General features: G+C 43.6%; 2 protein-coding genes across 2 annotated transcripts; both read left to right on the top strand.

Moving 5' to 3' along the window:
- Positions 1–18,516: 18,516 nt before the first annotated feature.
- On the top strand, positions 18,517–132,919 carry ADORA1 (adenosine A1 receptor). The gene is made up of 3 exons (XM_088444926.1): positions 18,517–18,767; positions 24,155–24,526; positions 132,141–132,919. The coding sequence occupies exons 2-3, from the start codon at positions 24,192–24,194 to the stop codon at positions 132,790–132,792; spliced, it is 987 nt and encodes a 328-aa protein (XP_088301052.1). The 5' UTR covers positions 18,517–18,767; positions 24,155–24,191; the 3' UTR covers positions 132,793–132,919.
- Positions 132,920–194,230: 61,311 nt separating this feature from the next.
- LOC148508204 (paraneoplastic antigen Ma2-like) lies at positions 194,231–194,920 on the top strand. Its single transcript, XM_088444972.1, has one exon. It carries the CDS (start codon positions 194,231–194,233, stop codon positions 194,918–194,920), a length of 690 nt encoding a protein of 229 aa, XP_088301098.1.
- Positions 194,921–234,860: the final 39,940 nt, after the last annotated feature.

A 234,860-nucleotide genomic window follows, 5' to 3' on the forward strand; every position in this document is an offset into this window, starting at 1 on the left:
CAGAGGAAGACAACCACTTATCTTTATTTCTGCTGTAATGTCCTTATCACACAAAGTGGAATTACTGCTAGTAGTACATGATGTGGTCAGATCAGGATATGGGTTATTAGACACATTCCAGTTCAAAGAGAGGATGGGGTTTCCAGCAGATGTTTAGAGTACTTTGTATAAACACTGGTCATTTCTTGGACAACTTGTCAGTGTAAACTTAGCAAATATACAAAAAGCAAAATGCATTTGGCATAAAGGGGGGTATCCACTTAGCGATGTTATCAAGCGATTGCACGGTAACGACATCGTTATCGTGCAATCGCTTGCAAATCGCGCATGCATCGTGCATGCATTGGGCATGTTTTGGTCGGAAACAGCCAGCGATGCGCGTGCCTGATGGACGTTTCCGACATCTATCATCGCCCGTACATGCTGGTCAACCTGACTATCACGTCAGGTTCAGCATGTGCGGGGATAATGGATGTGCCTAGACTGAACGAGTGAACGTTCAGTCTAGGCACATCACTAGACAAAGAAACGACAGCACGATTACAATGTCGTAATCGTGCTGTCGTTTCCATGTCTACTAGTGGATACACGGCTTAAGTGTTTTCAATTTAAATATGCATAAACTTAAAACCAATATTCGTTGATTATTTGTGATTTTCCAATAACAAACTGATGTTGTTAAAATGTCCTGATAAAAGCAGTAGAAATCCAGTCTAAACATAAGGATTTTTCATGAAGAGCCCCTTTGTGGCAGTATGTAGAAGTTCTAAAGCATTAAAAAAATATAAGTTTTTAAAGCAAATAAAAAATATTTAAGAATGTTTATATCTTAAAAGAATGCATTATTCAAAGAGTAAAGCATTGATTTAAATTATTATAATCTGTTATCCCCAGTGCAATTTTTCAGCAGAAACAAGCAGGAACTCAGGCCCTGATTCAGAGCCGGACACTCTTTCAGAGCGCTCGCTCTGAATCAGGGCATTTGTTTTGTTGTTGTTGTTGTTGCTTCGGCCTCCTGGCCACTCGCATTGCTGTGGGTGACCACCCACAGCTTTTGCGAGCGGCCAGGTGATGGTCGCGATGGCTTGCGACGAGACCCTTGTGGTAGGGTCTCGTTCCCGCAAGCCCCAGTGAGCTTCCGGCTCTAAATAGACATCACTGGTGATGTCAGTGGTGCGTGCCTCCCACAAACGGCAGGCGTTCTGTAGCCACCTCCCCTCCCCGCCTCCAAAACGGAGCGAACTGTCAATCATAATCGACAGCCGCCCTGTTTTGGTGCAAGACCCGTAGCGACGGAACGCCCGCCGCTGGCCGGGTCTCGCACATGCGCACGCCGGAGCCGACTCCGGCGTGCGCATGCGCAGTGGGGGACCATGTAAATATATGTAAATATATATAATATCACCATCCTGAGATAGGTATTTTGGCTATACACAAAGGTACAGATACAGAGGAGGAGACCCAAATTGAGGGGACAGCAGAACTCATGTCATTTACATTTCCATCTGCTGACACAGGTCTTTATCCCACACAGTGGAATTACTGATAGTAAGGCATTGTGTACATTGTGTACATAAGGGCCATACAACAAGTCAGATCAGGATATGGGTTATTAAGCACATTACAGTTCACAGGACAGGATGGTATTTGGAGCAGATGCTTAAAACAGAAAGTGATTTTTGGATAAATATTGGTCAGTGTAAACTCAGCAAAATGTACAAAAAAGCTAATTAATGCTCACACTTATGTATGTGTTTTACCAAGTGACATAGCAACAAGTCATTGCTCGCTACCGCACACAAGTTCATGGAGGCCAAGCTGTGACCCCATACATATGGATGCTTATCTCCCACCCCCTTCCATTGACTCTAAAAGCTCCAGTGCTTACTATAATCTTATTTGTTAAGCAGAATAATCTGGTAATTAATCAGCAGTCATAGTATAGAAGCAGAATACTGGGACTGATCCTGGAAGACACATGTGGAGAACATAAAGGGGTAGAAATGGAAGTAGCACACAATAGAGAAGGATGTGCAAACAAAAGTATTACAGAAACCTCCCTTCAGCTCATGGCACCACACACGCTGTTGTCCAGTGAAGCAGGACTAGAGTTGGGGTCACGGTTCAATGTGCCTCCTATGTAAACTAAGAAGTAGGGGTGAGCGGGGGTTCGGATTTCTGAAATCCGAACCCCCCCGAGCCCCCCCGATCCGAGGCCGATCCGAGTCAGGCTCGACTTTTCCCGCCTGTCTCGGATCTGAAATCGAGGCAAAACGTCATCATCCCGCCTTCCGGGTCTCACGGGTTTTGGATTCTATATAAGGTACCCGCGTCGGTGCCATTTTCTCACTCGGCTGTGGACAGTGAAGAGGGAGGGTGAGAGTTAGGGCTGGCTGGGCTGTGTAGTGTAGTGTTGTGCTGTGCTGCGCTGTGCTGTGCTGCTGTTGTCCATAGGGGCTGTGTCCACTCCTCCAAAGTCCATAGGGGCTGGCTGTGTTGTACTGTGCTGCTGTTGTCCATAGGGGCTGTGTCCACTCCTCCAAAGTCCACAGGGGCTGGCTGTGTTGTGCTGTGCTGCTGTTGTCCATAGGGGCTGTGTCCACTCCTCCAAAGTCCATAGGGGCTGGCTGGACTGTGTTGTGCAGTCAGTTGTCCATAGGGGCTGTGTCCACTACAAAGTCCTGTGCAGTGTCCCAGTCCTAAAGGGGTGCTGTAGTGTTGTCCAGGGGGTGCTCTGTCCATCAGGGGTGCTCCCCCCAAGTGCAAAAAAAATAAATATTTTTTCTGTGTTTGTGAATTGTATGCGCAGTAGCCGCACGTACATCAACAAAGTAGTGCCTAGCGTGCGCCTGTGTCATAAGTAAAGGGCCGGCTGGCTTGACCGCTAAAGGGTGCTGTAACCCCCAAAGTGCACTTCAAACAAAATAAAAAAATATTTTCTGTGTTTGTGAATTGTGTGCACTGTGGCTGCACGTGCATCAACAAAGGAGCAGCACCAAGCGTGCACATGTGTCCCATAAGTAAAGGGCCGGCTGGCTTGTCTGTTAAAGGGTGCTGTAACCCCCAAAGGGCACTCCAAACAAAATAAAATAATATTTTCTGTGTTTGTGAATTGTGTGTACTGTGGCTGCATGTGCATCAACAAAGGAGCAGCGCCAAGCGTGCGCCTGTGTCCCATAAGTAAAGGGCCAGCTGGCTTGTCCGTTAAAGGGTGCTGTAACCCCCAAAGGGCACTCCAAACAAAATAAAAATATATATTTTTTTGTGTTTGTGAATTGTGTGCGCAGTAGCCGCACGTGCATCAACAAAGTAGTGCCAAGCGTGCGCCTGTGTCATACGTAAAGGGCCGGCTGGCTTGACCGTTAAAGGGTGCTGTAACCCCCAAAGTGCACTCCAAACAAAATAAAAAAATATTTTCTGTGTTTGTGAATTGTGTGCACTGTGGCTGCACATGCATCAACAAAGGAGCAGCGCCAAGCATGCACATGTGTCCCATAAGTAAAGGGCCAGCTGGCTTGTCCGTTAAAGGGTGCTGTAACCCCCAAAGGGCACTCCAAACAAAATTAAAAAATATATTTTTTTGTGTTTGTGAATTGTGTGCGCAGTAGCCGTATGTGCATCAACAAAGTAGCGCCAAGCGTGCGCCTGTGTCATAGGTAAAGGGCCGGCTGACTTGACAGTTAAAGGGTGCTGTAACCCCCAAAGTGCACTCCAAACAAAATAAAAAAAAAAAATTTTTTGCGTTTGTAAATTGTGTGCGCAGTAGCCGCACATGTATCAACAAAGTAGTGCCAAGCGTGCGCCTGTGTCATAAGTAAAGGGCCGGCTGGCTTGACCGTTAAAGGGTGCTGTAACCCCCAAAGTACACTCCAGTCCAGACCAAATAAAAAAATATTTTCTGTGTTTGTGAATTGTGTGCGCAGTAGCCGCACGTGCATCAACAAAGTAGTGCCAAGCGTGCGCCTGTGTCATAAAAAAAGGGCCGGCTGGCTTGACCATTAAAGGGTGCTGTTACCCCCAAACAAAATAAAAAAATATTTTCTGTGTTTGTGAATTGTGTGCACAGTGGCTGCACGTGCATCAACAAAGGAGCAGCGCCAAGCGTGCGTCTGTCTGTTAAAGGGTGGTGTAACCCCCAAAGTGCACTCCAACAAAAATAAAACATTTTCTTCTGTGTTTGTGAATTGTCTGCACTGTACGTGCATCCTCAAAGCAGCAGCGCCAAGCGTTCGTCTGTCTGTTAAAAGGTGGTGTAACCCCCAAAGTGCGCTCCACAAAGAATAAAAAATTCTTCTTTTTTTTCTGTCTTTGTGAATTGTGTGGAGTGTAGCTACACATGCATCAACAAAGGAGCAGCGCCAAGCGTGCGCCTGTGTCCCATAAGTAAAGAGCCGGCTGGCTTGTCCGTTAAAGGGTGCTGTAACCCCCAAAGGGCACTCCAAACAAAATAAAAAATTATTTTCTGTGTTTGTGAATTGTGTGCACTGTGGCTGCACATGCATCAACAAAGGAGCAGCGCCAAGCGTGCACATGTGTCCCATAAGTAAAGGGCCGGCTGGCTTGTCTGTTAAAGGGTGCTGTAACCCCCAAAGGGCACTCCAAACAAAATAAAAAAATATTTTCTGTGTTTGTGAATTGTGTGCACTGTGGCTGCATGTGCATCAACAAAGGAGCAGCGCCAAGCGTGTGCCTGTGTCCCATAAGTAAAGAGTCAGCTGGCTTGTCCGTTAAAGGGTGCTGTAACCCCCAAAGGGCACTCCAAACAAAATAAAAAAATTTAATTTTTGGTGTTTGTGAATTGTGTGCGCAGTAGCCGCACATGCATCAACAAAGTAGTGCCAAGCGTGCGCCTGTGTCATAAGTAAAGGGCCGGCTGGCTTGACCATTAAAGGGTGCTGTAACCCCCAAACAAAATAAAAAAATATTTTCTGTTTGTGAATTGTGTGCACTGTGGCTGCACGTGCATCAACAAAGGAGCAGCGCCAAGCGTGCGTCTGTCTGTTAAAGGGTGGTGTAACCCCTAAAGTGCACTCCAACAAAAATAAAACATTTTCTTCTGTGTTTGTGAATTGTCTGCACTGTACGTGCATCCTCAAAGCAGCAGCACCAAGCGTTCGTCTGTCTGTTAAAAGGTGGTGTAACCCCCAAAGTGCGCTCCACAAAGAATAAAAAATTTTTTTTTTTTTCTGTCTTTGTGAATTGTGTGGGCTGAAGCTGCACATGCGTCAACAAAGGAGCAGCGCCAAGCGTGCACCTGTGTCCCATGAGTAAAGAGCCGGCTGGCTCATTTCCTAAAGGGTGGTGTAACCCACAAAGTGCACTAGTCTCCAACAAAAATAAAAAATTATTTTCTGCGTTTGTGTGCGCCTTAGCCGCACGTATATATCAATATAATATAAATGGAGGACCAAACTTTCTCCGATAAAAATAAAATAGGGAAAGATCAAGAACCACTTCCTCCTAGTGCTGAAGCTGCTGCCACTAGTCATGACATAGACGATAACATACCATCAACGTCGTCTGCCAAGGCCGAAGCCCAATGTCATAGTAGAGGGCACATACAATCCCAAATGACAAAGTTCTGGAAAATGACCTTGAAAAAAACATTTAAATCATCTGAGGAGAAACGTAAACTTGCCAATATGCCATTTACGAGACGGAGTGGCAAGGAACGACTAAGGTCTTTCCCTATGTTCATGACTTGTGGTTCAGCTTCACATGTCGATGGAAGCCCTCCTCCCGCTAAAAAAATCAAACGAGTTAAGCTTAAGCTGGCAAAAGCACAGCGAAGAACTGTGCATTCTAAGAAGATATCACAAATCCCCAAGGAGAGTCCAAGTGTGGTGGCGGTTGCGATGCCTGACCTTCCCAGCACTGGACGGGAAGAGGTGGCTCTTTCCACCATTTGCACACCCCCTGCAAGTGCTGAAAGGAGCACCCACAGTCCACTTGCTGATATGCAAATTGAAGATGTCACTGTTCAAGTACAACAGGATGAGGATACTGGTGTAGCTGGCGCTGAGGAGGAAGTTGGCGAGGAGGATTCTGATGGTGATGTGGTTTGTTTAAATCAGGCTCCGGGGGAGACAGTTGTTGTCCGTGGTATGAAAAAGCCCATCACCTGCAGCGCGTTCATAAAAAGTTACTGTCAAGTTCAGAAACTTTGGCTAAGACCGTAAGCAGTCCAGGGACACCTAAACCTCGTTGTCTTGTTGTATCCAAGCGCCTGCAAACCACACCGTCAACTCTCTCCTCGTCAATTTCCTCCTTAGTCAGGATCGGAAGTAGTCCTGCAGGCCATGTCACTGGCATGACTGACTCTCCTATCCGGGATTCCTCCGGAGGATCCTGCATTGCTACGCCTCCTGCTGCCGCTGCTGCTGTTTCTGCTGCTGGGAGTCGTTCATCATCCCAGAGAGGAAGTAGGAACACCACTACTTTTATTAAACAATTGACCCTCCAACAGTCCTTAGCGAGGAGGATGAAGTACGACAGCAGTCATCCTGAAGCAAAACATATAACTGAGGCCTTGACTGCTATGTTGGTGTTAGACGTGCGTCCGGTATCTGCCATTAGTGCAGTGGGATTTAGACAATTGATGGAGGTAGTGTGTCCCCGGTTCCAAATCCCGTCCAGATTCCACTTCACTAGGCAGGCGATACCGAGACTGTACAGAAACGTCAGAAAAAGTGTCCTCAGTGTCCTGAAAAATGCCGTTGTACACAATGTCCACTTAACCACGGACATGTGGACAAGTGGAACAGGGCAGACTTAGGACTATATGACTGTGACAGCCCACTGGGTATATGTATCACCTTACGCAGCAACAACAGCAGCGTCACCAGTAGCAGCATCTCAGAAACGCCAGCTCATTCCAAGGCAGGCTACGCTGTGTATCACCGGTTTCAGTAAGAGGCACACGACCGACAACCTCTTAGAGAAACTGAGGGAGATCATCGCCCAGTGGCTTACCCCACTTAGACTCTCCTGGGGATTGTGATATCTGACAATGCCACCAATATTGTGCGGGCATTACATCTGGGCAAATTCCAGCATGTCCCATGTTTTGCTCACACAATAAACTTGGTGGTGCAGAATTTTCTGAAAAGCGACAGGGGCACGCAGGAGACGCTTTGGGTGGCCCGAAAAATTTCTGGCCACTTTCGCCATTCAGCGACTGCGTGCCGAAGACTGGAGCGCCAGCAAACACTCTTGAACCTGCCCCGCCATCACCTGAAGCAAGAGGTTGTGACGCGGTGGAACTCAACCCTCTATATGCTTCAGAGGATGGAGGAGCTGCAAAAGGGCATTCAAACCTATACATCCACCTATGACATAGGCAAAGGAGGGGGTATGCACCTGACTGAAGCGCAGTGGAGAATGATTTCCGTGTTGTGCAAGGTTCTCCAGCCCTTCGAACTTGCCACACGTGAAGTCAGTTCAGACACTGCCAGCTTGAGTCAGGTCATTCCACCCCTTCAGGCTTTTGCAGAAGCAGCTGGAGAAAGTGAAGGAGGAGCTAAGATGGAGCGATTCCGCTCGGCATGTGGGACTTGTGGATGAAGCCCTTCATTCGCTTTGCTAGGATTCCAGGGTGGTCAATCTGTTGAAATCAGACCACTACATTTTGGCCACCGTGCTCGATCCTAGGTTTAAAGCCTATGTGGTGTCTCTCTCTCCGGCCGACACAAGCCTGCAGAGGTGCAAAGACCTGCTGGTGAAAACACTGTCAGCTGAAGCGGAATGTGACACGTCAACAGCTCCTTCTTCATTTTCTCCCGCAACTGGGGCTGCCAGGAAAAAACTTAGGTATCCTAAGCGACCCTCTGGCGGTGATGCAGGGCAGGCAGGACCAAGTTTGAACATCTGGTCCGGACTGAAGGACCTGGCAACAATTTCTGACATGTCTACTGTCACTGCATATGATACTGTCACCATTGACAGAATGGTGGAGGATTACATCGCTGACAGCATCCAAGTAGGCATGTCAGACAGTCCGTACCTGTACTGGCAGGAAAAAGAGGCAATTTGGAGGCCCCTGTACAAACTGGCTTTATTTTACCTGAGTTTCCCCCCTCCAGTGTGTACTCCGAAAGTGTTTAGTGCAGCTGGGAACCTTGTCAGCGAAAGGCGTAGGAGGTTGCTTCCACAAAATGTGGAGAAGATGATGTTCATAAAAATGAATTACCAACTCTTCCAGGGAGACCAGCCTCCAGAACGTACAGAGGGACCTGTGGTGGTGGATTCCAGCGGGGTCGAGTTAATAGTCTGTGAGGATGAGGATGTACACAACACTGAAGAGGGTGAGGACTCGGTGGATGATGAGGATGAGGACGACATCTTGCCTCCGTAGAGCCAGTTTGTGCAGGGACAGATTAATTGCCAGCTTGTTTTGTGGGGGCCCAAACGAACCAATCATTTCAGCCACAGTCGTGTGGCAGACCCTGGCGCTGAAATGATTGGTTTGTTAAAGTGTGCATGTCCTGTTTATACAACATAAGGGTGGGTGGGAGGGCCCAAGGACAATTCTATCTTGCACCTCTTTTTTTTCTTTGCATTATGTACTGTTTGGGGCCTAGTTTTTCAAACTGCCATCCTGTCTGCCACTGCAGTGCCACTCCTAGATGGGCCACTTGTTTGTGCCGCCAACTCGTGTCGCTTAGCATAGCCTTTTGGACATAAAAACACTAGTGTGAGGTGTTCAGAATAGACTGGAAATGAGTAGAAATGAAGGTTATTGAGGTTAATAATAGCATAGGAGCATAAAAACCAACACATTCTGTGATTTTAGCTGTTTTTATTCTTTTTAAAAAAAAAATACAGATCCAAAACACAAAACCCAGAACCCAAAACATGTAAGGGTGGTTTTGGCAAAACCAATCCAGATCCAAAACACGAAGAAAGATCCAGATCCAAAACCAAAACACAAAACACGAAAAGTGGCCGGTGCAAACCCATACTAAGAAGCATGCGGGAGCACCACACTTCCTTCACATTATGCCTATTTCCATAGAGATGTAGAACATGACAGAGAAGAAAGGGATAGCACTTGCTGCAGTCTGTATTCATCTCACCAGCATCAGTAACATGCTGCTCTGTCAGACCATGCTTTGAGTCAGCACTGCATGGGTTGTGCATTTTTGGAGATTTTTCTATGCAAATGCTTCTGGAGCACTAAAAGCTAGGGCCGGATACAATTAGCAGCAGTAATTTACCTATTTACGGTGTGAAGAAAATGGTGGTATCTGCTATTTAAATACAACCCCTTTAACTTGCGACATAAAACCGGCCTGGCAGCTTGTGAGGTCATGAAATCTATGTCCACCGATGCAGACCCCGGTTTCCAGGAATGCAGCCCAGGCACGCTCCCGCTCCACCCCCCAAACGCTGCAGCATGTCAATCTTGCTGCGGCTTGGGGAATCTGCAAGCGAGATCGCAGGATCTGAACTGCACATTTTCCAATAAACGCAAAACTGTGTAAAAATCTCAATACTGCCCAGACCTGAATCAGGCCCTGCGTTCGATGTTTCCAATGTTTCTGGTTTTGTGCATAAGCGGCGGATATGAGATGCTGCCAGTGGGCGTCTTTATGCAGTGGACAGCGGGTGTGTCATTAGCATGTTTTTGCTATTGCAATCTGTGCGATGTCGCAGCTGCGATTGCATTCACATCTGAGCTAGGCCCAATGTTTCTTAAAGATATAAAAGGTTTCTTGATTTCTCTGAATGCACTTCGGATACTCTGAATTCACTTGTAATTTACTCTGAATCTAGCAATCACTTCAGTAACACTGTCCTCAACTACTAGAAATGGCTTCCAGCTGAGATAGGCAAAAGTCACATGGTTGGTAAAGAAACATAAAACGGCACCTCTTTCTTGATTGAAGATACCTATGTAACATTCACCTAGGACCAGAGTCTCCCTCTCGGCCCAGGGACTAGCTTGTAAATGATGACTCTCCCAAGGGGTCAATGTCAGTTCTACTCCATTCTCTGCACAGCAGAGATGTGTGCAGCTCCTCACTGCAGCCTGATGAAGAAAAAAAAAATTGAAAACCTTGAAAACCTGTGTATAATACAAAATGATAGTTTGGCAGATGAGGCATTTTTGCAGTCCCCATAAAAACCTATGAGAACTACTTTTGTGAGCATAAAGAGAGGGATCTGTGTTACCACCTTATTAATAGCCCTGATACTCTAAATGCGGCAATACTCCAAAAACTGCCATTTTGGGAAGATTGATTGCATTTTTTGTGCTTAATAAATTGCCCCTTAAGTAATTTGACATGTTTTGAGTTGATATATTCAAATTGTTTTTAATCTAGAGAGTGCTTTTTGTATACAGCCTTTGTGTTTTGAGGTTGTGAGTCAATGCGTGGAAGGGTGAAATTTTTACTCTTGTGCATGTTTTAAAGCAATCTGCCAGGTTTTGTGTTACTTTGTCTCATTGTACAACCCATGTTTTGTCTGTCATACGGGTGGGATCAGTGGCACAGGCAGTAGGGGTGTAGCTTGAGCAACCCCAGATAGGCACAACTTTACAACGACCTCTACGGAAAAAACTGTTTAAAACCGTGCCTATCTGGAGGGTCACCTCTGCAGGGGGACGAGGAGGGGATGGATGACTGCTTCAGCTTCTTTATGCATTCTCTTTTCCTTGTCTGAGAGATGGCACTCTGGTAGCAAGGGACAGTCTGCAAAATGTAACCATGGCGCCCGGAGCATGTGTGTGCTACCGTGCTCCCCTCCCCCCCCACCCAAGTGTGCCAGGTAGGGAGCGTATCCAGCATGCAGCACCAAATTAAAAAAATAAACAGTAGGGGCAGTTTCAAACTGGAGCACTGGAGCTTAGAGGGTTAGATATATTGCAACCCACTAAACTAATTCCACTCATAAAATACACACATAGTTCCCCTTATTCACATTATGCTACAAAGTAATACACACAATGCATGTTATTCCACCCAGCAGTGCCCCTTATTCACGTTATGCCACGGTAGTGTCCAGTGGCAGCTCCAGAGGTAGGGCTGCAGCGCAGTCCAAAATTCAAATAGGGGAACCACACCAACTGCCCTTTCAAAAGCTGCCAAACATCTCCAGCTGGAACTCACTGGCAGTTGGTGTGGCTCCTCTATTTGAATTTTGGACTGCGCTGCAGCCCCAACTCTGGAGCTGCCACTGGTAGTGTCCCTTATTCACATTATTCCACACAATAGTGCCCCTTATTCACATTATGCAACAGTAGTGTCCCTTCTTCACATTGTGCCACACAGTAATGCCTTTGTTCACGTTATACCACAGTATTGTTGCTTATACACATTGTGGAACAGTAGTGCCCTTATTGGCATGTGGCATCAGAGCAGTCAGGCATGACCTCACCAGACTCACCACTCAGGCTTCTCCCAGTGATAGGCACTGCAACCTGGGCTCTCAGCAGTAGCACCTGGCTCAGGCCTCCCCTCAGCAGCAGAGACACAGCCACTATGTTCTCAGAGTAGAAGCCGGGTGTGATGATGAGAGGGGATGCCTCCTCCTCCCTCGTTGTTATTGCTGGTGGCTCCATCCTTCCTCACTTCTGTTCAGTCCCAGAGCTTGATTAAGACCCCACTGGGCACTAGGAAAATATCGCCTAAGGCTCCATATTAATGTATATATAAATACATGCAGTATATATATTCCTCACACAGATCTCCCACCCTCATTTAGATCTCCCCACCACATAGTTTTCCCCTCCTCACACGTACTGTTTATCCCCCCATAGCTCTTCTTCCTTACATAGCTCCCCTTCCCTCAAACACACACAGTGCTCCCCCCTTTCTAAGTCCCTCACACAGCTCTTCTCACTCAGTGAGATCCCCCCATACAGCTTTCTCCCCCCTCAACACAATACACCCTCCCCTCAAACACACACAGATCCCCCTCACACAGATATTTCTACCCCACACAGACCCCCCAAACACACAGCTCTCACCACTTACTGATATCTCCCCTCTTTCAGCTGCCCCTTCACACAATACCCTCTCCCCACAAGCACATAGTTCCCCTTCACACAGATCTCCCCTCCTCACACAGACCCCCAAACACACAGCTCTCCCCACCTACCGAGATCCCCCTCATTCAGTTTCCCCTTCACACAATACCCCCTCCCCTCAGTCAGACCCCCCCACACAGATCTTTCTCCTCTCACAGACCCCCCCCTCCACACACACACAGCTCTTCAAACACATATATAACACTGCGCTCCCCCCTCAACTCTTTTCCTATTGTCGCTCCTCACTTTCACTGGGCGCAGATCAGACATCCGATGGGGAGGGGGGAACGTATCATCTGCTGAGTCTCAAACAAGGAGAGATCAATGACTCCATACTGGGCGCGTGGGTTGGCCAGAGCCGTAAGCGTTGCTCCACTCGCACCATGCTCCCTGTCTGAAGTCACTGATCTCTCTATGTGCTTCAGGCTCTGCAGGTGATCTGCCTACCATTGGGTGTCTGATCCCCTGCGCCCATGCTGGAGCAGGCGCCCGGAGCACAAGCTCCACCAGGACCACCCTCACTATGCCCATGGCTACAATTCATTAGACTACACTTGTATAGTGGCAAGTAGTCTGCAGACTGTCCCTTGCTCCCAGTGTGTCACCTCACAGACAGACAGGACAGTAAAATTCAGAGCTGCCAAACACATCCTGGGCACTAAATAGGACCATTGTGATATATGGGGGCACTGTGATAAATGGGGCATTATAGGGAATTTTGTGTTATAAAAGGGGGCACTAAAAGGAGAATTTTGTGACTGTGATGGAGGGGACTGTGATGAGGGAAGTGAGAGGGGCTGTGATGAGGGGGTGAGAGGGGCTGTGAATGTAGGGCTGAGATGGAGGAACTGTGATGAGGGGGATATGAGGGTCTGTGTTGGAGGGGGCTTTGATGTGGGTACTGTGAGTGGCTGTGATGAGGGGGATATGAGGGCTATGATGGAGGGGGCTGTACTGGAGGGGGCTTTGATGGAGGGGGTGAGAGGAGCTGTGATGGAGGGCTGTGATGGTGGGGCTGTGATGAGGGGGATATGAGGATCTGTGATGAGGGGGGCTGTGATGAGTGGTTCTGTGAGGGACTGTGATGAGAGGGCTGTGATGACACCCTGCACCTCCATCCCTGACTTCTGCACACTCTGCACCTCCATCCCTGACTCCTGCACATGCTGCACCTCCATCCCTGACTCCTGCACACGCTGCACCTCCATTCCTGACTCTTGTACACGCTGCACCTCCATCTCTTACCCCTGTACACGCTGCACCTCCATCCCTGACCCCTGTACACCCTGCACCTCCATCTCTTACCCCTGTACACCCTGCACCTCCATCCCTGACCCCTGTACACCCTGCACCTCCATCCCTGACCCCTGTACACCCTGCACCTCCATCCCTGACCCCTGTACACCCTGCACCTCCATCCCTGACCCCTGTATACCCTGCACCTCCATCCCTGACTCTTGTACAGGCTGCACCTCCATCTCTTACCTCTGTACACCCTGCACCTCCATCCCTGACCCCTGTATACCCTGCACCTCCATCCCTGACTCCTGCACACCCTGCACCTCCATCCCTGACCCTTGTACACCCTGCACCTCCATCCCTGACCCCTGTACACCCTGAACCTCCATCCCTGACCCCTGTACACCCTGCACCTCCATCCCTGACCCCTGTACACCCTGCACCTTCATCCCTGACTCCTGCACACCCTGCACCTCCATCCCTGACCCCTGTATACCCTGCACCTCCATTCCTGACTTTTGCACACTCTGCACCTCCATCTCTTACCCCTGTACACCCTGCACCTCCATCCCTGACCCCTGTACACCCTGCACCTCCATCCCTGACACCTGTAAACCCTGCACCTCCATCCCTGACCCCTGTATACCCTGCACCTCCATTCCTGACTCATGCACACCCTGCACCTCCATTCCTGACTCTTGCACACCCTGCACCTCCATCCCTGACTCCTGCATGCCTGGCACCTCCATGCCTGACTACTGCACATCCTGCACCTCCATCCTGACTCCCCCATACCTGACTGCTGTACACCATGTACCTCCATACCTGACAGGGCACAGAGAGTCACAGAATGAGGGGGATCACAGAGAGTCACAGAATGAGGGGGATCACAGAGAGACAAAGAATGAAGGGGGGCACAGAGGGGGAGACTGAGAGATACAGAGTGAAGGAAGGAGGCTGAGAGACAAAGAGTAAAGGGGGATGGTAAGAGACACATGCGGAACGTGATAGTGTGGCATAAAGATTCAGGGAGGAGATGATGTTGTGGCTGAGAGACGCAAAGGAAAGGAAGTGGCACAGGGGACACAAGTCTGGTTGATCTGCTGTTGTTTGATGATGACCTTGGTAATATTCCTACAAAAACAGGCATCTCCCGGACCATGATATCCTGCATGAATAGTGAATACCGACTGAAGATGCAGTCTGCCCAGGGAGGATACATTTCATTAGCAATTTCCCATTGTGAGAAACCACCATATTGGTAAGATGCATATGGAATGGAAAGGAATGTTCCTAGAGTGATGAGAAATGGTGGTTCCATTTTTCATTGGCCACGCCCCTTGTGGCATGTGGCCATGCCCATTTTTTGGCACGTATGAGCAGAGTTGGGGGGGACGCCATTTTTCATCTTGCCCTGGGCGCCAAAGACCCTAGTTACGCCTCTGTGTCGCAAGCATGTCAGTGACTGTGACTTTTTAGCAGTTGCACTGATTTCAGCAGACATGTTTACAATGACATTCTGCGCCTCCATAGGGCTGGTGCAATGTTCAATGGTGTGACCAATGTGTTTCCTAATACGCAAAGTGGCAGATTAGCACTGGTTGGTAGTTGGGGAGTTATGGTCGTCCACTGTTAATATACATAGCAGAGCAGCAGTGAATGGGTCCAAAGTTGCTAGATAATAATAAGTAGAATCTGATTGGTTGCTATGGGCAACAACTCCACTACTAAAAACATGTACTTTAGTAAATATACCCCTAGGAGTGTGGCACTTGGCTGTGATGTGTGAGGAGCCAGGGGCTTTTATTATTTCCTCCTCTGCATCCTTTGATTCTTTTTTTTTGCATTAATATTGTTTTTGTACAGGAGTTAGATGTTGTCATCCTGTTGTGTGCACTAATGAAAATGTAAACTGAAAAGTTGTCATGTTTGAATATTAAATAACTTAATCAGTAATCAAGCATAAAAAGTTTAGCTGGCTTGAGCATTGCCAATGGCTAATAATTGTTTTAGTCTGTCACTGCATATACACATATATAAAGGTTCAATGACAAATACTCTAGTGACAGCGCTGTTTCATTTTTCTGGTTTTATGGTCAAAGCACACAAGAATAATTCCTATTGGGAACAACCTGTACTTAAAAATAAATTATTCTCAATGTAGCACAAGGTTACCTGGCAATGTAGTGATATATTTACCAGTTAAAAGGCTTCCTCCATGTGACAGCTAAGTAAACTTTACGATAAAGATTAGTTTACAGTAGATGTTAAACGTTAACAATGAGCCTGTTATACCTATGGATTGAATACACAAAGCTAATAGCAGCATAAATCAACTACATCAGTCACTAAATCAGTTTATCATGCTTTTAGAATGCAAATATTGACGGCATAACCCTTAAAGTAAACTTATCTCACATACCTGTTAGTATATATTAAATTACACTATGTAGTTTAATGTACAAAATATATCTTACCTGGTGTTATCCAAGTCTTTAGAATGTAAGCTCCTATGAGCAGGGCCCTCTACCCTCTTGTGCTTCTCCTAACTCTACTTTCATCTACTTCTTACTCCCCACTAGGGCACCTAACACTTGGTTGCTTTGCTCTGTTGCTTATCTGGGTGTTATGGTCGCGAATGTAGCAATATATATTATCCATGTCCTGTATTGTATTGTACTGTAATACCCCTTTTACACCAATCGAATAACCCGGGTTATTGCCGGGTCGACCCGGGTCGATGCTCTGTGTGAACGGCTCCCACAAAAATTTCCGGGTTGATTTACCTGGGAATCTTACTCGGGTTGAGAGCAGGGTTGAACACATGCAGCAGTGTGAACGGGTGCTACCCTGCTTATTTGACCCGGCTAGCTCTGAAAGACGCTGATTGGAGCTTCTAGAGCACCGGCAGATGATGTAATTTGTCAGTGCCCTGCAGAGAGATGCACATGAAGCCATAGCTTGCCTGCCTAACCTCCTGCACCACAGCAGCCTGACCAGCAGCCACAAAAGCAGGCAGGCACACAGCCTGCCATAGCCAGAACTGCAGCCTGCACCACAGCCTGACCAGCAGCCACAAAAGCAGGCTGATACACAGCCTGCCATAGCCAGAACTGCAGCCTGTAGCAATGCTGTAATCAGTCCCCACCCCTCTCTTTTGTTGCCTTTTGTGACTATCTTTGTCAGACCTTAAAAAAGACCATTTTTAATGACTTCTATAGAGAAAAGCAGGGATTACCCGGGTTCAGTGTGAACGGGGCAAACCCGGGAATAACCCAGGTCAAGTTGCAGTGTAAACGGGGTCTGAAGCCGAGTTCGACCCGGGATTGACCAGTGTTCAAATTCCAGGGTCGGACCCGGGATTTTGGTGTAAAAGGGATGTTAGTCACTGTAATACCAGTTTTACACCGGAGCTAAAACCCGGGTTTTTGAAGGGTTAACCCGGGCAGCTCCCTGGTGTAAAAGGGCAGAGGGTTGGATCGCCGGGTCGAGTGACCCGGCAATCCAATCCAGGTAACTAGCAGGTCTTAACACGGGCATAGCCCGTGAAACCCTGCTATGGGAACAGCGCACTCCAGGTCACGAAGACCTGGAGTGCGCTGCTAGCCGGCCGATTGGTCCGGCTTCAGTGGCGCTTGGAGATGACGTCATCTCCAAGCATCCACTTTCACTCCGCAAAAGCCGGGTCCATGCAGACCCGACTGCGGTGTGAGCGGCGCTGACTCGGGAATATCCTGAGTCAGCGCCGGCAAAATTCCGGGTCTGATCCGGATAGGAACTTTGTTCCAACTCTGGGTCAGACCCGGAATTTAGGTGGAAAAGGGGTATAAGTCAACCTATTTGCCTATGTACTTTGTAAGGCGCTGCAGAACACTTGTGTCGCCATATAAATAAATAAATGATGATGATAATAATAATAATAATAATAATAATAATAATAATAAAAAAAATAATAATACTATGTATACAATTAAACTGTTATTTATTAAGTTTCATTCAACAGATTAGTATAGTATAGACTGAATCCATCTCATGTAGCTTTGGAGAATGCAAGCCCAAAAGGTGCGTACACACGGTACGATTAAAATGGATGATATGAACGATAACGATATCGATCATATCGTTATCGTTCATATCGTACATTTTTCGCTGCCCAACGACCTGCAATGTGCGGGCATGTATGGTCGATATCAATATCAACCATCGCTCATGCATGCAGGCCAACCTGGTCGATATCGACCAGGTTACTATATCGTGGATCGCTATAATCGTTGGTGAGTTGGTAGTGTGCTGGAAGATTGATATCGATCGTCCAGCACATCCGGGAGATTGAACAACGATATCGTTATAGTTGTCGATCGTCCCGTGTGTACGCACCAATAAACCATGGATTCTCCCATTTTTTGACAAGCTGGAAATGTTACATTCTTTATCAAACAATATTAATAAATTCTTTAGAAGACTTGTAGCTATCCCTTTCTCGCAGGCAATATTATCATTCCAAGCACCTTCTAATATTTCAGGACAGCAGGAATTGATTACAATTTTTCCTAAGCCTGATGTTCACTTCTGAGCCTTCAGCTTTTATCTCACAATGAAGTGTCTCTGACAAATTTCATCTCCGAATTTCAGTACCTAGCACCCACCTTCTTTCCCACCTTAATGTACCGTATATTTTATGAGTTAACATTTAACCCCTCTGCTGTTAGATGGCAGAAATGCTATAAGCAATCAAATTCAAACTAGTGCAAGTTACTTAATTAATGTACAGGTGCAAATAAATCCAGAACAAATGCACAATAAACAATAGAATAACAGATAAACAAACAATTCTGCATTATAACGATTGGACTGTGGTACAATCATTACTTTGGCTTAGGAATAGGATTCTTAGGCAAAATTAATTCTCAAGCAATATATTTAGATTATCATATTGCTACAGTATTCAATTCTCATAAACAGAATGCAGTAAAATAGATTTATGGTCACTACCAGTGTTCACTTGGAGTTCTATTTCGTTACAAGTGTCAAGCTATCAAACGGTGTAATGTATACAGCTCTGAATGAGATCATTGATTTTGGCTTACTGAAATACACAGCATGGCAAAGGGTTAATAGAGGATAGGATGAAATCATGTTAGTGATATGAATACCCACTCCTTCTTTGTTTATGCAGGTTAAAGCCCCCGATCTAGTTGGGCACTATCCCTTTAAGCAGATCCCTAGAGACTAGCACCGAGAATCATGTGATTACTGATTGATTGCAACACTGTTGGGAACTGGTAAAAGCAGCAAAAGCAGAGTAAGCAGAGGTGCATCCAGGAGAGAGGAATGTGTGCATTTTGGATGACACCCTACACTGCAGTGTACTGGGACTGTAGCGCAGGGAGGCATTGCAGGACTTCTTCAAGGACAATAGGGGTGATGCTCTGCACAGGAAATAATGCAGTATATGCCAGATATTGAAGATGCAGAACTGGATTGCCACAGAGACATGGTAAGTATCTACTGAATTATTATTTGCTTATACATTTTATTTATGTAAGGTATTTAACCCATGTATAATGAAGCTCTCAAATCACTATATGCACTGATTGCAGAACACGCTGCATATAGATACATTACAATGCAATTTGCACACCTTAGGATGGCAAGTGTTCTTATCTCTTTCGCCAAAGCAGCTGTGCCCCATACATAAGCATGGCCCTATTTCATATAAACTATAGATTATGACAGAGGAGGCACCGCACATGTCATACTCATAGGAGCTCTGTGCTCAGACACATTCCTGGTTACTTGTCACAATGTACCACGTTACTGCTACACTTCGTGCTGGGAAGTTGTGCTGCACACACGCACAGTGTAACCGGGCAAGTTCCATTGATAAATCGTAATGCATGTACTGGGTTAATGTCTAGCACCCTACGTGATCTCACCGAGCCTCCTCTTGTTGACCTATGAATACTGTATTGTCTTTAATATACAGATGTGTCCTCATTTACTTATCTTCTTTCCGGACACACACATGGATTTTTGTGATACCCTATCACGAGGTGTGTTGTATATCACAATCTAATAGAGTTCTATAGGACAAATCGTGTCTCATTTCTCACTGCTCTAACCAAAATATTTTAAGCCAGAAGGATAGTTACGTGAAGACATATCTATTATGTACATTCCTCAGGGGTAGTGTATGAAACATGAGCCTTTGCTGGAGTAAGGGGGGTTTCATGCAGGTACTGTACTGTGGTGTATATGTATATGGACACACACAATGGGTGAATTGCAGAGTGTACTACGGGAGGCACCATGGCCCCTGCTGCTCTACACAGGGCAGATGTGGGAAATAGGAGATAATGTAGTCAGTGACAGCACAGAGCGAGGTGGCAGCGGCTGAGAACAAGAGATAACTCGTATCCTTTCTGCAGCTCATATAGATTAGATGGAGTCTGTGACGTCACCGCAACCTGTATAGAAACTGTACATGCACTGGGCTGCCTGATATCTCAATTAATTGACCGGGCTGCAATGTAGTCTGTTTGGATGTGCCCTGGAATGCCCCCATACCATAACTGATATAGATATATATATATATATATATATATATATATACACACACATATGCTGTATATATATATATATATATATATATATATCCACAGCAAATAAGACAGACTGCTCCCAAACAACATTCGGATTAATATTACATGTATTCCATTTTTTAAACAGCATATCACCCCCACTGAGACTTTATCAATCCAGTTTGACCTATTTGCATTAATTATATATTGTTGTAATTTTAGTTATCCTGCTTACTTATTTGTGTGCCTACTGTTTAATTATTCATATATGTGATTAGCATGCATCAGTTGCTTCCAGCATTTCAAAAAAAGGTTATTGTTTAATATATATATCTTTTCAATAGGAATATAGCTGGCCCATACTGACTTTACAAGAGTTTAATATTTATTATCTCATTTGTACCAGATTCAATTCACATAATATATATGTATTGTAAGTCACTTTTGAATTAACTGAAGTCCTTTTCATGATTTTATGTTTAACAATTAAACCGGGAAAAAAATAAGAATACTTCATTTACGGATAATTTCCTGCAAGCAATTCCTTTTGAAACAGACGTATATTCAGGATTACTTAGACTAAATTATGTTTGGTCAGAGCATAGCCCCTGCATACAGCTTTCAATTTGTCAAAATGTCAAATGTTCTACAGCATATACCATTTTTAGCAAATGCTAAACAGGAAGAACATATTCCTATATTGAAATAAATTTGCTAATGTGTTTAAATTCTTACAAGTAATTAGTGTCTAATGGCAGACTGGAACTACTAAATCTTGAGCATTAAAGATTATGCATTAACACCAGTGGTTTGCGCACCAAACCTTGGCAAATGTATCAGTGTTATGGATATAGAATTATATTTATGTATAGATGTCTGTAAATCATTTACAGACACATTGGAGTGTGAACTAATAGAGTATGCATTTCTAAAGTAGTGGTTGCTTAGGTTCTGTTGGGTATATAAAACTACCTCACTGGCAGCCTTTGGAGTCCTTGTTGGGTGTTTGATTGACACACTCATACGCCTTGCAATAACACTCTTAATTTATTGCTTGTTTACTTTGAGATTGTCCAGATTGTGCATTTCCCTTCTACATCCCTGTTAAATCCTCCCCAGCCCCATATTCTATAGATCTTCTTGATCATTGATTATACCCCTTCCATACCTCAATATTGAACTTTAGAACTACTCTCCTTTTCATTACACCTCATCAATAATTAATATCATCCTTCCCTTTTCTAGAAATACTTATTCCCCTTAACTTTTCTTTTCAGTTTCTCTGTTGTCCGAAAAGTACTCACTGTAATTTAACTTTGCATTCTATTTAATTAGAAAATATCTATTATGTTAATTATTTTTATTGGATTGTTATGGAGTCGATTCTTTTTTGAGTAATGTTCAGTATTTTCTTATAGACCGCAAATAGATATCAATGTTGGTACAGTTAGTCCTGAATACAAAACTCAATCATATATAATTTTTCACTACTTAAAATTGTTTATTGAAAAATGTTTTCCTTTATCAGTACCAGGGAAGGCAGGGGCCATAAATATTAGTGATAATTAAAAAGTGTTAGCCTAGCTGTGTAGCACAGAGATAACATACAAAAGAGCAGCTTCAAACACTGTTGTTTGTGTATTTCATAATTAGCATTACACAGAGGCTGAGCCACAGGCAGTCCAGCTGGCATTACACATAGAGCCATAGCTAGACTTTTTGGAGATGCTGGGGATGAAATTAGAGGAAGCTACAAGTGAGACTGATAATAAACAGGACAACTGACAGGCCCAAATAGCGCCCCCTGACCTGTGGTGCCCTGTGCGATGGCTTCGGCCGCACTACCCTAGCTACGGCCCTGATTGCACACATCGTATACTATGTGATACTTCAACTTTTTAAGGACCCCATCTTCTATGTCAGCTTCAGGAGGCTATATAATTGCCATCTATGCCTAATTTCCAAGGAAATTGCACTGTTTTGAATATTTGTACCTTACAAAGGGCCTGATTCAGAGACGGACGTTAATACGATCACAAATGTGTATTCATACGGAACACCGTTGCAAAAATATGCAAATGTCAGCAAAGATCACCTGAGCATTAAGACACCCACTGCTGCCTTCTCACCTGTGTGCGATGATGCATACCTACTTAAACATCGGTAACATCGAAGTACATCGGTGGCCATCTTACCTTTGCGACAGGTCTGACCTGCCGCACCCATTAGAGCTTTTCTGGCACGCAGAGCTGCGTATGCAATTGCAGTGGCTAATTTATGCACGCCCATGTAACGGCGTTTCAACGGACAGACGCGCCTGCGTATTAGTGACCACTCCCCATTACCACCCCCAAATGCCAGCAGTCTGTCACTCACTTGGCGATGGATTCCTCTGTGCGTGTGTGATCGCATTGCGACCGCAGCGCACGCACAGTGCGGTGCATGCACATGCGCAATGGCAAACAATCGCTTGATCTGCGAGAAAATTACGTTAGCGTCCATCTCTGAATCAGGCCCTCAGTCACTATTCTCTAACACAGTACACTTTATGGGTCTGATTCTGCGTCGCACATTCAGCGGCTGATTTTCTCTATGGCTTTGGCTTTTTACTCCCTTTCATATGTTAATGCAACAATCGTGCGAACTAAGGGCCTGATTCATTACGGATCACTATTGCTAAAGCGTACACAGATGGGCGATATACACGTGCGCAAAGGCACCACTGAGATCGCAGTGCGATCACAGAGACTACGCAGAGCCATCGCAGAGTGATTGACAGACAGCGAGTGTTTGGGGTGGTGATGGGGGGAGGGGTGGCTGGAGAAACGCAGGCGTGCCTGACTGTTTGAACGCCGTTGCATGGGCGTGCATTAATTAGCCATTGCGATTGCATATTCAGTTGGAGTACTCACTGCATGCAACGAAGTTAGCAATTTCTAAGTAAGGTCAGGGCTGCTGTAATTCTGCATGAGGGGCCGATGGTACTCGATGTTACTGATGTTTATGGAGGTGTGCAAGGTATTACGGATGTGAGATAGCGGTAGTGGGAGGCAGTGGACATCTCTATGCTGGCAGTGCGACAGCATTGTGATTGCATTTATTAGCATATTTTCGCAGCAGACCTGCGTACTATTACGGAGCTGCGATCGCAATGGCTATCCTTAATGATCAGGCCCTAAGTCACAAATCTGTGTCTGAAAGTGCAAGCCTATCCCATTCATTGTTATAGCAACCGCAACCATCCATACTTCATGCTAGTCTCTGTTTGTACAGGATGTGGCACGTACTGTCTGGCACATGCGCACAACATGTTCTGTTATTCAGACACGTATGTAGTTGGCTCAAAAATGGGAGACGCATCTGGTATCACTCATGTATCTGAGTCAGAATCAGGTCCTATTTGTGTTTATATTGTAAACCGTGCTCATTATCTGCACTTTGTACGTTCTATGATACTATGTTTACATTTCCTTTAAGTTACTTATAATATTATAATATATAAAATGACATTCTAAACTTTTCCAGAAAGCATGTTATTATGTGGTGTGCAGTACCATAAGGTCCACATAATGCGCGTGTACGGTAGGCAACTCGTGGCACATCAGCTGCTGTGGAACTACACATCCCAGCATGCCCTGCCACAGGTTTAGCATCCTTTAATAGCAAAACTTTGCTAGGATATGCTTTGATGTGTAGTTCCACAGCAGCTGGAGTGCCACAGGTTGCCTACCTTTGATGTATAGCATAGCTTGTGTCAAGTGCTCATATGCACCTGTCCATTTACAATCATATTCAAATGCTGTCAATTATAATAGACTATAACGGATATATGTGAAAAACCTGGACAGATGTGGCCTAGGCTGTATGAACATATTACATTTACTATCAAATATGGATCATGTTTAAGATACAGCCAACATCTGCTACAATTTAATAACTTTAAACAGATTATTGGGGCAGGAAAGTGAACTAAACAATATTTTGCCATAAAAAGCTACCTAAACTTAGAAAAAATCAGACACCATAAAACAACTATAGAAAGCTATTATCATTATGTTATGCTATCATATGCTAATCTAGGCATATGGGGAGTATAAAGTCCAGGGTAGTAAATGTGCTGGGTTACACAGTTGCTGCAAGGAAAATCAAGACATCCTGGGACGAATGAGACACATTGGAGCCATATTTACAATGAACATTTCTATATTTCTCATATGACAGCTCTTTTTCAACACTGCAAAGTTTCATGGAAATGACAGTTCCTGTGATTTATGGTAGCTTAACATGATATTCTCATTCCCAGGTTCAGGATTAATGTTCCTTCTCTGTACTGAAGCAGCATGGGCACCTCAGTCTCGCTAGCTGTCTACATTGTCATCGAAGTCCTGATAGCCTTGGTTTCGGTGCTTGGAAATATACTGGTGATTTGGGCAGTGATTGTGAACCAAGCACTTCGAGACACCACTTTCTTCTTTATCGTATCACTTGCTGTGGCTGATATTGCAGTAGGAGCACTGGTTATTCCTTTGGCCATTATAATCAGCATTGGACTGGAGACTGAGTTTTACAGCTGCCTTATGGTGGCCTGTATCATGCTAATTCTGACACAGAGTTCCATCCTTGCTTTACTAGCCATTGCTGTGGACAGGTATCTCCGAGTCAAGATCCCAACAAGGTTAGTGCTTAAACTTATAACATTATACATGATGATTATAAACTGGTTTAACCTGTTTCCTTTCTGGACAAAATCAGCAACTATCTGACTGTGCCAAAAAGAGAGTAATATTTGTATTTTATTAGCATGATGAACATATTCCTATTTCCAGACAATAAGGTTAATTTACCATCACTATATTTAGCTACAAAACATTCACTGAACTACAGCAACCAATCAGCAATTAAGTTTTATCTGTGAATTGCTAGTTAAACAATGCAGACAAGCAGGTGTGCAGAATGTGTACTGCGCCAGGCATGTGTACTGTGCCAGAAATCGCTGTACGTGAGCCTAGGAAATTGGGTGCGCGCATATGCGCGTATGCAGATTTGTCTGATTCTGGCACTAACACCAGCCTGAGCCCACAGTGATGGGACGAAGGGAGGGAGATGCATCTTAAGATTGGCCATACAATATAGACATGTTTGTCCAATTGTTAACAGAGTATAGCATAGACTATGCTTTCGTTTGTGTATTATAGTAATTTCCTTCACATAACTGAGGGGCAGATTCCATTAGCTGTGGTGCTTAGTGCAGGCTTATTGCCTCTAGCTTTAACGCCTGGAGCTAGTCGATTTATAAACTCATTTCCTCACGCAGTAAGCCAGCGCCTAATGCACGCTAACCCACAGCTTCTGTGTTAAGTGCATGGAGCTGTGGGATTAACGCACTTACGGCGGCCGCGGTAAGGGCAGAAAGCCCTACTTTTCCGCAGATTTCTGTTTGCACCTCAGGAAGGCTGTAATTGTATAGCCACGGGTATAGCTACAATCCCACAGTAAGCACCCCTGCTATCTGCCCCTAAAAGTTGTTTCTGTTAGAAATGTTATTGATGCCTAATAGCAACTGCCTATTTCTAAAAGCCATCTGCCATCTATAAACATGGGCATATGAGTGTATGGGACATATGGTTGTTGTAAGCCGAATGCATATGCTACTAATGTCGATCTGCAATACTGAAGTTGCAGCATTGCATGTACACACACTTGCATCTTTATTAGTGAACACAAATAGTGCCTGCATTCTGAGGAATAATTGCTCCTAACTCTACATCAGCCCTGAGCATACTTGTATGCTCTCCCGGGACCTGCAGGAGGCTCCCGATTTTTTAGGATAGCTCCCAGCACCTCTAGAACAGTAGGCACTTCTCCCACATCACGCCCACTTCCTAGTGAAGTGGGCAGAAACAGGGAGGATTTTACTGGCAATCCGAGGTCCTTGCATAGGGGGCGGAGCCTAATGAAGCGATTTTGATACTCACGCCACTTGGCCCCATCCCCTATTTAAATATGCACAAATGTTTGGATCCCCCTACCCACCCATGAAGGGGCAGGGCCTAAAGAAGCGAATACTGTGGCCCAATTGGAATACACTGCGCTCTATTATTTAAGCTGGGACACAAGCAATGGTATATTAGTAAAAAGGTTATTTATTTCACCGTAAGCATAACATATAAAATCATCTCATATAGTATATCTAAATTGAGACATGATAAAAATGACAAGTCCAAACACTGACTGTAGATTAGGGAGTTGATCAGGCTCCTGAGCTACACATAAACTACAATGAAACAAGATGAATAATACAAATATTGTATCAATGGTTATTCCTGGAAACAAAACCAATAAAGATTCTGTAGAATAGTACATATAGATACACACTATTGCCTGTAAAAGGAAAGGAGAAAACCACTATGGATAGAAAATGTTCCTAATGAGGAGGTTTGGCATACTAATGTTAAAGCAATTGTAGAGACATAGATCCACATTCAAGGGTAATTTTCCAGAAATCCGGTATAAATATAAACCCCTGTGGATCTAAAGGTGCATTCCTGTAGATATGAGATGTATAATTGAGCGGGCAAAGTACCTGCCAATGGGTTCAAATGGGAACTGGAGGATGTTGGAACCACAAAGAAATTAGCAGATGTAGGGGACTCCTGTCTCCGTTCCAACCAGCGGATGAGCGAGTGAGGCTGTTGGGCTGTCAGACCGCATGTGAGGCAGCTCCACGAGTAGGCTAAATTCCGTGCCTGTGTGTCGGACGTAGTGGCTGGGGAAAGACCACCGACAGGCGGCTCCTGTCTCCGGCTGTATGAGAACAGGACACAATCAGGTGGTTAGCTAGCAGGGAGGGAAGACCACGTGTGTTGGTTCTGCAGTCAGAGTCCGTCTCCGTCACAGCAGCAGCCTCTACAGGTGAAATCTCACTCCAGTGAATGTAGCGGTCAGCAGAATAACACATGAAAGGCAAATGTGATCATGTAGAAATGGTATCCAGGAAATAATTCAGTAGAACTAGCAACGCGTTTCGGCTACACTGTAGCCTTTTTCAAGCCAGAATGTTCTCCCTTTACAATTCTGCTGTGCAAATAGCAGCAGACTTCTAAGCATTGGATAATTGATTAATTAGTTTTAACTCCTTATAAAATGATCCCATATATAACCAAAGGATCTTAACCTAAGAGGAACACATGCGATATTTCCTAATACAATTACAGAAAAACATCAAGTATCTATAATAACCATTTATTAATAATCATTAGTAGACTATTGTCGCATCTAAACTTCTTATGGTGAATTACATACACATAGCCTAATGTCCCAGCAAAAAACATGACAGATAAATAAAAATTAATTATACTGTGGCCCACTTGAAATTCCTCTCCGGCAGAGGTGAAAAAAAAGTCGATCAGTATGGCCCTGAGTATCTGATTGGTTGCTGTGATTAAGTGCTAATTTAGCTCCTAGTTGCAGTGTTAATAAATTAACCCTGCTGATAGGTAGTGTAAACTAACTGTAGCACACTTTGATTTCTCAGATTTGTATTTACTAAAAGATCTTGGGCATTTCATAAGATTTGCACCTTCCCAATCTTTAACCCTGACTGCTGGATTTTACTGTGAGCAGTCTACAGGAGCATTTAAAGTGGTGATAATGTCTCATGAGCAAGGTGCCACAGTCTATTCACTGGGAGAATGAAGAAAGTATGCCTGCTACCTTCATAACTATATTCTGACTTAATATTACATCAAGAACCATCTATACAACAGGTTAGTAATTGCCTTAGAAACATATAGAAAAATAGAGTTGGATGATAGAGAAGACTCTAAAGGTAAATTGTCTCTTTTATGTGTATTTTTTTTTGTGGAGGGGGTGGGAGATTTGGTTTGTACTTTGAGTCCCATCACAACTCCTGAAAGTCTATTCCATGGGGGCGATTAAAATGTTTTGCCGGCGGCTTTTTTTTTTAAGACGCCCGACAGAGCAATTCAGTTGTTGCTCTGTCAAGGCGCGATAGTGTCAGGGCGCGATAGCCGCCGGCGCCGGTATTTCTGCACACACTCAGAAGGGTGCAAGCAGAAATCTGTGAGAAACCCCCTAGTTAGCATAGGCAAACGCAGGGGTGGTTTCCGGTTGCCTGGAAACCCCCCTCCTCAGCCCACACCATGACCACAATAGAAATAGTAATATAGAATTTTACTAGTGCTGCATGTGCTTCTCAGTATCACAAATTAAATAATTAACACCAGCCTGTGGATCTTTTAACATACATCTGTGCACCAACTAGGAGATCTGGAAAACATGCACTGTTAGGGGTGCACTGCTATAGACCATCAATATGGTTAATTATTCATACCATATAATAATACACTATCCAGTGCATAACGAGGCTAATATATACATAAATGCCCAGGGTAGTGCTGGGTTCTTCTGCTGCTCCCCCAGACTCCCGGACTTGCTCCAATGCTCTGGAATGGAGCCCACATCTGAAATAAAAACATTCAGCTCATATATAATGGCTTACTGTGATCACTGGTCCTGTATATGCTGGAATTATCATGACACGCTATACACTATGTATGACACATATTAAAGCTGGTTAAGTGCTAATTATGCCCTCTTCATGGACTGGGCACACTCGCTCTAAAGTCAAGCATTTGGAAACCCCCCTCTAGAAATCCTGCGTTTGCCACTGTGGCGCACTAACCGAAGTTAGCGCGCCCTAACCAGAATTTTAGACGGGTTTAGCTGTTTTACAAGGCTAAACCTCGTCTCATAGGCGGTGAAGAGGGCAATAATTAATGAGCGCCCAGAACAATTGAATAGCAAAACTGGGCTCTCATTAATTATCACGACCTAAAAAACATTTGAATCGCCCCCCATGAATTATATAATTATATCACCCTTTCTATTATAAAATGTCTTCCTTGGCTTTAGTCTTCCTCCCTCTAATTTCAAAGTCTATCTTATTAGTTTAGAAATCCTCTTATTATTAAAAATTCTGCCTTCCTGAACACTTAATACTTTTGATATTTAAAAATGTGACAGTCATTACACTGCTATTCCCTTCTCTCCTCTAAGCTGTACATATGTTCAGCTCTTAAAGGCTATAAAGAGGAAAAAGGGAGTACACCTGACACTTTGTGTGAGCTATACATCTACTTATAAAGCCAAACATCCTACCGGCTTTTGCCAAAGGTTGAAGCAGTACCACGATAATACTTAATCTTTTCAATATTCTCATTATATGGGCCAAATGTAATAGGGCGAGAGTTTAGAAAATGTGAGAGTTTAACAATAACCTCTCACACTACTACATCGAGTTGTATTTTCAAAATGCGAAAACATCTGGATGAGAGTTTAAATCATGAGAGTTTTTTGAGTGGCTATATATATATATATATATATATATATATATATATACACTCTATATATGTTGTGAATTGCAGATTTACATAGCAGTTCTGTAGGTACTTATGGTTCTATTTACTACAATCTGCATTTGTAATGCAGATTGTAGTGTGATATTACTGACTGAATTCTCATTGCGATTTCCGGCAATATCACAGTGATTTACTACAAATCCCTTGCAGGGATAGAGCTTGCGATAAAGCTCTGTCCCTGTGAATCCCCTTCGCACACATATCACGGTATTTTTTGCGACTGTCGATAAGCCCTGCCCCTGGTGCTAAGCCCCGCCTCCTGCAACCCCCCATTCCCCCCGCGACCTCCCCACCCTTAATTACACTTACCTGCAGTCATTGGTGCTCCAGTGATGTCCTCCGTGGGTCCAGTCAGCTGACAGCCCATACTGCACTGGGACTCGGTCAGGTGACGACCGGGCACCAGTGCAGGCTGGGAAACAAGCTGACCGGAGGGAGGACATCACGGGAGCCCAGATCTCCGATCCCTGGACTCAGGTAAGTTTTGTTTTTTTACAATTTTTTTCTTTTTTTTACAGTGTATCAGCGTGTGGTCTGTTTAGACCACACAGCTGATCACTGGGGCCAGCTCCAGGCTCTGCTCTGCATGTTAGAGCAGAGCAGGAGTCCAGTAACCGGGGGAGACCTCCAGGTGGCGTTATTATCACAGGGCTTTCCCCGGTATTTTTTCACTATTTTTAGTAACTTTGGCCATATCACATTTCCCATTACAATTATGGGAAATGCGATCTGATTACTAAAAATAAGTGATAATTAGGGCTTGGAGTAGAATTTTACGAATTCTATTCCAGTTGCCCTGTAGTAGCTTTAGGTGATACTAACATAATGTGAAAACACCCTTTTGCACTTTATTTTGCTTTGGCCACAAATTTCTTTTGTAGAATCTCTACTTGTTCAGAGAAAACTTCCCTTTCGGTACAGTTTCGTCTAACTCGCCTGATTTGGCCTTTCGGTATATTTTTTAACCATACTGGATGATGATTACTCCTCATGTTAATGTATGCATTGCTGTCTGTAGGTTTATTATAATTTTTTGTATGTATATTATTCTCCTTAATATATATAATAAGATCTAAAAAAATTATTTCTGATTTGCTATAATTGAATAAAAGCTGGATATTAAAATCATTTTGATTAAGTTTATTATCAATACCCGTAAGTCTGTGCGTTCCACGCGCACATCGCGGTGGAACGCACGCGATCATAAAGAATAAGGATGGCATTTATTGTCCATTAATATCAACTTATGGGGGAACACAAAGGTTATTTTTGGTACTTGCTATATACCAAACACTATGTAAATTGTATTGCTGTAAGGATTAAGATTTACCCCTATTAACCACATGTGGTACAGTGTCGACCAATGAATTGATAGGAGGAGGGATATAAACAGGAGCATTTGGTCTAGCCCAGTACACCTTGATAAAGGCTTTCTTCAAGCTGAAACGCGTTGGTGGATGGTTGAGGAGGAGCTGATCCAGACCAAAAAGCACAGTGGGTGGATTCTTGATCCCAGGAGGTACCCAGTTATTTCTACAAATGCTTGATGGTGTTTTTATACACCCTTTTGTCTGGTACGCAGCCTCATAATCACTTTTAATTGTCACTCTAAATAAAATTACTTTATCACACTATTGCGATTTTCCCTTGTTTTTATATTTGAGGAACAAGAGGTACCCTAGTGTGTTTGAAGAGGAAACAGAGTGGCTTTTGTGACTTTGGGCAGACCAGTGTACTATAGAAGGAAGACGTTTACCATATTATCATGGAGAAACTTTTTTAAATTGGACCAATTAATTATTGATGGTGACATTGGACTTACTCTTATTTATTTATAATTCTTATTTATTTATAATTTTTATTCATATTATCTACTTTGCTAAGACCAATTCAGGAATCTTGTATCAGGTGGTGATATTTATTATTCATTGTTTATTGTCAATTGAACATATTTGCTTTGAAAAAAACTATTCCCTATTGAGTTTTTTGCACAAGGTGCACCTATCTTCTTTTCAGAAGTACATAGCAGTTCTGTAAGTCACCCTTTACTTGATTGTCCTATTTTGTAATCCACCAGACAGAAATTGATGATGTAACATGTCCGATGATTTATCTTTTAGTTTTTTGGGGAAGTTTTGAAAAAGTCAGTATGTACGTGGCTATTTGCTTTTAGTAAAGCCATATAAAGCTCTAGGAAATTTTACCAAAACTACGGTAAAATCATTGTTTATGGAGTAACAATGTATAATTCAAGTGCACTGTTTGAACTGTTTGAAACCTGACATTAGAAGAGGAGGTGGGGCCCACCGGGGATTTCTCCTGTGGGCAGGGGCGGATTGGGAATTTAAAGAGGCCCTGGAAAAAGCATAAAAGCGGCGTGGCCTTGCTACAAGGGGTGTGGTCTAATGTGAAATGCCATGCCCGCAATTGACAACCCCATTCCATCATGCTGGGGGCATGCCCACCGCTCGTGGAGCTGATGGGGATGCCCACAGTCACTCTCTCCAGTGAATAAGCACATACAGCATGTGAATGAGTATTTTCTTACCTATATCATTTCTCTGCAATGAGGGAACCTCTGAAGAAATTGATCCTTCCTGGACAGGCAGTGTCTTGAGTCTGTATTCCTTATTCATGTAGAAAATCACATGGTCTGGAAGCCGCCTGTTTGTGTAGTAGTAAAGCCATTGTCACCATCATGTAACAGAGGTACAACCAGATAATACATATTAACAGAAGTTAATATTATTATTATCAGTAATATGGTTCCATTAGAGTTGTTGTCTAACTGAAGATTACTGTCCCCCAGTATTTTCTTCCAACATAACCAGTGATCCTACCATCCTATTTGTGTGACTCCGGCACCATCACCTTGGTGTGTTTCCAGCCCATCCCCCCCTTATGTGTCTCTCCAGACCTATCTCCCTGCTTCTTTCCGGTGCTATCCCCCTACGCCTCTGCAACACCATCATCCTGCACCTCTCCAGCACCATCTTTCATTGTCTCCGCAATACCATCATCCTGTGGCTCTCCAGCACCATCCTCCTGCGTCTCCCCAGCATCATCCTTCTGTGTCTCCGCAATACCATCATACTGTGGCTCTCCAGCACCATCCCCAGCCCCATCCTTCTGTGTCTCCGCAATACCATCATCCTATGGCTCCCCAGCACCATCCTCCTGCATCTCCCCAGGACCATCCTGCTGGCCTAGCACATAATATCCCCCTCCCCAGATAGATCATCTCCCCTTAGTACTAAATAACCCCCCTCAGACAGATCATCTCCCCCTAGATCAGAATAATCCCCCCTCCCCTTCAGACAGATCATCTCCCCCTAGATCAGAATAACCCCCCCTCCCCTTCAGACAGATCATCTCCCCCTAGATCAGAATAACCCCCCGCCCCTTCAGACAGATCATCTCCCCCTAGATCAGAATAACCCCCCCTCCCCTTCAGACAGATCATATCCCCCTAGATCAGAATACCCCCCCCCCTCCCTCAGGCAGATCATCTCCCCCTAGAATGGAATAACCCCCCATCCCCCTCAGGCAGATAATTTCCCCATAGATCAGAATAACCCCCCTCCCCCTCAGGCAGATCATCAGACCCTAGATCAGAATAACCCCCCCTCCCCTTCAGACAGATCATCTCCCCTAGAACAAAATAACCCCCCACCCCTCAAATAGATAACCCCCCTCCCCCTAACACATATCATCTCACAAAATAAACAATAAAAAAATGGCCTGCAAGCTGCCAGAGTGGCTGCAGCAGGTGCCGATGACAGTGCTGGCCTGCAAATTTCAATTAGAGTCACTCAGTGACTCTTGTTCTGTTTCCCAGCCAGCCCCGACTTTCTCCAACCCTGTCCCTCCCATGTCTACAGTCTGGCTAGCAGGGGCAGCTGACGGCCTGGGAAGTGTAGTGCCTTCCTCCCCCGTGTGGATGTGCCCCCAGAATTAAGAAGATGTGACCTTACCTTTTGATGTCGGTCCCGGACGCTGACCCGCTCTGCCTCCGAGTTACGCGACGTCATCGTCCGGCGTTTGTGGCGTGCGTAGCTCTGTGTTAGCTGGGCAGGACTTGGAGCCTCTTCTCTTCCCGCGATACCAGCCGCAGACTGCTCTAGTAGCTGTGACAGGTAGACGGCGGGCTGCCTGTCAAGAAAGAAAGCAGTGACTGGGGAGAGTGGGGATGTGCTAAGGGGGCGGGGCCACAGGTGACAAGCGGCCCCACACACCAATCGGCCCACCGGGAATCTTCCCGCTGTAAGTAATGGCCAATCCGCCCCTGCCTGTGGGCCAGTCCAACCCTGATTCCGGCTGGTAATATCCGCGTTAAGTGTGGGGCTCAACGTGTTATCACAGCTAATTGAATTCCCCCCTTTATCTGCTAAAATATTTTTCAAAATATCTCAAGCATTAAATGGAAGCTGCAGTTTTCAAACTTACAAGGTTGTCAACCTTTAGATTACTTTAACTTATTGGCTTTTAAATGCCATTCTGCAACTTTTACTTTTACTAGATCATTTATCTTTCTGGTTTCTCCCACTGCATTTTGCAATGTCTCTATATGATCACGTACAATTGTTTTATCTTTCACATCAAGTACATTCACATAAAAGATATCGGCAAATGAATGATGGTGATTTACATACTGGCTGGTGTGGGCAAGGTCACCTTTCAACAGTACTACAGATGTGTCCACGTACATCTATCCTCCATGCGCTACAAGTCGCGCTACACATAACGTGGGAGCTCTGTGTGCCTCTGTAGCGCTGAGCGTCTTTTGTGCAACTTTTTACCTTCAAATATGTCTGCTGCAGCATCTCTATATACTCTGTGCGTCTGCGGGTGTATCTGAATGCGAAACGCTACGTTACAGTGTCAGCGGCTGTAACACTATAACGTAACGTTTCGCATGCAGATACACCCACAGTCGCTCATATGACATAGGCATGCTGCATATCATTTTAATCAACAGAAGCTGCTTGTGCTATCTATTCACATCACTGTGTGAATAAGACACATTTGAAGGTTAAAAAGTTGCATAAAAGACGCTCAGCACTACCGAGTCACACTACGACATGACACAATTAGAAGGGCTGTTTAACGCGCAAGGAGGCTAGATGTATGAGTACACATCTGTATATACAGAGCTATTTGTTTTTTAAATAGTTTCAGCAACTGTGGGTGGAGCTACTGGGAGTGGAGATATATAAAAGCAATTTTATATACTGTATATAGTTTGTGTGTGTATATATATATATATATATATATATATATATGTATTTACAAAAGCAGGCACTCAAAAGGGACTTTAAAATAAAACTTTTCTTATTGAAAATACATTTTGGCCCAGGACATTGTGTCATAGTTAATGAGTTAACTAAGTTCCTGCTGAAAAATAGCCTTGACCATATGGCATAACATAGTATAGGCGCAAGTGAAATAATTTTATAACCACTGTAGGAACAACAACTCTTTTTGTGCATCAATGAACTTGGCAACAAAACTAGCAATAGTTAATCTAGTGGTAAACCTTAGCAGATGTGGGTTGTGTGGAACATCATAACTGAAAGGTGGTGCACTTGTCCATAAAGCAAGTTTCTATCAAGAGCTGAATAACTTGAGGCACTCAATGTTACCTAGAGGTTAATAAAAGGTAAGACCATTGCAATCTATTGGTAAGTGTGGCAGGCAGCATTTCCTTAGATAAGAGAACAACCCTGAGGCTATGAATGCCCTTTTCCTCTGCTTCACATGTTGTCTGTCTATAGGCATATGTCATGATGGCTTTGTGAATGCTTAATCTCTGCACCAAATTGGGTATAGTTTTTTTTAAAAAATAAAGCAAAACCAACCCTATTTATTACTCAGTATGTAGAGTATTTGTGATTCCCTAAACTGCATTAAAAGGCAAGTGCAACGCTAGATGCTGGCTTTATAAAATAAATAAGAGCATTATACTGAAAATACATATTGTTACCAAAGTACTTTGATTCATGTGAATAAAACATTGCACTTTTGTGTTGCTTATGCTGTCCATAAGAACACCAATAAAATAAAGACAATATATCATTGTTGAATATGTAGACAATATAATGGAATGACGTCAGCTACAACAGATCCTTAACTGACAGTACTTTGCTTACTCTTTAACAAGCTTTGAATGCAAATACTTGATGATAAAGTGCTGCTTTTACATTAGTTTTCTGCTTTATATGTCCTATGTCCAGTTACAGCTATTATGACAGTGGGCCTGATTCAGAGCCGCTCGTAAGCGGCCGCTCGTTCACTCCGAGCGATGTTCGCACATCTGCGCATGCGTATGGGTCGTAATGCGCATGCGCCAACCAGTCAGTGCAGTCGGAAAACGTGTGTTCGCAAAATTGCGAGTGCCTGCTAATTTGAGTGGCAGGATGAGGCGTTTGTGGGTGGTAACGGGAAGGTGCTTGAAAACGGGGAGTTGAGATGCGAACGCAGGCGTGCCAAATGGTCAAAACGGGCGTTTCAAGGGTGTGCATAATTAACAAAGCAGCGTCATCGACCATGTCACTTGGTTGTTTCTTAGCCTGAACTGTTCGCATGATTGCAGTAGGAAAATCCAACCACAAGCACTGCGAACAGTTCAGACGCCTTTCGATGTACTCGATTAATCAAATAAATAGCGGAGATGACGTATGATGCGAGCGGCCAGAGGGCGTCTTTACAAAATAGCGAGCGCATGTTTAGTTCGCTCGCTCAGACTTAGAGGCGTCAATAGACCGCAAAGAGCGAGCGCTCAAATTAAATAGCCGGCCCCTTTTTCTAAAGCACAAATAGCGTCCGGCTCTGAATCAGGCCCAGTGTTCCATGGTCTAGTAGAACAGAATAAAAAAAAAAAATCAATACAGTAACTCTGTGATCTCTAAAGCTGGGTACACAGTGACAGATATATTGGCAGATCAATTGATCAGCCAACGTATCTGCTGCCCGTCGGGCAGTGTGTACCCGCAATATGTCGGTGAACGTCTGCGTTCAGCGACGTATCGCATTGGCTCTGCTGCACAGCCGATGGACAGATATGTCTCTGTCCATCGGCAGGTGTGTACGGATGGTCGGCAGATCGCCCGTACACACACAGCGGCAGCTGCGAGGAGGGGGGCGGGACATGCCCCCTGGTCGCCGGGACCTGCGGGCAGACACAGATGATGGTTGTTCAGTGTGTACGAACAACCATCATCTACAGATCACTCGATCTGCAGATATATCTGTATAGTGTGTACCCACCTTTAGATTAATAGAGAACTGTACTTGATTTTCATGTATCAAGTTTCCCTGTTGTGTGTGTGTGTGTGTGTGTGTGTCTGGCTTTTTTTATAGTGCAGTTAGATAAGGTCATGGGAAGTAGACTTTCTATGTAATCCAAAGCAAATATATTTAAATACAGTAGTTCTGAAATTAGAACTAGACAACATATAAGACTAATGTTATTCTTGTTTTTCATGTTAGAAATAGTTTATCTTACAAACACTTTGGACTTGTCAATATAAGGTAATAATAAATTTCACAAGGGAGAAGAAGATTGTAATAAATGGTTGATGTAGGCTATTATAATTTAAAAGATAAGTTAAGTTTTACCCAAAATTCAAGTACTAGTATAACATACATAATTTTTTTTACCACTTTATGGTTCTATCACCAGTCCATGCAGTTTTACTTGCATAGTTTGCTGTTGAATCATTGTAAATATATGATGCAAATGTGATCTATTGACCGATGCTAGCAATAATAAATCATTAAAAAAAATCCTAATTTTACTTTTAAGTTGAATTGATTCATTGGCAATGTCCGTGATCTGATTGGAGGTAACTGTCAATCATTTGCAGAAAAAAAGCACAAGGCCGAATAATTGTGAACTGCAAATGATTGAAGTTACAGGTATTCAAAACCCTTGTTGACCTTGAATAGTTTAATACGAGTTTAGGCACAATGCCCTGACGTCCGGTGGAAGGAAGGCACCCTCTTCACAACTTTGGACTCCTTCCCATATGGAAGGAGCTGGGGTATGGGAGCAGACGCCATCTGTAGATAGCGAATGTTTCCGTAGTCAGCTTTAGAAAATAGTGTATTTTCAGAGCTTGGTGAATTTGGTCTCCATACTAGTGTATGGGGACAGCAGGCCAGAAGGATGAAAGGTATTAGATATCTCCAGCGTTACCTTTATAATGAATGGCCCCGATACTTAATTTCTACAAAAGTAGATGTAAATGTTAATTTTCACCTGCTTTTGCAGAAATTAAGTGATGATGAATAGACCCTTTTGTATTTAGTAAGGCTTCATGCTTTAGATGCTTCTCTAATAACAGATATTTCAATCAAAAGAGCATTTATTGAATTACTATTCATTTTTAATAGAAAGCTATAAAAGTAACTAGTAATAATAATAATTAATATTCATTAGCACCTTGCTCAGCGCCTCCTGGTATTATTTCTTTTTTGTCTATTTCCAATCCTTGTTTCTATTGTTATGTTGTGATCAAATTTACACTTCTGCTATGCAACACATGACAGCCTTTTGAGTTCATACATATAAAGAAATGAATAAATATTCAATGTTGTAGCTCTCTTATAACAATGGCAATGTGACAATGTGGCTGTGAATAGAATAATTACTAAATATAAACACAAATAAAAGCTGTTTTTCTTTAGATCTTTAATCAGAAAAAATCACCTAGAAAAATGAATGAGAAGTCCAAGCTTGCTAGTCCCACATATATATGTTACAGGATGTAGTCAGGAAGCCGGCGGTCGAAATACCAACCGCCAGCTTCCCGACAGTGAAATACCAGCATGGGACTAATGATAGGCGTCTAAACACCGACGCCTATCAATAGCCCCACGCCGAATTCCCGAATCGTAGCTAAGCCGGGCGTAAGGAGCGGATAGCCGTGGGGGGGTTAGGTTTAGCATCTCCCGGGAGGACAGGGTTAGGCACCCTCCTGGGAGGAGTATAAGTATATGAGGGGGAGGTGGGGAAGAGAGAGCACGACTAGAACACTGGTACAGGGACCTCCTCAAAAAGGATATAAAGAAATAATGAAAGTATGATGGATATGCTGCTGTGATAAATAGTATGTATAGAACAATGAATGTAATAAATTCACAGAGCTGCGCCCATGATAGTAAATGGAGTATATGTAGGTAAAGAAAAAGAAAAGTACTCTACTAGGCTGGGCACTAATCCATCATCAATAGAAATGGGTCTCACAGTAATTTGACCTAATTAAAACTTAGCTTTTAATGAAAATACATAAAGATAAAAAAGGGGGTACTCACATAACAAAACAACAGTACCACAACATACAAACATGAAGAAACAAAATATAGTACGATCCCGTACTGGTAGGGTAAACTGGGTCTTGTACAGTGTTGAAATAATACACTTACATAAAACTTCCCTATAATCGAGTTATCCTGAAAAAGAAGATCCTAGAAGGAAATCATAAGGAATATGTCATGTTTTTCAGGTAGCACATTCAATAGTTAAAGTACAAAATGTTGAGTCAAACAATTGTCAAACATGAAATAGATAAATGCATATAATTTAATCATCAACATTGGTGGAGAGTCGCACCGCCATTCCCTGGTGAAAATATATTCTAAAAAATCTTTATAATGCAATAGGAACAAGTCCTTAGTAGTAAGTAATAAGCAGTCACTACAGCAATATAAGTAATCACGAATCTGACAATAATGGAGTTTGTACTAGGGTAAAGGTAACCGATCCAAACAGATTGATTAAGTAGATTGAAAGCCACACTTAAAATAAGCAAAGTAACACCATTCCTCCAAAACCGAGCAGATAGATGTTATTAGTCTCAAAATTGAGAGGTAGATTCTAAATGAATAAGGAGGTAAGTAAGAAAGAGAATTGAGGCATCTGCTGTTAAGCCGTCCTACAAGATGTCTGTCTGTTACTGTGTATTGCAGACAGAAAGTATACAGTCCGAGGCTTAATGAGAGTGACATAAAAGTCGATGCAGGATGGTGGTGGAAGGAAAAAGAGCTGGGTAATAGTGCTGTACTATCCAGAGTTTGTGCAGAGCACAGTGAACTAAGGGCGAGCTGTCTGAAACCCAGTTCCTAGCCCCAGAGCCGTATCTAGACTTTTTGGTGCCCTGTGCCAGAGAGAGCATTGACGCCCCCCCCACCCATTTTTTAAATAGGGACATAAGATAGTGCACCCGAAAAAGGGCCATGGCCTTATGGGGAAGAGATAGGGGAGGCCAGGAGATGCTGTGGATAAAAGAGGAAGCTACAAGTGAGAAAAATAATAAACAAGAAAATTGACAGTCTCAAACAGTGCCCCCTGCCCTGCGGTGCCCTGTGCCATGGCACAGGTCGCACTACCCTAGTTACGGCCCTGCCTAGCCCCAGACAAGATGCAGTGAACCGGGCAAACGGTTAGGCTCTCTGTCCTCGGGCTGCCTGATGCGATTGCAGTACAGACTGTGCCTGAGGAGTGGAGACCAACCCATTCCTGTAAAAGGAAAAGTTACCTTGTAGCTGCTGAAAGCCGAGTGACAAGCTTTGGAGGGTCTCGGATGTACCTACACCCCCTCCAGAACACAGAACAGACGTACGTTTCGCCGCTCTTGTGGCTTTCTCAATGAGTGCCTGTCTAGTACGGGATCGTACTATATTTTGTTTCTTCATGTTTGTATGTTGTGGTACTGTTGTTTTGTTTTATGAGTACCCATTTTTTTTATCTTTATGCATTTTCATTAAAAGCTAAGGTTTTTAATTAGGTTAAATTACTGTAAAACCCATTTCTTTTGATGATAGATTAGTGCCCCGCCTAGGAGAGTACTTTTCTTTTTCTTTATCTACATATACCCCCCAGGAGGGTTAGGCTAGGAGAAGGGGGGGGTTAGGGTCAGGCACCCCTGGGGGGAGGTTATGGTTAGGCACCCCCTGGGAGGGTTAGGTTTAGGGTACGGGGAGGGGGTGTTAGGTTTAGGCACCCCTGGGGGGAGGTTAGGGTTAGGCACCCCTAAGGGAGGGTTAGGGTTAGGGGGGGAGAGGGTTAGGGATAGCCTTTATACTTACCCTGTCGGGATCTACATATGCCGGCCTTCCGGCATCAGTATTTCATCCACTGGGCTGACGTCTGTCGGTATAACATACCGATTCCTATGTAACATTTTCAATGTTTGCCATATGCCACATTCGGCCAAGAAATGTTCTATGTTTTGCCACACTGACCAACATCATCCTATTTGTGTTAAAGATAAACCTCAAAGACTATAGAGAATCTTGACAAAATTACCATGCCTTGATTTTTGTAGACATGTTCTACAGTTTGAGTCACTAACACTTTGTATATATAATAAAACGTAATCGGTATGGGATGCCGGCAATCGGGATCCCGGCAGTCAGAATCCTGACACTGGCATCCCAACAGGACTAGCATACCGACACTCCCCCACTCCCTACCCTAACCCTCCCTCTTTGGCGCCTAACCCTAACCTCCCCCTCTAGTGCCTGATCATAACTTCCCCCTTCCCGCACCCTACACCTAACCCCTTAGTGCCTAACCCTAACCCTCTCCCTAGTGCCTAACCCTACACCCTAACCCCCCAACCCGCTACCTACCTTTGGTATCCTGGGCGTTGTGATTGCGGAGCCGGTAATATCTGCGCTGACATCACTGCCGCCGGGATACTGAGTGTGTCCCAATAAAACACAGTCCATTAATGTGCATTGTGCAACTTACCAGTGTCACCTGTAATTGCTATGGGGTTTCAACACCTGCTGCAAGCTTCAGTGGTCACATCTTTCATGATCTGTTTGACCAAAGTTTGTCACTGATATAGGGAGATACAGTAAAATGACAGGTAGGACACAGGTACAAGTACAGTAACTAGAAAAATTTATGAAATAAATGACCTAGTTGATTTATTTTATAGTATACAATTACAAATTATTAATGCATAGAGACAAGCCCAATTTAAGTGAACTGAGAAGTGAATAAGCTTATTAGCAATAGTATAGAAAATCATTGCCTTATGTATCCACCAGAAATTAAGCTCTTGCTCTGTGTCTTGATATTGTAAATGTCATAGGGGTCTATTCATCAAACAATAAATGGCCCGGTAACCATGCGGAAATGCTAATTTCCGCATATTTTAGTTACCGGGCCATTCATCATCAGGGGTCCGGAAAGGACCCCTGATATTCAGCAAATCAGTTTTCGGAGTTTGCTTTCGAGAACAAGCGACATCTTCAGACGTCTCTTGTTCTAGTATCCCCGCTCCTACCTATGGGAAGGAGTTCCAGGGATGCGAAGAGGGATCCCTCCACCACCTCCTCACTACCTCCCCGGCAGCTGTGCACATGCGTGACCCGAGGTCACACATGCATAGCCGGCATGACGGGGAGGAGGTCAGTAACTCAACTGCATCTGTAGCTGCGATACTAACCAAAGGGACAGCTGCTTTTTGGAGCAGCTGCCCCCGCACCGGAGCAATGATGAATTGCTCCGGTGTAATCTATCCCCCGCTGTGAGTTGGATACTTAAATATCCTTCAGAGCAAGTTTAATACTTCATCATCGGAGGCCATACGGATGAATAGGCCCCTTAGTCACTGATTGATACTGGCAAAATTTGCTGTGATAAGTATTACGCAATTATATCTGCTTTAGCTGTAACCTTTTATCCTTTGTTAAGCAAAGAATGTCTCCAGCTTGTGGGAGATTTCTCAAAGCAGCCTCCTGCTGGAAATCTGTTTGCAGAGGAGTAAAAATGCAGAAGGTTAAAAACAACTGAGCAAAAGCTACCATATAAATTGACAATGCATAAGGCTGTATCACAGTGTTGTCCTTCTCAGGGGAGTCTTTAGAGAGGAGAGGGCCCGTGTGTCCAGAGTCTACTGCGCATGCGCAGATCACCGGGGATATGGCACGGTTGCTATTTTCCCGGCGATTTACTCACAGAGCATGCACAAAACGCCAGAAAAATAGCCGCAGTGGCCATTTTCCAGTGTTTTGAGGAGCGCTGAAAGACCCAACGCAGGACCTCGGAGAGGTAAGTTTTAGATAATATGGGTGCACGGTACACCCTGCACCCATTATAAATACGCCCCTGGACCTTCTGATTTACAATTCACCAAACTATTGTAATTGAGATCATTTCTATATGTCTGCATTATAATTTGAGAGATAGGGGACTTCAGAATGTACAGGGACAATGTTGTAATCTTTTAGTCATCTAAAGATGGGTACACACTTAGCCGATGGATCTGCCGATGGGGGGGAACGACACAACGTCTGATCAAGTAAGCTATACAGACTTACCGATTAGCCACTCGATGCCCGCCAAATTGAGCTGTCAGTCACCGGCAGTCCCTGTAGCAAGTGTACGAGCGGTCGGCTGACCCGTACACAAAGCCAGATGCACCAATATATATCTGCAAATATAGTGTCCATCTGCTGTGCTGCAGAACAGTTGTGATATGTCTGTGAACAACTTCACAGACATATCAGGGGTATAAACATGCCAGCACGCTCGTGATATATATATTGTCCAATGTGTACCCAATTTAAATCTAATTTGCCAATAATAACAATAATAATCATTAATGGGCTGATACATAGTTGAAAACATAGGCATGCGCACATAGGGTCTAGGGTGTCCCCAGGCACAACCTACCATCAAAGATCAGTGCCGGTCAGTAGGTCAACGCAATGCAGTGAGTTGTAGATTTACTATATAAAATGCACTGTCCAGTTCTATTTGGCATTATGTGAATTGGTGGTTCTATTGTGTGGCATAATATGGTCGTAGGTAAGTGAGTTGATGAATTGATGATATGAAGATACAGTGCTAGACACACCCCTTAGCACAGAATATGTTTTTCTAGATTTTCCTAGGAGCAGACACACCATACTTGCCGACATTTAAATGGAGATTCACGGGAGAAGGCTCCTTCACTAGATGCAGGCTGGGCATAGGGATGGACATCGGAAGCCGATGGTTAGCAACTATTGATGTTTCCAATTCGATGGAAGTACTTTTTCCATCAAATACAGGAAATTTGATGGTTGCCAGCCATCGGATGCAGCTTTCCGATGCCCATCCGATGGCTGGCTGTGGAGGGGGCACACACTCCCCTGCACTGCATTGCAGAGCGGCGTGTATGCAGTAGAAGAATAGATGCCGTGCACATGCGCACGGCATCTGTTCTCTGCATAGAGGGAGCCTGGGAGCTGTCCAGCATCCTGGAGAGTGCTGGGCACGCCCCCACAGTGACTTGAGCAGGGGGGTGGGGGCTTCACCCCCTTTCCCACAGGCCCTGTCCCCTTTATGGTCAGTACTATAACCATCGCGATGGTTATTGGTTATAATGTTGATTTGTTGTAATGCGATGGCTAGTTGCCAACGCATGATTTGATGTCAGAAGCCCGGCAACTATTTCATGCCGTGCTTCCAATGCCCATCCCTAGGCGGGCATTGATGGGGATGGGAGCGGACTATTGCATCATTAGGCCCCGCCCCCTCACTGCAAAATGCCTAGAAACACGGACATTTAGATAGGTGCGTAGCCAAATGACGCGGTTATCATATAATTGTGTCATTAGGCCCCCCCTGCTGGACCGCAGCTTCAAGGTAAGATTCTCCCCCTTCTGCCAACTTTACTAGTGCCTACTCATCGGGGAGGGGGGGGTTGGGAGTACCCGCAGGTTCCGGGAGAATGGGCAAGTATGACACACACCAGTGGTAGAAGCTAAGTCCATTTACTGAGCTATCTTGCATTTTTTCTCTCTGCACATGTATAAGCAACAACAATGCTGAGTTGTATGCAAATACAGTATGTACAATACAGTATGACTTGCAGGTAGTAAAGACACACTTCTACAGGTCTCCAGAGTCCTGTGGTGATTGGCGCACAGACCACTTTACATGAGTAACCTAATGGAAATGGAAAATTGTCAATAAAACCACCAAATTTGCTATACAAATGTGTTTTCCTCAATATGGCATAACTGAATAAGCGGTTTGTGAGGGCATTCGTTTGTGATCATGTGATCATTCATAAACAATGTACTGTTGGCAGGCAGCCTGCTGGAATTGCATGAAGTTCCCACAGTAATTGTGAATATATGTTTAGGTATGTTTTGTCTGAGATATCTGTTTAATATGCAATTTTTAATGTGAGCTTTTAACATTACTAATATAAATACACATTACTATGATAAACAGAATCCTATGCAATAGCTACTTATTTTCATTAATGCTTTTGGTGCTGATGATCTTACACATGCATGAATATTTTGTATTGCCAGCACAAAAGATGAGTACATTAGTTGTCACTCAAACACATTAAGCTTCACCTCCTCGAGTGCTGCACCCTTGGGGAGAGGGCAGCATGTTTTGCTCATGAAACTAGGAGTCAAAGACAGGGGTGGACTGGACTGAAAATCCAGCATGGAAAATATCTGGTAGCAGCCCTAAATGGGGGAGTCAAGGGGTGGGGTCTTTGGAGGGGGTTGAATCTTTCTCCTGGAAAGATTGACACTTAGGACCCCCCCCCCCTCAACCTCAATATTAAATCAATAGCACCTCGATTTAGTAGCATAAGTGGCAGATTTTATTTAGGTGCTGCAGCCAGTAAAATTCGCCACCTCAGTGAGCCAGTTGCTGCCCATGACTGCACTGGCTACACTCTGTGACTGCAGTGAGTTTCCATTGGAAGCACTACCTGCCAGTCACAAAGAGGACAGGTAGTCCCAGGGGGAGGTGTTTTCTCCCTGGTGACTGCCAGTCTGGGCTGTGTCACAGGTAAGAAGCTACTGGCTGCTGCTAGGGTAGTGCGGCGGGTGCCATCGCACAGGGCACCACAGGTCAGGGGGCGCTGTTTGGGCCTGTCAAATTTCTGTTTATTATTATTTTTGCTTGTAGCTTCCTCTTATTTCATCCCCAGGCCTCTCCTATCTCTTCCCTGGCCCTTCCCCATGAGGCCATGGCCCATTTTTGGGTGCATTATGTCCCTTTGAAGAATGAGGGGGGCGCCAATGATCTTTCTGGCACAGGGCACCAAAAAGTCTAGCTACGGCTCTGGTGTCAGCAGCTGGTGCTCAGTGTTTTAGCTCAGCAGGGAAATTAAAATCTCAAAATGAATGACATTATGGGGCTGAGTTTGGAACAAAGCAACAAAACAAGTTTGAACTTGGGCACACCATGATACAATGCAGGGGGTGCAAATACATTTTTCTTGCAGTGTAAATACTGGCTGCTTTTGTAAGCAGTCTAAAAATTCCTGGACAGCTTTATTTTTACACTGCAATATAGAATTGTGGCCTGATTCAGATCCGGTCGCAAGCGCTGAGCGCTCGCAACCGGGTCGATGGTGGCCCACAGCGCATGCGCACAATGGAGCCGGCTCCGTCATGTGCATGTGCGAGACAAGGCTATCACAAGTGATGTCAGTGGAGAGCTTCTGGCTCTGTTAGAGCCGAAAGCTCTCTGGGGCTTGCGGCCACGAGACCCTACCACAAGGGTCTCATCGCAAGCCCGTGGGTGGGTGGTCACCCACAGCAGTGCGAGCGTCCAGGAGGCCGTTCTAGAAAAACAAGCCCAGCCCTGATTCAGAGCGAGCGCCCTGTCAGAGTGACTGGGTCTGAATCAGGCCCTGAGTTTGTACACGTCCCTCCCAAATCTAAATCTCTCTGCACATTTTACATCTGCCCCATGCGGAGTGTAACATGGTTTTGCCTAGGTGCAAAGTTACTTACGTTTTATGCTTTGATTCCAACTTCGAATCAGCCCCTATGATAGTCATTCAGTGTTTTAGGTGCCCCCTGGACCATTGCGCCCTAGGCAACTACACCTAATTGTGCGCCTAATTTTAGAACCGGCCCTGTTTGCCCAATAGGCTAACCTTAGTAATATTAATTAATTTAGAAACATCCATGTTTAGTGATCTGAGACTGTATTATTTAGAGTGCAGACTCCTAATACACCTGGAGTAACGGGATGAAAACAGACACCTGTAACTATATTACTAGATCTGGCACCCAGAGGTAAGCAATGGGCAAAACCACCCATGATTCCACACACACTTAAGCAGATTTCTATTTTGTTTTTTTGGATCGAGGTAACAAAGTTCTCCATCATATTTTAATATGTTACAAATATAAGATAAAAATGAATGCCCAGTAATTTACTTACCTCACTGATTTGCATATACATGGAGAGAGACATACAGTTTTCCGCCAACTTGTGCTGCTACTTAAAACATTAAACTTGACTTTATAATTGTAACAATTTTCAGATTATCTCCAGGAAAATAGGATTAATACATTTCAAGTGTTATGTTTATGAAAATAAATTGTGCTACCCTTTTAAACTAACATACTCTATACTTAAAGAATGTTATCAAAGTAAGATTAGAGAATTTATCACTTGCTATGACTCATTAATGACGGAAATATGAATGCAAGGCATCTACACAGAAATTTCCCTCCTAAAGTTTACTGACAGCACTGGGGTGTTCTGCACCTTTTTCAAAGAGTCAGGACAGTTTGTTCCTTGGTTTTGCACAAATACAGCATGCTTAGATGGTCTCCCCAGCGCACTTCTAGGTAAAAGCATACTTGCCTACTTTTGAAAAGCATTTCAGGGAGATTGTGACAGCAACACCTATAAGTGCGGCAGTAAGTGGACGTGTACTGCTACATCTGAGAGCCGTGCCATAAACCTGCCTTACATCCAACTATAAATGAGCCCCAAAGCAGTCAGTAAAAGCTATTTGTTGATGAATACACACTAATACTTTTCAGGGCTTCCTCATGTACTGTATTTTATGAGGGGTTCCATAGGCGGTATTCAATTAGTTTCACGTCCGAGATAAAGTTCCGCCTGCCGAACTTTTCGCTTACATCGCCTCTTTTGGATTTGGACGCGGAAACTTATCGTGTGCGTCCCCTACAGCTATTCGCTGTAGTCAATTCCAAAAGATGTGAAAACCACGCCCCATGAAGTCAGAACAGGTGGAAAGTGGTGTCAGAATTGGGGAAATCAACCTGTCCCCCCAGAAAGATGCAGCAACATTGGGGATCAATGTAGTAGTGCCCGATTAGTCCTAATAAAACTGTTTGGGGTACTTAAGTTGGTACGATAGCCTCTAATTAGTGTCCTTGCACAAGTGGTGAAGAATGGCATAATGTAGTATTTATTGGAGAAAATAAGTAGACCTGTCAAATTTGGGGTACCTGAAAATGGGTGCAAACATATTTTAATGTCTCTAAAGTAAAGTTTTAATAAAAGTGAAATTCTACCATCATAAAAGCACCTGCAATCCCAAAAACGTTTGACCCCCTAGATCCTTATTTCACTATTTTTTTTGACGTTGTCCCCCCACTTTGTGCTTTTTTGCCTCCAAATTGAAAGTACTTTTTTGGGGCGTTAAGTTTTTTTTGGGGATTGTTTTGATGCAGTTCTCCTTTGGGGGCTGTCCCAAGGGTTCTGAGTGGTTTCCCCACTTTTGCACCCCAAAATAAAAATGTTGCACTTCTTTTCTCCTGCTATTCAGAGGCGGATCTTATTCGCCTATTACATTGCATTGACTTTCCGTGTACACGAAAAGCGGGTGGAAACGAATACGGAGATAATTTACAACAGACGAAAAGATGCAATCGGCGATACTTTTTTCGCGGATCTCGGCTTTTCGCGTCTAATTGAATACAGCCCTAAGTGTCCAAGAGAAATCGTATATGAACATGCATATAGCAATAGGGATAATTGTGTCTTATACCCAGTGCAGGGAAATGGAACTGATTATACCAAAAAGGGGCAAGGGGTGCTGTGAGGTGGACTTTGAAGTGGGGGCGCTGCGAGTAGGACAAGGAAGGGAGTGAGGAGTGCTGTGAGGTGGATAGTGAAGGGGACAGTGAGTGCTGTTAGGGGACAGTGAGTGCTCTGAGGTGGAAAGAGTGCTGTTAGGGGACAATGAGGGGTCAGTGTGAGCTTTGAGAGGGTCAGTGTGTGCTGCGAGGGGCTCAGTGTTATATGGAAGCAACTGCTAGTGAGATAACTATGGAAGAGGTGATGAGAGATAGCTATAGAGAGGGCAATCAGGGATATATGCAGGGAGGACTCAATGAAACAGCTAAGAATGGGGAAATCAGGGAGATATGCAGGGAGGGCTTGGTGAGACAGCCATGGATGGGCAATCAGGGGGCATTGGAAAGGTTATGCTAGGACAATGAGAGGCAACAGAGGGGGTAATAAGATAAACCATGCCTGCAGCTGTCCACTTTGCTGTTGCCATGTGCTTGTAAAAAAAGCTGGGGCTACTTGATTGCATTTGCCCCCCAGGCTAAAAGTTGCCAGCCAGCCCCTGGCCATAGGGTTACTCAGAACTGCGATAATCGAATGAAATGCGACCGATGCTGCGTCTATGTACTTGGATTTGCAGGTTGCGTATGGGATCGCAGCTGAGGTGGCATTAGCGTACATCTCTGAATCAGGCTCTGTTTTGTCTATTGAGAGTGTAGATAAAGTGTAAATGACCAGTGTAAGCAAAACTAATGATAATAAAATGTATTAAATAGCATAAAATCAATAGCAAAACATCAAAATAGCTCCCGGGAACTGAAAATCATACTAACATACATAACTCAAATAAGATTACGCAATAGTATATACAGTAATCAAATTATTGAATGAAAGCAAATAAGTCAGATAAGTTTACACTTAGTAACAAATATCAGTCTAGGATAATCAAAGGTGAACAGTTCAGTCTAATATGGACAGGGTTGGCGCTTCCATTAGCCAGCTTTGGGCAGCTGTCTAGGGCACCATGACCTGAGAAGGCGCCTCACTGAGGCCACCTTGGACATAAATTAAGGATGTCTCTGTAATCCTTATCATACAAACTGCTGTTGGCAGTTGCAGATCAAATAAACTGTTGCGGCCACTGCTCCTCAGCTCTAATTTTTTATTTATACCTGCCCCGTGACTGTCAGTGTCATTATGCCTGGTACGGTAGGCAGCAACGTAAACGTCCACCCCTTTCCCTCTCTCCTCCTCCCCTTCCCTCTCAAACAGCCAATCATGCAAGTAGGCCAGACTCCCAGATTGTAGAAGAAGATGAATGGAGCTGGAGTCAGGCAAGGTTTTAATGACATCTTGGTGTGGGTGATTGCTTTAACAGATGCTGGGGAAGGGGTGAATTTGTTAATTGGTGATGAAAATGAATATTAATGGGTGCTGGGTAGTGGGTTGATAGGTGCTTGGTGTAAATAGATTACTGGGTGCTATGTGGAGGAGGCTAATGGATGCAGAAAGAGGTGCTAATGGGTGCTGGGGTGCATGGCTTAATGGGTACTGGATAAGCAGGTGGTAATGGGAGCTGACTGTTGATTAATGTGTTGGGTGCTGTAACGGTGAATTGATTAATAGATTGTTGGAGAGGAATGGGCTAATGAATACTGGGTGGTATACTTTGATTAATGAATTCTTAAGTGTAACGGGTTCTTAAGGGTAATGGGTTAATGGGTGCTGAGATGAATGGATTAATAGTTTCCTGGGAGAGGGAGGTTAATGGCTGCTTACAGCATGGATAAATTTGTTACTGGGTGCTGGGAGTGTGAATTGCTTAATGGATTGTTGGAGATGAATGGGTTAATTGGTGCTAGATAGGGGGAAGCTAATGGTTGCTGAGTGGGGTGTGAATCAGTAAATGAGGGTAAAAGTGCATGGGCATTTTCGGTGTCCTGGTTCTGCAACAATGCATTTACAGACCGGATGTGCATATGAAAAAATAACTCCACATTGTCATTAGAGATGATCGGGTCCGGTTTTCCGACAACCGAACCCACCTCGAACATAGGGGATCCGAGTCCGGCTCGTGGTTTCCCGCCTAAGAGCCGTATTAAATAGAAGCGAAAAGCCGAGATCTGCAAAAAAGTAAACTTATATCTGTATTAAATTCCTCCCGCTTTTCGCGTAAGTGCAAAGTCTATGCAATATAATAGGCGAAAAAGATTTGCCTCTGAATAGCAGGAGAAAACAAGTGCAATTTTTTTATTTTGGGGTGCTTAGGTGGGGAACCCACTCAGAACCCTTGGGACAGCCCCCCAAAGGACAACTGTGTCCAAAAATTCCAGGAAAAAACGTAAGAACACCCCAAAAAAGTACTTTGAATTTGGGGGTGAAAAAGCACAAAGTGGGGGGACAACTTCGCAAACTAGCAAAATAAGGTTTTGGGGGTGCACTAAGAAGGGGTTAAGTGTTTTTGGGATTGCAGGTGCTTTTATGAGGGAGGAATTTCTCTTTTATTGAAACTTCCCTTTAGAGACATTAAAATATGCTTGCACCCATTTTCATGTACCCCAAATTCCAGGACTACTTATTTTCACCAATAAATACTGCTTTATGCCATTCTTTACCACTTGTACAAAGACGCTAATTAGAGGCTATTGTACCAACTTAAGTACCCCAGACAGTTTTATTAGGAGTAATCGGGCACTACTACATTGATCCCCAATGTTTCTGCATCTTTTTGGGGGGTTCAGGCTGATTTTCCCAATTCTGACACTACTTTCCGCCTGTTCTGACTTCGCATGTCACTGTTTTCGCGTCTTTTGGAATTGAATAGGGCGAATAGCGGGTACGCGCACTATAAGTTTCCGCTGTGAAAATACGTGATGTAGACAAAGTACGGTATGCAAAATTTAATTGCGTGTGCGAAACTAATTGAATACCGCCCTAACTTGGATTCTAATACAAGGCAAAACGTTATCATCCCGCTGTCAGATTCTCGCGGGTTTTGGATTGCATAAAGGTCCCGGTGATTGGTGCCATTTTCATCTCTGGCTGTGGAGAGTGTACATAGCATATGTGCTCTATTCTTCTGTGTGTTGTTGTCAGTGAGTTGTCACTATTTGTTCAAGGGTGCAGTGTTGTCAGGCTGGGGCTGCAGTACATAAAGTGGGGGTGCGCTGCTGTGTCACTCACTGTTGTCCTGTCAATCAAGGGGCAGGGGCTGCAGTACATAAAGGACTGCTGCTGTGTTGTCCATAAAGGGGATTAGGCTACAGTACATAAATGGGTGCTGCTGTGTCATCCTGTCCATCAAGGGGCTAGGGCTGCAGTTCATAAAGGGGTGCTGTGTCATCCAGGGGTGCTCTGTCAATCCCGGGGTGCTCTTCCCCAGTGTATAAAAAATAAAAGTTAAAATTAAAATCTTATTTTTTTTCCATTTTTTTTTTTGTGTGTGCGCTAGCTAGGTAGGTACTAGTTAGTAACTAGTTACGCTATTATTGTTCAATGACACTGCCAACCAGACCGCAGTTTATCATTCATGTATTTGTGACTCTGCAAGTGGTCTGTCCGGGGTGCTGTGTTGTTCATCAAGGGGCTGCTGCCTTGTCCAGGTGTGCTTTTCCCCAGTGTAAAAAAAATAAAAGTGAAATATAAAATTAGCGCAGTGTTTTACAGTACTCTTAAAAATATCTTGTGACACTGTAAGTGGTATCGCAGTGTTTTACTTTAAAAAAATCTTGTGACACTGTAAGTAGTAGCGCAGTGTTTAACTCATGAATTTTTTTGTGACACTAAGTGGTAGTGCAGTGTGTTATTCTTTTCTTATTCATAAAAAATCTTATGACTCTGTAAGTGGTAGCGCAGTGTTTTACTCATAAAAAATCTTGTGACACTATAAGTCGGAGCGCTGTGTTATTCTTTTCTTATTCATAAAAAATATTGTGACACTAAGTGGTAGCGTAGTATTTTACTCATAAAAAATATTGTGACACTAAGTGGTAGCGCAGTATTTTACTCATAAAAAATATTGTGACACTAAGCGGTAGCGCAGTGTTTTACTCATAAAAAATCTTATGACACTAAGTGGTAGTGCAGTGTTATTCTTTTCTTATTCATAAACAAATCTTGTGACACTGTAAGTCATTGATATTTCAGTGTAATACTTAAAATTGGTACAAATTGACATGTGTATAACCCACTTAATTTGTGTTTGTTGATATGGAGAACAATCAGTTGAGAGGAGAGCAGGAACCACATACTAGGGCTGGAGCTGCTGCCAGTGCCACCAGTCATGACGATACTAGTCCATCTACATCATCTGATGCCCAAGGGCATACAGGGCTTAAGTCAGGACATCTAAAATCAAAGAACCAATAATTTCCATTGGTAAAGAAAAAAACATCAAAGGGAAAGTTAGCTGCAGAAAGACATAAAATTGGTAATATGCCTTTCACCACACGAAGTGGCAAGGAAAGCCTTGACCTTTATTTATGACTGGTGGCTCTGCCTCTTATGACGATGATGTAAGCCCTTCTCCCTGTAGACGTTTTAAAAAAAATGAAAATCGTTAAGGCACAGGAACCAACTGTGTGCTCAGAAATGTCACAAATCCCTGAGGATATGTGTTGGCTGGTGCCATGTGTGAGCCTGACCTTTCCAATACTGTACTCAAAGAGGAGCATCCTTCCACCACTTGTGCATCCTCTACAAATGTGGGGATGAGCAGCACAAGTCAACATAGAATTTGAGGATGCTTCTGTGGAAGTGCACCAGGATGAGGAGGATATTTGTGTAGCTGACACTAATAAGGATGTTGATGATGAGGATTTTGTTGATGAGGATGTTTTTGTAAATCAGGCCCCAGTGGAAACAGTTGTTGCCCATGATAAGGAAAAGCCCATTGTCATGCCTGGGGATAAAACAAAAAAATCCACTTCTTATGTGTGGAATCATTTCTACCTAAACCTGGACAACAATTGTCAAGCCATCTGTACCCATTGTCATGCCAGAGTCATCTACATCGCATCCATCAAAAGTGTTTGCAAAATTGAGAAACTGGCTAAGAAAGAAACAACAAGCAGTCCAGCATCAGCTAGCTCCTTTCTCTCTGCTTGATCCAAGTACTTGGCATCTTCACCCTCAACACCTTCATCAACAATATCCTCAATCATGATCGGAAGTAATGTCCTATATTTTTTTAAACTGCCGAGCTTTTGTGCCGCTGCTCTAATGCTTCTTTTTTTATTTTATTTTTGTTTCATACTGTATTTATTTCAACTAAAATCACAAATAGGCATACTTGCAAAATACTCTTATGCCATTTTAAGCCTTGATTTTTAGATACCAACCTGGTGGCCTTGGATTTCCTTGATCATAACAGCCATGTTTGGTCAGATGCAACTCAAACACCAAATGGAGAGGCTATTTTGTGATGGTATCTGGAGATGTTCTCCCTCCTCCCCACCCAGCCTTCCCATACATAATCCAAGAAGCACAATGATAAGAAATGTTTAGTACCAGACTTTAAAATCCCTCTGCCCCCTTCTTGTTTGGAGCTTCTGTTTTGTGTGTTGCGACAGACATCATCTCCTGCATGCCCCTTTGATTCTTTTAAAAAACTTGGAACCACTGAGAATCAGTGGTAAGGACTTATGTGAATGAATAAAATATTTTTTATAAATGCCTTCCCTCCTCCCTCATAAATTTGCTTCAGAATCAAAAAATGAAATAAAATTTACTACTAATCAACTTTTCCGTTCCTGCCTTCAATTACATACATACTCCAAGTCCCTCATGCCTCTTAAATAATAAAAACATCTATTTCTTGATGTGCCATGTTGGAAGTTGAACTGCCACAGCTGCTTCAATCTTTGACATGCGGTTGCTGAATGCCGAAAATGTTCAGAAATATTAATGGCCACAGAAAGCATTTCCCACATGTCCCTTTAAGTTTAAAAAATATTCTGAACCACCAAGTTAATTTTGTGGGCAAAACATGGAACATATTGTTCACCCATGCTCTCCCCTCCTCCCTCATAAATTAGCTTCAAAATAAAAAAAAATTATTAAAATTTACTATGAATCAACCCCTTCTTTCCCAGCCTTTAACTACATACATACTCCATCTCTCTCAGGCCTCTTGATTAATGAAAACATATGTTTCCTTATGTGCCATGTTGGGGGTTGAACTGCCACGTGTTTCTGCCGCCCACTGCTGCCGCTAAGCTTAGTCAGCCAGCTAGCTTGGTGCAACTTTTGGGCCTAAACTGGATGAAAACAATATTGTGAGCTGTGAGGTGGTCAAAATTGACTGCAAATTAGTGTAAATTAATGTTATCGAGGTTAATAATACTGTAGGAACAAATAAAGCCCAAATTATGTGATTTTTAGCAGTTTTTATAAATTTTTGAAAGAAAATACAGATCCAAAACCAAAACACGCAAGTGCGGTTTTGCAAAACCAAATCCAGATCCAAACTAAAACACAGGGGTCGGCGCACTTCCCTAATTGTCATAGATTTTGGTAAACATGCGAGTGTTGTACATGGGTTGGAAGAGTGCATTGGAGGATTAGGAGCAGCAATGAAAAGTTTTTTCTAGACCACCTAGAAACAAGGCATCAGCCCTGAATACGGGATCCTTGGTCTCTTCAGAACAGTGGAATAATTGATATAAACTAGAGATGGGCACGGACCCCCGTGTTTTGGTTCTGGATCTGGATCTCCCCTGGTTTTGGATTTGGATTGGTTTTGCCAAAACCTCACCTTGGTATTTTGTTTTCAGATTTTGGTTTTGGATCTGGATTTTTTTCTTAAAAAAAAAAAAAACAGCTAAAATCACATAAAATGGGCCTTTTTTTGTTCCTACAGTATCAATAACCTCAATAACATTTATTTCCACTTATTTCTAGTCAATTTTGACCACCTCATAGCTCACAATATTGATTTTTTTATTAGTTAAAGGGCCAAAAAGTTGCATCCAGCTTGCTGGCTCAAAACTAGTTGATATAATTATTAATAGAGTTGAGGACTGTGCAAAGATGATGGTTGGGATACCCTTGAGGATTGAGGAATTGATAGTTGATACTAGTTAGTGCAATCCCTGACTGTAAAATTGATAATAAATAAATTAAAAAACAATTCATTTGTGAAGCCCCGGCCTGAATAATTAATAATAAAAAGAAATTCATTGGTGCAGCCCCTGGCTGTAAAATTTATAATAAATAAATTAAAAAACAATTCATTGGTGCAACCCCAGGCTGAATAATTAATAATAATTTAATTAAAAAAGTAATAAAACAATTGATTGCTGTAATATTGATAATAAATTAATTTAAAAACAAATCATTGGTTCCTAAACCAACCATAACATTAATTTAAAATGTCAGGCACCAATGCCCCAACCATCACATAATGGAAAGGAAAAAGGTGCAAGATGGAATAGTCCTTATGTTGTATACGAAACAGGACATTCACAGTTTAACAAACCAATCATTTTAGTGACTGGCTTTACATTTACTAGTTGTCATCATCCTCGTCATCCCCATCAGTGTGTACATCCTCTTCATCCTCTTATTAACACAATATAAATTTTTCCCTACTGGAATCCACCATATGCGCCTCTGTAATTTTTTTATGTAATTGTTGGTAGTGGTCTTCCTCGTGGAATTTGTAATTAATTTTAATGAACATCATCTTTTCCACATTTTGGGGAAGTAACCTCCTACGCCGATCACTGACAAGGTTGCCAGCTGCACTGAAACTCTTTCAGAGTGCACACTGGAGGGTGGGCAACTTAAGTAATGCATTGTCATTGTAACCCCTCCACTGGGCATGCGCTGACATGGACACAATTTTGCAGTTTAAACGCAGAGTCAGTTTGTAATACAGAGCCCACTCTCTTTAACAGAGCCCACTACCAGTTGATGATCATAAAAAAATCACTATAATGTCCAAGTCTGGGTCAGCGCCGGCATTGACGCAAGTTTGCGTTCTAAGGTACAGTACTGTATGTACAGTAATAAAGATCCAAATTTCACTGTTTGACTCCCGAAGCACTGGGCATGCGCTCCACATGTACTGTATTGAATATTTAAAGTGAAGATTTTAAAAATAATAAAAAAAAAACATATTTTCAAGGTCTCGAACCCACGGAACAAGAAGAGGGGAGAAGCAGTGAGACTAGGCATTAGACCGCTAGGCCACACGCTTCACCCATTACTAGAGTTCTGTAGTTTGTAAAGTAATTAAACCACTACAATGTCAATGTCTGGGACAGTGCCGACAGTATTTAATTTTGCGCAAGTATGATTTCAACCGCACAGTCAGTGGCTAATACAGAGCTTAATGATTTCAAACTTTATTAGACATTCTTCTACCGCTTTATTATACCGTACATTCCTGATTCCATGTGGAAAACGCTGTAATACTATATAGTGTACCGAATCACCGCTTCTGTCAACCAATCATCGGGCGGTGATACAGAACATACCCTACGGTACATTGGAAATCACACGCATGCGCTATGTAGTTTAGGAAAAGTGCACCTTGTGGGCAAAATGTTGTATTACACGTAATGAAATCAGACACATGCGCTATGTAGTTTAGGAAAATTGACATCTGGTGGGCAAAAAGTTGTATTACACGTAATGACTTTTTTCATTACTAAACTTTCTTTGTAGCGCGACTCATGGCATGGTGTGTGGCGTGCCATGCGTGGCGTGAGAGATAACGCTGTGATGCCACGTGATAGCTGGGCACATCTGTATGTGGACAAATGGAACAGAGCAAATGCAAGATTTAAAATGTAAGGTTTAAGTCTTACGTTGTGTGTTTCTTGAGAATCCTTGAGCGCCATGCCTGCTGCTGCTGGGAGTGGATTTTCATCCCAGAAGGGATGAAGACGTTGTTTCTTCCCAACAGGCACTGATCTAAAGAGATGTAAAGAGCTGTTGGTAAGCAAACTGTCAGCTCAAGTGGCTCGTGATGCCATGATGGCTTCTCCTTCAGTTTCTCCAGCAAGTGCATCTGCCGAGAAAAAACTAAACTTTCAAAACACCCACTGGTGATGCAGGTGAGTCAACACAACCAAGTTTTAACTTTTGACATCTGGTCGAGTCAGAATTGCCTACAATTAATGATACCTCTACCATGACTCCATCTGATACGGTCATATTTAAAAAAAAAATCATGATAGCATCCAAATAGGCATGTCAGACAGACCATTTGACTACTGGCAGGAAAAAATGGTAATTTGGAGGCCCTTGCACAAACCTGTTTTGCTTTACATAAGCTGACCACCCTCCGGTGTGTACTCAGAAAAAGTTTTCTGAGAACCTTGTCAGTGATCGGCCTATGAGGCTACTTTCCCAAAATGTGGAAAAGATGATGTCCATCAAAATGAACTACAAATTCTGCGAGAAGGACCTTTACTGTCAATTACATGCAAAAATTACAGAGGCACCTGTAATAGTGGATTCCAGCGGGGACAAATTAATATTGTGTGAAGATGATGTATATACTGATGAGGGTGTGGAATTGGATGATGATGATGTGACAACATATTGCCTCTGTAAAGCCAGTTTGTGCACAAAGAGATCATTGCAGCAATGTCAGCTGCCCATTGGTTACTTGTTTTGTGGGGGCCAAACAAACCAATCGCTTCATGATTGAGGATATTGTTGATGAGGGTGTTGGTGGTGAAGATGGCAGGTGTTTAGATCTAGCAGAGAGAAGGGAGCTAGCTGACGCTGGACTGCTTGTTACTTTTTTACTTTTTTAGCCAAAGTTTCTGAATTTTGCAAAAACATTTTTGATGGATGCGCTGCAGATGATGTAACAGGGTAGAGGTTCCTAGATGGTTAGGGTCCCTATCTCTTCTAATTTTGACTTTACAAATGGTACAGATGCCTTCACAACTGTTGCCACTATTTGGGTTAAAACAAGGCTTGACAATTCCTGGGGGCAAGGTCGCCATGCTACCAGATTTTGCAGGAAGGGCGGAAGCAGACCCTCATCAGCCCCAGTGCAGATTAGTGTCTGTAGTATTGCAGTGGTCATTTCATGTGCAGGAGTGCATGTGCTGAGTGTCGCCAGCGGTGACTGCTGTGTCTGTCCATCCTGGCCTGCGCTGGCTTCTCCTGTATGTCCCATTCTGCACTGACTCCTCTCTGTCCCGGGCCTGCGCTGACTCCTGCTGTCTGTCCCAGTCTGTGCTTATCCTCCTGTACGTCTCGGCTGTCTACTGTATCCTAACTCCAGCTGCATAGAACTCTCCTTTAAGAGGGTCTATTTGTGGCCAGGGATTGCGGAGTGGCTTCAGAGGGATAGTGGTATGACCATGAGGGGGCGGCATGGCTGCGGAGGAGTCGTTTGCCGGCGGGTACCCCCTAGTTATGTGGCCATTGGGGGGGCTAGCTGCTCGGTAATTGACCGTAGGGGGGGGTTGCCCGGGGAGAAGCTACACAGCAATGTCGCTGCAGAGTGGTGGTTTGCCTGGGGGTACCCCCTCAGTAGTGTGGCTGTGGGGGTTGGTTGCCTGGGGGGTAGGTGCTCAGGAATGTGGCCCTGGGGGAGCTGAGCAGTGAGGGAGCCTCCATTTTGCTATATCCATTCAACTGCGTACATTTTGTCGACTAGTATAGTGGTTATAACAGTTGCATAACACACAGAGCTGTGCTCCTCACTCACTCCTGTCATTTTTTTGGGGGGACGGCTGTCTGCCTCCTACACTTTAATCCTGGCTCCTAGATTTTAGAAAAATTTGTCAAGCCCTGGGTTAAAATAATTCCACACCCAAGATGTGGCTTTTCTGGTCTTATGCCCAGGCATCACCCTAGCCTATAACCTCAGTTTATATTGTTACCCCAGCCTATACCATCACCCCAGATTATACCAGCACCCAAGCCAATATCGTCATCCCATCCTGTGTTGTGTATAAAATTACAGCTGCACTCCCCGTTATATTGGGGATTCATTGTCTACTTTAGTGGATGTGACCTCCATTTTAGTCCATATCACCGCACCCCCTACACATCTTCTGACCTGGGCTACAGGAGGAGCAGCTGCACTCTGGAATACGGTTGCATGGAGTTGCCCCTTTGACTCTCTGAAATTCAGGTAGAGGGGCCATGAGTAGGGAGTAGGGACACTATATAAGAGAACGCAGTTTTGGCTGCTTTATTCAATTTTTTTAACCCATATCTATTTTCACCTTTTGAAAATATGTTTATGTGAATCTTAGCTGAGGCGTTTGTGATGTCATTATGTTTAATATATTATGCACGTTATTTAGCACTTTGTTGTGGTCTGGTAGTTGGCATGTAGACTAATAATTTATTCATGATTGAGGAGAGAAGTGAAAAGTTACGTTTTTTTTTATTGCTAACATTGTGTTATTAAATTGCAAAATTGTGAAATTTCCACTTACAGTGTCACAAGATTTTTTATGAATAAGAAAAGAATAACACACTGCGCTACCACTTAGTGTCACAATATTTTTTACGAATACACTGCGTTTTCCACTTCCAGTGTCACAATATTTTTTACGAATACACTGCGTTTTCCACTTCCAGTGTCACAATATTTTTTACGAATACACTGCATTTTTTAATTTACAGTGTGACAATATTTTTCACGAATACACTGCATTTTCCACTTACAGTGTGACAATATTTTTTACGAATACACTGTGTTTCCAATAACAGTGGCAATATTTTTTACAAATACACTGCGTTTCCACTAAAGAGTAAATTTACTAAGATCCGTGTTTGTCCAGTTTTGCATTTTCGGGTGATAATATCACTTATTTGCAAATCAGAAATTTACTATCATTAAAGTCGGGTGATTTATTCATTTTTTCAGGTTGAAATTGGGTGGTTTAATGCCGCAAATTCGGCAATTTTGAACAATAGAAATTATATCACCATCGGCTCAATTTGGAAGTACTTTTCACTTTTTTAATACAATCGGGAATTTGGAAAAAACAGGCAAAGTAATCCCGCACCAATCTATATATATGTATATGTATATATATATATGAGTATCCTAATACTTATTGATTCTTTCGGACCCACAAACTTCACCTATCTTGCTTTAAAATGGTCCTTACACACATGTGAAGGTGCCACCTATTAATCTTATAGTGAATATCGATTGAGACAAACAGAAGAAAAGGATAAGATTTTATCTGGAGCACTAGTGGGGTCACAGTATACTAATTATAATGATTCCTCTGAATTGATATAAAATATAACTTTTATTTTATTCTTTAAAAAAAATTTCAGCTAAGTCCAGAAATAAGGGCGACATAAATTAAAATAAAGAATTTAAAGAAGTGTGTATGTAGATAGAGAAAATAAAGTGATTAAAATACCACCTGCCGTCGGTCGTTTACACGTATTTGAAGATACCTAATACTTATTAGTGTAGTTTATTGGGTATATTCTTTATTTAGGGTTAATATTACTACACAATGTCCATATTACAATAAGCTACACTTAAGTAATTGTTATTGGGTTGGGAGTATGTGTCATATAGTACTTTTGTCCACTTATTTTCATGGAGTATAGGGGAGATAGTTGCCTCCCAAAACCAGCAATTTCTGTATCCTCAGGGCTATGTTTAGCTGATGGGATATCAATATCTAGGCATATAGAGCCATATTCAATTAGAGGCGAAGTTTTCGCCTGTCCGACTGTTCGCTTCATTCGCCTGTTTCAGAGGCGAATTTATTCCGTGCTCGTCCCCGCTTTTCGCCTAATTCAATTGCAAAACAGGCGAACACGGAAATAGGCGAATGCGGAACAGGTGAAAAGTACTGAAAGAATTGGGGAAATCAGTCTGTACCCCAGAAAAAGATGCACTAACACAGGGAATCAATATAGATGTGTACTAATAGCCCTAATAAAACAATTTTGCGTACTTAAGTTGTGTAAATTGGCTGCTATTAGCGTCTTTGTAAAAGTGGTGAAGAATGGCATAAAGCTGTATTTTTTGGTGAAAATAAGTAGTCCAGACAAATTTGGGGAGCTTGAAAATGGGTGCTAGCATATTCTTATGTCTCTAAAGTGAAGTTTTAAAAACCGTGAAAAATCCACCTGCTGCATGCACCTGCAATCCCAAAAACACCTTACCCATACTTGTGGACCCCCAAGAAGTATTTTTCGCTACTTTTAATGTTTATCCCCCCACTTTTTAAATTTACACCCCAAAAATGACATGTCTTTTTTGGGGCGTTCTTAGGTTTTAGTTTCTGGGTTTTTTTGCGTATTTGTCCTTTGGGGGCTGTCCCAAGGGGTCTGAGTTGTTTCCCCATGTTTGCACCCCAAAATAAAGATTTTGCATTTGTTTTCACCAGCTATTGATTGGAGAATAATTTTTGGAGAATTGTTTCCACTTAGGCGAAATTGTCCTGGAATTGAATTTGGCGAATTTATTTTAGGCGAATTTTTCACTAAAAAACAGGCGAATATGGCTTTTCGCCTCTAATTGAATTCCCCTCATAATTTTATCTTGGATTCTGACGTTCTCACACTGATAGTATTTGTTGCTTATGATTTTTGGTAACAAAACTGCAACATTTCTGCACTCAAATATATTGCAAAACTGTATCACGATTGTGAATTATTAACACATGAATCATATATGGTGTGATCTGCTGTTAGCCTCCGCTCTATTCAGCAACCATCATATGATTCGAAGGAGGTCTCTTAGATGCTATAATATTAATTAATACGTGCAGGACTAGTTATGCGTCAGCTTATCTCACTCTCCATTAGTTCCCTACATGTATGTGCGGTGGTCCGTTATGATATCTCAGCTATCTAATATAGCCACAGGGATGTCACAAGTGTAGTGGGCAGTACAGACGGTGCAATGGTTAGCGTTACTGCCTCACGTGCTGTGCTGCCCATTACACTTGTGACATCCCTGTGTAAGGGCTCTCCCTGATTTAATAAATGTAAGAACTGGTTAAGCTGTACCAGGTGTAGACTAACCGCCACCAGCACCAATAACTGTGTTACATAAAAACAGCACAGGTCGTGGGTTCGTTTCCCACCACGGCCCTAACTGTGTGGAGTTTGTATATTCTCCCTGTGCTTGCGTGGGTTTCCTCCATTTACACCGGTTTCCTCCCACAGTCCAAAATATACTGGTAGGTTAATAAGCTCCCACCAAAAATTAACCCTAATGTGTGTGTGTGTGTGTGTACATGTGGTAGGAAATACAGATTGTAAGCTCCACTGAGCAGGGACTGATATGAATGGCCAGATCTTCTCTGTAAAGTGCTGTGGAATATGTGTGCGCTATATAAATAACTGGTAGTAATAATAATAATAATAAGGTATACAGATCTATAGATAAGAGCAGCCTGGAGCTTGAGGTGTTGCTGGGCTTTGTACTGCGCTGGGCATGATAGCGGTAAATGCACCAGAGAATGGTAGCACTAATGCCCCTCACTAGCGGTGGTAATATAGCGTACTTTGTGCTTGCATACTTTTGAAAAGGCACTTCAGGGAGATAATAAATGGCAGTAGAATGTGCCGCACGCAGCGCCGTAGAAGGGCGTGACCAGCTTTGCCGAAAGGACATGTCTATCCACCTGGAAGGCTACCCATAGCATCTTCACACCTAAGGGGTGTGTGTATAAATATATTTAAATATATAGTTGGCTTGACCAGTATGAATAGAAAGCTTGCTGTGCATACATGACAATGATATGTAACGCACTAGAAGTATGGAAAGAATATATATCTGACAGTGGAAATAAACAGTCTAAACAACCTGCGCCCCAGGGACTACAGCTCAGTCCACACTCAGGAGCACCACTCCTCCAAATACAACAAACAAAGAAATATGAGTGGTCCAAAGAGCGCTGTCCCTCAGTTAACACCTCTTCTTTATCCGTTCGTAGATGATATAACATTCTCAACAGGGGAGAGAAAGATAATATGCAGTTATATTCCAATTATGAATGGTTCTCTGATAAATAGTGACAAGCCTGGGAACCACTCACCTACAATAGGTGAGATGCATTCACAAAAAGGTATTGTGACACAGTTAGGTTAGGGGGTCCCTCTCCTGGGTAGAGGACTCCTTCCTTTCACACACAGCAGCTGGGAAACAGTACGCCAGACTGGATGCAAGTACAAGCTGGTAGGCGCCAGCCTTTATTGTACAATGTCAGAAACAACATAAAGAAAACATAAACAAAAATCCTAGCCCTGTCGGGGCACTAACTTTACAGGTAGTTCCCTCAGTACCAGAACCTGGCAGGGCCTAATGCCCTCACCAGCAACAAGGGCACAGCACAACATTTACAGTTAGGTTTTCAAGTGTCTCTGAGCAAACTCCCTGTCTGCTCTCCCAGGTGAGACAATCAGCCCTCAGCACACTAGGCTTATATTGACCACTCTCAGGTGGAAACCCTTACAAGCCTGTTACCAGGCTGCGAGAACCAAAACCTGGAGTGGCCGTGGGTGGAGCCCTCCCTCTCCTCTCACCCACAACCCCCAGGTCCCAAACCGGCTTTTCAAAAAGCCGAAACTCAAGCCTGCTACACTGCAGACTTTCTCCTGGGGGTTTAAAACACATAAGACAGGAATCTGGGACAAATGTACCTGCCACCGACCACTTTACCAATGATCCTATCACATATCCCCCCCCTTTGTTTCAACCTGTGGGGCGGAACAATTGAAGCCCCCAAACAATGAATGCGTGACAACGCGTCAGCATTGGCCAGCTGGCTTCCTGGCCTGTGTTCCACTGAAAATTTAAAAGTTTGTAACGCCAAGAACCATCTCGTAATTCTCGCATTACTGTCTTTATTTTCAGACATCCACTTCAAAGGGGCATGGTCAATGATCAATTTGAACTTTCTTCCAACCAAGTTGTACCTGAGAGCCTCTAACGCCCACTTTATGGCCAACGCCTCCTTCTCCACTGTGGCATAGTTTCTCTCATGTACATTCAACTTTCTGCTTAGATAGAAAATAGGGTGTTCCTCACCCTCCTTGTTCTGGGACAGGACCGCTCCTATACCTACTTCTGATGCATCGGTTTGTACTATGAATTCCCTGTCAAAATTAGGAGTCATCAGGACTGGTTGGGAACACAACGCTACTTTCAACTCCTGAAAAGCTTTTTCTGCCTCTGGACTCCATTCTACCATGACTTTATGTTTGCCTTTGGTCAGGTCAGTCAGTGGGACTGCCATGGTGGCAAAGTTGGGTATAAACCTCCTGTAGTACCCCGTAATTCCCAAGAAGGCTCTCACCTGCTTCTTATTCAGAGGCCGTGGCCAGTTTTGTATGGCATCAACCTTATTGAGCTGAGGCTTTATCAGGCCTTTGCCAATGGTGTATCCCAGATATTTTACTTCCTCCATGCCTAGACAACACTTTTTTGGGTTGGCTGTCAAACCTGCCTTATAAATGGAGTCCAAAACTGCTTGTACCCTGGGTAAGTGAGACTGCCATTCAGGACTATGAATGACCACGTCATCCAGATAAGCAGCCGCATACCGTCTATGGGGCCTTAGAATCCTGTCCATCATTCTTTGGAAGGTAGCAGGTGCCCCATGTAGCCCGAAGGGCAACATCTTGTACTGAAACAAGCCCTCTGGCGCTGAAAAAGCTGTCTTTTGTTTGGCGCTCTCGGTTAACGGTACTTGCCAATACCCTTTGGTTAGGTCAAGAGTGCTTAAATACCTTGCCATCCCTAGTCTCTCAATCAATTCATCCACTCTTGGCATCGGGTAGGCATCGAATTTTGAAACACTGTTCAACTTTCGGAAGTCATTGCAGAAACGCACACTCCCGTCGGGCTTTGGAATCAACACAATGGGACTTGACCATTCACTATGTGATTCTTCAATAACCCCTAACTCTAGCATATTTTTAATTTCTTTCGACACCAATTCTCTTTGTGCTTCTGGCAACCTATAGGGCCTTAGATTAACTTTAACCCCTGGGTCAGTGATGATGTCATGTTTAATGACCGAGGTTTTCCCAGGTACGTCAGAGAACAGCACCCTATTTCTGATCAGAAACTCCTTGACCTCTTGTTGTTGAATTGCCGACAGGGTTTTTGCCACTGTCACTTCGGGAACTAAGGGCCCTGGATTTACTGGAGGGGCTTGGACGGCCGACAGTACCGTTCTATCTTTCCAGGGCTTTAACAGATTTATATGGTATATCTGTTCTGGCTTTCTTTTCCCCGGCTGGTAAACTTTGTAATTGACCTGCCCCACTCTTTCTAAGATTTCAAAGGGCCCTTGCCATTTAGCCAAAAGTTTATTTTCCACAGTGGGAACCAATACTAACACTCTGTCCCCAGGAGCAAAGCTGCGTAACCGAGCATTGCGGTTGTATACCCTCTGGTGTGCCTGTTGAGCCTGTTCCAGGTGCTGTAACACCTCTTTTATGGCCTGGCTGTTTTCCGCTAAGGCCTGGCGGGTTTCCTCGATGGCGACCTGTTGTTGCCTCTGGGCTGTCTACAAGGCCAACAGTTGCACCCTGGTGGATTCCTGCTGAGTCCAGGTAGATTCCTGCTGAAGTTTGTTCGTCTCCTGCTGAAGTTTGTTTGTCTCCTGCTGAGCTGCTGTAGCTTGGAGCAAGGCCTTAATAATGTCCTCCATTTTGTCCTGGGGTGTAGGTTGGAAGCTGAACCTTGCCTCTCTGAGCATTGGCTGACGCCTCCTCTATGGGACTCCAAGGACACAGTGTTATTTCCACACTCACAAATTGGGTGTCTGTCCCTTTAATTTTTAAACGGAAAGTTTTCCTCTTGCCGCAACTTCAGTGTGTGTGGTTGCCCGCATTCTCCACCATATTGTGACACAGGTTAGGGGGTCCCTCTCCTGGGTAGAGGACTCCTTCCTTTCACACACAGCAGCTGGGAAACAGTACGCCAGACTGGATGCAAGTACAAGCTGGTCGGCGCCAGTCTTTATTGTACAATGTCAGAAACAACATAAAGAAAACATAAACAAAAATCCTAGCCCTGTCGGGGCACTAACTTCACAGGTAGTTCCCTCACTACCAGAACCTGGCAGGGCCTAATGCCCTCACCAGCAACAAGGGCACAGCACAACACTTACAGTTAGGTTTTCAAGTGTCTCTGAGCAAACTCCCTGTCTGCTCTCCCAGGTGAGACAATCAGCCCTCAACACACTAGGCTTATATTGGCCACTCTCAGGTGGAAACCCTAACAAGTCTGTTACCAGGCTGCGAGAACCAAAACCTGGAGTGGCCGTGGGTGGAGCCCTCCCTCTCCTCTCACCCACAACCCCCAGGTCCCAAACCGGCTTTTCAAAAAGCCGAAACTCAAGCCTGCTACACTGCAGACTTTCTCCTGGGGGTTTAAAACACATAAGACAGGAATCTGGGACAAATGTACCTGCCACCGACCACTTTACCAATGATCCTATCACAGTATCTATAAATCCCTCTGTGTTCAACATAGATAAGTAGATATTTTTCAATGCTTGTTCCCCTCTGGGAATAGACTCACCTGGGATCAGGTATCGAAGTTCCCCAAAAGGTTTCTTTTCACCCCGTAATTGTCCACCACTTCGTATGTATGGGTATAATGCTTCTAGCCACTCCAGAAAGAAAAATGTCCATCTCCAAGGAGACAAATACTCACTTTTAAAGAATTTATTTTCCAGACTACTGAATATATCCTTATGCTACATATTAACAATGAACATCCAAATGGAGGACATTCATAAAAATATAATAATATAAAAATATAAAAATCAAACATAAAAAAGGGTATACAGTCCCAAAATGGGGTTCTCAGTGTATAATGAAATTAACCACAAAAAAGAGGAAACCACTATATCCAGAATAATTTGGAATCCTATTTACACACACAACATGGATAAGGTATATAGGTAATGGGTAATGTGGTTTCTAGTCTTAGGATATAAAGAAACTAATGGTGTTTTTACTTGTGTATACTGCACATACCTATAGTCGAACAGTGAAGAACCTAACTGCGCCAAAATAGTCTCCGCACCACAGTGAGGAAGTGCCTTAGCAGAAAAATTGGTCATTTTCCAGTCTGTTTAAATAACATTACATTTTTCAACTAAGGGTGAAATGTTCTGGTTAAAAAATACTGATCATCATTTATTATGCGGTCTATTTTTTCCTGAGAAATCATTTCCAGTTTCCAGCCAATTTCTGCATCTGCACTCTTCTTCATTTGTAGAGCTGTTATATATTGATCCACTTTAAGTGCTAACAATGTTTCTGTGAAAACATATAATTCATCAACATGTCCAGTGTAAAAATCCTTAAAACAATAAAAAAAACTGAGCTATTACTTTACCAATACATGCAATACCATCTTACAGGTAGTGTGTTTGTATGCTTTTATGCTACCTTCTTGAATACTCCAGATTAAAGGCACTTTAGTAGTATATTTGTGATAACCGGCAACACCCCGACTCCAAGGGCTGGCATTGGGTATATTCCTCAACAGCCGAGCAAGGGTGCCACCCATTGTGGGCGCACCAATTGCCCGCTGCCCATCCCACTGATTTCCCGGCTGCCTGGTACTTAGTATACACACACTGAGTATTTCACAATCACTACAGAGTGACAGACTAGGTCTGGATCTGGCAGCGCTGTGTGGCCCGGGTGGTTGCGTGACCCCTTAGTGGCGTGTGATGTTACACACCGTCCCTGTCCAAGCAGTCTGCTGTTCTGCGACACAGGATAGAGGAGAGGACACACGCTAATGTAGCGGCAGGGCCAGGGAGTAGTCTGTTCACATGGTGCACTGCTGACTCCAGCAGGCGACAGGTGGGACCTGCGGGAGTAAAGACTGAGGACTCTGGAGATGGAGTGAACCTCAGCATGAGGACTCCAGACTGGGGAAGTTGGGATCTGTCTGTGATGGAGTGATGGGGACTGAGAGCTGAGGAAAGTGATGGGGGCTGAGGAATGAAGAAGGTGATGGGGGCTGGCTGAGGAAGATTATGGGGGCTGAGGAAGGTGATGGTGGCTGAGGATGGTGATGAGTGGCTGAGGGAGGTGATGAGCTGAGGATGCTGATGAGCTGAGGATGGTGATGAGCTGAAGATGGTGATGAGCTGAGGATGATGATGAGGGCTGAGGATGGTGGTGGGGCTGGCTGAGGAAGGTGATGGGGGCTGGCTGAGGAAAGTGATTGGGCTGTGGAATGGCTGAGGACGGTGATGAGGCTGGAAGGTCATGAGGGCAGAGAAAGGTGATGGGGGCTAAGGGAGATGATGGGGGCTGAGCTGAGGAAGTTGATGGGGCTGGCTGAGGAAGGTGATGAGCTGAAGATGGTGATGAGTTGAGGATGAGGATGTTGATGAGGGCTGAGGATGGTGGTGGGGCTGGCTGAGGAAAGTGATTGGGCTATGGGATGGTTGAGGAAGGTGATGGGGGCTGGATGGTCATGAGGGCTGAGGGAGGAGCAAGGTGATGGTGACTGATAGCTGAGGAAGATGGTGATGAGCTGAGGATGATGATTAGGGCTGAAGATGGTGGTGGGGCTGGTGTAGGAAGGTGATGGGGCTGGCTGAGGAAAGTGTTTGGGTTGTGGGATGGTTTAGGATGGGGGCTGAATGGTGATGAGGGATGAGAGCTGAGGAAGTTGTTGGGGCTTGCTGAGGAAAGTTCTGGGGCCTGAGGAAGGTGGGCAGAGGAAGGTGATAGGGGGCTGGCTGAGAAAGGTGATGGGGCTGGATGGTAATGGGGCTGAGGAAGTTGATGGGGGCTGAGGAATATAATGGGGGCTGGCTGGAGAAGGTGATGGGGGCTGAGGGCCGAGCAAGGTGATGAGATGCTTTTGGGCTGTGGATGGTGATGAGAGGCTGATTGCTTAGCAAGACGATGAGAGACTGAGGATGGTGATGAGGGACTGAGGATGGTGATGAGAGGCTGGGGATGGTGTTAAGAAGGTGAGGATGGTGATGAGGGGCTGAGGGGTGAGGACAGTGATGAGGGGCTGAGGACGGTGATGAGGTGCTGAGAGCCCGGATGAAGGAGAGAGTGGGACCAAGTTCCAACCCACAGGCCTGGTCTAGACTCTCTGGAGGGAAACACAAACTGGTCTGGATTTTCTGAAGCGACTGGAAACTGGTCTCCTGCAATTAGCTCTGCAGCTATCTGTGACAGCCCAGCAGGTGAGGTCACTCAGTAGGGGGCTGGGAGGAATCACTGTTTGCATTATTTATTTTCTGGCTGTGAGGGCTATTAATCAATGTATGTTATTTTATTTTCCCTGTGGGAGCAATTATTGAATCTCTGGGTTTCATTTTTTTGTGTAGGTCAATGTGTATGTTTATTTCCTGTGGGGCCCAATCTGTGTCTGTTTTTTTTTTCCTCTTTGCAGGCTATTTTGTGGGGTTTTTTTCCTCGTGGGGGACAATGGTTTTTTCCCTGTGAGGGACAATGTGTGCGTTTTTTTTTTATCTCTGTTAGTGGGAGGTGGACTCCTTGGTATCTCTTTTGTTTCTCTTCTGTGGAATAATTTGGTTAATTAAAAACTAGAATTTTTTTTTTTATTTTGGTTATTAATATGATTAATTATGGATAAAGTTGGATCAGGGGGGGCAATCCAAAATTTCCCGCGCAGGGTGCTAGTAGATCTGGGGCCTCCCCTCACACTCCATATTGCATATAATGGCACTTTTGATTGTTTTTCCAGGTAAATTTATCAATCTGTAGATGAGGAAGTGGTAACTAATAAAATTAGAGGGACTGCAAGAGAAATCATTGGTATCCCTCTTATTATATTTAGTGGCAGAAGGCTGAGTTAACCCTTTCTCCGGCAGAGAAGACTAAAGCTGGCCATACACGCTACAATTATCGGGGCGATCCGCCCGATATCCGCGGATCGCCCCTATAATTTAGCGTGTGTGCGGGCGACCGAGTGTTAAATATTGCTCGGTCGGGCAAGCCAGATTGTCCAGCATGCCCATCCGATGCGATATTTATGAGGTAAACTGTCGGCCGCATCGGGCAGTGTATGCCTAGCCGCGGCCGACAGACCGATATTTCCTGTGTTCCTTCCCATGGAAGAAACAGGGAACTGTCTCCTCCCCCGGGGGCGGAGCACAGATATCGGGCTAATACACTGTAAGATATCTCACAGTGTCTGCCGCGGATATCTGCGGGCTGGCAGGCTGCCAGATAAAATGTCTGTCGGTCTGACAGGCATTTTAGCTGGACGTGTATGCCCAGCTATAGAAATATATAGGCTTTCACTGATTTATTCATAAACCATTTGAGAGAGACCAAATTGGTTCTTACTATGACTGTTCTTCCTGCAGGGTAAGTCATGTAATGACACCAATGATTTTACTTTGACTCAGGAAGGTGTATCTAAAAACTGTGAAACTGCAATTTAACACCTTGGCTGCTGAGTCTTTTCTCATCCCTGTGCTGAGCCTATTTTAGGAGTTGTAGCACTGATAACATTTTTCAGAAAATTTTAGGGATTATGTAATAGTGTCCAAGGTTTCAGAAGCAGTGTGATTCCGGCGATCTCGGCTGTAGATTTAAAGGCCAATAATTTAAATGACAAAACTAGACTGGTTTTGCAGCCGAGATTGACGGAATCGTGCTATTACGTAACCCCCTTTTCAGAAAGCATTGGTTTGTTTACAACTCCTTACACAACATAGAAAATCTACCCAAAATTTGTTATAACCACTTAATTGACTAATTTGTCCCCAAAAATGCTTTAGAAATTGAAGTTTTTTTTATTACAGAATTAGGTAAAAAAAATCTATTTAAAAACCTATTTAATACTATTTTTGAAACCTTATTATCCCCCTCCCTCCCAAATGTCCATTTATACCGATAAACTTTATCCCTCTACCCAATGGCCATAGATTGTCACATCTTTATTCCCCCTTCCCTCCTCCAGCAGAGTGTAGCATGCAGCTCAGATTAGACCAATCAGTCCCCTCTGAGCAGGAAGTAGCAGAAGGGCTGATGATCGCACATCATTGTCTACAGAAACAGGTGATCAGATGGGAACTTCAGTTACCCTCCCACCACCCAGAACAACTACTTATAACTGCCCCAGAATACTGAGTGCAGGGCATTCACGGGTGCTCAGCCTGACTCCATTAGGAATTGGTAAATAATTAATCTTACAGGACAAGGTGGCCATGGCAGGGAAAGCCCATCTGCCTTCTCCTTTAGGAAGGCTTCAATCCCTGGTGTGTACAACTACTCTGCCATACCACTGCTTATAATACACATATTCCAACAGGTCATGGGCCCAGGCACACAAGCAGGGCCGTAGAGAGCTCTGCCGGGCCCAGGTACAGTGGGGGTCATGGCCTAATCGTGGCCCCCTTGAAAAAAGTTAAAATAAACACTTTTGCACGCCCCTCAGCCCGGCACAAAGCCAGGGGGGCGCGATCAGTGTGATCACCCCCCCCCCCCCCCACAGGCATAGGAGACTGCTGCTCAGCAGCCACGAGCAGTCTCCCACTGCAGCTCAGCACATGCTGTGTGCCGTGCTGCTGTGTGGGAGAGAGAAGGGAGGGGGGGGCACCGGGCCCCTCAGGAAGCCTGGGCCTGGATAAACAGTACCCGCTCCCCCCTCCCCTCTCGGCGCCCCTGGACACAAGCACCAGTGGCCCAGGCCCCAAGCTTTCAGAAAGCCCAGCAGGACACATAAGCCATTCTTTACACGGTTAGAAAATTGGCAAAAAAGAACCTTGAAAGTTCTGGTGGAAACTACCTATGACTGTTACTACCTAATATTGGGCATATCTCCATTTCCTAATTGAAGGAGTGAGGGGTTTGCTTTGTATTCCATTTATGTCTGTATAGTGAGGTGATCACCTATTTTGAATCTAGCTGCACCTTGTTTTTGAGTGCAGGTGTTACCTCCCACTTGAACTTTGAATATAAATGGTCCATTTTTGGAGATCACCTTTCCTGATTTCTATTTATGTTCTCTGAAATCACAGAAAAAAAAACATCTTGTCCACCAACAAAATTGAAAGGGTCATTGAAAGACCCAATCGAACTATTTATCTTTTACCTCTTTCTTCACGTCCAGCTAATGTCCCACTGAAACCTCAAATTGCTATGTAAAAATAACTTGGTGGTTGATTGCCAAGTAGTGGAGTATACCGTGTTGCTGTAGGTAAATATGCCGATTTATATCCCTATGCTGGCAGCCCGAAGGGTGAAGATCCCGACAGGGCAAGTAAGTACCCTATCCTACCCCTCCCCCCCCCCCAACCCTCCCTTACTAGTGCCTAACCCTAACCCCCCCTTACTGCACCATAACCTTACCCTCCCGAGAGGGTGCCTAACCCTAACCCTCCCCCCTAGGGGTGCTAACTCTATCCTCTCCCCCCAAAAACCTAACATTAACCCCGCTACACTCCCTAAACCTAACCCTCCCCCACCTAACTCTAAGGGTGCCATGGATGTTTGGGCTGGCATCCTTCAGCATTCCGGCGTCGAGATTATGATAGGCAGGGTTCAACTGGCCCACAGGGGTACAGGCCTGAGGGCCCACCCCCATACTCTAGGTTTCAGGTTCCAGACCTCAAATCATACATTGTTACTCAATTATATGGTCAGTTACCTGGTGGAGTAGTACCACTGATCAACATGGGTGCTTGGCTCCTTTCTATAGAAGCTGCAACCAGATTTGCCTATTGGTTAGTCAAGCAACTCTGGGGTATGACCACACCCCTTAAGCATGGGCCCCTACCACTGCATTCCCCTGGTGGACTGATGATAGTCAGCTTGTAACTGTCAGCTTGTAACTGTCATTTTACAGGTTGTTGGTGGGATGTACTAAAGGGAAGGTGCGGACAAAAAAACAAAATCTACCATTTTCAGACATTCCCATATTTACTAAACTCTAGAATGTGTTACTTTCTGGAGCTTGGACTCGGTGGGCAATGCCATGTAATGTGTCTTTCTATATATGTGTCTCTGCCCTGAATATCTAATCAAAACTGGATATACAGTTAGGTGCATAAATATTGGGACATTGACAGAATTTTCATATTTTGGCCTCTATTCACCACCACACTGGCTTTGAAATGAAACAAACAAGATGTGCTTTAACTGCAGACTTTCAGATTTAATTTGAGGGTAATTGCATCCAAATCAGGTGAATGGTGTAGGAATTACAATGGTTTCTATATGTGCCTCCCACTTTTTAAGGGTCCAAAAGTAATGGGACAAACTAAACAATCCTAAATCTAACTTTCACTTTTTAATACTTTGTTGCAAATCCTTTGCAGGCAATTACAGCCTGAAGTCTGGATCGCATAGACATCACCAGACGCTGGGTTTCATCCCTGGTGATGCTCTGCCAGGCCTCTACTGCAAATGTCTTCAGTTCCTGCTTGTTCTTGGGGCATTTTCCCTTCAGTTTTGTCATCATCAAGTGAAATGCATGCTCAATCGGATTCAGGTCAGGGGATTGACTTGGCCATTGCATAACAGTCCAGTTTTTAGCCTTAAAAAACTCTTTGGTTGCTTTTGCAGTATGCTTCGGGTCATTGTCCATCTGCACTGTGAAGCACCATCCAATGAGTTCTGAAGCATTTGACTGATTATGAGCTTATAATATTGCCCGAAACACTTCAGAATTCATTCTGCTGCTTTTGTCAGCAGTCACATCATCAATAAATACAAGGGAACCAGTTCCATTGGCAGCCATACATACCCACGCCATGACACTACCACCACCATGCTTCACTGATGAGGTGGTATGTTTTGGATCATGAGCAGTTCCTTTCCTTCTCCATACTCTCCTCTTCCCATCACTCTGGTACAAGTTGATCTTTGTCTCATCTGTCCATAGGATGTTGTTCCAGAACTGTAATGGCTTTTTTAGATGTTGTGTGGCAAACTCTAATCTGGTCTTCCTGTTTTTGTGGCTCACCAATGGTTTACATCTTGTGGTGAACCCTCTATATTCACTCTTGTGAAGTATTCTCTTGATTGTTGACTTTGACACATATACACCTACCTCCTGGAGAGTGTTCTTGATTTGGCCAACTGTTGTGAAGGGGTTTTTCTTCACCAGGGAAATAATTCTTCTGTCATCCACCACAGTTGTTTTCCGTGGTCTTCCGGGTCTTTTGGTGTTGCTGAGCTCTCTGGTGCGTTCTTTCTTTTTAAGAATGTTCCAAACAGTTGATTTGGCCACACCAAATGTTTTTGCTATCTCTCTGATGGGTTTGTTTTGATTTTTCAGCCTAATGATGGCTTGCTTCACTGATAGTGACAGCTCTGTGGATCTAATATTGAGAGTCGACAGCAACTGATTCCAAATGCAAATGTCACACCTAGAATCAACTCCAGACCCTTTACCTGCTTAATTGATAATGAAATAACGAGGGAATAGCCCACAGCTGTCCATGAAATAACTTTTGAGTTGATAGTCCCATTACTTTTGGCCCCTTAAAAAGTGGAAGGCACATATAGAAACCATTGTAATTCCTACACCGTTCACCTGATTTGGATGTAATTACCCTCAAATTAAATCTGAAAGTCTGCAGTTAAAGCACATCTTGTTTGTTTCATTTCAAAGCCATTGTGGTGGTGAATAGAGGCCAAAATATGAAAATTCTGTCAATGTCCCAATATTTATGCACCTGACTGTAGGTCCAGTAAATAATGCCATCGCCTTATTGCAACTGATTCTCATGTAGCTCAGAAATTGCAGTACTTAAGCAGTCAGGGGTGTATCTATAATGGGTGCAGGGTGTGCGGTGCACACGGGCCCTTGGGTCCAGGGGGCCCCCATCCCACACCCTGCACCCATATTATGTAAAACTTACCTCTCCGAGGTCCCGCGTCGGGTGTCTCAATGCTGTTCAAAATGCGGAAAATTTTTCCGGTGTCGTGCGCATTCGCAGTGATGAAATTGCTGGAAAAATGGCGTCTGCGCCATTTCCCCAGCAAGATGCGCATGTGCACAGGGCTGCCAAGAGAAATCCTGGGCCCCGGTACAGCAACCTCCCAGGGCCCCCCATGGAGGGGTGTAGGGGGAGAGAGAGGGAGAGTGAATTAATTAATCTATCAGAATTTTTACATTCCTCTAGGGCAGTGGTTCCCAAACTGGGTGCCATGACACTCTGGGGTGCCTCGGGACACTTGCTGGGGTGCCTCAGGTTGGTGGCCCAGCACCATATCAAATTATTTATGTTCAATGTAATGTAAATATGTGGACAAACAAAAGCGCATACTTGTCCACCATCACATAACTGACCCTAAGTATGACAGGTATGCACAGTTTACTTCACTTTACTACTTTTAATTTTTTTTTTTTCTGATCTCCTCAATAACAAACTTTTGGCTTAGGGGTGCCGTGAAAACCATGCTGTTACTCTAGGGCGCCTTGGTTCAAAAAAGTTTGGGAACCTCTGCTCTAGGGTATTTATGGCCTCTTCATTCTGACTAGTTATCTGTGTGCTGCTGGAGGATCCCAATCCCACTTTTACTTGTGTGCTGGGACACACATACACTGGCGGCAGCAGCAGCACACTACACAAAGAGACAACTAACCCAGCCTCAGGGAAACAGAGGAGGCTTCTGGCAGCATGCGGCTGGAATTGGGGGGTTTGCCCTTGTTTCCCCTTCTCGGGTGCACAGTCTCCGGCTGTTGTTTTGTAGTGGCAGCCATACGCAGCGCATGACATTTCCGCTGGCTATAGGAGGGGGAGACAGGACAGGATTTTTTTTGGCTGCAGTGCATCCCAGCTGTCATCAGTTGCAGAGCGCATCCCACAGGATCCCAATATTTTGTGTGCATCATATATGTATGTATATATATATATATATATACGACATCACTAGCATGTGATCTCCTGTCTCCTCAGCTCTTAGCAGTGTCCTGCAGTCAGCTGCAGCAAAGATCACTGGCCTCCTTCTGTCTCCTCTGCTCTTACCAGTGTTCTCCATTCATTGTTACTATGTATTAGCCTTCTTATATGTCCCTTTATATCAGAAACATTTAAAATTAGGGAGAGTAATTTTTTTTTATTTTTATCCCTAATATATTTCATCCCCCACAATACCCAACACATACCAATCACCACTCACTAATTCCAATATGTCAACTGTGCAGGAAAAGAGTGCAAGCACCACATCAATCACAAGGCTCTATTCGCAAGGTAATTTGCATATATGCAAATTATCTTGCCCACAATGCATCTTGTTTGTTATTGATGCCCTCTTTTCCTGTGTTGTTGACTTATAGAAATTAATAAACAGTGCTTTTCATGTAGTAAGTGTTATAACTGGAAAAAAATATATATTGTCTCCCTATTTCTACAGGCATGTAAATTGAACTACCCCCAGTGTAAGTGTAATAAATTTATGTTTTCCTCTTTTTGGGGGACTGGCTATGTTCTTTTTAGGTGGTGGCTAACCCCGTGTTGGGGATAAGACATGATCTATATGGACTGTCTTCATTCTTATGTGGGAAAATATGAAAGATCTATCATCCTAGTAAATTAAAGATGGAGTGTAGGTATCAGTTGTTAAAAAGCGTAATGCAGTATAGATAGCCCAATTTGAATATATGTAAATTATGTTACCCATAATGCATTTTGGGTCTGATTCAGAGCCGTTCTCTATTTGCGGTCGTTCGTTCAAAAACAAGGGGTGGCTATTCAAATGATCCGTTCGCAAATTGCAGTCTGTTCACACCTCTAAGTCTGAACAAGCGAGCAAAACATACGCTCGTTTATTTGATAAAAACGCCCCCTGGCCGCTCGCACCATACGTCATGTCCGCTATTTATTAGATTAATCGAATACATCGTACAGCGTATGAACTGCTCGCTATTCTTGTGGTTGGTTTTTTCAACCGCTATTTTGCGAGCAGTTCTGAGTTAAAAAAAAACAAGTGACGTGGTCAATGACGCTGCTGTATTAATTATGCACTCCCTTAAAACGCCCGTTTTGACCTTTAAGCACGCCTGCGTCCGAATTCCACTCCCCCGTTTTCAAGCACCTTCCCCTGTTACCACCCACATACGCCTCATTCTGTCACTCAAAATAGCAGGCACTCGCTATATAGCGTACAAACGATTTTCGGTCGCACTGACTGGTTCGCGCATGCGTACTAAAAACCGTACGCATGCGCAGATGTGCAAACATCGCTCGGAACGAGCGTACTGCCGCTAGCGAGCGGCTCTGAATGAGGGCCTTTGTTTTGATTCAATGTTTTTAGGCTTTTCCTGTGTTTTTTTGCATAAATAAATGTATTTATAGTGGTTTGCAATGGAGTAAGTTTTATAAAAAAAAAATATATATATATATATATATATATATATATATATATTACAAAGAAATAAAAATTATACTCTCCCTATTTCTTCACATGTGTGAATTAAACTACTCCCAGTGTGTCTTTTTTTCTCTTTTTTTTTTTTTTAGTAGAAGCAGTCATTGGGGGGGGGGCGCCAATCCCTTAGTTTGCCAGGGGCGCTCGGACCCCTAGATACACCCCTGCATTGCAGTGTTGCAAGATTTCAATGTGTTACAGCTTTATTGCACCTTTGTCAGGAACAGCGTTACTAATCTATTCCAGAGTGTAGCCATCCTACTGTATTTATCTATTTCAGCAGCATGCTGTAAAAGTGAAGGGCACCCAGTAAACTGCAGCGGTATTGAAACCATTGTGTTATGTATGTATATTATTTAAATAAATAAATATATATATATATATATATATATATATATATATAGTGTGTGTGTGTGTATATATATATATACATATATATATATATATTGTGTGTGTGTGTGTTTGTATGTATATATATATATAACAAAAGGTAATATATATATATATATATATATATATATATATATATATATTTTACACACACATATAATATATATTACACACATTTAGATATACCCATCATATAAATATGATGTATTATATATACACACATTATGCATCCATCACCATGTTTGCAGTACAGTGTCAAAGTCCACTTGCACAGCAGATTCACTGCCTGAGCCTAGCAGTCAGGGGCACACTCGGCTTTTCCCTTCACAGACAGTGAGTGACAGTCAGTCAGTCTCACACCCTTATTTCAACTCAATGTCTATGGCACACAAAAAACAATGATGTCCGCATTCACCTGCCTCTATTCAATCCCTCGCCTCCCAGCCTCCGCCCGCCGCCTCATCGTCTCACGAGGCTTTCTCTCAGCAGACACCAGCTCCGCAGCGGCGCGGCTGCAGCCTGCATTTATAAGAGACTGTCAAACACTGTGACACTAACAGACAGTCACATAGACAGAGCGGCTACACTGCCGCCGCCCACGGTGAATTAGTAAAGTGCTGCAGGCGGTCCAGGCCCCCTGCTTTGCCCGGGACCGGGTAATCTGTACCCGCTCCCCCCCCTGTCGGCGCCCCTGCATGTGCAGTAGACTCTGGGCACACTCTAGTGCCCAGAGTCTACTGATGCTGCGGTGGCCTGCCAGCCGCGTCAGTCGGTTGCCGGCCGCCAGGGAGAGAGGCCCCGGTAGGGGAATGCACACGGGCCCCCTCATCTCTTAAGATGCCCCTGCAGGCAGCCCTCACTATACTCCTTCACAGGCTCAGCAAGCTGTACCTCCACACTGCTGAATGTACTATGTAACTCTCACTGACATTCAGATGCTTCTGGAGGCTCCTGTAACTACCAACCGCCATCTCTGTAAACATCTAACTGCCATCACATGTAATCTTCTCTAAAGTTGGGTATATACAATACGATCTGTTATATGATATATTGTTTCATCGCAGAACGTGCAGTGTGTACGCCCGATCCATTCGCGATGGTTGTTAATTGCATTGTCCCATCTGCTGTTCTGCACAGCAGATGGGATGATGCAATGAATGACGCCATGCTGCTACATGCAGAATGTAATGATATATTGTGCCGCCGTACACCGTATCGTGTAGTGTCGCTGGGTACACACATCATATAGTGTGTACCCTGCTTAACTGCCGTCCATAGTTTTGGAAGTGATACAATATTATTTGTTTCAATGCTCGTCGCCAATGTTGCGTCTGTGAGAGGATGTTTTTATGTATGTATATAATGAGAAAGGGCACTAGGCTGCCCGAAACATCGCTGTTTATTTGTCTTGGACCTATGGACCTGATTCAGACCCGTTCGCTAGATGCGGCCGCTCGCTCCCTGCGTATGCAAATTTGGCAAAGTGACGGCATGGCAGTCTATCGCTCAGCAAGGCATAAGCACGCCCACTATGTCTTGGCAAGCGATCACTTTGTGTATGTACGCCCATTAACGTATGTTGATACGCCCATTAGTGCACATCATCTCCAGGAAGTGTATTAAAACATTGGAACATCGAGGACCATCAGAAGCGATCGCAGCGCTTGTGGTTGCCTCTACCTTACCGCAAGCACTGCAAGGATTTTAGTGTAACAAAAAGGCTGGTGACGTGTACTATGAAGCTGCCTCTTAATTAAGCATGCCTCTGAAACGGCGTTGAAACACTCAGTCACGCCTGCGTTCACACCTCCACTCCCCCGTTTTTACTGTCCTGCCCCTGTTACCACCCACAAACGGCCTCTCCTGTCACTCATTGCACTGGGCTGTCTTTACATGGCGAGCGAGCGGTTGCCGATTGCTATGAGTAGTTCGCGCACGCGCACAGAGATACGCATGCGCAGATTAGCGAACATCAGCAGCAACAAGCGGATGCTTGCTAGCGAACAGGTCTGACTGAGCTCCTATGTCTTAATAAACACATCCTTTTGCAGATAGTGGAACAACAGTTCGATAACAACATCCCCTGTAGTGCCTACACTGAACAATATGTCGTTCAGTGCAGGCACCCTCCCTCGTCCCTGAACATGGCCAATCTGTCGTTAATGGCAGATTGACCGTCATGTTCAGGCGATGATTGATGTCTTAAACGAACAGCGGGAGTGCGCATCGCTGGTCGTTTCTGACATTATACTTGCCGATTTATGCATGATTAATGAGCGATTGAACAATTACGATGTTATAATCATTCAATCGCTCATTTATATCTGCAAGTGGATACGCGGCTTTAGCTGTTTGTATTATCCATTGGAGTGCCATTTTCTTTATTTTTATATATTTAAATATGGCACCACACGCACTTTGGAGCAAACACTGGACCTGATTCACACCCGCCCGATAGCAACCGGTCGCTCGTTGCAGACGATGTTCACTAATGTGCGCATGAGTGTAGTTCGCATTGAGTACGAATGATCTGAATGTGCTCACTCGCCCTGCAAAGACAGCCCAGTGGTTTGAGTGACAGGAGAGGCGTTTGTGGGTGATAACAGGGGCAGGCCAGTAGTAATGGGGGAGTGGAGTTGCAGACGTAGGCATGCCAGAGTGTTTTCACGCCGTTTCTGGGGCGTGCATAATTAACAGGCAGTGTCATATTACATGTCACCTGCTTGAATAATACACTGAAGTGCTCGCAGTGCTTGCGGTAGGGTACAGTCAACCGCAAGTGCTGCGGTTAGATCCGATGGAACCCGATGTACCGATGGTTGTATATACTTCCTGGAGATGACGTACGCTAGTGGGCGGGTAAAGACAGGCTGGTGGGCATCTGTAAACACAAAGAGAATGCTCGCCAAGACACAGTGGGCGTGCTTATGCCTTGCCGTGCGAGCGGCTGCCTTGTCATCACTTTCCATATGCTGAGAGCGAGCGGCCACATCTAGGGAGCGGGTCTGAATCAGGTCCACAGTGTGCTAATGTAACACCCTATAGGGGATGGCATTTGTAAATACACCCCTCTCAGTGTTAAAGATTACTGCCTGTTGCAGATACTACATTCCTGAGACCCTGTGGATCAGTTTTCAGGTCATACTTACCTACTTTGGTGGGCAGCTTTCCGGGAGCAGCAGGAGGGGACCTGCTGCTCTCCTCTTCGGGGGGCGGGGCCAGACGATAGACGGCATAAGGCCCCGCCCCCTTTACAGAAAACCCCCGTGATTGCGGGTCCGTGAGGAGGGGGCGGGGCTAAATGACGCGATTTGCCTAATTTAGCCCCGCCCCTTCCCAACGGACCCGATAATCTCAGGTAAAATCTCCCCATCCTGCCCACTTCACTAGGAAGTGGGCGGGATGCGGGAGATATGCCTACTCTTCCGGGATCGCGGGGGGTTACCCGAAAAATCGGGAGCCTCCCGCGATTCCCGGGAGAGTAGGCATGTATGTTTCAGGTAAAGGAGGGGCTGAAGAGATAGACACGCAGGGGTGGGAAGACTGGGTGTGTAGCTGGCAGAGCAGAGAAAGGAGGGGGGAGAGAACAAAGAAATTGAGAAGGAGAAGTTGGGAGAGAGCAGACATCTTTGGGGAGAGTCAGAGTTGGAAGCAAAAATGTAGCCCTCATGCTCCCCTGGCGGGGGAAGATTGGCGGGGCCGTGGTGGCTGCCACGATGCCCATCTAACGCCCAAGGAGACAGAGGTCTGGAGTGAGATCACTGAGACAAATTCTGTGAGAGACCACAGAGAAAGAGCTGGAAGGTTGCAGCGTGCAGGGCCGGATTAAGGACTGTGGGGGCCCCTGGGCGGCAAACGTGTGGGGGCCTCTATATATATATATATATATATATATATATGACACAGCACACACACACACGCACATATATAATATATATATATATAGAGACACACACACATATATATACATATATATATGACACACACATATATATATATATATATAGACACACACAGAGACATATATACATTACTTACTTCTTCAGAGGCAGGGAAAAGCATACTGGTCTTTAGCAGCAGAAGGGGGTGGGGCCAAATATCGGGGGCGGGGCTTAATCGCAGACCGCGGCAGGCGGCTCTGATGAAAGAAAAACAACAAAAAACTGTTCATCTTGGGGATTGGGGCCGAGGACACTGTGTGGGGGCCCCCTATGTGTGGAGGCCCCGGGACGACCGCCACTGTCGCCCTCCCCATAATCCGGCCCTGGCAGAGTGAGCAGCCCAGTTAAGTGTTTAGCACCCATGAGGGGTAAGAGATGCAAGTATATGTGTTGGAGATATGGGGAAGAGGAATTTCCCAGAAAATTTACTGTTTAGGTACCAGAGGAGTCCCTTATGCATAAAAGCCCCCCCGCAGCCATTAAAGGGGGGTGGGGGTCACTGTGGTAGCAGTGTGGCTATAGGAGCTATTCCTGTAGGATAGGGATGGGCTGCAGCTGAGAGTGTTATAGCTGCAATGGAAAAGTCTGTATATTGCTGTCCCATGTGAAAGAGAAGGGGAGCAGAGAGAGACAGACTGGGTATGAGACACTCTGTATATCGTCTTAGAAGAGACAAAGAAGAGGCAGAGGGCCTGATTCAGACTTGGGAATAGAGGGCCTGATTCAGACCCGCTCGCAAGCGCATTGCGCTCGCAAGCGGGTCGATGGTGGCCCAGTGCGCACGTGTGGTGTGCGCACTGCGCATGTGCGAGCCCCGGAACGAGTGCAAAAAGCACTCGCTCCGGGACTCACTACAAAAGGGGCGGCTGTCGATGTTGATCGACAGCTCGCCCCATTTTGTAGGTGTGGCAGGGGGGTGGCTTCACAAACGGAGGCGTTCCCATGCGAACGCCTACCGTTTGTGGGCGGCCCCACTGACATCACCAGTGATGTCAGTGGGAGAGCTTCCAGCTCGATTTGAGCCAGAAACTCTCTGGGGCTTGCAGCCACGAGAAGGTCTCTCGTCGCAAGCCCGATGATTGCGATGGTCTTGACCATCGCGACCATCATCATGGCCGCTCACTATAGCTGTGGGTGGTCACCAACAGCTATGCGAGCGGCCAGGAGGCCGCTCCTAAAAAAACCTGCGCCTGTCCTGATTCAAAGCGAGTGCTCGTTTTTTGCGAGCGCCTCTGAATCAGGTCCAGAGTGAGATATCTCTCTCAACTGATCATCTTGGTGAAACCATGCTGCACTGCAGGTGGGGCAGATTTAAAATGCGCAGGGAGATTTAGATTTGGGAGGAGTGTTTCCAAACTGACATCTAAATTGTAGAGTAATATTAAAACTGTGCAGTATTTGTGGGCTACATGCAAAAGCAGCCAGTATTTATCCCACATGTAAAAAAAATTATGTATTTACAGTTTTACACCCCTTGCATTGCAATATGGTTTGTTCAGGTTCACAGTTGAGAGAGATATCTCACTCTATTTCCAACTCTGAATCAGGCCCAGTGTGCAAAATAAGTTATGTGAGATGTGTGTGAAGCTGTGGGACTACAGGCACCAGCCATCGTAGGGCCAGGTGGACCTGTGTGTGGAAAATGCAAAGCATTCGTTGTAACTGTGCTTAAAGACTGTGCTGGCGAAGAAAAGTGTGATGTAATGTAACCATATCCATAATATGGTCATACACCATCTGACATGCCAAGTATATGAGCTGGAGGGAGAGGAGACGCTGCAGTAACCATATTTGTGTTCTTTAAAGTCATGTGCAGGAGGAGAGAAATAAAGTGGTTTATTTTTATAAGAGAAGGTCTGGTGCCCAAGTTATTCAACAAGAACTGTTGCTGCATATGTCCATAGCTGTATATATGTGTGACTGTTATAATGCCTGCATGGGCAGGGACCCCCTTCTCAGGTATTGCCCACACCCTGGAGAGATAGCCTGAGGCAATAGGAGGTGTACCACTCCAAATGCACCTTATGTCACACCGCACACTGAAGGGGGGTTACACTTCTTTACTGGAGTACAGTATATAACATCAATGAAAAGAACAGATATTATATAAGTTTTGGAGTATACTTCCACCAGACAGTCTATTATTTATTTACATTTACTTACAGTATATAGTGCTAGCATATTCCTTTGGTCTTGGAGGGTGATAAAGTACCAATCAATCAGCTCCTGTCATTTACAGGCTGTGTTTGAAAAATGGCAGTTAGGAGCTGATTGGTTGGTACTTTATTTCACTTTATCACTCTCCAAGGCTTAGTACATCTCCCCCATAGTGCTATAAACACCACAACATTCTACACTAAGTTAAACAGGTGATTCTGTTAGACATTATTCATCTAACCTTGCACCATGATTTCTATCCCTTGTACTGCATACTCTCAAACTTCTAGTTCCTAATCTACATAATATCTAAATATAATGTCAATTATTCTGCAAGCTTGATCTCACATTTGAAATGAAAATAGCTGTGGATGAGCAGACTCAGCAATCTCAGTTCAGCTTTGATGTTTCTGTGCTGACTGGTTTGAGGGAGGAAAATGAAAATAAACAGCAGACGTTGTCATGGGAACAGTCTCCTGCACACCATGAGTTGAAACAATAAATCTGTGCTATCTGCAAGTAATAAGGTGACCTGGTTTACCGTTCAATGCAAAACTGCCCTGGAAGTAATCATATGTTGAATACACTGGATTTAAAAATCATAATTTATGCCATAGCAAATGAACAATCAAATACAAAAACAGGCAGTGATATAAACCATGGGTCTGCTTACGATGTTACACGCAAGATATAGATTGCTCAAGGTTAAGCAGTATTTTTTGGCCATCCTCACAACTGGTCACCATGCAACGTCAATGGCTGTGTCAGACTGTCTACCTGCAGGTGGTTTGCAGAGAACCTCCAACTGAAGTGTTGTTTACTATTTGTTAGAAGTTTCTGGCTTCTATCTTAATGCTGCGTTTTGATTGGTGAAAGGATATTTCTGCTTGGATTACTACCATGATCTCAGCTATAGTTACTTTCTGCATCTGTCGCTTCACATGAATGACAAAATTCCTCCATGATGCATTTCACACGAGAAATGCTGTATTTCCATCTTGCCCACTAATTTCTCTGTTGAATTTACCTGGCTTGATAAGTTAGTAATGGGAGTGGAACAATGGGCCTGTGACATAATGGGTCATGTGAACAAACAATGTAATATAGCCAACTGCTGACATATTTTATTGTATACTACAATCATTAAAACAGGACCTTTCCAGAGAACAGGAAACCACTATTCAGTTATGATAGACTACATTGTAATTATAACTGTTAATTATAGGGCCAATTTGTTAAAGGGACATAGGCCCTCATTCAGAGCCACTCGCTAGCGGCAGTACGCTCGTTCCGAGCGATGTTCGCACATCTGCGCATGCGTACGGTTTTTAGTACGCATGCGCGAACCAGTCAGTGCGGCCAAAAATCATTTGTACGCAATAAAGCGAGTGCCTGCTATTTTGAGTGACAGAATGAGGCGTATGTGGGTGGTAACAGGGGAAGGTGCTTGAAAACGGGGAGTGGAGATCCGTTCGCAGGCGTGCTTAAAGGTCAAAACGGGCGTTTTATGGTTGTGCATAATTAATATAGCAGCGTCAATGACCACGTCACTTGGTTTTTTTTAACTCAGAACTGCTCGCAAAATAGCGGTTGAAAAAACCAACCACAAGAATAGCGAGCAGTTCATATCCTGTTCGATGTACTCGATTAATCTAATAAATAGCGGACATGACGTATGGTGCGAGCGGCCAGGGGGCGTTTTTAAGAAATAAAAGAGCGTATGTTTTGCTCGCTCGATCAGACTTAGAGGTGTGAACAGACTGCAATGTGCGAACGGATCATTTGCATAGCCACCCCTTGTTTTTGAACGAACGAACGCAAATAGCGTACGGCTCTGAATGAGGGCCATAATCCTAATTGCCATATATATGAAGGGAGAAGCTATTTATCAAGTATTGTGATAGTACTCGGGATATTCAGTATCTCAGCATGAGTGCACAATGGCACCAACTTAAAGAACTCTATGGCCTTTATGTAATAGTGTGCGAGTTGCAGGAACTGGCGCGATTCCGGCATTTAGCCCATAGATTTAAAGCAGAAATAACTTAAGGAAAACCAACCAGATAGCTTAATGCCCTGTTTTCATTGGCTTTCAATTTTTGTCTACCTGTATTTCCTGTATTTATTACTAGTTTTAATTGTACTTATGCAAAATCCTTGATTTGTAGAGACTTTCCCAATTTTTAGACAATAGACACAGTGTTGTTGGATTTTGTTTTGACCAGATGCAAAGGGCCTTGTTCTGTATGCAATTCTCATTATTCATTATTCAGTAGGAAATTGTAGTGCAGTTGCCTGGAATGATCTCCACATACCATGCAGCGATGCATCTGCCAAGCAGCAAAGTATCCCAAGAGCTTGTTTTCAAATGTATCATACTGTGCTGTAATGTACTAGACTGTGTCCATGTGAGTGCTTTTTATAGGGGCACTAACCATAAAAATGGTCTTTGTTTTGAGTGAAGGATATCTAAATGAGTAAATCTTTTCTATTATTACATACAGCAAGCAGTGGTCTAGGTGGTGTTATTTGCAGGTTTGTCTTTCCGTCCTCACCTCTATACTGAAGTAGAAAGGGTGTCTGTTTTATTTATAAACCGTTATTTATATAGCACGAATATATTACACAGCGCTTTACAGAGATTATTTAATCATTCACGTCAATCTTTGCCCCAATGGAGCTTGACTCTAAATTCACAACTGCCTGAGGAAGCAGTCATAGCCGTGACATGCATTAATTACAGCTATAACATATAAATTGAAAAAGAAGTATTTGGAAGGTCTTATTAGTCCTTGGTTTAGGAAATTACCTCCCTTATACAAAAGTTAATTCTATGTATTGTTTTAAGTCAGCTCCTGAGATAGAAATCCATTTCTGTCCTTACTTGTTTGGAAAATAACTGGGAAAACTTCCACTTCTCTTTGGCTGCAGTTTTAAGACCCCTCCCCCCTTGTGGTGCCATCCATTTCAAGATTGTTATAGACTCTAATGCTGGGCATCCACTATACAATTTTCTGTCAGATATCTGTCCAATCTGGCTGGTTGGAATGAAAACCTGGTAATGTATGGGAGCAAATGACAGTCGATCATATGGTTTAAAACACTGAAAAAAGGAAAAAAATTTTTTTTTAAAATGGTTACATTTGTGTGTTTTAACAAATTTGTCTGAACAACCATTTTTGGCTATTTTCCAGTGTTTTTAAACAAATGGCCGATTGTCATTTGCTCCCATATATTACCAGGTTTTCATTCCGACCAGCCAGATTGGACAGATATCTGACAGAAAATTGTATGGTGGATGCCCAGCTTTAGGGGTAAATTTACTAAAGTGAGAGTTTTTAGAAGTAGAGATGTTGCCCATGGCAACCAATCAGATTCTAGCTACTATCTTTTAGAGGGTGCAAGTTAAATGTTAAGTAGAATATGATTGGTTGTAATGGGCAACATCTCCAAGTCTAAAAACTCTCACTTTAGTAAATTTACCCCTAAATTCCTTACCACATGGACACACACTAGGTTCATTTCGTTAGAAACCCATTAACGTATCAGTATGTCTTTGGAGTGTGAGTGTAAACCAGAGCACCCATAAAAACCAATATGAACACTGGGAGAACACACTTCTACCTACATATTTGTGATGCAGTTAGAGTTGGGGGTTGGAAAGACAGAAATAAAATGGTAATGCGTTATTTAAATGCTGTTTGCAGCATACACCATCACAAAATGTACATAAAATATTTGAACAAATGTTTAACATTTCTTTATAATTCCCTTCTTATCCTCCCAGTTGCCCCACATAGCACAAGACACAGCCGATTTTGCAAGACTGTCCCATGATCAGGTCATTCGTCCACATTTAAAGGAGAGTTATGCTGGCCATACACCTGCACGACTTTGGGACGTTTGCCCGTTTTTCGACGCGTCTTACGTTGAATCATGTAAAAATCGTGTATTTTTTTAAGTAGGATACGATCCGTTGCACGCTCCCACAGCTCCTAAAATGGATCGTATGATCAGATGTGCAGCCCATGTGGTCCATCGTATCATGTGCAGATCATACCGTGTATTTTGTGCATGCGATGCACGTGTGTCCATTCATGTCATTTCAATGACTTTTTCCTGATGAGCATGTGAGGCACACGATCATTCGTACGGCAGATCGTGTCCAAAGAAAAACAACAAATCGTGCCGCCGGGACTACCAGGGAGCTCCGGGGAGTCGTATGTGAATCTTATCTAATGCTGGTCGTGCAGGTGTATGGCCAGCATTAGGAGCTGTTGTTGTACTATACACTGGGGAGGCGGGTGTCTCTGTAGTGTGGAGCAATAAAAATTGGGTAAACCACCACCACCACCCATCTGGGGTGTGGCCACTCCTGTCAGGGATTGCCACGTCTCCATTTCACAACGAGCCCTCCATTTTAGGAGCTGTGCCTTCTATATATTATATGGGAAAGTTTATGGAAAGCTGACAGTGACAGGTTTTTCAAAGAACAGCTCCACTCTAGGAAATGCTCTTCAAGAAGTACACATCCTGATGTGCATATGTAATGGGAGACATTCCCTTGGAACAGTTGTGCACAGAAAGTTTAGAGGAAATCAACCTCCACATCGATGGCAGACCCAATGTATAGACACACACAGCAAAACAATTAGGTTGGGCTCAACTTCTACAGTACTAATATGCAAAGTCATGTAACACAAAGTCCAAGTCCTATTACATTTGTGGCTCATGTGGTGGGAGGCAGGACTGAGATCACTACTCTACACTGTATTTATCAATAAAGCCTCTGTTTTTTGTTGTCTATCTTTATCTTCGAAATATAACATAAAATCACTTATCACCACAATTTATAATATGGAGTGTTAGGTTTGGCTTTTATAGCCACTTGTTAAAAAATAAAATGCTAAAATAGATAAAAAAAATAAAAAATAAAAAAACCTATACATATTTAAATAATGGGTATAGGTTTAACAACTCAACTGACATTTTTTTTCCCACAAAACTGCTCATAAATACAGTTATCATAGATAATAATACTGTTATAGACAACGGTAACCTTTGTTGTATAGGGTGAAACAAAATAAAAGCCCTGTTACCAGCAAAATTCAAGTTTTCACCTGCAATAGGATATTTTTTATTTATTTTGAAATAGGTCGCAGGATATGAATGGTAGAGAAGGATGTCTGCATAACAAGTACCTTCTAAAGAATGTTCTAGAGGGCACAACATAGTATTGTGAGCAAAACAAAAAAGACCTTCTCACCTGTGCTGGCTTTTGTGTACAGTCTCCTTTACAATTCTACTCCCCACTAGTGATCTCTCTGGTGGGGAGCTCTCATTTCTGGTAAAAGACTGGGAAAAGGGAAAGGAGTAACATAGCACAGACACCAATAGAACCTAAAATGTAATTACTATGACCACTATTCCTACTAATAAAAGGCTGTATCTAAATAGGATGTACTAAGGTAGTGGTGGTGCTCACTAGAGTCATAAACACTGGAAGGAAAAACAAACAAACGAAGAAAAACTCTCTGAAATATTATAAATAACTAAAACATAACTTTCATTTCTACAATTAAGATAATGTCCAATGCCAACTATTGGGTATGGCAATTAAATAGTCAAATGCTGACAAGACAAAATATAATACAAACAAATATTGACATAAACAGACTGACATATAAACGCCTCTATCAGATTGTTAAAATTGTGGTTGGCAGACAAGAGTATAAATGCCTCTAGCAACTTAAATAGAGTCATATGTTAAAGATGTTGTTCAATATGACAATTCAGTATTGATGTTCAAAATTAATTACAATACATAAACTGAACATCTGGTGAAATATCAAAGAGTAGAAAATAATCATATCAGAAAAAACCTTAAATAGGATCATAGCATGCTATAGTCGGTGTTCATAAAGTAGAATAAAGCATCACACAATAACCATTCATAAAATGGAGTATCACAATCACTGATAACCTCAAAGAAGAAATAACAGAAAAGTCAGGGAGAGAGATAGCTGCTAGCAACTCATCTTAATCCCACTTGACCCAGGTCATCTATGGGAAAACTGAAGAGCTTGCTGCAAGCATACACACTTGAAAACAACAGAAATGAGTGGTACGTTACTCAAACATAATCTCAGTATCTGGGCGTCTTACAAATGTATAGGACGCTCAGTCACAAGACCACTCTTCTGAGATGGTAACCAATCGATAAGAGGGATACAATAGTATAGAACTCATGCTAACCACCTCTAAATGGAGGTGTAATGGCTGATATTAAAAAATAGCCTAATTGGTTAGTCTGTATGTACAAGAAATAAGAGTGTAAGGATAGTTAGGGAATAGGACCGATACTCTCAGGGGCCTATTTATCATTACTAAACTTTCCCTGGAGGTAATTAGGTTTAGAACTCGCATGGAGTTCTATCTAATTACCAGAGGAATTCATCATTCCTCCTCTCCATAACTATCTATTCCGAAAAGCTGTCATTTTTGCGATTCCCTGTCTACACTAACTTACTGCAGCTGGAAACAGTGCTGCACATGCGCTATTAAATTCGTTAACCCAGTGCATGCGCAGCACTGCCTACACATGCGGTAAGTTTGTGTCCCCCCCCTCCGCTCCCCTGCCCCCCCGCTCGTCCCCCCCTTCAGCACTTACCTGTCCGTGCAGCAGCCTCTGGCTCCGTCCTGCTGGTCTGTCACATGGTCTCCCAGCAGACCACAGTATAGATTAGATTAAAAAAAAAAGTAGTTTTTTTTCTAATGTTTATTGTGTTCTGCTGGGGGAACACACTGTCCGACCAGCCTCCGGAGCCAGGGGGACTTAGCAAGGAGATATCAGTGATATCTCCTGTGCTAAGTGGCTTCATGAATACTAAAATAACGTTATTTAAGGAAAATGTCCTTAAAAACGTTAATTTAGTGTTGATGAATAGGCCCCACAGTTCTACCACAACTCATCTGCCTTGTTAGCCGGTGAGAAGTGTGACATGACAAGAACGGTTATACCCTATGAAAAATAAAGAGTGAGTGGTATGTTATTCAGGTGTTCCTTTCTACTTTCAAGTGTCATACTCAGGGCACAGGACACCTGATGAGAGGAGTACTGATCTGAGATTATACCTAAACATTCAGAGCAATACACAGCAGTAGCCTCAAAGTACTAAATGATCAGTATTCCAATCAAACAATATGAAAATGCAGAAATATATATGAAGAAAAAGAGGGATTTTTTACCAAAAAATCTGAGACTAGTTTCATGAATATATTAATCAAGGGAGCAGCACACTGTGTTTAAGCATTTGGATTTGACACCATGGTATTAGTCAAGTCACTTATGTGGGATAAATGATACCCCGGTTAATATTTAACACTTGTTCTAATATGATGATACACCTGAAAGAGAGTTTTTTACCTTAACACTATAGGCACAATCACTAAATAAAAGGTGTCTATGCGGGACCTCAGAACACCGGGTCCCATACATACATAATGCCGTTGTCCCATATATGTATGTGTGAGGCTAATGTCCCACAGATGTATGAGCACAAGGAAGTAATACAATATATCAAATTATATGAAAAACAAGGTATCTACAAAGTATCACCTGCGAGATTGGGTTGAATACGCATACTCTTGACAATTGTGCTGAAATTCTAAATACCACGAAACAGGAAAAACTGCGCTAATATATAAAGATCGAAATCATTTAATATAAATAATCAATAGAGTCATAAATATAATAAAGTAAATGACAATATATAAAATGACAATTAAATACAATAAAGAGACAATAGTAAAAATTAGAAAAATAGTAAATGAATGGTTGGAATATAGCAATGAAAAAGAAACACTGCACATTAAATATGTTTCCAATAGAATGATTTTCACTGTCAATAAGAGCAGGTAATGTCCTGAATCTTAAGTAGGTGTATAGTGTACATTATAAGTAGCAATGGACAATTAGAACCAGCGCTCTGTAGAAAATAGATGTTAAAATGTCACAATTGTAATGGGAATGTCCATTAATAACAGTGATACCTATATTTAGTAATTTGTATCCGTTTAACTTCTGAAAGTGACGTGGCATAGGACTCTGTCCGTTATAGATGAAGCCGCTATAGCTGTCTGACACCAGGACACTCCGTTTGTTACCTGAATCCCCAGTCAGTAGTGGATACAGTCATATGTCGACGTGTAATAATGGGCCCGCATAAATCCGGTGACCGGCTCAATAGCTCTAATATACTCACTGGTCACCGGATTTAAGATGAAAAAAATTGCGTGGATAACAAATGTGTCTTCTTGCATATACCAGATAGCTGGTTAGTAAGAGTCATAAGCATGAACGCAATAATGCATCAATACATGCATAAACACATTCAAAATCAGATACCGACTTGTAGCTGGGGTGTCCCGTGCTGCGCAGCCACGGGCACCCGTCCTGTCTGCCGACGCATGTTTCGCCAATAGGACTTGTTTACGGAAGGAACAGCTGTATTGGCGAAACGCAGACTCAGCACGGACACACCTCCTCTCAGCATCAGTCAGGAGATACTGAGCTGATCGTGTTTAGAGATGTGCCTGCACACGCTGAAGGAAGACAAACACGAGGCAGAGGTAAGTTGAGGAGGGGGAGAGGGCTGGAGCCGCTATGCCCCCCCCTAGGTCTAGTTTTGCCCCTGCCCCAAAACATCAATTTTTGGGGGGATGGGGACTGCTAAAATACCAATTTTACCAAGCTCCAGAATGCCAAGCATTCCAGATATTGGCATTGGTAGCTAATGCCATCTTGCAATATGTTGTTAGCTTTCTCTGCTAAGTTTTCTGGAGATGGCTGTTTTCCCTGGCACACTCTCTGCTTCCACATGCTTGGTCCAATGATGGTGCATGCACAGTAGTGCAGTCAGGTCCCAAACCAAGAAGTTAAGTGTTCGTATTAGCGATCACTTTACCTCTACAGACAGCGCGAGGACGGGTTCCTATCCAAGCCCCTGTCCCTACATGTGTTTGGTGATACATCCCGGAAATCCTTAATTGCAATAAAAAATTATAATTATAAGGACCAATTTCCTATAATAATAAATATGAACTTTCAAACAATATGAACCTACATTTTGGAACTGCTAATATGTAAATCTACAGGTGAGTATTTATGGGAGAGTTTCTGTGTTTTACATGAATATCTTAAAGGACAGTACAATAAATAACCAGCAATTATAGTATACAAATGACAAACATGTCTATATAGCCAAATGGGATGTACAGTAGTCCAAATGTTGACATTTACAATGTCGACTTCAAAATATCGACAGTTATGAGGCCAACACTGTTAAAATGTCGACATTAAGTATTTCGGCATGCACAGAATGTCGACATGTTTCCAGTGTTGTCATGTGAAATGCCGAAAATCTGTACGGCCCTGCAGCAGAGGGTTAGGGTTAGACTGCAGGAGGGGAGGATAATGTTAGGCCACAGGAGGTGAGAATAAGGTTAGGCTACAAGAGGGGACGTAAGGGTTAGGCACTAGGGGGAAGGTTAGGCTACAGGAGAGGAGGTAAGGGTTAGGCACTAGGGGGAAGGTTAGGCTACAGGAGGGGAGGTAAGGTTAGGCACTAGGGGGAAGGTTAGGCTACAGGAGGGGAGGTAAGGGTTAGGCACTAGGGGGAAGGTTAGGCTACAGGAGGGGAGGTAAGGGTTAGGCACTAGGGGGAAGGTTAGGCTACAGGAGAGGAGGTAAGGGTTAGGCACTAGGGGGAAGGTTAGGCTACAGGAGAGGAGGTAAGGGTTAGGCACTAGGGGGAAGGTTAGGCTACAGGAGAGGAGGTAAGGGTTAGGCACTAGGGGGATGGTTAGGCTACAGGAGGGGAGGTAAGGTTAGGCACTAGGGGGAAGGTTAGGCCACAGGAGGGGAGGTAAGGGTTAGGCACTAGGGGGAAGGTTAGGCTACAGGAGAGGAGGTAAGGGTTAGGCACTAGGGGGAAGGTTAGGCTACAGGAGGGGAGGTAAGGGTTACGCACTAGGGGGAAGGTTAGGATACAGGAGGGGAGGTAAGGGTTAGGTACTAGGGGGAAGGTTAGGCTACAGGAGGGGAGGTAAGGGTTAGGCACTAGGGGGAAGGTTAGGCTACAGGAGGGGAGGTGAGAGTTAGGCACTAGGGGGAAGGTTAGGCTACAGGAGGGGAGGTAAGGGTTAGGCACTATGGGGAAGGTTAGGCTACAGGAGGGGAGGTAAGGGTTAGGCACAAGGGGAAAGGTTAGGCTACAGGAGGGGAGGTAAGGGTTAGGCACTAGGGGGAAGGTTAGGCTACAGAAAGGGAGGTAAAGGTTAGGCACTAGGGGGAAGGTTAGGCTACAAGAGGGGAGGTAAGGGTTAGGCACTAGGGGGAAGTTTAGGCTACTAGGGGGAGGTAAGGGTTAGGAACTAGGGGGAAGGTTAGGTCACAGGAGGTGACGATAAGGTTAGGCTACTAGGAGGAAGGTTAGGCATACTTACCGCCAGAAGTCATCAGCTGGAACTGGAAAACAACGATGGAGCATTCGAACATGCCATACCAAGACCAGCAGGGATGTTTTGTCGACATTATAATCATGTAAACATTTCATCAGTGTTGACATAATGAATGCTGACCTGGTCCATGTCGACATTGTGAGAATGTCAACATTTTGTCCATGTCAATATTATGAATGTCGACAAAGTATAACACAACCGCCCTAATAAATATCATGTTGCTACAGCCCAAATATCTAGAAAACTAAATTAGGCCCAATTGACCAGCATGTGTAGAAAGCCCAAAAGATCACCATGCGTGTTATTCTTTTGTAAAGTTTGTGAATTCCACCCCCTGGGGTCAGTGTTTATGATCCTACTGAGCCTCCAAAATATGGCAGCTGCTATCTGTGGCTAGATCCAACAAGTGAGCTTTACAGAGCTCCGAGGAGAACAGTGCTGCAATAATTATTGTTTATTTTTTTTTTATGTTTCTTGTTGTAAAAATGGTCTTAAATGTTTAAAGACCTACTCAAACCACACCAAACAATAAACTGAGCGGACAGTTGTCTTCCCTGCTCTATTCATAGACTATAAATTCACAGAAAACCAAATGTACAAATGCAGTGTGAAATGCCATTCTATGGAATGACGAAGCTCAAACACTGTGGGCCTGATTCACTACAGATCGCAACTGTGATCATGTCTGCAGTTACGCATGCAGTCTCACTGCGATGACATGCAAACCCATTAGGATCACTATGCCATCGCAGCACTACATAAGGAAGCCCACATTACCTTACACACATCCGTAATGTTTAACAAGACTGCGAAACCATCGATAACATTGAGTACAATCAGTGCCTCACGCACACTTGCACAAGGTCAGACCTTACTGAGGAATTGCTAACCTTATCGCACACTGAGTACTCAAGCTGCATATGGCATAGCAGTGGATAATCTATGCACGCCCCTGCAAAGGCATTCAAACGCCCTGGCGCACTTTTTCGCCGACCACCCCTCCAGTCACCTCCCACAAACAGCACTTCCTGTCAATCACTTTGCAATGAGTCTGCCTAGTCACTGCGATCGCAGATCGGATCGCAGTGGCACTGCGATGCATACACAGAACGCAACAATCAGCCAATTGTGTGCGTTATCAAAGTTGCGATCCTTGCTGAATCAGGCCCTGTGTTACTGAACCCTCAAATCTCTGTGAAATTACCTGTTCTAGACTAAAACAGTTTCAGGAACTGTGGGTGGAGCTACTGGGGTGGAGCTATAGAGAAACAATCTATAATATATATAGTTTGCTTAGTCCCTTTGTCCAGAATGCTCTTTGAATTTGAATATCTCAAAGTCTAATTAAGATATTCATTTGATTCTTTGGCGACAGATTTCAATCAGCAATAAATTACAGAATTTGGAATAAAATTTAAAAAAAAAATAAAAATCACCAAATACCAAAAATGGGCGTGGCTAAGTTGATAGCTCCAAATCAGTTACAGAGCTGTCTAATACTTCTTTTCTACCTAAGTCCAGGGTCTGAGCCGAGATTTGGAACAGAGGGCTCGATTCATACCCGCTCGCAAGATGCATTCGCTCGCTAGATGCGTATGCAAATTCAGCAAGGCAGGCGATCACACGGCAAGGCATTAGCACACCATCTATATCATAGCGTGCGATCGCATTGTGTATGCAGATGCCCAGCAGCCTGTCTTAAGACGCCCACTTGCGTACGTCATCTCCAGGAAGTGTATGCAACCATCGGTAACATCGAGTACCATCGGATGCATACGCAGCACTTGTGGTTGACCATACCCTACCACAAGCGCTGCGAGCACTTCAGTGTAAAATTCTGCCAAGTGATGTGTACTATGACGCTGCCTCTTAATTATGCACGCTTCTGAAACGGCGTTAAGATGCTCAGGCACGCCTGCATTCGCACCTCCATTCCCCCATTTTAATCGACATCTCCTGTCACCACCCACAAACGGCGCTTCTCCTGACACTCATTCAGCCGAGGTTTCTATGCGCAGCGAGCGAACGCTTCCCGATCGCTCACACTGGTACACATACGCGAATGCAAAGGCAGAATGCAAACCATCGGCTGGCTACATGCGAATGCATCCTAGCGAACGGGTCTGAATCAGGCCCACAGTTCCAAAACAGGTCAGACCCTGGACATAACCCTTTTCAACTATGGCACCATTAAAACTATACCGTACTTGCCAACTCTCCCTCATTGTCACAGAGACTCCCTGAAATAGTAGCTGTCTCCCTGAAGAGATTAGCAATCTCCCTGATTGTACCTTACCCCATTATGTAGCTGTTATATTACAATTCAAATGGGATCATTAGTAGCATTTCCCTGCATTGGTTATAAGGCACAATGATCCCTATGGTTACATGTATTTTCTGAAAAGTATCAGTGTATTTTCATCAAAAAATATCTTATTAACTGCTTTGGGCTCGTTTACATTTGGATGTAAGTCAGGTTTATGACACACCTCTCAGATGCAATAGTACATGTCCACTTTACTGCGCGCTCATATGTACTGCTTTCACAATCTCCCTGAAATGCTTTTTCAAAAGTAGGTAAATATGCCTTATACACATCATCTCCAACCGCTGAGAAGCCAGGAAGTCCCCATGCTGTAACTGGGACCCGGGTCAGATGACCCAGGTTACCCGTTTACACTGAAGGGTTTCATGGGTTGTTCCCGTGTTAAACCCTGCAAGTTACCTGGGTTGGATTACCGGGTCACTCTACCCAGGAATCCAACCCTGGCCCCTTTTACACCTAGAAGCTACCCGGGTTAACCCTGCAATAACCTGGGTTTTAGCTCTGGTGTAAAAAGGGTATTACAAAATTATTCTGACTGACAATAACAAAGATGCACTCATGATTCATGGAGAGTCTGAGCTATATTATAGTGTGGATACTATTGTAATGGATGACGAGGAAACAGTGTTAAATTTCCCAACTGAGTTCTTGAACGAGCAGACACCTTCAGCAGCGTATCTTCCTATAGGCCTGGATGGCCCTCGACAGGGGCACCGGCGCCGTTGCTACCCGACATCATTAGCAAATGATCACTGGTCTCTTGTTTGCTCTACGCAGTGTCCCACAGATAGCTGCCATTAGTATACAATCCCTGGTCCTCTTCTGTCTGCTCTGCTATTATCAGTGTCCTCCATTGATTGTTAATGTGTATCAGGCTTGTTATATGTCCCTTTATATCAGAAACATTTAAAATTAGAGTGACTAATTTTTTTTTCTAATATATCTCTTCTCCCACAATACCCACCACATACCAATCACCACTCACTAATTCCCATATGTCAACCTTGCAGGAAAAGACTGCAAGCACCACATCAACCACAATGCTCTATTGGCAAGGTAATTTGCATATATGCAAATTATCTTGCCCACAATGCACCTTGTGTGTTTTTCTCAGTATGGGGAATTGACCATGATCTTTATAGGTTGTGAATATTCAGGTGTCAGGATTAAGACATGATCCTTATGGACTGTTTTTATTATTGTGTGTGAGATTGCAATGGACCAATGTGGGCTGTTTTACCAGTGAATTATATGGCAGAGTTAAAAAAGCATAATGCAGTGTAGACAGTCCAATTTGAATATATGTAAATAATTTTACCCATAATGCATGTTTGTTTTTGATGCTATGTTTTCAAGCTTTTTCTGTGTTTTTTGGCATTATTAGTAAATAGTGGTTGGCAATAGAGTAAGTTCTGTAAAAGATATATATATTAAACAGAGAAATAAAAAAAAATATTCTCCCTATTTCTACAGGTGTCCGAATTAAACTACCCCCAGTGTGTGTTATTTTATTTTTTCAAGTAGAAGCAGTCATTGGAGGGGGGTGCCAGTCCCTTAGTTTGCCAGGGGCGCTTGGACCCCAAGATACACCCCTGCCTTCAGCCATGCCCCCACATAAGCTAACTCTACAAGTCGGAGCTATTGTAATGCTTATTAGACGGGCTGTCACAGCGCTCACATCATTGGATGACATCTTTTCAGCTGTCCATAGCCACCACTATCCCAGGCCCCACTGTGACTTATCATCATCCCACACTGGTCTGTTCGCCCGGGCTGTCACAGCGCTGACATAATCAGCTGACGTCCGCTGTGAAACAAGCGCAGACGCCCTTCCTTGGTAGCTTTCCTCCCCTTCTCTCTCCCCACTTCCCTTGTGGGATACATGGCTGAAAAAAAAGTGGAGGCAGAGCCAGCTGAAGGGCTGAGAGTGAGAATGAAGTTTGCAGCCATCCTGCAACTGGCATAGTAGGTATTTCTGGAAATGTGTTTCTGTATATAAGTGTAAGTCATACTTGCCTACTTTTGAAAAAGCATTTCAGGGAGATTGTGAAAGAAGCACCTATGAGAGCGGCAGTAAAGTGGGCGTGTACTGCTACATCTGAGAGGCGTGTCATAAACCAGACTTACATCCAAATGTAACTGAGCCCCAAAGCAATTAGTAAGATCTATTTATTGATGAAAACACACAGTGAACTTTCGCTAAGGTATGCGCACTCGCGCTGCGATGCATGCGCACAATGCATACACAATGCATACCATCCGCAGCAGTGAGCGTTTGCATCTTAGCGAGCGGGTCTGAATGAGCTCCTGAGTTCCTGATTGTTCCTACTGAAAAAGAAACTATATATACAGTCAGGTCCATAAATATTGGGACATTGACAGAATTTTCAGATTTTGGCCTCTATTCACCACCACAATGATTTTGAAATGAAACAAACAAAATGTGATTTAACTGCAGACTTTCAGATTTAATTTGAGGGTAATTACATCCAATCAGGTGAACGGTGCAGGAATTACAACGGTTTCTATATGTGCCTCCCACTTTTTAGGGGGCCAAAAGTAATGGGAAAACTAAACAATCCTAAATCTAACTTTCACTTTTTAATACTTTGTTGCAAATCCTTTGCAGGCAATTACAGCCTGAAGTCTGGAACGCATAGACATCACCAGATGCTGGGTTTCATCCCTGGTGATGCTCTGCCAGGCCTCTACTGCAAATGTCTTCAGTTCCTGCTTGTTCTTGGGGCATTTTCCCTTCAGTTTTGTCTTCATCAAGTGAAATGCATGTTCAATCGGATTGAGGCCAGGGGATTGACTTGGCCATTGCATAACATTCCACTTTCTAGCCTTAAAAAACTCTTTGGTTGCTTTTGCAGTATGCTTCGAGTCATTGTCCATCTGCACTGTGAAGCGCCGTCTAATGAGTTCTGAAGCATTTGACTGAATATGAGCATATAATATTGCCCGAAACACTTCAGAATTCATTCTGCTGCTTTTGTCAGCAGTCACATCATCAATAAATACAAGGGAACCAGTTCCATTGGCAGCCATACATGCCCACGCCATGACACTACCACCACCATGCTTCACTGATGAGGTGGTGTGTTTTGGATCATGAGCAGTTTCTTTCCTTCTCTTCTCATCACTCTGGTACAAGTTGATCTTTGTCTCATCTGTCCATAGGATGTTGTTCCAGAACTGTAATGGCTTTTTTAGATGTTGTTTGGCAAACTCTAATCTGGTCTTCTTGTTTTTGTGGCTCACCAATGGTTTACATCTTGTGGTGAACCTTCTATATTCACTCTTGTGAAGTCTTCTCTTGATTGTTGACTTTGACACATATACATCTTCCTCCCGGAGAGTGTTCTTGATTTGGCCAACTGTTGTGAGGGGGTTTTTCTTCACCAGGGAAATAATGCTTTTGTCATCCACCACAGTTGTTTTCCGTGGTCTTCCGGGTCTTTTGGTGTTGCTGAGCTCTCCGGTGCATTCTTTCTTTTTAGGAATGTTCCAAACAGTTGATTTGGCCACACCTAATGTTTTTGCTATCTCTCTGATGGGTTTTTTTGATTTTTCAGCCTAATGATGACTTGCTTCACTGATAGTGACAGCTCTTTGGATCTCATATTGAGAGTTGACAGCAACTGATTCCAAATGCAAATGTCACACCTATCCAGACCTTTTACCTGCTTAATTGATAATGAAATAACGAGGGAATAGCCCACACCTGTCCATGAAATAGCTTTTGAGTTGATAGTCCCATTACTTTTGGCCCCTTAAAAAGTGGGAGGCACATATCGAAACTGTTATAATTCCTACACCGTTCACCCGATTTGGATGTAATTACCCTCAAATTAAATCTGAAAGTCTGCAGTTAAAGCACAACTTGTTTGTTTCATTTCAAAACCATTGTGGTGGTGAATAGAGGCCAAAATATGAAAATTCTTTCAATGTCCCAATATTTATGGACCTGACTGTGTATGTATATATATATATATATATATATATATATATATACAGGGCCGCCATCAGGGGGGGACTGCCGGATCTGGAGTCCCGGGCCCGGGCAGCAAGGGGGGCCCTCACAGGGACAGACCTACCAGACATGCAGCAGGTGCCCCTTGGGAGCAAAGGCCCGGAGGTATTCCCCGGCACATAGCAGATCCTTCTCACTGAGGATCCGCACCGCAGCTCCGGGCATCTGTCACTGACAGTGATTAATGAGCAAGCATAGCCTCCTTTACTTCCTGGTGGCTAGCCCCTCCTCCAGACCAACCACCTGACAATGATCACAGACAGAGCAGCTCAGCAGACAGCATATGCCTGAGAGAGCTGCAGTGTGACTCACCAGTCTGCCCACACGGACTCTCTGCAAGTCAAGCCCCTTGCAACAGACCGAAGTGAGCCGGAGGACCTCTCAGGACACTGACAGAGGTAAGTTAATTGGGGAAGGGCACCACTGAGAGACAGGGGGGGAGGGTGGCAATGATACAGAGGGAAATGTCTGGGGGGGGGGAACTTACAGACAGTGGGGAATGTCTGTGTCTGGGGGGGCACTGAAAGAAAGAAGGGAATGTGTGTGTGGGGGGGGCATTGACAGACAGGGGAATCTGTGGTGTGGCACTGACAAACAGGGTGTGTGTGTGTGTGTCTGGGGGCACTGACAGATAGAGGGGAGTGTGTGTGGGGGGGGACACTGACAGAGGGGAGTGTGTGTGTGTGGGGGGGTTACTGACAGACAGAGGTGAATGTGTGGGGGATCACTGACAGACAGGGGGTAGAGTGTATGTGTGTGTGTGGGGGGTCACTGACAGAGGGGAGTGTGTGTGGGGGGGTCACTGACAGACGGGAGTGTGTGTGGTGGGTCACTGAGAGAGGGGAATGTAGGGGGGATCGCTGGGAGATAGGGGAATGTGGAGGGGATCATTGAGAGAGGGGAAAGTAGGAGGTGTCATTGAGATGGGGGAATGTGGGGGGATCGCTGAGAGAGTGAAATGTGGGGGGATTGCAACTGGTACAATAAAGTTTTTATTTTTTTAATTGAGGCAAGGCACGCATGACGCCATTACATCATGCACGCCGCACCACTGACAGAGGATCCGGCTGCAGCGCGAGGAGGAACAGCCAGAAGATACAGGAGAAGGTAAATGTCTGTGGACTGTAGGGGGCATAATAGAGACAGAGGGGTGCTGGCTAGGGAGACACTGTGGGGCTGGAGTTGCAGAAACACGGGGAGGTGGGGGGGCCCTGCCTATTTTGTGAGTCCCGGGCCCCACGATTTCTGATGGCAGCCCTGTATATATATATATATATATATATATATATATATATATACACAGTACCAGTCAAAAGTTTGGACACACCTTCTCATTCAATGGTTTTTGTTTATTTAAATTATTTTCAACATACTAGATTAATACTGAAGACATCAAAACTATGAAAGAACACATATGGAATTATGTTGTACACAAAAAAGTGTTAAACAACTCAAAATATGTTTTATATTTTAGATTCCTCAAAGTAGCCCCCTTTTGCTTGAATGACAGCTTTGCACACTCTTGGCATTCTCTCAATCAGCTTAATGAGGTAGTCTCCTGGAATGGTTTTCCAACAGTCATGAAGGAGTTCCCAGAGGTGCTGAGCACTTGTTGGCTGCTTTTCCTTCACTTCATATCATAGGGTATAAAGTAGTGTTGTATTGACATATATAGCATTTATTGATTGGCTATATGGGTGGTGTATACATGTGCTGGGTACATTATGCTGTGACATTATTAGTAACAAAATGTAGTTGTACAGTATGTGTTGGTCCCCATACATCTAATTTGTTAATAATTCACTCCCGGCAGTTTATGGACAACAGGGTGTATAACAGCTTGATGTGTACTCAGGGCTATATTATAGATTAAGCATCAGTCTTGTAATAGTATCCTTTTAGTATACCTAATAGAGGTTCTAGGTATTCGTGGAGCCTAAGGGCTAAAGTCTTACCTTCTTCCTGTTGGTGTGTGTTATGGCATGCCGTCCTGTGTTAGGTCTCAGTGGTAGGTTCCGCTAGAGGTATTTATACCTCGCGACAGGAAGTACGTCACTCGTGCCTGGCCGAAACTGGAAGTGCACGCTCGCACTATGTATGCGGTTTGTTATAGAGTAGCTGTGTTTGTAAGGTGCCGACACCACTTGTCAGGTGGATGTTTCTATGTGGCAACGTGGCTATAGGGCATACAGATCGCTGGGTGCTGTAACCATAAACGGGGAATCTCATTATGGACGCCGGAAGTGGGGCATCTTGCTGTATCCACCGGAAGTGGGTCATAACCACCTTAATGCAGTCGGGGAATGACAGTGTTCTGTGGTCACTATACTATATTGGTCTGTTGATAGTCATGTATTCTTAAGGTGAGAGTGATATATATGCACACACATATATATATATATATATATATATATATATATAGTGATGATATATCTATGTATAAGGGTATACTATGGCTATACACTTGCATATATATGTGTATTAAGTAGTATCACTTAAGTCTATGTCTTAAAGAGGACCTTTAGCCATATTTAGCACTGGGGGTGGCTTCATGTGCTATAAGGTGATAAGCATAGTGAGGACTACATATACAAACATGACATAGTGGGGTAACAGATGTACAAGTTTTTAGAGGAATATGTTCAATGGGCAGTACTCATTGAGTCCGCGAGGGGCGACAGTGTCCAGTTTATGGATTCAATGGCTTTCACTTTTCTTGAGGTTGGATAGTCTGTCTCCTCCAAGTTCCGGTGGGGGTACCCAGTCTTTTAGTTTGCACTTGAGACATGATACTTGATGTCCCCTAAGTACAAAGTGATGTGCTACGGGCTTGTCCATTTGTCCGGATAGTAGTGCTGCTCTGATTGATGCTCTGTGGTTGGTCATCCTCTCTTTGAAGGTTCTAGATGTTAGCCCTACGTAATATAGGCCAAGAGGGCATATTAGTACATAAATCATAAATGGTCCATCCTGCAGTGTAGTTTCCATTTGATTTTTAGTGCTGTCCCTATATGTAGGTGGGCCACAGTGGGGCCAGTGACCATAGAGCTGCAGGTGATACAACCCCCGCAGGGGAAGCAATCGCGAAGCTGACTGCCTATATACCGGCATCCGGCTTCCCGACTGTCTTATCCCGGCAAGGGTGAAATGCCGGGCATCTAGATGTAGACGCCCGCATTTCCCTGACGCCGGGAGCCCGGCGCCCGGCATCACAATCGTAGTGATGCCGGGCACCACGAGCGGACAGCCGCAGGGGGGAGGGTTAGGTTTAGGCTAGGGGGAGGGAGGGTTAGGGTTAGGCACCCCCGGGGGGACTTAGGGTTAGGCACCCCCCCGGGGGACTTAGGTTTAGGTAGCGGGGAAGGGGGTGGTTAGGGTTAGGCACTTGGGGGGGAAGTTAGGGTTAGGCACCCCTATTGAGGGTTAGGGGGATTAGGTTAGGTTAGTGGATACTTACCTATCCACGATCAGGATTGCCAGCGCTGCCGGGCTTCCGCTGCGTCGCACTCTGCTCCTGTCGGGCTGCCGCTGACGGGAATCGAACAGCCGGCCATGCGGCCGGCGGTATATCATACCCATTCCCCCCCGCAGTGATAGTTCCCCGGTTTTCTTTGCCATGATGGATTAACCAGCTTCCGGGTTGAGTGCTGGCCGTAACAAGAGTTGTTTGAGGTTCGGTCCCCATTTGTAAGCCATCATCAGTGCTTGAGTATCCCGAAATGGTAATGTCTGGTCTGTTTTGATGATTGGCCAATAGCACTTAACAGCTTTTTCAATTTGTGGTGTTATATTATTGTATTCCGTGACGTAAAGGAGTCGCCCCTCATTTTTTTTGCTTCTGTGTAGGGTTGGTGATTTTGTGCTTGGCTTTATCTAGGCATTTATTCAAGAGGGACTTGGAATATCCTCTTTCCTGAAGTCTGGATGTCATCTCTGGAAGTTGCGTGTTCATATTTTTTATATCTGAATTGTTACATAGTACTCTAAGGTAATGGGAGATCGGTAGTCTGTTTTTCAATGCCGGTGGATGGTGGCTTGAGGACATTAGAAAGAGATTTCTGTCTGTAGGTTTACGGAAGAGGGTGGTGCCTAGTTTGTTGCCAACATGGAATATTGATATGTCCAAGAAGTCGACTCTGTTCATATCTATGTGATAGGTCAATTTTACAGGGTGTTCAAGTTGGTTAAGCTGTGTAACCATGTCAATAAAGGTAGTTTCTGACCCATTCCATAGCAGGAAGATGTCGTCGATGAATCTCATGAGTAGTGGTATGTGTTCACCATACTTTGGCAGTATCACTCCATTCTCATACTTAGCCGTATATAGATTAGCATAGGCCGGTGCAAAATTTGACCCCATGACTGTGCCTGAGCATTGGAGGTAGTATTCTTTTTTATATTTGAAGTGATTGTTGTGGAGGACTAGTTCTGCCAGATCAATTAGGAACTTAGTGGGGGCTTGGTGGGTATGGGTTGTGTGTAATGCTTGTTCGATTTCTGTTAGCCCTTCTGTGTGTGGGATGATGGTGTAGAGAGCACACACATCCATTGTTGAGTTTTGTTATGAGGTAACCCGTGTCTTTGATGTAGCTAGCCATTTGTTGAACAAGGGGTTGTAGGTGGTAATCTACATATACCTCCAGGGGCTGTAGTATTGATCCTTGGGCCAATATGATGGGTCTGCCTGGTGGTTTTTTAAGAGTTTTATGGATCTTAGGAGTCCTATATATGATAGGGCATCTGGGGTTACTAGGCGTCAGGTAGGGCAGCTATCTGGCTGATAGTGCTTGTTTTAATGTAGCTTCAACTGTTGATTGTATCTCTGCCATTGAGTTCTATCCGATCCGTTGGTAGGTATTTGTATCGTTGAGTTGTTTCATTATCTCCTCATTATAATCCTTCCAATTCTGGACCACTTCTGCTCCCCCTTTGTTTGCAGGTCTTATAACTAGATGTTCATTAGAAGTAGACTGTTCAAAGCTTGTATTTCACTGTTGGTCAGATTATTGTAATATTTAGGTGTTTGTTTTGTTATAACATCTTGGTTAACAAGTCGTAAATATGTTTTGATACTTGCGTTACTGGAGGTGGGATCAAATTTGGATGGTTTCTTAAAGGGGTTCAGGTTCTAGTCTCTGCCCGTGTGGGTGTTCTTAAAGTGTTCTTTCAGATGGAGTTTTCTACCAAACTTATAGTGATCTATTGTCCACTTGAAGGCATCATACCTATTGGTTGGCATGAAAGTTAGGCCTTTGGAAAGGAGTGTATATTCTGTTTCAGTGAGTTGGTAGTCTGAGAGATAGAAGACTACATTTATAGTCTCCTGCCTCTTCCTCTTCTCTTTGCATGCGTAACTGCCTCTGCTCGGGTGGGGTCTGCATTTGGTATTTTTCGTCTCTCGTAGGGCCTCTCTCTAAAAAGCTAGGTGGCGGTCTTGACACAATGTTATCTGTGTTGGAGGTGGTCCCTGATGAACCCGTGTCTAGTGGATAGATTTGTCTATGCCTCCTGGGGGTGAACAGCTGGGTCTTAGGTTTCTTCCTGATCCAGATGTATCTCCTAGTAGCCACCTGTATACTGTGTGGTTCTTATAGTCTGTGGTCACTGTGGTGAGTTTTTTCTCTTCAATGCTATAAGGTCTCTTTTATAGCTGTCTATTTGGGTATGTAGTTGCTCGAGCCAATTTGTCGCTTTGTCTTCTTTTAGGATATTTATGCTGACTGTTGGGAATTGATCCAATTCAGATTTGACTTTCTTTAGTTAGTGTACTTTTTAAACGTTGTCAATATGGGGTATTGTGTGTAGAATTTTGAGGACAAAAATTTATTTATTTTGGAATGAGGCTGTAACATAACAAAATGTGGAAAAAGTGAAGCATTGTGAATACTTTCCGGACGCACTATATGTAATCAGGCCCGCCGAGAGCCATGGCGGGCCCAGGTAAAGGGGACGTGGCCTAATCGCGCCCCCTTCGAGGAAAAAATAAACAAGTTTTGCAGCGCCGCTGCGCTCAGGCAAGGGGTGCACTCTGAGCCCCCTCAGCCCGGCGCATAACCAGTGAGCGTGTGCACTGCAGCGTGTGCTGGGCTGCTGTGATCAAAGACGGGTGAGGGGAGTGGTACCGGACCCGGCCCCCACCGGGCCCCTCCAGCAAGCCCGGGCCCGGGTAATTTGTACCCGCTCCCCCCCTCTCAGCGCCCCTGTATGTAATGGGAAGTGGGTGGATTTATAAGCTGGTGGGCATCTTGGTAAAGTTCTGCGATCACAGTGCGATCGCATTCATTTGCATATTTTCGCATCGGCCGGGTGCGTGCATTTGTAGACTTGCGATCCAAGCTGACTGAGGCCCTCAGTGCCTGATTCAAAGATGGAAATTAATCCAATGATATACATATGTCTGCGATGTTGAGTTGTCTGTGTCTGCACAGGACCCGTTCTGCATATGTGCAGAATGGGTCCTGCGATCTCGCTCGCAGACCCCCATGCTGCAGCATTTTGGGGGTGGAGAGGGGGTGTGCCTGGTCACCATTCCCGGAAAGGGGGACATGTCGCTCCTGTTTTCTGGGAGGGGCGAGGCCATGGTCTGCATCGGTGGACACAGATTCCTGGTCTCTTAAGTGACCAGCACCCGGTCAGGCTGTGGGAAGCTTCAGCAAAGGAGCAACCATCGTGGCCATCGGTCATGATGGTTGCGATGGTGATCCCAGCTTGTGACATCGGTCGCTGTGCTGGGATCGCAAATCCAGCAAGGAGGTGTCTGACACCTCCCTCTGCATTTGCATATGAGATGCACGGAATTGCACAGCTGCTCGTGTGCGGCTCTGCAAATCCGTCCATCTCTGAATCAGGCCCATTGGGCCTGATTCAGAGGCGCTCGTAAGCGGCCGCTCGTTCGCTCCGAGCGATGTTCGCACAACTGCGCATGCATATGGGTTGTAATACGCATGCGCGAACCATTCATTGCGGTCGGAAATTGTGTGCTCGCAAAATAGCGAATGCCTGCTAATTTGAGTGACAGAATGAGGCGTTTGTGGGTGGTAACAGGGGAAGGTGCTTGAAAACGGGGAGTGGAGATCCGAACGCAGGCGTGCCAAACTGTCAAAACGGGCGTTTTAAGGGTGTGCATAATTAACAAAGCAGCGTCATCGACCACGTCACTTAGTTGTCTTTTAGCCTGAACTGCTCGCATGATTGCGGTAGGAAAATCCTACCACAAGCACCGCGAGCAGTTCATACGCCTTTCGATGTACTCGATTAATATAATAAATAGGGGGCATTTTTTTTAAAAAAGCGAGCGCATGTTTCGTTCGCTCGATCAGACATAGAGGCATCAACAGACCGCAAAGAGCGAGCGCTCTATTTAAATATCCGGCCCCTTTTTCTGAATGAGCGAGCGCAAATAGCGTCCGGCTCTGAACAAGGCCCATAGTTCACTGTTAAAATGAATTTGGTATTTTAAATACAATCCTTATCTTTTGATGGCTAATGATATCATAAAGTGCCAAAAATAACAATATATTTAACTATAGTGTAGATATTACATCATTCTTCATGAAAGAAATGGACAAAAACATTGCCCATAGTGAACCAAACTAATAAACATAGTCAGTACTCACCTCATTACACTAGCTGACACAGAAATATCACAATTAGATTTGTGACATATTTCCTTAGGTGTACTGAAGCATAATTTAACTGGTATTAGCTCCATTGTAATGTGGAGACTCATTATGGGTTTTTTACAGAAGCTGTTCTGCAAGGGGACAAAGATTGGACTCCAGATGGATCACAGGTCATGGCCCCCATGCGATCCAAAAATAATAAGGTTCCAGAACTCAAGACATGTTGAAATTGTGGATCAAATAAAGGGTTTAGAGTTCAGGTGCAGGTCAAAGTCAAAATAGGCACATAACAAATTAAGTCAGGAGACTAAACCAAGGTCAAATTTAGGGGCAATATTTAAGCTCTTTTTTGTTGTAAACAGCCTTAGTTAGTTGGCCACAGGAGGACTACAGGGGCAAACAATGAGCAATCAGATTACACAAGGGATATTACACAGCAGACTACTGATGTTCCAGTGGCTAATCTGTAAAACCGCTGCTTAATGACAGAGAGACCACAGTTCAAATCCAGTTAGAGAGAAATAAGAAATGCATCTTCTTAATAGGATGAACTACAGTGTACTTGAAAATGGCAGCAACATGGTAAAAAGGCAATATTCATGGTGGGAAGCTTAGTAACTAGAGGTGCACAGACCCCCGTGTTTTGGTTGGGGCTCCTTATACTGTATTAACTACCTAAACATTATTATTACATCATACATATGTGTCATATACAAAGTAGCACTGAGGGAGTAGACTAATGGGACACCTTAGGATGTATGAAGAATACAGCAGATGGTGCCTTTATTTGAATCTGTGGTTTTAATAACCTCTTACCTCTTTCCATTAACCACATGCCATCATGCAAATATTCCATTTTGTTTGTTTGTCTTGCCTCTAATAAGGTCACCCACAAGCAAACCATGCGAACTGTCCCCTAGTCAGAGTGCTGACTGCAGTCTACTAGGTATGAAGAAATATGTCATACCCAGTAGATGGCTAAGCACAATTAACAGCTTTCAGAGCTCGTCTGCATTGACGATTATAGACTGGCCTATAGGAAAATATGCTGATGCCAGTTTTGCTGACCTACCTCTAGGAAAAAGCATCTCTCAGAAGCAGAATCAACTTCATTGGCCAAGTATACAACCGTATACAAAAAATGTAACTCCAGTTTACTACTAGCCAAGTACTTGCATAAAAGAGAACACAATAAACATGCATTCACAATACATAACTCCAATAAATAAATAATACAAAAACAATAAATCACTTCTCTAAACAAAAAAACTCCTAATTAAAACAGTTATATAATATCCACCACTCAGGTATTTAACAAAAGAACTGCCTGAGGAAAAGAACATTTAAAATGTCTAGATATTTTTACAGTCCGCGATCTATATTGTCTACATGTCGGGAGCAATTGAAATAGATAATGACCAGGATGCGATTATCTCCTACTATATTCCTTGTCCGCTTCCTGGCCCTGGACAAATATAACTCTTGTACGGAGGGGGAAGGGAGGGGGGGAGTTCAACACCTATTATTCTTTCCGCTGTCCTAACTACCTTTTGAAGTCTGGGCCTATCTCGTTCACCGGCTGAACCTAACCACTCTATAATTGAGGTGCATAGAATATACTAAATTATTGCCAAATAAAAAAGGTTCATAAACTTCTGTGGTAGGTTGTACTACTAAGCAATATAGAAGAAAAAAGTAGGGCTACGTTCTGAGGCACTCTTATTAACTAATAATTTAATTGATTTAAAACATAACTTTTATTAGCAACAATAAAATAAAGTACCATATAGTTAATTCAAAATCAGATGGTATGAATCCATCATAAAAGTCAAAATTCACAATCATAATGAATTCTGAAGGCGAATTATTAATATGTACACAATCAAAAACTGGATATATTGGATTGGTAATACAAGTTTACTAAAATTTAAATATTAATATTGTCTGGCCATGTGCAAAAAAACAATCCCAAATGTATGTTTTACTACAGCACCTGGTATTCCCTGGAGGTCACCTTCCAAGTACTAATCAGGCCAATTACAGTTTAGCTTCCAAGATCAGACGAGATTGGGCAATCAAGTAATGTAAGGCTGTAGGTAATGTAGGGAAAATTGCACAATTCCAGATCAGAACAATATATATGTAGGACTAGTTGTATCAATAGTCCATTTGTTGGCAAAATAACCATATTCAAAGAAAGAATGCACAAGCAGACTTTATTTGTATCACATGTCTACATAATATGTCAAAAAGTGTTACCAAAGTTAGATACACAATAAATTTTATATGCTATTAATGCACCTTTAGTCAATAAGGAGGCAGAGCATATGTATTATACATTCATTGAAAGTCACACAAAAAAGGCATATTAGATTGGTTATACAGATTAACATAAAGTAAATTGTATTATCAATCAAGCTAGGAGCACTATTGTATATACCAAAGTAAAAATATATGTCAACATCTGACAATGATGATTGGTATACCTAGCACACACAACACAGCAGTCTAACGCCATCAAAATTAAAGCACTCACTGTCACTGAATAGATTATGGTTAATAAAGAAATCCAATTTAATACTGATGAAATCACTGTGAAAATCACTGTAGGTTGTACTACCTAAGCTACCACAAAAAATACAACCTCTGCTGTGCCTTCTTAACAATATCATCAATGTTGGACAATCACTTTAGATCCCGTGATATTATAGAACCCAAAAATTTTAACAAATCCACCATAGATACAACATTATCAGCTATAATGAGTGGGGACACTACAACTGAGTGTCTTCTAAAATCAACAATCATTTCCACTGTTTTAAGGCAGTTTAACTCCAAGTTATTCCGACTTCACCGCAGCGTCAACTGTTCCACCTCTCTCCTGTAAGCGGACTCCTCCTCATCTCTAATTTATTATTATTATTATTATTATCATTTATTTATATGGTGCCACAAATGTTCCGCAGCGCCTTACAAAGTACATAAACAAGTTGTAGACAAGCGACTTACAGAACTATACAATACAGGACCAGGACATGGATAATATATATTGCTACATTAGCGACCGTAACACCCAGATAAGCAACAGAGCCTAAGCAACCAAGTGTTAGGTGCCCTAGTGGTGAGTAAGAAGTAAATGAAACTAAAGTAGGGAGAAGCACAAGTGGGTAGAAAGCCCTGCTCGTAAGAGCTTACATTCTAAAATGGAGGGGAAGACAAACGGGTGACACAGATGGGGTAGATGGGGAGGAAGGAGCATGTATCAGAGAGTTAGAATGATAGCTGGAAGGCTTTGATGAAGTATTGGGTCTTGAGAGCCCATTTGAAGGATTGCAAAGAGGTGGAGAGTCTGATGGGGAGTGGGAGAGAGTTCCAGAGGTGGGGAGCAGTGCGGGCAAAATCTTGGAGGCGGGAGTGGGAGGTAGTAATCAGCTGGCATGATAGGCGGCGTGCATTAATTGAACGAAGAGAGCGGAGAGGAGGGTGAAGGGAGATGAGATCAGAGATGTATTTGGGGGAAGATTGGGTGAGGGCTTTGTAAGCGAGCGTGTAAACCTTAAATTGGGTTCTAAAAGGGAAGGGGAGCCAGTGGAGGACTTGTAGGAGAGGGGGAGGCAGATGTGGAGCGTTTGGAGAGGAAGATAAGCCGTGCAGCAGCATTAAGGATAGACTGTAGAGGAGAGAGATGGGATTTGGGGAGGCCAGATAGGAGGAAGTTACAGTAGTCCAATCTGGAGATGACCAGTGAGTGTATGAGGGTTTTTGTAGCATGCTGGGTGAGATAGGGTCTGATCTTAGAAATATTTTTGAGATGGAAATGACAGGACTGTGAGAGGTTCTGGATATGTGGTTTGAAGGAGAGGGATGAGTCCAGGATAACTCCAAGACAGCACACCTTGGGACTAGATGAGATAGTTATTCCATCAATTGATAAAGAAATAGTGGGAAGTGAGGTTATGTGGGAGGGTGGGAAGATGATCAGCTCTGTCTTAGACATATTAAGTTTAAGAAATCGCTGGGACATCCAGGAAGAGGTAGCAGAGAGACAGTTGGAGATACGAGTCAGAAGAGAGGGGGAGAGATCAGGGGAGGAAAGGTAGATTTGAGTATCATCAGCATAGAGATGATAATTTAACCGATAACAGTGCTATCATCCACAAATTTCAAGAGTTTTACAGATGGACCACCAGAGGTGCAATCATTTGTATAAAGAGAAAAGCACAGGAAATGACACATCCTCGAGGAGCCCCCATTCTGATCCTCCGTACACTTGAGGTAAACTCCCCCAAGTTAACCACTTTGGTATACAATACCTTATTTCTGAAATGACTTTGTATTGAACACCAAACTAAAGTTCACGAACAGGATCCTCGCATAGGTACATGCAGATCGAGATGTTGTAAAATATAATGCAGCCCCATATTGAAAGCATCCTCCACCAATCTATTCACCCTGTAGGCAAACTGCAAGGGGTCCAAAAGGGTACATGCCGTCTTCTTCAGATGGTTCAACACCAAAGGTTCAAACGTTTTCAAGACCACAAACGTCAAAGCAATCGGTCTGTAGTCATTTAGGCCCGTGATAGTAGACTTCTTTGGTACCAAAATAATTATGGAACACTTAAAACAAGGAACAACACACATTTCCAAGGATCTATTAAAGCTCTGTAAAAATTGGGGCCAACTGTTCAGCACTGGATTTCAGAATGTGACACACTATCCGGACCAGGTGCCTTCCTGGTCCTCAGCCCTCTGAACAGCTCAGCCACCTCCTCCTGTCCAACCTGTAACCCAGGTAAGACTCCTATGCCCAGGTGAGGAAATTAATGGAGGTTCCTTGAATTGAGAAGTATCATCGGAACTGGCACATAAAACGGGATCAGACTTTTCAAAGCTGCAGTTAAAAACATTCAACTTGTCAGCCAATTTCCCTCTCAGAGCAGCGTGGGTAGATGGTTTCTTATAATTTGTAATAGCCTGCATGACTCTCCATACTGATGTAGTATCGTTAGCTGAAAACGTATTTATCAGCTTATCAGTGAAGCACCTCTTTGCCACCCTGATCTCCTTAGTCAGTGTATTTCTGGCCTAATTATACAGGACCCTATCCCCACTACTTTACGCTTCTCCTTGGCACGACAAAACTACCTAAACCCATACTTGCCGACATTGGAGTTTTCCTCCCCGGAAGAAGCCCGGGGAGGAGACACTGGTGGGAGGTGTTAGGGGCGGGGCCGGACAGGTTGCGTCATTAAGCCCTGCACCCTTGTGGCAATTTGCCACGAACGGTGCATATTTCAATAAGAATTGCATCATTAAGTCACGCCCCCTACTCGCGGACCCGCCGGTCCGCAAAAAAATTCTCCTTATTCTGCCCACTTCACTAGGAAGTGGGCAAAATGCGGGAGAAGTGCCAACCCTTCCAGGGGTGCGAGGGGTTACCCAAAAAATCTGGAGCCTCCCGCGACTTCCGGGAGGGTAGGCATGTATGTCTAAGCCTTGCATTAAACCAGGGTTTGTTATTACTAAAATGCAAAATGTTTTTGTCGGCACACACATATCCTCACATAAGCTAATATACAATCTCACAATATTAATTAAATTATCTAAATCAGTGTCTGCAGCCTCTAAGACACCCCAGTCAGTACATACAAAAAAAGCCTGAAGTTCCAACTTCGTTTCGTTAGTCTATCTCCTCACGGTCTTAACCACAGCCTAAACAGATCTCAACTTCTGCTTTTAGGTCGGGAGCAGATGTACTAAGCAATGATCGTAAAGCCCAAGCGCTGTACGTAGAATGGACTGATAAGCAATCTTTAAGGTGGAATAACAATGGTCCAACGTACGTGCATCCCTAGTTGGACACTTAACATGCTGTCTGTACTTGGGTAACTCCTGACTTAAATTTGCAATATTAAAGTAATCCAGAACAATAAACAACGAATCTGTATGTTTTAGCTCCAAATCAGGTATATACTGTAAGCAGCCAAATAATGTAATGCCTCATTTACACACGCCTGAGACGGAATATACACCCCAACCAAGACAAAAGATGCAAACTCCCGGGAGAGTAAAATGGTTTACAATTAATAAAAAATATCTCCATTTGAATTAATCTAATTTCTGCATGTGGGTGCAATTCAAGACATATGGCTAGGAACTACCTACTGAGCCTGCTTACTTCCACCTGAACATACAAACATTTTCCACCTGTTCCCCTCACATATACAATACAGCGATCTTTATGTGCAGATGTAAGTAACTGCCATTTAAACAGACATATCTGCACAAAAAAGGCACTTGGGAGCTGCTGCAGCATTGATCGTGCACCTGTTTTCACAGCATATGTTGAGTGAATTCTGATGCATCTACACTTATGACCGGTGAGGAGAAACAGGAAGGGTTGTATTCATGCAAATGCAACCCATGAGGTATATAGGGGTTGGGTTTATATTGTGGACATTCAACATGTCAACAATATGGTCGTAATCATGTCAACAATGACTGTGTCGGCACCGATGAAATGACGACATAATTAGATTGTTGACAAAACTGTGTGTCCTGGCGGTGAGGCAATCACTTACCTTGTAAAGGCTCTGGGGATGCAGTGCTGTCATCTGGGTCCAGCGGTCATCTGATCCAATGGTGGTGAGTAATGCTAACCTCTGACCCTCCCCTTGCACACCCTAATCCTCCCCCTAGTGCCTAACCCTAACCCTATGCTCACACAGCCTAACCCCTCCCCAATACCTAACCCTAAACTTCTGTTCCCATAGCCTAACACTAACCCTACACTCCCTGCAAAATTACAACATTTCACATGTTAACATTTTGAACATATCAACACTCTGCAGATGATGACATGTTCCATGTCAACATTGTGGTGTGGACATAATGATTGTCAACATTTTGAATGTTGACATAGTAACTGCATCTTGTGTATACAGGCAGACCATACTTGGTGACATTGGAAAATCCACCTCCTGGAAAGGGAGATCCATGGGGGTAAGGGCCGAGGGAGTGGCAAATTGCATCATCATGTCCCTGCCCCCATGACATTTTGCAGTGATTTTAGGCAGACTGTCTTAGGGGGTGGGTTTGCAATGATACAATTCATAGTGAATTGCATCATCCGTTCCCTTGCTCCGCCCACTTTACCCAGAAAGTGCAGGGATGCAGGATATTTACTACTTTTCTGGGGCTGGGAGACTCTCACCCAGATTCAGGAGTCTCCCAGAAAGTTGGGGAGAGTGATCAAGTATGAGGTGTATGCATTTCGATATGCGTATTGGTCTGCATGTGTGTGAAAATATGTTCTTTTTCTGTACTTGTATGCCCATCTTACTTCTAACTGCACTGCCCGTATAATGTCTCCAAAGAGCAAGTGTTCTGTGGCTGTGACGAAGACTAGCAACACAAATCTTGGGGCCCAGTCCACTGATGTCTCAGCGCCCCCTTGCCCCCTACCACCCTCATGCATCCCTGCCAATACATGTAACATAACTCACCCAGTCTGTATCACTGATCTGATGTTGCACTATCTGTCTGTCACACAGAGTAACCCTGATCCGAAGGGAGCTCTGTCACAAATGTGCTGCTTGCTGGTACTGCTGCGGAGTATGCTTCCTTGGCTGAGACTGCTGTAATTCCTGCTCCTCCTAGCAGCCACAACGGTATCCAGGAGGGCAGGGATGAAGAAGTGCCGGCATCATTGATTACTTGATGGAGTTTCCACACTCATAGGGAATTTGAGTGATCATTGAGCAACCACCTGTCACCGACTTTGGCTGTGACCCATTATTTGCTTATACTATACGAATTGATAAACAAGCAAATATACATGTTTTACTGCAAATATGCCTTAACCCATAGAAATAAATTTGCACTTAGCTTTGCGTATTCTACAAGAAATGTGAATAATAAGCAAATAACTGATGTTTGTTATGGTTCACTGCCCTTGTACACGTTAATAAATGATCCTGGAATGCTCTAGCCTCTGTAATGTTCATTATTTATGTTATATTACTGTTCTCTTTATCTAGTGAACAGTGGTAATATAATTTACTCTATGAAGAAGTGACAGTGTAGGTGAATAACAGTGATTAAAGTACACTTGTCGCCTTAGCACAGCAGAGGCAGCCATTTTGTGGGCTGATTAAATATTGAAGAGAGACCAGCTCAATTCATTAGTAACTCATGAATATTTGGTCTAAAGTTCCTCAGTGATGTTACTTGTTTCTAGTGTATATTCGAGCAGCACACAAAATGGCTGCCTCCAGGGGTGGATTGCAAACCCCCCCAGTAAAAATCCATCACTGGGCATCACCCCAGTTATCTCCAGTTCCAGTACCACTTAGCCCAATTACGCCAAACCCTGCCCCAGTGCATGGCTAGGATCGCGACTGAGTACTTACTATTGCAGGGCAGACACAGCAGGGAGCAGGAGACAGTCTGGGTCCCTTACACTCTGTAGACCTGCCCTGCATGAGGTGGAGTTGGCTGTGCAGTGGCTTCCTATTGGAAACTCTGCCTGCTAATCTCACACAGCAGTCTCAAGGGGAGGAATCTTCTCCTCCTGTGGGACTGCCTACCAATCCAGATGTAATCAGCAGAAAGCCCATGCTGTGTTAATCGATGACTGTAATGTGCTTCTATGGGTTGCAGACAATGCAGGCCTAGAAGCTCTTACTGCAGCTGAGCATGCACAAAACATAAGTAACATCAGCAATTAGGGAGAAGCCTATTTGTATTCTGACAAGGATTTTTTACAAAGTAAAGCAAAATTATATATCAATAATTAGCAACCCGCATGACCATTTCATCTGGCCACAGCCCCCTGCATCTCATAATACCTACGCCATGTTACCACAGTCCCCAGCATCTCACAACAGCCTCCTGCTTCTTACACGTGCTCCCTGCATCTCACAACTGCCTCCTGCTTCTTACACCTGCTCCCTGCATCTCACAACTGCCTCCTGCTTCTTACTCCTGCTCTCTGCATCTCACAACAGCCTCCTGCTTCTTACACCTGCTCCCTGCATCTCACAACTGCCTCCTGCTTCTTACTCCTGCTCCCTGCATCTCACAACAGCCTCCTGCTTCTTACACGTGCTCCCTGCATCTCACAACTGCCTCCTGCTTCTTACTCCTGCTCCCTGCATCTCACAACAGCCTCCTGCTTCTTACACGTGCTCCCTGCATCTCACAACTGCCTCCTGCTTCTTACTCCTGCTCCCTGCATCTCACAACAGCCTCCTGCTTCTTACACCTGCTCCCTGCATCTCACAACTGCCTCCTGCTTCTTACTCCTGCTCCCTGCATCTCACAACAGCCTCCTGCTTCTTACACCTGCTCCCTGCATCTCACAACAGCCTCCTGCTTCTTACACCTGCTCCCTGCATCTCACAACAGCCTCCTGCTTCTTACACCTGCTCCCTGTATCTCACAACTGCCTCCTGCTTCTTACTCCTACTCCCTGCATCTCACAACTGCCTCCTGCTTCTTACTCCTGCTCCCTGCATCTCACAACAGCCTCCTGCTTCTTACACCTGCTCCCTGCATCTCACAACAGCCTCCTGCTTCTTACACCTGCTCCCTGCATCTCACAACAGCCTCCTGCTTCTTACACCTGCTCCCTGTATCTCACAACTGCCTCCTGCTTCTTACTCCTGCTCCCTGCATCTCACAACAGCCTCCTGCTTCTTACACCTGCTCCCTGCATCTCACAACAGCCTCCTGCTCCTTACTCCTGCTCCCTGCATCTCACAACAGCCTCCTGCTTCTTACTCATGCTCCCTGCATCTCACAACTGCCTCCTGCTTCTTACTCCTGCTCCCTGCATCTCACAACAGCCTCCTGCTTCTTACACCTGCTCCCTGCATCTCACAACAGCCTCCTGCTTCTTACACCAGCTCCCTGCATCTCACAACTGCCTCCTGCTTCTTACACCTGCTCCCTGCATCTCACAACAGCCTCCTGCTTCTTACACCTGCTCTCTGCATCTCACAACAGCCTCCTGCTTCTTACACCAGCTCCCTGCATCTCACAACTGCCTTCTGCTTCTTACACCTGCTCCCTGCATCTCACAACAGCCTCCTGCTTCTTACACCTGCTCCCTGCATCTCACAACAGCCTCCTGCTCCTTACTCCTGCTCCCTGCATCTCACAACAGCCTCCTGCTTCTTACACCTGCTCCCTGCATCTCACAACAGCCTCCTGCTCCTTACTCCTGCTCCCTGCATCTCACAACAGCCTCCTGCTTCTTACTCCTGCTCCCTGCATCTCACAACTGCCTCCTGCTTCTTACTCCTGCTCCCTGCATCTCACAACAGCCTCCTGCTTCTTACACCTACTCCCTGCATCTCACAACAGCCTCCTGCTTCTTACACCAGCTCCCTGCATCTCACAACTGCCTCCTGCTTCTTACACCTGCTCCCTGCATCTCACAACAGCCTCCTGCTTCTTACACCTGCTCCCTGCATCTCACAACAGCCTCCTGCTTCTTACACCTGCTCCCTGCATCTCACAACAGCCTCCTGCTTCTTACACCTGCTCCCTGCATCTCACAACAGCCTCCTGCTTCTTACACCTGCTCCCTGCATCTCACAACAGCCTCCTGCTTCTTACTCCTGCTCCCTGCATCTCACAACAGCCTCCTGCTTCTTACACCTGCTCCCTGCATCTCACAACAGCCTCCTGCTTCTTAAGGCCCCCATACATCAGAGATTGATTGCACCTATCGTGCAATTTGCAATCGATTGAAAAAGGTAAAGATTTTTATAAACAATCGATTGCAAATTGCAGAATTGCCACAATCGATTGAAAAAGGGATAGATGTTTTTACACAATCGATTGCAAATTGCATGATTGGTGCAATCAATCTCTGATGTATGGGGGCCTTTACTCCTGCTCCCTGCATCTCACAACTGCCTCCTGCTTCTTACTCCTGCTCCCTGCATCTCACAACTGCCTCCTTCTTACACCTGCTCCCTGCATCTCACAACAGCCTCCTGCTTCTTACACCTACTCCCTGCATCTCACAACAGCCTCCTGCTCCTTACACCTGCTCCCTGCATCTCACAACTGCCTCCTTCTTACACCTGCTCCCTGCATCTCACAACAGCCTCCTGCTTCTTACACCTGCTCCCTGCATCTCACAACAGCCTCCTGCTTCTTAAGGCCCCCATACATCAGAGATTGATTGCACCTATCGTGCAATTTGCAATCGATTGAAAAAGGTAAAGATTTTTATAAACAATCGATTGCAAATTGCAGAATTGCCACAATCGATTGAAAAAGGGATAGATGTTTTTACACAATCGATTGCAAATTGCACGATTGGTGCAATCAATCTCTGATGTATGGGGGCCTTTACTCCTGCTCCCTGCATCTCACAACTGCCTCCTGCTTCTTACTCCTGCTCCCTGCATCTCACAACTGCCTCCTTCTTACACCAGCTCCCTGCATCTCACAACAGCCTCCTGCTTCTTACACCTACTCCCTGCATCTCACAACAGCCTCCTGCTCCTTACACCTGCTCCCTGCATCTCACAACTGCCTCCTTCTTACACCTGCTCCCTGCATCTCACAACAGCCTCCTGCTTCTTACACCTGCTCCCTGCAATTCACAACAGCCTCCTGCTTCTCACTCCTGCCCCCTGCTTTTCACCACAGCATCCTATATTTCACCACAGCCTTTTATAGTGTCTAAAAGATAAAGCTTGGTCTCAGATGCTGACAGGTGGAAAATTAAACCTATAACATTAGTAAGGAAAATTATTTTAGAACAGTAAGCCACTATTATAATAAAAACTAATGTATATATAATCATACAATTGATATTTAATTGTATCTGGCGTGACTTATTGTTTCAGTTCTGCCTTTTGTATATTGCTATAGTGAACCCTGAACTAACCTTTCCATAGCACATGAGCACATTGAGCCATATTCAATTAGAGGCAAAGTTTTCGCCTGTCCGACTGTTCGCCTGTTTCAGAGGCAAATTTATTCCGTGCTCGTCCCCGCTTTTCGCCTAATTCAATTGCAAAACAGGCGAAAACTGAATTAGGCGAATGCGGAACAGGCGACAAGTACTGAAAGAATTGGGGAAATCAGTGTGTACCCCAGAAAAAGATGCACTAACACAGGGAATCAATATAGATGTGTACTAATAGCCCTAATAACACTATTTTGGGTACTTAAGTTGTGTAAATTGCTTGCTATTAGCGTCTTTGTAAAAGTGGTGAAGAATGGCATAAAGCTGTATTTTTTGGTGAAAATAAGTAGTCCAGTCAAATTTGGGGTGCTTGAAAATGGGTGCTAGCATGTTTTTATATCTTTAAAGTGAACTTTTAAAAAGCGTGAAAAATCCACCTGCTGCATGCACCTGCAATCCCAAAAACACCTGACCCATACTTGGGGACCCCCAAGAAGTCTATTTCGCTACTTATAGGTTTATCCCCCCACTTTTTAAATTTTCACCCCAAAAATGACATGTCTTTTTTGGGGTGTTCTTAGGTTTTTGTTTCTGTTTTTTTTTTGCAGATTTGCCCTTTGGGGGGCTGTCCCAAGGGGTCTGAGTTGTTTCCCCACGTTTGCACCCCAAAATAAGGATTTTGCCTTTCTTTTCACCTGCTATTGATTGGGAGAATCTTTTTTGGAGAATTGTTTCCACTTAGGCGAAATTGTCCTGGAATTGAATTTGGCGAATTTTTTTTTAGGCAAATTTTTCACAGAAAAACAGGCGAATTTGGCTTTTCGCCTCTAATTGAATTCCCCTCATTGTGTCTGATTCTGGACGTAATTATAATATTTGCGCAAATTGTCATTCTTTTTCAACTGTGTATGTGTCTAAAGCCTCTATTCAATTACAGATGAAAAGCTGCGATCTGCGAAAAGTTTTCGCAAATTTCTGAAGTGTCGCCCTGTTCAATTCCAAGACCTTTTCACATGGGCGAAAGCTCCATAGGCAAAATCAGGCGAAAAAGTTTCTCCACCCGAAGGCAGGAGAAAAGAAGTGCAAAATCCCTATTTTTGAGTCAAAATGAGGGGACTTGGTTCAGAACCCTTTGCCGCCCACACTGATGGCTACTTAGGCAAAAACAATAAAAAATTTATCTTAATACCCCCTAAAAAGGCATGTGATTTTTGAGATGAAAATTTAAAAAGTGTTTGCAAATAGGCTTTACGTATTGGGTCGGGTATTTTGTTGTGTTGTATGGACAAGTGTTTTTAGGATTGCAGGGGGCTGCAGCAGCTGTTTATAAAGTTTTTTAAAATGCCCTTTATTAACTCCAAAATATACTAGTACCCATTTAAATGTACCCCCACTTTAACTACAGAATTTTTTTTTCACCAAAGAAATTGCTGTATATAATTTTTTTCACACTAATGCAAAAGTGCATATAACTGCCATTTGACTCAATTTAGGAACCCACATACTTTTATTACTGCTATTAATATACAACTATATTGATTACCAGGGGCCACTTACGCTTTTTTTGGGGTACAGACTGATTTCCCCCAAAAAATAAGTATTTTTCGCTAGTTTTGCCATTCACGGGATTCCCACATCTCCGTTTTCGCCTGTTTTGCAATGGAGTTGAGCGAAAAGCGGGAGTGCGCATTGTGAAAGTACACGATAACTTTTCCTAAAAACAGACGAATTAGACAAAAACATTATTGTTATCGATGATTTCGGGTTTTCCCCCGATAATTTAATACGGGCCATAGTCACTAAAAAGTCACACAGCGCATGTGTCCCATGGTGTGTATGCACAGAGGCGCATTAGCAAATGAGAGAAATGTATTGGAAATGATAAATTAAGAGAATGTTCTGTTATAGCTTAAGGTGATTTAAAGTAGGTTATCTGTATGTGGTGTACTAACAGTAGATAGGCAATTGTAGCACCCCTTAAGTCTAAAGGTAGGAACTGCCACTGGTTGCCTCCATTGTTTATATGTGATATATGTCCATTAAAGCCTATTCCTTTTCATTAGAATCAAAATAAAATTAAACTTTATTGTATAAAAAGATTTTAGTTTATAACCAACAACAGAGCACTTGTCCCTACTAGTAGGAACAAGTCAGCAATTAAACCATTCCTTGGTTTCCCTCCCTTTATGTCCTGACTGAAATCGCTTGAAATAGAAATACAGTATATACCTTTGGCAGTAGCACCATGCACACTACCTTTGATGTGGCCCTGTTTCTGGGTATCATTGTGATTCTGAGTGCTGAGATGGACATTGCACTGTATTTGATAGACATTGACCTGTTTTTGTTGTGCATGGATCTATGTGGTATGCATGAAACTAGGCTAAACTGTATGTAGAGAGAATAAAGAGTATTTCAAGGCGCTGTCAGAATATTAAATGTAATCCAAATGTATTAAATAGATAAGTATAAAAAATACCATATATCCAATACAATAAAACATAAGACTGTATCCCCACTTAAAAATTCCTAATCGGGATTGTAAGCAGGGCCGGATTAAGGAGGGGGCGACAGGGGCAGTCGTGCCAGGGCCCAAACACACAGAGGGGCCCCCATCTCTAGAGCACACAGGGGGGTTCTAAGTAGCTAGAAACACCCCCTGATGGACCAATTCCCACTGCTTCTACTGTGACCGAAGGCACGGAGCCAATACGGCAAGCCCTTGCCCCCAAATGACCCACAAATTGCGGCATTACGGCGTGAAGGGACGGAGCCTAAGGATGTGAGCAGCAGCTGCATAAAACGTAAGTATGTATATGTATGGTTTAATTGTGTATGTATGTGTATATTGTATGCGTACGTGTTATTGTATATACAGTATGTGTTAGTGTGTGTATACTGTGTATGTTTTAGTATATATGTGTATGTGTGTATATATGTGTTAGTGTGTGTGTATACTGTGTGTGTATGTTTTTATGTGTGTGTATATTGTATATGTGTTAGTTAGTATGTATGTGTTTATGTGTGTGTATACTGTATATGTGTGTATACTGTATGTGTGTGTATGTACTGTATGTGTTTATGTGTGTGTATACTGTATATGTGTGTGTATACTGTATATGTGTGTATACTGTATATGTGTGTGTACAGTATATGTGTTAGTGTGTGTTTACTGTATATGTGTGTTAGTGTGTATTTCATATATATGTTTGTTACATATATATATATATATATATATATATACACACACACTGTATGTCTATAATCATGAATGAGAGAAACTTCAGATTATTAATACAATTCCAAGTGCTTGTGTCCAGATAAAGAATAACACAGTAGTCTGTATCCACCAGTGTGAAAAGATTGTGGCCCTCATTCAGAGCCGTACGCTCTGAGCAGAGCGCACGCTCTGAATGAGGGCCGGGCTCCATTTTCATGGAGCTTCCTCCTGGATGCTCGTATAGCTGTGGGTCACCACCCACAGGCTATACGAGCGTGCATTGTGACGGTCGCGATGGTCGAGACCATCGCGACCATCGAATTTGCGAGCCGGAGCCTGCGGTTGAGGTTTTCAACCGCAAGCTCCGGAGTGATTTTGGCTCTATCAGAGCCAAAATCACTCCCACTGACATCACTAGTGATGTCAGTGGGCCGGCTTTTGACGGGAGGCGTTCCCGTGGGAACGCCCCCATCAGGGAGGCACGCCCCTGGCACGCCCACCAAAGGGGGCGTGCTGTCAATCAACATTGACAGCACGCCCCCTTTGATCGGACACAACGAGCGAAGGACTTTCCTTCGCTCGTCGCGTCTGGCGCATGCGCACGACGGAGCTCCCTCCGTCGTGCGCATGCTCAGTCCATAACATCGACCCACTTGCGAGTGGACAGCCGCTCGCGAGTGGGTCTGAATCAGGCCCTGTATCCAATATATGGTCAAAGTTACTTTGTTTCCAATAGAGGCATATTTGTACAGGATAAATAGTATTTTGCAGAATAAAGCTTAAGGTGCTCAGAGATGTGCTGAATTTCTTTGATTAGTAATGCAAACTAGCATTCACTCTCCAACTTTTGCTGACATACATAATTGTATGTAGTATACTTGCATATCTCTTTCCAGGCACTTTCTGCTTAAAATTGGCCAAATCCTATTCTCAAACCTCAAACCAAACAGCAATTTCCTCCAATATACTGTAGACCCATGCATATAGACCCCATGCATACTAATTTTCTGACAAGACAAAAGAACTTCCTTTAAGCCCGTCCCTTTTAGGGTCTGTGAATCAATACTATTGGAAGTTATGTGCTTTAACCACTTGTCTGGCATGGTCGCAATTTTCCGACCACACCAGGCAGTTCTATATCTGGTCACAAAAATTCGACCAGTCAGATAAACAGTGAGGCCGGTTGCAGGAAGAGAATCTTCCCACAGCTGCTGCTCCCAGAGGAATCTTCTGGTCCCTCTGCTTGCCAGCACCCACCCCCAGTGTATGCTGTTCTGCCGGTCAGCAAAGCAGGAGCCCCCACACAGCTCTGTAATCGAACGCAGGTCTGCTGCGAAAATATGCTAATGATTGCAATCACAATGCCGTCGCACTGCCAGCATAGAGACCCCCATTGCCTCCCACTACCGCACATTCGTAATACCTTGCAAACCTCCATAAACATCGGTAACATCGAGTACCATTGGCCCCTTCTACAGCATTACAGCAGAGCCTGACCTTACTTAGAAATTGCTAACCTTGTAGCACTCAGTAAGTACTCAAGCTGCTTATGCAAAAGCAGTGGCTAATTTATGCACACACATTCAACAGCGTTCAAACGGACAGGCACATCTGCGTTTCGCCAACCACCTTCCCCCATACTTGCCTACTGTCCCGGGAGTTGCGGGAGGCTCCCGATTTTTCAGGTAACCCCCCAAACCTCTAAAGAGTAGGCAAATATCCCACCCACTTCCTAGTGAAGTGGGCAGGATGGGGGGAGATTTTCCGAGACGTTCGCAGGTTCATATGGAGGGGTATGGCTAAATGACACGAATCACGGCGGCGCCTAGTGCAGGCTATTGTCTGGCCCCACCCCCCGAAGTTGAAAGAAACAGATCCTCTCCGGCTGCTCCTGGAATGCTGTCCTGCAAAGTCGGTAAGTATGCCCCCCGTCACCACCCCCAAATGCTCACTGCCTATCAATCACTCTGCGATGGCTGTACGTGGTCTGTGTGATCGCAGTGCGATAAAGTGGTGCCTTCTTTCACTGTGATACATGCGCAATACGCAACAATCGGCCAACTGTGCAGTTGCAATCCTTAATGAATCAGGCCCTCAGTATGGATTGCAATTGTGATCGCAGCTGCAAATCCATATGGAACGCAGATGCTAAAATATGCATATTCTTAGCTGGCATAAAGATGCCCAAGGTGCTTTTTAATATCTGTCCAATCTCGGTCTTCTGCGTACCGTCAACGCACATTGGCCACTCACGCAGCATTTACAGCAGGTCTGACCAGCCGCAGACACTGCAAGTCTCCTCGCACGCAGAGGGCTCTCAAGCTGCATATGCAATCTCAGTGGCTAATTTATGCATGCCCAGGAAACGGTGTTTAAATGGACAAGCACTGTGTTTCTCCGACCACTCCCCCATCACCACCCCCAAACATTGACAGCCTGTCACTCACTCTGCGATGGGTTGCTCTGTGCATCCGTAATCACTGTGTGATCGCTGCGCATGTGCGGTGTGGCATATATGCATGCACGATTGCAAATAATCGCTCGAAATGCGTCCGTAGTAGCACTTGCAATCGGTAGTGAGTCAGGCCCTTAGTCCGGTTATGAAGCATATTTAGTCTTTCATCATACATGTACTTAATCAGAGATTCTGGGAGATGCGCTGCAGAGCAAACTTCTCTCTCACAGTACAATGTAGTCCCGTTCGGGATAGCAGAACAGGCCCCTCAAACTGGGACTATCGCGTCAAAATCGGGAGGTATGTTGTGAGTTGTTATACATTTACCATACCTTTAAATTAAGATTTTTATTCAGAAGTAAATTATCTAAGGACAGGGTTTAGGGTTGATATATTTTTCATTTGCTCTGTCTCTAATGATGATATGCAGCTAGATCATACTCGCCCACTCTCCCTGATTGTCAAGGAGACTCCCTGAAATAGTAACAATCTCCCTGACTCCCTGAAGAGTCTAGGGGGTAAATTAAGTGAGAGTTTTTAGAAGTGGAGTTGTTGCCCATAGCAACCAATCAGATTCTAGCTATTATCTTCTAGAAGGTGCTAGTTAAATGTTAAGTAGCATCTGATTGGTTGTTATGGGCAACAACTCCACTTCTGAAAACTCTCACCTTAGTTTATTTACCCCTAGTAATCTTCCTGATTGCACCTTACCCTCATTATGAAGCTATTATACAATAGTATGTACATTCAAATGGGGTCATTAGCAGTGGCGGCTAATTTTCTTGCATTTTTTATAAGGCACAATGGACCTGATTCAGACCCACTCGCTAGGATACGTTCGCTCGTAGCTGGCCGATTTTTCACATTGTGCGCATGCGTATGCGCTACCCAGTGCTAGAAATCGGGAAGCATTCGCTTGCTGAGCATAGACAGTGAGTGACAAGAGAAGCCGTTTGTGAGTGGTGACAGGGGCTGGCCATTAAAACGGGGGAGTGGAGATGCAAATGCAGGCTGCCTGAGTGTCTTAACACCGTTTCCGAAGCGTCATAGTATACGTCACTTGGCTGGTTTTTACATTGAAGTGCTCGCAGTGCTTGCGGTAGGGTATGGTCTGCCTCAAGCGCTGCGATCACATCCGATGGTCCCCGATGTACCGATGGTTGCATACACTTCCTGGAGATGATGTGCGCAAGTGGGCATCTTAAGACATGCTAGTGGGCGTCTGCATGCACAAAGCGATCGCACACCAAGACATAGTGGGCGTGCTTATGCCTTGCCGTGTGATCGCTTGCCTTGCTGGGTGTGTGCCGGATTTGCATACGCTGGATGCGAGCATATGCATTCAGCAAGCAGTTCTGAATCGAGCCCAATGATCCCTATGGCTACATACATTTTCTGAAAAGTATCTGTGTGTTTTCATCAACAGATAGATCTTAATAACTGCTTTGGGGCTCATTTACATTAGGATGTAAGTCAGGTTTATGACACCCCTCTCAGATGTAGCAGTACAGTCCACTTTACCGCCGCGCTCATAGGCGTTACTGTCACAATCTCCCTGAAATGCTTTTTCAAAAGTAGGCAAGTATGAGCTGGTTATCTACATTCTATAATATCTGCTTTTTTATTGTTAAAAATAGTAATTAATTGGATCTTACGACTTTCATGTTGTCCTCAGTGCTATTTGCATGTGGAGATAAAAAAATTGTTCTTTTCAAAAGGCCTTTTCTAAAGGCACACAGCGAGACCTTTTATTACAGCAGCTAGGTCATAATCCTTTTCCCTATAATGGATTCTATCTCTCTTCATGTGAGTACTGTACTCTGCTTTGTGTTCGTGCTGAAGTGGTAGAAATGATTCAGATGTGCTTCCATGTGCCTTCCCAGCAGAAAGGTAATACCACTGATGTATGAATAACTGAATGGAGCCCTTTTCTACACTTGTGACAGCATTAAGGGCCTGAATCAAAGTTGTACATTATGCCGATGTTTTCATAGATGAGTGATTATCATCGCACTGCACACGTGTCCAATTCCATTAACGTAGTCGCTCGCAGCGAGTATTTATTTGCAGTGTGATTGGATCATCTGGGGGTGGTAATGGGGAGTGTCAGCTAAAAATGCACGTGTATCACAACCATTTCGGGGGCATGTCACATCCTGCGATCTCGTATGCGGTAATCATGGCTCCGGCGTCACAGTTCCCGCGGCTATTCTGCATGACCATAGACTCACTTAGGACTGTTAACATCGAATGATCCGCGACCGATGCTGTGTCTTTTTATGCAGATACTTGGATTTGCAAAGACATCGGTGGGTGTCTCACTACATATCCAGGTGGCTGTGACATTTGCATATTTTCACACAGCAGCTGCGGGGGCAATAGTGTACAACTCTGACCTGGGTTTCACACAACAGATGCGGGGGGCAATAGCGTACAACTCTGACCTGGGTTTCACACTGCAGCTTTGGGGGCAATAGTGTACAACTCTGACCTGGGTTTCACACTTGTACAATTCTCATCCAATCCAACCTCCGACCAACCAGGGGGTCAGACATTGGTAGAGTTTGTACGCTCACACAACCTCTAGTTTCGTCCAATACGTATGTCTGGTCTTGTCAAAAGATTTTTAAAACTGGTGAAAAATCAGGAGACCAGATAACCAGACCAATATTGAAGTCTGTGCACTTATTAGACTTGTTTTTCCAATTATTCTCCCATTTTATCCCATGGTCTGCAAAAGATTGGAAGAGTGACACAATCTTTTCAACAAATGCAGATTAGATATCTACAGCAAAATTGGACAGGTGTCTAGGCATATATTAGATGTTGAATCTGTGACCAGGGGGTAAATTTACTATAGTTCGATTGTATGAATTGATAAAATCGACTGAAATCGAATTTAAATCGAGCTACAATATCCCTTAACAAATCCCTTAAGCTGCGGGGACCAAGTCACATTTCGGAACTTGGTGAATCTGACCGCATCGCTTCCCCTATAGCAGGGATTAAAAAGGGGCGGAGATTTTGTTACCAGCGGGCACCCGGCTCCCACCCCGCAGCAGCAGCCGGAGGCTGGAGCTCACTCACGAGCTCCGGCTTCCGGGTCCCGCTGTGTGCAGTGCACTATGGGAGAGGCGTCATGACGTCTCTCCCATAGTTCAGACTGAGAAGCAGCCAGGTGGACCAGTTGGACTAGACGGCAGCGGACGGGGGAGCGGGGCTTAAGGTAAGTATTAGCTTTTCTTTTTTTTGTGTAAGCGGCTTCACAATAGGGGACATTACTACAGGGGGCACAACTGCAGGGGGCACTATTCAGAGGGCACTACTACTGGGGACATTACTCAGGGGGCATTACTCAGGGGACATTACTAGGGGCACTACTACTGGGGGCATTACTCAGGGGGCACTACTACTTTGGGCATTACTCAGGGGACATTACTATTGGGGGCATTACTCAGGGGACATTACTAGGGGCACTACTATTGGGGGCACTATTACAGGGGGATTACTAATGTGGGCATTGTATAAGGGGCACAAATGTGGGCATTGTGTAAAAGGGGCACAGATGTGTGTCATACATGAATAAGAGACACTACTATGTGGTGTAATGTGAATCAAGAATGTGCTACTGTGTGGTGTAATTTGTATCAGGAATACTATTATGTGACCATGCCCCTTGCTTTTGAGACCACGCTCCTTTTTTCAACGTGCACTGTCTATTTCTTGACATTGCACCGAGGGGGGGGGGGGCGGTGAGTTCCACCACTTCTCTAGGACCACTTTAAGCACGGCCCGATAGAAACCTATGGGTTGCTGCTGCTGGCGGAAATGGTTAGGAGAGTGAACGCAGCAGATATTAGAGTTATATGCTGCGATCCCTCCATAATACATTCTGGGGATATTAAATATTTGCTGTTATCCCTCAAAAACTAGTGTTTTCTGTGAATAAGCCGCAAATATTTAATGATAAATGGGTCCCTAAGTGGGTGTGGCTGTGCTTTGTGTAAGGCTGGGTACACACGTAAAGCACTTCAGTCCAACCATCCAACTAGTTGATTGGTTGGAATGAAAATCTGGTAACGTATGGCAGTAACTGATGATCAGCAATTTGCTCCTAAATGCCAGAAAACAGATGAAAATGGTCGGTCAGTCAAGTTTGCTAAATGTTTGATCTAAATAATTTGTTCAAACAACAGTTTTTGTCCATTTTCCGGTGTTTGGGAGCAAATTGCTGATTGTCATTTGCTTTCATACCTTACCAGATTTTCATTCCAACCAATCAACTAGTTGGATGGTTGGACAGAAAATCTTTATGTGTGTATTACCTATCATAATATCACCGCATAAACCATAATGCCACAAATGATTACAGAGAGACAGACCATCATGCCAACTTGGCCATCAGTAATGACTGATATCGTATGAACTGTTATTTATATATTTGTGGGAATTGTTTCTTAAAAATAACTAGGAAATCAGTAAATCATCTCTGAGTCCCTAATTGTGCATTGTCCTGATATTTCTGTTTTGATTTAAAAATCATTTTTGGGTATAAATGTGTTTGGACATTGGTAAGCTGAATCTCCTCAGGTGACAGTGCTTCGCTGTACTGACAGATGGGCAATGATACACAGAGGAAGCCAGTCTGACGATGTCCACTGAGCGAAATGAGAGCAGAGCCAATTGCGTGTGATACGTACAGTATGGGATGTTGCTCTGTGAGCGATTGTTATAGCAGCAGTCACCATTGTAATGTGCTTGGAAGGGTTCAGTGTTATCTATTGTTATCCATGGGCCACAGATGTTTCTGTAAATACATGGGGAAACAGCGGCAGCACTGTGACACGTTACAAATAAATAACAATGCTAATAATAATAACATCAGTCATCAGAGCTAACGGTTCTATAAGAAAGCCTCTTTGTCTTTCTCACATTTGTTCTTTAAGATGTATCTACAATTTGTATGTAGAGTATTTCTTTTTATGAAAAAAAAATCCTCAGGTATGGGGTGAGAAGGAATTAATTTCAGGAACATTAGTCGTGAAATCTTACATGGCATAGGAACTGTGTGTCCTGTATACTATCTGATGAATGTAGCACAGACAAAACATACTTTGTGTACATGAAACGCACTCAAAGTGGTATAGTTCCTAAAGTGAGAGTTTTTAGAAGAGGAGATGTTGCCCATAGCAACCAATCAGATTCTATTTAACATTTCACTAACACCTTCTAGAAGATAATAGCTAGAATTTGATTAGTTGCTAGGGGCAACACCTCCACTTCTAAAAACTCTCACTTTAGTAAATATGCACCAAAGTACGTGAGTTAAACCTAGTTCAAGTGATTAATCCTATGCATTAAGGAGCAGTCCTATGCAATCCTATGCAGTGGTTCCCTGACTCCTTTTTACCTTATTTTAACCCAACTACTTAATAAATGGGACTGCTTGGTAATTATTTTGGATTAGGGGTGCCTTGAAAAAATGATGGAGAGCCTAAGGGTGCCTCAAACTGAGAAAGTTTGGGAACCACTGGGTTAATGCCTTTTCTAGTGGTTAATGCCTTCTTCATATAATATAGTGCTGAAAGCATTTTTACTGTTTTTTTTCTCACTGATTTAGATACAAATGTTGCTTGAATGTAACTGGCTGCAATTAAAATGATAGCTGTTAGGTAACCCTATTAGCCAAATGGCTTTATCCTTTAACACTATTATGTTTCACTAGGAAAGCTATTTAGACAAATATGCTTAATTTACTTAGTATATATAAGTTGCTAAGAGTCATTTCTAATAATCCTCTGTTTGTTTACCTGGCCCTGAGAATTCCCATGTCTAATAGTCCATTCTGACCATCTCTTGGCTAATTGATTCTCAGGTACTTGGTAAATGAAGAAAGACAGTAGATGATCAGACCTGCTCCAGCGGACTCTTAGCTACTATTGCACTAATTGCACCATGGTAGAGTCACAGCTTTGTTGATGAAATAAAACATTTACTATATTTCTTCCTGTTTTGTCATTCCATGATGTCTCATTTATTAGTTGACATGCTACTGCCATATTCTTCTAGTATGTTGCTTTACTGATTTGTCTACGTTTTGCCTTACAGCTACAGAAGCGTTGTCACAGCCAGGAGAGCCGTGATTGCAATCACAGGATGCTGGGTCCTCTCTTTCATTGTCGGTTTGGTTCCTATGTTTGGTTGGAACAACATAGACAACTTGAGAAAACAACATAACTCCAGTTATGGTGAAATAATTATAACTTGTGAGTTTGAAACCGTAATCAGTATGGAATATATGGTCTATTTTAATTTCTTTGTCTGGGTGCTTCCTCCACTTTTCCTCATGCTGGTTATTTATTTGGAAGTATTCAATCTAATTCAAAGACAGCTTAATAAAAAGGTATCATCCAGCTCGAAGGACCCACAAAAATACTATGGAAAAGAGCTGAAAATTGCAAAGTCCTTGGCTTTAATCCTTTTATTATTTGCTTTAAGCTGGTTACCTCTGCACACACTGAATTGCATCACTTTGTTCTGTCGGGAGTGCGAAACGCCAATGATCATCACGTATATCGCCATCTTCTTGACACACGGAAATTCTGCCATGAACCCTATTGTCTACGCATTTCGCATTGAAAAATTCCAATCTACATTTTTGTATATCTGGAAGAAATATTTCTGCTGCAAAAGTGGACGGAAACTTCACAGGGCAAATACTTCGAACATTGAGAGGTCATGTTCAAAAAATGTGATCTGAAATATATAGGTCCTGTTTTCTATACCATATCATTCCAAACAAATAACCTTCTGTTCAAATAACCATTTTAACAATAAATTGCTGTTTATTGAACTGTATAAGTTTGTTTCGGTATTAATGTTTTAAATTGCCATAATTATTCTATGCATTTATATATTTTTAATATAACTATAATGCAAGCTATGTAAATATATATTCTTTTTATTTTATTATATATTTATATTTGAACAGTCTTGGCTAAAAAATAAATGTATAGGCACAAATAAGTAAATAAAAATAAAAATTAATAAATTCTGATAATAATATTGATAAATTCTTAATTGGCTCCTAATGTATAATAATAGCACCACCATGTGTTCATAATGAATACAACTTTTTTGTATTTTTCCATTTGTTAAAACAAATCCTGAAATCATTGGACATAAATGGACAGTAAAATTGTTCAAGTTCTAAAGAAGTAGACAGTATATTGGGCTATTCCCTGCATTTCAGTTGGTAATCCCCTAGCGCTTAAGCTGGGTACTCACTAGACGATATGTCGTCCTATCCGGCGGATCAGAGCGACATATCTGGCACATTGTCTAGTGTGTACATGCTATGTCGCTGACGATGCACATTCCCGCACGTCGACAGCGGCATACAGGTCCCGTCGCTAACGAGGTCATACACAGTAAACATCGTCTAGTGTGTACCGGCCTTTAGGAAGCATGTTCTTCACGCAAAATTAACAAGGGGCAACAACTGGAGGGGGCAAGGTTGAGGCTAGTATTGAGTTTCTGCATGTCTAGGTCTTTCTTACTGAAATGACCCCCCAGGTTCTTTAAAAGACAAAAGGGGTTATTTACTAAGCAGCCACCACTTCCTGGCATATTTATGCCCAATATTTAAAAGAACAATGCTTCCAATAGCAAAATTTGGATGATATTTTGCTATTAAAATAAAGCTGGGTACACACTGAAAGATGTATCTGCAGATGGTGGTTGTTCATACACACTGACCAACCATCACTGCCATCTAAAGATATATCTGTTGTGAGGACATTGGCCAATTAATCTTTCACTCCATACACACTGGTAGATCGTCTATGTGAAATGTGTGAAATATTCCTGTAATTTACATAGTGGGCTCTCCTATTGAAGAGCACACAGGGAAAGGAAATAGGTCCTCTATGCTCCTGTTATCCTCTGCTGCTGTACCAGCATCTGTGTTATAGGGTCTGATTCATTACGCATCGCAACTGCGATTATGCACACAGACGGCCGATTGTTGCGTACTGCGCAAGCATCGCAGTGCTCGTAGGCTCCAATGCGATTGCAGTGACCACACAGACCCATCGCAGAGTGATTGATAGGAAGTGACCGTTTGGGGGTGTTGACGGAGGGAGGGTCGGAGAAGCGCAGGTGAGAGTGCGTTTGAACGCCATTACAGGGGTGTGCATGAATTAGCCACTGCGATGGCATACGCAGCTTGAGCTTTCACTGCATGCGATGAGGTTAGGAAGGTCAGAACTGTTGTAATTGAGCGTTAGGCTCCAATGGTACTCGATGTTAACGGTGGTTTTGCAGACTTGCAAAGTATTACATATGTAAGGGGAAGTGGGCATCTTTCTTTTGGGCTACGACGGCATTGCGATTGCAAACATTAGAATATTTTCACAGTGGGTCTGCGTGCGTAATTGCAATAGCAATTCATAATGATTTAGGCCCATAGTACCTTGCGTCATAAGGCAAATAAATACTATCTACATTTAGATTTACTTTAAAAGATGATTATATGGGTCAGGAGTGTGGCTTTGGAAACCTAAGATGGTGACCACATTAGTGCAGCTTTACGTCACAATTTAAAAAATTAAATTTTCTGCTTCCTACTTCAAGCTGCAAACAATATAGTAATACTGTAAAGTATAAGTAGTGTATGCACAGGGACGAATTACACATCGGGGCCCCCACATTACTGCAACATTCAGGGCCACTCTGGACAGTCTCTGACCGGTTCCCGGCAGCAGCAGTGACAGGCAGCAGTTACTGATGGGCCATGGCTGATGATGGAAGCCCCGCCCCTTGCTGATATAACGCCGCGATTCGCTGGTGTATGGGTAGGGGGCAGAGCCTAATGCAATGTATTGCCTGCCCCAAGCAGAAGCCTGATGCCATAACAGGTAGTAGTGTGTAACTGTGTGTGTCCCTTCCCTCTCTCCCTCCCTTTCTCTTCCCCCTTCCTCTCAATCTCCCTCATGACTTCTCCATCTCCCACCCTCTCTCACCCCTTCCCTTCACCCCTTCTGTCTCTGTCCTCTCCTCTCTCTCCCTCCCTCTGTCTCACTCACCACTCTCTCACTTCCCTCTCCCTCTCCCCCCTCAGTCCTTCTCTCTCTCTCTCTAACCCCCCACTCAAAATCCTGCATTTGCTCCTGGCAGTGTACTAGATCATGTCTGCTATGCTCCTGGAGTCTATTCCCAGCAGTGTAGCAGATATGATGTAGTATGCCACAACCTTGACAGTCAGTGGAGTGTCTGGAGCCAAGGTAAGGGGCATACTAGTTACTCCTTGGGGCAGTGTCAATTTATTGATGGACCCTCCACAATTTAGTGTCCCCAAGGCCCACACAGCACTTAATCCGGTCCTGTGTATGCATCTGGATTACACCAGGAGAGAGCAGTAGTATATGAGCCTGGGTAACACCAGGAGAAAAGTAGTATATGACCATGGGTTACATCAGGAGAGAACAGTAGTATATGTGACTGGGCTACACCAGGAGAGAATGGTAGTATATGTGCCTGGGTTACACCAGGAGAGAGAACAGTAGTATATGCGCCTGGGTTACACCAGGAGAGAGAACAGTAGTATATGCGCCTGGGCTACACCAGGAGAGAACAGTAGTATAGGCACCTGGGCTACACCAGGAGAGAACAGTAGTATATGTCCATGGGTTACACCAGGAGAAAACAGTAGTATATGCGCCTGGGCTACACCAGGAGAGAACAGTAGTATATGTACCTGGGCTACACGAGGAGAGAGAACAGTAGTATATGCACCTGGGTTACACCAGTAGTATATGCGCCTGGGATACACATGGAGAGAACAGTAGTATATGTCCATGGGTTACACCAGGAGAGAACAGTAGTATATGTGCCTGGGCTACACATGGAGAGAAAAGTAGTATATGCCCATGGGTTACACCAGGAGAGAACAGTAGTATATGCGCCTGGGCTACGCATGGAGAGAACAGTAGTATATGCGCCTGGGTTACACCAGGAGAGAACAGTAGTATATGTGCCTGGGCAACACCAGAAGAGAACAGTAGTATATGCGCCTGGGCTGCATCAGGAGAGAGAACAGTAGTATATGCGCCTGGGTTACACCAGTAGTATATGCGCCTGGGATACACATGGAAAGAACAGTAGTATATGCGTCTGGGTTACACCAGGAGAGAGAACAGTAGTATATGCGCCTGGGCTACACATGGAGAGAACAGTAGTATATGCCCATGGGTTACACCAGGAGAGAACAGTAGTATATGCGCCTGGGCTACGCATGGAGAGAACAGTAGTATATGCGCCTGGGTTACACCAGGAGAGAACAGTAGTATATGTGCCTGGGCAACACCAGAAGAGAACAGTAGTATATGCGCCTGGGCTGCATCAGGAGAGAGAACAGTAGTATATGCGCCTGGGTTCCACCAGGAGAGAGAACAGTAGTTTATGCACCTGGGCTAGACATGGAGAGAACAGTAGTATATGCCCATGGGTTACACCAGGAGAGAACAGTAGTATATGCACCTGGGCTACACCAGGAGAGAGAACAGTAGTATATGCGCCTGGGTTACACCAGTAGTATATGCGCCTGGGCTACACATGGAGAGAACAGTAGTATATGTCCATGGGTTACACCAGGAGAGAACAGTAGTATATGTGCCTGGGCTACACATGGAGAGAAAAGTAGTATATGTCCATGGGTTACACCAGGAGAGAGAACAGTAGTATATGCGCCTGGGTTACACCAGGAGAGAGAACAGTAGTATATGCGCCTGGGCAACACATGGAGAGAACAGTAGTATATGCCCATGGGTTACACCAGGAGAGAACAGTAGTATATGCGCCTGGGCTACGCATGGAGAGAACAGTAGTATATGCGCCTGGGTTACACCAGGAGAGAACAGTAGTATATGTGCCTGGGCTACACCAGAAGAGAACAGTAGTATATGCGCCTGGGCTGCATCAGGAGAGAGAACAGTAGTATATGCGCCTGGGTTCCACCAGGAGAGAGAACAGTAGTTTATGCACCTGGGCTACACATGGAGAGAACAGTAGTATATGCCCATGGGTTACACCAGGAGAGAACAGTAGTATATGCGCCTGGGTTACACCAGGAGAGAACACTAGTATATGTGCCTGGGTTACACCAGGAGAGAGAACAGTAGTATATGCGCCTGAGCTACACATGGAGGGAACAGTAGTATATGCCCATGGGTTACACCAGAAGAGAACAGTAGTATATGTGCCTGGGCTACACCAGAAGAGAACAGTAGTATATGCGCCTGGGTTCCACCAGGAGAGAGAACAGTAGTTTATGCCCATGGGTTACACCAGAAGAGAACAGTAGTATATGTGCCTGGGCTGCACCAGGAGAGAGAACAGTAGTATATGCGCCTGGGTTCCACCAGGAGAGAGAACAGTAGTTTATGCACCTGGGCTACACATGGAGAGAACAGTAGTATATGCCCATGGGTTACACCAGGAGAGAACAGAAGTATATGCGCCTGGGTTACACCAGGAGAGAACAGTAGTATATGTGCCTGGGTTACACCAGGAGAGAAAACAGTAGTATATGCACCTGGGCTACACCAGGAGAGAGAACAGTAGTATATGCGCCTGGGTTACACCAGGAGAGAGAACAGTAGTATATGCGCCTGGGCTACACCAGGAGAGAACAGTAGTATAGGTACCTGGGCTACACCAGGAGAGAACAGTAGTATATGTCCATGGGTTACACCAGGAGAAAACAGTAGTATATGCGCCTGGGCTACACCAGGAGAGAACAGTAGTATATGCACCTGGGCTACACGAGGAGAGAGAACAGTAGTATATGCGCCTGGGATGCACCAGTAGTATATGCGCCTGGGCTACACATGGAGAGAACAGTAGTATATGTCCATGGGTTACACCAAGAGAGAACAGTAGTATATGTGCCTGGGCTACACATGGAGAGAAAAGTAGTATATGCCCATTGGTTACACCAGGAGAGAGAACAGTAGTATATGCGCTTGGGTTACACCTGGAGAGAGAACAGTAGTATATGCGCCTGGGCTACACATGGAGAGAACAGTAGTATATGCCCATGGGTTACACCAGGAGAGAACAGTAGTATATGCGCCTGGGTTACACCAGGAGAGAACACTAGTATATGTGCCAGGGTTACACCAGGAGAGAGAACAGTAGTATATGCGCCTGAGCTACACATGGAGGGAACAGTAGTATATGCCCATGGGTTACACCAGAAGAGAACAGTAGTATATGTGCCTGGGCTACAACAGAAGAGAACAGTAGTATATGCGCCTGGGTTCCACCAGGAGAGAGAACAGTAGTTTATGCCCATGGGTTACACCAGAAGAGAACAGTAGTATATGCGCCTGGGCTGCACCAGGAGAGAGAACAGTAGTATATGCGCCTGGGTTCCACCAGGAGAGAGAACAGTAGTATATGCGCCTGGGTTACACCAGGAGAGAGAACAGTAGTATATGCGCCTGGGTTGCACCATAGTATATGCGCCTGGGCTACACATGGAGAGAACAGTAGTATATGTCCATGGGTTACACCAGGAGAGAACAGTAGTATATGTGCCTGGGCTACACATGGAGAGAAAAGTAGTATATGCCCATTGGTTACACCAGGAGAGAGAACAGTAGTATATGTGCTTGGGTTACACCAGGAGAGAGAACAGTAGTATATGCGCCTGGGCTACACATGGAGAGAACAGTAGTATATGCCCATGGGTTACACCAGGAGAGAACAGTAGTATATGCGCCTGGGTTACACCAGGAGAGAACACTAGTATATGTGCCTGGGTTACACCAGGAGAGAGAACAGTAGTATATGCGCCTGAGCTACACATGGAGGGAACAGTAGTATATGCCCATGGGTTACACCAGAAGAGAACAGTAGTATATGTGCCTGGGCTACACCAGAAGAGAACAGTAGTATATGCGCCTGGGTTCCACCAGGAGAGAGAACAGTAGTTTATGCCCATGGGTTACACCAGAAGAGAACAGTAGTATATGCGCCTGGGCTGCACCAGGAGAGAGAACAGTAGTATATGCGCCTGGGTTCCACCAGGAGAGAGAACAGTAGTATATGCGCCTGGGTTACACCAGGAGAGAGAACAGTAGTATATGCGCCTGGGCTACACCAGGAGAGAACAGTAGTATAGGCACCTGGGCTACACCAGGAGAGAACAGTAGTATATGTCCATGGGTTACACCAGGAGAAAACAGTAGTATATGCGCCTGGGCTACACCAGGAGAGAACAGTAGTATATGCACCTGGGCTACACGAGGAGAGAGAACAGTAGTATATGCGCCTGGGTTACACCAGTAGTATATGCGCCTGGGATACACATGGAGAGAACAGTAGTATATGTCCATGGGTTACACCAGGAGAGAACAGTAGTATATGTGCCTGGGCTACACATGGAGAGAAAAGTAGTATATGCCCATGGGTTACACCAGGAGAGAGAACAGTAGTATATGCGCCTGGGTTACACCAGGAGAGAGAACAGTAGTATATGCGCCTGGGCTACGCATGGAGAGAACAGTAGTATATGCGCCTGGGTTACACCAGGAGAGAACAGTAGTATATGTGCCTGGGCAACACCAGAAGAGAACAGTAGTATATGCGCCTGGGCTGCATCAGGAGAGAGAACAGTAGTATATGCGCCTGGGTTACACCAGTAGTATATGCGCCTGGGATACACATGGAGAGAACAGTAGTATATGCGTCTGGGTTACACCAGGAGAGAGAACAGTAGTATATGCGCCTGGGCTACACATGGAGAGAACAGTAGTATATGCCCATGGGTTACACCAGGAGAGAACAGTAGTATATGCGCCTGGGCTACGCATGGAGAGAACAGTAGTATATGCGCCTGGGTTACACCAGGAGAGAACAGTAGTATATGTGCCTGGGCAACACCAGAAGAGAACAGTAGTATATGCGCCTGGGCTGCATCAGGAGAGAGAACAGTAGTATATGCGCCTGGGTTCCACCAGGAGAGAGAACAGTAGTTTATGCACCTGGGCTAGACATGGAGAGAACAGTAGTATATGCCCATGGGTTACACCAGGAGAGAACAGTAGTATATGCACCTGGGCTACACCAGGAGAGAGAACAGTAGTATATGCGCCTGGGTTACACCAGTAGTATATGCGCCTGGGCTACACATGGAGAGAACAGTAGTATATGTCCATGGGTTACACCAGGAGAGAACAGTAGTATATGTGCCTGGGCTACACATGGAGAGAAAAGTAGTATATGCCCATGGGTTACACCAGGAGAGAGAACAGTAGTATATGCGCCTGGGTTACACCAGGAGAGAGAACAGTAGTATATGCGCCTGGGCAACACATGGAGAGAACAGTAGTATATGCCCATGGGTTACACCAGGAGAGAACAGTAGTATATGCGCCTGGGCTACGCATGGAGAGAACAGTAGTATATGCGCCTGGGTTACACCAGGAGAGAACAGTAGTATATGTGCCTGGGCTACACCAGAAGAGAACAGTAGTATATGCGCCTGGGCTGCATCAGGAGAGAGAACAGTAGTATATGCGCCTGGGTTCCACCAGGAGATAGAACAGTAGTTTATGCACCTGGGCTACACATGGAGAGAACAGTAGTATATGCCCATGGGTTACACCAGGAGAGAACAGTAGTATATGCGCCTGGGTTACACCAGGAGAGAACACTAGTATATGTGCCTGGGTTACACCAGGAGAGAGAACAGTAGTATATGCGCCTGAGCTACACATGGAGGGAACAGTAGTATATGCCCATGGGTTACACCAGAAGAGAACAGTAGTATATGTGCCTGGGCTACACCAGAAGAGAACAGTAGTATATGCGCCTGGGTTCCACCAGGAGAGAGAACAGTAGTTTATGCCCATGGGTTACACCAGAAGAGAACAGTAGTATATGTGCCTGGGCTGCACCAGGAGAGAGAACAGTAGTATATGCGCCTGGGTTCCACCAGGAGAGAGAACAGTAGTTTATGCACCTGGGCTACACATGGAGAGAACAGTAGTATATGCCCATGGGTTACACCAGGAGAGAACAGAAGTATATGCGCCTGGGTTACACCAGGAGAGAACAGTAGTATATGTGCCTGGGTTACACCAGGAGAGAAAACAGTAGTATATGCACCTGGGCTACACCAGGAGAGAGAACAGTAGTATATGCGCCTGGGTTACACCAGGAGAGAGAACAGTAGTATATGCGCCTGGGCTACACCAGGAGAGAACAGTGGTATAGGTACCTGGGCTACACCAGGAGAGAACAGTAGTATATGTCCATGGGTTACACCAGGAGAAAACAGTAGTATATGCACCTGGGCTACACCAGGAGAGAACAGTAGTATATGCACCTGGGCTACACGAGGAGAGAGAACAGTAGTATATGCGCCTGGGATGCACCAGTAGTATATGCGCCTGGGCTACACATGGAGAGAACAGTAGTATATGTCCATGGGTTACACCAAGAGAGAACAGTAGTATATGTGCCTGGGCTACACATGGAGAGAAAAGTAGTATATGCCCATTGGTTACACCAGGAGAGAGAACAGTAGTATATGCGCTTGGGTTACACCTGGAGAGAGAACAGTAGTATATGCGCCTGGGCTACACATGGAGAGAACAGTAGTATATGCCCATGGGTTACACCAGGAGAGAACAGTAGTATATGCGCCTGGGTTACACCAGGAGAGAACACTAGTATATGTGCCAGGGTTACACCAGGAGAGAGAACAGTAGTATATGCGCCTGAGCTACACATGGAGGGAACAGTAGTATATGCCCATGGGTTACACCAGAAGAGAACAGTAGTATATGTGCCTGGGCTACAACAGAAGAGAACAGTAGTATATGCGCCTGGGTTCCACCAGGAGAGAGAACAGTAGTTTATGCCCATGGGTTACACCAGAAGAGAACGGTAGTATATGCGCCTGGGCTGCACCAGGAGAGAGAACAGTAGTATATGCGCCTGGGTTCCACCAGGAGAGAGAACAGTAGTATATGCGCCTGGGTTACACCAGGAGAGAGAACAGTAGTATATGCGCCTGGGTTGCACCAGTAGTATATGCGCCTGGGCTACACATGGAGAGAACAGTAGTATATGTCCATGGGTTACACCAGGAGAGAACAGTAGTATATGTGCCTGGGCTACACATGGAGAGAAAAGTAGTATATGCCCATTGGTTACACCAGGAGAGAGAACAGTAGTATATGTGCTTGGGTTACACCAGGAGAGAGAACAGTAGTATATGCGCCTGGGCTACACATGGAGAGAACTGTAGTATATGCCCATGGGTTACACCAGGAGAGAACAGTAGTATATGCGCCTGGGTTACACCAGGAGAGAACACTAGTATATGTGCCTGGGTTACACCAGGAGAGAGAACAGTAGTATATGCGCCTGAGCTACACATGGAGGGAACAGTAGTATATGCCCATGGGTTACACCAGAAGAGAACAGTAGTATATGTGCCTGGGCTACACCAGAAGAGAACAGTAGTATATGCGCCTGGGTTCCACCAGGAGAGAGAACAGTAGTTTATGCCCATGGGTTACACCAGAAGAGAACAGTAGTATATGCGCCTGGGCTGCACCAGGAGAGAGAACAGTAGTATATGCGCCTGGGTTCCACCAGGAGAGAGAACAGTAGTATATGCGCCTGGGTTACACCAGGAGAGAGAACAGTAGTATATGCGCCTGGGCTACACCAGGAGAGAACAGTAGTATAGACACCTGGGCTACACCAGGAGAGAACAGTAGTATATGTCCATGGGTTACACCAGGAGAAAACAGTAGTATATGCGCCTGGGCTACACCAGGAGAGAACAGTAGTATATGCACCTGGGCTACACGAGGAGAGAGAACAGTAGTATATGCGCCTGGGTTACACCAGTAGTATATGCGCCTGGGATACACATGGAGAGAACAGTAGTATATGTCCATGGGTTACACCAGGAGAGAACAGTAGTATATGTGCCTGGGCTACACATGGAGAGAAAAGTAGTATATGCCCATGGGTTACACCAGGAGAGAGAACAGTAGTATATGCGCCTGGGTTACACCAGAAGAGAGAACAGTAGTATATGCGCCTGGGCTACACATGGAGAGAACAGTAGTATATGCCCATGGGTTACACCAGGAGAGAACAGTAGTATATGCGCCTGGGCTACGCATGGAGAGAACAGTAGTATATGCGCCTGGGTTACACCAGGAGAGAACAGTAGTATATGTGCCTGGGCAACACCAGAAGAGAACAGTAGTATATGCGCCTGGGCTGCATCAGGAGAGAGATCAGTAGTATATGCGCCTTGGTTCCACCAGGAGAGAGAACAGTAGTTTATGCACCTGGGCTAGACATGGAGAGAACAGTAGTATATGCCCATGGGTTACACCAGGAGAGAACAGTAGTATATGCACCTGGGCTACATGAGGAGAGAGAACAGTAGTATTTGCGCCTGGGTTACACCAGTAGTATATGCGCCTGGGCTACACATGGAGAGAACAGTAATATATGTCCATGGGTTACACCAGGAGAGAACAGTAGTATATGTGCCTGGGCTACACATGGAGAGAAAAGTAGTATATGCCCATGGGTTACACCAGGAGAGAGAACAGTAGTATATGCGCCTGGGTTACACCAGGAGAGAGAACAGTAGTATATGCGCCAGGGCTACACATGGAGAGAACAGTAGTATATGCCCATTGGTTACACCAGGAGAGAACAGTAGAATATGCGCCTGGGCTACGCATGGAGAGAACAGTAGTATATGCGCCTGGGTTACACCAGGAGAGAACAGTAGTATATGTGCCTGGGCTACACCAGAAGAGAACAGTAGTATATGCGCCTGGGCTGCATCAGGAGAGAGAACAGTAGTATATGCGCCTGGGTTCCACCAGGAGAGAGAACAGTAGTTTATGCACCTGGGCTACACATGGAGAGAACAGTAGTATATGCCCATGGGTTACACCAGGAGAGAACAGTAGTATATGCGCCTGGGTTACACCAAGAGAGAACACTAGTATATGTGCCTGGGTTACACCAGGAGAGAGAACAGTAGTATATGCGCCTGAGCTACACATGGAGGGAACAGTAGTATATGCCCATGGGTTACACCAGAAGAGAACAGTAGTATATGTGCCTGGGCTACACCAGAAGAGAACAGTAGTATATGCGCCTGGGTTCCACCAGGAGAGAGAACAGTAGTTTATGCCCATGGGTTACACCAGAAGAGAACAGTAGTATATGCGCCTGGGTTACACCAGGAGAGAACAGTAGTATATGTGCCTGGGTTACACCAGGAGAGAAAACAGTAGTATATGCACCTGGGCTACACCAGGAGAGAGAACAGTAGTATATGCGCCTGGGTTCCACCAGGAGAGAGAACAGTAGTTTATGCGCCTGGGCTACACATGGAGAGAACAGTAGTATATGCCCATGGGTTACACCAGGAGAGAACAGTAGTATATGCGCCTGGGTTACACCAGGAGAGAACAGTAGTATATGTGCCTGGGTTACACCAGGAGAGAAAACAGTAGTATATGCACCTGGGCTACACCAGGAGAGAGAACAGTAGTATATGCGCCTGGGTTACACCAGGAGAGAGAACAGTAGTATATGCGCCTGGGCTACACCAGGAGAGAACAGTAGTATAGGTACCTGGGCTACTCCAGGAGAGAACAGTAGTATATGTCCATGGGTTACACCAGGAGAAAACAGTAGTATATGCGCCTGGGCTACACCAGGAGAGAACAGTAGTATATGCACCTGGGCTACACGAGGAGAGAGAACAGTAGTATATGCGCCTGGGTTGCACCAGTAGTATATGCGCCTGGGCTACACATGGAGAGAACAGTAGTATATGTCCATGGGTTACACCAGGAGAGAACAGTAGTATATGTGCCTGGGCTACACATGGAGAGAAAAGTAGTATATGCCCATTGGTTACACCAGGAGAGAGAACAGTAGTATATGCGCTTGGGTTACACCAGGAGAGAGAACAGTAGTATATGCGCCTGGGCTACACATGGAGAGAACAGTAGTATATGCCCATGGGTTACACCAGGAGAGAACCGTAGTATATGCGCCTGGGTTACACCAGGAGAGAACACTAGTATATGTGCCTGGGTTACACCAGGAGAGAGAACAGTAGTATATGCGCCTGAGCTACACATGGAGGGAACAGTAGTATATGCCCATGGGTTACACCAGAAGAGAACAGTAGTATATGTGCCTGGGCTACACCAGAAGAGAACAGTAGTATATGCGCCTGGGTTCCACCAGGAGAGAGAACAGTAGTTTATGCCCATGGGTTACACCAGAAGAGAACAGTAGTATAAGCGCCTGGGCTGCACCAGGAGAGAGAACAGTAGTATATGCGCCTGGGTTCCACCAGGAGAGAGAACAGTAGTTTATGCGCCTGGGCTACACATGGAGAGAACAGTAGTATATGCCCATGGGTTACACCAGGAGAGAACAGTAGTATATGCGCCTGGGTTACACCAGGAGAGAACAGTAGTATATGTGCCTGGGTTACACCAGGAGAGAAAACAGTAGTATATGCACCTGGGCTACACCAGGAGAGAGAACAGTAGTATATGCGCCTGGGTTACACCAGGAGAGAGAACAGTAGTATATGCGCCTGGGCTACACCAGGAGAGAACAGTAGTATATGTCCATGGGTTACACCAGGAGAAAACAGTAGTATATGCGCCTGGGCTACACCAGGAGAGAACAGTAGTATATGCACCTGGGCTACACGAGGAGAGAGAACAGTAGTATATGCGCCTGGGTTGCACCAGTAGTATATGCGCCTGGGCTACACATGGAGAGAACAGTAGTATATGTCCATGGGTTACACCAGGAGAGAACAGTAGTATATGTGCCTGGGCTACACATGGAGAGAAAAGTAGTATATGCCCATTGGTTACACCAGGAGAGAGAACAGTAGTATATGCGCTTGGGTTACACCAGGAGAGAGAACAGTAGTATATGCGCCTGGGCTACACATGGAGAGAACAGTAGTATATGCGCCTGGGTTCCACCAGGAGAGAGAACAGTAGTTTATGCCCATGGGTTACACCAGAAGAGAACAGTAGTATATGCGCCTGGGCTGCACCAGGAGAGAGAACAGTAGTATATGCGCCTGGGTTCCACCAGGAGAGAGAACAGTAGTTTATGCGCCTGGGCTACACATGGAGAGAACAGTAGTATATGCCCATGGGTTACACCAGGAGAGAACAGTAGTATATGCGCCTTGGTTACACCAGAAGAGAACAGTAGTATATGTGCCTGGGTTACACCAGGAGAGAAAACAGTAGTATATGCACCTGGGCTACACCAGGAGAGAGAACAGTAGTATATGCGCCTGGGTTACACCAGGAGAGAGAACAGTAGTATATGCGCCTGGGTTACACCAGAACAGAACCGTAGTATATGTGCCTGAGCTACACCAGAAGAGAACAGTAGTATATGTGCTTGGGCTGCATCAGGAGAGAGAACAGTAGTATATGCGCCTGGGTTCCACCAGGAGAGAGAACAGTAGTTTAAGCGCCTGGGCTACACATGGAGAGAACAGTAGTATATGCTCATGGGTTACACCAGGAGAGAACAGTAGTATATGCGCCTGGGTTACACCAGGAGAGAACAGTAGTATATGTGGCTGGGTTACACCAGGAGAGAGAACAGTAGTAGATGCGCCTGAGCTACACATGGAGGGAACAGTAGTATATGCCCATGGGTTAAACTAGAAGAGAACAGTAGTATAGGCGCCTGGGCTGCACCAGGAGAGAGAACAGTAGTATATGCGCCTTGGTTCCACCAGGAGAGAGAACAGTAGTTTATGCGCCTGGGCTACACATGGAGAGAACAGTAGTATATGCCCATGGGTTACACCAGGAGAGAACAGTAGTATATGCCCATGGGTTACACCAGGAGAGAACAGTAGTATATGCGCCTGGGTTACACCAGGAGAGAGAACAGTAGTATATGCACCTGAGCTACACATGGAGGGAACAGTAGTATATGCCCATGGGTTACACCAGGAGAGAACAGTAGTATATGCCCATGGGCTACACATGGAGAGAGCAGTAGTGTATGTGCCTAGGTTACACCAGGAGAGAACAGTAGTATAGGTGCCTGGGTTGCACCAGGAGAAAATAGTATAGGCCACTGGATTACATCAGGAGTGAACTGTATTATATGCACTTGGTTTATTATGAATAAGGAAATTAGAATATGCTTCAAATAGTAAATAAGTCTAGTCATGCTGGGTACACACTGAAAGATATATTGGCCAATCAATTGAATGGACAATATATCGTTAACAAACAATATGTCTGTGACCGACGTCGTTCACAGACATATTGCGTCGGCCGTGCAGCACAGCCGATGCCCAATATATCTGCAGATATATTGGTGCATTGTTCTGTGTGCATGCCCGACCTGCCAACGCACGATAGGTTGGATGTTCAGCTCATCACCTAGATGGGCCAGGTTAGCCAAATCATCCTCCTTGAGTCAGCGTGGGAGCAGCAGCAGCAGCGTGCGCCGACGTGGGACAGGAGTTTCGGCGCACACAAAGAGGATCGAGGTGCCAGAGACCAGCAGAGATTTTTCAGGTAAGTTATTCAAAGGCAAGGGGGGGTCGGGATAGTGTTGGAGAGGAGCCGTGACCTGTTAGCTGGTAGTCAGGGGAAATTAATTATAGAGAGCTGACAATGGGAGCCCCCACCAGTGGCACTCGGAGCAGTACTATTATTATTATTATCATTTATTTATACGGCGCCACAAATGTTCCGCAGCGCCTTACAAAGTACATAAACAAGTTGTAGACAAGCGACATACAGAACAATACAATACAATACAGGAGCAGGACATGGATAATATATATTGCTACATTAGTGACCATAACACCCAGATAAGCAACAGAACAAAAGCAACCAAGTGTTAGGTGCCCTAGTGGTGAGTAAGAAGTAGATGAAACTAAAGTAGCGAGAAGCACAAGAGGGTAGAGGGCCCTGCTCGTAAGAGCGTACATTCTAAAAGGGAGGGGAAGACAAACAGGGGTGACACAGATGGGGTAGATGAGGAGGAAGGAGCATGTAGCAGGTAAATAACATGCGCTACTAGTGTGTGTATAAATAAGAAAATACAGGAGGCGCACAATGGTGAAGTATATTAGAACTTCTAATTTTACTTGCACAATATTAAAAACATAAAACATTCTTGATACAGTATGTGTTTATTTCACAATCTAGGCACAGGGAGCGGAAGCATCCGAACGCTTAGCTGATTGCCAATCTCCTGATGTCTGTCCACACAATCACGTCCTCGTTAGCCATGCTGCAAGCCTTCCCTACTGCCCACTTCAAAATATAAAAAAATATTTTGGGAAATAAAATAATTTAGATTTTTTTTAAAAAGACTGTCTGAGGCTTCTCCACCCAGGCTTGTATTCATCATGGGCATGTGCTGCAGGAGAGAGAGAGAGAGAGAGAGAGAGAGAGAGAGGAGAGAGAAAGAGAGGCGAGGGAGAGGGGAGAGAACAGAGGGAGAAGGAGAGAACAGAGAGAGAGGGAGGGAGAGAACAGAGAGAGAGGGAGAGAACAGAGAGAGAGGGAGAGAACAGAGAGAGAGAGGGAGAGAGAACACAGAGAGAGAGAGAGAACACAGAGAGGGAGAGAGAATAGAGGGCCTGATTCAGAGCGCTTGCTCTGAATCAGTGCCCTCCCTCTCTTTTTTTAGAGCGGCCTCCCGGCCGCTCGCATAGCTTTGGGTTACCACCCACAGCTATAGCGAGCGGACAAAAAGATGGGGTTGCGACGAGACCCTTGTGGTAGGGTCTCGTTGCCGCGAGCCCTGGAGTGCTTTTGGCTCTAACAGAGCCGAGAACACTCCCACTGACATCACTTGTGATGTCAGTGGGGCCGGCCCCAGATGGAGACGTTCACATGGGAACGCCTCTGTTTGGGCAGCAACGCCCCCGGCACGCCCACCAAAGGAGACGTGCTGTCACTCACCATCGACAGCACGCCCCCCTTGTAGCGAGACCCATAGCGACAGCTTGCCGTCGCTATCCGGGTCTCGCGCATGTGCTCGACGGAGCTGGTGCGCATGCGCACTGGGCGAACATCGACCCGCTTGCAATCGCTCGCGAGCGGGTCTGAATCAGACCCACAGAGAGAGAGAGACCACAGAGAGAGAGAGAGACTGATGGACAGGGAGAGACAGATGGATAGACTGACAAGGAGAGGGAGTGCAGTACTCTTTATGTAAATGTAATACAATTAATAATTTGTACTAATCCCGATTTTTTTACTTCTGGAAAACTCCTAAAATGTCTATTTTTTTTATTATTTTCAATACATTAACAAAACAGATATTTGTATAAATCTATATATAAAGATATATTTATAAAAAGAGAGGGACAAAAGGCGAGACAGAGGAAGAGACAGGGAGAGACAGGGAAAGACATGGGGACAGGGAGTGAGGGACTGAGACAGACAGCCTTGGAGAGAAGGAGGGAGACGGTCAGACAGGGAGAAAGAGTCAGAGAGAGAGACGGTCGGAAACGGAGAGAGAGCACAGTACTCTGTATGTAATTTTGATACATTTAATAAATTGGTCTCATCTTGATTTCTTCACCACACAGTGCCTTCACTCAAGCCACAACATTCCAAAACTAAGTATTCACCTTCTGAAAAATTCTGTGGAGGGGGGATTTAGGGTTTAGCACCCCCCTGGGGGGGGGTGTGGGGTAGGCTAGGGGAAGATGGGATAGGTTTAGGCACCCCTGCGGGGAAGTTAGGGTTAGGCCCCCCTTAGGGAGGGTTATGGGGGTGGAAGGTTAGGGATAGATATGATACTTACCCTTTCGGGATCTTCTCCTTTCTAGTTTCCAGCGTCGTTATTACATCTGCCGGGCTTACGTCCAACGGGATATAATACCGATTCCCTCTCCAAGACCGTCCATCTCAGTCCCTCTCTTCCTGTCCCCCCATGTCTTTCCCTGTCCCTCCATGTCTCTCCCTGCATATCAGTGTCTCGCCCTCTGTCCCTCTCTCTTTTTGTAAATATACCTTTATATATCTATATAGATTTATAAAAATATATCTATTTGTTTTGTCAATATTAATAATTAATAATTATTAAAAAAAAAATTACCTTACGTACTTTTTAGGAGTTTTCCAAAAGCCCAATACTTAAAAAAAAAAATTGTAAATGTTGTGGCTTGAGTAAAGGAACTGTTAAAGTAAAGAAATCAGGATTAGTACAAATTATTACATTTACATAAAGAGTACTGCACAGTCTCTCTCTCTCTCTCTCTCTCTCTCTCTCTCTCTCTCTCATTGTCTGTCTATCCATCTCTCTCCCTTCCTGTCCGCACCCCCTCTCTCTCATATTGCTACAGCACATGCCCATGATGAATACAAGCCTGGGCGGAGAAGCCTCAGACAGCCTTTTTAAAAAAAACTAAATTATTTTATTCCTCAAAAATATTCTTTTATATTTTGAAGGTGGTAGTAGGGAAGAGTTTTTTTTTTTTTTTTTTTAAAGCATATTAATGTCTCCAATTTCTTTTATAATATTGATTTTCTAAAACGTCCACCTCAGGACTTCCCGACCCAGGCTCAGCATATATATATATATATATATATTAGGGGTGTGCACCGGCCACTTTTTGTGTTTTGGTTTTGGATCTGGATCTTTCTTCGTGTTTTGGATCTGGATTTTTTTGAAAAAAAGCATAAAAACAGCTAAAATCACAGAATTTGTAGGTTTTTCTGCTCCTATGCTATTATTAACCTCAATAACCTTAATTTTCACTCATTTCCAGTCTATTCTGAACACTTCACACCTCACAATAGTGTTTTTATGTCCAAAAGGTTGCACCGAGGTAGCTGGATGACTATGATAAGCGACACGAGTGGGCGGCACAAACACGTGACCCATCTAGGCGTGATACTGCAGTGGCAGACAGGATGGCAGTTTGAAAAACTAGGCCCCAAACTGTACATAATGCAAAGAAAAAAAAGAGGTGCAAGATGGAATTGTCCTTGGGCCCTCCCACCCACCCTTATGTTGTATAAACAGGACATGCACACTTTAACAAACCAATCATTTCAGCGCCAGGGTCTGCCACACAACTGTGGATGAAATGATTGGTTCGTTTGGGCCCCCACAAAACAAGCTGGCAATTAATCTGTCCCTGCACAAACTGGCTCTACGGAGGCAAGATGTCATCCTCATCCTCCTCATCCACCGATTCCTATCCCTCTTCAGTGTTGTGTACATCCTCATCCTCATAGAGTATTAACTCGTCCCCACTGGAATCCACCACCACAGGTCCCTCTGTACGTTCTGGAGGCTGGTCTCCCTGGAAGAGCTGATAATTCATTTTGATGAACATCATCTTCTCCACATTCTGTGGAAGCAACCTCCTACGCCTTTCGCTGACAAGGTTCCCGGCTGCACTAAACACTCTATCGGAGTACACACTGGAGGGGGGGCAACTCAGGTAAAATAGAGCCAGTTTGTACAGGGGCCTCCAAATTGCCTCTTTTTCCTGCCAGTACAGGTATGGACTGTCTGACATGCCTACTTGGATGCTGTTACCGATGTAATCCTCCACCATTCTGTCAATGGTGACAGTATCATATGCAGTGACAGTAGACATGTCAGAAATTGTTGCCAGGTCCTTCAGTCCGGACCAGATGTCCAAACTTGGTCCTGCCTGCCCTGCATCAACGCCAGCAGGTTGCTTAGGATACCTAAGTTTTTTCCTGGCAGCCCCAGTTGCGGGAGAAAATGAAGAAGGAGCTGTTGACGTGTCACGTTCTGCTTCAGCTGACAGTGTTTTCACCAGCAGGTCTTTGCACCTCTGCAGGCTTGTGTCAGCCGGAAAGAGAGACACCACATAGGCTTTAAACCTAGGATCGAGCACGGTGGCCAAAATGTAGTGGTCTGATTTCAACAGATTGATCACCCTGGAATCCTGGCAAAGCGAATGAAGGGCTTCATCCACAAGTCCCACATGCTGAGCGGAATCGCTCCGTCTTAGCTCCTCTTTCACTTTCTCCAGCTGCTTCTGCAAAAGCCTGATGAGGGGAATGACCTGACTCAAGCTGGCAGTGTCTGAACTGACTTCACGTGTGGCAAGTTCGAAGGGCTGGAGAACCTTGCACAACACGGAAATCATTCTCCACTGCGCTTGAGTCAGGTGCATACCCCCTCCTTTGCCTATGTCATAGGTGGATGTATAGGCTTGAATGGCCTTTTGCTGCTCCTCCATCCTCTGAAGCATATAGAAGGTTGAGTTCCACCGTGTCACAACCACTTGCTTCAGGTGATGGGGGGGCAGGTTCAAGAGTGTTTGCTGGCGCTCCAGTCTTCGGCACGCAGTCGCTGGATGGCGAAAGTGGCCAGAAATTTTTCGGGCCACCCAAAGCGTCTCCTGCACGCCCCTGTCGCTTTTCAGAAAATTCTGCACCACCAAGTTTATTGTGTGAGCAAAACATGGGACGTGCTGGAATTTGCCCAGATGTAATGCCCGCACAATATTGGTGGCGTTGCCAGATATCACAAATCCCCAGGAGAGTCTAAGTGGGGTAAGCCACTGGGCGATGATTTCCCTCAGTTTCTCTAAGAGGTTGTCGGCGGTGTGCCTCTTACTGAAACCGGTGATACACAGCGTAGCCTGCCTTGGAACGAGCTGGCGTTTCTGAGATGCTGCTACTGGTGACGCTGCTGCTGTTGCTGCGTAAGGTGATACATCTACCCAGTGGGCTGTCACAGTCATATAGTCCTTAGTCTGCCCTGTTCCACTTGTCCACATGTCCGTGGTTAAGTGGACATTGGGTACAACGGCATTTTTCAGGACACTGAGGACACTTTTTTTGACATTTCTTTACAGTCTCGGTATCGCCTGCCTAGTGAAGTGGAATCTAGACGGGATTTGGAACCGGGGACACACTACCTCCATCAATTGTCTAAATCCCACTGCACTAATGGCGGATACTGGACGCACCTCTAACACCAACATAGCAGTCAAGGCCTCAGTTATACGTTTTGCTTCAGGATGACTGCTGTCGTACTTCATCCTCCTCGCTAAGGACTGTTGGAGGGTCAATTGTTTAGTAAAAGTAGTGGTGTTCCTACTTCCTCTCTGGGATGATGAACGACTCCCAGCAGCAGCAACAGCGGCAGCAGGAGGCGTAGCAATGCAGGATCCTCTGGAGGAATCCCGGATAGGAGAGTCAGTCATGCCAGTGACATGGCCTGCAGGACTACTTCCGATCCTGACTAAGGAGGAAATTGACGAGGAGGGAGTTGGCGGTGTGGTTTGCAGGTGCTTGGATACAACAGGACAACGGGATTTAGGTGTCCCTGGACTGCTTATGGTCTTAGCCAAAGTTTCTGAACTTGACAGTAACTTTTTATGAATGCGCTGCAGGTGCCGTATAAGGGAGGATGTTCCTAGGTGGTTAACATCCCTACCCCTACTTATTTCACCTTTACATATGGTACATATGGCAAGACAGTTGTTGTCCGGATTTGGATAGAAATATTGCCAGACCAAAGAAGTGGAATGTTTGGTCTTCTGCCCAGGCATGAACGTGATGGGCTTTTTCATCCCACGGAGAACCACTGTCTCCCCCGGAGCCTGATTTAAACAAACCACATCACCATCATAATCCTCCTCGCCAACTTCCTCCTCAGCGCCAGCTACACCAGTATCCTCATCCTGTTGTACTTCAACAGTGACATCTTCAATTTGCATATCAGCAAGTGGACTGTGGGTGCTCCTTTCAGCACTTGCAGGGGGCGTGCAAATGGTGGAAAGAGCCACCTCTTCCCGTCCAGTGCTGGGAAGGTCAGGCATCGCAACCACCACCACACTTGGACTCTCCTTGGGGATTTGTGATATCTTCTTAGAAAGCACAGTTCTTCGCTGTGCTTTTGCCAGCTTAACCCTTTTGATTTTTTTAGCGGGAGGAGGGCTTCCATCGTCATGTGAAGCTGAACCACTAGTCATGAACATAGGGATCGATCTTAGCCGTTCCTTGCCACTCTGTGTCGTAAATGGCATATTGGCAAGTTTACGTTTCTCTTCAGATGATTTAAATGTTTTTTTCAAGGTCATTTTCCTGAATTTTGTCATTTGGGATTGTATGTGCCCTCTGCTATGACATTGGGCATCGGCCTTGGCAGACGACGTTGATGGCATGTTATCGTCTATGTCATGACTAGTGGCAGCAGCTTCAGCACTAGTAGGAAGTGGTTCTTGATCTTTCCCTATTTTATTTTTATCGGAGAAAGTTTGGTCCTCCATTTATGTTATATGGATATATATGTGCGGCTAAGGCGCACACAAACACAGAAAATAATTTTTTATTTTTGGTGGAGACTAGTGCACTTTGTGGGTTACACCACCCTTTAAGAAATGAGCCAGCCGGCCCTTTACTTATGGGACTCAGACGCGCGCGCTTGGCGCTGCTCCTTTGTTGATGTACGTGCAGCCACAGTGCACACAATTCACAAACACAGAAATATATTTTTTTATTTTGTTTGGAGTGCCCTTTGGGGGTTACAGCACCCTTTAGCGGTCAATCCAGCCGGCCCTTTATTTATGACACAGGCGCACGCTTGGCACTACTTTGTTGATGCACGTGCGGCTACTGCGTACACACAATTCACAAACACAGAAAATATTTTTTTATTTTGTTTCTAGTGCCCTTTGGGGGTTACAGCACCCTTTAGCGGTCAATCCAGCCGGCCCTTTATTTATGGGACATAGGCGCACGCTTGGCACTACTTTGTTGATGCATGTGCGGCTACTGCGCACACAATTCACAAACACAGAAAATATTTTTTTTATTTACTTTGGAGTGTACTTTGGGGGTTACAGCACCCTTTAACGGTCAAGCCAGCCGGCCCTTTACTTATGACACAGGCGCACGCTTGGCACTACTTTGTTGATGCACGTGCAGCTACTGCGTACACACAATTCACAAACACAGAAAATATTTTTTTATTTTGTTTGGAGTGCCCTTTGGGGGTTACAGCACCCTTTAGCGGTCAATCCAGCCGGCCCTTTATTTATGGGACACAGGCGCACGCTTGGCACTACTTTGTTGATGCACGTGCGGCTACTGCGCACACAATTCACAAACACAGAAAATATTTTTTTTATTTGGTTTGGAGTGTACTTTGGGGGTTACAGCACCCTTTAACGGTCAAGCCAGCCGGCCCTTTACTTATGACACAGGCGCACGCTTGGCACTACTTTGTTGATGCACGTGCGGCTACTGCGCACACAATTCACAAACACAGAAAATATTTTTTTATTTGATTTGGAGTGCCCTTTGGGGGTTACAGCACCCTTTAGTGGTCATTGCAGCTGGCACTTTATTTATGGGACACAGGCGCACGCTTGGCACTGCTTTGTTGATGCACGTGCGGCTACTGCGCACACAATTCACAAACACAGAAAATATTTTTTTTATTTGGTTTGGAGTGTACTTTGGGGGTTACAGCACCCTTTAACGGTCAAGCCAGCCGGCCCTTTACTTATGACACAGGCGCACGCTTGGCACTACTTTGTTGATGCACGTGCGGCTACTGCGCACACAATTCACAAACACAGAAAATATTTTTTTATTTGGTTTGGAGTGTACTTTGGGGGTTACAGCACCCTTTAACGGTCAAGCCAGCTGGCCCTTTACTTATGACACAGGCGCACGCTTGGCACTACTTTGTTGATGCACGTGCGGCTACTGCGCACACAATTCACAAACACAGAAAAAATATTATTTTTTTTAGCACTTGGGGGGAGCACCCTTGACGGACAGAGCACCCCCTGGACAACACTACAGCACCCCTTTAGGACTGGGACACTGCACAGGACTTTGGAGTGGACACAGCCCCTAGGACAACTGACTGCACAACACAGTCCAGCCAGCCCCTATGGACTTTGAAGTAGTGGACACTGCCCCTATGGACAACAGCAGCACAGCACAACACAGCCAGCCCCTATGGACTTTGAAGTAGTGGACACAGCGCAGCACAACACAGCACAACACTACTCTGCACTACACTACACTACACTACACAGCCCAGCCAGCCCTAACTCCCACCCTCCCTCTTCACTGTCCACAGCCGAGTGAGAAAATGGCGCCGACGCGGGTACCTTATATAGGATCCAAAACCCGCGAGACCCGGAAGGCGGGATGATGACGTTTTGCCTCGATTTCAGATCCGAGTCAGGCGGGAAAAGTCGAGCCTGACTCGGATCGGCCTCAGATTGGGGGGGCTCGGGGGGGTTCGGATTTCAGAAATCCGAACCCGCTCACCCATAATATATATATATATATATATATATATATATATATACTTTTCGTGTTTTGTGTTTTGGTTTGGATCTGGATCTTTCTTCGTGTTTTGGATCTGGATTGGTTTTGCCAAAACCACCCTTCCGTGTTTTGGGTTCTGGGTTTTGTGTTTTGGATCTGTATTTTTTTGAAAAAAAGCATAAAAACAGCTAAAATCACAGAATTTGTAGGTTTTTCTGCTCCTATGCTATTATTAACCTCAATAACCTTAATTACCACTCATTTCCAGTCTATTCTGAACACCTCACACCTCACAATAGTGTTTTTATGTCCAAAAGGTTGCACCGAGGTAGCTGGATGACTATGCTAAGCGACACGAGTGGGCGGCACAAACACGTGGCCCATCTAGGAGTGACACTGCAGTGGCAGACAGGATGGCAGTTTGAAAAACTAGGCCCCATATTGCAAAGAAAAAAAAGAGGTGCAAGATGGAATTGTCCTTGGGCCCTCCCACCCACCCTTTTATTGTATAAACAGGACATGCACACTTTAACAAACCAATCATTTCAGCACCAGTGTCTGCCACACAACTGTGGCTGAAATGATTGGTTCGTTTGGGCCCCCACAAAACAAGCTGGCAATTAATCTGTCCCTGCACAAACTGGCTCTACGGAGGCAAGATGTCGTCCTCATCCTCCTCATCCACCAATTCCTCACCCTCTTCAGTGTTGTGTACATCCTCATCCTCACAGAGTATTAATTCGTCCCTGCTGGAATCCACAACCACAGGTCCTTCTGTACGTTCTGGAGGCTGGTCTCCCTGGAAGAGTTGATAATTCATTTTATGAACATCATCTCCACATTTTGTGGAAGCAACCTCCTACGCCTTTCGCTGACAAGGTTCCCGGCTGCACTAAACACTCTTTCGGAGTACACACTGGAGGGGGGGCAACTCAGATAAAATAGAGCCAGTTTGTACAAGGACCTCCAAATTGCTTCTTTTTCCTGCCAGTACAGGTACGGACTGTCTGACATGCCTACTTGGATGCTGTCACCGATGTAATCCTTTAACTGACAGACGCACGCTTGTCGCTGCTGCTTTAAGGATGCACGTGCGGCTACATTGCACACAAGTCACAAACACATAAAAAAATAGTTTTTTAAATTTTTGGAGCACTTTGAGGGTTACACCACCCTTTAACAGACAGACACACGCTTGTCGCTGCTGCTTTGAGGATGCAAGTGCGGCTACAGCCCACACAATTCACAAAGACAGAAAAAAAAAGAAGAATATTTTTATTGTTTGTGGAGCACACTTTGAGGGTTACACCACCCTTTAACAGACAGACGCACGCTTGTCGCTGCTGCTTTGAGGACAGTATCATATGCAGTGACAGTAGACTTGTCAGAAATTGTTGGCACGTCCTTCAGTCCGGACCAGATGTCCAAGCCAGCCCTTGACTTATGACACAGGCGCACGCTTGGCGCTGCTACTGTGTTGATGCACGTGCGGCTACATCGCACACAAGTCACAAACACATAAAAAAAATAGTTTTTTATTTTTTGGAGCACTTTGAGGGTTACACCACCCTTTAACAGACAGACGCACGCTTGTCGCTGCTGCTTTGAGGATGCAAGTGCGGCTACAGCCCACACATTTCACAAAGACAGAAAAAAAAATAAGATTTTTTTTATTGTTCGTGGAGCACACTTTGAGGGTTACACCACCCTTTAACAGACAGACGCACGCTTGTCGCTGCTGCTTTAAGGATGCAGGTGTGGCTACAGCCCACACATTTCACAAAGACAGAAAAAAAAATAGGAATTGTTTTATTGTTTGTGGAGCGCACTTTGAGGGTTACACAACCCTTTAACAGACAGATGCACGCTTGTCGCTGCTGCTTTGAGGATGCAGGTGGAATCTAGACGGGATTTGGAACCAGGGACACACTACCTCCATCAATTGTCTAAATCCCACTGCACTAATGGCGGATACCGGACGCACGTCTAACACCAACATAGCAGTCAGGGCCTCAGTTATACGTTTTGCTTCAGGATGACTGCTGTCGTACTTCATCATCATCGCTAGGGACTGTTGGAGGGTCAATTGTTTAGTAAAAGTAGTGGTGTTCCTACTTCCTCTCTGGGATGATGAACAACTCCCAGCAGCAGCAACAGCACTAGGAGGAAGTGGTTCTTGATCTTTCCCTATTTTATTTTTATCAGAGAAAGTTTGGTCCTCCATTTATGTTATATTGATATATACGTGCGGCTAAAGCGCACACAAACACAGAAAATATTTTTTTATTTTTGCTGGAGAGTAGTGCACTTTGTGGGTAACACAACCCTTTAAGAAATGAGCCAGCCGGCTCTTTACTTATGGGACACAGGCGCATGCTTGGCGCTGCTCCTTTGTTGATGCACGTGCAGCCACAGTGCACACAATTCACAAACACAGAAAATATATATTTTTTTGGTTTGGAGTGTACTTTGGGGGTTACAGCACCCTTTAACGGTCAAGCCAGCCGGCCCTTTACTTATGACACAGGCGCACGCTTGGCACTACTTTGTTGGTGCACGTGCGGCTACTGCGCACACAATTCACAAACACAGAAAATATATATTTTTTTGGTTTGGAGTGTACTTTGGGGGTTACAGCACCCTTTGACGGTCAAGCCAGCCGGCCCTTTTCTTATGACGCAGGCGCACGCTTGGCACTACTTTGTTGATGCACGTGCGGCTACTGCGCACACAATTCACAAACACAGAAAATATTTTTTTTATTTACTTTGGAGTGTACTTTGGGGGTTACAGCACCCTTTAACGGTCAAGCCAGCCAGCCCTTTACTTATGACACAGGCGCACGCTTGGCACTACTTTGTTGATGCACGTGCGGCTACTGCGCACACAATTCACAAACACAGAAAAAATATTTTGTTATTTGGTTTGGAGTGTACTTTGAGGGTTACATCCCCCTTTAACGGTCAAGCCAGCCGGCCCTTTACTTATGACACAGGCGCATGCTTGGCACTACTTTGTTGATGCACGTGCGGCTACTGCGCACACAATTCACAAACACAGAAAATAAATTTTTTTTTGGTTTGGAGTGTACTTTGGGGGTTACAGCACCCTTTAACGGACAAGCCAGCTGGCCCTTTACTTATGACACAGGTGCACGCTTGGCACTACTTTGTTGATGCACGTGCGGCTACTGCGCACACAATTCACAAACACAGAAAAAATATAATTTTTTTAGCACTTGGGGGGAGCACCCCTGATGGACAGAGCACCCCCTGGACAACACTACAGCACCCCTTTAGGACTGGGACACTGCACAGGACTTTGGAGTGGACACAGCCCCTATGGAGAACTGACTGCACAACACAGTCCAGCCAGCCCCTATGGACTTTGAAGTAGTGGACACAGCCCCTATTAACAACAGCAGCACAGCACAACACAGCCAGCCCCTATGGACTTTGAAGTAGTGGACAACAGCAGCACAGCGCAGCACAGCACAACACTACTCTGCACTACACTACACTACACTACACAGCCCAGCCAGCCCTAACTCCCACCATCCCTCTTCACTGTCCACAGCCGAGTGAGAAAATGGCGCCGACGCGGGTACCTTATATAGGATCCAAAACTCGCGAGACCCGGAAGGCGGGATGATGACGTTTTGCCTCGATTTCAGATCCGAGTCAGGCGGGAATAGTCGAGCCTGACTCGGATCGGACTCGGATCGGGGGGTCTCGTGGGGGTTCGGATTTCAGAAATCCGAACCCGCTCACCCCTAATATATATATATATATATATATATATATATATATATATAAACAGAAAACTCAGCACTCACCATTGTTAAATCACTCACAATAATATATAAATAAATAATGGGGTTTTGGTTCATGGATAGATCAATACATTTCAGCCTGCAGCCCACATAATGGGACCCCATTCCTCTGCAGGTCGTACACTATCTCTCATACTGATGGAACCCTGGTAGCTGCTATCACAGAGTTTAAACTGCAAAAATATTAACTGGTTTAAAGTAGAGGTGAGCGGGTTCGGATTTCTGAAATCCGAACCCCCCCGAGCCCCCCCGATCCGAGGCCGATCCGAGTCAGGCTCGACTTTTCCAGCCTGACTTGGATCTGAAATCGAGGCAAAACGTCATCATCCCGCCTTTCGGGTCTCGCGGGTTTTGGATCCTATATAAGGTACCCGCGTCGGCGCCATTTTCTCACTCGGCTGTGGACAGTGAAGAGGGAGGGTGGGAGTTAGGGCTGGCTGGGCTGTGTAGTGTAGTGCAGAGTAGTGTTGTGCTGTGCTGTGCTGCGCTGTGCTGCTGTTGTCCATAGGGGCAGTGTCCACTACTTCAAAGTCCATAGGGGCTGGCTGTGTTGTGCTGTGCTGCTGTTGTCCATAGGGGCTGAGTCCACTACTTCAAAGTCCATAGGGGCTGGCTGGACTGTGTTGTGCAGTCAGTTGTCCATAGGGGCTGTGTCCACTCCAAAGTCCTGTGCAGTGTCCCAGTCCTAAAGGGGTGCTGTAGTGTTGTCCAGGGGGTGCTCTGTCCGTCAGAGGTGCTCCCCCCAAGTGCTAAAAAAATATATTTTTTTTCTGTGTTTGTGAATTGTGTGTGCAGTAGCTGCACGTGCATCAACAAAGTAGTGCCAAGCGTGCGCCTGTGTCATAAGTAATGGGCCGGCTGGCTTGACCGTTAAAGGGTGCTGTAACCCCCAAAGTACACTCCAAACCAAATAAAAAAATATTTTCTGTGTTTGTGAATTGTGTACGCAGTAGCCGCACGTGCATCAACAAAGTAGTGCCAAGCGTGCGCCTGTGTCATAAGTAAAGGGCAAGCTGGCTTGACCGTTAAAGGGTGCTGTAACCCCCAAAGTACACTCCAAACCAAATAAAAAAATATTTTCTGTGTTTGTGAATTGTGTGCGCAGTAGCCGCACATGCATCAACAAAGTAGTGCCAAGCGTGCGCCTGTGTCATAAGTAAAGGGCCGGCTTGCTTGACTGTTAAAGGGTGCAGTAACCCCCAAAGTACACTCTAAACCAAATAAAAAAATATTTTCTGTGTTTGTGAATTCTGTGCGCAGTAGCCGCACGTGCATCAACAAAGGAGCAGCGCCAAGCGTGCGCCTGTGTCATAAGTAAAGGGCCAGCTGGCTTGACCGTTAAAGGGTGCTGTAACCCCCAAAGTACACTCCAAACCAAATAAAAAAATATTTTCTGTGTTTGTGAATTGTGTGCGCAGTAGCCGCACGTGCATCAACAAAGTAGTGCCAAGCATGCACCTGTGTCATAAGTAAAGTGCCAGCTGGCTTGACCGTTAAAGGGTGCTGTAACCCCCAAAGTACACTCCAAACCAAATAAAAAAATATTTTCTGTGTTTGTGAATTGTGTGCGCAGTAGCCGCAAGTGCATCAACAAAGTAGTGCCAAGCGTGTGCCTGTGTCATAAGTAAAGGGACGGGTGGCTTGACCGTTAAAGGGTGCTGTAACCCCCAAAGTACACTCCAAACCAAATAAAAAAATATTTTCTGTGTTTGTGAATTGTGTGCGCAGAAGCCGCACGTGCATCAACAAAGTAGTGCCAAGCGTGCGCCTGTGTCATAAGTAAAAGGCCGGCTGGCTTGACCGTTAAAGGGTGCTGTAATCCCCAAAGTACACTCCAAACCAAATAAAAAAATATTTTCTGTGTTTGTGAATTGTGTGCGCAGTAGCCGCACGTGCATCAGCAAAGTAGTGGCAAGCGTGCGCCTGTGTCACAAGTAAAGGGCTGGCTGGCTTCACGATTAAAGGGTGCTGTAACCCCCAAAGTACACTCCAAACAAATAAAAAAATATTTTCTGTGTTTGTGAATTGTGTGCGCAGTAGCCGTACGTGCATCAACAAAGTAGTGCCAAGTGTGCGCCTGTGTCATAAGTAAAGGGCCGGCTGGCTTGACCATTAAAGGGTGCTGTAACCCCCAAAGTACACTCCAAATGAAATAAAAAAATATTTTCTGTGTTTGTGAATTGTGTGCACTGTGGCTGCACATGTATCAACAAAGGAGCAGCGCCAAGCGTGCGCCTATGTCCCATAAGTAAAGAGCCGGCTGGCTCATTTCTTAAAGGGTGGTGTAACCCACAAAGTGCACTACTCTCCAGCAAAAATAAAAAATATTTTCTGTGTTTGTGTGCGCACGTATATATCAAATCGATATAACATAAATGGAGGACCAAACTTTCTCCGATAAAAATAAAATAGAGAAAGATCAAGAACCACTTCCTCCTTGTGCTGAAGCTGTTGCCACTAATCATGACATAGACGATAACATGCCATCAACGTCGTCTGCCAAGGCCTATGCCCAATGTCATAGCAGAGGCCACATACAATCCCAAATGACATAGTTCAGGAAAATGACCTTAAAAAAACATTTAAATCATCTGAAGAGAAACGTAAACTTGCCAATATGCCATTTATGACACGGAGTGGCAAGGAACGGCTAAGGTCTTTCCCTATGACTAGTGTGTGTCATACTAGTATGACTAGTATGTTCATGAATAGTGGTTCAGCTTCACATGATGATGGAAGCCCTCCTCCCACTAAAAAAATCAAATGAGTTAAGCTGGCAAAAGCACAGCAAAGAACTGTGCATTCTAAGAAGATATCACAAATCCCCAAGGAGAGTCCAAGTGTGGTGGTGGTTGCGATGCCTGACCTTCCCAGCACTGGATGGGAAGAGGTGGCTCTTTCCACCATTTGCACGCCCCCTGCAAATGCTGAAAGGAGCACCCACAGTCCACTTGCTGATATGCAAATTGAAGATGTCACTGTTGAAGTACAACAGGATGAGGATACTGGTGTAGCTGGCGCTGAGGAGGAAGTTGGCGAGGAGGATTCTGATATTGATGTGGTTTGTTTAAATCAGGCTCCGGGGGAGACAGTCGTTGTCCGTGCGATGAAAAAGCCCATCACGGTCATGCCTGGGCAGAAGACCAAACATTCCACCTCTTTGGTCTGGCAATATTTCTATCCAAATCCGGACAACAACTGTCTTGCCATATGTACCATATGTAAAGGTGAAATAAGTAGGAGTAGGGACGTTAACCACCTAGGAACATCCTCCCTTATACGGCACCTGCAGCGCGTTCATAAAAAGTTACTGTCAAGTTCAGAAACTTTGGCTAAGACCGTAAGCAGTCCAGGGACACCTAAATCCCGTTGTCCTGTTGTATCCAAGCACCTGCAAACCACACCATCAACTCCCTCCTCGTCAATTTCCTCCTTAGTCAGGATCGGAAGTAGTCCTGCAGGCCATGTCACTGGCATGACTGACTCTCCTATCCAGGATTCCTCCGGAGGATCCTGCATTGCTACGCCTCCTGCTGCCGCTGCTGCTGTTGCTGCTGCTGGGAGTCGTTCATCATCCCAGAGAGGAAGTAGGAACACCACTACTTTTACTAAACAATTGACCCTCCAACAGTCCTTAGCGAGGAGGATGAAGTACGACAGCAGTCATCCTGAAGCAAAACGTATAACTGAGGCCTTGACTGCTATGTTGGTGTTAGACGTGCGTCTGGTATCCGCCATTAGTGCAGTGGGATTTAGACAATTGATGGAGGTAGTGTGTCCACGGTTCCAAATCCCATCTAAGTTCCACTTCACTAGGCAGTCGATACCGAGACTGTACAGAAACGTCAGAAAAAGTGTCCTCAGTATCCTGAAAAATGCCGTTGTACCCAATGTCCACTTAACTACGGACATGTGGACTAGTGGAACAGGGCAGACTAAGGACTATATGACTGTGACAGCCCACTGGGTAGATGTATCACCTTATGCAGCAACAGCAGCAGCGTCACCAGTAGCAGCATCTCAGAAACGCCAGCTCGATCCAAGGCAGGCTACGCTGTGTATCACCGGTTTCAGTAAGAGGCATACCGCCGACAACCTCTTAGAGAAACTGAGGGAAATCATCGCCCAGTGGCTTACCCCACTTAGACTCTCCTGGGGATTTGTGATATGTGACAACGCCACTAATATTGTGCGGGCATTACATCTGGGCAAATTCCAGCACGTCCCATGTTTTGCTCACACAATAAACTTGGTGGTGCAGAATTTTCTGAAAAGCAACAGGGGCACGCAGGAGACGCTTTGGGTGGCCCGAAAATTTTCTGTCCACTTTCGCCATTCAGCGACTGCGTGCCGAAGACTGGAGCGCCAGCAAACACTCTTGAACCTGCCCCGCCATCACCTGAAGCAAGAGGTTGTGACGCGGTGGAACTCAACCCTCTATATGCTTCAGAGGATGGAGGAGCAGCAAAAGGCCATTCAAGCCTATACATCCACCTATGACATAGGCAAAGGAGGGGGTATGCACCTGACTCAAGCACAGTGGAGAATGATTTCCGTGTTGTGCAAGGTTCTCCAGCCCTTCGAACTTGCCACACGTGAAGTCAGTTCAGACACTGCCAGCTTGAGTCAGGTCATTCCCCTCATCAGGCTTTTTCAGAAGCAGCTGGAGAAAGTGAAGGAGGAGCTAAGACGGAGCGATTCTGCTCGGCATGTGGGACTTGTGGATGAAGCCCTTCATTTGCTTTGCCAGGATTCCAGGGTGGTCAATCTGTTGAAATCAGACCACTACATTTTGGCCACCGTGCTCGATCCTAGGTTTAAAGCCTATGTGGTGTCTCTCTTTCCGGCTGACACAAGCCTGCAGAGGTGCAAAGACCTGCTGGTGAACACACTGTCAGCTGAAGCGGAACGTGACACGTCAACAGCTCCTTCTTCATTTTCTCCCGCAACTGGGGCTGCCAGGAAAAAACTTAGGTATCCTAAGCAACCCGCTGGCGGTGATGCAGGGCAGGCAGGACCAAGTTTGGACATCTGGTCCGGACTGAAGGACCTGGCAACAATTTCTGACATGTCTACTGTCACTACATATGATACTGTCACCATTGACAGAATGGTGGAGGATTACATCGGTGACAGCATCCAAGTAGGCATGTCAGACAGTCCGTACCTGTACTGGCAGGAAAAAGAGGCAATTTGGAGGCCCCTGTACAAACTGGCTCTATTTTACCTGAGTTGCCCCCCCTCCAGTGTGTACTCCGAAAGAATGTTTAGTGCAGCCGGGAACCTTGTCAGCGAAAGGCGTAGGAGGTTGCTTCCACAAAATGTGGAGAAGATGATGTTCAGAAAAATGAATTATCAACTCTTCCAGGGAGACCAGCCTCCAGAACGTACAGAGGGACCTGCAGTGGTGGATTCCAGTGGGGACGAGTTAATACTTTGTGAGGATGAGGATGTACACAACACTGAAGAGGGATAGGAATCGGTGGATGAGGAGGATGAGGACGACATCTTGCCTCCGTAGAGCCAGTTTGTGCAGGGACAGATTAATTGCCAGCTTGTTTTTTGGGGCCCAAACGAACCAATCATTTCAGCCACAGTTGTGTGGCAGACCCTGGCGCTGAAATTATTGGTTTGTTAAAGTGTACATGTCCTGTTTATACAACATAAGAGTGGGTGGGAGGGCCCAAGGACAATTCCATCTTGCACCTCTTTTTTTCTTTGCATTATGTACAGTTTGGGGCCTAGTTTTTCAAACTGCCATCCTGTCTGCCACTGCAGTATCACTCCTAGATGGGTCACGTGTTTGTGTCGCCCACTCGTGTCGCTTAGCATAGTCATCCAGCTACCTCAGTGCAACCTTTTGGACATAAAAACACTATTGTGAGGTGTGAAGTGTTCAGAATAGACTGGAAATTAGTGGAAATTAAGGTTATTGAGGTTAATAATAGCATAGGAACAGAAAAACCAACACATTCTGTGATTTTAGCTGTTTTTATGCTTTTTTTAAAAAAAATACAGATCCAAAACACAAAACCCAGAACCCAAAACACGGAAGGGTGGTTTTGGCAAAACCAATCCAGATCCAAAACACGAAGAAAGATCCAGATCCATAACCAAAACACAAAACACGAAAAGTGGCTGGTGCACACCCCTAGTTTAAAGTAGGGATGTGCAGGCTCGGATAGGTTAGAGTTTGCACGTTGAGTTCGGATTTTTCCCTCCAAAAAAACGGAACTCAGAAAGAGGCAAAACGTCATCTTGCATGGACGAACATCATCATTCCTGGACTACCGGGTCACACAGAGGGGCTGATTCAGACCCGCTCGCGAGCGCAGGACGCTCGCAAGCGGGTCAATGGTGCCGAATTGCACATGCGCACGACGGAGGGAGCTCCGTCGTGCGCATGCGCGAGACCCGAATAACGACGGCCCCACTGACATCAGTAGTGATGTCAGTGGGAGTTATTTTGGCTCTGATAGAGCCAAAATCACTCCAGGGCTTGCGGTTACCGAGACCCTACCGCAGGGTCTCGTCACAAGCCCGATGGTCGCGATGGTCTTGACCATTGCGACCATCATCATGGATGCTTGCTATAGCTGTGGGTGTTAACCCACAGCTATGCGAGCGTCCATGAGGCCGCTCCATTTTCAGGGAGGAGGGCCCTGATTCAGAGCGAGCGCTCTGGTCAGAGCGTCCGGCTCTGAATCAGGCCCAGAGCTCCCACGTTATGTGTAGCGTGACTTGTAGCGCACGGAGGATAGATGTATGTGGACACATCTGTACTGCGTGATAGCACGCAGAGCAGCAACAGACAATCAGTTAGTTGACAGTTTGCTGCCATTTGTGGGCAGGGAGATGGCGGCGATGGCCTCCATTTCCCAAAACAGAGGCAGGGAAGAGGTCATTTGGAGGCAGGGAAGAGGCCAGGATTTCCATTGGCAGACTGAGATTTCCTGGCCTCTTTGCTGCATCTGCGGCAGCCAGCCTGCGTAACCCATGGGTCACTCAGCTGGGCTGATGTGATCGCAGATTATCCTATGCTGCATTACCATAATAGTGCTATCGCAGCTCCTACCATGGTAGCAGCTGCGATAGCACTTGCATCTTCTGCTTTATTACCCCCTATGTGGGGCAACTAATGGTGTATCTTTTGATGTTGAGAGGCGGGTGAAAGCCCAGGTCCACACTGTTCTTTATAGTAAAATGCTAAAAAACAATGAATGGTAAAACCCATTCAGTATATGGTACCAAACTGCAGATTATTCACTCTAAAACATTGTTTAGGAAAATAAACTAAAATATTTAAATTTAAAATGTCCATCTTGGCAGTTAAAAAAAATGGTCAGGTGTGTGTCTGAGAGACATCTTCTTCAGTAGTTAATATGTAGTAGTAGTAGTAGTAGTTGTTCAGTAGTTATATGTAGCAGTAGTAGTTGTTCAGTAGTTAATATGTAGTAGTAGTAGTTGTTCAGTAGTTAATATGTAGTAGTAGTAGTAGTAGTTGTTCAGTAGCTATATGTAGCAGTAGTAGTTGTTCAGTAGTTAATATGTAGTAGTAGTAGTAGTTGTTCAGTAGTTAATATGTAGTAGTAGTAGTAGTTGTTCAGTAGTTATATGTAGCAGTAGTAGTTGTTCAGTAGTTAATATGTAGTAGTAGTAGTTGTTCAGTAGTTAATATGTAGTAGTAGTAGTTGTTCAGTAGTTAATATGTAGCAGAAGTAGTTGTTCAGTAGTTAATATGTAGCAGTAGTAGTAGTTGTTCAGTAGTTAATATGTAGTAGTAGTAGTTGTTCAGTAGTTAATATGTAGTAGTAGTAGTTGTTCAGTAGTTAATATGTAGCAGTAGTAGTAGTTGTTAAGTAGTTAATATGTAGTAGTAGTAGTTGTTCAGTAGTTAATATGTAGTAGTAGTTGTTCAGTAGTTAATATGTAGTAGTAGTAGTTGTTCAGTAGTTAATATGTAGTAGTAGTAGTTGTTCAGTAGTTAATATGTAGCAGTAGTAGTAGTTGTTCAGTAGTTAATATGTAGTAGTAGTAGTTGTTCAGTAGTTAATATGTAGCAGTAGTAGTAGTTGTTCAGTAGTTAATATGTAGTAGTAGTAGTTGTTCAGTAGTTAATATGTAGTAGTAGTAGTTGTTCAGTAGTTAATATGTAGCAGTAGTAGTAGTTGTTCAGTAGTTAATATGTAGCAGTAGTAGTTGTTCAGTAGTTAATATGTAGCAGTAGTAGTAGTTGTTCAGTAGTTAATATGTAGTAGTAGTAGTAGTTGTTCAGTAGTTAATATGTAGCAGTAGTAGTAGTTGTTCAGCAGTTAATATGTAGTAGTAGTAGTTGTTCAGTAGTTAATATGTAGTAGTAGTAGTTGTTCAGTAGTTAATATGTAGTAGTAGTAGTTGTTCAGTAGTTAATATGTAGCAGTAGTAGTAGTTGTTCAGTAGTTAATATGTAGTAGTTGTAGTAGTTGTTCAGTAGTTAATATGTAGCTGTAGTAGTTGTTCAGTAGTTAATATGTAGTAGTAGTAGTTGTTCAGTAGTTAATATGTAGTAGTAGTAGTTGTTCAGTAGTTAATATGTAGCAGTAGTAGTAGTTGTTCAGTAGTTAATATGTAGCAGTAGTAGTAGTTGTTCAGTAGTTAATATGTAGCAGTAGTAGTAGTTGTTCAGTAGTTAATATGTAGTAGTAGTAGTTGTTCAGTAGTTAATATGTAGTAGTAGTAGTAGTTGTTCAGTAGTTAATATGTAGTAGTAGTAGTAGTTGTTCAGTAGTTAATATGTAGCAGTAGTAGTTGTTCAGTAGTTAATATGTAGCAGTAGTAGTTGTTCAGTAGTTAATATGTAGTAGTAGTAGTTGTTCAGTAGTTAATATGTAGTAGTAGTTGTTCAGTAGTTAATATGTAGCAGTAGTAGTAGTTGTTCAGTAGTTAATATGTAGTAGTAGTAGTTGTTCAGTAGTTAATATGTAGTAGTAGTTGTTCAGTAGTTAATATGTAGTAGTAGTAGTTGTTCAGTACTTAATATGTAGTAGTAGTAGTAGTTGTTCAGTAGTTAATATGTAGCAGTAGTAGTTGTTCAGTAGTTAATATGTAGCAGTAGTAGTTGTTCATTAGTTAATATGTAGCAACAGTAGTTGTTCAGTAGTTAATATGTAGTAGTAGTAGTTGTTCAGTAGTTAATATGTAGCAGTAGTAGTAGTTGTTCAGTAGTTAATATGTAGCAGTAGTAGTTGTTCAGTAGTTAATATGTAGTAGTAGTTGTTCAGTAGTTAATATGTAGTAGTAGTAGTTGTTCTGTAGTTAATATGTAGCAGTAGTAGTAGTTGTTCAGTAGTTAATATGTAGCAGTAGTAGTTGTTCAGTAGTTAATATGTAGCAGTAGTAGTAGTTGTTCAATAGTTAATATGTAGTAGTAGTAGTTGTTCAGTAGTTAATATGTAGCAGTAGTAGTTGTTCAGTAGTTAATATGTAGCAGTAGTAGTAGTTGTTCAGTAGTTAATATGTAGTAGTAGTAGTTGTTCAGTAGTTAATATGTAGTAGTAGTAGTTGTTCAGTAGTTAATATGTAGTAGTAGTAGTATTTGTTCAGTAGTTAATCTGTAGTAGTAGTTGTTCAGTAGTTAATATGTAGCAGTAGTAGTTGTTCAGTAGTTAATATGTAGCAGTAGTAGTAGTTGTTCAGTAGTTAATATGTAGTAGTAGTTGTTCAGTAGTTAATATGTAGTAGTAGTAGTTGTTCTGTAGTTAATATGTAGCAGTAGTAGTAGTTGTTCAGTAGTTAATATGTAGCAGTAGTAGTTGTTCAGTAGTTAATATGTAGCAGTAGTAGTAGTTGTTCAGTAGTTAATATGTAGTAGTAGTAGTTGTTCAGTAGTTAATATGTAGCAGTAGTAGTTGTTCAGTAGTTAATATGTAGCAGTAGTAGTAGTTGTTCAGTAGTTAATATGTAGTAGTAGTAGTTGTTCAGTAGTTAATATGTAGTAGTAGTAGTTGTTCAGTAGTTAATATGTAGTAGTAGTAGTTGTTCAGTAGTTAATATGTAGTAGTAGTAGTATTTGTTCAGTAGTTAATCTGTAGTAGTAGTTGTTCAGTAGTTAATATGTAGCAGTAGTAGTTGTTCAGTAGTTAATATGTAGCAGTAGTAGTAGTTGTTCAGTAGTTAATATGTAGTAGTAGTAGTTGTTCAGTAGTTAATATGTAGTAGTAGTAGTTGTTCAGTAGTTAATATGTAGTAGTAGTAGTTGCTCAGTAGTTAATATGTAGTAGTAGTATTTGTTCAGTAGTTAATCTGTAGTAGTAATAGTTGTTCAGTAGTTAATATGTAGCAGTAGTAGTAGTTGTTCAGTAGTTAATATGTAGTAGTAGTAGTTGTTCAGTAGTTAATATGTAGTAGTAGTAGTTGTTCAGTAGTTAATATGTAGCAGTAGTAGTTGTTCAGTAGTTAATATGTAGTAGTAGTAGTAGTTGTTCAGTAGTTAATATGTAGTAGTAGTAGTTGTTCAGTAGTTAATATGTAGCAGTAGTAGTAGTTGTTCAGTAGTTAATATGTAGTAGTAGTAGTTGTTCAGTAGTTAATATGTAGTAGTAGTAGTTGTTCAGTAGTTAATATGTAGTAGTAGTAGTTGTTCAGTAGTTAATATGTAGTAGTAGTAGTTGTTCAGTAGTTAATATGTAGTAGTAGTAGTTGTTCAGTAGTTAATATGTAGCAGTAGTAGTAGTTGTTCAGTAGTTAATATGTAGTAGTTGTAGTAGTTGTTCAGTAGTTAATATGTAGCAGTAGTAGTTGTTCAGTAGTTAATATGTAGTAGTAGTAGTTGTTCAGTAGTTAATATGTAGCAGTAGTAGTAGTTGTTCAGTAGTTAATATGTAGCAGTAGTAGTAGTTGTTCAGTAGTTAATATGTAGCAGTAGTAGTAGTTGTTCAGTAGTTAATATGTAGTAGTAGTAGTTGTTCAGTAGTTAATATGTAGTAGTAGTAGTAGTTGTTCAGTAGTTAATATGTAGTAGTAGTAGTTGTTCAGTAGTTAATATGTAGCAGTAGTAGTTGTTCAGTAGTTAATATGTAGCAGTAGTAGTTGTTCAGTAGTTAATATGTAGTAGTAGTAGTTGTTCAGTAGTTAATATGTAGTAGTAGTTGTTCAGTAGTTAATATGTAGCAGTAGTAGTAGTTGTTCAGTAGTTAATATGTAGTAGTAGTTGTTCAGTAGTTAATATGTAGTAGTAGTTGTTCAGTAGTTAATATGTAGCAGTAGTAGTAGTTGTTCAGTAGTTAATATGTAGTAGTAGTTGTTCAGTAGTTAATATGTAGTAGTAGTAGTTGTTCAGTACTTAATATGTAGTAGTAGTAGTAGTTGTTCAGTAGTTAATATGTAGCAGTAGTAGTTGTTCAGTAGTTAATATGTAGTAGTAGTAGTTGTTCAGTAGTTAATATGTAGTAGTAGTAGTTGTTCAGTAGTTAATATGTAGCAGTAGTAGTAGTTGTTCAGTAGTTAATATGTAGTAGTAGTAGTTGTTCAGTAGTTAATATGTAGTAGTAGTAGTAGTTGTTCAGTAGTTAATATGTAGTAGTAGTAGTTGTTCAGTAGTTAATATGTAGTAGTAGTATTTGTTCAGTAGTTAATCTGTAGTAGTAGTAGTTGTTCAGTAGTTAATATGTAGCAGTAGTAGTTGTTCAGTAGTTAATATGTAGCAGTAGTAGTAGTTGTTCAGTAGTTAATATGTAGTAGTAGTAGTTGTTCAGTAGTTAATATGTAGTAGTAGTAGTTGTTCAGTAGTTAATATGTAGTAGTAGTAGTTGTTCAGTAGTTAATATGTAGTAGTAGTATTTGTTCAGTAGTTAATCTGTAGTAGTAGTAGTTGTTCAGTAGTTAATATGTAGCAGTAGTAGTTGTTCAGTAGTTAATATGTAGTAGTAGTAGTTGTTCAGTAGTTAATATGTAGTAGTTGTTCAGTAGTTAATATGTAGCAGTAGTAGTTGTTCAGTAGTTAATATGTAGTAGTAGTAGTAGTTGTTCAGTAGTTAATATGTAGTAGTAGTAGTAGTTGTTCAGTAGTTAATATGTAGTAGTAGTAGTTGTTCAGTAGTTAATATGTAGCAGTAGTAGTTGTTCAGTAGTTAATATGTAGCAGTAGTAGTAGTTGTTCAGTAGTTAATATGTAGTAGTAGTAGTTGTTCAGTAGTTAATATGTAGTAGTAGTAGTTGTTCAGTAGTTAATATGTAGTAGTAGTAGTTGTTCAGTAGTTAATATGTAGTAGTAGTAGTATTTGTTCAGTAGTTAATCTGTAGTAGTAGTTGTTCAGTAGTTAATATGTAGCAGTAGTAGTTGTTCAGTAGTTAATATGTAGCAGTAGTAGTAGTTGTTCAGTAGTTAATATGTAGTAGTAGTAGTTTTTCAGTAGTTAATATGTAGTAGTAGTAGTTGTTCAGTAGTTAATATGTAGTAGTAGTAGTTGTTCAGTAGTTAATATGTAGTAGTAGTAGTTGTTCAGTAGTTAATATGTAGTAGTAGTATTTGTTCAGTAGTTAATCTGTAGTAGTAGTAGTTGTTCAGTAGTTAATATGTAGCAGTAGTAGTAGTTGTTCAGTAGTTAATATGTAGTAGTAGTAGTTGTTCAGTAGTTAATATGTAGTAGTAGTTGTTCAGTAGTTAATATGTAGCAGTAGTAGTTGTTCAGTAGTTAATATGTAGTAGTAGTAGTAGTTGTTCAGTAGTTAATATGTAGTAGTAGTAGTTGTTCAGTAGTTAATATGTAGTAGTAGTAGTTGTTCAGTAGTTAATATGTAGTAGTAGTAGTTGTTCAGTAGTTAATATGTAGTAGTAGTAGTTGTTCAGTAGTTAATATGTAGTAGTAGTAGTTGTTCAGTAGTTAATATGTAGCAGTAGTAGTTGTTCAGTAGTTAATATGTAGTAGTAGTAGTTGTTCAGTAGTTAATATGTAGTAGTAGTAGTTGTTCAGTAGTTAATATGTAGCAGTAGTAGTAGTTGTTCAGTAGTTAATATGTAGTAGTTGTAGTAGTTGTTCAGTAGTTAATATGTAGCAGTAGTAGTTGTTCAGTAGTTAATATGTAGTAGTAGTAGTTGTTCAGTAGTTAATATGTAGTAGTAGTAGTTGTTCAGTAGTTAATATGTAGCAGTAGTAGTAGTTGTTCAGTAGTTAATATGTAGCAGTAGTAGTAGTTGTTCAGTAGTTAATATGTAGCAGTAGTAGTAGTTGTTCAGTAGTTAATATGTAGTAGTAGTAGTTGTTCAGTAGTTAATATGTAGTAGTAGTAGTAGTTGTTCAGTAGTTAATATGTAGTAGTAGTAGTTGTTCAGTAGTTAATATGTAGCAGTAGTAGTTGTTCAGTAGTTAATATGTAGCAGTAGTAGTTGTTCAGTAGTTAATATGTAGTAGTAGTAGTTGTTCAGTAGTTAATATGTAGTAGTAGTTGTTCAGTAGTTAATATGTAGCAGTAGTAGTAGTTGTTCAGTAGTTAATATGTAGCAGTAGTAGTAGTTGTTCAGTAGTTAATATGTAGCAGTAGTAGTAGTTGTTCAGTAGTTAATATGTAGCAGTAGTAGTAGTTGTTCAGTAGTTAATATGTAGTAGTAGTAGTTGTTCAGTAGTTAATATGTAGTAGTAGTAGTAGTTGTTCAGTAGTTAATATGTAGCAGTAGTAGTTGTTCAGTAGTTAATATGTAGCAGTAGTAGTTGTTCAGTAGTTAATATGTAGTAGTAGTAGTTGTTCAGTAGTTAATATGTAGTAGTAGTTGTTCAGTAGTTAATATGTAGCAGTAGTAGTAGTTGTTCAGTAGTTAATATGTAGTAGTAGTTGTTCAGTAGTTAATATGTAGTAGTAGTTGTTCAGAAGTTAATATGTAGCAGTAGTAGTAGTTGTTCAGTAGTTAATATGTAGTAGTAGTTGTTCAGTAGTTAATATGTAGTAGTAGTAGTTGTTCAGTACTTAATATGTAGTAGTAGTAGTAGTTGTTCAGTAGTTAATATGTAGCAGTAGTAGTTGTTCAGTAGTTAATATGTAGTAGTAGTAGTTGTTCAGTAGTTAATATGTAGTCGTAGTAGTTGTTCAGTAGTTAATATGTAGCAGTAGTAGTAGTTGTTCAGTAGTTAATATGTAGTAGTAGTAGTTGTTCAGTAGTTAATATGTAGTAGTAGTAGTAGTTGTTCAGTAGTTAATATGTAGTAGTAGTAGTTGTTCAGTAGTTAATATGTAGTAGTATTTGTTCAGTAGTTAATCTGTAGTAGTAGTAGTTGTTCAGTAGTTAATATGTAGCAGTAGTAGTTGTTCAGTAGTTAATATGTAGCAGTAGTAGTAGTTGTTCAGTAGTTAATATGTAGTAGTAGTAGTTGTTCAGTAGTTAATATGTAGTAGTAGTAGTTGTTCAGTAGTTAATATGTAGTAGTAGTAGTTGTTCAGTAGTTAATATGTAGTAGTAGTATTTGTTCAGTAGTTAATCTGTAGTAGTAGTAGTTGTTCAGTAGTTAATATGTAGCAGTAGTAGTTGTTCAGTAGTTAATATGTAGTAGTAGTAGTTGTTCAGTAGTTAATATGTAGTAGTAGTAGTTGTTCAGTAGTTAATATGTAGTAGTAGTAGTTGTTCAGTAGTTAATATGTAGTAGTAGTAGTAGTTGTTCAGTAGTTAATATGTAGTAGTAGTAGTAGTTGTTCAGTAGTTAATATGTAGCAGTAGTAGTAGTTGTTCAGTAGTTAATATGTAGTAGTAGTAGTTGTTCAGTAGTTAATATGTAGTAGTAGTAGTAGTTGTTCAGTAGTTAATATGTAGCAGTAGTAGTTGTTCAGTAGTTAATATGTAGTAGTAGTAGTTGTTCAGTAGTTAATATGTAGTAGTAGTAGTTGTTCAGTAGTTAATATGTAGCAGTAGTAGTAGTTGTTCAGTAGTTAATATGTAGTAGTTGTAGTAGTTGTTCAGTAGTTAATATGTAGCAGTAGTAGTTGTTCAGTAGTTAATATGTAGCAGTAGTAGTTGTTCAGTAGTTAATATGTAGCAGTAGTAGTTGTTCAGTAGTTAATATGTAGAAGTAGTAGTTGTTCAGTAGTTAATATGTAGTAGTAGTAGTTGTTCAGTAGTTAATATGTAGCAGTAGTAGTAGTTGTTCAGTAGTTAATATGTAGTAGTAGTAGTTGTTCAGTAGTTAATATGTAGCAGTAGTAGTTGTTCAGTAGTTAATATGTAGTAGTAGTAGTTGTTCAGTAGTTAATATGTAGCAGTAGTAGTTGTTCAGTAGTTAATATGTAGTAGTAGTAGTTGTTCAGTAGTTAATATGTAGTAGTAGTAGTTGTTCAGTAGTTAATATGTAGTAGTAGTAGTTGTTCAGTAGTTAATATGTAGTAGTAGTTGTTCAGTAGTTAATATGTAGTAGTAGTAGTAGTTGTTCAGTAGTTAATATGTAGTAGTAGTAGTTGTTCAGTAGTTAATATGTAGCAGTAGTAGTAGTTGTTCAGTAGTTAATATGTAGCAGTAGTAGTTGTTCAGTAGTTAATATGTAGTAGTAGTAGTTGTTCAGTAGTTAATATGTAGTAGTAGTAGTTGTTCAGTAGTTAATATGTAGCAGTAGTAGTAGTTGTTCAGTAGTTAATATGTAGTAGTAGTAGTTGTTCAGTAGTTAATATGTAGCAGTAGTAGTAGTTGTTCAGTAGTTAATATGTAGTAGTAGTAGTTGTTCAGTAGTTAATATGTAGTAGTAGTAGTTGTTCAGTAGTTAATATGTAGTAGTAGTATTTGTTCAGTAGTTAATCTGTAGTAGTAGTAGTTGTTCAGTAGTTAATATGTAGCAGTAGTAGTTGTTCAGTAGTTAATATGTAGCAGTAGTAGTAGTTGTTCAGTAGTTAATATGTAGTAGTAGTAGTTGTTCAGTAGTTAATATGTAGTAGTAGTAGTTGTTCAGTAGTTAATATGTAGTAGTAGTAGTTGTTCAGTAGTTAATATGTAGTAGTAGTATTTGTTCAGTAGTTAATCTGTAGTAGTAGTAGTTGTTCAGTAGTTAATATGTAGCAGTAGTAGTTGTTCAGTAGTTAATATGTAGTAGTAGTAGTTGTTCAGTAGTTAATATGTAGTAGTAGTAGTTGTTCAGTAGTTAATATGTAGTAGTAGTAGTTGTTCAGTAGTTAATATGTAGTAGTAGTAGTAGTTGTTCAGTAGTTAATATGTAGTAGTAGTAGTAGTTGTTCAGTAGTTAATATGTAGCAGTAGTAGTAGTTGTTCAGTAGTTAATATGTAGTAGTAGTAGTTGTTCAGTAGTTAATATGTAGTAGTAGTAGTTGTTCAGTAGTTAATATGTAGCAGTAGTAGTTGTTCAGTAGTTAATATGTAGTAGTAGTAGTTGTTCAGTAGTTAATATGTAGTAGTAGTAGTTGTTCAGTAGTTAATATGTAGCAGTAGTAGTAGTTGTTCAGTAGTTAATATGTAGTAGTTGTAGTAGTTGTTCAGTAGTTAATATGTAGTAGTAGTAGTTGTTCAGTAGTTAATATGTAGAAGTAGTAGTTGTTCAGTAGTTAATATGTAGTAGTAGTAGTTGTTCAGTAGTTAATATGTAGCAGTAGTAGTAGTTGTTCAGTAGTTAATATGTAGTAGTAGTAGTTGTTCAGTAGTTAATATGTAGCAGTAGTAGTTGTTCAGTAGTTAATATGTAGTAGTAGTAGTTGTTCAGTAGTTAATATGTAGTAGTAGTAGTTGTTCAGTAGTTAATATGTAGCAGTAGTAGTTGTTCAGTAGTTAATATGTAGTAGTAGTAGTTGTTCAGTAGTTAATATGTAGCAGTAGTAGTAGTTGTTCAGTAGTTAATATGTAGTAGTAGTAGTTGTTCAGTAGTTAATATGTAGTAGTAGTTGTTCAGTAGTTAATATGTAGTAGTAGTAGTTGTTCAGTAGTTAATATGTAGTAGTAGTAGTTGTTCAGTAGTTAATATGTAGCAGTAGTAGTAGTTGTTCAGTAGTTAATATGTAGTAGTAGTAGTTGTTCAGTAGTTAATATGTAGCAGTAGTAGTTGTTCAGTAGTTAATATGTAGTAGTAGTAGTTGTTCAGTAGTTAATATGTAGCAGTAGTAGTAGTTGTTCAGTAGTTAATATGTAGTAGTAGTAGTTGTTCAGTAGTTAATATGTAGTAGTAGTTGTTCAGTAGTTAATATGTAGTAGTAGTAGTTGTTCAGTAGTTAATATGTAGTAGTAGTAGTTGTTCAGTAGTTAATATGTAGCAGTAGTAGTAGTTGTTCAGTAGTTAATATGTAGCAGTAGTAGTTGTTCAGTAGTTAATATGTAGTAGTAGTAGTTGTTCAGTAGTTAATATGTAGTAGTAGTAGTTGTTCAGTAGTTAATATGTAGCAGTAGTAGTAGTTGTTCAGTAGTTAATATGTAGTAGTAGTAGTTGTTCAGTAGTTAATATGTAGTAGTAGTAGTTGTTCAGTAGTTAATATGTAGTAGTAGTAGTTGTTCAGTAGTTAATATGTAGTAGTAGTAGTTGTTCAGTAGTTAATATGTAGTAGTAGTAGTTGTCCAGTAGTTAATATGTAGTAGTAGTAGTTGTTCAGTAGTTAATATGTAGTAGTAGTAGTTGTTCAGTAGTTAATATGTAGCAGTAGTAGTTGTTCAGTAGTTAATATGTAGCAGTAGTAGTTGTTCAGTAGTTAATATGTAGCAGTAGTAGTTGTTCAGTAGTTAATATGTAGCAGTAGTAGTAGTTGTTCAGTAGTTAATATGTAGTAGTAGTAGTTGTTCAGTAGTTAATATGTAGTAGTAGTAGTTGTTCAGTAGTTAATATGTAGAAGTAGTAGTTGTTCAGTAGTTAATATGTAGTAGTAGTAGTTGTTCAGTAGTTAATATGTAGCAGTAGTAGTAGTTGTTCAGTAGTTAATATGTAGTAGTAGTAGTTGTTCAGTAGTTAATATGTAGCAGTAGTAGTAGTTGTTCAGTAGTTAATATGTAGTAGTAGTAGTTGTTCAGTAGTTAATATGTAGCAGTAGTAGTTGTTCAGTAGTTAATATGTAGTAGTAGTAGTTGTTCAGTAGTTAATATGTAGCAGTCGTAGTTGTTCAGTAGTTAATATGTAGCAGTAGTAGTAGTTGTTCAGTAGTTAATATGTAGTAGTAGTAGTTGTTCAGTAGTTAATATGTAGTAGTAGTAGTAGTTGTTCAGTAGTTAATATGTAGTAGTAGTAGTTGTTCAGTAGTTAATATGTAGCAGTAGTAGTTGTTCAGTAGTTAATATGTAGTAGTAGTAGTAGTTGTTCAGTAGTTAATATGTAGCAGTAGTAGTAGTTGTTCAGTAGTTAATATGTAGCAGTAGTAGTTGTTCAGTAGTTAATATGTAGTAGTAGTAGTAGTAGTTGTTCAGTAGTTAATATGTAGTAGTAGTAGTTGTTCAGTAGATAATATGTTCAGTAGTTAATATGTAGTAGTAGTAGTTGTTCAGTAGTTAATATGTAGTAGTAGTAGTTGTTCAGTAGTTAATATGTAGTAGTAGTAGTAGTTGTTCAGTAGTTAATATGTAGCAGTAGTAGTTGTTCAGTAGTTAATATGTAGTAGTAGTAGTTGTTCAGTAGTTAATATGTAGTAGTAGTAGTTGTTCAGTAGTTAATATGTAGCAGTAGTAGTAGTTGTTCAGTAGTTAATATGTAGTAGTAGTAGTTGTTCAGTAGTTAATATGTAGCAGTAGTAGTTGTTCAGTAGTTAATATGTAGCAGTAGTAGTTGTTCAGTAGTTAATATGTAGCAGTAGTAGTTGTTCAGTAGTTAATATGTAGTAGTAGTAGTTGTTCAGTAGTTAATATGTAGTAGTAGTAGTTGTTCAGTAGTTAATATGTAGCAGCAGTAGTTGTTCAGTAGTTAATATGTAGTAGTAGTAGTTGTTCAGTAGTTAATATGTAGTAGTAGTAGTAGTTGTTCAGTAGTTAATATGTAGTAGTAGTAGTTGTTCAGTAGTTAATATGTAGCAGTAGTAGTAGTTGTTCAGTAGTTAATATGTAGTAGTAGTAGTAGTTGTTCAGTAGTTAATATGTAGTAGTAGTAGTTGCTCAGTAGTTAATATGTAGTAGTAGTAGTTGTTCAGTAGTTAATATGTAGCAGTAGTAGTAGTTGTTCAGTAGTTAATATGTAGCAGTAGTAGTTGTTCAGTAGTTAATATGTAGCAGTAGTAGTAGTTGTTCAGTAGTTAATATGTAGCAGTAGTAGTTGTTCAGTAGTTAATATGTAGTAGTAGTAGTTGTTCAGTAGTTAATATGTAGTAGTAGTAGTTGTTCAGTAGTTAATATGTAGTAGTAGTAGTTGTTCAGTAGTTAATATGTGGTCATTTTTAGCATTCTGTTGTTCAATTTAAATCCCCGTCTTCTTCGCTACTGTAAGCTGAGATGCCCAGCGATAATATATTTTACTGAGATTCCGCATTACCACAGGAACTATAGTAACTGGTTATCTCCTGTGAAAGCAGAGTCAGTCACGGTATAAAGCAGAGCGGTTATAAGGATCATTTGAGATTTACAGTAATATAAACTATGTTTTGAACTATACTACAATTACAGCAGCATATTACAACACAGGGGCATTTCTAGAGAGGAGGGGGCCCGTGTGCAGTCTCCGACACGGGCCCCCTCCTCTCCACCCGGCAGCGCACTGAGCTGTGAGCGCCCAGCGCCGGAGTTATAGACTCTGGGCACTAGTGTGTGCCCAGAGTCTATAATGTATGCACAGGTCACCGAGAAAATGGCCACGGCGCCCATTTTCCCTGTACTGCGCATGCGCAAACGATGAAAAAATGGCCACCGCGGCCATTTTTCAGTTGTTTTACAGCGCCGGATCCCCGTGCCGACGTGGGACTCCGGAGAGATAAGTAATATTATGGGTGCAGGGTGTGCGGTGTGGGGCCCCCATGGACCCAGGGGCCCGTGTTTCCCGCACACCCTGCACCCATTATAGATACGCCCCTGTTACAATAACTCACCATTTGCCTGCACAGAATACCTATATAAAGGATAAAAGTGCCCCTGTAGCAATTTCACCAGATTTCTTCTATCCTCGACCTCATTACAAGAAGGGAACAATATATCATTTCAAATGTAGTTTGAGAAGGATCATATGTCTTCAATTAGTATTGTATTATGGAGCCATGACATGTCTTATATGCTTCTGTCTAAATCCAGAATGAAATCTGATACCAGCATAATAAAAGCTTCCTTGCACAAAACTGACATGGACTCACTGTCGATAACAAATAGGAGCAAGTTATCATTAAAGGGCCAATATACTGAAATAAATTTGCAGTTTTATCTTAGTAAAATAAAAATATCCCTATCGCACTTCATGATAATTTGGCCACTGTGTGGCACTATTCTTTTAATGTAAAATGAATATGTCATGTTATTCTAGCAAAGTATGTTAGTCAACAGTGTGTTTAACTAGGGTCACAGTACTTATTGTCTGTATTCTTCCATATCAGAGGCACAAGGATGTTTGGTGATGATGTTGCAAGGCAAGAACCATCGCTTAAGTGAGGAAACAATAATAATAATTATAAAATACATTTGTATAGTGTCAATAAACTGTAGCAGACAGCACGCACTGAAAAATCAAAAGAATTGTATTTGCACAAATGATAATGAATATTTATAGTTCACATATGAAATACTGAAATAAAGCCATATTACTAGATAAACAATGATGGAGTGACTTCTGTCACATATTTTAAAACAGGTAACAAGCTTTATTTCATGTAGTTTCCATTAACAACTTGTATTATTATTAAGAAGCAATTAGGATCAGTCTCAGCACTGGGGTCTGTGACACCCAAAGAAAGATGTAGTACACATCGCATTTTGGGTGCAATACATACCTCCATTTATTGGGCTCACAGCGGCGTTAATAGAGGCGGTATGCACATAGAGTTGCGATTAAAATCACAAAGGACAGCTCTTTCGAAAAATCAATCGCCTTTGCGTCGATAGGACTTCCAGGTTTATGACCCGTGAGTCCATCAGAGCATGTGACACGGCGACGCAGGGGACCCAGGGAGTAAACCCCCTGCGAGTACCGAGTGCATCTGAAAAGGGGGTGTGGCTTCACTTGGAGGGGGCATGGCCTCGCAACCCCACCACCCTGGTTTCATCACTATGGGGGCGTGCCCAGAGACTCTCCCTGAGCTGCCGGCTCCTCCACAGTGACCGGGAGCGGGGGCTGCACTGTGAGGTTAGTGTGCAGCACCCTGCTTCCTGTCACTTAGGAGGGGTCGGCATTTTTTTGTCACCCCCTTGGAAGATGACACCCAGTGCGATCCGCACCTCCTACCTGATGCCACTGATTAGGATAATCCTGATCAATATGACAAAATTGAACAGTATCCATAGCCCATCCTGTTGTGCGGTCTCAGTTTCCTGCAGGCATGACTGATGGGGAAAGAGTCTGGGTCACTGGCGTAACTATAGAGCAGGGGTGGGGAACCTTTTTTCTGCCGAGGGCCATTTTAATATATATAATATTATTTGCGGGCCTGGTGTAGGCCATGCCCTCTCTGTGTGGTGTCACATAGGGGTGGGGCCAAAGTCGCCGGTGATTACAGCAATGCCCGGAGTATCGTAAGGATGCTCCGGGAAGCTGTAAGGGCAGTAGTGTGACTGTCTGAAGCGTCCTAAGGATGCTCCAGGCTGCACTGCTGCATAGATTCTGGCTGCAGGGTACCATTCTTAGTACCCTGCTAGCCAGATGAGGCTACCAGAAAAAAGTTCCAAGGCCCAGACCAAATGATTCCGGGGCCTTATAAGACCCCCGGGCCTGAGGTTCCCCATCCCTGCTATAGAGGATGCAAGGGGTGTGCTTGCCATGGGGCCCGGCAGCTTAGGGGGCCAAGCAAGCAACCCCCTGCACCCTCTATAGCCAAGTACAGCGCCAATATCTATTTTAATCAGGAGCTGGTCACAAGCCAATAGGAACTCGCAGACCAGCAACCAATCAGCAGTGACTGCTGGTCCGCAAGTTCCAATTGGCTTGCGACTGGTGCCTGTTTAAAAATGACATCGGCTCTCTTAGAAGCTGGCAGGAGGCGTGGCTATGATGACAACCTTGGACCAGGGCCATGCCTTCTCCCAGCTCCAGTGAGAAGAGATGGAGCGACGCATTGGGCTCAGGAGGAGGTAAGTATTACGGGGGTGGGGGGTGCCCTGAGGAAATTTTGCTATGGGGCCCCCACACCTCTGGATACGCCCCTGGTCTGGGTTCTGGTTCATGTATGGGTCGTAATTTTATTATGCCCTTCAAATCATGATATTCATTCTGAGAAAGCCAGGAAGGCACTGTGATGGGGGAGGGGAAGGGGTGCTGGTGCTGATGCCTGAGAGACACAGTGGCAGACAGTGGGGTGCTGGTGCACTGCAGAGAGGCGAATGAGGCTGGTGGTGGAGAGGCAGTCAGGGATGAGGCTTGATAGGCACATGGTGATGGATGGGTGTGGTGCAACACAGGATGAGCTGATTGGTGACTGGCCTGTAACTTCCGGGGAGAGACAGGGGCCCAAAAAACATGTGCACTGGGCCCCAATATTCCTGTTGTCGGCCCTGACGCTGAGATACCACTTGGTGCATCTTCAGATGCAACCATCAGTCACACCATCTACACTTGCACCAGCCACATACTAGGTGCAGATTCTCTGTCAGTGTATAACTTGAATGTGAGCAACAGGGCGGGCTACAGGCATGATCCATGCATGCAGCCGCACAAGGGCGCTGGGGTCCGGTTGTTGCAGATTCCTGCCCTCCACCCACCCACTTCCATTAGTATTTGAAGCTCTGTGGGAGGGCTCATGGAGGGAAAGGGCAGAAGGGGAGCACGGGACGGCGCTGGGTGCAGAGACGCCTAGCACCGGCCCTGGTGAGCGATTCTATATCTGCATTCACAAACGCTTCAGCAACACGCACACTCCCATAACATGCCCATAGGACCTGCATCTGAATAGTCATCTCCCAGTCACGGCCCTGGAATGCCCAGCACATTTCCAATACATTTCTGAGACCATGTATCTCAGTGGCAACTGCACTTGTGCATACATACATATTGTGAGGCGCATGCACTGTGCAACTTTTTAGTGACTTAGATGCAGAAAATCGCTCATCTCTGTGTCCATCACAATTGCGTACAATTTAGACTGCAGTCTAGAGTCACCACTTGTAAGGACCCATATAATTTATACCTCTTTTCCACCAAAAACCCTGGTCCAACCTGGATTTTTGGACATGGTTCCAACCCAGGTCAGACCCCATTTACACTGCACCTTCGATCTGTGTTACTCCCAGGTCAGCCCTGTTCACACTGAACCCAGGTCTGCCCTGCCAAACCTGTGAGGTCATAAAAAGTGGGAGGTGACTGCTCCACAACCACCAATCAGCTCATTTTAGGCATGACCCAGGTTGGATAACCCAGGTCGCACCGTTTACACTGCACCATTACCCGGGTCCATCCTGGGTCCAACCCTACAAGCTACCTGGGTTGGATTGCTGGGTCACTTGACCCGGGTTATATTTCAGGGACCTTTTTACACTGAGCTGCTACCCATGTAGACCCAGCAAAAACCAAGGTTTTTGCTCTGGTGTAAAAGGGGTATTATACAGTGTTGCTTAAATGTACCTACATTTTTGCACTGCTGTTACTAGTATTCAAGACTACCTCACAATCCTCTTCAATGTATATTACAGGAGTTGTCCACATGTGGACAGACCCTTTCTTAATAATGGATTCTTCATTGACTCACTTGTCTGTGACTGAGACTGTAATACTGCTTTTAGACCTAAATCCTGGGTCTGACCTGAGCTTTGGAACACAGGAGCTGATTCAGAGCCGGACGCTCTTTGTGAGCGCTCGCTCTCAATCAGGGCATTTTTTTTTACCCCCCCTCCACCTCCAGGCCACTTGCTAAGCTGTGGGTGACCACCCACAGCTTTAGCGTGCGGCCTGGCGATGGTCGCGATTATTGCGACCATCGGACTTGCGACGAGACCCTTGTGGTAGGGTCTCATCCACCGCAAGCCCCAGTGAACTTCCTGCTCTAGTAGAAGTTCACTACTGACATCTCTGGTGATGTCAGTAGGGCCGCCCACAAACGGCAGGCGTTCCTTCAGGAACGCCTCCGTTTGTCCAGCCACCCCCACTGCACGCCTACAAAACGGGGCGAGCTGTCAATCACAATTGACAGCCGCCCTGTCTTGTAGTGAGTCCCGCAGCGAGTGAAAATTCACTCGCTACGGGGCTTGCGCATGTGCAGTGCGCACGCCGCGCATGCGCACTGCCCGGCCATCGACCCGCTTGCGAGCTGAATCAGGCCCTCAGTTCCAAAACGGGTCAGACCCAGAATATACCTTTTCTACAGCGGTACAGAACCGAAGTATTTCCATATTGGCACTGTTCACACTGCACACAGGTGCAGTGGAACACTACTCCCGGCGCTTGGAGATGACATCATCTCCAGGCACTGAGAAGCCCAGAAGTCCCCATGCTGTAAACGGGAGCCAGGTCGAATGACCCGGGGAACCCGTTTACACTACAGGGTTTCATGGATTGATCCCGTGTTAAACCCTGCAAGTTACCTGGGTTGGATTGCCAGGTCACTCACCCGAGTTTTAGCTCCAGTGCAGTGGCATAAGTTCATCCCAGACGCCCGCAGGCAAGTTATAATTTGGTGCCCCCCCCCCTCCGTCGCATCCGCTAACACTGTAATGCAGACAGGCTATAGATAGACGAAGGCAGCAGCTGATGGTCTGACATGGAGCTCTCCACTAGTGTTTGGTGGCTTCTCAGGTGCTGGGAAGAGGTGCCATGAATTGGGCGGCCGTGACTCCGGGTACATAATTACAGCCCTAAGGGAGTGAATATGTTGTGGACAATGGAGAAGGAGCTGGAGCCCGGCGGCAGGCGCCTCCATTGTCTCCCATAGTTCTGCCCCTGCTCCAGTGTAAAAGGGGTATTATTATTTGTGCTGACACTTCTGAGAGGCTATTCCCACTGATTTTTAATTGCTCAATTAAACTTCACCTGTTCCTAATCAGTTACCAACCATAGTAGTGCTGTGCTATTTACCTAGCAGCTTCATACTTCCCTTGCCTGATTATTGTGGTTTGCACCTGTGATCTCTGCTATTATTACGCATGTACAGAACTGGCTTGTCCTTGACTACTTCTCTGCTTGATTACCTGCATATGTAAATACTCTCCATATTCGGCCTGCACTGACCTATGCTTGTTTCTGATTTGCCAAAGATAATTGACAATGTTAAGAAGGACATAAGGATTTTTATCTCATAGATTGCCAGGATAATAGAAGTTAAGATGAATATCTTCTCCAGGTTACTTTATCTGTTGCATATTGCTATCCTATGTTTTTGGAGGCCTGCAGTTTTATTTGATCAGGTCGGAGGCCCAGGGTACACTTTCAGGTTTTATGTAACAATCAGAGGGAATGAGGTCTAGACCTCCCAAACTTGTAGAAAGTTTATCTGCGGTGCACCAAGAACAGACAGACCTAAAGGTGCCCATACACTAGCGATGGATCGCCGCGTTCCTGTCATCCTGCAACCTAGCATCTCTGGAACGGTAAAATGCAACATGTTGGATTTCACAGATTTACCAATCATAGTCATGGCACCGTGCCCCAGCCTGCGCTTAGATACGCCAACCTGACGCAGGTGGGTAGTTGTGACATGGGTTTTACTCCAGCTGCGACCAAGAAGTGTATTAAAATAGCGCTCTTGCGATCGCCAGACACTTAAATCACACTTAACAATTCCCAAGTATTACACAAATGTAGCATGGGCCTCTCCTGGCACGTGCATTCATAGAGCACAAAGGTACGCTGATACATTTTTAGGATTTATTGAGAAAATATCTGCAGGGTTAGTTACAAGGAAAACAGGTAAATAAACAAGACATACAGATATAAATGCACAGATTGATTTAAAATAAAAGAAAAGGATAAAAAGTCAGAACCTTAAATTGTCTTACTATGAGGTTTAGGCGATCTGTGTGAAGGGAGGCCACAGGAGACAGAAGATGGGGAGCACTCCTAGCACGAAGCTACTCCCTTGTAGAGTGAACTGCTGGGCCTTATAGTTCCATGACTTCTCTTCCCCAGCAGCCCCCACCCTTTCTAGGCTCAAAAGGACTGGCCCTTTGTTCTCCCAAGGTCGGTGTATATGTAAATTAGAATGGCTTAAGGGAACCTACGCATCATATATCTCCATGACTTCAAAAGGAATTTTATTGTAGGACAGCTGATAAACTTAAGGTGATAAAATGACCCTCTTAGCAGCCTGTTTGTCTGTGCACAGTCTGGAACAAGGGCCCTCTAGGGTGAAGAGCAAACACTATTTTCATGAAGCTTTTCTTCAAAGGAACCCCTGGCCCCTCCATGGTTTAGTGAGTAGCTGAAACAATACAGACATAGCTTTGACCTACCAGTTCATATCAAATATGAAATATATACATTTTAGGGGAATTATAATAATTCACATTATGCTCATAGCCAGGTTGTTTCTCATAATACCGTGAGCACTCTTTACCCTGGGCACATAGAATGCATACAGTTATGGCACGTGACTTTAAGGAATCGCCATAACCCATGGCGATGGTCACATTCATGATCAAAATATGATCGTGATCATGATTTGCAAATCGTGATTTGCAAATCGGTAAAATTTTAAATGGATATTTTCACTGATCCTCAGATGGATCGTGGAACATTCATGGCTGCCGGTCACGTTTCCATCCGGTGGATCTGCGTTTCTGATCCAATCGCAGAATTTGGCAATCCGTTGGATAGTGTATGGGGACCTTTAGCCACGCCAGCAGGGTTACACAGAATTGGGGTGTATATAGAAGCGGACCTCTTGAGCCTTCTCTCACCCTACACATTGTTCAGGATAAGTTCTAAAAGTGACAGCCCATTCCGCGTTGTTTCCAACTTTTAATATTACTATATTTATAAGGTGCCACAAAACTCAGGAGAACCGTACAGCAAGGAAGAGTCTTGCACTCAGCAGTACACTCTAACTGAAAACCCAACAAGTATGGGTCCACTGTTGAATAACCTAGCAATGGATCTGATGCAGATGTGGATGCAAATACCATCTCAGCTGCAATCTCTCATGGATTTGCAATTCTGAAAATATGCTAATCACTTGCCGTTCAGTGCTTACAGACGCCGACTGAAAGCATCTAACATCTGCCGCTCAGGACAGGAAACATCAAACGCAGATCAGGCAGCCTATCAGCCTTCTGAGTAAGTCTAAGCTGTCACAGACATAGCTGCTGTCCAGACATGCAGAGAGCTCTCCTGCTGTGAGAAAGAATGCAGTGGCTAATTTATAGACTCCCAGAAAACAGTGTTTAAACGGTCTTACACACCTGCGTTTCTCTAGCCACCCCTGTTACCTCCCCAAACGCTGACTACTTGTTACTCACTTAACAAGTGAACACTATGCCTGAGTGTAATAACAATTCAAACGCTGCACATGCACAGTGTGGCTTACACACATGCACAATGGCAAATAAATGCTCAATCTGCGTAAATATCGGCATTGCAGTCACATCTGAATCAGGCCCAATATCACCAGGTCATAACCACAAGGTGTTTCAAATGCATGAAGCATAACATCAGAGTTCTGCATAATATTGCACTATTAGATAGAACTTTAATTTGCCTTAATCAAGCTTCTATCAGCATCTACAAATTAAACTCTACTACAATTCCATAGGTGCAATTCGAAAGATATCTTGCTCATCTAAACTAAAGGCACTCTGCTAACACGGGGTGATTCAGCAAAGATCGCAATTTCAAAGCTACACGATAATCAGAAGGTGCACTGCTGAATCAGGCCCACAGATTGGTTTCCAAAGGCCTTATTTCCGTGCTCTACAACATGTTACTCACACACAAACAGGCAGTAAAAGACCTACATGAACTTAAATGGGAGTAGGGTATGAGGCAGACCCTAGACCCAAAGGACTTAGAGAAAGTATGCATTATGCGTTAGAGGTAAGATGGCACATATATTTTGTGGCAAATCATTCCAGTTTATCTATGTATCCAGGGCTCTCCTGGAAAGAATGCAACCAGGAGGACACCATGGGGTATATTTACTATTTTGCAGGTTGTTAGAAGTGGAGATGTTGCCCATAGCAACCAATAGCACCCAATCAGATTATACTAAACATCTATCTAGCACCTTCTAAAAGATAATAGTTAGAATCTGACTGCCTGCTATTGGCAATGTCTTCACTTCTAAAAACCTGTACTTTAGTAAATATATCCCCATGTCTCAAGTGTAATGGGATTTTCCTAAGATCAAAGGTTTCTTGCGGGAGGCCCATCTTAATCTTTTTTGATGTCTGATATGTGACTGCTCCCTACCAGTGCAAGGTGAACAACTTAAACATAGCTATAGTAAAATAATAATACAGAGATATATATATGTAACACCATGTGTTAAACAAATTCACACTGCACCTTTACACAACACAGGAAACTTACATATATATGCTGTAAAGATTAAGTAATATTAATTTATGCCTATAGAAATGTGATGTATGTCTGTTGTTGTAACAGGGTTGTGATTACACAGTCATGAAGGGCAGTATGTGGGATTAATGAGATGCAAGTGGAGGCAATTCTTCTATATAGGTGCTCCAATCATCATATGGACATATAGGTGAATATGGAAGGGTATTCTCCAAAGTTATGGAGCCCCACAGAAGCTTCCAAAGGGCATGGGCAAACATAGAGGTTTGGAGCAAGGAGAGACTCGCGCGGGTAAAGCGGGAAGGAGAGAGGAGCTCGTGGGGGTGAGGAGGCGGTTATAAAAGGGAGAGAGCTCAGCGCTAATGGCAGACAGGAGTTCCCCCTTGTGAGCACTCAGTTCAATGTCCACAGCGCCGCTCTGAGGTAACTCAAGCGGGTAGAAAGTATGGTGGTCGCCCACATCAGCTTAATGATATTGCTCAGGTGCTTGTAAAGGGCGGGGTTTATACTGAACCACAGAAAAAAGAAGATTCCCTCCAGCACACTGCAGCAATATTAGCAAAAATACTTGAATCCTACATGATAATAGAAATTCAGAGGTATTGGTTGCATACATTTGCAAATATATGATTAAGCGCCGGACCAGTGTCAAGGCTCCTCTATACCGGCGTCCCTAACATTAAGGGGTTCACGTCCGAGGCGCAGAGTAGCCCAAAAGAACCCAGCCAAGGACCACTCCCAGGGCATCACACAAAAAATCGAAGAAAGGTGATAGTGAAGTGTAAAGTATAGATGTGTCAAGATAATCAATAAGTGTTAATATAATAAGAATGAATTAAAATGACATAAATAGTAAACAAACAAATGGAAAGGTGATGAAAAAATATCCATGTGAATTAAGTGGTGATGCCCTGAAAAAGGCCCAGCCAGAGCCACTACGGGGGCCCCATGTCCAAATCCTCACCCCAAAATAATTATTGCTACAAAATAGTAGCACCCACTCTGGGTCATATAATTACAATTAATGTACTGCATGATAACAGCACATGTATAACCTGAGAGCTGACTCACCTAGGAGGTACCCCAAAAACCTCCAAATGGCACTATATGGACCAGCACATCCTCCCAATGCTGGCTCCTTTCATGCCTCTCAGAACTGCAAATAGAAAGTATGGTGGTCGCTCACATCAGCTTAATGATATTGCTCAGGTGCTTGTAAAGGGCGGGGTTTATACTGAACCACAGAAAAAAGAAGATTCCCTCCAGCACACTGCAGCAATATTAGCAAAAATACTTGAATCCTACATGATAGTAGAAATTCAGAGGTATTGGTTGCATACATTTGCAAATATATGATTAAGTGCTGGGCCAGCGTCAAAGGCTCCTCTATACTGGCATCCCTAACATTAAGGGGTTCACGTCCGAGGCGCAGAGCACCCCAAAAGAACCCAGCCAAGGACCACTCCCAGGGCATCACACGAAAAATTGAAGAAAGGTGATAGTGAAGTGTAAAGTATAGATGTGTCAAGATAATCAATAAGTGTTAATATAATAAGAAAGAATTAAAATTACATAAATAATAAACAAACAAATGGAAAGGTGATGAAAAAATATCTGTGTGAATTAAGTGGTGATGCTCTGAAAAAGGCCCAGCCAGAGCCACTCCGGGGGTCCCTCGCCCAAACGCTCACCCCAAAATAATTATTGCTACAAAATAGTAGCCCCACTCTGGGTCATATAATTACAATTAATGTACTGCATGATAACAATGCATGTGTAAGCTGAAGGCTGACTCACCTAGGAGGTACCCCAAAAACCTCCAAATGGCACTATATGAACCAGCGCATCCTCCCAATGCTGGCTCCTTTCATGCCTCTCAGAACTGCAAATAGAATGTATGGTGGTCGCTCACATCAGCTTAATGATATTGCTCAGGTGCTTGTAAAGGGCGGGGTTTATACTGAACCACAGAAAAAAAGAAGATTCCCTCCAACACACTGTAGCAATATTAGCAAAAATACTTGAATCCTACGTGATAATAGAAATTCTGAAGTATTGGCTGCATACATTTGCAAATATATGATGAAACGCTGGGCCTGCATCAAGGCTCCTCTATACTGGTGTCCCTAACATTAAGGGGTTCATGTCCGAGGCGCAGAGCAGCCCAATAGAACCCAGCCCAAAAGAACCCACTCCTTTGTGATTCCCTGGAAGTGGTCCTTGGCTGGGTTCTTTTTGGGGCGGTCTGCGCCTCAGACATGAACCCCTTAATGTTAGGGACGCCGGTATAGAGGAGCCTTGACGCTGGCCCGGCGCTTAATCATATATTTGCAAATGTATGCAACCAATACCTCTGAATTTCTATTATCATGTAGGATTCAAGTATTTTTGCTAATATTGCTGCAGTATGCTGGAGAGAATCTTCTTTTTTCTGTGGTTCAGTATAAACCCCGCCCTTTACAAGCACCTGAACAATATCATTAAGCTGATGTGAGTGACCACTATACTTTTTATTTGCAGTTCTGAGAGGCATGAAAGGAGCCAGCATTGGGAGGATGTGCTGGTCCGTATAGTGCCATTTGGAGGTTTTTGGGGTACCTCCTAGGTGAGTCATGCTGTTGTCATGCAGTACATTAATTGTAATTATATGACCCAGAGTGTGTGCTACTATTTTGTAGCAATGATTATTTTGGGGTGAGCGTTTGGGCGAGGGGCCCCCGGAGTGGCTCTGGCTGGGCTTTTTCAGGGCATCACCACTTAATTCACATAGATATTTTTTCATCACCTTTCCATTTGTTTGTTTATTATTTATGTAATTTTAATTCTTTCTTATTATATTAACACTTATTGATTATCTTGACACATCTATACTTTACACTTCACTATCACCTTTCTTCCATTTTTCGTGTGATGTCCTGGAAGTGGTCCTTGGCTGGGTTCTTTTGGGCTGCTCTGAGCCCCGGACGTGAACCCCTTAATGTTAGGGACGCCGGTATAGAGGAGTCTTGATGCTGGCCCGGCACTTAATCATATATTTGTAAATGTATGCAACCAATACCTCTGAATTTCTATTATCATGTAGGATTCAAGTATTTTTGCTAATATTGCTACAGTGTGCTGGAGGGAATCTTCCTTTTTCTGTAACTCAAGCGGGAGCAGCGGCGGCTGTGTGATAGGATCTGAGGAGGCAGTGTGGGCTGGACAAGGCAGGAATACCCTTTGTGAAGGGTACCTGTGTAGCGGAGAAGCGGCTGGGTCTCGGCCAAGGTCTGAACGGCTGTCCGGGTGAAAGCAGCTGTGCCTGGTGAGCAGAAGCCCTTCAGTGAACTGAAGGGGCGGGCCGCTGTGACACCCCGGTGGCTGAGAGGAACAGCTGGGAAGGAGGCGGGCCGTGAGACAGGATCACTGCACCACAGGCAGGAGAGTCCCGGTCGGCAGGAGGTGGTGAACCCATTGAAGCGATGTGTTCCTATTAATAACTGTAAGCGCAGTCTTACCCATCATTCAGCATTATCCTCAAGTGGAGTGGTTAATCAGCTATTGGAAGGGGATTTGCTATGTCCATACTGCTAGGATCAGACTAGTTGCAGCAGGTACTTTTACCATAGCAGCATTGATGGAGACCCCCCAAAAAATCAGCCCATAATAGTTTATACTACAGCAAAGCATTAAATTAACAGCACTGGAGTAACTGTAACCCTCAGGCAACAGGCGTCTAGAATAATCCCTATTTACGAGGCCAGTCAGTGGGTGAGCACATACAATCGCGCGACCATACGGTGCACCTTTCATATATCCAATTTGAGGTTTAATGTGCAAGGAAAGTAAGACTTGTAGCCTAAGTGAGAAAATCACAGAGCAGACAGTGTATGGGAAGATTGCCTTCATTTAAGTGATTACTGATGCCTATGGTCCCAGAAGCGATACTCGTTTAAAAAAGTAACTGTTTTTAAGTGTGTGAGAAGTGTATAGCCACAATAGAGGAAAAGGTCAATCCGTTAGCCTGTCAATTGCAACTGACCTTCACATAACTTCAGGATCAATAAATACGTCAGGAACAGAAATTCTAACCACCTAGCAAGGAGACAATCCTTGTGAGTGTTACCAGATTTAAAACCTCCAGCTGTAGCTACAAAAGGAACACATAAGACTCTCTAATACCATCTACTGCCTATGAACTCAAATCGGCCAAAAAAGGCATTTAGGGCCTGATTCAGAGCCGCTCGTAAGCGGCCGCTCGTTCGCTCCGAGCGATGTTCGCACATCTGCGCATGCGTATGGGTTTTAGTACGCATGCGCGAACCAGTCAGTGCGGCCGAAAATCGTGTGCTCGCAATATAGCGAATGCCTGCTAATTTGAGTGACAGAATGAGGCGTTTGTGGGTGGTAACAAGGGAAGGTGCTTGAAAACGGGGAGTGGAGATCTGAACGCAGGGGTGCCAAACGGTCAAAACGGGCGTTTTAAGGGTGTGCATAATTAACAAAGCAGCGTCATCGACCACGTCAGTTGGGTGTCTTTTAGCCAGAACTGCTCGCATGATTGCAGTAGGAAAATGCAACCACATGAATAGCGAGCAGTTCATTTGCCTTTCGATGTACTCGATTAATCTAATAAATAGCGGAGATGACGTATGATGCGAGCGGCCAGGGGGCGTTTTTTACAAAAAAACATCCGCATGTTTTGTTTGCTCGTTCAGACATAGAGGCGTCAACAGACTGCAAAGAGCGAACGGTCAATTTAAATAGCCAGCCTCTTTTTCTGGACGAGCGAGCGCAAATAGCGTCCGGCTCTGAATCAGGCCCTTAATTTCTACTCTACCTATGCTAATTGAGTATTTGCTTACCTTAATCAGTTTACCTGTAAAGACTTTTCCTTTAAACTTTGAGAAACTGTTCAGAACTTATCATATTTTGACGACAAACAGGATACTCAACAGAAAGGAGCATATTGTTTATTGGGTGTAGTTAGTTAAAAGAAAAAAATAGATTGCATTGTGCCACAGGTTACCGCCATAAATAAATGTTAGTGTTACTACTGTACTCTTTGTGACATCCTTACCCTTACATGTTAATGTATAAAGTGTGTATATTACAAATCTTAAATACATAAAGAAAACAAAAAAGAAAAAAGTTATGTTATGTGCATATTGTTACTTACCTGTCATTCCTGAAGTATAATCGTATCCGAGGTGGACACTGGAAAGGAAAAAGTAGGAAGAACGTGAGTCATTGATATCACTGAAAAAATCATAACTGTATATTGTTTTAATACACTACATTAACAATTGGGGTTTCCCAAGCAGACCCACACTAACCATAAGTACTTGGGCGGAGGCACTGATCAGATAGAAAGTCATAGCATTTAATAAACATTAAGGGATCGGTAACCCGGTGTTCCCTTAATAGAGAGAAAAGGGGGGGTTACAGTTGGAGGCACGAAGCTGAGATCGAATAGTTAAAGAGATCTCCTGTTTACCAGATAGGCAAATGGCACGGCTTCAAGGGAAAGATGTACTGGAGTGGTGCAACAAGAAGGAAGTCCCGCCATTGAATTGTTTAGTGTTGACGGGAAACTTGAGTGGCGCCCATAGTGTGGAAGTAGAGGATGCTTTGGGAAAGTATCATGGGATGAAAGGGCCCAGAATCATAGATTGTCAGAAGGGAGATTCTGGGATTATCTGTGCAGTATTAATAGCCACTCAAGAACCATTAGATAGGGAGGTAATTCCACCCATGATTCCTGCTATTGATGGAGAGGGGAGGCGGTGGAAAATTGTTTGGCCAACAATAGTAGACCTAAGAGAAGAGGTAGTAGGTGACTTCCCCACTTCAACCAACCAAACTACAGATAGTGAAGAGGTGAACCCTATGAGACTTAATGATGATCAAAGTCAAAGTGCAGTTTTCCTCACAGGAATGGATAGAATAGTGGAGGAACATGGAAGGATTCATCATGAAGGGGGATACCGAAGGCTGCGGGTATTTTCTGGGACCCGTCCAGTTCCAGTGGGAGAAGACAGTTACGAGGTATGGCGGGAAAATGTTATGCAATTGTCTGAAGAGTGGCATTTTCCCGATTCCGTGAAAAAACGTCTGGTTGAGAATTTGAGGGGGCCAGCTTCTGAGGTGATACAAGCCACGCGAAGAGATGACCCTAATGCTAAATTCAAAGACTAGATGGCTGCATTGGAACTTGAGTTTAGCACTTTACAAAATGCCAAAGATCTCATATACCAATTTCGTTATACTTACAAGGGGAGAGGCTTGCTGTCTATATACATCGATTAGACAAAATGTTACATCGAATAGTGAATAAAGGGGGATTTGCTTGAGAGGAAGTAAATGAGAGACGGATGCAGCAACTTTTAGAGGGGGCCCTTACGTCAGACCCAATCGCACAGAGGCTGCGATAAACCACAGCTAGTAGACAACCCCCCTCATTCATGCAACTGATGAGGGAGGTCCGACAAGAGGAAGAGTAGAGGCCTGTGAGAAGAATATTTAAAGAGTTTAAAATGGCGGTACCAAAGCCAAACGATAACCAAACTCCTGTTGAGGAACTCGCAGAAGAAATAAAAAGTCTGAAAGGGACAGTAGAAAAACTTGTTCTACAGCTGGCTGAGGAAAAGAAGAGGAGAGATTTGCCTCGAGATTTAGTAAGAAGCAGAGGAGAAGAACGACGAGAGACTTTGTATAGGCAGCAGAGGTGTTTCAGATGTGGGAAGCCTGGACACAGGGCTTTTGCATGTGATCTGAGGTGGAATAATGATGATGATCAAAGCTCACTGAGATTTGGCTGAGACAGAGGAGAGAGGCCCTCGGGAAAAGCCAGAGGGAGGTCGGTGAACCACGCATTGGCTCCCTAGAAGCCTCACAAGAAGTAATGGGGTGTTACCATGGATATAACAGTATACCTGATGGACTGATGGGACCGGCTCCACTGATCCCGGCTTTTGTAAACAACTCCCAGATATCGATTGTCTTTGAAGGGTGGTACCGGAAGCATTCGGCAGATATACCAATTTTGCTCTTGTCCGGGTTGGTGATACAGGGATCTTAGTAACCACAGTTATCCCTATTTGGGATATATCCCAATAACTTTGAAATTCCCATCTGAAGTGGCAAGTGTAAATGGTGAAATAACCACCATGGCCCTCATTTGTTCCGAAGAACCGGGAGAAGATCATGATATTGCTATTGTTGTTGGGAGTAATGCTAATTTGTTAAAAACTCTGGCTCAATGGTGCATTGAAGTTGGGGGAGAGAGATATCCCACCTCTCTAAAGATACATCCTAACTGTCTAAAAATATATCAAGCATTAGAGTAGGAGAAAAGTGTAGATCCTGTCGAATGGACCCCTGGGAGTTTTGAAATTTGCTTTCCTGGGAGTGACATAGACGCTGAGGCTAAGGACCAGTTAATAAAGGAACTTGTACCCCGAGTTTCAGCTTTCTTCCAACATGAATGGGATCTCGGTTTGGGCACTGAAGTTGAACATCACATACGCTTGACCAATGAACTCCTTTTAAGGAGAGATCACGGAGATTGGCACCATCCGACTTCGAAGATATGCGAATACATCTTAAAATGTTACTAGACAGCGCAGTCATCAAAGAGTCCAACAGTCCTTATGCGTCCCCTATAGTAGTTGCTCGGAAAAAGAATGGGGAGATTTGTGTGTTTGTGGACTACCAGACCCTCAATAAACGCACCATACCAGACCAGTACACCGTGCAAAGAGTTGATAAGGCCATGGATTGTTTAAATGGTAGCCAATGGTTCTCTGTTTTAGATCTGCAAAACAGGTTCTACCAGATCCAAAAGAATTCAGAGGGCGATGAGAAGATGGCTTTCACTTGCCCATTAGGGTTCTTTGAGTTCCTACGTATGCCTCAGGGTGTGAATAGGGCCCCTGCCACTTTGCAGAGAATCATGGAGAAAGCGGTAGGAGATATGAATCTCTGGGAAGTGGTGGTATATTTAGATGACATAATAGTGTTCGGCAAAACTCTGGAAGAACATAATTGTCGTCTATTGAAGGTCCTCAATCGATTGATGGAGTGTGGGTTTAAACTTTCCTTGAAGAAGTGCAGGTTATATCAGCAGTCAGTGAGGTACTTTGGACACATTGTCAGCCGGAACGGAATCGAAGCTGATCCTGACAAAATTGAGGCAGTGAAGGAGTGGCCCAGACCCCAGAGTTTGAAAGAGCTGTGCTCTATTTTGAGGTTCTGCAGTTACTACCGACGGTTCGTCCCACAGTTCTCCAAAATCGCTAAACTCCTTACCAACTTGACAAAAGGCTACCCCCCTTCTAAGAAAGGGGCGAAGTTTAACCATAAAGAGGGAAAAAGATCTTTTTTCTGTGTCAACGATGAATTTGGGGATCGGTGGACCAGGCAGTGCGACCATGCATTTGGGAGTTTGAAGGAAGTATTGACCAATACCCCAGTACTAGCATACGCCGATCCATCTAAGCACATTCAGCACATTGATGCTTCATTTGATGGACTGGGAGGGGTTCTTTATCAGAGTCATGGTGATCGTCTGTGCTCAGTGTTCTACATTATTAGAGGACTTACATCCAGTGAAAGAACTACCCAGTGCACAAGTTGTTCTAAAGTGGGCAGTTGTGGATAAGCTGCATGACTACTTGTATGGGGCGACTTTTGAAATGCACACCGATAACAACCAACTGACCTATATCCAGACCACAGCCAAACTGGATGCCACTGGGCATCGGTGGCTTGCTGCACTATCCATCTACAATTTTCATCTTAAGTATCAATCTGGAGTCAGCAATATCAATACAGATGGTCTCTCCCGGATCGTTCACAACCCGGTAAGAACCGGGGGTGAGGATTGGGTAGAGGTATCGGCTCTCGAGGTCAAGGGGATATGTCATCGAATTTCTTCATGGAAATTGACTGGAGAATGTGTGGTTCCCCTGGGAGCTACAGGAAGTGCCCTCCCTTTGGCCTTTTGTTGGCTGTCCCAGTTAGAATTGGGAGAGCTACAGAAAGTGTCATGGAGAGAGATAGCTTTGGCTCAAAAGGAAGACCCTCACATCAGAGATGTTTTCAGAGCTGTGGAAGAGGGATGTGGACGTCCGTCATTGGGTAAGAGCCACGTTAAAGCCTGATCCCTTTTCAAACAGTATAAACGATTGTATATAAAAACTGGGATTCTATATCGAAAGACAACAACCAAGGACAGTAGGGTTAGATTGCAGATGGTCTTACCTGAAGAATTCCACTCTACAGTTCTTAGATCCCTGCATGATGATCATGCCATGGGAGATTACATATATATATAAAGGTCAGCTTTATTTTAGAATGAATAATTAACTAACTAATTAGGCAAGAGGGAGAAAAGGATAAAGTATGGTGGTCCTTCTAAGCAAGATCACAATCTGCACCAACTCCACATAGCCCCAGATGGGAGGCCATCTGCCAACCCATCACTACCACTCAAGGTATCCATCTCCCACATCAATGACACAACAAAAAGGCCCACCTGGACTGGTGGTGCCGCTGACCCCAGTAAGGTAGAGTACCTCAAGATCAAATGGCAGATAGCAACTGCTACTGTTCTTTCCCATCACGGATAAAGCTGACACCAACTAACACACAACCCAAGGGAGGGTGGGTGTGAAATCACACAAATAAAAATGTTGAAACCAAAATGTCAACTACACTAGAAAAATAAAATGGCCCTGAGAACCCTCCCCTTAACCACATCTATAGAGTGACCTTCCTTAAACTCCACCTACCAAACACCTCACAAACAATTGATACCTTTGCCTGTCAAGGGGCAGCCACACACAAACTTGGGGTTTAATTTTCTGCATGCATATGAAATGCATTCCATACCTCAATTTATTTATTTATTTTTAAATCAAGAGTTAAAGGATAAGGGTCCAGAAGGAAGAAAAGGGATGAGATGGAATGAAATATCAAAAGGTGTACATAAAAGACTTGTTATTAAACAGGCAGAATACCAAGAACAGGGTGCTTAAAAATATAACATGACATATAAAATCATTTGTTAAGAATAACAGCTTTAAGACGTATGAAAGCTAAGAACAATATTGCTCAGAAGACCTGATGAAGGAGAAGGATAAAACCAATATAGGAAGAGCATAAATGAAAACATGGGAATGTTAGTAAAGGATGGAAGGATGTGGTGATACTAGAATAGAATTTGTATGGCTTTTTTTTTTGAAAGTAAACAAAGAGCAAGTAGGGACATTAAATTGCCAATAGAAAGGTTGGGATCACAGAGTACTAACTCAGCATTCAAGGTATTGGCAAATTGTGTGAGACGGTTGTGAATAATATCAGTGATATGTTTAAATGTATACAGTAGATCTACCAGACTTTATTGATTAAAGCATGGACTAAGGACCTCATTCAGAGCCGCTCGCAAAATGCGAGTGCTCGCTCTGAATGAGGGCGGCCACTTTTCGTTTGAAAGGCAGCCTCCTGGCAGCTTGCTAAGCTGTGGGTTACCACCCACAGCTTTAGCAAGTGACTAGGTGATGGTCGCGATAGTCGAGACCATCGAGACCATCGGGGCTTGCGTTAGGGTCTCGTCTACTGCAAGCCCCAGGGGCCGCCTACAAACGGCAGGCGTTCCTTCAGGAATGCCTCCGTTTGTCTGGCCACCCCCCCACCCCACCTACAAAATGGGGCGAGCTGTCGATCAACATTGCTCCGGCACGTGCGCAGTGCCCCACCATCGACCCACTTGCGATCGCATAGGCACTTGCGAGCGGGTCTGAATGAGGTCCTAAGGGCGGCTCTGGTTGTTTCCAGTTAAGGGTTATGAGATATCTAGGTGTAGTGAGTATATGACCAATGAGTTGTTGTGTGTGCCTAGGCAGATCTGGAATTGGACAGAGTAGCACTACATAGCATTAGTGGGAAGAGAGACTTGTGTTATAGTCAGAAATAAGTAACCAACTTTGCGCCTAAGCAATTATAGTTGAGGGTAGCTCCACCAGATGAGAGACAGGGTACCAGGTGCTCCACAATTCCGGCAACAACATCAAGCAATAAAATGGATATGCAATGTGGAGCTAGATACCAGTGGAATTAATGTATTATCTTTGATATGCATCTTTATGAAACTTTTGACTACCTCCTCCCTGTTTTGAGACCAAACTTCCAAGTCAAGTTTCTCCCCCATGTCATCCCATTGACACTTATGCAGTTCCTTGTCAGGTTGCCCAAATCTAAGTAGTAATGATTAAAATATGTATACACAGCCACAAGAAGAGGATCTGCATAATTATAGAGCCTCAAAAGTAGAGGTTGAATTGGATAACTGGTATTAACAGTGGTAGTAAATAAGTAGTAAATAAGTGGTAGTAAATAAGTGGAGTTGTAGGTATTGGTAAGTGGAGCTAAAGGGAAAGTTTAGACCCCAAAGAGTTCAGAGAGTCCAGAATAAATCACCTGGACACTATATTGATCAGAAACTTAATATTATGCCACAGACAGTAGCAAAACAATAAAGGTCAAGGCCTGGGGGAAAGGCTTGGTCATTCCTCAGGTGGGTAAACCTTTGGGGATTAGAGACTAGGGAGAACATGCTTGAGCAGTAAAACCTTACTAACAGGGAAAAGCGCAAAGTCAGGTTGGGGGAGGAGCAATGCACGGGGTCTGTCCTTTGGAGCCATACAAAACTATGTGTATGGCGAGATTATGTGCAGAATGTCGGCATCGATATCTAACTATAATCATGAGTGAATACTGGAGTGGGAGAGAACAATCTGAGACACATGAGTAGCTAGATGGCGTTTATGTAGATATGGTATGATCTGTAGCATATTTATATAGCATGCATGCCTACCCTCCCGGTTTTCGCGGGAGGCACTCGATTTTTCGGGTAACCCCCCACACACCTGGAAGGGTAGGAAATTCTCCTGCATTCTGCCCACTTCCTAGTGAAGTGGTCAGAATGGGGAGAATTTCCGCTGCGATCGCGGGTCCCCATTTAGGGGACAGGGCTTAATGATGCAATTCTTCATGAATTGTGTTATTTAACCCCGCCCCCTATGTAAATGTGCGTCAATCATGGCTATTTACCGCAAGGGGGGTGGTAGTGACATGACCCATCAGGCCCCGCCTTCTTCACAACTGACTTGCTTCTCCTCCCCAGACATCTCCTGGGGAGTAGAAATTAAAGGTAGGCAACTATGTTATATAGAGCTCTAAGATGTACTAAGGGTCTTCTACCTAACCAGATGAATCAGGAACCCTGTTGGAGATCTTTGAAGACAGCGGAGGGAAGTCTGACTAGGAATGACTGGAATAAGCAGAGAATCCTTGGCAGGACATTCATATCTCACAGCAGCAATTCTGCCTATCCAGGAAAATACACTGTCATGTGTGAAGGGTTTTAAGAGAATCTATGAGGGAGGGGAAGTTAGCTGCAAATAGCTCATCAAAGCATTTGGTTAAATACCTCAATATTTTAACTTCTGAGGTTGCCACATAAAGCAAAAATTAGCTGCTCAGGTTAGGTATGATAGGTCATAATGTCAACATTCATTCATGTAGACACTGATCATAATAGAATGTCAACATATTGTCCCTGATGGCCCTGGGGTTACTTACATGCTCCCGTGGTCATGTGACCGTCAGTTTTGGGTGAGTCATCTGAAAGCATTTTGGTAAGTATATCTCCCCTAACCCTAATGCCTACCCCTGAGTAGGGATTATGGTTAGATCTGAGTTCTTTAGGACATAGACTCAGATGCGGCCATACTAATGATGACACCGTGAATAATGACTTTGTGTGCTTCCCAAATATTGGAGGGGGAGATGTCAGAGGATATGTTATATTCTCTAAACTCTGTGATAAGAAAACAATATTTCAGAGATCTGTTGCATGGTCAGTCCAGGACACAGGGGAGACGTCCGCTGAACGCAGAGCTTGTGTAGTAGTTCGATCGACCAATAGCATGCTACGTATATGCCAATTTACTTAATGGTGGACAGAAAAATGGGTGTAGACCCATGCAGAGGAGTAGAGAGTATGCCAGAGTCATATAGATCATATACCTTCTGAAAAGTAGTATCAAAACTGGTAGAAGATTTGTCAAGAGGGAATCAAGGACCATGTTGAAATATCTTACATACATCTTTTATACCTTGGTGACTTGAAAGTCTCAGGAAAAGGCACCCTGCAGCACATTGAAGTGTATAATGAAGCCAAAGTGAGATGTATGTGTTGCAACTGATAATATCTGAATCATTTCAGAATGAGAATAAATTTAAATGGGCAAACATCACCCAATATGGAGCTTATCATAAAAAATTTGAAAAAATGATTAAGGATAATTGGAAATTACTAAAGGATGACCCCATTCTGAGTAAAGTAATACCCATGAAGCCCACTTTTATTTATAAGAAAGCACCTTCTTTGAAGAATAAGTTGGTCAAAAGTGCATTAATTGAGAAAACTATTATAAGTAACAGAACGCGAGGCTTCCATAGATGCGGGGACTGCCTTATGTGCAGAAGGATAATATGAGAAAAACCACTGCATTTAATATTAATGAAATAGAATAGAAAATTAATGATTTCATTGCTTGCAACTCAAGAAATGTTGTTTACCTATTAGAATGTATGTGTGGCTTGGTCTATGTAGGAAAGACCTCTAGAAATCTAAAGACAAGAATGTCTGAACACATATGTAATATAAGAAAATCCCTTCAACACATTCGGTATCAGACCATTTTGCTAAACAGCATGAGTGTGAAAAAAGGATTAAACAATTTCTTGGCATCCAATGTGTTAAAGAAAATTGGAGAACGAGAGACGTAGAAAAAAAGTTGGCACAGTACGAGATGAAGTGGATATATACACTTGATACATTAGCACCAACTGGTCTAAACTTGGACTTTGAACTGAAATGGTTCTTAGATTAGTCTTATAAATATTAGTGTATTTTGTATGTATTTCTCCATCATTCTGATATAATTTGTATCGTATATTAATTTTGGATAAATATATATTTTTTTCTATTTTTCTTTCTCTCTGCTCTTTATGGCTTGCATTTCAATAATGAGGATTGGAACTTATCGATTGGGGAGTACTCCTATCAAGTTTGAAGGATGGACTTTACCGGAATACATAGTAGCTTTGTTGATAGGAAGAAACCCACTGGATTCAGTATAATTATGCACCAGAAAGATACATTGGAACTATTTTATCTCCTGTATTTATATGTATGTTATATCTCTTTATGTAATTTTAAATGATGTATTTTATTGTATATTATATGAAAGATTGAATATATTGTATAAATATGCACTTTTTTTTTTTACTATTATTGTACAATTTCTATATATATATAGACCGGCAGTGACTGATGGTGAACCGCAGTTGTAATTTCCAGAAGTGGACATGCGGTGACATGCATGCGTCACTTCTGGTAATATGGCCGCGGTAAAAGGAAGTGAGCATCTTTAATGTGTTTGACGCCGCTCCCAAAACAAACTGTGACTGGAGGCAGTGTTGTGCCTATGTCACTCCCGCCAGTGATCTTAGGGAGATTTGGTGCTTTGTACACCACTCCCGTTTTTTGTTGTAATCGGAGGTGACGTTTGGGCATAGCGCCCATGTCACTTCCAGTTCCAGTGGCCGGAATTATATGCGCGGAACGCAAACATCATTTCCGGTCTAGGTGAACGCAAACATTGATTTTGAATGATTTTGAATGTTAATTGTGAGTACCCAATTAGATCACTTTTTTGGGTATGAATATCACCACAATCTGAACAGCATGTTATCCACATCTGAAGAAGAATTGACCACAATTTGAAAAGCCTTATGGACTACATGCTATAGGGGAACCTTTGACTACCAGCAAGCCAGGACACTTTACATTCTCTGCAGTGGTGCCAAGCTTCATTGCCTGGGACCTCTTGGGTTTTGCTTTGTTTGCATCAAGCCCACAGCAGCCTTGTCTAATGGTGAGAAGCTGTTTTCTGGTTACCCAAATATTTATGTTATCTTGATTTTATGGAATGTATATATATTTTAAAAAAGGTTTTTCTCTCCTTTATCTTTGATTGGGATACATATATATTATTTATCCATCTGAGCCATTAGCGCCATTCCTTTTCACCTACATAATTTTATTTTCTTTAATAGATGATCCTCTGACCTCATAACATATTACATGCCACCATAACTCTAGGTAAAGATCATCAGTTGTGTGACAATAAAATTAATTTACAGAATTTTACCATAAATCTATGAAACAGATTGAATAAAATATAAAATGCAAAAGAAGTGCAGAAGTAAAAGCTCAAATTGAGCAAGTAATATAGCTCACAGCCGGGCATAAGTGTCAAACGTGCCCATACTAGGAGATGAAAATTGGGGTTGCAAGCAGTGTGGCTATGGAACCCACCCTGCGTGTCTCACAAGCTGCAAACATCCTCAGCGATGGAGCACAATCCTTTAGCTCCTGTATGTCCATAGGATTGTGCTCCATCCCTGAGACAGACAGGATAAACAGGCCAAGATCGGGAAAACGAGAACTGAACGACAGGTCAGAACAATCCAGTCAGCAACGAGAATCAATCAGAACAGCAAAATGCTTGTTTAGAAAATCTTTCTGTGGGATCCAACAAATCACTCCAACTTGGAAAGCCAAAGATCTGGAAGTTAGACTGGCCAAATGTGAAATTACACGGATCCATAACTTAAAAAATTGGTTCCCTTAGGGTTAAATGGAGAATTTGAATTGAAATGGTTTTTATAATGGTTTTTATAACGGTTTTTTAAGGTAATTTATTCTCTATGGTATTTTATATTATATTGATATATTTCCTAATTTTTAATCAAATTTTTTATCTCTTGTACCTCTTGTATTGACGATTTATATATTTATTTATATTTTTTCATGTACTGCACTTTGCATTAACCGGGACTTGGACTAAAGCTATTATATGCCTCCAGGTTTTGAAAACACCATATTTTCCGTTCCGTGTCTTGGATCCGGACCACTCCACTTTATAAGCTGCCGATCGAAATCCCCGGAAACACGCGGCGGGATCTATGTGATCAGTTGTAAATACCGGAAACACGTGGGACTGACGTGGCTATGACGACTTCTGGTCAGAGGAATGCAAGGAAGTTACAAGTCACAAATTCCGGATACCAACAAGGAGGAAGTCCGGTAGTGACGACTTCCGGCTGTGGGAGACCAGCTCCAGATAGGAACATTCTAAAAGAACGGGAATACATGTCATTAAGTGGGTGGGGTATCGGGTATTTAATCCAGGAAGGTTGTGTCTCTCACCATGCTTCTGAGGAAGGACAATTCAGTCCGAAATGCGTTAAGCCTGGTGTGAGAGTGGAGGGACGTGGACCTGTGGACCCTTAGATTGAAGGACAGTTTGAGGAGTGGGCTGTTGTCCGTGACCCCCATCTTTGTTTTGCTGTACTTCTAACTTCTGGTACCAGTATCCATGTGAACCCCCATATTGTGTCAACTTGGTGATGCTATATGCCTATTTATTTGTGTGGTCACGTGAGTTTAATAAAAGCTTGATTTTATTCTATCAAATGGAGTTACACTATATATTCTTTCCTTGTTTCCTTTGAGGAAAGAAAGGTCACGGTCTTCTGAATTACAAAAGGGAGAAAGAAAACTATAACCCATTGACTCTGAAAGATATTATTTTTGGAAAAGTAAGAGACTATCCTTTTTCCCATCCTCTTTTGAACTATCAACAGCACCTGTGTAGATCTCTTTTTGTTTAAGAGTGTCTCACAAGCTACAAACATCCTCAGTGATGGAGCACAATCCTTTAGCTCCTGTATATCCATAGGATTGTGCTCCATCCCTGAGACAGACAGGATAAACAGGCCAAGATCGGGAAAATGAGAACTGAATGACAGGTCAGAACAATCCAGGTCAGCAACGAGAATCAATCAGAACAGCAAAATGCAGAACAGGTCAGAAGGCAATATTATCAGCACAGGATGCATTAACGTCCTGCCTTATATACCCACAGCCTGCAGGAGTTTGGTTATGGACAGAAAGTCAGCGGAGGGTAGGGGTAGGTCATTAAATTATATATGATAGAAACAGAAAACTGAACAAACTGCATTTGAGGTTACTCAAATGGCTGGAACACTGGTCTCAAGTCCACAAGGTAAAGGAATCAAATCCTATGGGTTCACATCAGTGCATTTTATTGCAGAATCATTTTTCTAAAATTGCCCCCCATGATGAGGCATCCACGGATCCCAATATTGAGGTTTGAGGGATTTTTTTATGAAGGGTTATTCCTTAACTTGTCCACATGCAATGTCCTAGTGGAAACCCAAGTTCTTCCACTGGGGCCATTCTTCTTCCAGTGGATCAGATACTGAACTTGACTCTAAACCTTTCTTGAATCCAAGATTCTTGCCCCCAAACACTCTGGGTGACCATCGATAAGAACTGGAGATGGACAAGGATGATCCCTGGATCTAAATTTATTGGAATAAAATAGTGGCTTGAAGAGAGAACAATGAATTGTCTTCGGAACTTGCAGAGAAGCAGGTCTAATTGGGAACTAACAGGACTGAGCTTTCTGATGATGCTGAAAGGACCAATGTTCTTAGGCCCCAATTTTACAAAAGGTTGACTGAGTTTGATGTTTTGGGTGGAAAGGCAGTGTTTTAAATGGTGCTCCAATCAATCAGCTCCTATCTCTTTACTAGCTGTGATTGAAAAATGGCATTTAGGTGATTGGTTGGAGCACCATTTAAGATTTGTGACAAGTGATAACAAGCATTTCACTCATTATTAAATGGGGCCCTAAGTTTCCTGTGCCTATCAAAAAAGTTTGCTTCTTATGATAAGAACATATGAACTGTTATTCACAATGTTTTTTAGACAAGTCAAAGTATTTTTTAAATCAGTAGAATCTGGTCAAAAATTATCAAAAGATCAAGCTTTCAGATGTAATCCATACAGACAATAAAATGTAGAGGATCGAGATGAGGTTTATTATAGGCAATCTGCAAACAGGAGAGAATTCTGATGTTAGTGTGAAATACAGCAGCTCAGGTACTGTTCCAAACTCTGATTGGCCTGTTAGTCTGCAGGTGATATGCAGAACAGAAACTCAAGGTAATTACCAATGTGGGTCAGAAAGGTATTCAGAAGCAGGCAATACACCAGGATCCTCTATGAAATACAATATTGGATGGGATTCCATGGGACGTAAGGATATGCTAAACAAACAGGTTGGCCAGAATTCCAGCAGAAGGATTAATGGGCAAGAGAATAAAGTGTGCCATCTTACTAAATCTGTCCACTCCCATCCAAATGGTGTTACATGCATTTACAGAGTTAGATCAACAATAAAGTCCATGAATAAAGTCTGGCAAAAACACTGTCCACACAGACTATGGGGTCTATTTATCAAGCAGTGACAAGTGTGGAGCAGTGAACCAGTGGAGAAGTTGCCCATAGCAACCAATCAGCTTTGAAGTAGCATTTATCAAGTACAGTCTATAAAATAATAGGTAGGAGCTGATTGGTTGCTATGGGCAACTTCTCCACTGGTCCACTCTCCATGCTTTTCACTGCTTGATAAATAGATCCCTATATTGTATAAGAACTGCATACTGTAACGTTAGCATTAATTAGCACTATGAAGCCACATCCCCTGGTGCCAACCAGGCACATATATACCCTTGTTGAGCTGCACACTTCTTTGATAATGCCAGCAAAGCTAAACAAAATTTGCCATCTTTGAGGGCACATTTTACATTTGCGATTTAGATCCAAAGTGCAACTATATAAGAGTGCCTTTATCGGCAGACTTTCCACATAGATAAGTAATTAATAAACCTCAATAACCATATATTCACTCATTTCCCCTTAATCCATTACCAGGGGTTGAACACCTGGGGGTAAATTTACTAATGGTCAATTTGGGTTCCATTTAAATTCGACCAAAACCAACATCCCCACAAAATCGAGCACAGTGTTTCTATCCAAAATAGATTGTCTACTAACAGTCGATTTTGGGTACCATTCTGATTTTGATGGTACATTGGTTTCTATTTAAAGTTCTATTTGAAGATCTAAATGTGCTCTATTCACTCTAAATAGAATCCAAAATTGACCCCAATATCAACCCAAAATCATACAAAAGCATTCCTATTGGCCAAAACATGTCACATGCACTGTATTACCCACGAACACCTTCATCCCAGTGCTGTTTTGCATAGCCACGATTATTAAACAGTAATTGATGCCTTTAAATGCCTGTTTTATACAGCCAAAGTGCCCCACATGCTTCTCTCCCATGTTTTTTCCATCATCAGTTTTCAGCCATTTCTACATGATTTAATATCAAATACAATTTGTTCTCATTGTTCTATTGAAAATGGTGATTTTCGGTCGATTTTCAAACCGACTGTTAGTAAATAAGCTGTTTCTACTGATGGCAATGGGGAAGTACCGATGGTCTAATTTGAAGTTTTATTTGTGTGTGAAGTCGAATTTCTGGGGATTTTGAATCAGTCTTGCCTTTAGTAAATACCCGATTGTCAAAATGACCACCAAATCACCTCAAAATCACCACAAAATAGAATGGAACTGAAAATCGACTCCTAGTAAATTTACCCCCTGGTGCGTTTGTTGCTTGTGATGTGTGTTTCACACTGGTAGCAAAAAAATGCTTGGGCGCCAATAAAATTAGTGATCATTACTTACTATGATAAAAGTATTAACTATATATGTAAAACTTTTATTTTATCTTGGTTCATGAATCATTATCATGGGTATAGTTAATGTGCTTGTGCTCTCTCTAGGGATCACTTATAGGTACTGCAAATCTATTTTCCCTATGTAGATTAACCATGTGAACTTTTGTATTGTACTTGTATGTTGCATAAAGCATGACACATTTTAATTTTACACTACAATTGCAAGTTGTCCCAAGTGTACTGCAATGGTTGATCTTTGCTCTGGACCCACAAATGTTCCACAATAGGTTCCCAGAAATAGAGACGATAGGTACAACTGAAAAGATTTGGGTAGCATTAATTTCTATGTGGTATTTTTTAAGAATAAACCTTTGCACTGTCGTTTTTATGTCAGTCACAAATGCTGCTTGCAGTAGTAAGTTGGATGAAAACATTATATTGTTACATGATTTATAATTTATTGGTACCACACAGGAAAATGATTATGAACACTAATGTATTTGTAAACTATCCATCCAGCATGTCTCAAATGCCACTCAGCACGTAATAATATACAATGGTCAGTAGATGGCAGCAGAACAAAATAGATATAATGTCAGTTTTCAAGTATGAAGGGTCTCTTTATCAATCTTTATTTTTTACTAAAATAATGTGAAAATGGGTATTTTCACACCCTTTATACATTATTTTAGTTTCACTGAAATGTATTAAAGGGCTTTTGGAGCAGTTTTCGTGAAAAACTACTCCAAGCCCTTTAATTCGCATTTGTTAGTAAGCAGATTGCATTCTCATATATAATGGGAAATGTGATCTGCTTGAAATTTACTAAGGAGGAATTGTGAAAAAATACTGGGTGGGAGCTAGCCGGTGGCGGAGCATGCGCTGAGGCACTCTCACTGTATTTTTTGGAAAAAGAGATTGTGAAAGCAGCACCTAAGAGTATGGTGGTAATGTACTGCTACATCAGAGAGGCGTGCCATAAAATTGATTTACATCCAAATGTAAATGAGTCCCAAAGCAGTTAGTAAAATCTACTTATTGATGAAAACACACTGAAGCATTCCAGAAAATGCATGTACAGTAGCATGTAGGGATCATTGTGCCTTATAAATGCAGGGGAATTATAGTAATTATCCAATTTCAATGTACATATCTCAGTTTTTTATTTTTTATATAAGCTACGTAACGGGGGCAAAGGCCCCCATACCTCAGCAATTGATTGCAGCAATTCTGCAATTTGCAATCGATTGTGTATAAAAATCTTTCCCTTTTTCAATCGATTGCAAATTGCTGCAATCAATTGCTGATGTATGGGGGCCTTTAGGTGCAATCAGGGAGATTGTTAGACTCTTCAGGGAGTAAGGGAGATTGCTACTAGTTCAGGGAGTCTCCCTGACAATCAGAGAGAGTTTGCAAGTATGCAAGATCGTTGAGTTAATGTATTACATGCAGTTTGTCAGACAATTATTGCACAATGTGTACCTAGCATAAGTCATTTAGTTTGTAAAATAAATATGAGATTAAGGAATTAAAGTAAAGATCATACTGGCAGACAGGATGTATCACTAGTAAAAATTAGAGATATGCGCCGACCCCCATGTTTTGGTTTTGGATCTGAATAAACTTTCGGGTTTTGGATTTGGTTCTGGTTTTGCAAAACCAGCCTCAGGTATTTTGGTTTTGGTTCTGTATTTTTTTTTTTAATTATAAAAACAGCTAATATCACATAATTTGGGCCTGTTTTTGTTCCTACAGTATTATTAATCTTATTAATAATAATTTCCAAGCATTTCCAGTCAATTTTAACCACCTCCAGCTCACAATATTGTTTTCACTACTTTTAACCAATATTGGCCAAAGGCTGCAGCGAGCTGGCTGGCTAAAGTAAGCGACACAGCAGCGGCACAAACGCACGGCAGTTTAAAAAATATCAGACATCTATGAAATATTACCACACAGCAGTGGCAGACAGGATGGCAGTTTAATAAACTATAATAATGTCAGTCAGCAATGCTCCAAATAGTGCAAAATGCTAAGAAAAAAGGTGCAAGATGGAATTGTCCCTCCCATCCACTCTTACATTTGAAATTAAAAAGGACATGCAGTTTATCAAAGCAACAAGGACTGACACTTTTTGTGGCTGAAATCCTTGGTTTGTTTGGGCCCCCACAAACATTTTTTTGGAAGGACTACCTCCATTATTAAGGAGGAGGTTTGATGGTGAGGGAGATTGAATGTGCTGGTCCAAACAGCTGGTAGCTGATACTGGACTGCTTGTTTTTAATTTACAAATTATTATAATCTTGTTAAATAAATTGCAACTCGCTGCAAATTACGTAATAGGGAGGAGGTGCCTAGATGTTTAACGTCCCTACCTCTATACTTACTTTAACTTTACAAATGGTACAGATCTCTTCACAACTGTTGTCAGGATTTGGGTTAAAATAATTCCACACCCAAGAGGTGGCTTTTCTGGTCTTATCCCCAGGCATGACAATGGCTTTCTTTTTATTATGAGCAAGATATGCTGCCATTGGTGGCTGATTTACACAAACAACATCCACATCAGCAACATCCTCATTGGCATCAGGTAGGACACAAATATCCCTCTCAACCTCCTTTTGCGCTTCCTCTCCACACTATCATCCTCAATTTCTATTACCTCACCATCTACAGTAATATTAGCACAGCTGTCATGGTGTCAGTGATCTACTGTGCAACTGGGTGATAGTTGTCATACTTGCTTCCTATCAAAGGATTGTTTAACAGTCAATTTTTTTTTAGACTGCTACTAGTAGTAGTCTTCTTGTTCCCTTTCGGGGATGAAGATCCACCCCTGGCAGCAACAGACCTAGTGCTCAAGGATTCTCCTGTGGAATTCTGGTAGGGAAGGAGTCACTTAGCCTTATCCTGGATGCAGAACTGCCTCCGATCATGATTGAGGATATCGATGATCAGTGGCAAACGCAGGATTTTGAAAGGGGGGTTTCCAAACTGACAGATATATATATATATATATATATATATATATATAGTACTTGTGTATTTTACGGACTCATTACCTTATTAAGTGTCCAGCGTCATTCCCTACCACCCAAGTGAGCACAGAGAGGGAATATAGCCATGTGGCGAGCGCAGCGAGCCCGCGAGGGGATAACTTTCACCGAAAGTTCTCTATAATAAGGTAATGAGCCGTAAAGTGCACAAGTACCATATATATATACACATATATATATATATATATTTTTTTTTATAGACAGTTCACCATTGCACACACACTGACTACATACTGACACACACACACAAACTGACAGACTACACAATGTCACACACATATACTGACACACACACTGACAAAGACTACACACTGTCACACACACATACTGACACAAACTGCCAGACTACACAATGTCACACACATATATACTGACACACAAACTGACAGACTACACAATGTCACACACACATCTACTGACACACACACACTGACTCACACAAACTGCCAAAGACTACACACACACATCTTTCACTTAAAAAGTTAATGCAGGCAAATAAATAGAGCATAATTTATTAAAGATTCCCACCTCCCCCACCAACAACCCCCGTCCCCTCACCCGGTAGCCACCCCGTGCTGGCATGACACCACAAACACATCCCCACCGGCACCTCCTTTCCTCTGCTGCGCATCCCCACATGTAATAAACACACCTGTGGGGCGCCGGGGGAAAGCGCCATGGATACAGTCACTGGGCGCAGCCTCTCACGATGCACCATCGGCATAGCCTGGGAAGAGCTACGCACTGTAGCTGCAGCTCTCCCTTCATCAGCTAGCCCAGCCCAGCCAGTGCAAAAAGCCGGCTGCTCCTTCTCTGCGCACTAATAGAGCGGCGGCCAGGGGGGTTTCTAGGTATTCGGAAACCCCCCTGCATGCGCGGATGATGATGAAGGTGTTGGCAGTGGAGATTGCAGGTGCTGGGATCTAGATGAGGGAAAGGGAGCTTCCTGATGCTGTACTGTTTGTTGTTATTTTTTTAGCATCAGTTTCTGATTTTTCCCAAAATATTCCATGAACTTGCTGCAAATGACATAACAAAGAGGAGGTTCCTAGATGGTTAAGGTCCCTACCTCTACTTACAAATGCTACAGATGGCTACACAAGTGTTGTCAGGATTTGGGTAAAAATAATTACACACATAAGAGGTGGATTTTTTAGCCTTATACCCAGGCAACGACTGCTTGCACTGGTCCCTGACTTACTAATACAACATCCTCATCATCAACATCCTCATTAGCGCTGGCATCAGTTCACAGTACTTGTATGTTATGGATACACAGAGAGGTATGGCCTGCAAAGTCACAGTACTTGTATGTTATGGATACACAGGGTGGTATGGTCTGCAGAGTCACAGTACTTGTATGTTATGGATACACAGGGGGTACAGCCTACAGAGTCACAGTACTTGTATGGTATGGATACAAAGGGGGGGTATGACCTGCGGAGTCACAGTACTTGTATGTTATGGATATACAGGGGGGTATGGCCTGCAGAGTCACAGTACTTGTATGTTATGGATACAAAGTGGGGTACAGCACACAAAAAAAATTACTTTCCTTTAGCTTTTTTAAAACTTGTATTTTTTACCTTTTTTTACTTTTTTTGATTTTTTTCACAGTTCTTTTTGAAATTTTATTCAACACTTTTTCTGTTTACTTTTTTTAACACTGGAGAGGATGGACACTGGACAGGTCAGAACTGGACGTTGTCAGCACTGGAGCGGATGGACACTGGACAGGTGTGTCAGCAGCACTGGAGTGGATGGACACTGGACAGGTGTGCTGGCAGCACTGGAGCGAATGGACACTGGACAGGTGTGCTGGCAGCACTGGAGTGGATGGACACTGGACTGGTGTCTTGGCAGCACTGGAGCGGATGGACACTGGACTGGTGCCTTGGCAGCACTGGAGCGGATGGACACTGGACTGGTGCCTTGGCAGCACTGGAGTGGATGGACACTGGACTGGTGCCTTGGCAGCACTGGAGCGGATGGACACTGGACAGGTGTGCTGGCAGCACTGGAGTGGATGGACACTGGACTGGTGCCTTGGCAGCACTGGAGCGGATGGACACTGGACAGGTGTGTCAGCAGCACTAGAGCGGATGGACACTGGACACGTGTGTCGGCAGCACTGAAGCAGATGGACACTGGACAGGTGCATTGGTGGCACTGGAGCGAATGGACACCGGACAGGTGCAATGACAGAACTGGAGCCTGGAAGCACTGGAGCGGATGGGCACAGCACAGAGCACTGGAGTGGATAGATACAGCACAGCATTGAGCACTGGAGTGGATGGACATAGTACTGAGCAGCCACTGGAGTGGAGCATAGCAGCACAGGATGGACACAGGAGCAGGAGCAGCCTGGAGTCGATTGACACAGGACAAGGCAGCACAGCCAAGAGCCCACAGCAGCTTGTAATAGCAGACTGTAACTGGCGCCAGAATCACAGCGTCTTATATAGGAATCCAAAACCCAGCGAGCATCTGATGCCGGCTGATGATGTTCTGCCTCGACCTCAAGTCCGGAATTGGCAGGGAGATCCGAGCTGGGGGTCTGGATCCCTTCGGATTGGGTAAGTGCGGGTGGGCTCGAATCTCTGAGATCCGAGCACACTCATCTCTACTAAAAATGTGGAAAACCTCAGAAAACTGACATGTCTTTGAATTTTACCACAATACATATGCATCCCCTTATATATTAAAAGGTCCGCTGCAGATACCCTCAGCACAGCAAGCACTATAGTCTTCTATGGGGCTGCAATGTGCCCATATGCATCAAGCCCTGGAAAGCATAACTTTCCAGAGCTTGTGCCCAATAGGCAACACCATCAATAGATGGCATTGTCTATAGAAGCCTATGGGCCTGAATCAGAGGTGGTCTTAGATGCAGCCATAGCTTTTGATGCAGCCGGATCTGCGTCTTTATACTAATACTGATTCTGATGGCACTGAGATGCCCACTTGCAGCGGCACTAATCCGTCTCGGTGCGTCTTCAGATCACCATTGAAACTTGCACTAGACCTATGGTAGACCCAGTTTCTCTGTCTGAACATGGCGTGTCTGTGCTACCGCATTTTTAGATGTAGCCACTGTCAGCAACACACCCACGTCTGGCTAGCCACCCCCTGTAATCTCCCAGGAACGCCCCCTGAAGTCCACAGTCCTTTCGTCTGCTTTGCGGCCCCTGCAGTAACCATCAGGACGCATGTGCAGTGCGACTCAGGCACAACTGCATATCGGCCTTGCATACAGTTAGTGTCCACATCTGAGTCAGGCCCTATGGGCATCTTTCATGGTGAATCCCAAGAGAGATCATTGAAGGATCCCTCTCCGTCTGCCTGTGACTTGCACAAGCACTGGTTAAGGGTCACACAGGTGCAACAGAACTACCAGGTAATAAACTTGAAAGTCAATACTTCAATAGGACAACTCGGAAGAGCTATCCCGGCAGGTAAGTTATCATCATATTGGCATTACCATAACCCAGAGTGAATGATTAGGGGCAGGATGTATTGCAATGCAATTGCGATAAATAATACATCTCACCCTGACTGGGATAATTATTTCTTTCTTGAATAAAAACAAATATAAAGAGCAGCAGTACACTTTAGAGAGGGTCTCACATACTAAACTATATTGCTGACCTCATACAATTGCGCCATATTTTCAGCATGTATGGCACCAAATTTAAGGTAGAATTATCATCTGATCGGTCCGGGATTACTCCGGACAGTCCAATAGTTAGAAAATATGTCTGAAGTATGGATTGTAAATTGCAACTAATCCCGGACATCGAATTGGCTGCACAATATTTATGCGATGATGCACAGCAAGAATTTCCATCACATACTACTATAACTTTAATCACAGTGTGTGAGTGCTGCTAAAAGAATGCAGTAATAAAGATACAGTCATAACGCAGACAGGATCCTATCAGGGGTCTGTCTCTCTGGGGGACACTGTAAGATTCTAATTTCTTTATTTCACCCAGCCCACACATTACAGTCAGGGCTATTTTTCAGCAGGAACAAGCAGGAACTCAGGGCCTGATTCAGACCCGGTCGCAAGGCTGCGTTTGCACGCAGCCGTCAAAGTATGCAAATCCCACGATTGCTAGCAAGATATTAGCATGCCCACTATGTTTTGCCGTGCGATCGCAGTGTGAAATTAGATGCCCACCAGCCGCAGTGCTTTCGGTAGGTTATAGTCAGCCACAAGTGCTGCGTATGGGTCCGATGTTACTCGATGTTAACGATTGTTTCATACACTTCCTTGAGATGACATATGTTACTAAGAAAAAGTAGGCGTCTTGTGTCAGGCTGGTGGGCATCTAAATGCATACCGCGATCGCACGGCAAGACATTGTGGGTGTGCTAATGTCTTGCTAGCGATCGTGGGATTTGTATACTTTGGCTGCTGACCGCTGCATGCGAACGCATCCTAGCGAACAGGTCTTAATCAGGCCCTAAGACCGAGCATCAGAATTGACCTTTAAATGACCAGCTTAATACATAGCTGATACAAAAATGATCATACTTTATCCTGTTAACTATACATAATGTTAAAAGAAAAGTTTTGTGTGTTTTTTTATTGGTGACTCCTAAGTAGAGATGTGCAGTTCAGTTTTGCTGAAAACCAAACACACTCGAACTTTGGGGTTCCGAGTAGAACCGAGTCCTGGCGGGTCTGCTGTAAGTTTGGAACTCGGATTTAAGAACTGAATCTCATGTTTTGGATTGCATATAAACAGATCCAAATTACATAATTTTCGCTGTTTTTTTTAAATTAATATTAAAGAAATCCAAGAACCAAAACACTTGTGGGTGGTTTTGCCAAAACCATAACATTTGAGAGTGAGTTTGCCAAAACCAAAACATGGGGGTCCGCGCACATCTCTACTCTTAGGTAATAAAACTATTACGTAGCCCACAAACACCAGTAGAAGTAGAAAAAGGGTGTGTGACTAGTCTTGTACATAAGGTGACATTATGTAACTCGCATTTTAGTGAACCTGCTGTTTTCTGGCAAGTTTTCTGGTGGTTTTGAAACTATCTAAAGGCAAGTATACTGAAAAACCACAGATTATAAGATCATCTCATTGAACTTCACCCTCCCAAATGTTTAATTTTAAAACTATATAACATCAGTATATATAGCTAAGACATAGCTATCTTGCCTATCAGAATCTGTAAAGAAAAACAATTGAAGAATGTTTTAAAAAGACCTCTCCTTCTGTAATAGCCCAGCCTACTACTAGAGATAGGTTAAATGCTCTACACCCTCCTGGTACCCCTGACCAGTGGGTGCCAGTGTTTAAAAATTCAAAGATAGCCTGTGCCTTTATGCTGGTGCAACAGTGCATACTTGCACTTGCATTGCCACAAGATCTGCCACTATAAGTGTTAGCCCCAGGGGTTAAAAGTGGTCCGGAATGGGGCAGAACTGCGTTCCGTCAGTTCTATTTGGATTCGGAACCAGTTCCGCCTCCTCCAGCCCACCTTACCCAGCCAGTCAGCACTCAGCCCGGTGCCGCAGGGAGGCTCCATTTACCGTGCGCACGCTGAGATTTTGTTACCAGCAGGCACCCGGCTCCTTTCCCGCAGCAGCAGTCGGAGGCCAGGGCTCACTCATGAGCTCCAGCTTCTGGCTCCCCCCACGAGCACTATGGGAGAGACATTGCTATGCATTGTAGTAAATAATGCGGGTCGGAGGTGAAAAACGGTGGCATTGTGTGGCGATCTGTGCCAGTTTATAAACTGACAAAATAATATATTTTTTAGTACCTTTACTCCCAGGTGTCTTAGTTGATTGTTTGGAAGTAACATATAAAAAATTTGTATAAATTAATTTTACTGTTCTTAAACGTTTGCTATTTATTTATGTAGGAAATGTTCATATTATTACTTCTGTAAAGCTGTTTAAGGTCCAGCTGAGTCTTAGGCAAATCATTTTATGATTGAAGCCTCCATATCCTAAAATTACCCCGTGCCAAGGACCAGCACTGCAGCTTGGGGAACTAGGCAGCCACCTGGACCGCCAACATTTCAGGTGCACCCTAAGACTGTGAATGACTGACATAATATCACTCATTAGGAGGTAAATTTATTAAGAATCATGTCTGGCGCTGTTAGTACTCCCGTGAGAGTTTCCCATTACTTTCAATCACGGATATTTACTACATTCAAACATGGGTAACAAAACATGAATCTATAAGCAAAACAGGGGTAAAAACACAAATAGAAGTCAACACACCAACGGCCAAACTCGCAGGTACTTTTCATAGACAGGAATAGAACACGGGGATTTACCACTAAAGTGCCGGCCGCAATGCTGTGTTACGGCTTAGATCGGTACTAACGGCCTTGCAGCCAGCACTTTGGTTGGAGAAAGCAAGTTACCATGACCGAACACCCAGATTAAGGCGCGGTAACCAGCATTCTCCGACTTAAGTGGTTATAGTCAGGGCTTAACAGCGCGATCAATTAAATAGCTCCGGGAACTCCTTCACGGGGCTATTCAGCATAGCCTTGAATTGAATCGCCCCCATAGGCATCTAAGGGCCTGATTCAGCAAGGAACACAGTTGCTAGTACGCACGCAATGGGCCAATTATGTACTGTGCATGTGTATGCATCGCAGTGCCCGTGCGCAAACTAGCCACTGCAATCAGGACTGCGATTGCAGAGGCTACGCAGACCTATCGCAGAGTGATTGATGGGAAGTACCATTTGCGGGTGGTAACGGGGGGTGGTCGGGCAAACGCAGGTGTGCCAGTGCGTTTCAATGGCATTTCAGGGGTGTGCAGAAATTATCCACTGCGTGGCCATACGTAACCTGGGGTCTCATAGCGTGCGCTGCAGTTAGCAATTTTTGAGTGAGGTCTGACCCTGTGCAATGTGCGTGAGGCTGCTATGGTACTCGATTGCACCGATGGTTTCAGATGTGCATATGGTAAAGTGGGCGTCCTTATGTAGCGCTAAGTTTGCATTGCGATCACAGTGGCTTGGCTTGCTATTGCAGTTGAACTGCATGCGTACGCAATATAGCGATCCGTAGTGAATCAGGCTCTAAGTGCAATATATGGACATGGTTCTCACTGGCACCTTCTAACTTCAATACTAACTTGATATTAACTATATATAATATATGTCTATCAATGTGTTTACACACATTTCTGATAATAATGAAAGTCACTATATATTTTTTTAATTTCACACAAAAAATACAGTATTTTTTCACGACTAATCTAATCTATAAAATTCATTGGTCTGTTTGTTTGTCTGTCAATTTATGCATTCAGACACCCCTGCACAGACTGAGATTAAACCAAAGAGATGTAGTCCAGTTTGATCCTGCCCAGGTTTTAGGGGGGTTAGGGTCCTGGTCGGACCTACTGTTGGTGTACACTCGGCAGAACTTTGACCTGGGAGCCTGTTCTGAGCCTTCCACTGGATGGATTTGGATGACATCACATAATTTGGACTAAAACTTCACAGACTGGTAACATTGGATCCCAGAAGACATACTAAAGGGTTGAGGTCCCAGTCGGACCTGCAGTTGGTGAATGCTGGGAGGAACTTTGACCTAGGGAGCCTGTTCTGGGCCTCCCACTTGATGGATTTGGAAGAAAAGTTCACAGAAGGGTGGCAATTGGTCTGGGATGCCTGATGGATTGGTTAGGTCCTTGGTCAGACCTCACAGCGGAGTGCACTGGGCAGAACTTTGACCCAGGGAGTCTGTTCTGGGCCTTCCACTGGATGAATTTGGATGACATCACATAGTTTGGATGAAAACTTCACAGAGTGGTAACATTGGATCCAGGAAGACATACTAGGGGTTTGAAATTCCGGTCGGAGTTCCATTGGTGTACGCTGAGCAGAACTTTGACCCTGGGAACCTGTTCTGGGCTTTCCACTGGATGGATTTGGCTGAAAACTTCACAGTGGGGTGGCAATTGGTCTGGGTGAGTGGTTGGGGTTCTGGTCGGACCTTACAGCGGTGTGCACCGGGCAGAACTTTGACCCTGGGAGCCTGTTTTGGGCCTTCCACTGGATGGATTTGGACGACATCAGATAATTTGGAAGAAAACTTCACAGAGGGGTGGCAATTGGTCTGGGATGCCTAACTTAATAACTTGAAGACTTCAGCTAGTATATAATAATCTATCAATTATATAGGTTTTGGACTATATTTAAAATGCTCTTGTCAGTTTATTTTACCTTTATGAATGTAAACATATATTTCATGTTCCTGCAAATTTCTAACATGATTTCAAGCAATTCATGATAGTCTGTTGATATGATAATAGCATATAGTAATTGTTTTGAAAGAATAGCTACTATTAATAGTAATCAGTATCAACTATCAGTGCATGTCATCAAGATGTCATACCTCATGTAAATATGTTTATATATATTACTGGCAACAGGGGTGTATCTAGGGGTCCGAGCGCCCCTGGCAAAGTAATGGACTGGCGCCCCCTCCCCCCCATATTTTCTGAATAATTCTATCTGTCCTTCCTTGTGTCTGTCCGTGCTTCTATCTTTTTCTCCTTCTGCCTCTCTGTGTCTCTATATGTACCCCCTACTGACTCTATACCCCATATTTGTCTCTGTGTCTCTATATGTATCCCCAATTCATCTCTGTGCCTCTATCTGTGCTCCATTCTGCTTCTCTGTGCCTCTTTCTGTACCCCCTTCTGTCTGCCTGTACTCCTTATTCTTTCTGTGCCTTTAACTGTACCCTCTTCAGCCTGTCTGTACCCCCTATTCCTCTGTGTCATTATATGTGCACCATTCTGCTTCTATCTGTACCCCCTATTCCTCTCTGTGCCTCTATCTGTACCCCCTCCCCCTTGCTAAATTCCCAGCTGCCTGTTGAATGCAGCTTACCTGCTCCAGTAGTGCAGCAGTGTCCAATGTCCAACTTGTGGATTAATTGGTCCTTATGGATGGCACCCTCCACGGTGGGTAGGTGCGTCCCGGGAACCTCCTCTCTCCAGTCCAAATTCCTGTACACTGCACTGCAGTCTCCGCCCATCTGAAGTCATGTGCGCATGCATGTGACGTCACACGCATGACTCGGGTTGGGAGCACGGAGGGGGGAAGCTTACGTGGCTGTGACCTGTCTGTAAGGCCAGGCAGTATAGTTGAAGTGAAGTCGGGCTTCGGCGCACCCTCTATCCTTTACGGCCCCTGGAGCTTGACCTCCCTACGCCTTTGACTGTACCAGGCAGCCGCCGGCAAGCGATGGCGGCTGCCCGGACCTTGACATGTAGGAACTTCCTAGATGTCAAGGTCCGGGCAGCCGCCCTTGCTTGCCAGAGGCTGCCTGGTACAATAGAATAAATAAAGTTGTTTTTTTAACAAGGCGCGCTTGACGTCATGATGTCATGTGCGTCTCATCGCCGCTGCTGCTGCTGCACTGAGGAGCCACAGGGGCGTACCTGGGACTACAGTCCTGGCAGCCCTGTTTTCATTCTACCCCCAGATGGCCCCCCCCCTTGGCTGGCGCCCCTGGCGAGTGCCATCCAGGCCAATGAGTAGATACGCCCCTGACTGGCAAACATATTTAAAAGTTACGCAGGTGATGTATTTTTTCAATTGTGATAGCGAGGAGTAAATCTGGAAAACATGCATCTTGTTTGTATTTAAATAAAAAACAAAAATGTTTACACTTACAGTGTTTTTTAATTTATACAGGGTTATGGGTTTAATTATGAAAGATAACAATAAGATATTAAATATGGCATAAGTCCTATACTATTTACAGATTATTACATTTAAAGTTGCAAACAAAAATGTACAGTAGTGTTATTTTTCATAAGTGTTATCTTATCTAAACCTAAATTACTATATTCCATTATCTAATCAACAGAATAAGTACATGAAATACGTCTTCTCTTTACTTGATAAAGATAAAATAACAAACTGGCAACAGCATTTTAACTTTGACTTGCTAGGAGAGTGGCTTGCATAGCCAAGATGGTGGCCGCACCTTCTCAGTGATCCGCATCTGTTAGACCAGGAAGACTACATCCTGGTAGGTTAAGGGCGTTTAAGCTTCTCCATCTGGCACCAGACCGCTCTTACCCATAGAGCGTAGCTCTGCGCTCTCCATTACTGCTGCTGGTGCCATCTTGCAGACTTGTGTCGAGTTCCCTCTGTGACCCCCCACAGAGCATCTATCCCACCGGGTGCCGCAGTTTCACCGGACCCGTCCTCCCAGGTGCAGGTAGAAAATAGAGATGGCTAGTGAGTGAGTGTCTCAACTCACTGACTCGAATCATTCAGATTAGTGAATGATTCAAGTCACTCAGTGTTTGGTGAGTCGAGACACCCACCTCTCTAGCCTCTCTGTCAGTGGAGGCTGGAGCTAGAGTGAATGGCAGCTCCGCCCCCTACACTGCTGATCCGACCTGATTATACTTCTCCACTGTGTCAGATCGGCAGTGTAGGGGACGGAGCTGTCAGTGACAGCCAGGGCTCAGGGAGTGCACTGACTCAGGAGAGTCAGTGAGAGCCCTGAGCTGTAGTGCTGGGCTGCGGGGGGGCGGACCTGTCAGCGACTCACTCTGAGTCGCTGGCTCCCCTGCTGGCTACAGCACTGCTCTATCTAAAGAGTCATGTCTCGAGACCCTGACTCGAGACACTTCACTGAGTTGAGCCATGTGTCTCAACTCAGTGTAGTGATCCGTTCTGCCCATCCCTAGTAGAAAATACTCACTGGTGGGATGCTTACAGGAAGAGCACACGGTTACTGCCAGATGTGCAGTGTCTCAGCACCTCACACAGCAGCTGGATTGCTCCTCAAGGTAGCAGGTGCCAATAACCTGTATATTCTGTGACACTATGGCTGCCTCCCTTTCCTCCTCTCTGAGCGGAGCTCCACTCCAACCACCTAAAGTGTGGATCACTGTTGCATTCCCTGCAATTTGGTGAGCTGGGGGCTAAACTCCTGCCCTTTGGGGAGCTGGGGGCTAAACTCCTGCCCTGTACAGAGCCTACACCATCTTACACTGACATTAAACTACTACTGGAGCACTGTTGTGATTAAGACCAGCCACAGTCTACTGCTCCTCCAGATCCTTGCTTTTGTCTTACACCTGGGCAGCGCTTACCTCTCCTGCAGCCTGCTCTTAGTTGTGGATGCTCCCTGGCAGAGATCTACAGCTCCTGGACATTGGACACCCTACCAACATCAGGGCACTCTGGCCCCCATTTATTAATGATCGCTTTTCCAACGCGATCAGGGCATGACAGTATTGCCCATGATTGCATTGCAAATGCAATCATAGCGGCCGGATGTATCATCCGGGACATGCAGGGACACGGGCTCTGAAAGGAGCCCGTCCCTGCGATATGCACGGAGAGCTGCCGGCCAGTGCAGGGGGTGCTGTGCATGTGCAGTCCCTTAGCTAGGGATGGTTAAGGCGGATCCCTCTGCCGGCTAATTATGCACGGTGTAGCCCATAGGCTACAGTGGCTAATGCTATCTTCAGTTGGTGCTAGCTGTGGGGGCCAATATCCGGAATGCGTCGCATTCCGGATATTGGTAAATTTGGCAGCATCGCATCCCCCATAGAAACCTTTGGGGAATGTGGCTGCCAGCGGTAATGGAGGGATCACAGCAGGTATTGGAGATACCTGCTGTGGTCCCTCCTTAATACATCCGGGGGATACTTCATATTTGAGGTAAATGGTGTTTTCGGGGATTATACCTCAAATATACTTTGATAAATGGGCCCCTATGTGATTATACCTAGCTACGCTGGAGGCAAAGGCGTTACTGTGTCTCTTGTTGGTTTCTTCTTCCGTCTACCTGAACAGTACAGTTCCGGGTGTCCGCCCAGAATGTCCGGCAGTAGCAGGATTCCATATACCTGAATATGAGGATTTCCTATTGGACACATTAGAGGTGGACCTAAAGAAACCGTTATGTGCATCTACAATGCTTATGCAAAGTAAGCATACATGTGAGCACCTGTTATTGATATAACCAGTCACACGTTGGTGTCTACTTCTTGGAGCCTGGATATTGCAGAGATTGTCTGGATATTGGATTATACTTCCACCTTATGATCTAACCCACACAAAGGGTGTTCTATATTTTATTAGGACTGATACATGTAGTTCTTTGTTTATTCTTTTTCATATGCACGGATTGATACAAAATATCCGGAGTGTACAGCATTATTGGAAGTACCCTCAGCGCTGATATTGTAAGACCGTATTTGTTGTGTTATGTATATATAGACAAGTTTGGTGACTTGTCACACAATCTTATTTCTGCTGCTTTGAGGGGCAGCGCCAAAAGGTGTGAAATTATTTTTGCAAATTTTACAGTTGTTTCTCTCATTGGCTTGATATTGAAAAGTAATTGCTTTAATTGTTCAGTGGAATCCGTTTGATACATTATCATAATACGTTGGTATTGAATTCGGATCAAAGCAAGTTTGCTCTTAATTTGCACACCCTCCAGTAATTCGTTTATGTGTATATGCTGTGATTTTTTTTTATAATTTTTTATGTTTTTTGTTAGTTACACTGTTGAGTTTTTAAAATTGCATACTTATATTAAAATATTTTTCATTGACTGAATGCTTCAAGCGCTGTCTACTTTTCATGTGACATATATTTCTATATTACACCAGGACACTACCTGTTTTTTTTGTTGCAGCAGCTGAAGCATCTTTAGATAGAGAATAATTAGTTCCTGTGTATATAGGAGGACTCACACTAGCGCTACTAATTGTTTGTTCTACACAGTTGTTTCTCTGTCATCTGTAGTATCACTGCCATCTACTGGTGGAAATTTGAATTGCACTTTGATACCATTAGAGAGGTGCTGCATTGTATAGTGGGCCTGATTCAATAGCGATCGCAACTGCGATTACGCACGCAATCGGCCGATTGTTGCGTACTGCACATTCAACGCAGTGCGTGTGTCTGAAGACTCCACCGCAATCGGAACTGCAATCACAGTGACTACGCAAACCCATCACAGGGTGATTGAAATTGAGTGCCATTTAGGGGCATTGACGGGGGGAGGGGATTACAGGGGCGTGCATAAATTAGCCATTGTGATATCATACGCAGCTTGGACTTTCACTGCGTGCGATGAGGTTAGCAATTTCTGAGTAAGATACTTTTCAGCAACAGTCAATAGTGGGGTGGATGGTGTAGAGGTAATGCTGCGGTTCTGGTTTTTATACTCTCAATGCCTGGGCTTCGAATCCTGATTTATATATGTTTCTCTTTATTATCTGTTTTTTGAAAAATACTTCTCTGGAGATCCACTTTGTGGCAATATTAACAACCTTTGAGTCTGTTGAACAAGATGTACAAGATGTAACCTTTGGGTTAATTAGTGGTTTGAAACTTAAGGTGGGTACACACCTAAGCGATATATCTGCAGATGATGGTCGTTCATACACACTGAACGACCATCATATTGAGACATATTTCTTGTGCATGATTATTATTATTTTTTATTTTGTTTTATATAAATTTATGATTATTTATTAGATTGGCGCCTTGGTTTTTATTTCTGACATGTCAAGTCTTATAGGATATCTATGAACACTAGCGCAATACCATATAAGTGTTTTATTGCTCTGTATAGACTGCCTTTGGACAGTCTGTTTTTAGTAGGTTCACACAAACCTGCAGGTCTATGCTGCTGTTTTCTGATTAAATTATACAATTATTTTAATTAGCGCCCAGCTAGAAAAGTGTTTTTTTCTCAATTTCTGAGTAAGATCTGACCTTGTGCAAGTGTGCGTGAGCCTCCGAATGTACTCGATGTTACCAATGGTTTTGCAGTCTTTCTAAGTATTACAGATGTGTGTAAGGTGAAATGGGCATCCTTTTGTAGGCTGCGTATGGCATTGTGATTGCAATCATTAGCATATCTTTGCAGTGAGACTGCATACGTAATCATTATTGCGATTGCAATAGCTATCCTTGCTGAATCAGGCCCAGTGTCCTTGTCATTTTAGATGGTGTGCTTCCTGGCTTGGATCCTCTATAACTCTCAGGACTGCATTCTAGTATGACTGCTAGCAGACCAATCCCCCACCATGACATGGTAGCTTCAAAATGGGGGGAATGTCCGATGACTAGCCCTGTAATCTCTCCGATTGCTACATATCACATGACATAACCTAGACATCCCATTCCCACTTCGACTTGTGGCACAAGGTTCAAATGTAGAAATGACGCCTAAGAGGGACCAGGTGAAGCCAAAATATTCAGCTACAACCCCAGATTTGTGCCAATTCCTTAAGTCGACAGATAACCCAACAACGCCTGTCGAGAGTCATAGTCCTTGTCGAGGCTCTGGCCTTCCCGTAGTTTCTCAAAGCGAATTTGGAGAAATATTCCAATATTTCAAATCACAAACTAAGGAAAATTTTGTTAAAATGGAGCAGAAATTTCTTGATGCGTCCACGGCTACAGTGGAGGCTCTGCAGGTGGCTATTTCCCATATTGCTACTCACCTCACTATGTTGGAAGAAGACAAAGAGGTGACAGATGATGCGATCAGCAACCTGCAGGATACTGTCAAGCGCCAGGCGGCTGATATTCAGTCGATACATTCCCACCTCGATGACTTAGCTAATAGGGACTGTAGTAATAATCTGCGGGTACGTGGGCTCCTCAAGGATATACCTCACTCTGGTATTGTGAATGACCTTACTGTCATCTTAATGTGACTCTGGAGAATGACCCAGATACACCATTTATCTTTGACAGAGCCCATAGAGCACTGCGCCCTCCCTGCACACAACCAGACAGCCAGCTACACTATTACATTATTGAATCAAGCACATGAATAAGAGAATCACCAATCACATGTACTGTGTTTCAGTGGCTGTAATCACTTGTGCAGCACATGAATGCTCATACTACTGTGACTCAGTCAAGTCCAGATCCTGGGAAACATTCTCCGGGACCTCCATCTCCGTTGAATATACCAACAACTTCGAAATATGACAGGGATCCTAAAACATAGAGAGGATTCCTGAATATATGTCTATTAAGTTCAAACTGTTGCCAGCTAAGTTTCCTTCTAAAAAAAGCAAAGTTGCCTATATCAATGGTTATCAACCTCAACCCTCAAATTTTCCCAGCATATTATGTTTTGAGGATTTCTGTCTGCGGAAACAGGTGCAACAATTACTCACCCAGCAAAGTAGATTAACTCACCTGGGTATGCTAAAAGAAATCCACAATACATGACCTGCTGGTGGTACTTGGGAACAGGCTTTGGCTTCTCCACTCTGGGAAAGAGATGATCCACTATTCCACAGCAGTACTTGCTTTGTGGGTTTATTCACAATTTTTTATTTTTTTTAATGAACCTGGATGTGTTTAATCTGCTGCATTCCTGTATTCTACATCTAAAGTTCCCCATACATCAGCAATTGATAGCAGCAATTCTGCAATTTGCAATCGATTGTGTATAAAAATGTTTCCTTTTTTCAATCGATTGTAGCAATTCTGCAATCTGCAATCGATTGAAAAAGGGAAAGATTTTGCATTCAGAGAATTGCCTAATAAACTTGAAGTCCATATAAGACACTATGATCGTGCTCAAATGAACAGTTTAGCTGACAAAATATCTGGCTGTCACCTCGTTTTATACTTCCTGTTCAAACCTTAGAAGAACCTAGCAAGTAGTTTGTTCCAACAGTACTATAGAGGAACGTTAGGAATAAAATATGCCTTTACTGAGGGGAGCTAGGTCATCTTCTTGGTACTTGTGATAAGTACCCAGAATATGGGACAACCTAACTAGTATCAGAGAGGACACGTTAGATACTATTCATTACTCTCCAGAAGCAGAGTCTATTAAAACTATTGTTTTTGATGTCGCGCTGCAGTCTTTTCATAAGATGATTACTCTGTCCACACACATTGATTCTAGGGCAGAGGGAAATTTCATTAATGCTGCAGTGGTTTACAAACTTAAACTCCTTATGTTGCCTTTGTCTAAGACTCTTACACTTTCTTTCCATTAATAGCACAATTAAGAATGTCAATATAGTCAGTTTCCAAACTGCTTCATTAACTGTACAAATTGGAGTCTTTTTATATGTTAAATGGACACAAGTAAAACTGGTTTCTATTCACGAAATGACCAGTATCTATGAGGCCTAAATGGTGAATAACAGATTTCTCGGGTAACAGCTACGTCTGCCACAAGTACCATTATCTTGGGAATTCCTTGGCTCTACCAACCATTGCCACGTATTGAGTGGCAGACAGCTCATATTTTGTATTGCAGTATCACAATTGAAGGCAAATACACATAAAGGGCTTGATTCTGAGTCGCACGCACTGCCGATGTACACAGTGGATTGAGTTTTTACTTCCGCACATGCGTCTATGTTGCACTGCTCATGCATCTACATAGTGTGTGCACAGAGGGCCTGATTCAGAGATGTACACTAACCTAATGGTTATTGACATGTTGCGGTGCTTGGGGAGTGGAGCGGTGGCGTGGTTGGCCACCGTTCCCAGAAATGGGGGCGTGTCGTCCGTTTTCCGGGAGTGACGACGCCAGAGTCTGCGTCGGTGGATGCAGATATCCTCGCAGCTGCACATAGCTGTTGCCTGAAACAGGTTTTCTTAGACTTGGTAGTTATAGTAAAACTGTTCATTTGCCCAGGTAAGCATGCAGAGATTTGCAGTATATATCAGTCAAAGCCTATAAAAAAAGTAAGACTGCTGAGCACGTTGACCATTGCGAGAAGGTGCAGAGTTCCTATAGGTTGAATCAATAAAGTTCCTACCTAACTTACCAGGGATATTCAGCTGTTTGTCCTTCAGGAGGGCAAAAAGCACCCTGCCCTCCAGAAGGAGGGCAAAAAGCGCCCTGCTCTCACAGCCTGCGGGTGCCGTCTTCACCCGCGGGTCGCAGTGATCCAGTCACCGCCGGAGAATGGACGCCGGGCGCATGCGCCAGGCATCTATTCTCCCTGTCTGCAGCGCTTGGGGGCTGCCCGGCGTGTCCGTAAGTGCCGGGCACGCCACCGAGAGTGACAAAAAGGGGACGCGTCCTAGACACGCCCCCTTTTCGATGGCAAATCCCCCTTCAGCGCACGCAAGAGTGTGCCCTCTCTAGCTCCGGCGCCCTGCCTGCCGCTGGAGCTAGAGTGAACACTATATATTCTTTAATACTACTGACCTTGACTATCTTTTTGACTAAAACTTATAAGCTGCCAGCCATGGTCCTGGTTTCAAAAGTTATTCTTTCTGCATTCAAACTTTGACATTGGTTTGTATTATTGAATTTTATAATTTTTTCATCTTTTTATTTACTGTATATGTAGTATGTCAGTGGTACATACACAGATAAACAATAACGACAATTTGTAAGTAATAGGAAATACAACTGTAACAGACACAGAAACACATCGAGAACAGTGTATATGTAAATATAGCATATGGAGAGGGGGTTATTTAGAGCAGGGGCGTATCTATAATGGGTGCAGGGTGTGCAGGGAACACGGGTCCCTGGGTTCAGGGGGGCTCCGCACCGCACACCCTGCACCCATAATATAACTTACCTCTCCAGAGTCCCACGTCGGCGCGGGGGTCCGGCGCTGTAAAACTACTGGAAATGGCCGCGGCGGCCATTTTCCCATCATTTTCACATGCGCAGTACAGGGAAAATGGCCGCCGCAGCCATTTTCCCGGTGACCTGTGCATACATTATAGACTCCGGGGACACTCTAGTGCCCAGAGTCTATAACTCCGGCGCTGGCCGCGCACAGCTCAGTGCGCTGCCGGGCGCCGGGCGGATAGGCACTTAGGGCCTGATTCAGAGCCGCTCGTAAGCGGCCGCTTGTTCGCTCCAAGTGATGTTCGCACAACTGCACATGCATATGGGTCGTAATGCGCATGCGCCAAACAGTCATTGCGGTCGGAAATCGAGCGCTCGCAAAATAGCGAGTGCCTGCTAATTTGAGTGACAGGATGAGGCGTTTGTGGGTGGTAACAGGGGAAGGTACTTGAAAACGGGGAGTGGAGATCCGAACGCAGGCGTGCCAAACGGTCAAAAAGGAATTTACCCTGAGCTTGCAGAGGTTGAGCGCTCAGAGAGTGCTGGGTAGTGGTGAGCCATAGTAGACAGACCAGGTAGACAAAAAAGTTTGAAATTTCTCTATAGTATTGTTTTGAAGGCTGGTTATATAATCAATTCTGGAAATAAACCAGGATTTGATTTATTTTATACCTGTATATTTACTGTAGCTATCTTGAAGTCATCCTTTAAAATATAAAGAAACCCTTGGCCTTGCTACGTTCAAAACCCCACATATAAGGATGCATGGGCCAATGCTACTGTAAGTACTGTAAGTAGCAATAAAGTTTTAAAAAAAAGAAAATAAATAGTAGAAAACTATTCTGTGCCCACTTTAATAAATAATATATGTGCATCCTTAGTAATAAATAATATCTAATAAAAACTAATATTAGTCAGACAAAAAAAACAACAATTACCCGTGATTTCAGTTTATTATCAAGCTACAGTCTTATAAGGCCGCGTATCCACTTGCTGACTGAGGAACTTTTGAACGATTATGACATCATAATCGTTCAGTCGTTCCTCATCCTGTAGGTGCCCACACTGAACGATATATCATTCAGTGCAGGCACCCTCTCTCATCCCCGAACATGGCCAACCTGTCATTATCTGCAGATTGACCGGCATGTTCAGGCAATGGTTGATGTCGGAAACGACCAGGGGGAGCGTGCATCCAACATTTTCATCTCTGATTTGTGCACGATTAATGAGCGATTGAACGATGCACGATTAATGAGCGATTGAACGATAACGATGTCATTATCGTTCAATCACTCTGTTTAATTGGCAAGTGGTTAGGCGGCTTTACACATGATCTTAAATTGGTCCAGGGGTGTGGAGAGGAAGCAGAGGGTAGAATTGAAATCCTCCTATAAAAACCTCTGTCTGATGTCCATACTGTGGTGCTCGTGTTCTGTAGTTATACCTAACATGCTGCTAATGACCATTGCCTAATAAGTCCTAGAGATGGAATGATTTATTTATTCCATTCATAAATAAGCCTTATATTTTCATGATAATAGGTGGTTGCTCTGTGTATGTCTTAAGGTGCGTATCCACTAATAGACATAGAAACGAGAGCACGATTACGACATTGTAATCGTGCTGTCGTTTCTCTGTCTGTGATGTGCCTAGACTGAATGAGCTGACGTTCAGTGTAGGCACATCCATCATCCCCGTACATGCTGAACCTGGCATAATCGTCAGGTTGACCAGCATGTACATAATAGAAGTCAAAAACGACCAGCGGGCATGCGCATCGCTGGTCGTTTTTGATATTTATATGCCCGATTTGCGGCCGATTACTGAGCGATTGCACGATTACGATGTCATAATCGTGCAATCGCTCTGTAAGGTTGCGTAGTGGATAGGCACCTATAGGCTGTATTAACATTCATTTTTGACTAGTATAATGTACATTGTATGATATATTTTATTTTAGGCATATGCATTTTATGTGTTATGTGTGAATGATTTTTATTTTTGTCAATACATTCATTATGATAAATTCAAATTTGGATATAATATCTAACCAGCTCTCCTTCTTCTCTTTGAAATTCTCCTGTTTTGTTGTTAGTGAGGTCCAGCCTCTAATTTTAGGTAGCAGCAGTCCCTTATTATTATTGACAGTAATTGCACTTTATACATTTAATTTCTTAGTTTGAGGATTATTAGTTGCATTAGCGACTATAATGTGTATTTTTTGGTTCTCTATAGTTATAAGCTCGGATCACCCGACAGTTGGCCCCACTTTATCACTATGGAAAATGCTGCTTCTTACGGCAGGAATTTCCTCTGAAATATCTCCACTTACGTCTATTTTTGATAACCCTCTCTTCCCCCCCTGGGAAATCAGGCCGGGCGGCATCCTTGTGGAAGAAGACAGGTGTTCTCTGATGGGATGATTGGGTCCTTCTCAGAACTGTATACGTCTACTGGTAGTCCTGTACGAGACTACTGGTTTTACTTTCAGGTGTGCCATTTCGCATCCTCTCTAGGGGGATCTTACAAATTGGTAGGGATCTTACACCGTTTGAGACCATGTGTTCTCACCCCTCAGACCCTACCCATGTCATTTCTTGCATTTATCAAATTTTTCTATCCGGCCACTTTCCTACTAGACTACCATTTTGCGATGCATGGGATAGCTGCCTTTTACACCAGGCTATTCACATAAATTGGGAGAAAACACTTCAAATTACCATTGTCTGCTCTTCTAGCTTAAAAATACTTGAAACTCAATATAATCTTTAGATGAGATGGTACAGGTCTTTGGTTATGCTACATAAGTTTTTCCCTTCAGTGTCCCGTATGTGCTGGAGATGTGGTAAAGACAGTCGTATTTTGATGCTTATATGGTGGGCTATAGGAAAGATTCCTGGACTGCACACCCTGAATATATATAATGGGAGGTGCTACCTTATGAGACTTTATTGCAGGCACAGAAACAGACAAATCACAAGTGCACAACTCCAAATTACTGATCATATATAAATACATTATGCAATAAAATTTTGCAATCAATAGAGGTTTTTAGTACAATCATGGCCAAAGTTATGGGCCTACCCACCATATCCAGGTAACCTCTGTAGGGTAGGTCCCTAACATACTAGGGTTCAAATCCAGAGTGCAGAACACCCCTAAATCGGCACAGCAGAGCCACCCCAGGGCATCGCTATAATGAGAAAAATTAAGTGTGAAGTAAGAAAGGTAAGAGCAGCTGTGGCTGCATAGAAAGGTGAAAATACAAATATAATAAAAACAAACAGTAAAGTGTTAAAATTGTGCAAAAAGGGAAGAATGTGTTATAATGTGATGCCCTGAAGCAGACCAACCAAAACAATCCAGGGGACCCATGCCCCAAAAATCAACCCCAAATTGCACTACGGTATATAACTTGTAGGACTTACGAAAAATTGTGCCTAATACTAGTATGCATATACAATACCAGACTCTATGCTTTTAAACCAATGAGGGAGGGGTGCTAGTCCAGGCTGAAGGCGTCTCCTTTCCTACAGGTGTTCAATGAAGCACATTAAATAGAATGTATAGGAAAGATTCCTGGACTGCACACCCTGAATATATATAATGGGAGATGCTACCAGTTGAGACTTTGTTGCAGGCACAGAAACAGACAAATCACAAGTGCACAACCCCAAATTACTGATTATATATAAATACATTATGCAATAAAATTCTGCAATCAATAGAGGTTTTTAGCATAATCATGGCCAAGATTATGAGCCTACCCACCATATCCAGGTAACCTCTGTGGGGTAGGTCCCTTACATACTAGGGTTCAAATCCAGGTCGCAGGACACACCTAAATCAGCACAGCCGAGCCACCCTAGGGCATCGCCATAATGAGAAAAGTGAAGTGTGAAGTAAGAAAGGTGTGGCTGCATAGAAAGGTGAAAGTACAAATTTATCTGTTTCTGTGCCTGCAATAAAGTCTCAAAAGGTAGCACCTCCCATTATATATATTCAGGGTGTGCAGTCCAGGAATCTCCTATACACTCTATTTAATGTGCTTCATTGCACACCTGAAGAAAAGGAGACGCCTTCTGCCTGGACTAGCACCCCTCCCTCATTGGTTTAAAAGCATGGAGTCTGGTATTGTATATGCACACTAGTATTAGGCACAATTTTAGGTAAGTCCTACATGTTATATAATGTAGTACAATTTGGGGTTGATTTTTGGGGCATGGGTTCCCTTCATTGCTTTGGTTGGTCTGCTTCAGGGCATCACATTATAACACATTCTTCCTTTTTTGCACAATTTTAACACTTTACTGTTTGTTTTTATTATATTTGTATTTTCACCTTTCTATGCAGCCACAGCTGCTCTTACCTTTCTTACTTCACACTTTACTTTTCTCATTATGGCGATGCCCTGGGGTGGCTCGGCTGCGCCAATTTAGGGGTGTCCTGCACTCTGGATTTGAACCTTAGTATGTTAGGGACCTACCCTACAGAGGTTACCTGGATATGGTGGGTAGGCCCATAACCTTGGCCATGATTATGCTAAAAACCTCTATTGATTGCAAAATTTTATTGCATAATGTATTTATATATAATCAGTAATTTGGATTTGTCTGTTTCTGTGCATATATGGTGATATTGCCTACTAATTACCCTCTTTTGGTCCAAAATGAATGCACTAGCGTCACAAATTCTGTGTTACCAAGTTCCGACAGGACCGGACTTTTGGTTAGTTTCATATACAAACACACCTATATCCCAGTATAAAAAAATCCCTCCTAAAACGTATTAATAATGCTGCAAAGGCGGTTGTCCCTGTACGCTGGCACTCAGTGGTGGGCTCTTTCTATATGGGATTGGGGTCAACAACTGGACTTCTATAGGAATAAGGAGGATATTTTTATAAAGACCTAGAGAAGCATTCAGACTTTGTTGCAACTTGGTTTGGCTGGATAGGGTTTACGTATTACTCTTTATATAAAGCCCTAATCCCTGGGAATTAGCTGTAGATATATTTTATCAGGCTCCAGCCTTCTCTGATCGTTACACTTATTCAGTCTTATACATTACCTTTGTCTCTGACCTTTTTCCCTCATGCCCTGTGCTTTCCCCATACTTCTTTCCTTTGTCTCGTCTTTCCCTCCCCCTTAGAAATAGTTTGCTGTCTATGCATATATTTTTCGGAGTTTGTTTGTATATGTTGGTAAAAGGAGTTACATGTTGTGTCTCCATTTGGTTAATATTTTGTTCCAAAATCGGAGCATTCTTTCCCTTTATAATCTACCAGTGTATTACCAATATGTAATTGTTTTTATATTCTGTAAAACTCTTTTAAATTTAAAATAAAGAATTTATAACGAAAACTAATATTAGTACCCCTATCCTAATAAAAACGAATATTAGTGCATCCTTTATTTTAATTGCAATCTAATAGTAATATTTAATATTACCTTCATATTCTCTCCAGTGTAGGCTTTTCTAGTTAATTTTATATTTTGTTCTAACGTGTCCATGCCTCCTTATAATAATAAATATATTGTATTTGCTGAGCCATGAAGGGGCACAATGTGATCCACAGGGAGGCGCCGTGTGCCTCTCAGCAAAGGGCACACAACTCCCCCCCATGGAGCTGCTGTATAGATGGAATGGGGTCCAGAGGCTGAAAATAGGGGCAGTGCACATAACTGTATTTGAAGACAAAACCATTGGTGTAGTCAACACTATGTGAAATTTAATATGATCAGTAT

Source organism: Taudactylus pleione, unplaced genomic scaffold (assembly GCF_031769625.1).
Source record: "Taudactylus pleione unplaced genomic scaffold, aTauple2 ptg000374l, whole genome shotgun sequence".
Taxonomy (NCBI): domain Eukaryota; kingdom Metazoa; phylum Chordata; class Amphibia; order Anura; family Myobatrachidae; genus Taudactylus; species Taudactylus pleione.

Coding starts and splice junctions, on each gene's coding strand:
- ADORA1 (XM_088444926.1), top strand. CDS start 24,192: ATGGGCACCTCAGTCTCGCTAGCTGTCTACATTGTCATCGAAGTCCTG. Junction 24,527..132,140: donor CGAGTCAAGATCCCAACAAG/GTTAGTGCTTAA, acceptor TTTGCCTTACAG/CTACAGAAGCGTTGTCACAG.
- LOC148508204 (XM_088444972.1), top strand. CDS start 194,231: ATGGCACGGCTTCAAGGGAAAGATGTACTGGAGTGGTGCAACAAGAAG.